The sequence below is a fragment of the Haliotis asinina genome, chromosome 2 (genome assembly GCF_037392515.1).
Source record: "Haliotis asinina isolate JCU_RB_2024 chromosome 2, JCU_Hal_asi_v2, whole genome shotgun sequence".
Taxonomy (NCBI): Eukaryota; Metazoa; Mollusca; class Gastropoda; order Lepetellida; family Haliotidae; genus Haliotis; species Haliotis asinina.
In genome coordinates this window covers 33,246,083-33,534,440 of record NC_090281.1, presented here as the reverse complement: position 1 = coordinate 33,534,440, position 288,358 = coordinate 33,246,083, and the positions used below count along the sequence as shown (strand labels likewise).

General features: G+C 39.8%; 4 protein-coding genes across 6 annotated transcripts; 1 reads left to right on the top strand and 3 right to left on the bottom strand.

Moving 5' to 3' along the window:
* Positions 1-86,368: 86,368 nt before the first annotated feature.
* LOC137273622 (sushi, von Willebrand factor type A, EGF and pentraxin domain-containing protein 1-like) lies at positions 86,369-108,840 on the bottom strand. Its single transcript, XM_067806379.1, has 25 exons — positions 108,797-108,840; positions 108,423-108,483; positions 107,323-107,394; positions 106,065-106,172; positions 105,351-105,425; positions 104,545-104,718; positions 104,122-104,295; positions 102,953-103,173; positions 102,555-102,709; positions 100,544-100,716; positions 100,066-100,284; positions 99,279-99,452; positions 98,765-98,941; positions 97,523-97,740; positions 95,835-96,001; positions 95,254-95,423; positions 94,712-94,930; positions 93,672-93,848; positions 93,234-93,451; positions 92,638-92,798; positions 89,500-89,669; positions 88,824-89,042; positions 88,164-88,441; positions 87,162-87,323; positions 86,369-86,632 (listed from the first exon to the last, which is right to left on the bottom strand). The coding sequence occupies exons 1-25, from the start codon at positions 108,836-108,838 to the stop codon at positions 86,456-86,458; spliced, it is 4,161 nt and encodes a 1,386-aa protein (XP_067662480.1). The 5' UTR covers positions 108,839-108,840; the 3' UTR covers positions 86,369-86,455.
* Positions 108,841-110,433: 1,593 nt separating this feature from the next.
* LOC137272493 (uncharacterized) lies at positions 110,434-122,787 on the bottom strand. The gene is made up of 10 exons (XM_067804876.1): positions 122,768-122,787; positions 122,482-122,551; positions 120,890-121,014; positions 118,974-119,138; positions 118,512-118,558; positions 117,695-117,765; positions 113,533-113,654; positions 113,129-113,293; positions 110,723-110,769; positions 110,434-110,574 (listed from the first exon to the last, which is right to left on the bottom strand). Exons 2-10 carry the CDS (start codon positions 122,535-122,537, stop codon positions 110,515-110,517), a joined length of 858 nt encoding a protein of 285 aa, XP_067660977.1. The 5' UTR covers positions 122,538-122,551; positions 122,768-122,787; the 3' UTR covers positions 110,434-110,514.
* An 11,546-nt stretch (positions 122,788-134,333) lies between these two features.
* On the top strand, positions 134,334-170,508 carry LOC137273628 (protein GPR107-like). Of its 2 annotated transcripts, none has more exons than XM_067806392.1 (15): positions 134,334-134,471; positions 136,733-136,849; positions 137,344-137,397; positions 139,767-139,861; positions 140,319-140,670; positions 143,349-143,453; positions 152,232-152,365; positions 156,722-156,797; positions 157,330-157,403; positions 157,900-158,017; positions 159,307-159,437; positions 160,737-160,830; positions 161,663-161,710; positions 162,135-162,295; positions 163,917-170,508. In XM_067806392.1, the coding sequence occupies exons 1-15, from the start codon at positions 134,367-134,369 to the stop codon at positions 164,032-164,034; spliced, it is 1,782 nt and encodes a 593-aa protein (XP_067662493.1). In that variant the 5' UTR covers positions 134,334-134,366; the 3' UTR covers positions 164,035-170,508. The 2 variants fall into 2 exon arrangements, with proteins under 2 accessions (XP_067662493.1, XP_067662494.1); XM_067806393.1 differs by having other exon boundaries at positions 134,352-134,471; positions 152,232-152,359.
* Positions 170,509-171,919: 1,411 nt separating this feature from the next.
* On the bottom strand, positions 171,920-267,379 carry LOC137273631 (neuronal calcium sensor 1). 2 transcript variants are annotated; one of them, XR_010956144.1, is made up of 9 exons: positions 266,967-267,308; positions 237,599-237,623; positions 230,083-230,131; positions 186,699-186,788; positions 180,972-181,050; positions 178,152-178,240; positions 177,114-177,191; positions 175,226-176,771; positions 171,920-172,567 (listed from the first exon to the last, which is right to left on the bottom strand). XR_010956144.1 is itself a non-coding variant. In XM_067806398.1 (8 exons), the coding sequence occupies exons 1-8, from the start codon at positions 267,028-267,030 to the stop codon at positions 176,670-176,672; spliced, it is 576 nt and encodes a 191-aa protein (XP_067662499.1). In that variant the 5' UTR covers positions 267,031-267,379; the 3' UTR covers positions 171,920-176,669. The 2 variants fall into 2 exon arrangements, 1 of the variants encoding a protein (XP_067662499.1); XM_067806398.1 differs by having other exon boundaries at positions 171,920-176,771; positions 266,967-267,379.
* Positions 267,380-288,358: the final 20,979 nt, after the last annotated feature.

Sequence of the window (288,358 nt, the reverse complement as noted above, 5' to 3'; positions counted from 1 at the left end):
CACGTGAGCCTCTATCGTCGTACACACTTCAGTCATCAGCATTGCCAACACTTCATCTATTAGTGATGCAAACATATATACCTCTGTCGTCGTACACACTTCAACTCTCAGCACTGCAGACACTTCGACTCTTAGTGTTGGAAACACGTTTGCCGCTGTCGTCGTACACACTTCAACTCTCAGCATTGCAGACACTTCGGCTCTTAGTGTTGGAAACACGTTTGCCGCTGTCGTCGTACACACTTCAACTCTCAGCATTGCAGACACTTCGGCTCTTAGTGTTGGAAACACGTTTGCCGCTGTCGTCGTACACACTTCAACTCTCAGCATTGCAGACACTTCGGCTCTTAGTGTTGGAAACACGTTTGCCGCTGTCGTCGTACACACTTCAACTCTCAGCACTGCAGACACTTCGACTCTTAGTGTTGGAAACACGTTTGCCGCTGTCGTCGTACACACTTCAACTCTCAGCACTGCAGACACTTCGACTCTTAGTGTTGGAAACACGTTTGCCGCTGTCGTCGTACACACTTCAACTCTCAGCACTGCAGACACTTCGACTCTTAGTGTTGGAAACACGTTTGCCGCTGTCGTCGTACACACTTCAACTCTCAGCACTGCAGACACTTCGACTCTTAGTGTTGGAAACACGTTTGCCGCTGTCGTCGTACACACTTCAACCCTCCGAGTTGCAGACACTTCAGCTCTTAGTGCTGGAAACACGTTTGCCGCTGTCGTCGTACACACTTCAACCCTCCGAGTTGCAGACACTTCAGCCTACTGGGTTGCAGACATAATGTTAAAACGATACATCTTACTCAGCATGTCAAATATTCGGAACAGAATGTAGGGCAACCACATATGATGAACTGGCCATTTAAGAAATAACGTTTTCCATGAGAACCGTTCGTTCATAGCCTTACACAACAACAAATATGAATCAACTGCGAGACTAAAATGTTCCTAATTACATACACAGTGGCACCTAAATCCGTATCGGTACCACATTACAGATATATATTTCCTGAATTGTCACCCAAGTCGCATGTGACTTGACTGCACTTACAGTTTCAGATAATCACAGTTTTATATCTCTAAATCTACCACTGAACGGCTTCTTTCCCATATAGCTATTAAGCCCTTGTCAATAATGCCACTGATAAGACATCACACTGATATATCATGTTGGTTTGGGTTTTTCTAATGGTGGGGCATCATAAGACAACCTAAAGTAGTCCAATATTTTACGAGTATACTTCTATTGTGTAAACGCGTTGAGTACACATGTATCCATATGGTGATGTTTGTTTTAAGTAAAATCTTGAACGTTTACGACAGATGGCAACAGTGAAAGTGGGAGCCTAGTATACTCCATGCTCATAAACCACTCATTGTCACTATGTTAAATTAGCCACTGTTACAATTTTCAATAGGAAGGCTTGAGGAGTTTTGGGAAAGGGTTGAATTGACCCTGAGAGAACATACGAGGTGCTGGAACTCTTCTCTCATAAATATCCACAATATGTTAAATCACGGTTGAGAAAGAGAAGGCGGGCCGGTGGGAGGGAGGGAGAGAAAGAGAGAGAGAAAGACAGACAGACAGACAGACAGAGCAAATAAAAAACTTCAGTGAACTACTACAGTATACCGTCATCACATGTGATATCTCCTAGTAGCGTTGACACAGTTTTAATTTAATAGCATGAATTATACATTTCTGTACATGTGTATGTGTGTTGGTTATGCCACATTTAAACGAAGATGAAAGTTTCTGCACGAAAGATCAAACCAAAAAGAACGGATTTCCATTTGTTTTCTTTCACATACTTAACAAAAAGTACATTATTACGAAATAAGAACCCATATAATGTGAGCGAGGAAAATGTAGACAGAGTATTCTCTATACTAGTGTGTGTTTCCTATATGTGATTTGTAAGCAACGTCTCAATGTGTAAACAAAAGTCTGTTCTTCCTCTTTTTGTCTCGTACCTCTCTCGCTAAGAAATCCCCATGGATGTTTGATTGTATAATAGCTCAGGTCTTATTTTGTAGCAACGGGAATCACGTTTAGCATTAAGCTGGCCATGATATTATTGAAAAGCATAAAAATAGTCATACTGGGCTAGACGGAGACAAAAAAGTGTTTAGACAAAGATCAAGTAGTTAATGACTTCAGGACTCAGCGCTGTGATGAGCTTACATTCGAATCAAGGGAGGTAAGTCGAGGGTGATCTCATCTGAGGTTTCCTTCGTCAGTCTCGTGCATGCACAATATTTCCACGTCGTTTCCGGAGGTCGGTGCCAGAAGAGAGCGAGATATAACAGGAAGAGTACATTCACAGTGTCCGTCACCACATCGTCGTCGTCATTGTCACGGTTGCCAGTAACATAACCAACGCCACCACAACAGAATCATTATCACATTTGTTCTTCTCCACAACGTTTTTCTCTGTCATCGATATCTCTGTCGCCAGCTAAGCTACAGCCATGTGCCTCATGCCGCTACTGCCATCGATTCCTGGCAGTAGCACGCCGTACGTCTTGTGTAGGCCTTGAGGTAAACGTGTTGGCTTGTCACAATTATATCCATAACCACTAATGCTGTGGTCTTATTCTGTGAAATAGCAAATGCTTCCATGTAACTCATTCCTTCACAAATGTTTAATGTAACAAAATATGTGTTGGTCAAGGTTGGAACATTATTTCATTCATATCAAGGCAGAACAATTCATAATATGAGCCCTGAGCGTTTTCAAATTTAGGTAACAAACGTTCCAACTGAATCCATGCCCCTGAGATGACACCGTAGGTACGTGTGTGGGTGAAAGTAAACAGTAAACAGTAGTGACAATATGGACCCTGACTTGACAACATTTTTGGATGTCTCCATCTTAACAGCTCATGATCGTGTTTAGTTTTAAGAGTATTCTTGTGTCAGCACATTGATTGCGTATGTATCCATACGGTGATATTAGTTTGGAATAAAATCTTAAGAGTGAGTGAGTGAAATGGGCTACACACCATGTGGCAATCGGGTCCGGGGCTTCGGTGTGACGTGTGGACGCTTCAACCAATATCTATAGAGCTTATGGCAGATAGTAACAGTCAAAATGGGAGCTTATACTCCACACTCGTAAATCATTTCAGTTCTGTCGACCTGTTCATAGTACTGACCCCTACTTATATTTATCCATTTGAGAAACACCAAATGAAACCTTTTTTCGTCATTAACCTTTACAATGTATCGATGTCAACATTCTACAAATGTAAAGTTGTCATATGACAATGATATGTTTCTTTGATAGAAATGGATATGATCATTCTTCAAGGGTAAAACGGAAACAAAATCTCCCATTAACTTAACCTTGCTACACATTGTGTGGCAACAAAGGCGTGGATACACAATCTGTGCAGAGTGGCCACTTATTTCTAGCACTATACTCATTTCAGTTCACAGCACGAGCCCCTCTATCTACGGTATGATATATACCTTTTGTCTTCATTAACCTATACAATGTGTAGACGTCAACTTTTTATAAAGACTGAAGAAGTAATGTTAACATATGACCAGAGAAGACTAAAGAAATGTTTCATTTTATATAAATGAATATGTCAGTACGTTCTGTAAGGGAAAATACGAAAACAAAGACTCAAATTAATTAATCTGACTACGCATTTTGTAACGGCAAAGGTGTGGAAAAACAGCCTGTACAGAGTGGTCTCCCTTAAGACGCCATGGTAAAGATAAGTGAAAAGTTGTGTGCAGTATTAAGCAATGTTACAGAAATGAAACGGAGAAGTGACGTTGGAAACGACAACATTCATCTCTGATACACCACGCACTCCCTGATAACGTTAGATATCGATGGCAATAGCAGCATTAACAACATTGTTGTAGCTTAGATGAGTTTTGTTGTGCAATATTCCAGTAATATCACCAGAAATCGTCTTCACACACTGTATCCTTGTGGGGAAACGAAGGATGGTCTAGTCTACCCCACCGCCACGCAGGTTGAATAGCAACAGGAGGAGGACCTTGTGGCGAAGGTTAGGACGATTATGATAGCAGATGCACATCATGGAAAACATTTCTTTTTCTTATATGTATATTTTCACGGCAACATAAACCAAAATCAGCCTGCAAATATTGCTCAGCTGCGAGAAGAAGGAAGATAAATCTGTTACCGGAAGTGAACCGAGACGGGATTATCCTCGTATTACCTCCCTTGATTCAATTGTAAGCTCATCTCAGTACCGAGTGGGCGCCTTCATTTACTATCTGATCTTTGTCTGAACATAATCCCTCTCTGAATCGACTAGTATGAGTACTTTTACGCTTATTCAATAATTGCCGAGTCGGCTTAATTCCAAACGTTATTCTAAACGTTCCTACAAGTAAAGAACTGTGTTGTTATTCAATCAAACGCACAAAAGGGTTTCCTGGCGCTAGGGGTACGAGAAAATAACAGAGCCAACAAACCTTTAAATACACATCGAGATGACGTTTCTGGCAAATCAAATATAGGAAACAGATACTACTATAAAAAAGATAGCATGTCTACATTTCCTCCTGTTTTTACAAAGAGATGGCCTTCATATTAACGTATGTCCTTGATTGACGAAAAACATACGAAAATCACACAGTTAATTTCATACCTTCCTACAGGCGTGTCAAGAAACTAATGTACGTTGAAAACATTTATCTTTTGAAAATATAGATTGCATATCAATTTAAACAATTTTATATAATTGTGATCCATAGTATTTGTATGATACATAAGGTGATGTATTGAGTTCTTTGAAAGCAATCACAGTATATGACTCATACTAATATCACTCATTTGGCATCATATCGTATCTGTCGGGGTTAGGTTTGATTCCGGGGACTGAGTGAATGGTGCTCAAAGACATTACGTAGTTGTTCGTGTAGAATATTTCCCTACACAGCCTTCAGCCTTGATCTTTTTATATAGTTTCCATAAGACATATCAAAAAACGTTTTATTAAGAATATGTCTTGGTTTATTGAATGAAACAGAAATTATGATATTTGACCCATTTGTGAAATATGATGAGGGAAAGTTAAATTAAATGACAAGCTTCACAAAATAAACAAATCACAAAACCTTGAAAGAGAGTCAGACAGAAAAGTAGACAATTCCATTTTCTCATGTTACGGTCACCCACGATTATTTACGGGTTGAACTCCTCCAACATATAAGACTAATTGTGTTTTGGACATATGTACCCTAATGAAAGGTACGAGCCATGCAGTACTGGGATGTGGCTGAAGTGTCTTGCTCCTCAGAAATCAAAGAACATCAAACATCTTTCATTCTCATATTCCTGTGACACTCGAACTTGCTGTTAGTGAAATCGGAGTCGATAATCTCCCGATTTGGACAGTTCCCTTCTTAGGAAGGCTTATTTCGTCCTCCTCCAAATGGCCAACTCGTTATGGAACATTTCATACTCAGTTAGTGAAGATCTCTTCCACTGGAAGGAACCAGTTAATACCGTCAATATAATGTGTCCTCAAACTACAACTAAGAAAAGGCGTTTAGTTTGTTTGACAGGGTCTTTTCAATAATCTTTCCAGTCCGCTTCTATTTTGTTTTCATTCTTGTGACAATAAGTATGCAGCAACACATTTTGCCGAGAGAGTTGACAGATTGGATCAAGTGGTCAGGCTCTTTGACGTAGTTGATATTTATAATCGTGTCAGAATTATGTATAGTATTCCCAGAAATTATTGAGAATCATGTTGCGTCATGTAACTCATTACGTTTAGTAACTTCTGGCGTTTTACTTACATAAACATGTTAAAACATCATCCTTTTACAGTCTCAGTCTTGTTTTAGTACTTTGTTAGACCTTCTCGCTCAGCAATGCATGCCTGAATACGCCTAGGCACACTACCCATCAAAGTTTGTAGGTAATCGTGTGACAGGGTATCCCAATATTGGACCACCTCGGCCTTCATATCTTCAATATTTCTCAGTCCCTTTTGGTTTATTCTGTCCTTCATGACTCCCCACACATTCTCAATTGGGTTTAGGTCTGGGCTGTAACTGGGCCAGTCTAAAACTTGAACATTTTCGCCCGACAACCACTGTTTTGTGTAGCGCGCAGTGTGTTTTGGGTCATTATCATGCTGGAAAATCCAGTCATCTTCATACAATGTTTGTGCTGTCGGAAGAAGGTGACCATTTAGAATGTCAACGTATCTTTCTTTTGTCAAGTTTCCCGTGAAAACACACAATGGCGTCACTCCGCGAGCCGATATGCCACCCACATGTGAAACTTCGGGCTATGTTTTGGTTGCTGGTAGATAGGTTTGACAGTATCTTTGGTCCAAATTTTCACACAATTAGGGAAAAGCCAAACAGAACTTTCATCCGAAAAGAAAACATTATCCCAATCTTGATTTTCATGAGCCCGACACCAGTTTAAACGTTTTTCCTTTTGTGCATCTTTCATCAACGGCGAGGGAATTCCAGGTTTTTTCACCCAATTAAGTCTCTGTAATTCCTGCCTAACTGTTTCATTGCATACCTGAAGACTTCCTCTGCTAATCATTTCATTTCTGATGTTCTCAACACTTTTCAATTTGCCCCTACTCACAATCTGCCCAAGTCTTCGGCGATCCACAACACTGAATTTCCTAAGCCGACCTGCCCCTGCTTTGTGCTCTATCCCGGTTCCTGTTTGAATATTCTTCAAAGTTCTGTATACTGTAGACAGAGGAATACCATGTCTACAAGCTAACACTTTAGCATCAGCCTCACCCCTTTCAAAATCATCTAGAATGAGCTTTCTTTTCTCTCTTGCTGTAAATTCTGCCATGTCAACACAGGAAGCCGTCTCCTCAGACAAGGGAGATACCTCTTGACGTAATGAGCTGCCTTCTAAGCCTTCGAGAGTTGTCTCCCTTATTTAGTATGCTTAGTGCATAGTGAAAGCCCTTTTTCCAATCTTAGCATCATTAGAAAAAAAACAAAGATTTTCTCAATAATTTCTGGGAACACTGTAGATCAGTGTTTATGGTATCTGTCACAGATACAGACAAGACAACCATGTTTATGGTATCGGCTTCGATGATTTAAGACTGACTGGGCTTTTTTCTGGATATGTGAGATAAATGCGTCGCAGCCAATTTATAATTTGTACGAATTGACGTTTTATTGATTGAATGATTGAATGACTGATTGATAATATAATATAATGTAATATCAAGCTTAGACCTGGTTAGGTCAACGCTGTGGTTACTGGTCATAGCGAGTGAAAGACGCTTGGAATCGTCAGATAGTGGGAGTCTGTTGAATGCGTTTTCCTGGTCCCGTGGTGTTATGCAGAAAATAATGCGGACTGTAAATAATCGAATCTAAACCAGGCATTCCAGTGATAAACAACATGAGCATCGATCTGTGCAACTGGGAACCGATGAACCAAGTCAGCGAGCCTGATCACCCGATCACTTTAGTTGCCTCTTATGACAAACATAGTCTCCTTTTATGACAAGCATGGGTTGCTGAAGACCTATTCTACCCCGGACCCGCACGGCACAATAGGCAAATATATGTTTATGAGTTGGAATTACGCTACTGCTTACCACGAAGAACCAAATCTGATAAACTGGTCGTTAGAGAAAAAGCTCTTAATGAGAGCTATTCTTTCATAGCACAGCACAACAATAAATATCTATCTACATTCAGTATCATGTTACGCCTTGTTTTGGACAAGTAGTAATTACTGTAGTAACTTAAGGGCCGAGTGAGTGAAGTCAATGGATATACAGAAAAAATAAGCAAATATTTGTTAATGAGGATGTATTACGTCAGCAAGAAGAACCAAATCTGATAAACTGGTCGTTAGAGAAAAAGCTCTTAATGAGAGCTATTCTTTCATAGCACAGCACAACAATAAATATCTATCTACATTCAGTATCATGTTACGCCTTGTTTTGGACAAGTAGTAATTACTGTAGTAACTTAAGGGCCGAGTGAGTGAAGTCAATGGATATACAGAAAAAATAAGCAAATATTTGTTAATGAGGATGTATTACGTCAGCAAGAAGAACCAAATCTGATAAACTGGTCGTTAAAGAAAAAGCTCTTAATGAGAGCTATTCTTTCATAGCACAGCACAACAATAAATATCTATCTACATTCAGTATCATGTTACGCCTTGTTTTGGACAAGTAGTAATTACTGTAGTAACTTAAGGGCCGAGTGAGTGAAGTCAATGGATATACAGAAAAAATAAGCAAATATTTGTTAATGAGGATGTATTACGTCAGCAAGAAGAACCAAATCTGATAAACTGGTCATTTAAAATAACTGCTTCTACTGAGAACTATTCTTTCATACCACAGCACACCAGTAAATATTTATCCACAGTGTCTCTTTATTACGTACAAGTTATAAATACCTGTCCCAGTATCTACACCAAATTACAGACTTGGCCTCCAAATGAGCAAAGAGGATTGGACTATTTCCGTAGTTATTTACTCTGTGCTTCCAAACACCTCAAGGTCGTCGCATGGGATGTATCACACGAATCTAACGTACTGATGGTTTTAGAATGCTTAATACACTCGTTAACGACTTCTCCCTAACAGAGCTGTCAGTCTGCTCTACAGCAGCCCATTGCTTCATCTAACTCACATATTTTGGATGTTGTTTCAACTTTAATCTGGCATTCGCAACACAACCAAACATAGCTGAATGTATTCGAGGAGCATACAGCAACCCGGTCAAAACACATTGTTAGCTGCATTATCCGTACTGTGACATTTGTTTTGACTGACAGTTAATGGCATGAACCCCCTGGGAAAATCCGAGCCCATGCTTTGAGCTTTTCAATCGCTCATTGTAACTGTGCTAAATTAGCTCAAGTTAGAATCTACTTTGGAGATCAAAGGAAGCTTGAAGGGCTTAGACGTGGGGTTGAATTGAGGTTTTATGGAAGACGTGCTGAAACCTGGCGACAGATAACGTAAAAGGACGAAAGACTGACATGAATTGTACCATATGTTATATTTGGGACAATATCTCCTCATTAAAACACAGATTCTAGTGCGTTTGTGAGGTAGATCCCATCCCTGACTTGAACACTAACGCTCAGAGTCAAGCAGCTAATCGCCAACACGCAAAGCCAACCATCTGGCCCACTCACACATTGTGACTTCAACAAAAATGGGAATTGGATAATTGGTTGTCTAGATCACATACTTTATGTATCCGTCTGACGAGTGACAAAGCTTTAAATGTTACAGTATAATTCCCAAATGCACCATATATCTTATTTGGGATTACACGTTCTCAGCGGTGGCTGGGTTGGTTAGAAGGCATATTTTACACTGTCCCAGTAAAGGATATTTAGTATATATGTATCTGTTTTTGTTGGCTTTTGTTTTGTTTGTTTTTTTTGTTTGTTCTTGTTTTGTTTTTTGTCAACATCACCTCATTTGTGTACAAATTTAGACCCAACGTATTAGTGGAATTTCAACAAAGACTGACTAGCTTCACAATGCTTTGTGCAAGGCAGACAATTTTTTAATTGGCATTGACTTCAAAAGGAGCCAGAGGGATTTCTTACTTTCTACCATGCTCGCATTATTACTTCAACAGTAAATTGATGCGACCATCATCTGGACTTTCCTTCAGACTATCTCAATCTTTGTAGCTGTTACACATTGATTTCGAATCATATCATTTTCAGTGAGTGATAGCATTTGTTTTTACAAGTCTCTAATGATGCTTTTATTAATCAATGCTTGCAAATTCTTCGAGAGAATACTACTTTTTATAGAAGTTTAGGGTTTACTAAGTTTTAGCATGTTTGTCTAATTGACTAGAGCCAGGTCGTTTCTGTCACTATAGTTCTGTGTCAGGTGTATGAAATGTATCTGAAATGCTTCTCACAGCTGAGTTACTGAGTTACACAGCAGTATCTACCCAATCATAGAGAGACGGAACAAGGACGATAGTCCCAATTATATGTACATGGCCATCCCATCAGATCATTCTGTTAGACAACCCTTCACACGTACAGTCAATAACAGCATTAAACACATGCTGCATAAATCATTGTTTTACCGCAGAGTCAGTGATGATTTCTGGTTAGACCTGGTCATCAGCAATTTGTTTATGAGAGATGAATGCATGGACATGGTGGTGTGCCTCGTCGACCTATTGTCAGGTAGACGATGATGAGGAACTTTTAAACATGTGTCTGCACATCATTAAGTGCATGTCCAATGCTTATTCTTCAGCCCACTTCAGCCCACTTCAGCCCCTTCTTCAACCCTTCTTCAGCCCCTTCTTCAGCCCACTTCAGCCCAGACTATTCACTCCATTATGTTTCATGATCAGACATGTACACTTCTGCCAAAGTTGCAGACACTCCAGCCGACAGTGTGGTAGGCACAACGATATAATGATACGTTTCAATCAGCATATCAAATATTCTACCCTAGAAAATAGGGCAACCAAGTCTGATGTACTGGTTATTTAAAAAGAACCATTCTTTCAAATCCTTATTCAATAAATATAAATAAACACTGTGGATCTATGTTCCTTATTACTTACAAATTTACACATGACTCCGTAGCCATATGGCATTACAGATTTATACCTCCTGAATAGTCATCCAAGTCTCATGTGACGTAATTGCACCCACGGTTTCAGATAGTCACATAAACAACGTAATGTTTTAAAAGTCTAAATCTGCCAATCAACGACTTCTTCCACACAGAGGTATCAAGCCACTGCCAATGATGCCACTGCTGAACATCACACTATGATGTCATTGTTGGTTTGGGTTTTTAACGGTGGGACGTCATAACCCAACCGACGTAATTCAGTATGTTTACGAGTATACTTCTATCGTGTTAACAAACTGATTACAAAAGCATCCATATGGTGATGTTTGTTTTGAATAATATCGTTAAAGTTTATGGCAAATGGCAACAGTGAGAATGGGAGCCAATACTCCACGCTCTCACTTATAGTAGTTAAAATAGCGCCAGGTACTATTTACTTTGGGTATCGAGGAAGGCTTGGGGAGCTTAGGAGTGGAATCGAATGATGCTAGTGGGAGTATTGGAAGTGTTCTCCAGTAAACCCCACAATATGTTTGAGTAGAGAAGTGGGGTGGGGAGTGGGAGGGTGGGAGGGTTGCGGGTGGGGGTAGGGGAGTGGGGTGTGTGGGCTCTTAAAGCGGATAATAAACTATACCAGCGTCACATGAAACATCTGTTAGGATTGACACAATTGAAATTCAGCAATTATACGACTGCTATGATAAGATTTACTGCATCCTCTTATATCTCATGAGCTATCTGTCAGTCAAGTGAAGTCAAGTGAAGGCCTCAGGCCCATATACAATGCAGAGTATACAGCTGTATATACAATGTATATACATATATATTATGGCAGTCATATACTGTCTATGTTATATCTATCTATCATCTAAAGTTGTACATGTATTTTCTCTTAATTTATATGCATGCCATAGGAATTTACTTAAGCTTTTTAGAACTACTACATTATCCGTTGTTAGAAGGAATCTAAATTTGTACATATTCGGATTTTGATGATATACAGAACTGAGGTACTTAATTCGTAGCGTGTATTATAATGTACAAATGAATACAAAATGGTACTCGTCTTCAGTAGCTAAATTACAATATGGACATAAACGCTGAGATTTATCTATTCCTAACCATCTCAATTCGTCACATTTTAATCTTAATGAACCACATCTAAACTTAACAAATATATTCCTAAGTCGTTTGTCAATAGTGCAATCTAGATATTTCTCAGGAGCTAAGATGCTTTTATATTCATGATATAAACAATATCTGGAGCTATTATTCACAGTACATGTCCAAGACTGGAAAAACATATTAATAGCAACATTTTAAAGGCATTAATAACGGAGGATATATCTCCTACAGATTGGAACATCCACACATAACCAAAACCATGTGAGAACAAGACTTTACGAATATATGATGCATAAGTCGTGTAACCACAGTTAGAATAATATAATTGCATTTTATATACCTTGAGAGGTATCCGGTTTTCATGCATAACTAAAACTCGCAGCCAATATCTTAATGTTTTACACATTGCGTTAATATGAAGCGGATACCTGCCGCATTCCCCATTTACAATGGCATTGGGGGTATGGGGGTTAACATTAAGCAATCTTTTACATGCAGTTAGAAGCACTCTTTCTAATTTATCAAATGTTTTTATACCCCATATTTGTGCCCAATACGATAAGATTCGTTGTATTTGCATGTGGAATATTTTGAAGAAGACATTACTATTTATCATTCCTCCTTTACTTAGATTAATAATAACTTCCATTAGTGCACGCTTACCTCCCATTTTATGAGTTGAGGAAAATAATATACTGAGGTATTTATGACTATTTACTACAGTAATTCTGTTTTCACTTAGAAACCACTGTTCATGTTTAGCTAAACGTCCACCTCTTCGAAAAACAACAATATCGGTTTTATCGAGGTTAACCTTTAAACCGGAGTGTTCCGTAAAATCATGTAATATGTTCAGTTGGTTTTGTAATCCAGGGACAGTATCTGAGATAAGTAAAACGTCGTCTGCAAACATGAGTTGTAGAATATCTAGCAAATCAGGGAAAAGTTGTATGCCATATTTACCATACTTTGATAGCTCATCTGACAGTTCAGTTACGAAGAGAGAAAACAATATCGGGCTAAGAACGCAGCCTTGTTTTAGACCTACTGGACAATCAAAATAATTGGAGTGGTCATTATTACATCTAACACAAGCCTTTACAGATTGATATATACTAAGAATTGAATTTAACATTTTTCCTCCCATGCCAGTTTTACATATTTCCATTGTTTTGATCGATCAACAGAATCAAAGGCTTTCTTGAAGTCTATGAAAGCTACATATAATTTCTTCTTCTTCTTAAGGAGACACTTTTCTAAAATTCCATATAAAGTAAAAATATGGTCTATGGTTGAATATCCCTGTCTAAACCCTGCCTGGCTCTCTGGTATCTTGTCTCTTATATTAGACCAATTCGTAATACGAACATTCAAGATATGTTTATAGCTTGCTTAGCATGCATAGGACGGATATTCCTCCATAGTTGTGTGGTTCACTTCTGTTATCTGCTATTGCCCCAGTTCTCCAGTTCTGAACATATGTCTTGGTTAGGTCATCCATCTACAAACGAAGACGCATTTTCCGTATGGAAGTTACATGTTTTCTTTCATAAACAAGACCAAATTTAAATAGGAAATAATACCCCCTTTAATGTGAGGAAGAAAATATAGACGGGATATTCTCTATAGTAGTATGTGTATCCTGTGTATCCTGTATTCGGTTTGCCACAATCGTCGTGTAATTAATAATAATTGTAATAAAGTTACTATTTCTAGAGACTTTTGACTTTTCCAACAACTTTGCTCAGAGGCGCTTATGCAAAGGCACTTCCAAACAAGTGAGTTTTCAAGCCACGTTTGAATAGTTTATAGTTATTATTTATTATTTACTTTACACAGACACGGTCCTGCATTAGAAAAAGACCTGTCACCAAAATTCTTTTTTCTTGTCATTGGAATGTCCAGCACTCGGTCTCAGTGCTCTTCCAGAGTTGTAATTATAAATCTGTTGTTTCTCTTTTAGTCTCGAGCCTCTCTCGCCAAGAATCCCTTTTGGATTTTTGACTGGATAATCGTCCCGCTCTTGCTTTGGCAATGGGGATCACGTTTTGCATTAAGCTGGCCATATAATTATTTTAAAAGCATTTTATTTGCGCTAGACGACGATAGACAAAATTAAAGCAAAGATCGACTAGTAATTACAGCAGCGCTGTGATGAGCTAACATCCGAATCAAGGGAGTTAATTCAAGGCTAATCCCGTCTGAGGTTAACTTCCGGTAACACATTTGTCAGTCTCGTACTTTCACAATATTTCCACTGTGTTTTCGGAGTCGATGCCAGACGAAAGGTACATCTGAGAAGGAGAATACATCCATGAAACTGCTGCTGCTATGTTCGTCACCACGCCATCGTCGTCGTCGTCATCACGGTTGCCAGTAGCATAACCGGCGTCACCACAACAGAATCATTATTGCAGTCATGCTTGCTTTCTCCACAATGTTTTCCTTTGTCATCGATATCTCAGTCGTCAGCTAAGCCATGTGCCTCATGCCGCTACTGCCAATGGCCCATCGATTCCTGGCAGTAGCACGCCGAACGTCTTGTGTAAGCCTTGAGGTAAAAGTGTTGGCTTGCCACGACAATGATATCCATAATCACTGATGTTGTGTTTTTATTCAGTTAAATAGTTAAAGCCTGCATGCAACTCATTCTTTCACAACGGTTTAATACACAAAATATGGGTTGGTGAAGGTTGGCACGTCATTTCATTCATATCAAGGCAGAACAGCTTTTTAATAATATAGACCCTGTGCTTTTACAACTCCAACAAAACAAAGGTTCTAAGTGAATGTCTCCATGCCTTTGAGATAACATGATTGATACGTAAATGTCTGCGTAAAAGGAAAACCTAATCTTCTACACACTAGTGACAATGAGGACTCTGACTCAGATTCCATCAGTCACTTTGATGCCTTCATTTTAACAACTCATGACCGTGTTTAGTTTCAAAAGCATATACCTATCGTGTCAACACATTAATTACACATATAATCGCGTGATGTTTGTTCTTAATAAAATCTTCGGTGTGAGTGAGTGAGTTTGTTTACTGCTAGACACATATTAGATGATCCTGCGCACTAAACACATTTGTGACAAGACAGGTGGTACAACGAATTGGTCGAGTACACGTGGCTGCTACAGGTAGCTTGACGATTATGCACGTGCAATACATGCTAATCGTGACATGAAATCAACACCGCATATTCCTTCGAATGATAAGGCTGCAATTTCAGGCATAAGATACTAATATTCCATTAACGTTAACCTTTAGTTAAGACGAAGACAATTAGATGATTGGGGCATTGACAAGCATTCTAGATATTCAACAATTTTGTTTTAAAAAAACAGGAAAATGTCATTTGCTTCGTGAAATGGATCGGTGGTCCTAAACATATTTGCTCAGTATATTGTGTTGATTCAATTCGTTGGGATTGTACCTGTTCCCAAATCGAGTGTGCCATAACAATTCATGCGTGAAACGCACGGGGAAAATGAACTTCTCGATATTTATGAGACAACCTGTCTCCCTCTTGTTTCAAGTGGATCGTTCAGTGGGGCGTTCCCAAGTATGCAGACTGAGGTCATTTGTCAGGTCGTGGATCATCTTATATGTGTTTACCAGTAGTTCTACGCCCCTTGTAGCAATATTCCAGCAACATCACGGCGAGGGACGCAAGAAGTGCTCTTCGCACATTATCTTACCTCACACATGAATGCCGCTTTCTGACGGGCTAAGCGCTATTCTATTATTTTCAATGTACCCCGCTGGGAATTCCAAACTCTTCTGGTGCTTTATGGTATTACTTTTTATCTCGAATAACATTCAATCACGCATCAAGCACGGAAATAACTGATGTTTTGCGATTGAAAATCGATGGAAGGGAGATAACTCTAAATCTGTTTACCTTGTGTCGTCTGCAAAATGGCGATTTGCCCCGCATTCAACAGAAGTGCTCCAAACACTTCAAAATTAAAATTCAGGTGTTCGATAAGATAAATACGTTGTTCACTGGTCCCTCGAGGTTTGTTTATGTTGCCCTCGTGACCAATGAACAATGTATATTGTCCCCTTGTGGGGATGGAACCCGGGTCTACGACGTGTTTGGCGGACGCTTGAACCACAAGGCTACTCCAACGCCCAATTTATGGCAAAAGGCAACAGTGAAAATAGGAGCCAACTCCACGCTCGTAAATCATTTCAGTTCAGCTCCAGGTACTTACCCTTCAATACATACCTATGTGAAACACCATATCATATAAACGTTTGCCTTCATTAACCTTTACAATGTGTAGACGTCAACTTTTTTATAAATACTGAAGAGGCAATGTTGTCATGTGACTAGAGGAGACAAAAGAAATGTTTCTTTTTAATAGAAATAGATATTATAGTACATTCTTCAAGGGAAACAACGAAAGAAAAACTAAACTTAACTAACTTTGGCTACACATTGTGGGGACAACAAAGATGCGGATACACAGTCTGTGCAGAGTGACCTCCCTTGAGACGCTTTGATTATGATCAACGAACACACCTGACCAGGTAACCATGAAGTATAATGGGCTGACATCATTGAAATAATGTTCGCAAAAGTCTTAACCCAAACTCACTCAGTGCATGATGTTATTAACGTTGGAAATGAGTACTTTAAGTTGTGTGTCGTCTTTATCATTGTTACAAAACTGAAACCAAGAAATGACGTTAGAAACGAAAACGTTCATCTCTTACACATCAATGGCAATAGCGGCATCAACAACATTGTTGCAGCTTAGATGAAGTTTAGTTTAAGCAATATTCCAGCAATATCACCAGAAATCGGTTTCAAATACTGTATCCTTGTGGGAACACCAGCTCTGGTGTTTGGTTTGACGAGCGAACACTTTAACCAGGCTACCCGATGGCCAGGAAACTTTGGTGATAGCTAAGCTAAACTCCACCAAAATCAATCTCCATTTATATATTCCTCTAGTGTGAGAACGAGACTAATAGATATGCTACCGGAAGTGAACCCAGACGAGATTAGCATCGAATTACCTCCCTTGATTCAACTCTAAGCTCGTCACAGTATTGAACCGGCGCCTTCATCTACCATTTGATCTTTGTCTAAATAGCATCTGTCGCTGTCTCGACCAATATCAGTATTTTTCTGCTTATTCAATTATTATAGGGCAGACTTAATTGCCAAATGTGATCCCTGTTCCCCAAAATGTATTAGCTATGATATTTTTCAATCAAACATCCAAAAGACTTATAATACACATAGAGACGACGTTTCTGTGAAATCAAATATAGGAAACACATAGTACTGTAGGAAATAGCCTATGGTGGTCTTTCGTATTAAAGTATGTTCTTGGTTATCGAACACCATTCGGAAACCCCTCCGGTGATTTCATTCCTTTTTACACACGTATCAAGAGGCTACTGTACATTTGTCAACTTTATCTTTTCGTATATATAGATTGCATAATAATGTATACAGTTGTATGTACTTGTTATCAATAGAATAATTGATGACGCAAGATGAGCTATTATGAGCCATTTATACAATTTCACAAGAAAATAAATACATGTCATAAGATGCACATACATATTAGCAGATGTGAGATGGGCTATGACGTCGTAGTTAAGAGTATTTCGGTCATATGACGACGTGCATGTGTGTTTGGTGCATGTACTAGCTCCGACTTACGCTGGTTTTATAGGGGTAGATATGCGATATATCTGAGATATCCGATCCCGTTAGTCGCCTCTTACAAGCATGGGTCGATGAAGACCAATTCTAACCAAGATCTTCTCGGGGCTTTGATATAACTGAAGGAGCATTAAACAAACAATACCCACTCATTATTGCACAACTGTGACCAACTTTAAATAACTTTGGTTTCACATACTGTATCTCCAATTCGACATATCAATAGGTACTTTTGATTGAATGTTTGGATTTACTGAATGACAGAAATTACAATATATGACCAATGGCAGTCACCATGGCAAAACGGTATCTGGAAAATATGATGAGAAAGAGTTGATGATGAGCAACACACAACGCTTTATTTAAATCACAAAACCTTGAAACAGAGCCAGACATGTACTGGTTAACATCGACAACCATCGAACAGTGGTAAGGTACTGGTAGAAGGATCATAGTATATAATATTACTGTCTTCAAGGAGAGTGTTTATCATCAACATTCTCAAGGCGTAATAAGTATTGTTTGTTATACTGAACGAATACAAAGGTTGTCAAGGCTTCAAACAAGACCCATCTGCCAAAATGTATTCCTCGTAGGCACTCCTTCTCCAGAAATATAGACAATTCCATTTTCTCATGTTACTGTCACCCACGATTATTTACGGGTTGAATTTCTCCAACATAAAAGACTAATTGTGTCTTAGACATATGTATCCTAATGAAAGGTACGAGCCATGCAGTACTGGGATGTGGCTGAAGTGTCTTGCTCCTCAGAAATCAAAGAACATCTAACATCTTTCATTCTCATATTCCTGTGACACTCGAACTTGCTGTCAGTGAAATCGGAGTCGATAATCTCCCGATTTGGACAGTTCCCTTCTTAGGAAGGCTTATTTCGTCCTCCTCCAAATGGGCAACTCGTTATGGAACATTTCATACTCTGTCAGTGAAGATCTCTTCCACTGGAAGGAACCAGTCAATACCGTCAATGAAATGTGTCCTCAAACTACAACTACAAGAGACGCTGAATTTTTTGAGAGGGTCTTTTCAATAATCTTCCTCGTCGGTTTCTAGTATGTTTTCACCCTTGTAGATCTGGGTTAGAATAAGTATTCAGCAACACATTTTTTGAGGTGAGAGTTGACAGATTGGATCGGGTTGTCAGGCTCTTTGACGTAGTTGATACTTGTAATCGTGTCCGAATTATGCAGATCAGTGTTTATGGTATCTGTCACTGATCCAGACTCGACAGCCATTGCTTTTGGAAATTGAAACGCAGATGTGATAGGAATAGCGGCTTCGGTGATTAAAGATTGCTTGGGATTCTTTCTGGATGTGTGAAATAAATAGGTGTCGGCAAATTTATCATTCTTATCAGATTCAGAACATTATCATCCTTAAGTGTAGTACAGAGTTAAGATTTGGTCAGGTCAGCGCTGTGGTTATTGGTCACAGTGAAAGACAGATCCCCAAACATTGATTCACAAATGATAAATGGACAGAGTGAGTGAGGTTAGATTATACGCCGCTGTTAAAACGTCACATCCTGGATGTCAGTTGGATATGCAGAATAAATCGAATATCCTTGCTAATGAGCTACGTCAACAAACAGAACCAGATCTCATAAACTGGACTGCTTCTAATGAGAACCATTCTGTCGTTGCACAGTACAACAATAGATATCTATCTGCACTGTTTCTTTGTTCTTCAATACGTAATACCTATCCCAATATCTACGCCAAATGTATGTTCCCTGACTTGTCGTCCTAATCAGAATGGTGGACCGGACTTATTCTTGTGACTATTTCCGTAATTATTTACCCTGCGATTCAAAGTCGACGAATGTGACCTTCACCTTTGCGATGTTTTACACGAATTTAATGTGCTGATGGTCGTAGAAGTCTAAATCCACCCATGAACGGCGTTTTCCCCACAGAGCTGTCAACCTGTTCTTGACGAGCCCACTGCTTCTCACATACTTAGGATGTTGTTTCAACTTTCATCTGGAATACACAAACGTATCTGAATATATTCGAGGACTATTCAGCATTCCTGTCAAAAGACATTTACCCAATGTTTGACTTTGTTTGACGTGGACTGTATACGTTGAGCTCCTCAATCGCTCATTGTCACTATACTAAAATAGCCCAAGTTAAAGCTTGAAGGGCTTGGCGTTGAATTGAGGCTTTACGGAGTACTTGGGTTTGAAATGAGGCCTTATGTGCTTACACAAAAATATCTTTAAACAAGGAATGATTGACATGAATTGTATCATATGTAATATTTGGAATAGCACTTCCCCAGGAAGTATAAATTCAAGCATATTTATATCATCCCGGGTTCGACCCCACACTCTCACATTCTCACACCCAGCACAAAAAATCACTGACAGCCATCTAACAGACTCTACCACCGCTCTTTCCTCAAGAATAGAAATTGGACAACTGGTAGTCTAGATGGCGTACACTGACACGTGTGTATTGACGCGGTCGGAAGCAATAGATTCTCAGTGCCATTTAGAAAGTGGTCAAATGGTCCATATGTCATATTTTGGATAACACTTTCTCTTTGGGATGCTGAGTTGGTTGGATAACGTAATATAGAGTGTCCCAGAACAGCAACGATTCAGCATTAATGCACCTGTAAACAACTGCATCTTTGTGAACATATAATTATCACAATACACATACATATATGTCGATATTGTCACCGTACCTACGTCATACATGCAAATGGCTAGCCTATTAGTGAACGCGTTACATTATTACGCCACAGGCCAAAACTCCCAATCGAAGGGCACAATGTATGAAGGTTTTAGTGATTTATCCTGATAATCTCGGACCTTTGCATTAAGAGGTATAAATACAAATGACAAAACCCTTTCCATGTCTGTATAAAATCTAAGGTAAAAGTAGAGTTAATTGTACAATTATGACTAAATCTTGAGTGTCGTAGGTCCTCAGCAGTCCATAATTGTCGTAAGAGGCGACTAACGGGATCCTGACTTGGCACATGTTATGGTATCCAAAGAGTGTCCATTGATGTGCATGCTTTTGACAGCTCTTTTTTTTCTGGACCGCCGCCATGAAGGGGTATTGCTGCGTGCAGAGTAAAACAACACACACTGAAATCATGTTTTCCTGATCACTAAGAAGAAGGGGTAAAACTGGTTGGATTCCAGAGTGGTGTTGTACAGTATTTCTGAAGGCAGCATAATGGTTAAAGCGTTCACCCGTTACGTCGAAGACCCAGGTTCGATTCCCCACACAGTAGCAATGCCTGAAGCTCAATTTTGGTGTCCGCAACGGCGATATTGCTCAAAAATTGCTAGGGGCGTAAACCTTAACTCACTAACTAACTATTTTTGAAGTCCTGAAAACAATGGACTCCGTTGGCTCTAATTCCGATTAGTCAGTTTTACATAACCTTAAAACTTCTGGATGTTAAGTATATTTACTCTCATACAAATGATGGCATCCAGTTAGGGCTTCAAGAATGTAATTCTGCTCACACAACCACTTTCCCCCTGAAAATCTTAATCTCCACAATTAAACGGGAAATTATTTACATTTATGCCCAATAATTGGTGTCGGTTTGAAGCAAACCAAAGAACTTGACGTAAAAAGTCAGCGCTAAAAACTATATCTAATCTAGACAATGTGGCATCTCTACCCAAAAAAAAAAGGAATGAAGTGCGAACTTCATACAAGTTGATAAAAAAACGTGTTTATATGTTTACTTCCAGTTAACCTACTTTCTAAAGATTAATTTTACTCCCACAAAGAAAGAAAATGCTTTGTACAAGGAGGCGCTCACATTGACGGTTGGACAAATATCCCCAGTTTCTTTCACCATGGAAAACGTAACTTTTTTTCCATATGTCGATATTGATTGAGCAGTTTTCAACTTCGGGCCATCCACGAACTTTCGACTATGCAAGAAACGTCTCCAACTTTGCCATCGTCCATAGTAATCACACTCGGGCATTGCATTTCCGCTTGTTGTTGTTGTTTTTGCTTTTTGGGGTTTTTTTGTTTTTTGTTTGTTGGGTTTTTTTTTTTTGTTTTGTTTTTGTTTTTTTTCCATGTTTTGTTTTGTTTTTTTATTCTTATTTTTTTTATTGTGTGTTGGTTTTGGGGTTTTTATGGGTTATTGTTCTTTCTTGTTTCTTTTCTTTTGTGTTATTTTATTTTATTCTTTGTTTGGTTGTTTGTTTGTTTTTAGTTTTTTTTATCTTGGTCATCAGTTCAGAGGTGTTACTCATTGTCTTTTACTCAATCACGGTGTTAAATCAGAGCAGTATGCTTACTATAAATACTTTGTTTAGTCTGGCATAACTGAACTGGACCCGTGAAGATCCGACTGATGAGATCGGCAGATCCTCCTTGCTGACTTTGGTAACTCATGCCACCGTATCCCAATCTCACAGTTCGAAATGTAGTATTATATATATTATTATTATGTTTTACAGATTGAGATAGAAATTCAGCAGAGAGGGTTTGGGTGATCCTGGCACAGTCAGGCTGGTCATGCTCATCATCAGCTCAGGGCCCTCGTCCCCTCTACACGCAGCCCAGGCAGCGAATGGGACTTCTCCCAGGAAACACTGCCTAGTCGAACCCACCAAGAACTTTCCGGAGAATATGGAGGCTCCCCAACACTGCAGCCTTCTGCATTACCCAGATTGTCAGAAGGGCTGTGCTCCCGGTGGAGAACCCGGGCACTCTCCTCATCTGCGCCAAGAGATCAGGAGGTACCAAACCAAAGGCACCGAGAACAATGGGGAGCCTGACGACAGTGTACTTGGGATGCAAGTGAGACATTTCAAAGGCGAGGTCCGCATATTTATCATGCTTTTCCTGAATCTTGCCAATCACGTTGCTGTCAAAAGGGACAGAAAATTCTATGATATAAATAATTTCATTGGCTTTATCAAAAAGGACAAGATCAGGTTTGTTGGCTGGAATTCGTCTCAGGCTGTATATTGGCCTATTCCAAAGAAGTTTGTAGCTGGCATTTTCCAGGACGCCCTGGACATGTTCAGGGTCGTGCCATGGATGGACCTGGAGTCAAAGCCACAGGCATGGCGGAGACGATAATAAAAGCAGCGAGCCATGCCATCATGTCTTTTAAGATATGCTGTTTGTGCCAAGGAAGGGCATCCACTGACAAGGTGTTGGACAGTCTCTGTAAATTGATTGCAAAGACGACATTTCATATTGATATTTTCTTTAAGAAATCACATTCTGGCGATTGCGAGTGGGAAGTGACTGGTCCTCAGCAGCAAAAAGGAAGCCCTCAGTTTCACATTTGAGACCAGCCGACTTCATCCAGGCGAAGGAGTCGCTTGGATTGCTGTTCTGTTCCACACACTGCATGTACACTCGATGCAATGGTTTCTCAGACAGCTTCTCCACAAAGGACCGACTCTGGGCAGATTTGGTGAAGGACTTCACCTGGTTTACTCCCATCACTGTACCGTCCAGCAGTACATCGCCATCAACAAAATCAACTTCAAATTTCAGATTGTGTCCAACAACCCTGGCACGCTTAAAATAGCTGTGGAATTCCTTGCTTTCATCATGAGTCTTGACGTGCTTCACCAGAGGATCATCCGATAAATAAATATGTGCAAAAGTACACATTAAATTCTGTCATGAAGAGCTTTCACATTAATCAAACCCCGACCTCCAGAATTGATTGGCATATATAAACGATTAAGAGAGGAACGAGGGTGGTGTGCTCTGTTATCAGACATGATCCTTCTGGTCAGGCGGTCAAGACCCTGGATGTCTTGTTTTGTCCAATCAACTACTCCAAAGGAGTAGGAGAGGACTGGCACAGCAAAAGTATTATTATTATTATAGTATTATATTATATATGCTGATCACTGGACTGACTTGTCCAAACTTGCTTATTTACAGCTGGAATATTTCTGAGAGCAGCGATAATCAACAAGCCAACCAACAACCAAACCCTTATCACTCAACTCTGAGAAGATTCAAATTAACGTTTCAGAAATATTAGGGTAAAAAGCATTACGAAATTAAATCCAATTTGAATGTTTTGTTTTAGAATGTCATTCTGTTATAAAGTATAACTTTAACCACGAACTGTAACAGAGAAAATGCCCGTACTTATGCCAGAACCAGAATTGTATTGAAAACTGCCACTAATGCCCATTATATTGAGCCTGTGGCGCAGAGCTGAGTCACATTCATGAAGCTTTGCTAAATGTCAAATATCAGCGCAAAATGATACAGTTAGTGGATAGAATTTAGAAGCTGTAACACCAACTTTGATTGATATTCCACACACTGATAACAAATCTGAATTTCACTTGTAGCCATTCTGATATCAACGTGAAAACATAGTCACGCGTGTTGCTGTGATAGAGTTTAAAGTGTATAAAACCTTGACATTTACAGAGGAAAACTGTGTCTATCTAATCACAAACGAGAATAACAAAAAATGGCATGGTGCAGCATCTAAATTCGAGTAGCACTTGAGAAATCAATGCAAAGCAGAACAGAATAAAACGATTAAACCTGCTTCTATCATTCGTGGGTGTTTATATAACCGTGTTCCATGTTGCATCCGTGAAGATCCCAGTTAGAATTGATCTCAGCAACCCAAGCTTGTCGTAAAAGGCCACTAACGGGATCAGGTGGTCAGACTTACTGATATGTTTGACACACGAACAAACCAACCAACCACTCCCTTGCAATTTTCAAATGTCCGCTGGAATTCAAAGTGAAGCAAGGAAATATTGTTTATTAAAGCTGTGCGAGAAGATCGCGTAAATATGTCTAAACTATTCAACTTTTGTTGCGCAAAACATGAGAATCCGAGAATACAAGGTCACTACCTTTGTGTTCAAATTTGTTGGTGTGTTGTTTAATGCCACACTTAGCAATATAACCGCGGTCTGGAAATAATCAAGTCCAGTGGTCAACGTCAAGAGCATCAATCTACACACTTGGGGTACGATGACATGTGTCAACCAAGTCAGGCAGAGTGACAATCCATTCCCATTAGCCGCCTCTTACGGAAGCATGGGTTGCTGAAGACCAGTTCTAAACTGAACAATGTCAGGAGGAAGAAATAGAAATTGCCACAGACACAGACTGGCAATCGGTATTTGACGTTATTTTGACAGAAATGGCAAGCGGTATTTGACGTTATTTTGACAAAAATGGCAATCGGTATTTGACGTTATTTTGACTGACGTGTATCGGAATGAACGATTATGTTTGAATTGGGTTTTTCTTCCACATATTTTTGAGAGAAGGGAGCAAAGAACACATTACTTTTAGGTAATCTCCTTTCTGCCAGCAATTGCATGAAATAATACTATTTCAACCGAATATTAATATTACAAAATGAAGATTGAACAGTGGCACTTGATCTGTTTGCAATCGACTGGACAAGAAACAAACGCGAGCTGTAAGTCAATATGTCCTCACAATAATTCCACACAAGATATGAACCGTCTGGGAATGCTGAAAGTTGCCTAACACTAATTGTACAAATCAGCTCCGTTTGATATTAATCTCCCTCATCAAAGCGGACCCTCCTTGACACCTAGCTGTCAATTAGTACAACTTTTAGACAAACTCTGATTTGACTGTACGTCGTCAGCTATTTAGTACTGACTGAACGAGTGATTTCTCCGTCTGCTTGTATTGACCATATTTGACGTCTACAGCTAAACGTGTTACAAAGATTGGTACACAACACATGCTTTCGGGACATTGTTTTTAGCCATTACTGTATTTCAGTCCTTTCTCTTCTTTGAACATTTTGAAAATGAACACTACCATGCTCTGTAAAGACCCGGGGAATTCCGGATTGGAGCAGGTCTGCAGAACCCCATGCATGTCATAACTGGCATTTCATGAGATCGTGTCAGGTTTACTGACTTGTTTGGCACATGACATCGTATCCCAGTTGGGCTGAAATAATGTCGATGTGACTTAAAATCTTAAGACTCATTTACTCACTTGAATGGAATCCTTGATGATGATGGCCTATATTGTTGATGTTGTGGAAATGATATAGTGGCGATGGTATTTGTAGTTATGAATCAACCCCATTGTTACTGTGTTGGCGTCAACTAAGCTAATGACGGCGAAGACGATGCCCATACTGATGACGTCCTGACCAGGAAGCAACAATCTCTTCAAACTTTCATTTCTGATTTGACTTTCCTTTGCGAGCATCTACCTTTGGCAAATTCTGTGAAGTTCTTGGAACTACTTGAAAATATGCACATGTCTGATCCTTCATGTCAAAACAGGTTCTTTACTGCTGATCAAAATGACAACCATAAATCTGTATTTCCTCTGTACAGTAGTTAAATTGACTTTGACATGTCAGGTACAATCTGTTTTCGTGGCAATAGAAAGTTATTGGATTCATTTTATATTCTGAAATCCATAAAGGAATGGAATCCGGTTTATTGTTATTATTATTTGTTCATTGTTTAACACCGCTCTCAGCAATATACCTTCTATATGTAGCAGACTGTAAACAATCGAGTAAGGACCAGATAATACAGTGATCAACCTCATGAGCAAAGGCCTTCTATACGCAGCAGACTGTAAACAATCGAGTAAGGACCAGATAATACAGTGATCAACCTCATGAGCAAAGGCCTAGGCATTTGAGAAACAGTGACGTGTCAGCTATGTCAGTTATGTCAGTGAGTCTGCCCACTCGATTCCATTAGTCGCTTCTTATAACAAGCATGGGTTGCTGAAGTTGCTGAAGTTAATCCGTTGCTAGATTACACAGCACCTTTCAAATCATTGGCCTCGGATATTAACTTCGAACGTTTATGTGAACAGAATGGACTGTTTCACTCATGATTGAGCTTGATCGTAAGTTCAGCTACAGCGGCATGGTTTTCGTGGAAGTAAGGTATTTAAGAGTTCGGAGTAAAAGATTCCATTTGCACTTGATGCCCTTCCCATCCCTTTACATAGATCATGTGCAGTAAACATCTGCCAATTTGACAACAGAGGAAGATACACTCCCTGTGAGATAATTTACTCTTTGCTGTGAATACTAGACATCAGTGATGAAAGAAGTCTATGTAAAGGAAGCAGACCCACGTTAAAAATCTTGGCACATGGGCTGACATCAGCTGACGTTTCTATCAGGAAGAAGCCGTAGATATGTTTTCTAAACGATGTTTTCGCATCCAAACAACCCGTCGGATTTGTCTGATGAATCTGAATCACGTTCTTCCGTCACATACAACAACATCGGTTGTTTCCGTTCACAATGTAAACAAGTGCGTAACAGATTCAGCTAATTTGGATCATAACTTAGCAAACGTAAATCTCTAGCTAAAATGGATAATTAGTAAGGATTATGATGATTGCAAAAATGAATTATCCCCCTGATAAATATAAACTAAAACTGTTAGCTTCTATTGTCTAGCCTGTATCTTTGATGTCTTTTTACCTTTGTTGTTCTTATATGTACATATGTATGCTCTATCTGACACCATTCGATCACCTGATGAAGGAGTACGGATATACTCCGGCATGTTGTATTCCTCATAATGCAGACGATGGCATCCACAGAGAACTTTCCCTCTCTTGCTTGTTAAAGGCACCTTTGTTATAATGGAACGACCTCTCCTCTCATTGTATGTATCGCTCAAACGATGGGGGTGTAACTATCATTTGACCCAAAATCAATTCTGCAGAAGTATTTTTTGGATAATTAACGATAATCATTGTGATGACACATTCATATCCAGAACAGGCCACGGGGAAAATAGAAATTAATCGGTCACTGTATGAAAAACTCAAAACAGATCTTTAAGTTCCATACGCATGTTTTTTCAGATCTGTAATTCACGTTATAACGCCTATAAACTACATTAGGTCAGTCAACAGCCAAGAGACTGAAGATCGAACATCAATTCTCCAGTGCCTACTTTCGCCATCTTGTTAGGTCTGCATCATAGCACTGTTACATTTAAGGGGAAGACAAAAGAGACACCGAAAGACATTGCTGGAAAAAAGACCGTCACAAAATTTGAGTTTGAAAGATTCTGAAATGAGGTTGCAATTTTTAAAGAACCAATTATGTCCTCCAGGCGGAAGATAGGGGGGTTCATGTTAGTCAATATTTGCAGCAATATTCAATCCATATTCTGACTAAAACACAAGAACGCTTTCTGTCCTCTTGCGTGGAATGCTACCGTAGACAGCCGCACTTTATGTATTCATCTGTTGTTATACATGTACAACAAATTTGTATTAGACTATGGTGGCAAACAATTGTGCACAGGCTTCCAGGAATCAGATGCAATCCTGAATCACGAGGGAAGTGCCAATGGATACCATGGCGTGCTGTGTAGTCATATGACTTGTTTGTTGTTTTACAGAAGTATCTGTACAGTCTTGTCATAAAATGTGAGTTTGAAAGATTCCATAATGAGTTTGCCATTTTTAGGGAACCAATTATATCCTCCAGGCTAAACTCCTCGGCATATCATCAATATTTACAGCAATATCCAATCCATATTCCGACTGGAACACAAAAACGCTTCCCATCACTCGCGAGGAATCCTGCCGCAAACAGTCCCACCATATGTAATCATCTGATTCGTTTCTTGTTATACAGCAGTATTTGTGTTATACTAGTATGGTAAATAATCGTACACGATCGCATACCTTGAATCTCTACGGACTGAATCTCTAAAACCTGATGTCATATGTATTCATCTATACTGGTTCTTGCACACCGTTATATTCTCCGATATTCTAGGTGTATCCTGGTGGTACATGATCGTGAATATATTACCGGGCACCAAATTGAAACGTAAATTGAATCACTAAACAAGTGAGATGGATGATGACTAAAAACAGCCTCATCTCAAATCAAACATATTTTCAACTCCTTTAACTTAATTTGGTTAATTTTGAGCGTTATTATAATATCTAGCCCAAAGAAAAAAGTTACCCGTGGGAAATAATGTTTGCTCAAAATTATATATAACTTTGGAAACGTGTAACCCACTTCAGAGTAAAGTTAGATGATAGTAAATACAGAAACATTCAAACTTTAATTATTTTTTATTATATGTAAATGAAACTATGGAAATATTTTAGGCTGGCCCCGGTTCAGACTGTGAAAGACTAGCCAAAGGAGATTCCCAGTAAGATATTGCTTTCTTTTGAAGTAGAGATGTTCTCGATGACGTGACGACTCCTCTTGCCAACTGATGTAAAAAAGACATGACCTAAGCCTCATCCCGCTACAGTGTCTCTTTATAATAATGTCTGTTTCTACAGCTTTCACGATCTTTTCTAATTGGTCACTATGAAGGGTCATCGTAGCGCATTCAGTGCCAACACCTGGGCCAAATTTTAGTTTTAGTATTTCATGCTCGGATATATGGCTGCAACAGATGTTAAAACTACCTGTTTGAAGATAAACGTTTGATACACTGCACACTAACAGTCTCAATCTCACAATAGGTATATTTTGTGAAACGCATTCTCTTGTAATCATTTTCCTAGAGTATTAGTAAAAGAGGCATCAAACCTTACTCACTATCTTCACATCTTCTCATTTGCCAATAACATTACCTTGCTCAACATTATTACCTTACTAAACATCTTAATCCAAGAGGATACATAGGATCCAATGTGCTGATAATTTAAAGAGGTCCCTTTGTTTGAGGAAACTGGTTTTATACTTGGAAATGACCCCAAATGACATTTTTTCTCCAGATTATGTGTAATTTTAAACAGGAATTCCCTTATTTTGCCAGGCAATTTTCACAGTAACTACTCCTGGGTCTACTGCCTGGCTTTTTTTTTTGCAGTGTTCCATATCGATTTCCAATGATTATATTATTATACACCCAGTGCTAACGATTTGGTTTCATTCATAAGACTTGACATCGACGTTCTATTGAAGGTCTAATGGAAGTTTGGGGTGTAATTATAGTCTTCGAGTCTATTCAGTCATGTGAAGTTTGTCATATCGAACACACTTAATTTCATCTGCCAGACAACTGTGTCAAGTGTATGAAATGTATTACAGAGAGGAGATTGTTGCAGTGGGGTAATTCTATTTAAAACATAAGAATGTTGATCAATCCATTGAGCAAGAGAAATCTTGCGAGTCTGCATTAACTGTGAGCACTCCTTCAGAGTGCGCTGAGCACTTACTGTTAATAAGTTCAACATTCTTATCTATCTCACGTAGTCGCCATTAACGTTTGTTGGTTTACAATTTACACACACCAACGAAAATAAGTTCATATCAACTTATAAGACATGTAACCTCTGTTTTATTGGGCCTACAATGGAATGGTTATGGGAAAAGAAGAAAGGACCTGTCTTAAAACATGTTCATTCTGTTTTCTTTGGCATTCTGTAAACAAAACATACCATTCCACATAATCTAAACGCAACAAACAACACCAAAAGAGACTGGATCAGATATTACTGTCAAAATTATATTTCGAAATGTTAATCCACTTTCACTTTATCCTTGATATCTATGGCACAATTTCCACACTTCCATCTGAATCTTTTTCAACAGTTTTTGCATCTATGCAGTGCATATATGCTGGCGTACTGCGAAGCCTATATCGTTTCGACTTGTCGAAAATCAATGTTTACTGTTACATGTAACTAACAATCTGTAATTTCGAAAGAAAATGAAAGTAAACATTATGATTGTGTTGTGACAGAAATATGCAAACGTCATATTGTGTTGTTTCGACATGTACGGGGTGAGCTGATCAGTGGTACAAACTATTTATTGTCCTTTTGCCCCCTTATTGTGAATATTCCCAAACTTGAACAATACACCATTCATCCACAGCAGATACATGGGAACAGAATTGCAGAAAGTACGAAAGTAGTTTAGAATGTTCCCTTGTCTCTTACATAACAAACAAACAGAACTAAACAACAAAAACATTTAACGTGCAGATTTTCCACACTCCCCTTAATTATGACAGTGAATGTTCCCCTTAATTATGAGAGCGAATGTTCCCCTTAATTATGACAGCGAATGTTAATTTAATTTGAAGAGCCAAACGCCAACAAATTGATCTTATCTGCTGCTGACAGGCATATAAATAACCAGTTTTAGCGTTCAGGTTTCAGGTTTTTTCACAAAAGAAAACGTTTTCGTTTTTCTTTAAATAAATATTGATTATAGGTTCATCCGGAAGCACTTTTTACTTTGGACATTTTGTCAGTGTTAAATCTAGCGGAAACTACTCAGATTCTCGCGCCACCCTCAGCAGTTGCATCCGCTAATTCCTTAACACCGTACTGGTTTTTGCCCTTTTACATATTGATCGCTGTATCATTTTTTCCATGAGTGATAACATCTGTTTTTATTCGTCCAACGAAAGCAAAATCGAAGTTTGTGAAAACAGTTTTATTGACTTAATCAAACCGTAAAACAAATCATCGAATTCCAGACATTCACAGACAGGTGGGGTCGAAGTTAATTCCACTGAGCTGATTTTGTCTAAAGCAGGCATCAGCAGAGGGCGGAAATGTCTGTAGAAGAAATACCTTTTTCATGTGTGAAATGTGCTGAACGTATTACAAAAAATAATACTATTACAAAAGTAAAGACTGAATAAAGAACTAATCATTTCATGGACTAGGAGATGCACTGTTGAAAACAGGTATCCAGTTTGGTAAAGCATTCGTTGTTTGCTGTTCACACCTTTCTCTCAGTGGGGGATCTAAATCCTTATTGATAAACATTGGTATTACACATCGGTCACACAGACAGTATTCAAGTATCGTCTATAAACCATTAACGTGTTTATTGTTTCAGACTCAACAGTTGAATCCATACTACATCAATGTACTCAAACCTTCCTATCATGAAATAAATATATATCATGAAATAAATATATATTTAATGCATACGGCTCCCTTTCTGTATCTCTGGTAAGTGTTGTATATTTCCAAACAATGCTGCTAGTATTACATTTCGTGCTGTTACTGATTCGGAGTCAGCAGCTCAGTATGTTTATAGTCGAGCCTGAACCAGTTGAACGAATTACGTTTATATGTTTACTCTCAGTGAACCTACTATGTAAAGATTAATTTTACACAAACGAAGAAAGAAAATGCCTTGTACAAGGAGGTTCTATTCGTGACGGCTGGACAAAAACTAATGTTTAACATGGCAGTTCCACAGTTTCTTTCACCATGGAAAACGTAACTTTTTCTATAAATCGATATTGATTGAGCACTTTTTAACTTTGGGCCATCCACGAACTTTCGATTGTGCAGGAAACGTCTCCAACTTTGCCATCATCCTTAGTAATCACATTCTTGCATCGCATTTCGGCTTTCGTGCTTGTTTCTTTCTTACATATTGATGGAGGCTTCATTTTCCCGATAACGCTTCTGTCCATGAAAGGCATAAGTTTGAATAACCTGCTGTTCGCTTCATCAAAAACAATTTAACATCATCGAATAACTACACCTTTGCGATGTTTACTTCAAGAACTGTAAGTTGTCATGGTAATATGTTCAAACAAGACATTAATAAACAAGCTCAAGCTTAGTAGAATGAAGCTCTGTTTATACGCACACATTAGGACAAATCCGCAAAAAGATATACAGGACGTATCGTGAAAAGCCAGGTAGGAGTGAAAAATAAAGTTAATTCTTTAAAACACTTTGAGAACTTGCAAATATGGCCAAGTGTTTTTTGCACATCAGATCCAAAATACAGAATGAGTGTTACATCACATCACTCATTCTTTGGTTACTCGGTCACGGTGAAGTTCTAAACCTTTTCACAGCAGCATGTCTCAAAATATTGCTTCGAATCGATACGTTTCTAACATAAACAATGTTTAAGCTGGAAATGGTTGAACTGGGTCCGTGAAGATCCGACTAAATGGCACGGCAGGTCATGCTTGCTGAATTTGTTCATTCAGGCCACCGTATCCCAATCGCACAGATCGAAATTTTATTATGCTTATCACTCTACTGACTTGCTCAGATTTGATTATTTTCAGACCGCCGTCATATAGCTGGAATATGAATGCAGCATTAAACAACAGGCCAGTCAGCAACCAAACTTTTCTCACTCACCTCTGAGAAGATTCAAATCAACTTTTCAAAAATATTAGGGTAAAAAAGCATTACGAAATTAAATCCTGTTTAAAGGTTTTGTTTTAGAATGGCATTCTGTTATAACGTATAACTTTAACCACGAAATGTAACAGTGAATCTGCCAGAACCAGAATTGCATTGTAAACTGTCACTAATGCTCTGTAAATGGAGCCTGTGGCGCAGAGTTGAACCGCATTGAAAAAGCCTTATTAAATGTCAAATATCAGCGCAAAATGATACAGTTAATGGATAGAATTTAGAAGCTGTAAGACCGACTTTGATTGATATTCCACACACTGATAACAAATCTGAATCCTTGTAGCCATCCTGACATGAACTTAACAACATATAGTCACACGGGTTGTCGTAATAGAGTTTAAAGCATTTTAAGCCTCGACCTTTACTGAAGAAAAACTGAGTCTATCTCATCACAAACGAGAATAACAAGAAAATGACATGGTGTAGCATCCAAATTCGAGTAGCATTCGAGAAATCAGTGGAAGGCAGTGCAGGAAAAACGACCAAAGTGCTTCATCATTCGTGGGCGTTTATATAACCTTGTTCCATGTTGCATCCGTGTAAATTTTTCGACAAGCATGGGTTGCTGAAGATCACTTCTATCCCGTCTCTAATATGTACATTGTGACGAGCAAGAAACACAAATCGGCCACAAACACGGACTGGCAATCGGTATTTGACGTTACTTTGATTGATATGTATGTAAAAAAATAGTTATGTTTGAACTGGGTTTTTCTTCAACATATTTTTGGAAAAAGGAAGCAAAGAACGTAACATTTCTAGGTAGTCTCTTTGCTGCCAACAATTGAAGTACTATTTCAACCAAGTGTTAATGTTACAAAATAAGGATTGAAAACTGATACGTCAAATGCAGTAGATATCGACAAGTCAAGAAGCAAACGCAAGATGTTAAACAAGGCAAGTCAACAAGTCTTCACTGTAATTCTGGAGAAGATATGAACCATCTGGAAAGTTACCTAACACATCTTACAAACCTGCTCCGTTTGACATCAATCTCCATCATCAAAGTGGTTCCTCCTTGACATCTAGCTGTCAATAAGTACAGCTTGTAGAGAAACTCTGATTGGTTGCACGTCCTCGGCTATTTAGTACTGACTGAATGGGTGATTTTTTCATCTGCTTGCATTGACCATGTCCGACAACTATTTGAGTTTCCAGTAATTGAATATGGACCTCGAGGTATAAGGTACAAATTATTTGCAGAGTATTCGCGTGGCAATAAAAAGCGATTGGAATGTGTATGTGCTCTACATGGAGTGAACACAAAGGAACTGAACCTGGGTGCTGACACTTTGTGGGATTGTTTCCATTGTTTATTGTTTAGCAACGTTTTCAGCAATATTCCTTCTGCATGGCGGATGTCTGTCCATTAAAATCGAATTAGGACCATGCAATCCAGTGATCATCAGCAAGGGCATCGATTTATCCATTTGAGATTTAATGACATGTGTCAATCATGTCAGTCAGTCTGACCATCCTATCAGTTGCTGAAGACCAATAAGATGTACAGTACATATCAATCGTTATTTTGTTCCTAGATTTAAAAAAACACCTTTTATATCGATGGAGCAGATATTAACTGCGAACGCTTTACTGTGAATTGGAAAGACTGTGTCGGCCTTGATTGAGCTTAGCCCTCTCTGACCGGAAGTTCAGATATAGCAGCATCCTCGTCCTTTAAGAGTTCGGAGTACAGGCTTGATGCCCTTCCCATCCCTTTACATATATGATGTGCACTAAATATCTTTCAGTCTGACAAAAGGGATGTATACTCTCCCTGTAAAATAATTTACATTTTGCAGTGATTAATAGAGCTTAGTGATGAAAGAAGTCTATGTAAAGGAAGCAGACGCACGTTAAAAATCTTGGCACATGGGCTGACATTCAGGAAGAAGCTATAGATAGGATTTTCTAAACGATGTTTTCTCATGCAAACAACGCGTTGGATTTGTCTGATGAATCTGAATCACGTTCTTCCGTCACATACAAGGACTTCGGATTTTCGCGTTCACACTGCTGTATACAATTGCGTAACAGATCCGATCCAGCTTATTTGGATGATAAGTTCGGAAACGTAAATCTCTAACTGAAATGGATAATTAGTAAGGATAATGATGATTGCGAAAAGATAAATATCAACTAAAACTGTTAGCTTCCACTGTCTTGCCTACGTCTGTGATGTCTTTTTATTTTTGTTCTTCTTTTTATATATGCTTATATGTGCTCTTACACCATCATTCACCTGAAAAAAGAGTACGAAAATACTCCGACATGTTGTGTTCCTCATAATATAAACGCTGGCATCCGTAAAAAAACTCTCTTGCTTACTAAAGGCACGTTTGTTGCAATAGACCGATCTCCCATCTTTGTATGTATTGTGAAAGCGCCAAATGCACTGTATTCATAAAAAACATCGATCAAACGAAGGCCAATCATTTGTCCTAAAATCAATTTTGCAAAAGTATATTTTTGAAACTTAACCATAACCATTATGATGACACATTCTTATCCAGAACAGTCAACAGGCAGAGAAGAAATTAATATGCCACAGCAAGATAAACTCAGAAAAGATCTTTCCACATGAAAGTTTGTCTGATCTGTAATTCAAGTTATGACCCTTATAAACCACTTTAGTTCAGACAAAAGCCAACAGATTGGAGATCGAACATCAATTCCCCAGTGCCTACTTTCGCCATCTTGTTAGGTCTGCATCATAGCACTGTTACATTTAAGGGGAAGACAAATGAGACACCGAAAGACATTGTTGAAAAAAGTCTTGTCATAAAATTTTGAGTTTGAAAGATTCCATAATGAGTTTGCCATTTTTAGAGAACCAGTTATGTCCTCCAGGGTAAACTCCTCGGGAGATCATCAATATTCCAATCCATATTCCGACTGGAACACAAGAACGTTTTCCATCACTCGCGTGGAAACCTGCCGCAAACAGCCAAACTCTGATTTGCTTCTTGCTATACAGCAGTATTTGTCCTAGACAATGGATGTAAACGCACGTTACGGGGAATCAGACTTTATCCTGAATCGCTACTGAAGTGAACGCTGGCAATGGATAGCATGACGTGGTATCTAGTCACCTGACTTGTTTGTTATACAACAGGATACTATGGTGGTACATAATCGTACATGATCGCACAAGGAGCCTAACTTTACCCTGAATTCCTAGGAACGGAATCTCTAAAACCTGACGTCATAGGTATTCATCTTACTGATTCCTGCTTACCCTCATACTCTCCGATATTCGAGGTGTATCTCGCCGAATACATTACCAGGCACCAAATTTAAATGTACCCTGAATCACTAAAGAAATTTAATTTATTCCACCAGTGGTAAAGAAACTTTACTGTTTTACCCACCCCACTTTCCTTACTGTGAACATTCCCATACTTTTAACATGAAGGGGCATTTTCCACACTCCCCTTAATTACGACGGCGATGGTTACATTCAATTTGAAGAACCCAAGAACAACAAATGGATTATTTCTATTGCTGATAGGTGTATAAATAACCATTTTTAGCGTTCAGGTTTCATATTTTTTAATAAAAGAAAATGTTTCCTTTTTCTTCAAAAAAATATTGATTATAGGTTCATCCGGAAGCGCTTTTTACTTTCGTCTTTTTGTCAGAGTTAAATCTAGCGGAAACTACTCAGATTCTCGCGCTACCCTTAGCAGTTGCATCCGCTAATTCCTCAACACCGTACTGGTTTTTGACCTTTTACATATTGATCGCTGTATCATTTTTTTTCCTTGAGTGATAACATCTGTTTTTATTCGTCCAACGAAAGCAAAATCGAAGTTTGTGAAAGCACTTTTATTGACTTGATCAAACCGTTAAAAATCATCGAATCCGAGACATTTAACAGACACGTAGGGTTGAACTTGATTCCACTGAGCTGATTTTGTCCAAAGCAGGCATCAGCAGAGGGCGGAAATGTCTTTAGAAGAAACACATTTCTCTTGTGTGAAATGTACTGAACGCATTACAAAAGCAAAGCCTGGATATAAAACTAATCAGTTCATGGACTAGGAGATGCACTGTTGAAAACAGGTACTAGTATCTAGTTTGGTAAAGCGTCCAGTGTTTCGACCTTTCTCTCAGGGGGATCGAAACATTGGTATTATACATCGTTACACAAAGGATGTTCGAGTATCGTCTATAAACCATTAACGTGTTTATTGTTTCAGATTCAAAAGTTGAATCCATACTGTATCCTATACGTACGTCTTGTTTGTCGATATTTCTTTCATAAAATTTCTTTCCGAAATACATTGAGTCTTTTTCCGTGTTTGTGGTATGTGTTTTGTTTTTTCCCAAGTATTGCATTTGATGTTTTTTTGTTGTTGTTGTTTTTTTTGTTTGTTTTTTTTGGGGGGGGGGGTTCCACGTTAGCGACTCGGGACAATGATTAAATAATGACAAAAACTTAACATAGGGGTTTTACACTAAACTTTTTTTAATTCTCATATTTTCAAAAACCTGTCTCAGATAATATGTATGTTTTCGTTGTTGTGTCAGCAAAATACCCTTTATAAAATAACTATGAGCGAAGCTATTGTTAGCAGCCTCTCACTACATGCTACACAACTGGCCAAAAGAGAAGAGTAATCCTGTTCATATAGAGGATGTCAAGTGTGACATGGTCATTGGTGGAAAAAGAACAAACGGATTTGGTATAAGTCTATTCCGTCTGGAACAGCTGTTACAGCCCGGTTAATCACATTCAAAAACCACCAAAGGAATGTAAGCTTAATGCAATCAATTATTTGTTCGAAGAATTTGGTATAAGTGACATACTGATGCCATCTCTCTCTCTCTCTCTCTCTCTCTCTCTCTCTCTCTCTCTATATATATATATATATATATATATATATATATATATATATATATATATATATATAAACTGAATCTATATCTATCTATATATATAGAGAGAGAGAGAGATAATGTGTGCGTGTGTGTACGTGCGTTGCGTGTGTGTGTGACCGGCCAGCATGTTGAGAAAGACACCTTACGCAATGAACATCTGTACTTTCGACGTGTGGTTTAATATGTAGGCATGTCTATTCCTCCTTTGTCGGGTGGGATAACCTAGTAATTAGGGCATTCGCTCCTTACGCCGAAGATTCGGTTTCAATTGCCCACATGGCTACAATGCGTGTGAAGCCCATTCTGCTGTCCAAGATATTGCTTATACGTTGCGATGCATAACTACTCACTAAACTTACTAAACGCTCCTAAGAATTGGGTACACCTAATGTGCCACCAATCCCCGTCTCAGAACACAGTCAACAGCATCAAGGACTGGATTTCCTTACAGTCAGAGAAAGTATTTAAGCATTTCAGACAAGTGGAAATAATGCCATGCGTGTTCTCTTTACACAAACACGTTTAAAACAGCTTGGCAATGCCAGTGGAAACAAGTGTTCAGCTCTGTACACTGCTTATCTTTGTAATTATCTCTTAAAATGAAACTTGATCAGCGGGGCATATGTTACTGAATGCAGCGGACATTAATAGAGTTGAGTTTCAATCATCAGAAGTTCGGAACAATTTGAAAAGAATCGAGGCAAATTGAAAATGCTGGACTTCTTCATCGAATACATATAAGTAAAATGTAGATTTTGATACATGTAAGCAAAAACTAGGGATCTACATACGACTAAAAATTGTGCTCTCTTTTTGCCAATAGTGGTTATGCCCGTGAGTCAGAGTTTCTGCCCGGATTGAGAAAGTCAAGGCAAGCTATTGTAGCCAAGAGGTTTAACTTACGCTCCAGGGGCCCCTTTCACAAAACTCCCGTAAGCCTAAGGTCTCGTAACTTTTCTCGTAGCATTCGTACCTCCTATACTGTAACATAGGAAGTAGGAATGCTACGAGAAAAGTTACGAGACCTTAGGCTTACGAGAGCTTTGTGAAACGGGGCCCAGGAGTATCGACCATCGGGTGTCTTGTAATAAGCATCGGATATCAAATCCCTTTCCACATGAGATAGAAATACCAGCAACACCGACTCTGTGTCCAATTTAGATCTATGCATTAAGGTTGGCTGTAACAAAAACATCCCAATACGTTACTGTATGACGGAGGGACGACTCTCTTTACATCAAGCATTATCTTACCTCACACAGGCCGCTGTCCGATTGGCTGAGCTCTCCTCTATTATTTTCAATGTACCCTGTGTACAAGCGAGGTGCATTGCAATAGACACTACTGCCAATAGCAACTCATTCGGTACTTTGTGGTAGTTACTTTTTCATCTCGAATAACATTAAATGACGCATGATGCACGGAAATTGCCGATGTTTTGCAAATGCAAATCAATGGAAAGGAAATAACTCTAAATCTGTTTATCCTGTGTCGTCCGCAAATCCAGCGATGGCTACGACAGCATCTGACTCTCCAATAAAGACCTTTTGACAAAACGTTCAAATGTAGTCCCTGTGAAAATTAAGACGGGGAATTACATCGCAGCGACTGAAAAAGACAGATGCAAGATTTGAATCGTTTGATTCACACAGTTTGGGCTGAAGTGTACGATCCGATACCCATGCGTCAAACAGTTCAGTATTAACATTGAGGTGTTCGGTAAAATAAATACGTTGATCAGTGAGCAACTTATAATATTCCTGCAGCTCCAGTTATTTTTTTTCTATTTTCACACTTTGCAGACTTATCAAACCTTAACTCTTCCAGAAGATTTCAAGAGCGTCATGCGATTCCTTGCATACTAAACCCAAGCTTTCTAAACGTTTTATGGCAGACATGGGCAAGGCAGACCCACATTTGACGAGCATCCTGTGGAGTCCCATAGTTTGACTACTGGCGTATGATTCATTTCTAAACGTTTCATGGCAGACATGGGCAAGGCAGACCCACATTTGACGAACATCCTGTGGAGTCCCATAGTTTGACTACTGGCGTTCGAGGGGATGTCAATAAGTTTTGAGCCTTGCATAGAAAAACACAAAATATTGGTATGAACCACATTTATTTTTCAACATAGTCCCTTTGTGAGTCAACACACTTGTTCCATCTTTTCTGCCAGGCGCTGATGCCATCTCTGTAGAAGGCGCCATTTTGGTCCTCAAACCAAGCCTCAGTAGCAGCTCATTATCATCCTGAAATCTACGACCACGCAAGTGTTTCTTGAGATTTGGGAACAGATGGTAATCACTTGGTGCCAGATCTGGAGATTAGTGGGGATGCGGCAAGATTTCGTATCCGCATTCCTGGACAGCAGCGGCTGCAACGCGAGAGGTGTGTACTGGAGCATTGTCTTGATGTAGAAGAATACCACGTCTGATCTTCTTGCCCCGGCGCTTCTCCTGGATTGACTGTCACACTTGCCTCAACAAGTTAACGTAATATTCCCCATTCATTGTTCTTCCTTTTGGTAGGTAATCTATGTGGATGACGCCTTTGCTTTCCCAGATGAGTGTCGCCATTACCTTCTGCACTGAACTGGAGGCTTTGAACTTTTAGGTCCTGGGAGAAGTGACATTCCATGGATTATTGTTTGCTCTCAGGATCATAGTAGTGGATCCAGGTTTCATCACAGGTTACTAGCCTAAAGTGAAAATCTTCTGGATTTTTGTTGTATCTGGTTAGCATGGAGTTGCTTATGGTGACCCTTGTTTGCTTCATTTCATCTGTAAGCATTCTTGGCACCCATCTTGCGCACACCTTAGACATGACGAGATGTTCATGAAGAATTGTCTCGATGGATCCGTGTGAAATGCCTGTGGTCTCCTCTGACTCGTGGAGTGTGATTCGACGATTTTCCAGCACAAGTCTATGCACTCTGTCAATGTTTTCCTGACTAGTGCTTGTTGTTGGGCGACCTGGACGGGGGTCATCTTCAAGACTCTCTCTACCCTGCTTAAATTCACTGGCCAATCGTTTGATGGTAGCAGATGAAGGGGAAGACTTCCCATAAACTGCTGAAAGCCTTTCTTCAATGTTGTTCGCCGAGTTTCCTTCAAGAACTAAAAACCTAATTACTGCTCTATACTAAATTTTATTCATTTTCACTGCCGTGAGGGGGGTCTCTTTCTGTCAATGTGAGCTGTTCAATAACTTCTGAGAGTAGGATACCAAAACGTATATATCACATCAGCTACACCCCAAGGTTCAATGTCGTACCATAGGCTGTGACACCTGGGTATGAAAAATGCTCCAGACTCAAAACTTATTGACATCCCCTCGTATGATCCATTGTTTAGATGACACAGACCTGTCTCGGAATGTGTTTGTGACAGGTGCTCCACTTGTTTCGGGTACTGCCAACTTTTCGAAAATGTCTAGTATCATTTAGTATTTATTTATTAGTGAGTCACAAGCACACGTTCAGGAAATAGTTGTAATCTTTACATGCGGCTCAGAGTTGTAATATCTGTATGGCTTTCCAAAGCGAGCCATCATTATGACATTCTGCAGTCGTAATTCATCGTAACATTCGGCATTCTGCGAAGAGAGATTAAAATATAATACCCCAGAAGGAGGAACACACGTATTGAACCCCATAATTGAAAACTGGCAGGGGATAAGTTGATGTCGACAGGCAGTAACTTGTTTTACCACACTGGTAAACGTAATGACCCTTAACTGACTGTTGACTGTAAGTTGCCAAATACTTACGTTCGAATTCAGCTCCGTTTCATATTAATGTCCCTGATATCGACAGACTCACAGCAGATGACTCTGATTGGCTGGACATACTCGGCAGTGGGAGGATACTGGCTCGGTCATTGAGTTAACAGTCTAGTTCTGTTGGTCGTGGACATGTAATACCTAGTCTATATGCAGTCTTTGACCACATGTTGCTTCATAATGTTTGAAGGGTGGCGGGATCGCTTAATGGTTAAAGCGAACGCTCGTCACTCGGTAAGACCTTACTCACCCACCCACTCACTCACTCACTCACTCATTCACTCACTCACTTCTAATGTATCAGAGGAAAACATTTGTAGAATGAAGTACACCTGGATGGTATCAGGGCACCGTGACTTTGGTGGCATTGGGTTGTAGTGGTATTGGGGTGAATGTGGTCTCTGGGTCAGTGTCTCTATGCAGAGTTGCGTTCAGTAATCATGATATAAACGTCTCATCATTCGTGAATTTGTTCTCCAGCTATCACTGATCAGTAAACCATTCTCGCGTGCTCTCATTAATATGTACTGCTTTGTTGCCATTACATTAAATGAAATATGTTTGGGTTTATAGTGGAATACAGTCACTGGCACCACAGTTCACTTGAAATCGATGAAAATATATACTGAGCACAAACCACATCATCTGTGAATTAGAGGCAAAGGTGACGATGATGATGATAATGATTATAATGATTATGACGACGATGATGGAGACTGGATTTGTAAACACATCACACTGTTCAGCGCTACCTTCATTCGATAGTCTTTCTTTGTCTAGATAATATATCTTGCCATCTTGACCAATGCATGTGTCTATGCATATTCATTTAACACACTTATCGACGACTACAGCTTGGACGATATATTTCAAATATTTTTCTCTCCTACAAGGATATGAGAAGAACAACTAAGTCGTTCAACCATATCACATATATATTATGTATTAGGGGAAGTGAAAACAAAACCAATACGAAAGTTACTTTGAGTTTCTTTTGTTGATTTTAGATTATTGTGACGTTTCATCCGACAGTATTAATTTGTTCCATAGTGTAGAAGAGCTCTTCAGACACAGAGTATGAAATGTTCGATAACGCCGTTTCCACTTTTCATGAAGGAATCAGCCTTCCAGACAGAAGAGGTGTCCTAATCTGACGATTATGTTGGGCAATACTGAAACTGTGTGTTATCGCCTCAGATCTCAATAATATTTAAGCTCAAATGCCACAGACATAAAAATGTGCTCTTTGATTTCAGTTTCTTCCAGGTGATGATAATGATAGACAGGTCTAAGACACGATCAGTTTTTCATTAGGTGTACGTGAATACATGATTATACCGCTGTGGATAAAGCGCTGCAGTAGTTAATTATGGTCAAACCAGAAAATGTCATTGGCGATTACACAGTCAACCAGCCATGCTGATGGTCCCCGTTTAATGTGTCAACAGGCTCAGTGAACAGCTCGAGTGGTGATTAATATGTGATCTCTCTACTAGTAGAATATCACTCTCCTATGATTGCTACTGTTAACAAGCTGCTTTGAGCTCATCATTAACAGGCTCTCGTGATATTAAAGCACTTTGCTATCATATACGTGTCGTAGGGTCCAGCCGAAAACATTCATTTCCAGATGACGCCCTTTGTGACATGCCAAAGATGAATGAAAAAATATTATTTTGTTATGAAAGACATTTTCTGTTTCATGCAATATGTCGACGCACATATACGACCTTTGTCGGTACAACTAAAAGACGATTGGCAACAGTGTTTTCATACTGTAATATTGATTTCAAAACGTTTCAATAAGGAGTTCCAGCTTTGTGTGAGAGAAAACCATAAAGAATTTTCAGATCCTAAACGTTAAACATTCTTTTGAAACGGACGGATTTGTTGAAAAACCAAGAAGTGGTTTTTGGTGATTTGAACACACCGATGTAGAATTCCCAGGTGAAAAAGGACACGTCATTGTAACCCAATTTGGTGATGTGATCACTTGCTTGTCCTTACTTGACTAATAATGCTGCCCCATAAGCTGGGTAACTGCTGAACGAGGCGTTAAACAACAAATAAACATTCAACAGGCACGTGACTCAATACATAAACACAACAGGCACGTGACTCAATACATAAAGTTACATCAGGGACGTGACTCAATACATAAACATACAACAGGCACGTGACTCAATACATAAACATGCATGAGGGGCGTGACTCAATACATCACCATGCATCAGGGACGCGACTGCATTAACATACATCAGGGACGTGACTCAATACATAAACATTCAACAGGCACGTGACTCAATACATAAACATTCAACAGGCACGTGACTCAATACATCAACATACAACAGGGACGTGACTCAAAACATCAACATACAACAGGGACGTGACTCAAAACATCAACATACAACAGGGACGTGACTCAATTCATAAACACAACAGGCACGTGACTCAATACATAAAGTTACATCAGGGACGTGACTCAATACATAAACATACAACAGGCACGTGACTCAATACATAAATATGCATGAGGGGCGTGACTCAATACATCAACATGCATCAGGGACGCGACTGCATTAACATACATCAGGGACGTGACTCAATACATAAACATTCAACAGGCACGTGACTCAATACATAAACATTCAACAGGCACGTGACTCAATACATCAACATGCAACAGGGACGCGACCCAATACATAAACATACATCACTGACGTGACTCAGTACAATTTGACATTGTTTGTCACCAGAAGCACTGAACAACGTTAGGTCTCACGAAGTATGGTGACCTGCTTACTGGCCCAGTCTTACTTACGCCGCAGTCAGAAATATTTAAAGTAGGTAACTGAGCATAGTTCCGGCATGGAGGTTATGGGGAATTGTGCTTGCAAGACAAAGTACAGACTTTAGAGTGTCATTAAATCAGAATAAGTGTGATGCAATGATCCCAAGAAATTGCTGTCCCTGTAAATAAGGATTAAGATCATTTTTAACTACAAAACGTCAAAGTTTCTTAGACAGACTTGTTACATGATGGCGTTAGTGAAAGGAGTGTTTCAACCCTTCTATACTGTCCACATAATCTGGAAGAGGAAGATGAAGCTTGCAACTACGACGATATAAACCAGAAGTGGACAGTCGTTTTACACAAATGACAGGTACATGGCCTGAACAAGCATGACATAGCCGGACAGTATTACTGGATTTGATGTTTACTCTCATAACGTTGAAACCCGCCAACGGTAAATACTTTTATGCAGTTTGCCAGTCTGACATGTCTGTGCCAGTTGTGTTATTGAATGTCCACTTTCTTTCACGTTTAATATTTATTTCACGACGACAGGGAGTGAAGAGAGTAGAGTCTTCAATGAGATATCTGGTTTTAATAGGTTATTTCACCTCGTGTGACATGCGAGTTGTCATCACCTCAAGACTAGTGTTCGTTTGATTCTACGTGTATATACGTTTATATCAGCTTCAATTATAGAAAGATTTGGTACAAAAGGTTAATTGCAATGACTGAAACCATGATAAACGATTTTATATCAATTAATACCTCACTAATATGCTTTGAAACTGTTATTCGGCCATCTTACACTTGAGAGCAATATGTACATAGGTTGTATAATTTCCAAAGCGGGGAATAATCCTCAAATTCGCATCTGACATTCCACTTCAAACACCATGCTCTGTCACAGGTATCATTTTCCGAATGAAAAAGTTCCTTGTTTGTTCTAGGACAACCAAAACTGAGGTGTGTGACAACGGCTATATAATCACTTTGGCAAACATTAAAATCTTCTGTGGCTCAAATGTACACAACCAATCAAGGTCGCTGACTTGCTTGACATATATGATCGTAGATCTATGCTCATGATATTGGTCACTGACTGGTCACCGATTGCTTGTTCCAGACTCGATTATTTACAGACAGCCACATAACTGGAATATTGTTTAGGGCATCGTTAAGAAAACTGTCAGCAGCATATCTGCTTCCAGCATTAGGGAAGTTAACATTATTCCCTTCTTACCCCATCGCATGTGTACAAAGAAACACATTTCAAGTTTTACAAGAAACAGTTTGCAGCCGATGACGTCAAGACGTCAATCCAGATGCAAGACTGATTTAGAGAGTTTAGTTTTACGTCGGACTCCAGCTTCAAGGGGGCGGTCTGTAAATAATCGAGTCTGGACCAGACAATCCAGTAATAAACAGCCATCTTGAACAACCGAGGCATTTAGTCGAGTTTTAGAAATCAGTTTGCAGTCGATGTCGTCAATCTATTACGGAAATGTCAGGCATAAGACAACAAACATGTACAGTTTATTCTCCTGGCAGACAGGAACCGTCTGGTATGGCTGAAAGTTTCTAACACTAATAGTCCGTTTGATATCAGTCTCCCTCTCACTAAAAGACTGACATCTAGTGATCACCCAATTCATCTTGATACATTCTGATCGGTTGGACGTCCTCAGCTGAGAATATTGATTGGCTGATTTATTGATTTTTCCGTACACTTTTGTTGCCTGCATTCGAATTATACTGTTTAGTTTTCATTTTATGCATTTGACCGCTAGCTTACTGTCTGTGCTTTTATTTGGAAAATTATTTACATTCCTATGCTTATTTCATTTTGGCTAAAAGCGTTTCATATTCCTCAGAAGTTTTCCCGTTTTTTCGTTGACCTATGGTGGTCACGTGTCTGTGTAGAACTGCGCCCAAGCATTCTTCCCTCAACCGATATTTCTGCTGCCATTATCCATCTTCTTATGAAGCTACTGAATCTAAATTGGTGCTCTTTTTACTGAAGTGAATCACAGACGGAATACCATCTTCATTAAAGACCTGATCTTTATCAAAATATTATCTCATGCCATCTCAAAGCAGTATAAGTACTTGTGTTTCTTCAATAATTACAAGGCATTTCATTTTAAACATGCTTCCCTTTGCCAAAAATACAAAGCAAGCTTTTATTCCATCCCAAGTCCAAAGTGATTCCTTGATTCCAAGAATACGAGGCAAAACCAGGAAGAACAAACACTGTGATGTCATTTATTTACATTTTGAAACGATTTATCCGGCTATTCAAAGAGAACAAACACATGCTTATGCAGGGAATAGCCTTTCAGTGTTTCTTGCAGCGCTTGAAAAGAGGTGCTTCAAAATATAATCGTGCGTTCTTGGAGATAAAAAGAATAATTGAGAATCTTTTCACAAATTTCATATTTTCGTATGGTACATTTCTGGTCTCTGTAGATTACCATGTTAGAATTATCTTTGGATGTTGATATGGTATAATCAACGGTGGAAATGAATTCTGGACGCTGGTATATAGTTTATGTGAAGAATACAGAGTGTAATAAACTGTGATGTATCTAGACTGGTTATATCGCTGCAAGATCAAAATACCACATTTTATCTTAATGGCGTCATCTATAAACTGAAGATGTTTTACGTGGCACGGACATGATAGAGTGTCAGACATCAGTATATTTAGATCTCGCTGCTGACCGGGCCCCATATATGGTGCCGTTTTATGAGACCAAAGTCGTAGCATCACCCAACTCACAATAAAACATCAATTTAACACACTTCTGAGCCCCTTGTGCTGTTCGTGTTGTCCAAAGTAACTTGTAATTCGGGCTAATTTAACATAGTGACAATGTGCGATTTAAGAAATCAAAGTAAGGGCTCACAGTTTCGCTGGGCGCTCTTATCGTACATTTCTCTGTTGTTTTGTGGTTCATTGAGTGTATGGATGAAAGGAATTAGTGACACGAAGGTTACAGCAGCTCTGTATTACTGGTTCTTAGTGTGATGCAGCTCTGTTTTACTGGTTCTTAGTGTGATGCAGCTCTGTCTTACTGGTTCTTAGTGTGATGCAGCTCTGTCTTACTGGTTCTTAGTGTGATGCAGCTCTGTCTTACTGGTTCTTAGTGTGATGCAGCTCTGCCTTACTGGTTCTTAGTGTGATGCAGCTCTGCCTTACTGGTTCTTAGTGTGATGCAGCTCTGCCTTACTGGTTCGTAGTGTGATGCAGCTCTGTTGTACTGGTTCTTAGTGTGATGCAGCTCTGTTTTACTGGTTCTTAGTGTGATGCAGCTCTGTCTTACTGGTTCTTAGTGTGATGCAGCTCTGCCTTACTGGTTCTTAGTGTGATGCAGCTCTGCCTTACTGGTTCGTAGTGTGATGCAGCTCTGTCTTACTGGTTCTTAGTGTGATGCTGCTCTGTCTTACTGGTTCGTAGTGTGATGCAGCTCTGTCTTACTGGTTCTTAGTGTGATGCTGCTCTGTCTTACTGGTTCTTAGTGTGATGCAGCTCTGTCTTACTGGTTCTTAGTGTGATGCAGTTCTGCCTTACTGGTTCTTAGTGTGATGCAGCTCTGGATCCCGATCCACAAAGCTCTCGTAAATTTACGACCTGTAGTTTACCGTAGGTTTAAGAATGTCGTAGCGCTACCGGGAGATCTCTGGTTTCAAAGACAGTGGGATGGTACTCTGTCGAGAGGAAACAGTTAAAGAGAATTCTGAAAGCAACATCAGAAATCCGGAGTGTATTGAGATCACATGAGGCGACCTGGAATCATAGATTTTGCTAAGTGCGGCGTAAAACTAAACTCACTCTCTCACTCCGGAATCACAGACTATCTAGTCCGGGCATAGTATCATCCACTAAGCTGGACAACAAGTCATCAAACATGAATGTGTTGTTTGATATAGATAATTAGTGAGGTTATGACGTAAATGTGAATGTCAAGTCCACGCCGACGGTTAATACTGAGTGTTGTGCTTTGGCTGTTAAGGTTTCAAATTCGAAACAAAAACTGTTTTATACGAAAATTCCATATTTCTTTTTCGCTGAACAAACTCACTATACAACTCATTATGCATGCATTTGTCAACACACGCTAATACGAAGAAATGTTCTTATGCCGTGGCTACGTACCACACACGACCAGGTGTTTGGCTGAGTTTAGTTTTACACTGTACATGACAATATCCCAGCAATATGTCGGCGATATGTAAATAATCGAGTCTGGACCAGACAATCCAGTGATCAACAACATGAACACCGATCCACGCAAATGGGTTACGGTGACATGTATCAACCAAGTCAATGAGCCTGACCCCGTTTGTCGCCTCTTACGACAAGCACGGGTTGCTGAGGACCAATACTAACTCGCATCATAACACGTCAAGAAGTTTTACCTGTCCTCGATCTACAGCCATCGTCCGAGCACTGACAGAAGAAGGAGGCATTTGAATGAGCTGTCAGTGGGAACGGAGTTCGAGTCGGCAGAAATAAAACAAACTTTCCAGTCTTTATTTTAAAAATACACAAAATGTTAGAGTACTCTTTATAACCTTTTTATACAACTGCTGAGGATATTTGTGAAATCACATATAAGTATGTTACAAACATGTTGGTAGGGGTATGGAAAGTCGCAGTCCTTAGGTGCTAAATCGACGATTTCCAGTGACGTTAACATCAAAGAAAGACTAGAATGAAAGCATGTTCGTTTAGGAAAATAAAATTAAGGAAAGTTTTTGGGGGTTTTTTTTGTCTGTCAACTTCAGTTAACAGCATCAATTCCCACGTTTGCAAATTTAAAGTTCAAGAAATCAGGTGTTTTTTATGCGATTTAGTGAAAGTTGTACTGGTTTGGCCAAACGTTTAAAAGAAATATGCAGAATTATACTCCAGTCAATACTGCGATTTCTTACTGTTTTTAGACCTATCCATCAGCCAAAATTATTTGCGTCTTGAAATCTTCTTGCAAATACCCCAGAGCTCTTACTTTATGCGGTCCCAATGATTCTTGTAGGTTGGATTAATAATCTTTTTCTAAATAGTATAATTTGGCCATCGTGATTTCTTGTGTAATGCGATAACGTTGCCAGGTGATTGGTTAGAAAAACGGTCTCCTCTCGTATTTTGTGTTTTAAGCGACAAAATCTGTTGCGTCGTGCGACCATATAAAATCTGCTAATGTGATCTGTTTTGACATGTCCGATATTCAAACACTTTTGTACATTAATTTATATCTGTAAAAACAATTTTCCGATCAGGGCCAGTTATTAGAATAGAACAGTTCGTGCAATGTCAATCACATGTTGCATTCTTATCTTAAAGTCAGAAACTGCAAAATCAACCACTTCTGAAACCCAAATCAGCATGAAACCCTAATGTAGGCACCAAAGTACTTACATCACACGTAACACTGACAATTGTTCAATTTACTGTTACTAGAATATTCGTACTTTCACACGATGAATCACATCATTAGTGATGCCAGTAATGAATATGAGGTTGAATTCAGCTTCGAAACATCTAATCATATCACAATCGTACATACACATATAGGGTCGTCTCCTATTCTCGCGGGTTTCCTATTCTCGCGGTAAACACATTTTCTGCCGAGGTCGCCGATGTGTGATAATTAGCGGTTATTTACATCACTGACCAGTAACTAGGAAGTGGCCGAGGTCTGTTAATTATCACAATTTTGCAGTGTAACGAATATTCGTGAGTTTTAACCAACTTGGAAAAATCGTAACTTTCTTCCGCCCTTCCCCCTGCCCTTCAGGATAGGTTTGCCCTTCCTTACACCTAATAACGTTACTTTCTCGTTGTACCGCGAGAATAGGAGACGCCTCGAAAAGTCAGCGGTGGACGACGATGTTTTTCATCGAGCTCAAAAGAGATAATACACTTGATGGATGAAGCAGCTGATAGATGCAGATGTTAGAGGGGGGAATCTCTTCCTTTTCAAAACAACAAGCATACATACGAAAAGAACTGTATATATTATTTTTTCAGCTGATGTTCGTAAGTACCGCGAGAACAGGAGACGCCAGTATACGTTTACTTACATAATCTAATATGTACATGAGAGAATTCTAGAAATGAACTTCCATTTCATATGTATCATGTCCTGGGCCTATTCTGGAAGAGGTTGGTGAGGGCGGAAACATAATGGTTTGCTTGTCATGCCGAGGACACTGGTTCCATTCCCCATATGGAGACAACTGTATCTTAAACGATCTAAACTCGTACTTCTACGAGATTTTAATGTTCACTTTGATAATGACAAAATTGTGACACTCGGCTTTTCATGAATGTACTCAGGGCCCAAAACTGTGTACAACTCGTGACAGGACATATCCTTCTCTGGATAATCATTAAAGACTCTGAAAAACAGCATTAGTAGTGTTCATGTAGATGATTTTCAACTTTCCGACCACACGACAATAATGTCAACTCTTGATATCACCAGACCACTACGCCCTGGTAAGGTTATCCGATGCCAAAACATCAAGAAAATGGATCATGTTTTTTTTTCAAATCTGACCCTCGGGAATTTGTGCTCTTAACAAACCCGCTGTCAAGTTCTGAGGAGCTAGCAATAACATACAACCAAGTTCTGTTGGAGTTACTGGACAAGCATTCTCAAGGAGAAGAGGATTACACACAGACCGGAAGCCGCATGGCAGTTCACCCCAGAGATTTTGGAAGCTAAAGCTGAAAGACGGATTGGAAAGAAGGGCCTAGAAGTACATCGTCAGATCAGAAACCATATAATATAATCTATTATATGGTCTCTGGTCACATCTACTGCTCCCACAGATATAAAGTCTCATTAGTCGTTAGGCACTCAGAGCAAGATTTCACGAATATGAATATGACTCCAGAGCCCTTTACAAACTAAAATTCTCACTAATAGGAAAAGAAAGGAACTGTTCTCTTCAAAACATTGGAAGCCCCAAGGATATTGTCGGAATTATTTTGCATTAGGATCGAGCATATCAGCGAAACCTCCACACACGTCAACGTTGAATAATAGGAATATTATTCTCTAAGAGGAATAATACTATGTTGCCAGCTTCAGCACCAGTGGAGACATCACACTCCGTTCAGGCCTTTCACAGAAGATGAAATCTTGAAGCTGATCAAGAAGGCCAAACCCACATCTGTTGGACAATGTTGATATCTTGCTCCCACCTCTTGTGAATATAGTGAACTATAGCTTACAAAGAGGAGTTCTGTCATCACTTTCAACGGAGGGTTTTGTCAAGCCATTGCTACAAAAGTCCTCTCTTAGTAGCGAAGAGCTAAAAATCTTCGACCTGTGTTCAATTTGTCACTTGTTTCAAAACTGACTGAACGAGTAGTTAATGAGAGACTCTGGGGGCATTTTAAGATCCATCGCCTCCATGACTTGTTCCAGTCTGCCTATCGACATGGTCATCGCACTGAAACAGCCCTTCTTGGAGGCCTGAGGGTTGAAGGGGAGGAGGGTTGTGTAGTGCGTGCTTTAAACTTTAAATAGCGCAGTCCAGAATTTATTTCACTAATTCTTTTACTGGATACATAATTATTCATCCGTATAAGTTGATACATCTAAGCACGTGTATACTGCAACACTTCACCCCCTCTTAACCTTGCAAAGACGTGGTCTGTCGCACAAAGAGCCCTGACAAACGGAAACCTGGAAGTCGTGGAAATCGCAAAACGAGGCTCTGCCGCTGGAAATGTTGAGTGGTCTCGTAATGAATTGATCTTATATCAGTCTCAATGTGCGTTACAGAACTACACTAAATAAGCGTAAAAGAAACATAACATATGCGTATGCATTTTACGACGTCATCAAACAGGGACAGTCTGTGACGTCATAGTTAAGGCCATATAGAAATACGGTGTCTTTAAACTTCAAAACTAAAATTCATTGGTAAAAATCATTTTCTTATGAAGAAGAAACTGGACTTCAGTGTAACCAGAGTGAGAAGAATTGATTAATGAGACTCATTTTTCGGTATGGTCACCATGCTCCATGCTCACGGTGTCAGTCACTGCATTGTCAAGTCCAGACTGGATTTCAGACTGCCACATAGCTGTGATATGTGGGCGTTAATGGACAACAAAGAAAAGCAACATGCATGCATTCCAGGTTAATATTTCAATCAATATTCTCATACTCAATCCTTGTGTAATTTCCGTAGTGGCGACATTTTGTTAATTGTGCATGGTTCGAGTTTTACGCTCTCGCAGGAAGAAAAGGTAAGGTTATTAACATGAATTTGCCAAGATCTTGAGCCTGTCAATATTGATTTGGAAGCTGGTGATACGCTAGCATTTACTGGTTACTTTTAACGGAAGTGCTTCTCAGACGTAAAGTACAAAACGAGTTCCCTGTTTTGAGGAGGGCCAAATAAGCCTTCCTGTAGGAAGAGCTATCAAAATTGGAAGCTGACGTCACGCAATAAACAAGCCTTGCTGTCAGCGTAACATTCACTCGGCTTAAATAACATTTGGACAAGTGTCAGGTGTCACAGAAATATTTGAAGATGTTGCATGCTCCTTGATTTTTTAAGAAAGGAGGCACTTTCGGGTCGTTCATGTTGTGCCTGTTGATTGGAAAGAATGCGTCTTCGATCATGAACAGGAATAGGTAGTGGGTTAATGTATGCTTCCAGCTTATGCTTGGGTTACACTGTGTTCCCGAAGGCCACGGCAGTCTCGTTCAGATGGGATGGACGTGAGGCAATGTGAGGAGACTGAATGAGCAAACGTGACAGTCCGTGACTGCCATGTATACATTGCCAGTTTTTTTGTTTTTTGTTTTTTTGGGGTTTTTTGTTTTGTCTTTTTTGTTTGTTTGTTTGTTTTTGTTTTTTTTTGTTTTTTTGAAAATTTATACCATAGGCAAACAGATGGTCCAAAGCTGGACGGCGTCCACATTTCATCCGTAGTAAGTCTTGACAGAACGCGCAAAAACGTGTCAAATCCTTGGTCAACAATTGGGAAACGTGGGTGAACCAATCAGAACGCGACAGGCCGGGAGAAAGCGTAATGGCATCCGTAGTTGGCTGCCTTGGAGCTTGAGGGACACAGCAGTCGGTGTTTTCCCAACGGCCCATCACGGATAACGTGACGGAATAGGAGAAAACTTAGCAGGACCTAACAAAACTTGACATTAGGGGAAAGAAATGGCAAATTTCCACGGCATATTACGTTTTAGGGAATCGGGACTGCCATTGTCGGCGGGAACATAGTGTAAACCGGTGAACCGGTTTCATCATTGTCAGCAATATCAAAGTGTGGATACTTTTAAATACAGTATCCCGGTATAATTCCGCATACGTCTATGGCGAACATGATGCCTATGATCTGTTGGACGGTCCTCGCACGGCTTGGTCTTTCTGGTGTTCTGCTCTGGGCTAGGATCCCGATCCACGAAGCGTTCGTAATTCTTGACGTGTTCCACATATCTTGATAAGTATGGTATAACGCCGAGACAATATTTGGGACACCAGAAATGGACTTCGGACATGTGTGGAATCAAACCTGGGCCTTTGGCGTGACGACTGAACGCTTTAACTCCTAGGCTACCCCATCTCCCCTTTGTTTATTAGTTTATAGCAGTTTGCTATATTTCGTCCCTGGTGTGTCGGCACCTCGGCCATCCTTATCAACAAAGAAGTAAACGCCAAAGACCAGCAACGGCCAAGATGGCGTCGCAGATATGTGTGCAGAGTAGCGCCCCTTTGACGAACGAGAACCGTATGATCATGGGTGTTATTCTCATCTGTTCTTCATCTTCTCCTTTGTCAGCGTCATACCCATGGGACGTTTCACCGGAAACTGCTTGGACAAATGTGTGTTTCTAGCTAGCGGGATGAAACACGTATAACCTATCGAGATCAGATATCTTGAGATGTGATTGTAAGGTGCATCGTTTGAAGATGTAATCACATGCCTTTCGCGAAAATAATTTGTCTTTGATTCTTTCATTCCCCTTCACTCTGAATTGGGGAAACAGTCACTTTCTTTGCTTTACGACAACGGAACCTTATTTACAAATATATCCGTGTCGTCGCGTGCATATGTTCAAAGCAGGTCTAAAATAATTAGTGGGTTTTAGCGTCTGCCAAAAATATTTTCCAAACATAATATCAATCCTTGATAAGCGTAACATTTGGGATTAGACCTTCTTATTGAAGTATACAGTTCTGGTAGTAGTACATTTGTTACGTTTGACAACTTCCTAAATAACACTGTGTAATAATTGATTAGCGTGTGAACTATTTCAATAATATTCATTCTGTGTGTTGGTTGTCTTTGTTTTCTTCTTTACATTTCTTTATTCTCTTTTTGGGTGTGGCACCCGTGGCGAGCCACCTCCTCGTGGTGGGTGCTGGGTAACGCCAAGAGCTCGCCGACACCCCCGTAGTGGACCCGGGGGGATATTTGGTCCACCAACCCGTTTGCCGTGGGTTGCGGCCCTGTGTCGGTGGAGGAGGGGATCCTGGTGGTTGAGGGCAATGGGAGCAAGACCACTGTTCCTATTGCTCAACACACCACTTCGGCCCTAACTTCACCTAGACGGGTGGTTGAATGGGCCCGGTTCAACCAATCGGCTGGTCACGCCAAGCCCTGAGCATCACTATATGTAATGGTGCACAAAATTTTGACAATTGTACTGTGTGTATTATTAGGTCTTGGTCGATTTTTAAGTCTTATGAATTTCCATTTTACAAATTTATGTTTTTGCCTAGAGTCGTATGCCCAGAAGGCGGTGGCTCATGGGCCAATCTGGTGGAATAATTAAACTTATAATTTTTCTGCTGGAGTATATCATCCGGGTATCCTTGGTGCTGCAAGTCGGAGACCCGCTTGTCATTAGCATTGTCCTTGTGATACTCCGTGGTGGGTGGGGGAGCTCGGATGATGAAAATGTATACATTAAAAATGGCTTATGAAACCCCAACTAAGAAAACCAAACGTCCTCTTGAAACTGATCCTATTGATGATGACCTGCGACCGTCCAAATCAATTGATTTTTGGCCACGTTTTTTAGTAATTGAAACTATTCACCTTTAAAGCTGAACCCTTTCGCCATATCTAAAGGTATTCAGGGCATTGCTGGAGAAGTCAAAAACATAAGAAAGTTACGGTCGGGTGCGCTGCTGGTCGAATGCGCTAAAAGACAGCAGTCGGCCAACCTTATGAGCACTGAATCGTTCGTCGGTGTTCCAGTTACTGTCACTGCCCACAAGACCTTAAATACAAGCAAAGGCATCGTCAGAGACCGCGATCGACTATTTGCTGAAATGTCAGAACTTGATATTGGGTACGAAATGAAAGATCAAGGTGTGCTCTGCGTCAAACGTTTTTCAACCCGTAAAAACAATGAAACTGTTCCAACCAACACGTATCTGTTCTCCTTTTCATCTCCGATAGCTCCAAAATCATTGAAGGCTGGTTACTGCAACATCACGGTTGACGTCTACATTCCGAACCCGCTGAGATGTTTTAAATGCCAGAAGTACGGCCATGGTGTAACTACTTGTACATTGTCCGTTGTGTGTGCTCATTGTGGTGAGAAGACACATACAACGGAAGATTGCACAAGTACCTTTAAAAATGCACCAACTGTTCAGGAAATCACTCATCTTTTTCGAAAGAGTGTCCGATTTGGAAAGAACACATGGAAATTAACAAGATCAAATTTACCCAAAATATCAGTTTTTCTGATGCCAAAAAACTTGTAAAGAGATCTGAACTTCCAGACAGTTATGCTTCTATAACCAAAACATCAACTGAACCAAGCCATAAAATATCTACTTCTTCCACAAGCTGTCACACAAATTTGACTTGGGTCAAATGTGATTCTCCCCAGATTTTCTATCCTACTACATCATCTCAAACTACGGAATCACTTCCAAGTAAGTCACAAAAGCAGTCAGAATCATCTTCTGATCCTAAGCAACCCTCTCAGTCGCGTTCACAATCTCAATCGTCATCTGATACGCAGTCAGTTAGTACAAGCAAAACTAAAATGAAGCATGAGGCCTCAAAAAAACTTAGTGGAAGAGCCCCGAAAGGGTCGGAAAATAAAATTCAGCTATGCAACAAATATGGATCTTTGGAGGACATGGACGTGTCTGAAAACGTCCATTCTAGGGCACATAGCTTGTCGCCCTCTAAAAGAGTGCGGGGTAGATCCCCAATAAATCCCCCCAAAAGATAGTTTATTCCAATAATATTGTACAGTGGAACTGCAGAGGATTAAGGACTAATTTACATAAATTACAGCTATTAGTCCAAGATTTTATACCTTCAGCGATGTCTCCAAGAGACATATTTAAAACAAACAGATACATTTAATTTTCGTCATTTTAATTCATATCATTGTTTTTCACCTCCGGGTGATCGGGCCACTGGCGGATCATCCATTCTAGTCAAACAAAACGTTATTCAAAGCCCTGTTACACTTAATACTAATATGCAGGCTGTTGCAGTGAGAATTACGTTACATGTAGCGTTTACGCTATGCTCTCTTTATATTTCGCCATCTTCGACGTTTGCCAGAACTGATCTTCAAGCTCTATATGATCAGCTCCCGAAGCCCTGTATTATAATGGGAGATTTAAATGGGCTCAACCCACTCTGGGGTAGTGTAACTACAAACACTAAAGGGAAATTGTTGGAGGACTTTTGTTCTGACAATGATCTATGTATTTATAATGATGGTTCCAACACATATTTACACCCTGGTACAGGGACCTATTCTGTTCTTGACTTATCATTGACAACTTCAGAACTACTAAATGAATTCGAATGGTCAGTCCACGATGACCTCTGTGGAAGTGACCATTTTCCTACTATGTTAAAAGCTGTAACTCCATCCGATGTTCCTCCATCATCAAGACGAAATTTTAAAAAGGCTAACTGGGCTTTATATGAAACACTGTGTGCTGAAAAACTTAAACCTGAACGTTTTATTGACGTTCCCGATGCTATTAAATGCTTTTCTGATGAACTGAATTCCATAGCTGATGAGTGTATACCAAAGTCCTCTGTAGTTCCACACATAAGAAAACCATGGTTCAACGATGAGTGCAAACAAGCTAGGAAGGCAAAGAAAAAAGCAGAACATTATTTCCGTCGCCATCCTATGGTGCATAATTTAAATAAATTTAAAATTTTAAATGCTAAAGCACGGCGTACCTTTAAACAGAACAAACGCCAATCTTGGCAAAATTATGTGTCCAAAATAAATTCTCGGACACCCATGTCCAAGGTATGGAACATGGTCCAGAAAATTAAGGGTAAAGGTACTAAATCTACTGTCCATCATCTTAAACATGGCGATCAATTACTTACTGATAAATCAGATATTGCTAATAAACTGGGTGAAACTCTTGCTAAACATTCTTCCTCTTCTAATTATGTACCTAAATTTCAGCAATATCAAAAACAACAAGAAAAGAAAACTATTAATTTCAATTCTGATAACGGGGAAGATTATAACGAAACGTTTTCTATTCATGAACTCCATAATGCTCTTGATCAATCAAGCTCATGACACTGCTACAGGAGCTGATAACATACATTATCAACTCCTGAAGTATTTACCAGAATCCTGTTTAGAGACGCTCTTAGCAATATTTGATGATATTTGGACTTCCGGGAAATTTCCTTCTTCTTGGCGTGATGCCATAGTAGTACCAATACCTAAACCTGGACGTGATCATACGGATCCATCCAATTATCGTCCGATTTCACTAACTAGCTGTGTTTGCAAGACCATGGAACGCATGATAAATAATCGACTTGTTTGGTACTTGGAAACAAATAGCCTTATAACAGATATACAGTGTGGTTTCCGGAAAAACAGAAGTACTGTCGATCACTTAGTGCGTTTAGAATCATTTGTGAAAAACGCACTGATAAATAAACAACATGCTGTGTCTGTCTTTTTTGATCTTGAGAAGGCATATGACACCACTTGGAAATATGGCATTTTAAGAGATTTACATGACTTCGGGTTACGAGGTCGTTTGCCTGAATTTATAGCCAAATTTTTAAATAACAGACAATTCCAGGTCCGTGTGGGTTCAACCCTGTCTGATCATTACAATCAGGATCAGGGTGTTCCACAAGGCAGTATTTTGTCTGTCACTCTTTTTAGCATCAAGATCAACAGTTTATCGAAAGTTTTACATGATTCAATTGATGGGTCGTTATTTGTGGATGATTTTAATATTTCTTGTCGTGGTAAAAATATGCATACCATTGAGCGGCAATTGCAGTTGTGTTTAAACAAGATAAATAAATTGTGTCTTGAAAACGGCTTTAAATTTTCTAAATCAAAAACTAACTGCATACATTTTTGTCGTAAATACAAACCACATAAAGCCCCTGAACTATCTCTAGATGGGGCGCCCATTAAAGTTGTGAAGGAAGCCAAGTTCTTGGGTCTTATCTTTGATTCACATTTAACCTTTTTACCACATATTAAATCACTTAAAACTAAATGCCTGAAAGCACTTGACTTGTTGAAAGTGGTTTCAAATTCAAAATGGGGAGGGGATCAAGCTACCCTTCTCCATCTCTATCGATCACTCGTTCGTTCCAAACTCGATTATGGCTCAATCGTCTATGGTGGAGCCTGCAAAAGCAATCTTAAACTTCTTGATTCTGTCCATCATCAAGGTCTAAGACTTTGTCTTGGATCTTTTAGAACTTCACCTATTGACAGTCTCTACGTTGAGGCTGATGAACCATCTCTTGAGGAGCGCCGTATAAAGTTAGCTTTACAGTACATTACTAAATTATACTCTAATGAATCTAACCCTGCATATAACTGTGTGTTCAATCCCCTTTATGAGGATTTATACAACAAAAAGTCTTCTCTTGTCCCGCCTCTTGGGCTCAGGATTAAGCCATTTCTTGCTGCTTCCAGCATTGAGCTGAACCATATAGCTCCTTCCCGTCTTCTTTCTTCTTCTCCTTGGCAGTTGGTTAGGCCACATGTTGACCTAACATTAACATCACTTAAAAAATCAGAAACAAATGAATTACAGTATAAACAAGAATATAATCAACTGAAACATAAATATAGCAATTATAAATCCTTATTTACAGATGGGTCCAAGGGCGGTGGCGCAGTTGCTTGTGCCACTGTCATTGGATCCAGAACAATATCTTCTCGATTACCAGATAATAGTTCTATTTTTACAGCAGAAGCTAACGCCATATTAACAGCTCTCAAATATATTCAAAGACACCCTAAACTTAAACAATATATAATCTATTCCGACTCTCTTTCTTGCCTTCAGGCTGTTAAAAATATCTCTTGTAAACATCCACTTTTAATAGAAATTATTGAATTGTATAATAATCTTGCCACTGGCCAATACGACATCGTCTTTTGTTGGTTACCCAGCCACGTAGGTATTTCCGGTAACGCAATGGCCGATCTTGCTGCCAAGGCAGCACTCAACAAATCTGTGACACCACTTCATATTCCATACTCTGATTATAAAGCTAGCATTAGAACTTACATCCGTGATCTGATGCAGAAGAAGTGGGACACCCAAGTAGGTATAAATAAATTACATGAAATAAAACCGTATATAGGTTACACTTACTTGGGTTGTCAGTCCAGATTTGAAGAAGTTATTTTAAGACGATGTCGTACTGGCCATACTAGATATACTCATGTGCACCTTTTGAAAGGTGAGGATCCTCCGTTTTGTATCCCTTGTGATGAGAGAACCACGGTCAAGCATATCCTGCTTGACTGTGTTGAATTCTCCATCACAAGGGATAAGTATTTTACAGTTAAAACAATGAAGGATCTTTTTACAACCGTTAATTCATATTTAATTATTGGTTTTTTAAAAGAGATTGATTTTTTGGTTGAATTTTGAATGTTATGTTGTGTAAATAGATGTATTTTAATTATTGGATGTTTGGATTAGTAACTTGAATTGTTGGTGGCTGTACCCTCGAAGGGGGTTGAAGTATTGTAAAATTATTGTCCTCCTGAGAGGGTACGTAAGTCCAAAAGCATTCACAGTAAATTTAAACTTTCCACTGTTCTTAATCGTAGTATATGTGTATTTTTAATTGTTGGCTAGATGTAACTAAATTGCTGACAGCTGAGGGGATGATGTAAATCCAACTAGGGTCCATGTAGGCAGCAAAGGTACTGTAAGTCCCCATGGCCCCTAGTATGGTGATCTACCTTCAGTTGTTGGCAATCTATAGCCTGATTTTATGTTGTATTGTCCGAATAGTGATATTAGTTTTAACATTCCACACTAGTTTTAATCCCAGTTGTGATATTCTAGTTGTTTTACTGTCCGTCGTTGACAGGTTTTTTATAGTATCCATATATTTCATTTCAGTATTTAACGTTCTCGTCACGATATGGCTGAGATATTGCCGATGTGACGTTAAATATTAACTCACTCACTCACTCACTTTTTGGGTGTTAGAGTGTTGGGTGTTTTGTTTGTTATTGACTTTGGGGAGGTGGCCGTGGGATTTCAGGGTTTGATGGTTTAAGAATGTCGTGTTGTGTCGCTGTACTGCTCGAAAATCGAACACTCTGCATGCGCGGCCATGCAGCAATGCACGTAATTGGTAAAATTAGCGTTCATGTCTATCAAATAACACGGTACTGACGTAACGCTAACCTAGCAAATGTTCAGCTTGTCAGAAATCAGTATTGAATGCTATATTTAACTAACAAAATGTGGCATTACGACTTTAAAGACTTGGTAATAGGGCGAGTGATTGACATGCTTCGCGCTTATCATAACGGAACTGATTACGTTATCTGGGAAACCGTTTCCCAGGATTCTGAACTACACAAATACGTGTGATTGCGATTGCTTGATCACATTACATTAAAATACAGTGTTTAATTACCAGCGGGGTAAAAAGACAACTGATGATTCCGTTGATTGTATTGATTTTTTTTCTCATGCTACCGCTGCGAAAGCGTGGAGGTTAAATCGTTCGCTCTCACGCTAAAAGAGTGTGTTCGGGTAGTTTTGTGGTACAAGCATTCACCTTCATGTAGACCAACAACTAGTCTGAAATGAACATAAAAAGGTTCCTAGTATATATATAACATCATGAAAAAGAGCCCGGAGACTTTCATCCTCGATATCTCCAAGGTGCACGTTCCGATAAGACTCCTCTAAGCCCTGGATGCATCTTCGGCTAGGCTAGATAATTCTATTACGTCAGCTAAGCAGTCGTTACAAACGAGCTTGCCTGTGTCAACATAGACAGCAGTTGCAACTACGAATGTTTGTTTGCAGTGCGACTTTGGGGAAATCATGCAGACAAATTTACAGGTCCGAAACTTAAAAAGAAATACAGGCACTCCTTCTACTCCTTTCAATTTTCAATTTTGGTCGTAAGTCTTTTCAAAAGGGGTGGTTCGAACACCCCACCTCACCAACCCCACCCCCTACACCCCTTGGATCCGTCCATGACACATGGCATCCCGTCCCGATTGCATGCGGATGGTCAGGGTGTCCATATCTGTAAACAACCTTGATTATTTACAGACCGTTGTCATGTCGCTGGAATATTGCCGAGAGCGACGTTAAACATTAACTAAAACAAAACAAAATTTCATCGTGCAAAATTTGAGGGAGTTTCTTAAGAACGTTTAATGTTTGTATCCCATGCAACAAAGCTGGTCATTTCACTCTCATATCAGTAATGAAATGGTTAAATTTAATATCGTTCCTCGTATAGGATTAACTGGGTTTACCACACACAGCGCAAACTCTAACCTATTGACCGGTCGAACTTCTTGATTGGATGAAATCGACGGCCCTCTTTTCACTTCCGCTACATGTGTCTGTACAAGCCACATGTTGATTGCAGGAAGCGAGCCTAATTACAAATTAACTCGTGTCAATAGCAAAGGATGTTAATTTTACTAGTGACGTGGAGGTTAACGCCCCCTTAAAGGACACCTGTAGCCATGCACATGACCCTGAGCAATCAATCTGCTGGTGACAATCAAAAACAGGAATACGGAAATTGAATTCAGTTTTGTATTAAAACCGTCGCATCGGTTCCTGAGAAGACCGATGACGGTTACACTACTTATAACAACTAGCAGAGATTCGAAGGTTAAATTTCATTTATTTTTTCATTTATTTATTTCATTTTTCTAATTCTAATGATTACATTAGATTGCCAGATTTGATCGAATATTAATTGAAACCATTTCTTTTAGAAATTTAAGAGCACAAGCACGTGCGTATTTACGGCACACAAAAATGTAAAATATACTTTATTGTTCAATTTTCAGATATTCCTAGTGGGTATATTTGATCATGCCAGGGTAGCAGTGGACGTATCGATTAGATAATATCAGAATTTGATATTTCATGTTCCGAGGGAGGGGTGCAGAGAAAGGGACAGCCAGGTGTTCAGAAAGCAAGTTATTGATTCATTAGCCTGTGCTGTGCCGTCTCCATCCTTTCCAGCACACCTGGCTGTCCCTTTCTCTGTGTTCCTCCCTCGTAGAAAGTAGTGAAGTGTGTAAATATTTCAATGATAGTTTGTGAAGCAAACTTTAATTTTTAGGACGTAAATGCTGCAAAAAAATCACACAAAATTGGTCTGAAGTTTGGATTATGATCAGCGTTTATATGTTTATGATTTTTCGAGTTAGATGCAGACCCGTGAAGGTCCCGGGGTAGAATAGGCCTTCAGCAACCCATGCTTGCTATAAAAGGCGACTATGCTTGTCGTAAGAAGCGACTAACGGGATCAGATATTCAGGCTCGCTGACTTGGTTGACACATGTCATCGGTTCCCAATTGCGCAGATCGACGCTCATGTTGTTGATCACTGGATTGTCTGGTCCAGACTCGTTTATTTACAGACCGCCGCCACATAGCTGGAATCTTGCTGAGTTCGGCACAAAACTAAACTCACTCACCCACTCACTCGAGTTAGATGCAATTCATGGGTTTTGAGCCAAACGGACTACAGCTTACAGAGATACGGCGCCGCGATAGCATAGAGCCCTTCTCAGACTCCGAGCCAACCGGTCCCTATTTCCTTGAGGACAGCTGTCAGGCTTGATAACAGGAAACAGTATTATATTAAGGGTTGTGGAACTAAACGAACGTACGTTCTGCAGGTTTGAGACCTGTGAAGATTCTGGTTAGAATTGGTCTTTAGTGACCCATGCTTGTCGTAAGAGGTGACTAAAGGGAATGGGTAATCTTTCTCGCTGACTCGGTGGACACCTGTCTTGGAATCCCAGTTGCGTAGATCGATGCTCTTGATGTTGAATAGTGAACTGTCTGGTCCAGACTCGATTATGTTCCGATAAGACCGACGCGATAAAGCTGAGATATTGTGGAGCAAAGCTAAATTCACCCACTTTCTGGTGTAGACTGTTTTGCTGCATGGGCTGGTGAGGTGATAGTTTGATATAGTGAGTGAGTGAGTGAGTGAGTGAGTGAGTGAGCGAGGCTACAACCTTGGACAGCATATTGGTGTTCACAAATAGGAAAAAATATATATTTGCATAACATTCCATGTCGTTTTACGAACGAATCGACCCCATACATAGATCTCGTGCGTCAGTGAGTGGATGTTAGCTTTCAACATGATGCCGGCGTCAAGCTCACTTAAATCGGCAATTACGACAGACTTGCAGCCTAGGAGATGGGCTGCGTGTAGAGGGGGCGAGGGCCCTGAGCTGATGATGAGCTTGACCAGCCTGACTGTGCCAGGATCACCCGAACCCTCTCTGCTGCATTTTCATTCTAATCTGTAAAAATAATAATGGCCTGATGATGTACGCCTCTCCGTGGTGGGCCTAGATAGGGGAATTTTATTCGCTGAACTGAACGTACATCACCCAGTTAGGGCTGACCCCCCGAAGCTGGTTTTCTTACTGGGTTACAGCAAGACAAGAAGAATTCAATCTTTCACTTCCGCAGCCCAGTCAGCCTTCCTCCGGTAATGCCACAAACCATACTGGAGATGGGACTTGCCCCAGGGGAAGGCACAGAACCCGACCAAGAATATCTTGGTCAAACCATCTCAAATCCACACTACTAGAGTGTGCGACAGCGACAGGATGGCCTGAAAATCCACGAATTAACGGCAAGTCGCTGAAGCTGCATTGGGACAATGCCATGCCCATGTATGCTTACCTGACGGAGCAAAATCTCCGAGATCAACTCCGGAGGCTAAAACATCTTATGCCCAGTGAGCCAGTTCAACCCACAACTGGTGCCCGTCAGGAACCTTTGCAAGAGCAAAAGGCTCAAGTGGCAGCAGACCCAAAACTTCTGGACGTCCGCGTCAACCTCTTTCCTCTTCCTGGTGGAAACTCTTCCGAGAAAGAGCCAATTGGCCCCGAAATTTTGGACCCTCACTCTTCCTCTTCTTTAGTTGCAGACCTTACCGAAAATTCTGTGTACATTTTGTTTACATCTATTTATGAGGAAATTTGTGATTTACCTTTAGAGAAACGGAGGCCAATTAAACAACTAAACGTGTCTTTTCCCAAAAATGAAATTGATTTACTAAATGAAATTATCTCTTCAAAACTTCCTGCGGACTGTTCATTACATGAAGTAAATTGTTGTGTCTATGCTGCCGCTCGAACCTTGGAGGAACTTCACACAGTTTCCAAAGAAAAGTCCTCTAATACTAAAATCAATAAACCAAGAAAAAACCGATTTCAAGTCAAGTTAACAGAAACTAGGAAATATATTTCCTGGATAGAGCTGTGCCTGAAATTAAGATCATCAGGGAATCCCATGTCTAAACGACAAAAGGCAATTTGGAGAAAAATAAAATTACAGTACAAGACAACAAAAGAAAAGGTACTTCTCCAAATAGTCGATTCCCTTAAGGCAAAAATAAAACTTTGGACTGAAAGAAAGAAAAAATGGGAAAAGAGAAACAAATTTATCAAACAAAATAAGCTTTTCAAAAATAATGAAAAGCAATTTTACAGGCAACTCAAGACAAGTGGTGTTGATGAGCATGATAAACGGCCTCCCATGGCTGCCAGTGAAAGGTTCTGGAAACAGTTGTGGTCTGTACCCGGCAACTGTAACCTGGAGGCACCATGGGTCAGTGATTATGACCACGCAATGCATGAGAAAGTAACTAGGTCATTTGTCTGTTACATCTCCCCAGATTGCCTGAAGACTGTTATAAAGAAGTCCAAATCTAATACAGCTCCAGGGCCTGATGGCATTCAAAACCGGTACTGGAAACTGTTTCCCTGTGTCCAAGCACCACTCCTTCACTGTTTCAATTCTCTTGTGGATACAGGTGATGTTCCTCCATGGTTCTGCAAAGGTCGCACAATACTCCTTCCCAAAAAGGGAGACTTGACTGATCCCAAAAACTTCCGCCCTATCACATGTCTAAATACTCAATATAAATTATTCACAGGGTGTTTGTCAAACCTCGTGTCATGTTACTGCTCTTCCAATGAGATAATTTACAGAGAGCAGAAGGGGGCGAGAAAGGGATGTTGGGGGTGCAAGGATCAACTTCTTGTACAGAAAATGATTTTGGAAGAGGCTAAAACCTATCACCGCAACCTCTCCATGTGCTGGATAGACTACAAAAAGGCATACGACTCTGTCCCTCACGAATGGATTCTGAAGTCTCTTCAGTGTATTGACCTCCCTGAGCGACTACTTCATGTACTCAAGTCTTTAATGAGTTGCTGGTCGACTCAACTTGAGATGTACTCGCAAGGAGAGGTGCAGACTTCGGAATCTATTCCAATCAGAAGGGGAATATTTCAGGGGGACTCCTTCAGTCCATTGCTTTTTTGTCTGTCTCTAAATCCTTTGAGTTTCCTGCTCAACGGGGAGGAAGGGTACCATCCAGGACCTCCTCAGCACAGATCCCCAACACCTCTTACTCATCTCCTCTATATGGATGACATCGAGCTCCTTGCCAAAGGAGAGACCAATTTGAAAGAACAGGTTCTCCTTGTCGAGTCCTTCTCTAATGATATTGGCATGACGTTTGGACTCGACAAATGTAATACACTTCATCTGAAACGTGGCAAGGTAACTAATGATGGATCGGTCAAGTTACAAGGGGGAGGAGTTATTGAGCATCTTGTGGAAGATCAGGCCTACACCTATCTTGGAATGCAAGTTCGAGACAAGCTCCAGAATGCCCTGATTCAAGATAAACTTCGGGCCGAGTATAAATCTCGTTTAAAGAAAATCTGGAGTTCAGAGCTAAATGCTCGAAACAAAGTCAAAGCCACCAATACTTTTGCTGTGCCAGTCCTCTCCTACTCCTTTGGAGTAGTTGATTGGACAAAACAAGACATCCAGAGTCTTGACCGCCTGACCAGAAGGATCATGTCTGATAACAGAGCACACCACCCTCGCTCCTCTCTTAATCGTTTATATATGCCAATCAATTCGGGAGGTCGGGGTTTGATTAATGTGGAAGCTCTTCATGACAGAATGTTATTGTGTACTTTTGCACATATTTATTTGTCAGATGATCCTCTGGTGATGCACGTCAAGATTCATGATGAAAGCAAGGAATTCCACAGCTACTTTAAGCGTGCCAAGGTTGTTGGACACAATTTGAAATTTGAAGTTGATTTTGTTGATGGCGATGTACTGCTGGACGGTACAGTGATGGGAGTAAACCAGGTGAAGTCTTTCACCAAATCTGCCCAGAGTCGGTCCTTTGTGGAGAAACTGTCTGAGAAGCCACTGCATCGTGTGTATATGCAGTGTGTGGAACAGAACAGCAATCCAAGCGACTCCTTCGCCTGGATGAAGTCGGCTGGTCTCAAATGTGAAACTGAGGGCTTCCTTTTTGCTGCTCAGGACCAGTCACTTCCCACTCGCAATCGCCAGAATGTGATTCTTAAAGAAAACATCAATATGAAATGTCGTCTTTGCAATCAATTTACAGAGACTGTCCAACACCTTGTCAGTGGATGCCCTTCCTTGGCACAAACAGCTTATCTTAAAAGACATGATGGCATGGCTCGCTGCTTTTATTATCGTCTCCGCCATGCCTGTGGCTTTGACTCCGAGGTCCATCCATGGTATGACCCTGAACATGTCCAGGGCGTCCTGGAAAATGATGCTTTTAAACTTCTCTGGAATAGGCCAATATACAGCCTGAGACGAATTCCAGAAAACAAACCTGATCTTGTCCTTTTTGATAAAACCAATGAAATTATTTATATCATTGAATTTTCTGTCCCTTTTGACAGCAATGTGATTGGCAAGATTCAGGAAAAGCATGATAAATATGCGGACCTCGCCTTTGAAATGTCTCGCTTGCATCCCAAGTACACTGTCGTCAGGCTCCCCATTGTTCTCGGTGCCCTTGGTTTGGTACCTCCTGATCTCTTGGCGCAGATGAGGAGAGTGCCCGGGTTCTCCACTGGGAGCACAGCCCTTCTGACAATCTGGGTAATGCAGAAGGCTGCAGTGTTGGGGAGCCTCCATATTCTCCGGAAAGTTCTTGGTGGGTTCGACTAGGCAGTGTTTCCTGGGAGAAGTCCCATTCGCTGTCTGGGCTGCGTGTAGAGGGGGCGAGGGCCCTGAGCTGATGATGAGCTTGACCAGCCTGACTGTGCCAGGATCACCCGAACCCTCTCTGCTGCATTTTCATTCTAATCTGTAAAAATGATAAGGGCCTGATGATGTACGCCTCTCCGTGGTGGGCCTAGATAGGGGAATTTTATTCCCTGAACTGAACGTACATCACCCAGTTAGGGCTGACCCCCCGAAGCTGGTTTTTACTGGGTTACAGACAAACAAGGAGAAAAACATCTTACAACTCCGCAGCCCAGTCAGCCTTCCTCCGGTAGTGACACCAACCACACTGGAGATGGGACTTGCCCCAGGGGAAGGCACAGAACCCGACCAAGAATATCTTGGTCAAACCATCTCAAATCCACACTACTAGAGTGTGCGAAAGCGACTGGATGGCCTGAAAATCCACGAATTAACGGCAAGTCGCTTAAGCTGCATTGGGACAATGCCATGCCCATGTATGCTTACCTGACGGAGCAGAATCTCCGAGATCAACTCCGGCGGCTAAAACATCTTATGCCCCGTGAGCCAGTTCAACCCACAACTGGTGCCCGTCAGGAACCTTTGCAAGAGCAAAATGCTCAAGTGGCAGCAGACCCAAAACTTCTTATGGACGTCCGCGTCAACCTCTTTCCTCTTCCTGGTGGAAACTCTTCCGAGAAAGAGCCAGTTGGCCCCGAAATTTTGGACCCTCACTCTTCCTCTTCTTCAGTTGCAGACCTTACCGAAAATCCTGTTTATATTTTGTTTACTTCTATTTATGAGGAAATTTGTGATTTACCTTTAGAGAAACGGAGGCCAATTAAACAACTTAACATGTCTTTTCCCAAAAATGAAATTGATTTACTTAATGAAATTATCTCTTTAAAACTTCCTGTGGACTGTTCATTACATGAAGTAAATTGTTGTATCTATGCTGCCGCTCGAACCTTGGAGGAACTTCACACAGTTTCCAAAGAAAAGTCTTCTAATACTACTAACAATAAACCAAGAAAAAACCGGTTTCAAGTGAAATTAACAGAAACTAGAAAACATATTTCCTGGATAGAGCTGTGCCTGAAATTAAGATCATCAGGGAATCCCATGTCTAAACGACAAAAGGCAATTTGGAGAAAATTAAAATTATAGTACAAAAGGTACTTCTCCAAATTGTCGATTCCCTTAAGGCAAAAATAAAAATTTGGACTGAAAGAAAGAAAAAATGGGAAAAGAGAAACAAATTTATCAAACAAAATAAACTTTTTTTCAAAAATAATGAAAAGCAATTCTATAGGCAACTTAAAACAAGTGGTGATGGTGAGCATGATAAACGGCCTCCCATGGCTGCCAATGAAAGGTTCTGGAAACAGTTGTGGTCTGTACCCGGCAACTGTAACCTGGAGGCACCATGGGTCAGTGATTATGACCATGCAATGCATGAGAAAGTAACTAGGTCGTTTGTCTGTTACATCTCACCAGATTGCCTGAAAAGTGTCATTAAAAAGTCCAAATCTAATACAGCTCCAGGGCCTGATGGCATTCGAAACCGGTATTGGAAACTGTTTCCCTGTGTCCAAGCACCACTCCTTCACTGTTTCAATTCTCTTGTGGATACAGGTGATGTTCCTCCATGGTTCTGCAAAGGTCGCACAATACTCCTTCCCAAAAAAGGAGACTTGACGGATCCCAAAAACTTCCGCCCTATCACATGTCTAAATACTCAATATAAATTATTCACAGGGTGTTTGTCAAACCTCGTTTCATGTTACTGCTCTTCCAATGAGATAATTTACAGAGAGCAGAAGGGGGCGAGAAAGGGATGTTGGGGGTGCAAGGATCAACTTCATGTACAGAAAATGATTTTGGAAGAGGCTAAAACATACCACCGCAACCTCTCCATGTGCTGGATAGACTACAAAAAGGCATACGACTCTGTCCCTCACGAATGGATTCTGAAGTCTCTTCAGTGTATTGACCTCCCTGAGCGACTACTTGATTTACTCAAGTCTTTAATGAGTTGCTGGTCGACTCAACTTGAGATGTACTCGCAAGGAGAGGTGCAGACATCGGAATCTATTCCAATCGGAAGGGGAATATTTCAGGGGGACTCCTTCAGTCCATTGCTCTTTTGTCTGTCTCTAAATCCTTTGAGTTTCCTGCTCAACGGGGAGAAAGGGTACCATCCCGGACCTCCTCAGCACAGATCCCCAACACCTCTCACTCATCTCCTCTATATGGATGACATCGAACTCCTTGCCAAAGGAGAGACCAATTTGAAAGAACAGGTTCTCCTTGTCGAGTCCTTCTCTAATGATATTGGCATGACATTTGGACTCGACAAATGTAATACTCTTCACCTGAAACGTGGCAAGGTAACTAGTGATGGATCGGTCAAGTTACAAGGGGGAGGAGTTATTGAGCATCTTGTGGAAGATCAGGCCTACACCTATCTTGGAATGCAAGTTCGAGACAAGCTCCAGAATGCCCTGATTCAAGATATACTTCGGGCCGAGTTTAAATCTCGTTTAAAGAAAATCTGGAGTTCAGAGCTAAATGCTCGAAACAAAGTCAAAGCCACCAATACTTTTGCTGTGCCAGTCCTCTCCTACTCCTTTGGAGTAGTTGATTGGACAAAACAAGACATCCAGAGTCTTGACCGCCCGACCAGAAGGATCATGTCTGATAACAGAGCACACCACCCTCGCTCCTCTCTTAATCGTTTATATATGCCAATCAATTCGGGAGGTCGGGGTTTGATTAATGTGGAAGCTCTTCATGACAGAATTTTATTGTGTACTTTCGCACATATTTATTTGTCAGATGATCCTCTGGTGATGCACGTCAAGATTCATGATGAAAGCACGGAATTCCACAGCTACTTTAAGCGTGCCAAGGTTGTTGGAGACAATTTGAAATTTGAAGTTGATTTTGTTGATGGCGATGTACTGCTGGACGGTACAGTGATGGGAGTAAACCAGGTGAAGTCTTTCACCAAGTCTGCCCAGAGTCGGTGCTTTGTGGAGAAGCTGTCTGAGAAGCCATTGCATCGTGTGTATATGCAGTGTGTGGAACAGAACAGCAATCCAACCGACTCCTTCGCCTGGATGAAGTCGGCTGGTCTCAAATGTGAAACTGAGGGCTTCCTTTTTGCTGCTCATGACCAGTCACTTCCCACTCGCAATCGCCAGAATGTGATTCTTAAGGAAAATATCAATATGAAATGTCGTCTTTGCTATCAATTTACAGAGACTGTCCAACACCTTGTTAGTGGATGCCCTTCCTTGGCACAAACAGCATATCTTAAAAGACATGATGGCATGGCTCGCTGCTTTTATTATCGTCTCCGCCATGCCTGTGGCTTTGACTCCGAGGTCCATCCATGGTACGACCCTGAGCATGTCCAGGGCGTCCTGGAAAATGACAGCTACAAACTTCTCTGGAATAGGCCAATATACAGCCTGAGACGAATTCCAGCCAACAAACCTGATCTTGTCCTTTTTGATAAAACCAATGAAATTATTTATATCATAGAATTTTCTGTCCCTTTTGACAGCAATGTGATTGGCAAGATTCAGGAAAAGCATGATAAATATGCGGACCTCGCCTTTGAAATGTCTCGCTTGCATCCCAAGTACACTGTCGTCAGGCTCCCCATTGTTCTCGGTGCCCTTGGTTTGGTACTTCCTGATCTCTTGGCGCAGATGAGGAGAGTGCCCGGGTTCTCCACCGGGAGCACAGCCCTTCTGACAATCTGGGTAATGCAGAAGGCTGCAGTGTTGGGGAGCCTCCATATTCTCCGGAAAGTTCTTGGTGGGTTCGACTAGGCAGTGTTCCCTGGGAGAAGTCCCATTCGCTGTCTGGGCTGCGTGTAGAGGGGGCGAGGGCCCTGAGCTGATGATGAGCTTGACCAGCCTGACTGTGCCAGGATCACCCGAACCCTCTCTGCTGCATTTTCATTCTAATCTGTAAATAATAATATAATAATAATAAATTCATTAAATAGATCAGGGTCTCTATCCAACAAACCTTCGTAGCCATACGATTCGTCGTTACGCTATACTTTACCATGGGCCTACGATAAAACATTTTGTGAATGTCCCAGGTATATTGACCCCCGTGCAATGACACGTAACAATCAACGCCGAGTATTTTGATTATTGTGATATTGTAAAGGTCTGTACGTTGAGACAAGAACCAGTTCGCTTTCTACGTAGACCAGGGTTGGTGGGTTAGCCTAGCGGTTAAGGCGTCCTCCCGTCACGCTAAAGACCGGGTTCGATTCCCCACATGGCACAATGTGTGAAGCCCAATTCTGGTGTACACATGGTCCCGTGTAGTAAAGTCATATCTGGCGCAATTTGGTCCCAGAACTGGTTCTTGAATATACGCTTGTCACCGGAAATCTGGTACCGGAAGTAAAGCCTTCCCGGCGCGCACAAAGGGAGCGAGGAATTAGGGAACGTACGTAATTTATGACTAGGATGGATGATGATGATTTTTATGGAGTTGCATGTACAAAGTGACTGTATGTGAGTGATGGCGCTCGATAATCAGCTGATGCTTGATCGATGCTCCCAAGAAAGATGAGAATACAACGTAAATTAATATGCACTATTAGTTCGGGCGATAATATATTTAGGGATTGAATTATGTGTAATGGTTTCAACCTTGGTTTTATTAACGGACGGTGGGGCAGCCTAATGGTTAAAGCGTCACGCTGAAGTCCCGGGTTCGATTCCCCACATGGATATAACGCGTGAAGCCCATCACAGGGATCACTTGCACAAATCGATCTTAGCTCTACGACTATATTTAGCCTACGTTGGAGAATGGGAGTTAAATTGTACCGCTAAGATCGCTTCGTGTAAGTGGGTTCTGGTGTTTCCCACCGTGGCGTAAAACAATACTCACTATTTTTAATTGAAATTTCTAGACTATACCGAGTTCCTTGTCAGATAAATACACATCACCTAATGAATAGTGTATCTAAAATTATGGGCTTTTTCAGAAAATGACATTAACTTTCACTTGGGATAGCAGAAACATATGGTTACTAAGTGACAGTATATCGACCCATCCCATGTCCCTGGTTAACACATGGTCAGTGCATAAACGATTAGAGGCGATTAATAGCAGGCAAGTTCTCAGCTTGCACTTGAACCTATAAACCACATGGGATAACCGCGCCAACAACTCATAGATATATCTCTTTGCTTAACAGTGCCGTGTCTCGAAGACCCATATGGCTAGAAAAGTAACTTACAGCTGTAGTAACACTAGGCAGCGAATATGGCACAATAATTTTAGGTCTTCAAACTTATTTTGAGGACATTGTAACGGGTAGTTATAGAATTATCGAATGAATTGTTATGAAGACATAATTAGGGCACTGGAATTGTGTTTGTTCATTTACAGACGCCCTTCCTTTCGACGCCACGTCAAGGTCGTTTGGGTGACTGAGTATGGTTTTACGCCGATTTTAGCAATATTGCAGCAATATCACAGAGGGGAACACGAGAAATAGACTCCATACATTGTACCCATATGGGGAATCGAGACGAGCAAATGTTTTAATCAATATCACACACAAGCAAGCAAGCAAGCGCACACACACACACACACACACACACACACACACAAACAAACAAACAAACAAACACACTTTCGAATACTGATCAAAAACACTTAGACGAAAAGTCGGACGTTGAAGAATAGTTTTAAAGTTTCAAACGCTGAAACCAAACTGCATATGTTGCGAGTGAGTTTTGTGTTACGGTGCTTTTGGAAAACTTCCAGCAATATCACGGCTGGGGGCACTAGAAATGGGCTTCACATATTGTACTCATGTGGAGCGTGGAACCCGGGTCTTCGGTGTTACGAGCGAACGCTTGAAACACTGTGCTACCCCATCGCTGGTGCAAGGGCTGGAGCTGTTGATGTTTTGTTACACATAAACTGCGTATAACGTGTTAACTGCACACCCGTAAAAGTTCCTGGGTAGAACAGACCTTCAGCAACCCATGCTTGACATAAAGGGCGACTATGCTTGTCGTAAGAGGCGACTAACGGGATCAGGTATTCAGGCTCGCTGACTTGGTTGACACATGTCATCGGTTCCCAATTGCGCAGATCGATGCTCATGTTGTTGATCACTGGATTGTCTGGTCCAGACTCGTTTATTTACAGACCGCCGCCAAATAACTGGAATCTTGCTGAGGTCGGCACAAAACTACACTCACTCACTCACTCGAGTTAGATGCAATTCATGGGTTTTGAGCCAAACGGACTACAGCTAACAGAGATACGGCGCCGCGATAGCATAGAGCTCATGTTGATGATCACTGGATTGTCTGGTTCAGAAGTTTCTGATGAAAAGCATATGATACCCATTGAAAAGCTTACATCAGCCACCGTATTAAATGTCATATATAGGTGGCATGACTACCCGATGCTCGACAGGACTGAATATTATCAATTTGTAAATTGTAATGACAAATTTACATCCAGTTTAAATCCCCTACCACTAAGACTGTGGTTAGGTCGAACTTTGAGCTATTTCACACTTTCACTAACTACATAAATTGTAGATATAAATGCGAAATGAAAATCTATTCTGACAGTACTTTAGTCGTTGACGTCCACCAACTAATATCAACTGTTCCATGTGGGTCTGGTTGATATGTCTCAATCATATTGGTGAAACGATAGCAAATGGTCTCCATGAATAGGATCCCTGAAAATCAAGATACAACATTGAGCGCCCAAAACTTCTCGACACGTTGCCAGCTTCAAAGATAAGACTTATCTTAATTGACAAAGCGAAGCTAGTACATACTGACCGATTGATCACTGGATTGTCTGGTCTAGACTCGATTATTTACAGACCGCAGCCATATAGCTGGAATATTGCTGAGGGCGCCATAAAACCAAACTCACTAACTCACTAAACACTAAATTGCAGTGTATCGCCTTTTACGACAAGTGTAGATTGTTGAAGGCCAGTTCTAACCCGGAATTTTACGTGTCAAAGGGCTTTGTAACAACAGTTACCCCGGGTAGTCATAAACGACATCTCTGCTAGAAATTTCAGGAATATGTCCACATTGATGACGTCATGGAGCTGATCAGTAACTGAGGATCATCTGAACAATTAAAGTATTCACCCAAATCCTTTTCAGTAATGCGTTACAAAATCCGCTTTATTTTGAAAATAACGCGTTAAAACACTTTTACATAGGTCACTAAGAATATCATAAAATTCACATTTTGGTCGGGGCGGTGAGGTTACCTACTGGTCATGCCGAGGTCTGAATTCGATTCCACATTAGGTTACAATGTGTCAAGCCCATTTCTTGTGGCCCTTGTGGCGATATTGCTGGAATATTGCTAAAGGCCGCGTAAAATCATCATACTCACTCACTCACTCTTTTTATGGTACGTCGTATCTCTGTCTAGATCCTTCCGCTACTGATTGACGCCACCTTGTCCATTCCACGCAGTCATTAACACCAAGAGGAGGTAACCCACCAACCTGTGCAGCCCGCCCGACGCAGTTATCATTGATCTCAGCTATCTACGATATGAACACTGTTGATTCCCTATCTAATTCGTATACCTTGTTGACCTCGAAGGCTGTTTGTTTGCAATTAGCGCTACCTGATTTCCATACGTACAGTAGCCATTAAGCCTAACGAACGTGAAGGTCAGCCGTGTGTGGTGCGCAGGGTCATGTCCTCTGATTAAACTGGGAAAGGTTGCTTGGAGGTTGTTTCTGTAAATTTGTATGTAAATACCATAATCGATTCCAGTGAGGGTTAACTAATTACCTTGTGTCTCTCCTGGAATCACACTTTCTGCTGATTGTTCTTACACCCTTTATCGCACGACATACCTGCGATGTGACCGTGATTTGTGGTTTCTGTGCAAGCAGGACAAAGCAAACTCATGATGATGATGATGATGATGATGATGATGATGATGATGATGATGATGCAACATATGTCATATTCCAACCAAGTCGCGGTGGCTGAGCGGGCTAGGCGGCAGACTTTGTGTGCTGGCGATTAGGTGCCTGACTCTGAGGGTGCGGGTTCGAATCCCGGATGGGACTCAACCGAAAAAAGTACTAGAATTTGTACTTTACTAAGAAAGTGAAATCCCGAATATGACATATGTTGCATTTGACCACTTTCTAAATGGCATTGTGTAATCACAGATGATGATGATGATGATGATGGAGAGAGGTAAAGAAAGAAGGGGAGGGATGGATGAATGAAGGAGGGAAGTTGAAGATGATGGTGTTCATTTCTGGCGTTGCAAAACAACTGGATGCAGATACTATGGACCCATTCACTCAATTGCTCGGACTGTCTGTGGCCATTAACGTACAACAGATATTACTTACAACCGCACTCGTGCTGTGGAAAACAACATCAAACCTCATTAATTCAGTTAAACCTAAATTGTCCAAGACTTTTACTGTAGACCGGAACTACCATAATCTGTCTCGTCTCGTGGAACTTCGAGTTAACTAAACTTTACGTGCCTGAAACCCTCTTATTTTTCTGTGACCTAATGATAAGTGGTTCATGTACAGAATGATGGTACTGTTTGTAAATTAGAATTATTTTCAAACTGGTTTGTGTCCAAGACGTTTTGGGTGTATGTGTGCGAGCGTGCACGCGTACAAAGAAACATGTTACGTTGTACACATGAATACGCAACGGTGAGTCAGTGAGTGAGCTAATTTTAGCAATATTCCAACATTATAACTGCTGAGGACACCAGCAATGGACACACTGTACATGTGTGGAGAATCGAACCAGTGTCATCGGCATGACGTGTGAACACTCGATGAAATCATTTGTTATTATTAATTTGCCATATTCAGGTAACTGATGAGTTTATTTCGTCGAATAACCATTGAATATGCTAAAATATACTAAAACCTCAGAATAGTAATCTAGACATAAAAGCCGTTTTCGAATCATCACACAAATAAGTGTAACTGAAATATGTACGCCCAGTGAGCCATTCTTAGTGCGGCCAGTAAAGAATGAGTGAATGAGTGTAGTTTTACGCGGTTTTCATACCCCGTTGTACACCTTGGGGAATTTGCGAGCGTCATATTGGTCGTAGGAACGCGTGGTCATGCTCATTGACTTGGTTGACTCATCGTGTCCCATAGGATCGATGCTCATGCTCTTGACCACTGGATTGACTGATCCACACATTTACAGAACGCAGCCATATAGCTGTAACATCACTGAGTGCGGTGTTAAATAACAAATAAACAGTTTCATGGTAGTTTCATGAAGGAACAAGAATAAGCAGAAATGAAAAAGAAATACCACGCTGCCTAATTTTACCATGAAACTGTTTGAGTTTATTTTTATGTCGTTGTTATTGTTAGAATTTTTGTAACATTTATTCTGCATAAAAACACGTATGGCGTAGTGGGGAATGAAGCAGGGGAGGTAACTGTATGGGGACACGTAATTCAACATGTACAACTATGTTAACTACACTGGCCCAAAAAAGAAACGCATAGGTGAAAATCCAATGTTATGAGAGATGATTTATTAACTTAAATTGCACAAAAAGTAATGGAACTTGAGCAATGATAATTCACACGGGTATTAACAAATGTGTGTCAAGACATATACAATCATTCACAGTGGTATTAAGCGTCTCTATTTTCCATGGCATAGTGAGAAAGTCAGTATCTGGTGTGACCACCACGGGCATCAATCACTGCTCTGCATCGCCTGGGCATTGACTGTATAAGACGTCGTATCCGCCTTTGTGGGATTCTTCTCCACTCATCTCGCAACGCATTCACCAACTGTAGAAGTGTCTGTGGCTGCGGCTGTCGACATCGTAACCGTTTACCCAATTGGTCCCATAAATGTTCAATTGGGTTCAAATCCGGCGATTTTGAGGGCCATGGAAGAACTGTAATGTTGTTGTTGGCAAGGAAATCCGTGGTAATGCGTGCTGTATGCGGTCTTGCATTGTCGTGCTGGAAAATTTCCCTTCTAGCGTCAATTGTAGGAACAACATGACGGTTCAGAATTTCATCCCGGTAGCGTACAGCATTGAGATTCCCTTGCACATGCACCAACTGTGTCCTGCCGTTCATAGATATGCCCCCCCACATCATTACACCTCCACCACCGTGTCTGTTGACCTCACGAACGCACTGTCGAGCATATCTCTCATTTCGACGTCTGTAAACACGCATCCTTCCATCATGTCTGTACAGCAGAAAACGTGACTCATCGCTGAACCAGATCCTCCTCCAATTCAAGAGGTTCCATGCCCGAACGTTCCTGCACCACTGAAGACGTGCACGACGGTAATGGGGATGCAGAACAGGTCCTGCATGAGGTCGCATAGGTCGAATTCCATGCTCTCTTAGGCGATTCCTGATGGTTTGTGGAGAGACTCTACGCAGCCCAGGAACGTGATCAGCGGTATACGTAGCAGTGACGGCCCGATTACGCAGATGAAGCACCCGGATGTAGCGGTCTTGTGCTGGAGTTGTCACCCTTGGTCTCCCACTCCTTGGACGGTCTCTGGTCGAGTTGTGTTGCGTGTATCGTTGCCAGAGACGGGAAATCGTGCTCTGCCTCACATTCAGACGTCTGGCAACTGATGACTGACTTTCCCCAGCTTCCAGACGTCCAATGGCTCTATTTCTGTTTTCTTCATTTAACCTTGGCATTTTTCGCGTCGCATAGAAAGAAATTCGAAGAATGAATCGCAACAGGACCTGTCCCCTTTTATAGCCATCATAATCAAGATTGAAATCCTGCATTTGCACGTGCATAATGCTTTCAGATTTTCCCACGTGCAGATTATACAAAGCGTTTTCAAGGTGCTGTGGTGTGGCGAATAATCACCAGAGGTTGTGTTTGTTTGTCTGTTTTGGTTGTATTGACTATAAAAACACTTAATATTTACATTAATTGTCATTCCATTCCATATTTTCCGAAAAAATCTACTTTAAAAATGAGATTTCAGCTATGCGTTTCTTTTTTGGGTCAGTGTATGTTAACATTGAACTCCCATGTTTCTTCACTCCGCTGACAGGAGAAGAACGCTCTTAAAATGTTGAATAAAATATATTTCATGTTAGTAATTATTAAAAAATAAAAACTATTTTTCGAACCGAAGCGAGGGAAGTACTTTGTCAACATTCGATCGCTTCGGTCACGTACGAGAAGACTGGTCATTTTCTCTCTATTGCGTAACCATATTTACGTTACAGACTGCCTGTGCCCTTGGAACCTTCCGATAACTCTCCTCTATACCCTGGATGCATCCACGGCCCGATGAATTTATTACCTCCCTTTCCTGGCTCCGCATTCTCACAGTAGCCAATCAGCTAAGACGCCGTTACAAGTGAGCATGCCAGTGTCAAGAAAGACAGCGGTCGCAACTGCGAAGGCTTGTTGTTTGACTGAGATTTGGAGCAACTAAAACGGAGAAACTGACGGGTCCGAAACTTGAAAAAATATATGCAAGACCTCCTTCTAATTCTTAAGAGAACCTCTGCATGGTTTGTGTTGCCAAGTTTAATAGGTCAGATAATCTAAGAAGAGAAAGTGAGTTGTGATTGGAACGCTCAACTTACCAGCGTAGACACTTGATTGGATAAAACGCCAACCAAGGGATGCATCCAGGGTATAGTGGAGAGTAATCGGAACGTATGCCCTGGAGATGACGAGGATGGCCCTGTGCCCGACCATACCGTCATTGGATACGGTGACCGTTTTAAACTGGTTCCTGGCTCCCTTCGGGCGTCGTATATAGCTGTGTGAGAGCCAAGACCCAGTAACGCGCAAATATTCCGGCCACATGTCGCTTTTGTCAGCATTCGTGACACACTCGTGTTATTCCGGGACGAGCCGGATAGCTTCTTGGAGGTACGGAAAGGGGCGAGTGGTGATGAATGTCTAGTCTCTTAATGTATTCCCCGGAACTGCCCGAAACATTTTATGCATAAAGAAAAAGACTCATCAAGGAAAATGTTTCTAAGCTTAGTATATTCTTGTCGATGCCCTCAGTTAAAAGCTCAAAGCATCAAATCAGTTGACTGGCTGTCTAAGACGACTATTTGTGTAGTCGTTACCGTTACATGAAGCAAAATGTTATACATTATGCAGCGGTAAAGACACATGATAGCGAAATAACACCTTCTTACTCATGAGTGGATGCCACAAGGCTGTGCCCTTTGACTGCCTTTTTTCAGGACGACGCTGCGGTAGCCATCCACAGGGATCTGGGTATCAGCGAAGCTCTACATATATCTAATTAGTAAAATGTCCCGTTCAGTTTGATTGAAGATTGCTTGTAGACACAGTCCCTGTTCTACATACACTCCATGAGTTCTATAAATATCATCAGATATATGAAGACATGCTAATGTCATCAGGCTCCGGGCTTGCAGGATAAATTCTTTTCTTTATAAGTTCCTTACGGCGACGCATGTAGCTACGGGAGATCACAGATTGCCTCAAGGTTACAAAAAGCAAATTCTTTCCTGAACATTCCTGTAATATTGTCTTTAAACATAACCAGCAGTTTAATGCTATTACATGTGGGCATTTGCTGCTTTTAGCAATATTCCAGTAATATCACGACGGGGGAGACCAGAAATGGCTTCACACATTGTAGTGACAAAGTGAGTTTAGTTTTACGCCGCACTCAGCAATATTCTGTAAATACGAGTCTGGACCAGACACTCCAGTGACCAACAACATGAGCATCGATGTACACAATTGGGAACTGATGATATGTGTCAACCAAGTCAGCGAGCCTGACCACCCGATCTCGTTAGTCGCCTCTTACGACAAGCATAGTCGCCTTTTACGGCAAGCATGAGTTTTCACACATTGTACCAATGTGGGGAATACAACCCTGGCATTGATGAGCGAACACTTTTACCAGTAGGCATGCGCAGTATTGACTTAAAGCCATCATAATAACACAACTTCAACGTAACTAATTTCCAGGAACTTCAACACACCAACACTGTTGTCACCCAGTCAGCATAAGTCAGGGGGGTCAATACCTTTTGAACTTCGATATAAAACAAACTTACATGACTAATTTTTTTACTTAACACCCCTTCATCTCAAAACAGTGATTCTATTTCGCTTTAGGGCTTTTGATACCACTGTCGTAGAATTCTTCAGGTTGCTCCACTAAGCACGCGTCTGTCGCAGCTTTGACATCATCGTCAGCCAGGGACAGCCTTCCACGTAGGGCAAATTTCAGGTTCCCGAACAGGAAGTAGTTGCTGGGGGCTAGGTCTGGACTGTAGGCTGGATGACTTAACTGTTCGAATCCCCATTCACGTATTGCAGCCTGTGCAACTCGAGACTTGTGAACTGGGGCATTGTCGCCCAAAAGCAGAACACCACGTGACAACACCACGTGACAACATTCCACGACGTTTCTGTCAAATGGATTTTCGCAGTTCTTGCATTAAGTTGGCATAATATTGTTCAATCATTGTAGTATTGTGTGGCAAGTAATCAATTAATAATATGTCCCAAAAGATAGTGGCCATAACCTTGCCCGCAGACGGTTGAGTGCGAAACTTCTGTTGAGGTGGGGAACTTGGGTACTTGAACTGCATGGATTCCAGTTTAGTTTCAGGGTCCCAGTGGTGGACCCATGTTTCGTCACCTGTCGCCAGACGAGAAAGAAATTTGCATTATAGAGATCCAGGAGCTCCTTTCACCTTTAAGTTCTTTGATGGCGATCTTGAGCGCTGAGGTTTCTGGGTACCCATCTTGCAGACGTTTTGGACATTCCAAGATGATCATGAATTATCTTTTCAACACCCCCAACCGATATCTGGAATTCAGGGAATCCATGATTACGAAGATCTCTCGGTCAATAGAGCATTTATGTCTAAATTATTGGTGTCTAGGAATTGTTATGACATGTGTCAACATTATGTTTGGACTAAGGTAACACCTGCAAAGAGGTGACACTGTAAATGTAAACACAAATGCCCGGCTTGCAAAACCTATTGAACGCCCCTCGTAAATATAGCCAGTATTAATTACTGGATTGATGTACATTTAAAAAACACAAATTTCTTAAATGCAATCACCCAGTCACAGCTGGCAGATGATTCCGAAAGTGCTTCTTTAATTATCGGGTTGAGGTGAAATGTGGTTTAACGTGGCACTTAAGAATATTTCGCTCATATGACGAAGCGCATGAGTGTGCATGTGTGGCTGCTTGTACTAGCCCAGACTTCAGCTGCTTTTATACTGTTAGTCGTCTGAGATACCATGCCGCAGTTCTGAATGAACAACTCACTCAAACACACTTTACGACTATGGCCTTCTTGTTTTACTCTTTAATAACGCCATGCGCCAGGCAGGTAGCAACAAGCACCATATTGTAACGTCTGTGGTATGATGTGACATGGGATCAAAACCGCGGCCATCCCCTCTCTGGGTGGACGCTCTAACCACTACACCACAGATGCTGTCCATAGACCATGGAATCTTATTTGATGTAGTATAACCTCCAAGACCACTTGTCTAAGGATAGTATGTTGATCACTTGATTGTCTGGTCCCGACTCAATTATTTACAGACCGCCGCCATGTATATAGCTGGAATAATACCAGGCAAACAAACAAGCAAACTGGCTCCATGCAGTGTTGATTCCTAATGACACGGTTTATACTCTTGTGATATCTTCATATTTCGTTAAAACGATATTGTGCAGCCATAAGTGACTATCTGAAACCTCAGCTTTGAAAGACTCCAGGAGGTAACAGTCGATTAGAGTCAGCGGAACATCCATAATCTTTACTCCTCCATACTACATTAAGGCGACGAAATATTTACCGTACGATAGTTTAATCCATTTCAATAATAATGTCAACATTCACTCAACTCATCAACTGCTTTGTGGATATCGTCCATGTTTTTTACTGTAAAAAAGTGAATGTGTGTATATGTGTGTGTGCGTGCGCATGGGTTGGTGTTTGCCTGGGCTTGGGGGTATGTATGGTGGGTATGTACTACCAATGTTTTTATACAACTGACATTACCTGTGTCTCATAGGCCATATGGCCGGATGCTGCTTTTAAATTCCTGTAATAATGCAACATTCTTCTTCGCCTCTTCTTCTACTTCTTTAGCGTATGAATACAAAGTTGATTTCGTTTCAACTTACAAAAAGTCCCCAGTGCGTCTTGCTCGTGAAACCCGTCCTCACGAAAATCAAACTTCATTGTATTCGGCCCAGTTTGGACGTGTCTCCAACACAGAAGTGATAAATAAAACAACCTACGTATCAGGCCTAGGCGACATCAATTCTTAGTGTTTATTCACCATTCAGGATAGTTATTCACAACTTCTTATCCCAAATCACAAAATTCATGAAGACTTGAATCATATACTGTGATCATGCCTGTCTTAACCTGTTTTGTCCCAAGGAATTACTGAGGACATATAGTAGTGGTTACAAATAATATATAAATTTTAAAATGTTTGAAAATAAACGAAGAAACAGTCATTCGATGTATAGGAAACTGGTATCTTAGGCGATATTACAAGTATAATATTACATGCTGATGGGTTTAGTTTATTTTTCTGCACTCCGCAATATTCCAACTATATGGCGGCGGTCTGTAAATAATAGAGTCTGGACCAGACAATCCAGTGATCAACAACAAGAGCATCGATTTGGTATGGCCAGAATCCAGTGGAAGTACATGCCTTCTTTTGCTCGTTATCTTAATTACAACAAAGGGGAAACAAATAAATGACTTTAGGTTTACGCCGCTCTTTGCAACAGGACAGGACTCGCCTAAATACCTTCCGTTCATGGCCATTCTAAAACGTTCGAGCGAACGCCCACTGAAAGTGCCATTTTCTGTTTCAACTCGTGCAGATTAGCACTTGGTTGCTTCACTTTGGTTTTGGATGAGACCAGTGACACTTTGGTGACTGGATGTATCTGAAGTACATTTTTAATAGTGTCTAACTTGTAGACAAAAGCATAAGTGAAAGCAAAAAAAGTTTTTAATTAATGTTGTATAAAATGTTACGCAACAGTGTTCCGCGACTCGTTTTAAACTGAAGAAGCCCCAGGCTCTGTATTGTCAATACACTACATGGAACAGTACAAGGGGCGCAACTCCGTTAAGTAGCGCGTTAGAAGACGGTCGTGATCAAATTAAAATAAACATAATGATCCGATCAACGTTATTGTTACCCTTTCCAAAAACATTATCTTTAACCTAAATATCTAAACGGACGCTTAAAATTATGAACCAACAAAATATTCTGCTACAATATGCATATGTTCAATATCATTTTCTTTCAAATTCTGGTCGATCTGCTTTCTGTACGCTTTAACCTCTGCATGGTATGTTATGCATGTTTTCAAACTGAAATCCACAATATATTACGTGACTTGAGTATATACCAATGTAAAAAAGAAACTTGTAGGGGAAAGTGTTAAGCAAGAGACAGCAGTCACATTTCACAACAAAAACACACAACCGAGGTATTTTAAATATTCAGGTTAGATTGACCGCTGTTCGACTGAAATCAGTCCTTGAGTAATATGCTATCAATGCACTGAAGTATCTGAAAATTGAATAATTTTATTACTTGTAACAGATGTACCGACATCTTAAGTCAGAACAAAAAGATGTCCATCGATTAGTTTTTAAAAGTTGCAGTTTAATTGTAATGTTGAACATAAGTGTCCATTAGGATTGAACTGGTATCTTTAATTAACATCGTGAGAAATTTGTGAATTTAAGAAAATATTTTATGACCGCTTCAATATTAATTTCAAGATTAATTTTCTCCGTATGTAGTGTGACATTTACAGCGTTCGGATAAACACTAACTTCAGTTAAATGTACAATTGCCTGTATTCTTTGGTCACGGTCAATTTACACCGTTTATCAGTTTGCATGCGTGACTGTTTATATTGTACACAGTGCCTTGGGAATTGTTTCTTCCCGAAACATTAAATCTTTTTGAAATATTTGACAACTTTCTAATCTGAGAAAATCTGACGTATTGACATATTTTTTTCTATTTCTGTAGTTAGACCAAGTTCAGTCTAACAAATGTTTCATACTTACACATTAGCTATGTAAATTGTAGATACATGCAAAGAAAACATGTTTTCTATTTCCGACAGTACTGTAGATCTGGACAGCTGATATATAAAGAGATCCTATATCAAATGGCGGGATGCTAAAACGTTTTAAGCGTCATTAGCGCCTGACATTACTTCCTGGAGGCAACACATGCATTCCATGCCAGTAGACGGTCATACCTGATGAGCTGCCTTATTGCTACCTATAGTGGTTGAAACGTTTGCTCGATTTTACGAGAAAATGCACACTTGATTTCCCGAAAGTACGTTAAATGTCAAAAAATGCGGCGATGAAGATGAGTGTTTGGTTACAGTTTTTCGTAAATATGGAAACAAAATGTTTAAAGTGATACGAGGATGTAGTGCATCAAAGCGCTATTGCAGCAAGCGTCAAACCTATGTTCATGCTTTCTAGTGTCAAGTCTGCGATTCTTGACGATGTGGTCGCTTGTGCGACCGAATAGGGTTTGTCGTCAACTGTTGTAGAATATTCATAGTTTCTCATTGAACGCCACTAAAATAAGTGATTTAAGTTCGCAAAAAATTTACCCTGAACTGCATATCTAAGTGGCCATATTTATTTTGACAAATTAGAAACCAGCGTTTTAGGGTATGGAATGTACAAGGCTTAATAGAACTGTTTCTCAATTAAAAATATTATCTTTCTTACATTTAGAGTGAATCATGAGTTTGTATGTTAAATTGGATGTGACGTAAATCTCCGTGTTGTTGAACAAAGAAATCAAGCTGCAAACTTATGTCCGTCTTTGTTCGGACATGTCTGAAGAAGTCGCTTTATGTAGACTTGAAATGGTCTGTGCCCAAACCAGTTTAAGTTTGAATTATTTCATTTTAAGTTAAGAGTTAATGACGACCTAGGTACGCTATTGAAAGAGCGATCAAAGTTATAAATCACTTAAATATATTAACGCTGAATTTCACACTATGAAGACAAAATTGAAGGGAAACAATAGGACACATTGTCGACAATAAAGTAGAAAAACTGTTGCACTGAAAGGTACTACATCGTTCTGAATCCCAAGCCCGATACCGAGCAGCGTGAATGCAAGTTTCAAACTTGTTACAAGGGGAGGTGTCCCGTTTTTGGATGCTATGACTTTTGTACGCTCGGTCTTTTAGATACGGAATTATTTTCTTTTCAAGGGACAGGTCTAGCATTAGGTATGTTCGTAGTTGTGGGGCAGAACTAATACTAGTATTAATAGCAATAGTGGAAGTGTAATGACGGCTGTCTGTAAATGAGACAATCAAGTAATTAACAGGAGCATCGCTGTGCTCAGTTTTGATACGACGATATGTGTCAGGAGAGCTTGATAACTCTAAAGTGAAATACGTCAAGAATGGACAAATGTCAGTTCCGACTTCGATATTGACATGACTTTAGTCGCATGAATATTTGCCTAGTTTTGAAACAGTACCCGAGGACAGTTGATTGTCGCGAACGAAGTTGACTGACCCGAGCTCTATACCAGGCCCATATGGACAGTGAACATGATTGTAAAGTTCACTTAAAAATAAAAATGTAACAAGCAGAAGATGTGTCACGGCATTTATTGCACAACGTAAATACAGTTTGACAATTTCAATTAAAGCAGTTGCAAAATGACCCAACCACCACTGGGTTAGCACGTGACCTTTATAACACCCCTTGAAGAAGGATTGTAGCGCCATTTCATGCGAATATTCCCTCCCATGTAACAACCACCGCAGTAGCCGCCGCATACGAGTCTGTAATATTCCCTTGAGGAGGTGTAGGAGTATCTCCCGCCGCCGTAAGCTCCAGTGCTATAGACTGGAGTCTGCAGAAAATATTTCATTGAATTGTTATACAGAAAACGCATGGTGAACGTTTAACAATTTGTTTAATTTTCAGTTAAAGCTTCTTTTAACGTGAAAACTGAGATGAAAAGGTTTGGCAGCTGTTGATGGTGGATGGTATATGCACTAATTTAGATATTTAAAAAGTAGTTGGGAGTGGGTTTTAACGAGATATGGTTCAAAGAAAGGGCCATGAACGCTCAAGTTCAACACAAACTACGTTTTAGTTATGTTTGAAGTTCGTGTCTTAATGTAAGTCTTTTGCAGTATGAATTTGGTAAGAACCTATGTTTGGTTCCCGTGATTGAAATTCAGCGCAAAGGTTGGGCTGTGATTGAGACGAGTGAAACATGTTATTAAGTCTGCGAGGTTTAGGCCGAACCAGCAAGAGTCACGGTATACGGCGGTGTGGACACCATCAGCATCGTTGGTAGTCGCCTCTTGCAAGAATTGGTTAGTGAAGGTAGATGTTTTAAATTAGATGTTCCGGGGTCGTAACATTTAACTTACAGATTTTATTGTAATTCCAGTGCCCCTGAAGTCTACAACGGAGACTCCTTTTCTGTTGCATTTCTTCAGTTTGGAGTAGCAGGAGTACGCTGTTCCGAAGTTTAGACGGTAAGCGGTGGTTGATGTGGCAAATGTCAAGTCTGATCTGATTACTTTCATCGTCTGAAAAATAAAAGATGTATGCCGAGTGTCCAGATTATTCCAGTATTATCACAGGTGGGAAATGGGTGTAGGGTAGGAATGTGCTTTATACATTTAACTGATGAGGGGAAACCGAAATGTTTCAGTTGTGAGGAGTAAGCGCTTTAACCATTGCTGAAGATCTATGCTACCCCGGGACCTTTACGGGTCGGGCTTGTCAATCTTGTTCAGTTAGAGTAATTTTCACCCCATTCTGTTCAGTGGAGGCACTAAACTACTGACACGAGTAAGCAGCAAGATTTATGAAACCTGAAGATATCACGTATGATGTTAGTTCACGCGCAATTTCTGGACAACTTAATAGAAGTTTTGTATATTATATATATATATATATATAATTTTGCAGTGATATGTGTAAACTATTAAGTTTAGTTCTGAATCTTATGGAAGATTCAAGTTGGTACATTTGTGAAACCAGTGGAAATATTGTGAAAGTGTACAGGAAAGGTTTGAATTTATATAAAACTGGAGATTATAGAAAGTATTAGAGCATGAATAGGTAGGTGAACATTCGGACCCGACAAAGTGATAGTGTCAACTGGTTAAGTTATGGTTAACTGGTTAAGCTACGTCAAGTTTGTTAATGTAAATAACTAAAATAGTTGCTTTCTGCTTAATGCAATAGTTTTAACTTGACGCTTGTTCCATTTCAATACAGTCGAAACCAGTTGAAAAAAAAATCTCCTGTTGAGATATGGAATTGAAAAATATGAAGAGGGCAAGTGTTCAGCGACAGTGTTATGAAAGCGTGTTGGCGTTTTTAACTTTGTAGCGTGTTCGTTTTTATGTACTAATACAAACCTGTATATGGAGCCGAACTTTCTTGTAGGTAGTTCTTCCGGATCTGTTGTATTTCTTGGGAAGAGGGACGTCTTTGCCTTTACAGTCTTTATTTCGAATGTTGGGGTAGTTGGCATAGTTATGTCTCTTTAGTGTGATGTATTCAAGAGGAGAGCGGGTCAACATTTTGTAGCAGAAAACCTTGATCTTTTTACCTTGGAGGAGGGTTGGGTGTATCCAGTATTCTCCGTCTCTGTTGGTATTACCTTTACACTTCCTGACATTAGCGCATGAGTTGGCTGTAATGAGAAGTAGTCCTTCACAAGTGGGCGTCATATACATAACCGTGCTGCTGCTGGAGTCTGCTGAATGTTCTGTAGTCTGGACGGTAATAAAAACTGGACGAAAGGAACCGGGTACGTGCAAAATTGCAAGTGATTATGTATTAACGGCAGTGGACCAGTGCCAAAAAGGATTGGTGCAATTGCAAGTACAGTGGAGGCTGTCTAAAGTTGTAATGGAGACTGAACAAGTTCAGTTTAGTAAACATGGACTGCAGAACTGAGAAAGTACAAGCCATGGACGGGATATATTTAATGCCGTCTTTTTGAACTTACCGGATTGGGCAGATGCCGGTTTTGATAGCCTTGACTGTACTCGCAGAGCTAATGAAGTACTTACGTTCACAACTAAAGGCGACTTTGGACCAGGTACTGTCTGATAAACATTGAATGGAAGGACTGCTGGTTGCTTGAAAGCCAGCGCGGCATGTGTAAGTGGCTTTGGAGCCAACAGAGAGCGAGGAATACTTGACTGTAGATCGTCTGACAGACGGAGGAGGGCCACAAACATCTTTAGCCAGCTTTAGCAATATTAACATTGTGTCAGCGGTTGCGTAGTCTGGAAGAAATTGGAAGTTTAGACATGAAGTGAACATTATGGAGGCAGTCCTTTACAGATCGCGAGGCAGTCAAATCCGAGCATTAAAGTAATCACACAGCAACACGTGACAGGGTGGGTACAGACGTTTAGAAAGTATGGAAATCTCAAGATGACGGTTGCAAACAGTGTTACAATAGCGTTATGAAAATGAGCATGTCTGAAAATGAGCATGTATGCAATGGTGGGAGATGTAACTAGGTTAGCATCTCTAGATTTAAAATGAACCGAACGAGTTCTATGGAGGATGAGCATGTTCAAAATGAACATCGAGGAATCATTAAAGTGTCATGAGGTGCTTACATCAAGTTGTATTTGAAGTTTCGGACTGAGCAATGTCCGTGTTGGGAGTACAGATATAGTAATCTGCGATTGAGCAGAGGGGCGTTACGGTCACTTGTATAATCAAAGTACGTACTTTTAGACAGTTTCCTGATTGATATGTCCGAGTACTGGATTCGTGGATAACTGGATCCTTTGTCATATGGACAAACGCCGTATCGAGAGTCTTTGACTACGAGCCATCCTCTGTCTACATTGCAACCACCAAAGTTTCTGTTGATATACCATCTCCGAAAGGAGTGTGACCTGAATAAAAACATTCCAGTGTAACAACGTTAAATGTGCACAATGGTCTATGCGTGTTCAACATTAAAGGAAAGTTCGCGCCGTGTGAAAGGAGGCACGCAATGAGAAAACTGCTGCGATTTCTGAATGGAAAACTGCGGGGGAAGCAGAACAGGCGAGTGAAAAAACTTGGCATTTTCTTGAAATTATATGGCGAGACAATTCTGTGAAAGTGTATTTGTATGAATTGTATGAATGTCGACACTGTCAGTACAGAAATTGTTTAACGTTACAAGTTGTTAACAGACGGCCGTTAGTCATGTTTTTCCTTTAGCTACATGGTAGTGGTCTGTAAATAATCGAGTGCGGACTAGACAATTTAGTGAAGGGCAAGAGCATCGATCTGCTGAAGTTTGAACTGATGGCATGTCAACTAGTTCAGCGAGCCTGAGAACCTGGTCCTGTACACTATTCACTTGTGGAACTAAAATACACTTGTGTCATGTAGACACCAAAACATGTTCTGATCTCAAACGTGCTAAAACATTTTGAACAATGCACCCGTTACAAATACTCGTGGTGCACTAATCTACAGCCAGGTATAGAAAGGAAGTCACAACAGAAAGTGCCTTCGTCACCGCTTACCACATTCAGCCTAAAGAATTTATTTCGACGAATAACTGTTGACCCAAACCGGTATAACATTACCCTTGGCGATTGTGCCATAAATGATGAATTAGGGACTTAATCTGGATAAATGAACCAATGATATTTTGAAGGAATTTGAAAATGAGAATTGTACTGGGAGAGGGTCAAAATTGATCTGATACTGAACTTTTTCTAGCCACTCAATTGAAAACAACCTGTAGTGTCAGTCCAGAGATTCAATCCCCTGTGTGCATGAATTTGATTAAGGAAACGGTGCCCCCGACGTTTTGCTTCTGAACTCCTTTGTTGGGAAGTCAGATACTAAGCAAATCAGCATTTTCGACATAAACTGAAAATAAAGTGCGTCTTATTCTTGGAGTGAATAAAGACAAACATTTCCCCACTCAAGACAACATGACCTTTGACAGAAATGAACCCGATCCGAACATGATATTACCGAGGTTCGGAAGTAGAACGGAACAGAATACCGCGGATTCTTTGTACGAAATTCTCGCTTCCTTACTATATACGAGAAATGGTATCACATTAAACTTTCACTGAGCACCGTTACGGAGGCCTGCGAAATATACTAGACGCCAAAATGAAAGCATTTGTTAGACAGGGGATAGGAATCACAAAGCGACTGGCGAAAGTCGTAACGAAGGAAGAGGATATTGTGGGCGAAATCAGTTTTGGGAAGGGATTTTCTTTTACAGCTAAGTGACACCATAATCTATTTGATTGGCCTTAATTCTGCGCTCCGAGCAGGAGACGAGGATCGATTTTTGCGGGTAGGAGAAACATCCCAAATGAACGTAATGCAAAACGTGAACGAAGGGTCCAAGTACCTAGTTTACACCAAGGACATGTCCGAGACCAACAGGTGTGGCCTTAGACACTGAAGTGCGAGCGAATAGTAAATGTGTCTCAAAACGACGAGCGGCAAGAGATGTTTGGTTCTTTTATACCAAATGTACTTGAATCCAAGTTATCATGAATAACTCAATTTCAGCGATCTGTTTTTCATTAAAGACTCATTTGCAATGTACGTTAATGAATACTGAACGTCGATATAAATATGAAGATATTATTTTACCCTTATGTGCATGGAACTGTCGCGACCTTGACCTTATTTAAGAAATATTGTATACTTGTCAGCAAACAATTTGTCTTCATTTTCAGGCCATGTAATGGTACTTGCCAGGCATTTTATGCGACCACTTCGGTAACCGAAGACCGATGTGTTGTCTGCCGACGTCCCGATAGGCGTGCATACTCTCACCCAAACCATCAGCCGTCTTTGCAAGGCTGCTACACCAACTATTTGCTTAGAGCGACTACATCAACTCTAAGATGCCGGGCTGGAACAGGTGCTCTGCGAGCGAACTGGGCACAAATCAGCTCTTCGTTGTTAGGTACGTGTTGGACTTGTACAAAATACTTAGTACAAGTCAATTGATGTGATGGAGTTCATATTGTGACGTGGGTACGAGTTTTTAGCGAGGATTACCGAGTCAGACTTGTATCGCAGTTAATTAACTGAATGTATGGCTTGCTAACACTATGCTTGTAAGGAGGCGACTAACGGGGTCGAGTTGTCAGGCTCGCTGACTTGGTTGGCACATGCCATCGTTTCCAATTGCGCAGATTGATGCCCATACTGTTGATCACTGGATTGTCTGGTCCAGACTCGAATATTTACAGACCGCCGCCATATAGCTGGAATATTGCCGAGTGCGGCGTAAGAGTAAACTCACTCACAACCCCGATATAGGATCTTGATACGTTTTTAAAGGCATACATGTATTTCATTTCCCAGTATCAAAAGCTACACTAAAAATGTTTTGAATTATGGTTAGAAAACACTTGAAGAACTGACGGCGAAAGTGGACAGCATCGTACAGAGGAAGGTGGCATCTCTGACGGCACTAGTTACAGGAACCGACTCTACACCGCCCGAACATCTCAAAAACAGTACAGGTGGTATAACCATGATCCTCCCAAGACGGCACGTACCTGTCTGAACAGGTGACCTCGAGTGATTAAGCGACTCGCAATAAGAGTGAACTCTAAAACCTGCCAGATACTACTTGTGTTTGTTTTATGTAATATGTATATTACTACGAACCTTGAGCTGCGAAGCATGTGTTTTCGCTCCAGATCTGACAGTGCATTAGTTCGGCACGTGGGGGTGGGGGGAGGAATGTGCGTGAAATGACATGTTGAACTGGATATCATCGACCGTTATTGTAGTATAGTCTACTAATTGAGTAGTTGTAAAACTAATAGGTCTCAAATAGCTGCTAGTAGCAGGAAATTCGTTTTAAGTGATAAGTCTCACCCGAATATGCGGAAGTAATTGGTATAGGTGCGAGATGTCAAATCCCTCCAAGACGATGAAAGAAGGTTTCTTCTGGAGAACCAGTTTGTTATGGATGTTCCAGCTCCTTTGAACTCCAATTTCTTTACCAGTCTGCCAGCCTTCATGACGTGGACTGCGACCTATTTGAAGTAGATTAGTGAGCAGGAGTCTAGTTATAGTTGTGATGTTATCATGGAATGTGCCGCAGGCAAGGTATGACGAGTGTCAGTCTAATTTAGATACGATATGTGGCAGCCAAACTTGCCAGTGACCACCTGATGGAGTTGGTCGCCGTTTATAAAATAAGCATGGGTGTTGAAAGTCAGTTTTCACCTATATCATGGAAGATTTGTGGAAAGTCATGTGTGGATTGATAATATGAAATGAAAATTGTTTATAAACAACTGGTAAAGTTGGTCATTAGAGATAAGTTTGGGCCACATGGTTGTAACAAGATGAAACTAATACAGAGCATTGAGTTTTGTATGTTAAATAGCCGTGTTGAGGCGGAACAAAGATACATATATGATAGGAAGTATAAGGAGTGAAAAGTGGATGTAGTTTTGGTTGACTACCTTTTGAAGGCCTATTTTCCTCCAATTGTTGACAAGAAAACTCCTGAAGTGTGTGGTGCAAGGGAGACTCGCATTTCCTGTTAAGCAGCCGGCAGGCAACTTGGATGAAATTGGTGCATCGTAGACTTTTTTGGCGTTATACCATGTGCTTCTTGAGGATATTTTGTTTCCAGACACTATTCTCATGGCAAGAATCCAGTTTCTCATGTATACGAAATCTGAAGCAAATCCATCATGAAGTTTAGGACAATCTGTGTGTATATTCGGTGTGGAAACACGTGAATAATTTATAGATTATGAGAGACCTTAATTCTGTAATTAAACTTCCAGATGTAGTGGAAAGCCACTGTTGGGAGGGAGGATGTTGAAGGTTATGAAGGGAGTTGGAATGTTAACGGTCATTGCTGCTAGCATGACCGACATATGAATTGTACTTACATGAGCACTTTAATGCGCTTGTAGACCACTTCCCGTTAGTTTGACAAGAAATTGTTGTGGAACCAGATCTATACAGGAATCCTTTGTTACAAGTGTACGTAGCAGTGGACCCGTAGGTTGTTGTCGTGGCAACTACAGAAGCGTATAGTACAGCCGGCGGGGTTCCGCAATCTTTTACTAAAATTTGAAGTGAATTTGAATTTACTAAATTTACTAAATTATGAAGTGATAAATTGATCACTTAGGAATTTGGTAAGTAGTCAGATTAGTTTGAGACTTGACCAATACGGTTAAGTGAGGTAAGTGGCTCAATGTAGGTGTGGTCCTAGATATACACATATATATATATATTTATACATGTTGATGGTAGGACATTTAGTGTACGGCTAAAGTACCGATATAAATGGGTTTCCCCTTCTTTATATCTGTACAAATTATGTAGTTGTAACTGAACACATCTTATACAAGTTTCATGTAACTAGGTTTCACAGGTCGGAATCGTGAACAGTATGAAATGTTAGCTAGCACTGGTGATTGTTAACGTTGCAAGCGATTTTTTGGGAACAGACCATGGACTTATGCAAAATTAGTGTGCGATGATACTTACAAAACAAAGTGGGGTTGACTTAAAGCAAAACCACGACGGGTTTAGCAGACGATGGATAAGGGATATATATGTGATATAGATGTTATGTGATAATTTCGAAAGGAATTACATTGGGGGGGGGGGGGAGTACAGGGTATGTGAATTTACAAATATTCAGTCGGGTGGATCTTCGGGATGTCTTGACACTTATGTTTCGACATACGAAAACTTACAAAATATTGAATCTTTTTGCATAGTTCAAGAAACACTACGCAAAGTGAAAAGAAACATGACCCTGCAGAAAATGTTTTGAGATGACATGGCAGCAGGCAGTACATGGCTGAGGGATAAAATTTCCAACAGTTTGTATCCGTTTTCAGGTGGTCTTATTTTAGCAACTGTTGCCTGTTTAATGAGTAAACAGGCTTTCAGGCCATGATCGGCGTATACTTACTTGTGCATTTCAAGGCCGGGGCTTCCCTCTTGGAGTCTGAAAGACAGCGCGCTGTCGCTTTACCTGACGGGGTGTATCCAGGGTTACATGTGTAGGTGGCATCGGTGCCAACAGCGAGTGAGGAAAAGGCAACCTTAGCATTGGCTACAGCGGGTGGGGGGCCACAAACATCTGAAGCTAGCTTGAGGAGGATGAGCATAGTATCAGCTGTGGCGTACCCTGTTATGAAAGAAACCGAAGGTACATTAACGTGAAAAGGTTTTTTAAAAATGGCAAATTTGAAGGAATTTTCAATGTAAATGCTTTAAAGATGTATGGTTGTGAATGGTTATGACAGTCATGCGGGTACCATTACTTAAATTACGACACGTGTCTATCTTAAGAGATACTGGTGTGGGGCAATTGAACCTGGGTCGCCAGCGCGATAAGCTGACGCTTAAATCAGACGCTTACTCCGTTCGGATGTTATGTTGGACATCGTTGAGATGGGTCTGGTTTAAGAAAAGTTGTGAAATGACATTTGTAGAAATCATGTTTCATACCTGTTGCTCTTTCATTGTAGACAGAGTTGGAATATCTGATTCTGGGAAATGAACTTCCTTTATCGTAGGAGCAATAACCGGCCGCGGTATCTTTTACGACAAGCCATCCGCTGTCCTTTCTGCATCCACCCCATCGTCGGTTGATGTACCAGTTTCTATAATCTGAGGGACTAGAATAGAAATGGCATTATTGTATAACACGTTAGTATATTTAAAACCCGCTACAGTATCCCTGGTGGATTGAATATTCAAGTGTGACCATGGTTCTTGGCGTGGTAAGGAACCGCTTTCACCAGTGAAAGACTTTAGTTTCAGGCTCATAGCAATATTAGAGCCATATGGCTGCGGTCTGTAAATAGTCGAGTGTGGATACGACAATCCAGTGATCAACAACATCGATTTGCGCATTTAGGAACCGATGACATGTGTCAACCAAGTCAGCAAGCCTGACAACCCGATCCCGTTAGACGCCTCTTTTGGCAAGCATGGGTTGCTTAAGGTCCATTCTACTCCGTGACCAGGCATACGATGTCCGTGAATATATATAACGTTAATTGCGATAGTATGTACTGAATACTTACCCATCTATCGTGAAATAGTTCATGCTAGATTTGTAATATAAAGGGAGATTTTTCCAGGTGGAACGGGTTAGTCTCTTTCTTGAAAACCAGTTGATGTATGTTGTCCCTCTAGGGTTGAAGTCTAGTATTCTTACAGCAGACTTGTTTTTGAGGATGTTAACGCGGACCTGTTGAGAAATGTTCATAAATGTATGAAGAAATTAACGATTCATTGACTGTCGAGTTATGCACGAAACTTACACATGCTGTCAAGCACGGCCCGTTGATGAAATGATTGCAATATAGTACCCATGGAAAGTGGAGGCTCCCTTGTGGAAATAATCACATAGTACAGGAAACTAAAGTGCAGTATATTTTTGCTAAAATTATTCTTTACTGTTAAGAGTAACTGTTTACACATGAATCGATATGCTGCAAATGTTTCAGAACATTGCAGAGATTGACTGATAATTCTAAATAGTTAAATTTCTTAAACACCAATTGCCAATTCATTAAAATAAGCAGGAAGGGGAAGGTGTTTGTGGATAATGGCGAGGATATGACGGAACGATTCTAGAATTATAATTTTGCGTTTTAATGAACCTTGAAAGTTTTACGCAGCACTCGGCAGTATTTCAGCTATATGGCTGCGGTCTGTAAAAATTGAATCTGGAGCAGACAATCCAGTGATCAACATGGGCATCAATTTGCGCAATTGGAAGCCGATGATATGTGCCAACCATGCCTGTTAGTTGCGTCCTCGTATCGTCATGGTGTAAAGTCATCTTGGGAATGAGTTGACGTCGGAGTGCGTTATTGTACAGAGGGGCGGGGAAGCAATTTAGCGAGTTGAGAATACAGTGACTAATATTTATAGAATGCATCTTCGATAATGAGAGGCTGTGACAAGCGTGAATTTAGTGAGCTAGTTTAAACATCTGATCTGTGTCCTCTTGGTTAGTGAAGATCAGTTCAAATCCGGTACTGTGATTGGTAGTAATTTGGATGGTTTCATGGTGAACACAAGTTGTAAATACACATAATAATGCTGTTGTACTCGTCTTAAGATAAGATAAGATTGTGTTTTGGTACATTAGTTGGAGCAAGAGAACTATCGTTAACGTAGGTAGTGCAATTTTGTAGGGTTGGGGGTGTTATGGAAGTGAAGGTACATTAGCGACATTTCGGGGAACCAGAATTGAGCAAGTTTCGTTGCTTCGGTTGGGTTACGGCCTACCGGTGTTTATGACGTGGGATGAAGAAGACATCAATGGCGGAATGTGGTAGACAATTATTATGGGCCCTAGTTTCATTCAACGTCCTTTGCAAACCTATTCCAGCAGTAATACAGTCTGACAAATTGATTTACACATTTGCGGACACATGCGGAATGGAATCGTAGACAACCAGGGTAAAGCAAATGAACTTTAGTAGTTGTTTTGAACTTTGATTTGTTGCACAAGTCAACATATGGAATTACATAAATTCCTTCAACTGAGTCTTCCCATTTTCCAACGAAAAATAAAAAAAAAATTATTAAAAAAAATACTTTGGATTTACGTTGTGGGATTGTTGCAGTAATTTACACTAAACATTTGAAATCATCAACTTTCATCCCTAGACGTAAGTGGAGAAATTGTGACTAGTCAATATTTTATGTTAGCAAGAAATTGCTTTTAGATGGGGAAAGCAGTCGGAAAAGTGAATACCCTTGTCAGACCAATCTTGGACCAGTAGTTGACGAGTGTGCTCCTGAAATGCGTGTTACAGGGTAAGGAAGTGTCGAATGTGACGCAGCCAGGTTGGAGAGACTTGGGTATAGGGAAGTCTAGCTCGATTGACTTGTTTATCCAAGTCTTGGCAGAGTTGACTCCGTTGCCCGGTATAATCCTCATGCCCAAAACATAGCCGTTTATGTAGGCAAATTCTGAAACAGACGTTTTCATTAGAGTGCCTTGAAGCATGGTTTTGTTGGAAAATCCAAGCGATATACATGTGTATACATACAGGTGTATGGATGTGAACATTTCTTATCCAAGTTAAGAGTCTCATACTGTTGTATATTTATACGGGACAAACTAAATTAGGGATATTGGTGTGGTTGTTGATATTTTATCAGTGTTACGAGATCGATATTGACGATTTCAAAAGTTACATATATCCGATTTATTTTTGTCCAGTATATATAGTTTATATAGTTGCAAGGCAGATGAAAGTCTGGAGTAACTTGGGAAAGTAATTGCAAATGTGAACAGCTGGGTTTGGGTGTATAGTTTTGAAGAAATAAGGGGGAAGAATGTAGTGATTGTTATCATTAAACTCGTTTTGAAAGTTATGAAGGTTAATTAGTCCGTGTGTAAATATACTGGACAAAGCTGGGAATATTGGTATTTAAAGGATCGATATATTTCATTGGAATGAAGTAATAGATTAGTGAAATTGATAATTTACATATATGTGTCACACACATTTATATATATAAATAAATATATATATATATGCACAATAAGGAATATTCTGCGAACTTAGAATATTTGCATGAAGTTGATATATTTACTGTGATGGGTAGTATATTTATAAGACTTTGGGAGTATGCTTGCATTAGCGTGTTGAACGAGGAAGGATAAGTTAAAACGTTCATGAAGTAGGTATGGATGAATTTCCTATCACTGGGAAAGTTAACGCTAGTACAAGGTTGTTTAACGTTGTTGCGAGGAATATTCAACTAAATGGCCGAATGTGAATATTTATGATGATTGCAGTTGATTGTGTCCCCAGCTGTGATATTAATATCAGTTGAAGGGGCGTAAAATCCAGGGAAGGTTAAATTGGTATGTTAAGTGCAGGGAACGGGTAACACTAAGTTCGGCTTATTTTGAAGTAGAAATTAAACATAAGTTTTGCAATGTTGTTGGTATGTATAGACAATTAGGAAAAGACGGCAGTCTTACGTGAGCACTTTAGGTTTGGAGTTGACCATTTCTGGTTTGATAAGCAGGTGATGGTGAGAGAGCCCGATCTCCACGTGAATCCTTGGTTGCATTTGTAAGTGGCAGTAGCACCGAAGAGGTTAGAGGGAGCTGAAACAGTAGCGTCTACGACGGTTGGGGGTGCACCGCAATTAGTGACTGAAAAGTAAAAGACGATGTAAGATTTTTGTAGTCTTGACAAATGGAAACGTTATTTTAATATATGAAAATTGTATATGTTTTAATTCAGTTGAATGTGTTGGCAATTTTAATGTGAGTGAGACTTGTGTGTAACGTATTGTCATACGTGAACTACTGGATGGTTGAATTATTGGTGGAGAATCAGAGTGGAGTAAAAAATGATGGTATTACGTTATATTGCATTTGAGCAATCTAGGGTGCTCTTCGGATCTCGGGTATATTGTTTGAAGTGAAATACAGAATTTGTATTTTGAGGTTTTGGAAATATAGGTGTGGATAGTTCGGTTATACATACTTGAACATTTGTAGTCTGTTGATGCCCATGTACCACCGGCTTTGCAGAGGATGGTCGGCGTGCCGCTCGCATTGTAGCCGGGTGTGCAGGTGTAGGTAGCAGTTTGGCCTACCGTTGTCAGGGGTGCGTTAACCACGGCATTGGATATTGCTTTAGGTTTGCCGCAATCGAATACTGAAATAAATAGTGGTGGGAATAAGTTGTAGGTCGAGTAGTAACTTTAGAACCTGAAGCGATTCCATGTATCAGCTCTGTGCGGTTCGATTGTATGAAAATGATCGACTTGGATATAATTGTTCAAGCTAGAGGTAGAAGTTATGACGTGTAAAATATTTATGAGCCTAAGCAGATGCCATTTGGAAATTGGCATATGATAAACTGCAGTGGAAGGGAATGAGAGACATTACGTATTGGTGTTGTGGCCAGTGTATTTGCATTTAACGACATTAGTATATGGTAATATACTGTAGAAACGAAAGAATTAACCCCTACTTTCAGGTAATAGATCAAGTTCTGATTTGTGGTATGTGTAGGTAACATCAATACATGACAGAACCATATTGGAATTCCCGAGACGATCTACTTTCGGGAAAACACATAGTACAGAAACATTTTGTTTAGTCTGATAATGTGTAGAAATAATCTTTGTACGGTTTTAGCATAATGAATGGGCAGTGATTTATCGTCTTGAAGAGTGTTCGCAAAACTACAATTAGTTGTAAATGCAAGAAGCGTGTTATTGGCCAGTATACTGAGCTCAAGGTGGATGACAGATAGTAATACTTACATGTACAGGTATATGAGAGGGAGGACCATGTGCCATCAGCTTGGCAGGTTATGAGTGGGGAGTTCTTGGCAGCCCAGTATTTGAGGCAGGTATACGTTGCTTTGGCACCAACGGCTATGGACGAATAGGAAACGGTGGCGCCCTGCAGAGTTGGGGGCGAACCACAGACATCGGAGGCAAGCTTAACGTAAATTCCCATTGAGTCTGCCTGTCTGTAGTCTGAAAGTTGGAAGGTTGGCTTGTTTATAACGTCGAAATGACGAACACTGGTATACAATGGCTGAAGAAATTCTGGACGAGATAATGATTTTAGGAGCAGCCATTGTTTGGATGTATGCGTGAAAGAGTGGGCGGGGTTGAGTGTCGATTTAAGAATTAAGTGCCATTTACTACCAGCTGGATGCGGAAGGCCAAGTGTAAATATGGAATGGATGTAGGTGTGAATATGTACGAGGTTGATTAGCGCAGGTTGACTTACAACGTGCATTGCCGTATGATCTGTCGGAGCTGGAAAACCTAACGACAGGGAATCTTCTGTATTTTTCATAGCCACACCCTCCGTATGAAGACGTGTCTTTGACGAGCATCCACCCATAGTCGGAACTGCACCCACCCCACGATCTGTTGATGTACCAGCGTCTATAACTATACCTGAAACAATGTTAGGAAGGTGACGAAGATTACAAGGATGGGGCGTAAACCATAGAAGAAAAATTTTTTTTAAATTAGTGCCGAGTGGATTAAGGATGGTAGGTGGCATCCTATCAAGAGTTATAGTACTGTAACTGTCTGGGGAGAGTTAATTGAACGTCGTAATAATCCAGTCTGGACTAGACAATCCAGTGATCAACATGATCATTGACCTCTGTTATTGGGAACCGACATGTGCTAATGAAGTCGGCGAGCCTTATCAGGCGATCCTGTTATAGTGGCCCTTAACAAGTATAATCGCCTTTTGTGTTAAACATGGATTTCTGAAGGTGTATTGTACCTCGGACCTTCTAAAGGTCGCTACGGTTTGGTGATGTGTTATATGACCGTAGTAAATTGTAAACATGCGTGTAAGTAAACGTCAAACGACCTTTCCAGAAAGTTTTAATGACGAAAAGAGAAGCTATGGAAATGTAAAGTATCTTCAGATTTCATGTTCAGTAAAAGCAGGTACCAAATCTGTTCAACACCAGCCGTGCAACGCATGTTAAGTTAGTGGGAATTTTGTTCCAAAAGACTTGCCGGTTCAGGTTGATATTGTCAGAAGTATGACATGAAGAATGACAGCAAAATGTATTGATGCAGAGTATACAAAACAGATTTTGAAAATATGTCCCATTTTCAAATCCAAATTTGAATTTCATACCGCGTGTGTCAGGTGGCCCGAGGTGCGTTTCTACAGAAATACGAGTGGGGGAAATGGGTCAATTGAGAATTCCCTCATACTCCCGTGATATGCTGTGCTAAGGTTGTACACTTGAGATATTACGAACTTCGCTAAATGTTTCATATTCAGAAAATTAGAATTGATGTTTCATACAATGGTATTCAAATGATTTTCTCTATCAAAATATGTAGTGAGAAGGGGTTGGATATGGTACATGTGTATATTAGTAAATTCCAAGGTTAATTTTGGACACCGTCAGTTTCTTGCAAGGCACCCATAGCTGGAACAGTCCTGCGACTCCTGAAAGATACATGTACATGGCAGAGGTGTCAATCGGGAGACAAATCGGGAACCCACGGGTTTGCGGTTTGGATCCGGCCTTTAAAGAAACTTCCTACTCATGGTAAGCGAGCTTCTCTGGCCATGCAATACTATGAAATTACTATCTGGATTAAAGATTTTTAAAGTGTAGGTGACGTAGACAGACGGTAATCTACCATTATCCTGCGAGACTTCGGATACTTTCATATACCGAGACTCAATTAGTCTGAAAGGGGAAGTTTTGTGAAAAAACTTTACGGAAAATGGAATATTGCTGTGCTTAAAAAAATACAGCTTTGATCAGACAAATCACACTATATGTATGGTGAAATTCTGCCTTCAAGGCAATTGTGACCTTGAAGATATTGAGTTATACACAGTGATAAAGGGTGGCTGTGAATTTTCTGGACGAGGCATTGTCCAGATCAATAGTTAATACATAACTGTCGTCTACGGAAAAGGCATATGTTTATCATTTTAGTGATCTTGACTTCCAGATATATTAGTCCCATTTAGATGCATGCGCTGCTAAAGGTCGATTCTTAGCAGGATTTTCACGGAAGAGAAATGCAAGATGTAAGGACGTGTGGTAGATATGTCAGACACTTTCACCTAGCAGCAAGGCTACAGGAATTAGATATGTTTCACATGAGTTTACAATTCAGAAAGTTTGAGTTTCTGTAATGGAAACCGACGCAATGACATGTGCACCAATGAGAAAGTGGTGGGACGCTTTTTGAGCGTGAGCCAGAGCGACGTCATGGCCCTGACGTGTGTTTGGTGTACTTACATTTTGATGCCGAATTTGTTGAACCTTTGCTTGGTGATTCTTGGCCATGACGAGGATATGAGTTTTGCTTTTGAAAACCAGTTCATGCGGTTGGTGCCTCGGCCGTCGAATTTGAAATAGTAAGTCTTTCCTCTTCTGGATAGGAGTACTAGAACCTGAAAAGCGTCAATTCATAAACGTTGGTTTACTGTTTGCAGAGAAAACAGTATCAGTGTGCATGAAGTCTTGTAGAGAATAGTATTTACAATTTGGGCCTGGGGTGCAGTTGGGAGGTAGCTATGATAGATACAGACTAATATTTATCAATTTCTGCAGAATGATTAGTGGGCATATTGGATTTTGTGATTATTAGATAAGCTACTGCACTTGGCGATAGAAACGATAGAAATGGGAAGTACCTCTAAAATGCCAGACTTCTCCCAATCGTTGACGATACTACTTTTGAAGTGCGTTGTACAAGCTTTGGACCTATCCTGGACGAAACATCCTGGTTGAATGGAGGTGGACAAAAGCGGGCTGTCGTGTGATATGGCGTTGTTTTCCCATGTTGACACCGTGCTAACGCCATTTCCGGGAGCAATGCGAAACACGAGCACCCTATTGTTCTTGTAGACAAAATCTGCAACAAAAGTCCTGAATGTGCAGTTCTGTGAAGATCTTTTCAGAAAAACAAACTTAATAATGAGCCCAAAGCTCATTAACAGAAACTTGTTTCAGTGTTTTATTTGTTACGAGTAATAAGATATTAAGTACTAATGAGAAACAATGAAATGTGAAAAATGCAAAGAAAGTTCCTACAGTATGTTAGGTAACTATCATTTTGGTATCATATGGTTTAGAGACTGCACCGTCTACGCTTGAAGGAATATTGCTCGATTGAAAAGGCTGAGAAGCATAGTAAATTGTAACAATGCGGGAAATTTAACCCTTGTCTCCTCCGAGGAAGGTAGCTTTCATATACATGTCATGTGACCGGGTTGGAAACTGACCTGCATTATGGTGGAGGGGAGAATTGTAGGTTTAATGCATGTTTCTTTAGGAAAAAAAATATGCTAAATTAAGCTTGCATAATAATTCGTTGGGGGGCGCCCTGGCTGTAAAGCGTTAGGAAATGTTAAGCGATAGACATTACAGTAGGGATTGTTAGAGTTTCCTGGACTAGCAATGGTGACATCCGTGTTGATAGTCTAAAAACATCGGTGGCAAGTATTAATGACTTTCTTAAATAATTCATGTAATTGATCGCCAACTTTGCAAGTGGATGTTTTGTCAGACAACCTAACACTGTTAATTATCGAATTATGCATTTGTATGAAATAATCGATGCAACTATCAACAATACAAACAGCAGAACGCCGATAGGTTGCAGGAGGTTGGGAGTGAATGACATTTAACAGCGGTATACAAAATGGCAAAGCAACCTACTCTTTCTTTAAAGTAACATGGAATTACTTATGGTATCAAGTACCCAATTGCTGGAAACATTTGGGGTGGGGGGAGGGGGAGTATAATTATTTAATTGTCAGGGCATACTGACCTAGGGTTCGGTAGTGGTAAAGATACGTACGTGTGCAAATGCGGCCCATTGGGCTCCAGGTCCCATCAGATCGACATATAGATATGTGGGGCCCGCGAAGTCTGAAGCCAACGTTACAGGTGTATGTTGCTGTTGCGCCAAATGTCGTGACGGGGGCGATGACACTTGCACGAGCGACTACTGGAGGCGAGCCACAGTTTTCAACTGAAAAGAAAAAAATAGTAAACTGAATGGAGTGAAGTGTTAAAAATATAATTGAGAACAAGTACTACCTCGATTCATTAACGATAGAATCAACCGACATTAATCTGTTCAGTTGTAATACAAATTTTACAGTGTCGGCGCCACAGAGGTAGTTTTACCTAATGAACGCTACCTTGTCCCGCTCTGAGCAATATTGCAGCTGACGATTTAAACAATGACCTTACTAAAGCATCCTCTGTATGTACTTACCGACGCAGGTGGTGGCGTGTGCCGACCATGTCCCATCGCTCTGGCATTGACTCAGACCATGTCCGCTGATTGCGTAGCCGGTGTTACAGACGCAGGTTGCAATGTCGGAAAGTTTCCCATGAGTTGCCGTACATGCGCCATTTGTCAAGCGAGGGGCGGAGCCACAGCTGCCCTCTGTTTTAAAATAATCCATTACGTGATTGTAATCATTTAGAAATTATAAATCTATTCTAGTGTTGTGGCGCTGTTAATAGGTCGTCACAGACGGGCTTGCAGAAAGACGATTTTGCAGAGCAGATTTTGAATTACACTTAACTTACCATATCAGATGGTTTGATTAGAATCGTAATTTCAGGTGTATGTGGAAATTTTATAATTCATGGAAAAAATGCAAGAGTCGAGGGAGGTAATTTCATGTTGAAGTATTCTAGCTTGAAACAGTAATAGTTTTGTATAGGACAGCAAGATCCTGTAGATCTTAAGACTAAAAAATGGGAGTTTGGTCCGTGAGGGAAACAAATCCGACAGGAATGTAGGCGAACAATGCGATTTTGTTAGGGTTTTTTTATGTGGAATTGTAAACTTGTGTATTTTCGTTTTAACTATGCAAGATTCTTGAAAAATCTTGCGACATGAGGTATAATAGTTGTATAATTTGCCATTTGTGATATGGGCCACGATCTTAGAAAATGCATTCTATATATTTTTGTCTGATGTCAGCAACATGCTAACTGGGTTACATTTAAGGTTATACACTTGGATGTACAAATACAGCAAGGACGAGTTGAGAAATGATTTATACTTACGGTAAATTCCGAGCGCAGATTTGCCGCCGGGGAAGAAAGCAATAGCTAGCTTGGAGGATGGAACATAGTCGGACTCTGAAAAGGAAGTATGAAGGAAAGCTATGTTACTGATAGCAGCAACAGTTGAGTGAGTGAGTTTAGTTTACGCCGTACTTGACCATATTCCAGCTAGAAGGCGGCCGTTTTTAGATAATCGAGTCTGGAGTAGACAATCTAGTGATTAACAACATGGGCATGGATCTGCGGAATTGGGAACCGATGGCATGTGTCAACCAACCCGATCCCGTTAGTGCCTCTTACGACAAGCATAGTCGCTTTTTGAGGCATGGCAAGCATGGGTAGGCCTATTCTACCCCGGGACCTTCACGGGTCAGGAGCAACAGTTGAGGTACATGTAGATCTATAAGGGATTATTCCGACATTGAAGTTAACGAAGTAGTCCTTGTGACATAATGGGAACTATTTAGGCTTGGGACAAATTAGGACCGAATGCAGCACCAAATTGAAAGTATGTTGAGGTGACTGAGTAATGACGAGATGAAAGAGTACATCGGTAGGAATATATTTCATTTCAGATTTTGAACAGAAAAAGTAAATTCAGAATGTAACAGTTATTTATATGGGATGGGAAAATATTTGAGACAGAAAAAAGGTACAGAGGCATAATGTTAGTGTGAAACGCTTGGGTAAATATTTGCTTTAAAGGTAACTTACTGCAAAGGCCGCAACTGCGGGCGCAGGAGACCATATAGGTCGGAGTGTTGCAGAACTTGGCCTTTACTACTGCAGCACAACCTTTCTCATCTAGTTTGAAGCATTGTACTGGAATAGAAACGAAGTAACGGCGATTACTGAACGCCGCAGTATTTAGATCTTTAGTGATCTAGTCGGGTTTCCTTGCCATTAAATAGGATGTGCTGCATTTTAAAGTTTGAAAGAAAGGGAGAAAGTAATGTGTGACCAAGACAATGCAAGTGTTATGTTGTTAGAGTTAAAAATCAAATGAAAGAAATGATTATTTTGTGCAACGCACAAGAGCAATAGTCCAGATACGCGGCGGCGATCTGGGAAGAATCGAGTCTTGACCACACAACCAAGTGATCAGCGTATCACATACATAATTGGGACACGATGGCGTGAACAAAGTCAAGAGCCCGACCATCTGATTGCGTCAGTCGCCTCGATGGACAAGCATGGTTGTTTACTCAGTTTACCCTGGAACTTGACGGATCAATGGCGGTACGAGGTTACTCGTAATATTGTAGACAGTGAAATGTGAATTCAGTAATCGGGCTGAAAGGCCGGGACCAATGTTCTTGATGCAGAATTGTCCACACGCCACTAAATTAGATATGTCTAATAATGAAATCAGCTAGGGCGATGTATTCAAGATCTATTGACAGACCTATTTGGCGAGCGTTAGAGTTTACCGAGTGACTATATCAGAAGCGCATTAAGTACTTGTCCAAAAGTATGTTGATACTGAAGTTTAGTTTCAGATAAAACAAACTGATACTTTGTGCAGTCAAAATGTTTAAGAGTAATGAGTATAGGGCCTATAGGCGTCTATATTTGGTTCAGTTTATGGATTTTATACATGAATTCGTTCTGTACCAAATTGCGCAATCCTCAAGTATGTGTACTTTAGTATTCGAGTGGTATACAGGTTCTAGTCATGGAATATTATAAATTCTTGTAACCTTTCGCATGTAGGTTTTTCAACTTCGGAAATTTCTCGTATTATCGAGGACAGGCTTGTTTAACGGGCAATGCTATGCCAGTGTAATGTAGTTTTGTTAACGGAAGTAAAAATCAAGGTATTGTTATAAAGTGACGTAATAAAATGGCAATCGGATAACATGTAGCTCATTTGGATATCCAAGTATCCTTTGCTATCAAAGCATTGAGCCGGATCAGGTGGTACCTACAGAAGCTACTAGTTCTTTAGTAAATATAAGTGAATATTACTTACCGAATGATGGTACACACACGCAGTTAACCGAGTAGAGGACCAGTGGGCTTTGACAGCTCTTTTGGCATGATTCTGCAATACAATACCGAAAACGATGACGTTAAGACCAGTGGACCGGAAAATAAGTAGCACTTGTGGTAGTCTGTTCTATTTCAGCTGGTTAACTTTGTATAATATTTTATACAATTTTCAGGAACATTTCAGCAAGATCAGAGCGGGGAGGTGAGGAAGCTTTCAATTTTGAGAGTAGGCGGGTCTTATGCTTGTGAAGACTGTATGCCGCCTTGTGATGAAATAGATAAGCGTTTGCTCGACAGGGGCAGGTTAATGCAGGTGGATGAACTGCTTCAGGTTATAGGAACTAATAGTAAACCTAACTGAGGTTAATAGGACGATGATCCTGCATCAAACTGTAATGTAAATATCGTGCATTTGAACTGCTACAGTTTGGTGTAATGCTAAAAATGTGCCAATTTGCACCGAGTTTGTGATTCATTGAACTAGTGACAGTTCAACGTACAGTACATCAGTATGAGGAAATACCTTTCAACTGTAAGGAATTTGTAAAAATCCAGTTTAGAACAGTTAGCCGAAGTGGCTACAATTAGTGTTTTGATGTTTAGTGTTCATCAAGCTATTTAGCTAAGGGCTATCACTGCCAAGCAAGACGCACAATCGGGACATGTAGCCAGGATTTGTTTTTTTTATTTTAAGAGTAATTTATGATCATTCGACCCAAATGTCTTCGCGGTCTTTGAGAGCGAGTTGCGTTTTACCAATATTGCAGCAATATCACGGCGGGGTACGCCAGAAAAATTAGCACATTGTGCCGATGTGGGCAATCCCCGGTGTTTTAGGCTACCACACAGACCCCGAGGTCGCCAGTATGGTGCCATGGGCAGAAGGACAGTGCACGAGCAAAACTGTCTATTTCAATGTTAATTTTCACTATAAGCCGTATTATCCTCGATATCTCAAGGATTACGATAAATTTCCACTATACCTAATTTGTCTTTTCAAAATGGAGATTCACACCACAAAAGAAAACTGTAAAGAACCGACATTTACCATTTACGATATTACATAGACGTTGTACTTACTTCCGGCTGTCCATCCACAGAGAACTAGCACAAGCAGACAGGACAACACCAGACTAGGTGACTGAAAGGTGAACATGGAGGACAATGAAATATGGGAAGGAAATCCCGACTTAGCCGTCACAATGATGTCATTGAAGCTGAAGTACGCACAATAGTAACCCATCATCGTCCATCTCTGTTCGCAGATAAATGGGGGGGGGGGGGGGGGGGGAGGGGGTTACTGAATGATTCATCCCGTTAGGGTCAACCCGGTGACATATTTGTAACTAACTAATTATGCATTTAACAGATGCGTATATTGCCCGAGTTTAAGTCACATATCCCTATAACCAAGGTTTGCGTTGTTAATTCAGAACTGCACGGGAAATACTCACGCGTACTGAAGACATTATGAGTGCTCGCCTCAGTTTGCTCATGTCAGTGTGAAGAAGATACCTTATGTCTTTTATACCCCGTAACCGTGTCTGCGTATTTCACCGATACAACCCCGTTCCCGACTTTGGTTCCGTCATGTCATGTACACGAAAGACGTGCTATCAGGCTTTCGCTGTACATTTTGCTGTACTTCATGGCGATCTGTTGCGATCGCCCAAACGCAACCTTCATGCACGTGAAGATCGTACAGGTTACGCCACGTACGACTGTGTTTCCTTCAGTTACGTAACCAAACACTTTCTTGGCCTCTCAGTTGTAATAGATATTTCTTTTAAAACCATTGACTCATTTTTTTATTTTGAAATTGTGACAAGACAGAGTATATTATCTGTAGACATATGATTTCCATAACAAAACTCTTTCATAGATCGTGAATAAAGTAGATTTTGAATTATAGTTTCAAATTATCGTACTTTCTGGAAATAACACATGACTATGTCCTATTATATTTTTTCAAATAATTTCCAATTGAAGTGGACCCGTGAAGATCCAAGTTAGAGCTGGAATTCAGCAACCCATGCGAGACCCAACTAACAGAATCGGGCTAATACATGGTTGACACATATCATTGTATCTGACCGGCATAGATAGATGCTCATGATGTTGATCACTGGATTGTCTGGTCTAATTAGCTTGGACAACGCTGAGTGTTAAACAACTAAGCAACGAAATGAACATGACATAGGGTTTGCCGATGGAACCTCTGTACATGGTCGGGGGCCATGGGGTAGCGTAGTGGTTAAAGCGTTCGTTCGTCACGCCGAATGCCCGGGTTCGACTACCCACATGGGTACAACATTTGAATCCTGTCCCTGCCGTGATATTGCTGGAACAATGCGACAAAAAAAGCCGCATACAACCATAATAACTCATTCGGGCAATTGGGTAGCCTAATGGTTAAAGCGTAGACTCGTCAGGACGAAGACACGGGTTCGAATCCCCACATGCGTACAATGTGTGAAGCATCGTAAAACTAAACTCACTCACTCGTGACTGTCCATACAACTTGCCATGGGAGGGTGTGAGTAGTCAGTTGGTTAAAGCATTCGCTCGTCACACCGAAGACCCGGGTGCGCTGCCCCACTTTTGGTGTCCCCCAACCGGGATATTATGGGAATATTCTTACTCAACTTTCCAATCGACAACGCACTCATCCACTCACCTACTCATTCCACTGAAGCATGTACAGCTCAACTTTTTTTGGTTTCGGTGTCTCATAAATACCTTTATCATGTCCTTTATCCTTCATTTGCTTCTTCTTCTTCTTCTTCTTCTTCTTCTTCTTCTTGTTTAACGTCACACTCAACAATATTCCAGCTACACGTAAATAATCGAGTCTGAGCCAAATAATCCAGTGATCAACGGCATGTGCATCGACGTAAATGGGATACGAAGATATTTGTCCGTGGACCTGACCACCCGAACCCATTAGTCGCCTCTTAAGGCAGTCATAAGGTACTGAAGACCAGTGCCCAGATTTTCGAAGTTCTCTTAGCGCTAAGATAGTCGTAAGTGCCATTCATTAACATTAACGTCCTTCCCCAAAGAGTTGACATAATCTAAAAGAAGTCAATGGTTTGGTTTAATCATCTTTAATTGCAACGAACGTTCTTCCACTTGGAGAACAGCCACGTGTTGTCTGTGCTGGTCACGTGTCCTACTTGGATGTCGGGAGAGTAGCGTCAGGGTGATGAAGGTGATCAAGTGACGTCAGAGTCTGTTCGGACAATAAATACAGAGTGAGTGAGTTTAGTTTTACGCCGCTTTTAGCAATATCACGGAGGGGACATCAGAAGTGCGCTTCACACATTGTATTACCCATGTTTAAATATAGCTGAGGGCTATGTTCAATAAACAGAACTTACCACTGTCCACCAGTGAATGAACTCAGGCTGACTTACTACTCCATTTTCTGAAACAATCGTACAACATCGTTTAATATACATATGGAAATTAATTAAGCAACACCAAATTCAAAGACACATAAAAACTTAACAAAGTTTAACGAAGTAATTTTGATGATTGATTATTCAATTTTGATGTATTGACATACAGCATGAGCTTTTCATGGGTTGATATGACGCGCGTGAAGCTTGCACAGCGCACGTGCATTGCTTTAACCTCAACTTTCGAAAAATGCACTTTTTCCCTGGGGTGTTTACAAGCGCAGGTTGTCGATTGCATTCGGTTTTTCATTCATTTCAATGTCATGGCACGTAGGAAATTATCAGAGGCCACTCGTTGGCAAATAATCGGCATGAGGAATGCTGGTATGTCTCTAAGACAAATCGGGACTCAAATCGGACGACATCATTCCATAATTTCAAAACTTTTGAAAAAATACCGGGCCACTAATGAAGTTAAAGACCTGCCTAGACCAGGAAGACCCAGGAAGACCACAGTCCGGGAGGACAGAGCTTTACTGAGACTTGTACGGCGCAGGTCCTTCGACTCGAGCTCTCGGTTGAGACAGGAGTGGCTTCCAGGGAGACCCATCTCGAACAGGACTGTTCGGAATCGTCTGAAAGCTGCAGGATACCGGGCAAGGAGGCCAATCAAGCGACCCAGACTGTCTCCAGCCCATAAGGCAGCCCGACTGGCCTGGTGTAATGACCGTTTGCACTGGAACATTGCCTCTTGGAGGAAGGTCCATTTCTCAGATGAGAGCCGGTTCTTGCTGCACATGGTGGACGGTCGTACTCGGGTCTGGAGGCAGAGGAACACAGCAATGGCTCCACGGAACATCCAGGAGACTGTGGCCTTTGGGGGAGGTTCCGTTATGGTATGGGGGTGCATTTCCATGAACTGCAAGTTGGATATCATTACCATCCGTGTCAACCTTAACGGTGTTCGTTACCAACAGGAGGTTCTTGACAGGGCTGTGGTACCTCATTTTGAGAACCATCCTCTGGCAACGAGACCCATATTTATGGACGACAATGCTAGACCTCACAGGGCGCATGCTGTAAATGATTTTTTGCGGCAAAATGCAATTGACAGAATTCCATGGCCTGCCATGAGCCCTGACCTCAACCCCATTGAACATTTGTGGGACTTTATTGGCCGTCGTGTGAGGCAGAGAGACCCACCAGTCCATAATCTCAACGAATTGACGGCTGCCCTGCATGAGGAGTGGAACAGGATCCCCCAGAATCAGATCCGGAGACTCATCCAAGGAATGAGGAGGCGTCTGGAATCGGTGGTGCGTGCGCAGGGAGGACACACTAGATATTGATGAAAGTCGGTGTGCAGACTCTCAGATGACTGTTCTTTCTTTCCATGTGACATTTGTGTTAATACACCTGACAACAACGTCTGTGGATGAATAGTAAATTGTGTCCATTTTTTCATGAATTTAAGACAGTTTTAAGAATTTGGATTTCGTTGCAATAAAGCAAAGTCTTGATACTTTTTCCCTTTAAGTTGTTTGTCAGAGATCGTCTGTTGAATAAAAAAGTGTCAAACTATATCAACCCGGCATATTTTGATTGTCAGAACACTTCAAAGTTGCTCCAATAGAAAAAATTGGGGTGTTGCTTGATTAATTTCCAGGTGTATAGTTTAGTGAGGAAGTGAACAAAATGTTTCTCTCACGAGTGAGCCTGTGTACTGGTGAGTCTCGTGTTGACGCATGTAACAAGGTGACACTCGGGCAGGCTTTGGTGAAACCATCCTCGATACTCTCTAGGGCATACGTTCCGGTAAATCTCCACTATTCTTTGGATGCATCTTCGGCCAGATAATTTTGTTAACTCCATTTGCTGGTTCGGCATTCTCATTGTAGCCAATCGGCTTGGCAGCCATTACGTCGTAGTGCGATTTAGATTTGGGGGGGAAAACATAAAGACAAAGTGACAGGTCCGAATTTTTAAAAAAATATATGCAAGTAACTCCTTCTACCTGTTCGATGCTGAGTCTCGTGTGAACATTCATGAAACATGAGTCTCGTGTCTTGCGATCACGGTCAGGCAACGTGGTGAGTGTCGTGTAAACGGTCATAATACACGGATCACGATATTTCAAAATGACCGCCTACATCACTCTCAAATATTTTAAGTTAAACGTTTGCGAAACTTACCTGCTTTAAATAATCAGGTTAAATATTGGGGCCACATCGACCGATTATGTTTCACTGACGTGGTACACGTCTTCGAACCGTGACACTCCTCCAACATCAAACTGACACGCTACTGTGGCACTTTAGGAAGAGGAGCTGAACTCACTCACTCACTCACTCACTCACTCACTCACAGCAATATCTTGCAACTAACCGTTTATATCCCACAGCTTGAACAGCTCGATGTAATCATATTCAGTCAGGATCCCGTTCTTGTCGCTGTCGAAGATGTTGTACAGCGCATGTGTGAGAACAAACATGGCGGGGTCAGTGTGTGTTGTGTACCTGGTATATTCGTCTCGCGAGACGACACCGTCAACTGAAATAGTTTTGAATTCCACATCTGTTTCACAATGTATATAAGTATATGTTGTAGAGTGAGTGAGTGAGCACGTTTGTGCGCCACTTTTAGCAACATTCCAGCAATATCACGCCAGGGGACACCAGAAATGGGCTTCACGCATTGTACTTATGTGGGCAGTCAAACCTGGGAATGTGGGAGATAAGGTCGGAAAGGAATTTTTAAACAGTTTCACAGGGAAATGCTGCAATACTTACAATCGGAATCGTAACGCTGGAAAGAGTAGTGGATTTCTTGGCTGGAAATCTGTAGGTCATTGTCAATATCATTGGCATCGAAGAGCAGTTTCGCTGTGGTGTTATATGGCCTGAGGTCTAGCCTGTAAATATTTTGGTTAAAGTGTATCAAATCAGAGACCATATGATAGATATAATAATAATCCTATCACGTTTCTTTGTTATCAATGTTAACAGTGTTACTGTAAGCTAATTGTCTCAACCACTGTTATATCAGAATGATATATTACCAACGTGTAATAATTATTTTAATTCAATTGCAACGTCAAACATGGTGTATGCTTTCTTCTGACCGGCGGTGTATTACGTTCAGTATATGAGACAGAGTAGTGTACAGAATGGGGATACGGGGTCGCATAGGTGCACCAGCCCTAGGAGCCTCCAGGCGGCTACCTCGGCTCGCACAGCCATGAAAAAAGAGTCGACTTTCGTACAAACCTAGTTCCGGAAAACAAAGAGTGTCTCTTCAAATTTCTCAGGTGGATGTGCACTCCAACTAGAGATGTGAGACATTGTTTCTTGGTCTACAATTTATGTTACGTGTGAGACATTGTCCATTGGTCTACAGTTTATGTTAAGTGTGAGACGTTGTCCCTTTGTCTACAGTTTATGTTAAAAGTGAGACACTGTTTCTTAGTCTACCGTTTACATACTAACGGAATAAAGTATCTGTGCATTATTTGATGGTATGCCATCATACCATAAAAGATGATAACATGATTTGTGATGTTTTCTGTTGAAAGAATAGGATCGAAATTTGTGTGATTTTACAATCGGAATCGTGAAACGCCTTTGAAAAGATGTGGTGTGAAATGTCAGTTTACAAATATTCAGTATCGTGTGAGTCCACCATTGGTGTTGACAACGACGACGCACAGACAACACTAGGGGATTGAAGAAAGCTTGGGGAATGATGTCCCAAGTCTGAACCATAATTGCATCGCTTGTTCTAATTCAGCTTAGTCAGGGACGGATTCTGGGTTTGACCTAAACGTCGCTCCATTTCATTCAAAACCTGTTCAAAAGGGAACGGGTCAGGAGAAACAGCAGGCAAGAGGATTACAGGAAATCTGTCACAAAAACACAAGAGACATCATCTTGCTGAAGCGTGAAATTACGTCTCTGTCCTTCAATGAACGGCTGCACATGAGACCCAATAATCTCATCTCTGCATCTCAGTCAGATTGCCACTGACGTAGACAAGTTGTGTGACACCATGAAATGCCATCCTATACCACAACGCTTTCTTCACCAAACTGTCGACATTGAACAATGCATATGCATACGTCACAATGCTGTTCAGCATCGCAGGAAATACACCTTTGGACTGTCCTCTAAGCTGTCCAGAAGGAATTTCGACTCGTCAGTGACCAAAACACCATCTCAATCATGCCTCATGCCGTAGACGTCTGTACCAGGTAAGACGTGCCTGTCGATGACTTTTCTAGTAAAACTGGACGCGTTGCAGGCCATACACTTGACTGAAATTGACAAGCTTGTTCCCTAGCTAATATTCACTTAATAGCCCCACACCCAGCATAGTCCCCGGCACTACCCCATGTTCCCCTAACAACAGAAAGACTTTCACATCCTAGCCCCCCACATTAGTCCGAACTAAACCGTACAATTCTGAATCAAGTTATTGTGGACTGAACCGTCCAATTTCCAACACACCATTCGTTATTTCAGACTGAACCATTCCAAATTCATTAGCTCGGGTTGAGAAATTTCCGAAATCGTGTGATATTAAATCAAATAATGATTATGATATTAATAATATGCAAATTGAAAACCACAAGTTCTGGAACGGGAGGTTTTTGGGGAGACACGGGTTTTGTTGCAATACATCTTTACTTACTGAGCACAGCATAGAGACGATCCAAGTAGCACAAAAGAGACCGTTAGCCAGATCATGTTGACACTGATTTACACTATCAACAGAAAAATATAGCAAAGACTGAATTAGAATATAATGTGTGTGAGTAAACAATGAATTGGAGTTAAGGGCAGTTGGGATTTGCTTGTGGTTAGAGCTTTTGATCGTCACGCTGAACAGACGAGTTTTGGGTATCCCTGCCATGATATTGCTGGAATATAGCTAAAAGCGGCGTAAAACCATACTCACTCACTCATTTGAGTTAAAACCGTAGAGCGTCGTCCTTGAAAAGGGTCATCACGACGGTCGACGCTATCTGTCCCATTTGATAGGATGCCCTTTGTGTCATTAAACAGATGTTAAACCTCTTTAAACTTGTAAATGGCTACCTCGGAACGAAAAGACTTAAGAAACCTTATAGACTTGCGTCCTTATCGTAGCCAAAGTGTTAAGAATGGGCTTATGAAGTTCGTAGGGCTACAAACGTTTCGAGAATATCTAGCTTGTTATATTTTTTTTCATGTACCCCATAGTGAGCGAGTTTAGTTTCAAGTAACCACATTTCAGCTACGCCATGGCGGAAGACACCAGAAAGCCACACATTTCACTCATCTGGAGTATCGAACCCGAATCTTCAGAGTGATGAGAGAAACCTACCCTCATTTGATATGTCCCCCATATGCGGGGGACATGAAAAGAATGTCATCTCTTGTTTGTCTATTGCGGATTCGCCTATTTTCAGACGACAGTTATATCACTGAGAGCGTGTTTAAACAACAAACAAAACAACAAAATAAAGGCCAGGTGTCATGGCTCTTTTAACCAGCCTCCCTAACTACTGCAGGTTCTAAATGACGCAAATAACCTGTTACATTCCGAACTTACCCTTCCGGCGTCGCAATGTCTAGTGCCGTATAAAGTCAAGCATTATCATTAGGAGGTTATATTTTGACATTATTTGATAAGATAGTCTTTCTCTATTTAATAAAAAGTTATATTTAAATGCATGTTGAGGCGCATGTAGGGAAGATATGATGACAGTGGTTTGTCAGTGTTCTCACAGTCAAGACTCGTCAGTTTTGCGTTTGCGTTCCGTTAACGTCCGTCAAAGTCCCGTTGATGTTTCGTCAGTGTCCCGTTAATATTCCCGTTGATGTTCCTTCAGTGTCCCGTTGATATTCCGTCAGTATAGACATAGTAGTCTATGTCTCCTTGATGGTCCATTAGTGTCCCTTTCATGTTCCATCAATGTCCCGTTAATATTCCTTCAGTGTTTCGTTGATGTTCCCTCAGTGTCCAGTTGATGTTCCGTCAGTGTGCAGTCTTTCTTGGGCGTGGCGCTAATGGCGGCCTGTAACCACGTGCCCACATTAATTTTATGAAATATGTTTCGATATTTTTAAATTTGTTTTGTTGCTATCTGTTAATTTACCAGTCATAATTATGCCTAAAACGATTTGTGTAGATTCATTACTGTTGAAACTGAGTTTGTCGATAAGCGTTTGGGGATCAACTTATTTTCAGATGATTTTTGACAATGGCGTTTTGTCCTGCGTTTCTCTTTCACTACTCTGTCCCATATCTTCCCTAATTTCCATACATGTCCCTAATGTTCAGTCAGTATCCTTAATGTCCATACATGTCCCTAATGTCGAGTCGGTATCCCCAGAGTCCAGTCAGTGTCCTTATTGTTCAGTCTCTAATGTCCAGTCGGTGTCCCTAGTGTCCAAGCTGTGTCCGTAATGTCCGGTCGGTGTCCCTGATGTCCATTCGGTGCCCCTAATGTCCAGTCAGTATCCCTAATGTCCAGTCAGTGGCCTTAATGTTCAGTCAGTGTCCCTAATGACCAGTTGGTGTCGCGAATTTCCAGTCGACGTCCCTATCGCAAGATAAAAGGCTCGTTTAGAATACTGAGTGTTTTAGAGAATGAGAAAGGCTTTATCTTCTTTAAGTAATATTTTTCCAGCAATATTATGATAGGTCCAACAGAAATAAGCTTCACAAATTGTACCATGAGAATCGAACCCTGACCTTCCTATATAGGAGCGAACGCTGTAACTACCATGCTACCTCAAACCAGCACCACACCAAAGTCCTTCACATGCAGGGGTACCTGGCAGGATGTTCCCAACAGGTAAATGAAAAAGTAAAAGGCAGTTATATGTCCTTAATTGTTTTTATTGCAACGATTGTTCTTCCATCACAACAACACGGGCAGCTGTCATCCCAAGTAGTCACAAGACCTACTTGGAGCTCGGTGTAGATGATGGAGCGAAGGTGGCGTCTGGGTGATGGAGGTGATCCAATGCTGTGAGTGTCTGTTTGGACAAAAACAGAAGACGTTACACACAAAACAAAAGACATTACATACAATACTATTACAACATAAAGTGAGTGGATCAATTATTGTATGCTTTTTTTAAATTAAATCGACACTATTATGCAAGTGAGTGAGTGAGTGTGGTTTTATGCTGCTTTCATCGATTCACATACTGCACCCATGTTGGGAATCAAACCCGGGTCTTTGGCATGACGCTTGAACCACTGTGCTACTCCACCGCTCCTATTATCCTTGTAGGTTTCAACAAACAAGTATGTGTCTGAGACCTAGACAAATGGCACGTGACGCACTGGAATTTTTGTTTGTTGTGGATAAGACGCATTCAACAACTTCCCAGCGATATGACCCCTTTCTGTAAAATCGTGACTGTTGCCACGTGTGTTCTACTCAATTAAAACACGATGTCATGAATCAATCAAGTAGCCGGGATACACTAGAAACGGGCCGTTTACATTATACCCGTGTCGGGGAGATTGAACTCGTGACGAGCCAGCGCTTTAACCACTAGGCCACCCCGCCTCTACCACTAAACTAATACAAAGAATAGCTCTTGACTTGCTGTTCTGATGGGATTGTGGGGTAGCCTAGTGTTCGCCAGTCACGCTGAAGACCTGGGTTCGATTCCACACATGGATACAATGTGTGAAGCCCATTTCTTGTGTCAGTTGCTGTGATGTTGATGCAATATTGCTAAAAGCGGCAGCACAACGAAACACTACTTACCACTGTCCACCAGTGAACAAACTCCAGCTCGCTCACAACTAAATTTTCTGAAACAGTCAAATGATATATTGAGATTAAATTGGGGTTAATGTCGCGTTCAAGATAATACACTGATATACAGTGCACCCTGGTTATAATGCCACCCTGGTTATAATGCCACTCCGGGTACGATGACACGTGTCATCCGAGGAGACGAACCTGACCCCGATCCTATAAGTCGCCTCTTACGACAAGCAGGGGTTACTGAAGATCAATTCTATCCCGGGGCCCGTTTCACAAAGCTCTCGTAAGCCTAAGATCTCGTAACGTTTCTCGTAACACTGGTACCTCCTATGTTACAGTAGGGATGCTACAGGGAAACTTACGAGGTATTAAGCGTAAGAGAGCTTTGTGAAACGGGCCTCCGGATCTGTACTGGTACATGTGATAGATGGTAAACGATACATGAATGTTTCAACCCACCGTTTGCATCCCACAATTTGTACAGCTCCTCGTAGTCGTACTGGGTCAGGATACCATCCTTGTCTTTGTCGTAGATGTCGTAGAGCGCATGCGTCAGAACAAACATGGCGGGGTTCAGGTGAGTGGTATATGTTGTATATTCTTCGCGTGATACTACACCGTCAACTGAAAATATGAAGTGTAAGAGCAATAGAAGATAATTTACTCGAGATTTCTGCAGAGTACTTTCTGTAAAACAGTGAGTATGGTTTTACGCCGCTTTTAACAATATTCCAGCAACATCACAGCTGGGGACACAAGAAATGGGCTTCACACATTGTATCTATGTGGGGAATCGAACCCGTGTCTTCAGCGTGACGAGCAAACGCTTTAACCACTAGACTACCCCACGGCCCCTTAATTAAATAAATAACACTGAAAATATATGCTAAATACAACCTTTACGTGAGTGCTCAAAATCCTATAGAAAAGAGGACGTGGTAATATACGAGCACTTCCTGGTGATTCTGAGTGAATTGTGTTTAGGGCTGCATGTCATGCGACCATATGTGAGTGAGTGAGCGAGTGAGTGAGTGAGTGAGTGAGTGAGTGAGTGAGTGAGTGAGTTTAGTTTTACGCTGCACTCAACAATATTCCAACTGCTGTAAATAAAAGAGTTTAGACCAGACAATCCGGTGAACATCAGCATTAGCATCGATCTACGTAACCGAGACACGATGGGATGCAACTAATTCCGTTAGTCGCCTGTTAAGACAAGCACGGGATGCTAAAGACCAATCTAACCCCCGGATCTTCATGTGAAAAGTTACAATTTAATGGAAAAGACAAATGGAAAAGGTAAGGGGGCCATTTCAAATATACACGCCATAGTACATCTTTGATGGTCTCTCAGATTAAGCACACAAGAAAAGGTTATTTTGCGGTTACATATTTGAAACAGGTATCTTAGTCGATATCGTGCCGTTAGTCGCCTTTTACGACAAGCATGGGTTGCTGAAGACCAATTCTACCCCGGATCCCCTTTGACCTGGTTGGCTGCATGTCATGACGACCATGACTTCTAGAGACTTCCGACATACACATTGAATATTTTTGAAACTTTCATCAACAGAAACGCTAATATCAATCGTGCTTTGCACAACAGATTCGCCAATTAAAACATTAAGAGGAAAGTTCGAATTTATTTGAGTCGGCAAAATACGTTAAATGGCTAAATCATTTTTTCTTCCAGAAGGCAGTGATCATAGGAATGAATTTTGGTTGATCTTATTACTATTTTTGACATGTCAGCAATATATCTGAGGCATACACTCATACATACACACATCCTCACACAATCAAATATGAGCGCGCACGCACGCACGCACACACACACACACACAGACAGACACACGAACATTCTCCGCATCAAAATGTCAAGACGTGTATACATATTGATGAATACCCTGTGAGAGTTTCACTTGAGTCCATTTTACTTTAGCAACTCGTTAACTCGTGTGACCTGTATACACACACGCACACGCACACGCACTCGCACACGCACACGACCTCGCATATACAAATACGTGACATTGGATGGTCTTGTGCATTGAGAGCAGGTCACAAATCAGTTGAAGCAAAGCAACGTTAGTCACGGCGAGTTCTTGGATAGGTGACCGTGTGTAACAGCTTGACCCCACAGAATTTCTACTACTTCTCTCCTGCGGCACGACGAAGCATGTGGTCTCACTTTAGGCAAGTGAGTTTGTTCAAAATTGCCTCTGTTCCCCCAGCAGAAAATGGGTACCCGGTGGGTTAAGTCATATTATGCAGGGTAATAATGTCCATCATGATCTATGCGCTTAGAGCATGTCCCTGCGGCGGGAAGTGGCAACATTATTGTATTATTATACACAGACACATATATAAATACATACAGTTAGAATCGTATCCATTGAATGAAAGAACGAGTTCGGTGTGGGACATTTCCTTGTCCTGATCAACATCATTGGCATCGAAGAGATTCTGGGCCGTGATGTCATAGGGCCTCAAATCAATCGTTCTGAAAAAAAAATTAAATAAAACAATCTGACGAATTTGTTTCGAAATGCGCATGTAAGCTATAGGAATTCTCATACAATGCTCTCAGGGAGCACATAAACGGAATTCCGGTGTGTTCTGTCCCTTTAATGTGAATTGGATTGTTTGTTTTTAAAGCCGCACTCATGCTGTTGTTTCCCCGTTAGAAACTACTCACCTACACATTAAACTCACTCATCTATCCAGTAAACCCAGCTACTCACTCACCCACACAAACTCACCAATACTACACATTGCAACAGGTAGTGAAGTATGATAGTGGATATTACATCGACAAACGACCCTGAGGGGCGACGGCGAGATAGGATGAGTTCGTAATACAGCAAACATTTGTCGAAAGTTTATGTTCTTGACGAGTCCGACTGTGAATGAGCACCCAAATGGCCATTTGGGAGAATCAGCCCCACTTCTCTGACCAAAGTTCAGCCGACGTGGTTGTGGGCCTATGACAGCGACGCTCACGTCTCCTTAGTGTGGTCCTGATGTGGTCAGTGAGGCGAAGATTGGGTTCAGTCCTGGTGCTCTTTTTACGAAGCATTCCATCTCTTCAACGCTAAACTAAGATCAGTGACTTACGATCACCTCAGTGCTTTGTGAAAGAAGGGCCTGGCCATGACGTTTTAAGGTCGGGCTGAGCGAGTGAGTGAGTGAGCGAGTGAGTGACAGAAAAGGTGTCCATGGTGTTGTCCAGTGACCATTACTTGTATTGTTTGGAATGGAGTGGAACTTTAGAGTCACGACAATTCATTCAATTTCTTGGTACCTATTCCGTGTCTGCTATTTACAGTCTGTAAAATATTGAACGCATTCGCAACCCCGTCGCACCCCGACGTCTATTAGTGTTCATCATGCCAGGTGCTCGTAGTTTTCTTAACGTTGCAGACTCGGCATCACTAACGCTTACACACAGAAAAGAATGACGTCACGTAAATCAGAACTGTAGAGGAAATTATTAAAATAAAACTTCAAATAAAAGATAGTATATCATTGGTATTGAACAGGAATAGACAATTTTATTAAATATTTAATTTAATTCATTAATTGACATACGCATTGCGCATCTATTATGAGAGACCACCAAAGATGTTCGTTTGAGTTTGTATTTGAAATGGGCTTTCTTATCTTGTTTTCAATTTTCGACGAGCTGAACTGAAATGTTTATCCCAAGGCCTCATACCAGGACAAACTCTTCAGGTCTAAGCGACTAATGGGATCGAGCGGTCAGGGTCGCTGACTTGCCTGACACATGTCATCATATTCCAGTTGCGTAGGTCGTTGCTGATGCTGTTGATCACTGGATTATGTGGTCCAAACTCGATTATCTACAGGCCGCTGCCACAGAGCTGGAATAGTGCTGAGTGTGGCGTAAGACTAGAGTCACTCCCTCCCTCACTCAAACCAAAAAAAGGAAAACCCATTTTGAACTTACTGTGCCGATGACAAACTGGCTCCCACCAACAAACAGATTACGGTAAGACAGTTCATTGTAAAGTATCACGCTGAAAATTAATGATATATAAATGTAGAAAGATTTATTTTCGGGCCGTCTCAGTATTTCATTTTCGTGTTAAAAACGTAATGTATGTGAATAATAATCTTCCTTGATATTTTTTCTAAGTTGGGTACTATCAGCAAACAAAGAAAATATGTATGTATTTTGATCATTTAAATCCCACTTTCAATCCAATGAATTGCCTCTGAAAAAATATTCTCACCTTGGCCAGATGGTTTCCTGCAAGGAGTGATACTTAGACCACGAGTATTTATATATAAATTCTTCTAGCTGATAAGACGGGTCGTCAGTGTGTGCTATCTCAGATAATAACCAGAGCGACAGGACCTAAACTGACCACCTTTACCACTATTTTATTATGTAATCATTACACCTATACGTATACATCCAGCGAGTGATAGAATGAGTTTCGGTAAACAATAAACAGCGCATATACCGAACTGATGGATTTAACGAACTGTTTTGTCCACGTATGTGTGTGAACGTGTGTGTGACGTGTGCATGTGTGGACGTATGTGTGTGTGAACATGTGTGCGCGCGCGCGGACATGCATGTGTCGTGTGTGTGTGTGAATGTGTGGACATGCATGTGTCGTGTGTGTGTGAGTGTGTGAACATGTGAGTGACGTGTGTGTATGGACATCTGGCATGTGTTTGACATATGTGCGTGTGTGTAGACATGTGACGCATGCTACATGCGTAGCATGTGTGTGGACGTGACGTGTGTATGTGGACATGTGACAAGTGTGTGTCACGTGTATGGAGATGTGACATGTGTGTGGACGCATGACATGAGTGACCTGTGCGGACATGTTACATGTGGGACATGTGTGGGACATGTGACTTTTGTATGTGACGTTTCTGTGTTGTCATGTGACATGCATGTTACGTGTGTTGGGACGTGATATGTGTAAGTGACAGGTGTGTGGGCATGTGACGTGTGTGACATCTATCGGGACATGTGACATGTGTATGTGACATGTTTGTGGACATGTAACATGTGTATCTGAGATCTGCGTGTGAACATGTGACAAGAGAATGTGAGGTGTGTTTGAAACCATGTGACATGCGTGACCTGTGTTGGAACATGTGACATGTGGTGGCATGGTAGGGGAGCTGTCTAAGGCGCAATTCCGGTGATACAGCCAGTTTAGAGGTGTTGGGGTCAAGCACACCTGTGACCGAGTTTTAAAACCTTGCAGTCAGCTTTGTGCCGACTCTTCCAGTGTTGTCACAACCCATGTGGGGACAAGTGACATGTGTGACCAGTGTGTAAACATATTATATGTGTGACGTCCGTGTGTGTGGACATACATGTGGACATGGTACGTGTGTGGCATATGTGAGGACATGTGATATGTGTGACGTCATGGGGCTACATGTGACACGTGTGTGACACGGGGAAGGGTGGGGGTGACTATTGTACATTTCACTCTGTCGTGAGAAATACTAAGAACACGAAACGCGATGTTTTGTTTTTACATGTTTTCGATTCTGCCATTTTGTCGTTCAACGGTGTCATATATACGTGGAAGTAGAGCATTTCATAGTGAAAACGTGACATTTCAAGTTTATTCATTCTTCTTCTGGGACTGGAATACTGTAATTTGTGGAGAATCTTCTTAGAGTGGGTGAGTGTAGTTTTACGCCGCTATTAGCAGTATCATGGTTGGGACACCGGAAATGGGCTTCACATATTGTACCCAAGTAGGGAATCGAACCTGAGTCTTCAGCGTGACGAGCGAACGCTTGAACCACTAGGCTACCCCACAGCCTCACTCCGTTTTGAAACTGGAAGTAATCATTGGGTGTTGTTATAGACACAACTTTCAACGTCTTACATTCAATATACACTTGAAAACTGAGCAGATCCCGATTTACAAGTCACATCTTCCAGCGTGGTCTCAGGTGTGTCATACTTAACCCGGGTCTTCGGCGTGACGAGCGAACGCTATAACCTTTAGGCTATCCCAACGTGTTAGATCTGGAGTGTGATGAAGATCTGGATGATGTGAAAAACACAATAAATTTGCACTATTTTAAGTGCACGTATGACATGTTTTCGACAGTGTGTGATTGGGTCAAATGTCTAGCAGTTTGTACAGTCGATTATAAATAACACTCGATGTCTGAAAACGTCCGTTGTAATTTGATAAAAACAATCCAAATCCTTGAACTTAGTACGACTTGACACGTGAAGATCAGTGTCAGGACCCCATGCTCGTGAAATTACGGGTTAGAATTGATCTTCAGCAATCCATGATCGTGTGTCATCGTATCCCAGTTTCGCAGACCAATGTGCCTGGTCCAGAGTCGATTATTTACAGACAACCGACACTAAAAATAGGAATGTGTTGCTGAGAGCGCCTCCAAAGCAGCAATAAAAGCACAACAGTGAATCTGTAGCGAAATGAAAAAAAATAACATAAAGACATTTTATATAAAACATGAATAGAGATTCTTAAGTTGTGCTCTATTCTACGACTATGTTTGAATCCCGGATGAATTCCAAACTCAGTACTTTACTAACTGCAATCCCAAACATGAAACTTAATAATAGCCCGGGTGTCCACCGCCGTGATATTGCTAAATACGATAAGCGGCGTAAAACCACACTCAGTCACTTAATAATAGCGTTTAACGTTGCTTGGGACATTATTCCAGTTATAGCACAACGTGCCTGTCACTGTTTAGTGTGGGATGAAAGCCCGAGGTAAGGCACGTGACTACGAGGTACAGTGCTAAGAAACCCATATACATAGTCTGAATGAAAATAGCATATTATTGGTAGTGCCTATAGGTGTGTTAGATAGCGAAACTCCATCAAGATATTCCCACACCGCACCTTTGTGTGAAGTGCCAACTGTTTCCACGGTGTCTTCTGTCACCTAGTTCCTGGTCATTGTATATATAGTGACCGTAAAGCACAACAATATGGCGGTTATGCACAACAATAGTGGCAGTTAAGAACAACAATAATGGCGGTTAAGCACAACAATAGTGACATTCAAGCACAAAGAGTGGGGGTTAAGTACAATAATAATGGCGGTTGAGCACAACTATATTAGGGTTCAGCACAAAATAGTTGCAGTTAAGCACAAAAACAATAGCAGTTAAACACAACAATAGTGGCTGTTAAACACAACAACAGTGGCTGTTAAGCACAGAAATATTAGCATTAAAGCACAACAATAATGGTGGTTAAGCACAGCAATAGTAGCGGCTGAGCACAACGATACGACTGTTCAGCACAAACTAGAGGCAGTTAAGCACAAAAATAATGGCAGTTAAGCACAACAATAATAGCGGTAAAACACAACTGTGGCTTTAAAGTTATTGTATATCTTTGTTAAAACAGTACTTATATTACAATACAGCATCCTATGTTCAAAACGAACACGTCTATAACGAACAGTCGATTATAACGAACAGGGCCTCCTTTCACGAAACACTAAGGTGATCGTAAGTCACTATATTTTAAGGTAACCTTAGTGCATTGTTAAAGCATAGGAGTAAAGGTTTCCTTAGCAAAAGCGAAAAATTGTAACCCTTTCTTGCCAATCTGTAACCTGTTCCAACATGGAGTCTTACACTCCCCAAGCTTAATTTCTTTAAGAGTATGTGTTATATAGTTGTCTTGTACCAAACATGTGTACGGCGAAAATATTCGCTATAAACATGTAAAGTGCACGTGGCCGAAAACACATGGTGACTAAGAATTTGTCCACAGCACACCTGAATCATCCGTGATGTTCTCGTTTAGCTTGTATTTGACTGGATAACCCGGATCTCGGTTAGGTCAGATCATGGAATTCTCACCCTATATATTCGTGCATATATGTGGTACGCTCATTCTGGATGTTTTCGATTAGATAACTCAGACGTGGCACTCACTATATAATTATAGCAAATTTGCTATACCGTCATTCATAAGCACAGGGGGTGATTGGGTAGCCTTGTGGTTAAAGCGTCCCGGACCAAGTTCGATTTCCCTATTGGGTACAATGTGTGAAGCCCATTTCTGGTGTTCCCAGCCGTGATGTTGCTGGAATATTGCTAAAAGCTGCGTAAAACCCTCTCACTCATCAGTTTTCAGATTAAAAGAATTGTTTGTTTCTATCAAAATTCTATCTATTCAGAGACTGAATGTCAAAGAGTGATAAAGGGAGAGTGAATTTATGTAACTATACTGAACAGCAACAGAAACGTGAATGTTTACTTTTATAAGATTAACTTTTTCAAAACTTGCGTTACGGTATCTTTTGCTGTTCATATACTAGTCTTTTTTAACACTGGTCCACACTTTGTCGGAGCAAACCCACCTCGCTGAGTTGCTGTGGTGATATGAATTTGTTGTTTGTTTTGTTTTGTTTTTGTTTTTGTTTTTGTTTTTGGGGGGGTTTTGGGCGGGGGGGGGGAGGTTTGGGGGGTCTTTTTTTTGGTTTTTGTTGTTGTTTTTGATGCAATGACTGCCGTTTTGTACGCTCGACGACCGTTGTCGGGTGCTGTTGTGGCTGATACGCAAGTTTTGTTTCCATTTCAAACGAATAGTTTTCCATTGCAAGACATTTGTTTCGGTTTTACAGGATATTTTTACAGTGTTGGAAGTGTATTTTCAGTTTTGATGATTTGCTCACCATTTGTGTGGTAGGTCTGGCGGTATAACAAACTGATTAGACTTGCAAAAGTCTCTAAGGTAATAATCAACTACGGTTAAAAGGCACCCTTTTAACTGACCGCTCCATAGACATGCCCTTTAAATGATAGTGTTACTAAAATTACATCCATGGGCTCAGTATTCTGTAAGTTTGATCAAGGCCACTCCTTGAAAGTCAGTGAGTGAGTTTTACGCCGCACCAACTATATGGCGGTGGTCTGTAAATAATCGAGCCTGAACCAGACAATCCAGTAATCAAAACATGAGTATCGATCTGCGTAAATGGGAACCGATGACATGTGTCAATCAAGTCAACGAGTCTGACCACCCGATCCCGTTAGTTGCTTCTTACGACAAGTATAGTAGCCTTTGCCTTGATAGTGAGGATCTTAGTTAGTGATAGTGAGGATCTTAGTGATAGTGAAGTGTTTGAACAGACGAAGACCATGGAACAAACCCCATGTTTGATTGTTTGCTGTCTAGCGCGGCGTCTGTCAAATCCGGACTCAGTGTAATCCGGTTTTCTTTATATTCGGACTACTGACTGAGTCAAGGCAGATGCTTTATAATCCGGACCCTCTAAATAACGGATTACGGACAAAAATAACAGTCCCGACAATCAATTAGCCATGAGGACAATGCTTTATAATCCGGTCGCAGTTGACTAAAATGTCAGTCTGTTGATTAGAATGATATCGCTGTTACTTCTATTCACAGTGGTTAATAACAGAAAGCATTGTATTACGAACAGAGACAGGAGCAATTGATGTAAACTATATTCTATTTCTGTTGATATTTACGTTTCACGTGTTCCTTGACATGACAAGACGGAGATGGGATAAGTAAACAGGCCAAAGGGCCCATGTCAATGTTTCTCTGCAAACAGTACATCGTACCTTGAGCACCTGATGGTGCCAGTCACATTGTACGTGCTTCACCATTAAAACCACCTTTTAACAAAATATGCACAATTAATAGTGGCGTCGTCTGTCTGCCAGTGGGCAATGACCAGTTTCCCTGTTAAGTATTTTTTAAACTGCTTCCTCGTCCTGCTCCACATACTGATCGAAGAACATCCAGAAGGATGTTTTCTAAAATTTTATCCCAAATGTTTATCCCAAATGTTTTCGCTGAAGCAATTCATGTTAACAGACTTTATTCAATGAAAGTATAACTAATATATTGAGTATAAATAAAATAAAAAAGAACGATTCAAGGTGTTGGGTGTCCATAACAAAGGGAGGTAACTCATTGCTGCAGTGAACATGGTAACGTTGTCTAATCCGGACTTGTCCATTCCGGACTGCTTTCCAGTCAGGAATCAGGATTGTGTGAGGAATCTTATCGAACCAGCGTCTTTGCCAAACGTGCGTATGCCTTAACCACTGTTGGCTACCCTTTGGCCCCTGTTTCATTGAATGATACATGTATGTGATCTGTATGTGATACATTTGCGAGTTTATCATAATACACGAAGGGGCAGTGGGGGTGGTTAAAGAGTCACTGTCACGCCGAAGACCAAACTTCGAATCCCCCGCCGTGATGTTGATGGAATTTTGACATCAATATAATGAAATATTTTTTTTTTATTTCGGCATTTGCTGTCATTCATCTTTCACTTAAAGATCAACAATAAGGCATACAGAGCAGCATAATTGTAACTCCTATCAGGGATAATCTACAACAATCTGTATATATTGTCCCTGCTCCTACACACATGAATTCACTGCGTTGTAGAATACACTCATGCGTACCTGCTGCCATGTAGAGTTTAATCGCCTGATACATATGGAGGTATCCACTGCTTAGCACGGTTTTTTATCTCCTAACACACCCATTTACCCGTTGTTTGGTAGAGTTTTATCTCCAAACACATTCAAAGGAAACTGCTGTCCTGTAGAATTCTAACACGGACGGGTGCCCGTTGCCTTTCTAGAGTCATGTCTCCTAACACATATAGAGCAACTGTTTATTAACGTGCCACATGCTTTGAAAATAAATACATACATGAAATATACTGAGTCCAAAAAAGAAACTTCACAAAATGTATTTTTTTAAAACTAATGAATATTTTTTTCTCTGATGGTACATCTTTCGACCCATCCATTCGTCGTGCACATGACATTAGTGCCAAATCAGGTTTTGCACGTGAAGTCGTTCACGTGATCTTCTCATAGAAGTTTTTTCATTTGCACGTGTTTGCATTGGCCTCAATAATTGAAAAAAAGAAGCTTTATACCACAGTTCTAACGGTACTTTAAATGCCACGATTGTCAAATGTGCAACGTGAACGTGCCGTTGGCATGTTGAAAACGGGCAGATCAGTTATTGACGTCGCAAGAGACTTGGGATGCAGCTGTCGTACTGTGTATGACTTGTGAGGTCGTCTACAACACCACTTCTGATCGCCCAAGGTCGGGTCGTCCACGTGTGATGTCACGAGCAGAGGACTGTCAAATCGCCCTACGTCACCTACGTGACAGATTTCTGCCGGCAACATGAACCAGGGCTGAGATTTTAGAGGTCGACTGTCCTCACAGACCATTCGAAATTGGTTGCGGGCTGACATTCTCGACGTCCATATCGTGGGCCAATATCGATGTCGTTTCATCAACGTCAACGTCTGCTGTGGGCCCAACGTCACCTCCGATGGACCCAGAGAGACTGGGATCGAGTTGTCTTTAGTAATCCAAGTTTACCCTTAGATTCGCGGACGGCAGGCATAGAGTCTGGAGACGACGTCGTGAACGATATGCCCAATGTTGTGTACAGGAAGTCGACAGATTCGGGGACGGAAGTTGCATGGTGTGGGGTGCTTTCTGTGGGAACTTCTGGTCATCCGTAGAAACCTCACATCTGCTGCTTAGCGCGACCAGGTGCTCACCCCTGAACTCGTTCCTTTCATGGCGCCTCATGGCCCAGGTCTACACTTCCAGCATGATAATGCTCGGGCCGCATACCGCGACGCTGACACGAAATTTCCTTCACAACGCTGGAATCAACGTCATGGACTGGTCATCGAGGTCCCCTGACCTTAATCCAATAAAGCACGTTTGGGATGCACAGGGAGAAGGCTTCGTGGTCTTAGGAGCCAACCTCAGAACTTGCAGGAACTTGGCGCTGCCTTGCAAGAGCAATGACGCAGAATCCCCAACCAAGTGTCCACAAGCATCAGGCAGTCGATGGGGAGACGGTGTTTGGCAGTAGTGAATAAGCGGGGGGCCCATACACATTACTGAACTGAGAAATTTCGATTTGTATTCTTGTGGCTTGACATTCTGTATACCCTGTTTTGGAACGGCGGTGTAGCCTAATGGAACTGATTGTGGCACTGTCAGTGTATCGAGTACATCACACAGACCTCAGCAATGAAATAATAACAATTTAACCATCTTACCATCTCTTGTTCTTTTATCGTGCCCTGAAGAAAGAATATAAAGTTTGGGGGTTTTTTTACTCGGTATATATAAGTATGGCATACATGAGACACTAAAATCACAGAATATCACATCAGTACAATAAAATAAGAGAAAACAATCACACAGAAGTTAGAACCACTTTGACTCATCACATGTACAGAATCATACACTCTCTCGCCTATACGCTCTCTCACACATACGCTCTCTCACCCATACACTCTCTCACACATACGCTCTCTCACCTATACGCGCTTTCACCAATGCACTCTTTTGCCTACTCATTTTCTCGCCCATACTCTCTATCAAGCATACACTCTCTCACCTACACGTTCTCTCACCCATTCACTCGCTCACGCATATACTCTCGCCTACACACTCTCTCACCTATGCGCTCTCTCACCCATACACGCAATCAAGTAGTTATACACATTACCAGTCGGGTAATCACGCACTCACATACACAATCACAGATTTCCGCTATCGGTTTACTCCCATTTAAGAACATCATCATGGTGGTTTATTCCCTATCACATTATCATTAATAGATTACTTAGCTTCCATCTACCTCGTCAGAGAAATTTGCACAGTCAGAAGTCGACTTTAAACATGCAAAATCGTCGTCGGATAAGTCATTCACTTCTTCCGTACATGATGGAATTACAGTGTTGTTTATACGGAAATACTAATTACTTTTCCGCTTATCACTTTACCAATGGAACATTAATCAGAATGATTACTGTATAATATTATTTGAATAACATAATATCGAAGTTGACAAAAACTATGCATTTATGGCATATATTTAATCATCAAGTGGAGCATTTTGACATCCCCTTGGGAAATTTGAACTAAACTCCGGGGCATTTTTTCCAAATTTGCTGGGCCATGTTGTACTTGGGGCGATTTGACTGGCACCCAGTATACATTGTATCTGTACATACCATGCACTAAAACTGTACACACTCTTCACACTAACCGTTACCTTGTGGAATTATATTTCTTAACACAATTTGCTTCAGAATGCTGTGGTGGTACTCCGTGGCATGCCGTGTTGTGTATTCCAACAGTGTCACTGCGAGTGCTTCAGGGGAATTGCAGCTGCTACGTATACACTTGTGAAGAAAATGAAGGACGATCGGGACACTCTTTGTGACCTACCATTTTGTAGTGACCCCCTAAAAAGGCAAAAGATAAATCAGTGGGTCCTCTACGGTGGTTGTGACCGTTGGTGCCATTTCGTTTGTGCTGGAATTGAAGAGAAACCGAAAGGCCGATACATGTGTCCACTTTGCTCTATAGTATGAACCCCGTTTTGTTTACATTCGTTACTGGTGAATGACTGGATGTTTTATATACAATCTGTGACTACAGAACATTTCTTACTCAGAACGTAGACATGTGTGTAGCTCTGTTATCATTTGGTGCTGGTGCTATTTAAGTGATAACCCTACTGTGTGTGATGGTTTTCAAACGTACATCAAATTTTGTTATAGACCATGAAATATGCGATGATGCAAACAACGATATACCTTTGCAAATGTTCAAATACAGTAGGGTTATCATTGCAATCACACCGTAAACACGTCATGAATCATATCTGATTGGAACTCATTTCAGTGTCATTTCATCTGTTTGATATTCTAGCTATATGAGCGACATTCCACCAGTATGATATTCCACTTGTATGAGTGTCATTTCACCTGTATCGGTGGTGTCCCACCTGCATGAGTGTCATTCCACCTGATGATATTCCACCTGGACGAGCATTCTACCAGTATGAGTGTCGCAGCTATATCAGTGTTGTTCCACCTGCATGAGTATCATTCCACTTATATGGGTATTACCCTACCTGTGTCGGTGTTGTCACACCCGTATGAGTGTTGTTCCACCTGCATGGGTGTTATTCCACCTCGATCTTTGTTGTCGTACCTGTATCGGTGTTGTTTCAGCTGCACAGTGGTTGTCCCACCTTTATGAGTGTCATTCCGCATATATGTTTGTTGTCCCACCTGTACTGTATTCGTGTCTTCTATTACAATATTATCATATTGTATAGGTGTATTCCCGTGACATATTAAGACTTATGTGGAATAAAATATGTCAGATACTTGTCATTCTTTGTTATAGAGTTTATCTCTTAATACACACATGCACCCGCTGCGTTGTAGAGTTTATCTCCTAATACACACAGGTACCCGCTGCCTTGAAGAGTTTATAACCTGAGACACACGGGTACCCGCTTCCTTGGGTGGTGTATATCCTAACACACGCAAATACCCGCTGCGTAGTAGAATTTATCTCCTAATACACACAGGCACCTGCTGCCTTGAAGAGTTTATAACCTGAGACACACGGGTACCCGCTTCCTTGGGTGGTGTATATCCTAACACACGCAAATACCCGCTGCGTAGTAGAATTTATCTCCTAATACACACAGGTACCCGCTGCCTTGAAGAGTTTATATCCTGAGACTCACAAGTACCCGCTTCCTTGGGTGGTATATATCCTAACACGCAGATACCCGCATCCTTGTAGACTAACTCCTCATACACACATGTACCTTTTGCGTTGTAGGTTTTATCTCCTAATACACACAAGTACCCGCTGCGTAGTAGAATGTGTCTCCTAATACGCACTGATACCCGGTTGATGTAACCGTCGCCTTGGTTACTTATTTCTCCTAAAATAAACAGAGCCATCTGCGGCCTTGTAGAGTTTATCGCCTGATACATTTAGAGATGTCAGCTGCCTAGTATGGTTTTATCTCAGGGTTAGGGTTAGGGTTAGGGTTAGACAGATTATCACAGCTTTACAATAAAATAAGAGAAAACAATCACATGGAAGTTATAACCACGTTGACGCACGCATGCACACAATAATGCTCTTCCTCACTCATACACTCTCCCATGCATACACGCAATCAATCATTTACACAGATTAGCAATCGGATAATCACGCGCTCACATACACAATCACAAGCTTATTGTGGTTTCAGGGTGGTTTATTCCTTATTACATATTCATTAATTAATTAATTAGTACCCACCAGGTGTGTACTTTGTCATCTGACATATACAGGGGTAACCGCTGCTTTGTAGCGTTTTATCTCCAAACATATGTAACTGCTGACCAGCTGCCTTGCAGAGCTTATTACCTTCCTAAGGCGAAATACGACATTAAAAACTTACGGAAAAAATTGCTTGTTACAGACATCGTTCCATCAATATATGAGAATGTACAAATATGTTGAAAATAACACTTGTACGATCATTGAAAGAATTTAGTTTGTGTTCGATTCTATTTATAAATATATCTGCATGCAAGATTCGTAATAATTAAATTAATTTCACAAAGTCTGATAAAAAGCCCCGAAAATATATCTACACAGCATTTTTAGACAGAAATTTGAGTCGACACTGGTAGTGACGCAAACTTCTTCATTATCAATTATTATGCTAACCATATATTAAATTAGTAAATTGCAGTGTGAATGGCATCTTTATATAAAAGGACCGTCGTGCACATAAGAGACTTATATACACGACATTGTCTTGTCGTGTATACAAGTGCATTATATACACGATGTCGTGTACGTAGCCACAGCCCCACAGTGAAGGTATATTTAACACCGTTGTAAGAGTCTTTCTGATTGGCCAATGGCGACATTATCAGCCAGTTGAATCAGTTGTAACGAATCGTCCAGACCGGAAACGTCATATGTTCCAACATGGAGCATAAGACGAAAATGATCAGGCCTGAAATGAAAAAGCTGCTTGTTTTGGTCATCTGTTTGTGTTTGTGTCACGGGAAAATACTGAAATATGACCTTGTGGTAATTGTTTACATTTACTAAAGCATGTCTTCTCGATCAATTACGTTTTCGAGTTGAAAATTCAACTGAAACGATTGTAAACAGGTTGACTTGAGCATGTAGCGATATGTTGTCATCAAATTATTACATATATTTTTTCACGTAGACTATTTCAGGTGTACATATCATATTGAATTTTAAATTTGTCTGCAACATTTCTTTATGTTTTGGGTATTTACAGATAATTGACCATGATCCAATGTTGTTAGACAAGTGTCGCTCGCTTGTTGAGTATATGTGCACAAGCCACGACAAAATGACGTCACCATAGTAACATTTTTCATCTCTTTAGTCGAGTTTATATTTGAGTATTTTTTGTTTACCCGGCACAACACCAGCCAGCCACCACCCAGTACGATCCTTACGGCTTGGCACTTTTTACGATCCTTAGGGTTTGGGGTTAGGGATTTGTACCCTTTCCGAAACGTCAGTGTATTCCTTTATCATTCTTATGTGTCTGTTTAGCCAGATTTTATGAAGTTCAATTTTGCCATTTTGTTTACCAGTGCAATTAAATTTACAGTGCAACCGCATTGACTTCCTTTTATGCCGTTCTAAATATAAAAAAAACAAATGCTAAACAATGCTCTTGGTCTTCAAGTGCATCAGGCATCTGTATACTCATTGTCACTGAGTAAGCTATGCAACGATAGTAGTTTACATAGTTGTTAACTTCTGTGAGGGGCATTTTGGAGGTCATGAATCCAGGGAAATACCACTTCTTTTTCATTAATGCAAGCTTCATTCAGTGTAGGTGCTAATGACTTTCTTGATAACAGCATCTACTCCAAAAGACAATAATAAAGAAGTTGTAGCTTCAATTGTCTGTCTGTCTATCTGTCTGTCTGTCTGTCTGTCTGTCTATCTATCTATAATTCAGTAATTTGCATCATAATGCACAGGAATGGAATTTACTGGATGTATAAGTTGAAGCTGCACATTCATACATCTACCATCCCATCAACCAAGTGACATCTTCTGCAGAAACTTAGTTGTTTACGCTCTGGTTTTGTAATGAAAACAAAACTTAGTGTTGGAAGTTGAAGGGGTTGTACCCCTTTCCCAAATATTTTTAAAGAATGATAGCAGAAGCTTTTGTCCGGTATTGCATTTATTTTTTCAGCTGCACATTTAAAATTGTTTTAACTCTAAAGCATCAAAAGTACACTATGAAAAGCTTCGATGTCGAAACAGTCTGGCTACTTGAAACTGTCTTGAACTTGCACTTAAGCCACTTTAGTTTCAAGTGTATGTTCAGTTATGGCACTAAAGCCAACTCTCCCATTGTAGCATCACCAGTCATAGTAATGTTCCCTACATCCCTTTTCTGGCACAAAATCTCCTGATGAATGTTTGATGAAGTTCCAGGTTACTGATCTTTAGCCACCAATGTTTTGTTGTGAGAGGCAACTATCAGGATTGGCATTGTTTCCCCTGTTGCAGAAAACCTGCATATTTGATGCACAACGCCTTGATTTAAAAGCTTGCATCATTGTTGATGCCGTGCTACTGGGCCGTTAGTTAATCTATACTTGTAATTTGCTGTTGTTTAAAACTACTTAGTTTATTGTTTGCCAGTTAGCTGCTCACTGCTGATATAATACCTGAGATGCTTAACCTTGTATTTAGTCGCTATTAAACAATCACAGTTGACGTCTTGATGAAAGTTCCAAATTGTATGTGACTCCCCCAAACATGTTATGCAACAGTGTTCACGAATAGTGCCTGATTCCCTGGCGGTCAGGTTGAAGTCTACAACCCGCCAGTCCCAATGTCCAACTACATAATTTACAAATGACTTGGACTGAAGTTGTCATATGCAACATATGACACTTGTTTGGTGTTAGTAAATTTTACGTTTATTATTAATTTCAGTGCACATCATAAGAAATGTTAAATCAGTAATTTGTGTTGAAGTTCTATTCTATGAGTCTTGTGAAGTTTTAGTGGGTCAGACAGACATCTGAAACTTAGAGGACTCTATGTCCTGCTATTTTGAATCATTATTCATGAGCACTATTGAAACACTGTGATTCGGGTGGTCAGACTCGCTGACTTAGTTGACACGTAATTGTATCCTATTCCCAATTGCATAAATCGATGTTTATAATGTTCATCACTGGATTGTCTTGTCCAGAAGTGAAATTCATCGGTATGTTTTCACTGCAAACAGACAGTAGTGATGTGAATGTGATACTACGGTTTGATTGGCTCATTTTCAGAATGATTCTCGGAAACAGTTCACCCTCAGTACATTTGGCTTTCTCCAGAAGGGAACCCTGGATGTGAAGATCACTGGATTTTCTTACAAGATTCTGTCTGGAACTTCATCGAATCCTGTAAGCTACTGTTGTTTTCTCTATCGATGACATAATACATCAGATCTCTTCATTGTTTGTCCCTGTCTAGATGGGGCTGTGAGCTAGCCTTTGTGGTGAAGAGTTTGCTCGTCACGCTGAAGACCCAGGTTCTATTCTCTACAGATGTGTTCTTTTATTATTTAATGATAAAACAACATACTGTAATGCTATAAATATATGTATGAAACAAGAAAATAGAATCCCTGACTACGAAACTTAATTGCTGTTAGTGTTATCAGAACCTGTAACATAGATTTTAAGGGATTTATAATTTTGAAAACAGGGTCGTCATTTTTAGCTAGTGTCACTTACTATCAGACACTTACATTCCCAATATATTGCATTACAATTTATTTGCCAAAAGAAGAATTATTGACCGATTACAGAGCTCTGATAATCGATCTGCATATTGTGGGTGAACACCTGCCCCAGTTGCAATGGTTACCTGTGATGTTTGTTCTGATCTATTTCAGATGTTTGGTTTCACGCTGGATAAAAGCAAAACAAAGGAGGTCTCATCATACATTGTAAGTACAAGGGTAGCATTCAAGTGAGCAGAAAGTACCTGTACTTGGGTAACTACAGTGTCTTGTTCATTTGTTATTTAATCCCCACTCCGCAGTAGTCATGGTATTTGGTGGTGGTCTGCAAGTAATGGTGTCTGGATCAGACATTCAAGTGATCAACAGTATGAGCATCAGTCTGTGCAATTCAGACACTGTGACAAGTCACATCCTCGGGATCTTCAGTGTATACATTCCCATATTTCTTTACTATACCCTGGATGCATCTACGAGTTGGACCGATGAATTTATTACGTCCCTTGGCTGCCTTTTTATCCAATCAGGTGTCTAGGCTCGGATGTTTAGCACACCAATCACAACTCACTTTTGCTTATTAATTTATGTAAAGGATCAAACTTGGCAACACAAATCATGCAGATGTACTCAGAAAGAGGAAGAAGGAGTTCTTGCATATGTTTTTCAGACCTGTCAATTTGTATGTATGATTTCCCCCAGATCTGAGTCGCACTGTGAGCAACTGGGACTGCTATCTTTGTTGACACTGGCAAGCTTTGTTGTAACAACAGCTTAGGTGAGAATGTGGAGCTAGTAAGGGAGGTAATAAAAGTATGGGGCCAACCCGTAGATGCATTCAGGGCACAGTAGAGATTTATCAGAAAGTAATATCATGAAAATACCAAAAATGACAAGGTCAGTGTGTCTTACCAACCATCCCATCAGTCATTTCACACAACAAGTGTTGCTGAGACAAATAACTTACCCAGGTCTTCACTTGTCTAGACATAATCTAGCCCAGTAGCCTACAAGTTAGTTGACAGATCTGGCCTACCAAAACCATAGTTTACAGTCTTTGTCCATGTGTGTGGTAGTGATGAATGAACACTAGAGCAGCAACGATTCAGTTCAGTGCATCGAAAATGACATTAGACACCTTAGTTTCGATTTTCGATAACCATTATCACTGTTTCCATTTGATATTTGAATACCAGATAAATTATTTCCACAGCCAGAATGTAACTTGGACTCCAACTGAAGCAGTTTCAGTTGTTGGAATAAGGCAAACGCAATTGCTTGACTGTGAGCGAAGTACCCATTGAGAATTAGGAGATAAACGTACTGTGTTGGGAAATTAGATGAATGTTATGCAGAATTGATAGTCTAAATTTCATTTGGAACCGAAAGCGTAGCTGAAAGTGCCAACTCTGAGAGTTTAGTGAAATCTGCTGTTTTTACTTGAATGAAGAATCAAATCGAAAATGATCAAATTAATGATCCAATATCGAAAATCGAATGAATTCGTTGCAGCCCTAGAGAACACTTTATCTTCTGGGCCACCCCACATCCCATGTGTCCCATTGAAATTTGGCCATATAGGTTTAAAGGGGTGGTTGAATTCTGTCCTTGGTCATGTGTTTATGTCTATGGGGATTTTATTCAGGTGCTCTTTATGCTGCAGGAAATGTTTTATCATGGAAAAACAGCTCATAGCATTTCTAAATCAACCTGTATATTTATCATTCCAACTTTCATAGAAATTAGAACCCCTGAAGATCTGGATTAGAATTGATCTTCAACAACTCATACTTGTTGTAAGAAGAGACTAACATTGTTGGGTAGTCAGACTCATCATTGTGTCCCATTTGTGTAGATTGATACTCCTGATGTTAATCACTGGATTGTCAGGTCCAGATTATTTACAGACCAGCACCGTATCAGTGAGTGTGGCATTAAACAACAACCAACCAAATCATATGAATTAGAAGGCACTGATAACACAATGATAAACCCTGCAAACAGTTTCCTTGTATGGACCATCTGCATGCTCAGAATGAAGTCATCTCACAAACAGTACAAGCAATAGCTACTGTAATTTTAATTGTCTGTGGATCATGTGGATGTTCAGAAACAAAAAATATATGAAGTATCACCTTGAGCTTGCAGTTGTGGACAATATACAAAATATGACATAACACTGTAACTCTCGAAGACGTCATCAATTGGTATTTATTCATGTTAGTAAATGACTACAGATACATACAGGTCTATAAATGGGAGATTTATTCAAGTTAATAAATGGAACTAAAGATTTATTCAGGAAGGTGGTGTAGCCAAGCGGTTGTGTTTGATTGTCACTCCAAAGACCCAGGTTCCATTACCCACTCATTTCTAGTATCCCCAGACAAGATATTTTTGGAATAATGTTAAAAGCTACATAAAAGGATACTCACGCCCACTCAAACATGCAAACCTGCTCGCTCGCTCGCTCACTCACTCTCTCACTCACTTGCCCTATGTATTCAAGTTTATTAATGGTTACATATTTGTTCAGCCTCAGGTCTGTAATGACTGTGGATTTATTCTGTCTGTTTCAGGAGAACATGCAGGACAAGTGTATATTAGAAAAATTTGACAATAAGGACCACTCAGTTTCCATGGTTCTCTTCATAATAGATCCACTGCAGAAAAAGTAAGTCTGGTATCAGGTCTCCACTTAGATGTATCTTAACATCACCATTACCCAAGATTTTGTTGCTCAAGAATTCTCAGGCTTTTCTGATAAAATCAATTTGAAACATGCATGCTCAGATGAAAATAATTACTTGTATCATGCACTAGAAAGGGTCAAGAAAAAAAAATAGAAAAATGAAAAAAATGTCTTTTTATTGCAGCTGTTTTTATCTAGTTTATTATGAAATGATATTTGGATATGGGTATATGGGTTAAAAATTGTTCATGTTGGCCTCAAATTCCAAAGTTTTTCCCTGAACATCTTAGAGTGCTGCATGGCATGCTTGAAACATTTCTATTCCTGGGCCCTGTTCCTCAAAGTTGTCATAGGGATTCGACAGTCGTAAGTTGATGTTACGATTATCATTGTGCTGCTATCATTTCAAGGCCTTGAACCTCTGTCTCCTCCACTTCAGGCTAATTGTGAAACACAAGCCAGGGGACACAATGACCAGCCATTTGCTCATCACAGAGCAAGACAGAGACACCTACCTTGATGACAACAACCTCCACCGCAGGGACACCTCCTCCGCAAAGAGGTCCCACATTGCGGCCTCTCTCACTGACCAGTCTCTTGTCCATAGGCAGGAACGACAGGCTGTCGGGGAGGTGCCAACTACATCATCAGCTACAACATCGACGTCAACAGCAGCAGCATTGAATTTCAGTTCAAGTGCAGGAAAAGCTACTGTCCAGACTGCAAAAGCTCTCAACAATGACACTCTGGTTTTTACTATGAATGAAACTGATGGAGTGTTAACTGGACATGTAAGTGTATATGCCTTAAGTAAGGCTTTGAAATCTTTCAGGAGGGGTTGGAGAGTCTAGTGGTTAAAGCATTCGCTTTTCATGCCAGTGTGTAAATATCCACTGGCCAGCTAGTTCATGACTTGAAATAATCCAGTTGGGGCCAGTAAATCTCCACAGTCACTAGCCTGACTGGCAAGTTCCTTTTGTAAATATATCACTCGACTTGTTAAGTTATAATCTTGTCATGCAATATTATGACAGAATAAAAATGTTCTTCATATTAGCAGGTTAATGATGAAATCAGTGTCATGTTGGCAATGTCTTATTTTCATCTATTTTTGTAATCTTTTGCTTAGTATCTTCATTTTGAAATTTCAGGCTAGAAATTATTGTGGACTAGTAACTTTCAGACATGACTAGCCTGACTGGCTTGCAATATTTGGAAACTATTTCACCCACTGCCAGTGGCCCATGTTCAATTCCTCACATGGGTACAGTGATGATGAAGCATTGGCTTGTCACCCAGAAGGATCAGTCTTGATTCCCTACATTGGTATAATGTGAATCCTGCTCTGATATCCCATGTTAATGTTTTTTGAATATTGGTGAAAGTAATGTAAAAATCATTCTCTTTGATTATTTAGTTAATATACAGAGAAACAGCTGTATTGTGATAGTAAAATGCACTGTTGCTATGGTATTCCACTGTAGCAGGTATGAATACGCCTGGCACACTATTGTTCTGGCTAATCCAGGTAAAACTTGGTCTTCAGTAACCCTTGCTTGTCGTAAGAGGCAACTAATGGGATCTGATGGTCAGGCTCGGTGACTGGGTTGCCACATGTCATCATGCTCCAATTGCGTAGGTCAGTGTTCATGCCGTTGATAAACCTCCAAAGGTCAACAGTCCTACTTTATGCACATGGGTGGGCATAAAGGAGTTGTGATTCATTAGGAGCTAAATAAGATTCATCTTCGATATATCGAGGGACGCAATAAATTTATCGGGCTGAGCTTAGATATATCCAGGTATAGTGAATGTATATCCTGGAGATATCTGGGATGAATAAGATTCAACTCCAAATATTTGTAAGCAAAAGTATTTCTTAAGAAAGTGACCTCAGTTACATCCACATCTACAAGCTGATATGGCTGAGAGGTGATGGAGTAGCTGGGGTTCAGATTGACTCAAAATACTGCTGTGGTAGCAATGGGTACCAGTGAAGATCTTGGCTACAACTGGGCCTGATTTCTGAAAACAAACTTAAGTTTTAACTCAAATCTCAAACTGAGTTTGACAATTTGAAACAGCTGAATTTTTATCTCAACTGCATCTTTTAGACTAAAAAAACAACTAAAGATATTTGTCCACCAAATTCAGATTGTCTACTATGTTTGAGCTGGATACCAATTTTCTTTCTTTCTGGAAAATGCATGTTCCTGCATTTTCTCAAATTTGAGCAAAAACTTGAACTTAAGTAAAAACTCAGACTTCAGTTTATTTCGAGAAATCGGGCCTGGTCTTCACCTACCAATGATTGTCATGAAACAGGTGATGGACAGGATGAGCTGGCCAAACTTGCTGAATTTATTGAGACATGTCATCATAGATTTCTGTACATGATATTGATCACTTGATTGTCTGGTCCAGACGTTCAACCGCAAGCAAAGAAAGCATATGGGTCACGGGTATTTACCCTTACAAAAGACATGTTATACCCTTGACCATCGAGGATGGAACAGAAATTGTATTTCATGATACCAGACAGTGATATGGCTGAAATTAGCTGTCATGAAAATGCTAAATGTTACCTTATCCTGACTCATTTTTGTCTCGTCTTTTTGCTGAATTGTAGTAGAAACACCAAGCCTGTGTTCATAAGAACAGAGAAAAAACACAGCTCCAGTTTAAGTCTGCCCACCCATAACATGTGACCTGATGCATGTTCAGAATCGTGAACGTCTGTGCCCGAACAAGCACCCGCAAACCATTCTCACAGATGGTGGCCTGTTTAATAGAAAAATACCCATTCACACCATTATCATTAATTTGCATTCCCCTGGGCAAGGAATAGCCAAGAAACGTTGTGTAAAAGAATAAAGATGAACCTGACATCAGTAACATTTTGTCTTATACATGTTTAATGTCATTCACCACCACTCGCCCCTTTCTGTAACCTCCAAGAAGATGAAAAGCTATTCGGCTTCTCCCATAACAACACGAGATGGTCTCAAATTGTTTGATGTAACCCAGTGCTCGCATCCGTTCAGGACCTCTGTGAGTGCTCGCAGGAGGCAATTGCATGGACGCTCACGTTTCTGAACACGCCTCTGGACTCATCACACCCTCATTTTTTATCACTATCCCTATCACAGAGTTCCCAAACTGACTAGTTAGGACAACTGGATTGGCACTTTAGTATTACTTTTAGTCAGGATAAGTGTAAATGATATTTCTAACTTTCCTTATCCTGACTCGTGCTTATTTGCCTATCTTCCCTTCCCAATGGAAACTTGAATCCCTTCAAATTCCCTAGAAGGGAACGAACAATCACTCACTTTAACCTCTCCCTTTCCCGCCAAAACAGACCACATGACCACCCTTCTTTGCTGTTATTATTCTTATCAATTTTATCATAAAAGTTACATTTTGGGGTAGAAATATGCATTGTTATGTTTTTCTCGTTCTGTTGCAGTTTCTTGTGGCCATCAGAACCAAACAGGAAGAGGGACTGTACAACCTGTTCTTCCATAACTGCCACAATTACCACGAGCAATCCAAATCCATTGTCAACCTCTCTGTAAGTGCATGTGTATGAGGCAGTCTGATCGTTGTCCTAGGGTAATTCCAGGTTAGATTTGGTCCAGTGCAATGTGAACTGTGAAGATCAGGGTCAGGATTGATCTTCATTAACCCATGCTTGTCAAAGGAGGCGACTACCAAGGTAGATGGGTCAGACTTGCTGATTTGATTGACACACTATCAGTGCCCAATTGCGTAAATAGATGCTCTTGCTGTTGATCACTAGATTGTCTAGCCCAGGCTCGTTTACTTACAGACAGCTGAGTATTGCTGTGTGTGCATAAAACTGAACTCACTGACCCACTCACTCCTATGCAATGTAAATTTGCTGAAAGAACAGGTACATGGATTTGTGGTCAGACAAGTCATTCCTTGTCATCGACCATTTTTATACTGGTTCATAACATACTGAAAGCCATTAAAAACGCAATTTGACATTCAGACTTTCTTTTCTCACACAAATTTCAACATATATAGATGTAACTGGCAGATACGTTTTAAATAAACATCTGTCGATAACTCGTCAATGATGCAACAATGGCATCAAATAAAGGAGGGATAGGTCACTTGTAGTCAATATCATGTGTGTCCACTGTGCACTGCAAGACAGTCTCTGGTAGCATTGGAAAACTACCATGTTCAAAAACACAGTTTGGTGCAAGTCTTTCTTCTCGACATCAATAAATCTGTTGACATCCATCTGCAAAGGGTACATTAAACTTGCGTTAAGGCATCTTCGCACTGTTTGGGCATAGACATGATGCTGTCTTGCCCCAGTTGTCCTCTTTGCAGTATCAGCAACTGTTTTGCACCGATTTCGCAAGTGTGAGACACAGATATTGTGGTCCTGTCAAGCTGTCGTCAAAGTTGGTGCACCAGGTCACTGGCAAATGCATCACTTCAGTGGCCTGAAAACATCTGAGTTGACCAACGGTGGATGGATGCACATTTCAGTGCCTGACAGTCATCACATCTGAAGAAACACAGCTAACCATAGCAAGAACCTGATTCTGTTCTTCTTGTAGCAAGTTGTGGCACTTTCTCAACATGATTCAGTTTCACAATTCCTTGTGCTTTTCTAGGGTCTCAGTGTAGGTAATGCACGTGCACAATGTGTTTCATGAATGTGGTTGTGTTTATGAGAAATGTCAAAGGTTCTGGTTTAAGTGTAGAAGTTCATAAAAGAGGAATGCTCTTGGACTCAAACTCAAAATGGAAAAGAATATCAGCCTTTTATCCCTACATTCTATGTGTTGCAGGAAAAAAATCTTTGGTAGAAGTTTTGTGAGTGCCAGGACATCAAATACCAATTGTGTTTTTAATGGCTTTCAGTATACTTGTCATGATGTGATTATCTGGTCCAGTCTCAAGTGTTTACTGGCTGTGTCCTATTGTTGTGAGGCAATAAATAACAAAAAAAATTGCATGTAGAAATTGCATGTTGTAATAATTACCTCGTAAAAACTTATAATAGGAAGGATATATTTGATAGTTAAATCCACATGAAACTTTAAGTTATTAATACCATGAAATTGAAGTTGTAATGACAGCATGCATGTCGCAGTGATTGAGTGAATTGTGTTCTACACCACACTCGGCAGTATTCCAGCTATAAGCCAGCAATCGGATAATAATTGAGAGTCATCATAGGATGTGTTGTATGTCTTTATCATCCATACGAGACAGTTGGGTAGTGGAGTGTATGAAATAAGCAAAAGCCCTGACACACATCAGGGCTGGTAATTTGAAGATGTTACCAGCCCAAAATTGAGTCTTACCAAAACAGACATCAAGATATGGTGAATTTTTAACTTACCTTACCATAGGTCTTATGCATATTACCTCAAGCTTCGCTAGAAGAGATCAGACAGTCGTTGATTCGCCATTCCCTAGATGGCTACCTCATGTAATCTACGAATGTAGTCACGGAAGTGACGTGATCTCCCCACTCGCGCAAGCGCGAACAATCCAAAAATCACTTTTACTTCTAGCGTTCGTCTGTTCGGACGTTTTTGGTTCGCTTAGTTTACCTACTTTGTGGTTCAATAAAGTTGTTTCCTCAGGGGTAGGTATGGTTTGTATTCCTTAGGTGTGCGTGTTAAGGTAAGTTATCTTTTAACTGCACTTACTTTGCTACCTCGTGTTATTTTTTCTCTCACTTCGGGGTGGGTTCGCCCGCGTCGTGTGTGAGTGCGGCATGGCGTCCGTGGGGGTATTATATCTTGCTGGTTTTCTCCCTCCATGTGGTTTTCCATGTCGATTAGTATTTTTGCCAGGTTTCACTGCATTTATATGTTTTTTCGTGCCACGTTGCGATGTACGCAGGCAACCGTTTTGGTTGTTTGCCCTTCGCTGTCACGAGCTTACGGGCGTGCCTACTTTATAGTGGGGGTGCGTTGGTGCTGCATTTCTGGTATAGGGGTGTTTTTTCTACCTCCTGCGTTGGTTTCAACGCATTGTTATGTTTGTTTGTTGCACTTAACTGTGTATATCTCCCCAGTTTTGCACTATCTGCTTGGGGCAGGAATCGGCGAATATCCCCACCCTTGGTGCCCGGATTGTGCGTCTCTAGCCTGCTCTTTTGACGGACACTGCCAGTACTGCGAGGTGTTATTGGTGGCGGATTTCGAGAGTCGTCGTTGGGATCTCTGCCGGACGACCCTGACTTACAACCGCCTTCAACGCCTGTGCCGACGCCTGGGATGGGGCGTTCGTCTGTGACGCCTGTACGCTTGTCCCCGGAACCACCTCGCTCGGATTCCATCGTGGATCTGTTTTCATCCAGATGCCTTGTCTCATCCGGAAGTCCAGAGGTTCCTGCGCTCTCTCCTGACGCCCGGTGCTGCTGCGATGCCAGCGTCTCGACATCTCGACACCAGCGCCTATGCCAACACCAGCGCCTTTGCTTACGCCAGCGTCTATGCCAGCGCCTGTGTTTGTGTCTATACCTATGTCTACGCCAGGGCCTATGTCTACGCCAGTGCCTATGCCTACGCCAGCACCTATGTCTACGCCAGCGCCAGAGGCTGTGCTTGCGCTAGTGACTACGCCAGCGCCTATGCCTACGCCAGCGCCTATGTCTACGCCAGCGCCAGCGCCTGTGCTTGCGCCAGTGCCTATGCCTATGCCTACGCCAGCGTCTGTCTACGCCAGCGCCAGAGGCTGTGCTTGCGCTAGTGCCTATACCTACGCCAGCGCCTATGCCGACGCCGGACCCTATGCCAGCGCCAGCGCCTGCGCCTTACCGTATACCCAGGGTGTTGCATACGTTGTCCAGGGAAAAGGTTTTACATCGACAGTTGGATGAAGGGCGCGCTCGGCGCTTGGAGGCAGAGCGCTCTCGGCGCAGATCGCGCTCCAGGTTCCCTGGGAGTCGGTGATCCTGTACCCTCCACAGTAGTCTTTGTCGGCGCTCTCGGTCCCCGCTACGCCCTTTGAATGAGGACTCTCGCTTTACTACCAGGTGAAGACGGTGCTTGCGCTCCCAGTCCATATCACCTCGACGCTCCTCTAGAACTCGGCGTTTGCGGTCGCCGGAACCACCTTGGATCTCGTCCAAGGAATCTGCTGCTCATGCATCGACTTGGTCTCCTACGTCGCGGCGTGATTCGAATTCCGTTTCCTATGAGGACCTGGAAGAACAGGTTTTTGGCCCGGACTTCGACGAGGAGGCAGGAGGCGACGGCGATGGTGATGGCACTTAACTACCCTTATCAGTCGTCTTCGAGTGGATTGCTGACAGGTTACCGTACTGCCCTTCACCTTCAGCTAATTCCAACAACCCTGCAGCACTTCATTTATCGCCGGAGTTACTCATCCCGCCTGATCCTATGGTGGCGGACGCCGTGGCTGTATTAGATGCGGTCTTTGAAAAATTGTCATCTAATCCGAATTTCTAAGTGTGTAAATCCAAGAAGTCAGATTACAAGATACACAGCCTGGTTTTCGCGGACAGCGTGGCGGTCTTGGTTGAATCTATGTAGCGGTTATTGGGCTCCTCGCAGCTCTCTTACAGAGTGCAGGATTCTAAGCGGGTGACCATTGAGACTGAACTCAAGCGGATGCTTAAACCGTTGTCTGCTCTGGTGTCAGCTACCTCGGCGACGGCGATGGACTTGTCTGAAGACAACGCCTCGAGGATTGATCACCGTACCAGATATTCCTCTGCTGGTAGGCGTGAGACTGGGTGTCCTTTGGAGGGACTGGCTGCATCCTCGAAGATCCTTACTTTACAATTTGTCTACATATACTTCAAGCGGAGAAAGTTTTCTTTCACGTGCTTTACGCATTGTGTCACGAAGATTTTTCGAGACAACTACAAAGTGCCACGCCTAACTACACCTCTTATTATAGAGAGGGCAGCATTTATCTTCGGGGAAAATTCCAACACATGTACTTGGAAAGCAATTTGTCTACGTCCGTTTCAAGCGGCGGAAGGGTTTTCGCGCGCTTTACTCCTTTAGACACGTGCTCGCCATACAGCATGGTTACTGTTAAGCCTACAGGCTAGCAGGGTATCACCGTTTACAAGATTTCATGGTGATTAGTTACCTGCTACACCGGTGACGTCACGTCTACATTTTGATTGGTCCCCGAGAGACAACGCCCTGCAAAGGATCCCAGGACGTTACATCTACGATCTGATTGGTCATCGAGGGACAACGCCCTGCGCAGAATGTGTTGTTATTATTCTAGTGTAAGGAAGTTGTCTGCAGTGACTTAGTCATTTACGATGGAAAGATGTCGTTACACTCTAGACTAGCAGTCTACAGCGGCATTGGATTTCTCTACTCGGCATAGAGATCCTCTAACAGTAGTCTCAACGCTGCCTATCAGGAGGCGTGCAGCGATGTATGGCAGTTTCTGATCGGACAGACAGCCAGCTATAAATAGACTTCCTTGAAATGTCAACACATTCATAATGAACAGCGTGGTTATTCTGAAGTCGAAGTATGACGCATCTTTACGGCATACAAGATTATCTTGAGAGGGGTGGACTTCATTATCAGGCTATTAAGTCAGCTTGGATGACTAACTAACTCCGCGGGAGTTGATTCATCACATTGCCGTCCCAGGTTCGGGGGTCGAAGTTCAAGGCGATGTTAAAAGCAAGCTGTACTCTGTCCGTTATCACTATGTCAGTGATAATGTCTACTCGATTTGCTCACGTCACCTTAGGATATGATCAGACGTAGACGTCTACTATTACGTCTATGACAGCGTTTTCTTGATCATGATTTCAAGACAGGTTTACGACTTTGGACGTCTTGACTCCACACCAGTGGTAGACTCGCTGGTCAATGTTTGGACCTTGCATATTAGAGCCGTCATTCAACAACCATCTTTAGGTTGACACGTCTCTACCAGGATTGAGTGCCTATCTAGTCAAGGAGGTTGCAGCAGGATTCTGGGGGAGTGGAGCTCTATCTCTTCACATCACCCAGTTGAAGATAAGCGGTGATGCATGTCTATTATTGGCTGACAGCACCGAGAGACAAGCTACTGATGATCCATTCGGTCAACTCAATAGTAGCCCTCTAGGTAAACAAGGGTCAAGGAGGCCACGACCTCTACTACACTTGTCGTTTCTACCCTTCGACGTGGACGAGTCTGATCCTCCATATAAAAGCATCTCACACACCAGGAGCCTGCATCTTCATGGCAGACGCCTTATCTCGCCCCCTATGTCTATCTCCAACAGAGAATATGTTGTGTCGAGAGACGTTTCAAATATCGGCTTCCAGAGTGGGACCAATTGTTGTACCATCCTCACAATTGGACACTGCACCTGGATCCGTCACGGTTTCATCTTTGCGCCTGGACCATCGGTGATAGTCTTGAGGGCCAAGGGGTACTCATCTCAAGTGGCGAAATTAATCACCCTGGAGCACAGGGTTTCCACTCAGTCACTTTATGGACCTGCAGGCGTGGGCGATCGACACGATCCTGCGACTGCTTTTGGTCGCACCTTGGTGGCCAGCCAGGCCATGGTTCCCCGACCTGCGTCATCTCGCCAGCGGAGAGTCGTACCAGCTCCCAGATTAGTTACGTCTGCTTCGACATCCGCACAGTCGGCAGCTGCATCCGGACCCACTGAGATTTCATCTTCACAGTTGGGTCATCTGCAGAAGGCAATAAGAGTTAAGGGCTACTCCTCGTGCGCGGCAAGCGTCCTAGCTTGTACGCATCGAATGTCCACTAGGTCCTTATATGACGACAAGTGGCGCTCATTTGAGAGTTTTTGCGCTCAAAGATCGCAAGACCCTATGACAGCTTCTCCACAGTATTTAGCGAACTTCCTCCTGTTCCTGCATAACTGCAAGCATCTTAGAGGCAGTACCTTGGGGACTTATCTGTCGGTTTTGAACTCTATTCGATTAAAGCAGATAAACAGATTTCCAAGGTACCAGATCTTATTGCGCTACTCAAGGCCTGCAAATTGGAGGACCGGAAAGTTAAGCTTCGTCCTCTAGTTTGGGACCTCAACATCGTCCTACAACATCTTAGAGGACCTCCGTATAAGCCTTTAGAGGAAGCCTCCTTCGTGTATTTGTCTCAAAAAAAAAAAAAAAGGACGGTCTTCATTCTAGTGTTAGCGCTACTGCTGATAGAGCTAGTGGAATTCATGCCCTGGACGTCACGCAGGTTCGCTTGGATCAGTCGAGGCATGGACCAGCCCACTTGGGTCTCCTGTGAGATTTTGTGGCCAAGAATCAGCTCCCTGGACAGCCAGACAGACTGTTCTCCATTCCTCTGTCATCTGCAGTCTTGGGACAACATGACTTGGAAGAGGAGCTGCTGTGTCTCGTTAGAGCCCTCAGATGTTACATCCGGTAGTTGGCTTCTAAGAGACGTTCCCCTAAAAGACTGTTCATCCCGCTTTCGACTACCTGCAAAGGGGAGGTGAACAGGAACACAGTCGCCTGATGGCTTCGATCTACGATCCTAGCGGCTTTTGATGCCAAGCGTCTACCTCATCCAGTGGCAAACATCCCACACGAGATCAGAGCGTTGGCATCTACCATGGCCCTCCATAGAAATTGCACAGTGCCACAAACTATGGAAGGCTGCTTTTGGGAGTCGTCGTCTACTGCCTTCGCTTCCAACTACCTGAGGGACTTGGCAGTTGAGGACATGGAGGGGGAGCTGCTGTGTCTCGTTTGAGCCCTCAGATGTTACATCCGGAAGTTGGCTTCTAAGAGACGTTCCCCTAAAAGACTGTTCATCCCGCTTTCGACTATCTGCAAGGGGAGGTGAACAGGAACACAGTCGCCTGATGGCTTCGATCTACGATCCTGGCGGCTTTTGATGCCAAGCGTCTACCTCATCCGGTGGCAGACAGCCCACACGAGATTAGAGCGTTGGCATCTACCATGGCCCTCCATAGAAATTGCACAATGCCACAAACTATGGAAGGCTGCTTTTGGAAGTCGTCGTCTACTGCCTTCGCTTCCCACTACCTGAGGGACTTGGCAGTTGAGGACATGGAGGGACTACAGTCTTTCAGTCCGTTGGTGGTTGCCCAGCAACTTACCCGGACGTCCGCCCATTAGGTAATAACACTGTTACTTACCGTTGGTCTTAAGATTAACCTCACCCTCAGGGTGCGTCGGTTTTTCTTTGGAGTTCCCTTGGGTTACTCTTTGCCCTGCTTCCAGGTTTGTCCTGTGACTGTTGGCATTGGTCTCCCAGGTTCTCCTAATGCATGTGCACTGGTTGCTGAGGGATGGTCCTCCGGAGTCCACACCACCATCCATCTGTCGAAGCCATATGCATAAGACCTATGGTAAGGTAAGTTAAAAATTTATTAAAATCTAAATATTTTAGATATTTAAATACTTACCTTACCATAGGGCGGTGACTCCCTCCCAACGCTGGATGCTCCTCCCCACTCTGGACTCTTCGGACCTTCCTGTTGCCAGTAAAAGTGATTTTTGGATTGTTCGCGCTTGCGCGAGTGGGGAGATCACGTCACTTCCGTGACTACATTCGTAGATTACATGAGGTAGCCATCTAGGGAATGGCGAATCAACGACTGTCTGATCTCTTCTAGCGAAGCTTGAGGTAATATGCATAAGACCTATGGTAAGGTAAGTATTTAAATATCTAAAATATTTAGATTTTAATAAATTTACACAGATGTATGCAAACGTGAAAAACTTTCAACAGACCACTGGGCTTGTCTTCTTGTAAATTTTAACCATTCGTCAGAAATCTAGCCCCTCTTGAGCTGTCAAGCAGGCCTTATTTCATACACTGGGTAGGATAGTGGATGAAGTGTTCGGTCATCACACTGATGACCAAGGTTTGAATCCAACATGCGTAAAGCCCATTCCTGGTGTCCGTTGCCATGATATTGATGGAATATTGCTAAAAGTGGCATAAACAGAAACTCCCTCGCTCATTATCTGTAGCCTGAAATGTGTGATAACCATGCTGTAACACCACAGTGGCTCTGTCGCCATGAGACCCGTGAAGTTAAGGGATAGAAAAGTTCTTCAGCAACCCATGCTTGCCCCCAAAGTGGACTATGCTTGTCAGGGAAGAGACTAACATGCTCAGGTGGTCAGGCATGCTGTCTTTGTTGACACATGGCATCAGTTCCCAGTTGAGCAGATCAATGCTCATGCTGTTGATCACAAGACTGTCTAGTCCAGACTCAGTTATTTACAGACCCCTGTCATATAGGTAGAATATTGCTTAGTGTGGCATAAAACTAAACTCACTCACTTTATCGCCATGATGACATCACTTATGATGATGGTTCCATCCACAGCTGGAGATTACTGAGGACAACAATGGTAACTTCTTGTCTGCAGGACAGATGCCCGAGCCAGCTCTCTACTTCACCTTCAGCCTCATCTTCTTCATTGCCGCATGTTTGTGGCTCGGCGTGCTTAAAAAGTCAGTGTATGTGTTTATTTTCATCTCATCTGTCCTTACGTGCATCTCAAGGCCTATCTAGTTATCTCCATCATTGTACAGGCAGGTGATATCTTAGCAATATACAGACAAAGGGAATTCTGTACTTGTGTACAAACTGGTGATCTGATATTGCAGTACACAGAGACGCACAATACACAGAGACTGTAAACAAGCTGATGATATCCTATCAATACACAGACACAGTAGGGAGTCTTGCACCTCTGTACTAGCTGATATCCTAGTATTGCAGTTCATGGACACTTTGATATGTCTTCTTCCTTATCATGACTGATACTGACTCTGGAAGAGGGGAAAGATAAAGCATATATGCATGTGTAAGGATAGGTATAAGATCATCATACAGGTATAAAAATTACATTTTTCAGAATTTTTACTGTCACTAGCTGCAGACTTGGCAGTGCATGACTGTCTCAATATCACCTGACCCATGACGGTCCGGGCTAGAGTAGGCCTTCAGCAAGAGTAAGAGGCGACTAACGGGATCGGGTGGTCACGCTCGTTGACTTGGTTGACACATGTCATCGGTTCCCAATTGCGTGGATCGATGCTCATGTTGTTGGTCACTGGATTGTCTGGTCCAGACACGATTATTTACAGACCACCGCCATATAGCAGGAATATTGCTGAGTGTGGCATAAAACTAAGCTCACTCACTCATTCAATATCACCTACTTGTATCTGGATGGGGAGAACTTAGATAGGTCTGTGCATATGATCAACACTTCCTTCCCTGCATGCCATGTTGTAGCTGGATTGTGACAGGTGTCCGTAAGTATTCCTAATATGTTATTGCACAAGCTATCCTGTCCATCTTCAGTGTGACTGTAGATGTGGAGGATGAGTCTTTGAAGGGCATTTAGAAGTGATATACATTATATGGAGGATGAGCTGAAACTTACCACTGATTACCACTGATTATCCCAGCTATGGTGTTTTAAGACATTTATTCCAGAAACAAAAATGTATGGGCATAGGGACCATTCATTATTTATCACTCAGGGGTGTTACCATGATTTCTATGGAGGGACATGAACAAAGTGAATTGACCCCACCCCCACTCACCCTGAAAGATTTATCTACCAAGTAAGTGACCCACCCCTGCAGATCATGTACAAAATCAGTTACTTCCTCTCTTCCCCATCATTTTTATCCCTCCACATGTAATGCAGAGGGATATAGTCGGCGCCTCATCCGTCATGTCTGTAATCATTTTGTTTCTGGAGCAGAACTAAAAAATCATTCAATATTTTTCAACAAAAATTGATAGATATAATGAACAGAAAACAAAGGTGGTGCCTTTTGCTATTTACAGATTTTGGTCATTTTCGTTTATCTTGATTTCCATGGAAACGTTTTGGACATCTCAGAAGAAAGGGGTGGGCTTCGTTTTTAGAACACAACTTGAAAACCTTTAAATATATTTCAACAGAACTTTGCAGATTTATGATTCAAATCTTGAAGTGGTGCTTTTTGAAGTTTACATATTTTTGGCATTTTTATTTTTCCTAGTTTTCATGGAAATAATTCAGATTTTGTCTCAACAGGGAGGGGAGGGCTTTGTTTCCAGAGCATAACTCAAAAACCATGCAATATTTTTCAACATAATCTGGCAGATTTATCTACCTTTTACTACTTACAAACTTTTGTCATTCTTATTTTTGTTGGTTTCTTTAGAAGCAATTTTTAACTTAGTTTCAAAAGGGATGGGTGGCCTTCATTTCTGGATGACAACTGGGGAACTGTTCAGAAACTGGTAGATACAGTCATCCCTCGCAATAATGCGCTTGGCGTAACCACAGATACGATTAAACTGCGGGGCAATCCGTGGCTCCCATAAAAAAGTTGAACTGGGATCATACCCCTTCACGATATCAAAAATAACTCGAGTAAATCTGCTGTTGCACTCTGGTAAATTACGTAAACTAGTGAAATTCAGTGCGGATGACAACTGGCAGTGTTTCTCGTACATATCCATTGTTTTTTAGATGCTCAAAACATGCTGGGTTTTGTCAATAATAATAATACCAACAGTGAAATAGGGTAGTAACTTATTTAAAAGACAAGACATGCCATCAGTCGAGTACTTACAATGTTTGCTGTGTGCAACACACCGTGCTATAGCATGGGTAAACACAGTCATCGGAGAACTTGTTGTGTCAGAAAGCACATTTTATTTGATTAAATTTATTCACATTTTTATTCATTAAAACTGTTGACAGAAACAAGGGAGACACGGTGAGGTTACCTCATTTCCGTTCTTCGTGAGGGTTCGTTTATCGTGCCAACTGCGATAGCGTCAGTGGCTTTGCACTCTTAGCAATCATGAACAGGTTACAGCCTCCTAATCAATGGATTCAGAGACCCGCGTTACTGACTCATTGAAGTAATATTTAGCAATTAAATGGCCAACATTTTGTTTTTTACAAAGTTGCAAGTTCTGCGAGAAGTCAGTGGTGACTTTTCAAACTGTCTCCTACGTAAAATATATCCAGAGAGGTAATGGCCTGTATCCATTGTTACGTTAAATATGTTTGCAGAAAACATGCATTATATACTAATCCAATAGCAGTATATATTATATCTGTTACAATAACTGCTTAATATATGAAATATTCTGATAATGGAATAGAAATTCTTTGATGTAATATTATCAGATTGTTTTTGACTGAATCACTGGTACATAGGACCAAAACATTTGTACACAGCTGATCGCTATTTCCGGCTTAGTTGAATATCAGGTAGCATAACAGGAACAACAGTTAAATTATCATGTCTAGTGATTTTTGATTGCAAGTTTCCCGTACACATATATATGTTTTCGTTTTCAAAGTTTGTTTATTTTCACCTTCAATGATATGATGTAGTTTTGACTGAGCACAATACATGAAATAGCAGTTTTGTTATGTCCTTGGAAAATATGAATTTACTTGACCTTTCTTCCACATTATGTAATAGGTACTATAACGCAGATGTCTTATAACATGGGGGGGTCATTCGTGGACCTCAAGACCCGTGTTTTGGTGAGGGATGACTGTATATGAAACCAAATCTACAGTATTGCATTTTGCTATTTACAGATATTTGTCATATTTATTTTTCTCGATTTCCATGGAAACGATTTGGAAGTAGTCTCAGTAGGGAGGGGTAATCTTCATTTCCAGAGCACAACTCAAAAACATATTCTGTTGATATTTTTTATTTTCCCTCTCCATTCCGCAAGATCATTGATTAAACTTTCAAATTCAAGAAACATGCCTTTAATGTTGTATGTCTTGTTAATGATATCAGATGAAAGAAAGCCTTTATTACCACATACAGATGTGATTCTTGTCTAATCCAGCTTTTTATAGAACTGCAACGATTCGGTTCTAATTATTGAAAATCAAATCTGACACCTTAGTTGCAATTTTTTGAAAACCATTATCACTATTTCGGTTTGATATTTGAATACCTAATTATTTCTACACAGTCAGAACGTACATTTGACTGCAACTCAAGCAGTTTCGAGCGCTGAAATAAGGGGTGCCATGTTTGGCTGATTATTACTGAATTAGAATTGTAGTTAGTAAATATCGCCAAGTTGACAATGCATTTCATGCTGAAAAAGAGAGAGTTAATCTTATGTTTTACTTGTAAGAAAAATCCAATAAAAAATGATCGAATCAAGGGTCCAGTGATGAAAATCAAAGTACATCAAAGCCTGAGTGAATCGTTGCAGCCCTATTTTCATACGTTCTGCATGTCGTTCAGGGCACTATGATTTTGCATATAATAGTGTTTCCAAACTGAAAAAGTAACTTCCCAGAAGGGGTTGTCAGTTGGGAAAATGTTCTCAATATCTCTTCATCTGTCACCAACTGACTCCCCCTTTTAAGGACGTTGAGGTAGCTTTGTGGGTCACGGCATTTGTTTGTCATGCTGAAGACCCAGGTTCAATTCCTGCTGTTTTACTCCCCCTCTCCACTATTGCTAGAGTATTGCTTAAAGTTTAGTAAAACCATGTTTGCTTGCTTGCACACTTGTTCATTCACTCCCTCACTCACCAATAAACTCTACTTGTGAATGTCCATAGTAGAATATTGGCCTTAAGTAAACCCTACTTGTCGTAAGAGGCAACTAACTGGCTGACTTGGTTGGCACAAGTCATCATATCTCATTTGCGTAGATCAATGCTCATGCTGTTGATCACTGTATCATCTGGTCCAGACTTGTTTATTTACAGACTGCCGCCATAGCTGGAATATTGCTGAGTTCGGTGTAAAACTTAACTCATTCACTCACACACTGACTATGTTAAGATTGATTGTCTTTTCTTGACAGGAGCGAGGTGTACAAGATCCACTTCCTCATGATGGCTGTGGTCTTTGTGAAAAGTCTCTCCAGCGCCTTCCATGGGGTAGGTGTGCTCACAGAAGTCTATTCTCAAATCAAGTGTTAGTTTCACTTTGATTTACATGGTAGAAACTGTATAAAAAGTATGTTTCCACTTCCATTAGGGAATGAAAAGAAGTAAGCTATTAGTATGAGTCAATATAAGTAGTAGGACAGGATTTCAAAATACCTCATGGAGATCGATATTCATTAACTAAGTTTTGATCTAGTATTGTGAAATACTGGAGTAGTAAGTTTGAGCCAATAATGACAAAGTAGTCCCAAAGAAATCAAGATGTTTCATAGCACTGGTGATACTTATATTCGTGGCTTACCAACATAAACCCAGACTCATGAGCATTTTTTTGAAGATGTCTTTCTTTAAGATGACTTCATGTGTGTAAAATACAGCTTTGTCATCACACATTTTTTTTCGTTTTGATGAATGTTAATTCTACCCATTAATGGTATTTTTGATTGTCAATCTTTATAGAGCCAGTCGTAGTAAGGATAATACAAATGTACTTTACTCTAATAACTGTTTTGATTCTATTCAGGTGAACAGCTGTTTCATTCAGGTGACTGGAATCCATGAAGAGACCTGGGCCATCCTGTACTACATTGTGTATTTGTAAGTATACAGCCTCAGTTTTGTAGACAGCTTTGGAAAATGGATGGGGTGCACTTCAGCTCCCTGGCCATGTAATATTCACAGGTTGTACTCATTTTATCCCCTTAAATTCCAGGCCTCAGTCAGTGGAACTAGTAAGGTATCCTGGTACAAGTCCCGGATCTGTGGGATATCCTAAATGTATAAAAGTGTCCACGTGTCATGCTGAAGACCCAGATTTGATTCCCCGCATTCCCCACTGCCTGGTTTCTGTGTAATACACAAAGATGTTAAAAAAAGACTGTGCTTGTTGTTACACTGCCTGGCATTTTGCATTATGGGAAGAAAATATTATGTCTTGAATCTAAGACATTATGAATATTTTAGGATTTATTTGTTTAGGCCTTATCATTATGTCATTCCTTAGTTTGCCAACTATAAACATACATGTTATCGACATTTATTCCGTTTATTTTCGTAAAGACCCTGATGATAATATTATTCTTGACATATGCAGGTTCCGGGGAGCGTTGATGTTTGTAACAATCCTCCTGATTGGTGCTGGCTGGGCTTTCATCAAACACATGTTGAGTCATAAGGAGAAGAAACTCTTCCTTATAGTCCTTCCACTGCAGGTGAGGGTTTCCATCATGATACAGTCTAGGTGCCACGCCATCAGTGAAGAGGTTCAACTGTCTGTATCACATAAACCTACCATTCACTACTGCTAAACACATATTAGATGATCCTGCGCACTAAACGCATTTGTGACAAGAGAGGCGGTACAACGAATTGGGCGAGTACACTTGGCTTCTACAGGTAGCTTGACGATTATGCACGTGCAATACATGCTAACCGTGACATGAAATCAACACCGCTAACCCTGACGAAAATCTGCCCGTACAGAGAAATAGGAACAAAATTATGGGATAAAAATATTTCCCCCTTGCTACTCTGATTTAGCCACCACCATTAAGTAACAGATAACTTTTAACATATTAAATAGTTAAATGAAACACAATTAACTATATGTAGTTATTATCTATTTAATATTTTGCAGACGAAAAGTCAACTTTACCCATTAAAACAACACCGCATATTCCTTCAAATGATAAGACTGCAATTTCAGGCATAAGATACTGATATTCCACGCTAACCTTTAGTTAAGAGGAAGACAAATAGATGATTGGGCATTGACAAGCATTTTAGATATTCAACAATTTTGTTTAAAAAAACCCCGGGAAAATGTCATTTGCTTCGTGAAATGGATCGGTGGTCCTAAACATATTTGCTTAGTATGTTGTGTTGATTCAATTCATTGGGATTGTACCTGTTCCCAAATCGAGTGTGCTATAACAATTCATGCGTGAAACGCACGCGGAAAATGAACTTCTCGATATTTATCAGACAACCTGTATCCCTCTTGTTTCAAGTGGATCGTTCTGTTGGGCGTTCCCAAGTATGCAAATTGGGGTCATTTGTCAGGTCATCTTATATGTGTTTACCAGAAGACCATGATCTTACACAGTAGTGATAGGGCAATGGGGTAGACTACAAATTCAGAGTGTGAAGCCCATTTCTGGTGTCCACCAACATGATGCTGCTGGAATATTGCTATAAGCGCTATGAAACTAAACTCACTCACTTGACTGTGGTGTCCACCACCATGGTATTGCTGAAATATTGCGCAAAGCGACATAAAACTAAATTCACTCACTACTATGGTATTGCTGGAATATTGTTAAAAGCAGTGTGTGTAAACCTACACTCATTCACTCATAAACTTACACTCACTCACTCACTCACTCACTCACTCACTCACTCACTCACTCACTCACTCACTCAGAATATTGCTAAAGCTAAAAGCAGTGTGAACTTAAACACACAGGCTGACTTTATTAACTGTGTATGGTTGTGGTGCTAGGTTCTGGACCAGATAGCATGGGTAATTGTGGAGGAGAGTGAAGAAGGCCAAGAGTTGTACACCACGTGGAAGGAAATTTTCATCCTCTTTGACCTTCTCTGTTGTGGAGCTATCCTCTTCCCAGTTGTCTGGTAGGTTCATTAAAGATAGCATCGTTTTCACTTCTTTATAACATCACCCAATGTTCATGATGTGAAAAGACTGGACTCGTGAAGGTCCAGGGGTAGAATAGCCTTCAGCAACCCATGCTTGCCATAAAAGGCGACTATGCTTGTCGTAAGAGGCGACTAACAGGATCGGGTGGTCAGACTCACTGACTTGGTTGACACATGTCATCGGTTTCCAATTGTGCAGATCGATGCTCATGTTGTTGATCACTGGATTGTCTGGTCCAGACTTGATTATTAACAGACCCCCGCCACATAGCTGGAATATTGCTGTGTGCGGCGTAAAACTAAACTCACTCACTCACTCGCTGAAAAGACTGGTTTCATTTGAAAAGTGGCTGATCTGAGTTAAGATTGCTCTTATTTTACTTTATATATTCTTTGTTAAATTGGTATTGATTAGTATGTAAGGTAACCATGGAGTTCCAAAGTATGTGGCCCTTCTGAAAAGAGCTTAGGATGTCTCCAATACTTCTGAGTTTGTGCCCTGCCTCCATTTGGGTTGACCTGTGAAGATCCGGGATTGACTTGATCTTCAGCAACCCTTGCTTGTCATAAAAAGCAACTAACGGGATCAGGTAGTCAGACTCACTGACTTGGTAAACCAATGATATGTGTCATCGCATCCGGCGTGTGTCATCGCATCCGACATGTGTCATCGCATCCGACTTGCTTGGAGCATTGCTTATGCTGTTGATCACTGGACTGTCAGATCCAGGCTCGATTATTTACAGACTGCCATATAGCTGGAATATTGCTGAGTGCGGTGTTAAACAACAAATCCTTTTAGGTCAGATAATCTATGAATCCTCATAGGTTGTAAGGATTATTCTCAATATAGAATATAAATGGTGACCCAGTAATCATGCAATTTGAAGCTCAGTTCATTCCCTTGGTGTGCCAGCAAAATTTCATTGTGGGTTCAAACCCCAGATTCACCCAAGTGGTATTCAAGGTTTGCCAGCATCATACCCTTGCTGGTGGTATTCCCAAAATGTCTTCAGACCCTCACATTTACAGGCTGACATTATATAACTGTATTTTCTGAACCCTTATGTGACAATCCAGTGATTTGGCCCCATGATTATCGATCTACACTGTTTAGATTGGATGACATGCACCAGTGAAGTCAGCAAGCCTGACCACCCAATCTCATTAGTTGTTTGATCTTACCAAGAAATGATATATATACCAACAATGATGCCAACAGTAGAACTGTTCTTAACTTGTTGTCTGCTTCACCGTCTTCCCTGTCTTCTCCAGGTCTATCCGGCATCTCCAGGAAGCTTCACGCACAGATGGCAAGGCAGCTATGAATCTCAACAAACTTAAACTATTTAGACAGTTTTATATACTGGTACGTACTGAAATACCAGACAAATCAGTCTTTTATGGCCACATAGAGCCCAAGTACGCAAAGGTACAAGCCCCTAAACAGTGTGGTGGGTGGGAAAGATTTTTGTCAGAGCAGTGTATGGGATAGTCTAACAGTCAAGTCAGAAATACATGGGTGAGTGTGAATTTTACGTCCACTTCTTTTAGAAGTTAACTTGAAAGGATTTTGGGTGTTCCACTACCTTTGCCAGGAAGGGGAGATAAGCAGTTAAGCATGAGTCAGGATAAGTATAAAATATCAATTTTATTCGGAAAATTACATTTCTTTTTTTTATATTATTCTTGAAGAAATGTGGCAGGCGGATCTGTAAAACAAGAAACAAAATTGGTGTGGCTTAATTGTAGTGATTTGTGGTTTGGAATATTGCTACATAAATGGGAAAACCCAGACAATTTCTCTGGAATAGAACTATTACTGAATACATCCATACCCCCACTTACACAGACATTGAAATGCATGCACTGAGTTGCTACCTTACATGTACATGATCTAGATGGTTTTGTAATGAGTCCAAAATTTCCCCTCAAGGTGTTGCATTGTTTGACAGCTCAATACCCAGATTTGTTGGTGATGCCAAAATTGTAATTATTTACCCTCATATTGGGCTTTCCTCTTTTAACAAGTTGACACTGTATGATAATTGATAAATTGGAAATACTGTTTCAAGTGACCTTTAGTCAATTCTAGTCTTCCTCTTCTAACTGATACAGTGAACTATCACGCTAAGTCGGTCCTCATTGCAGTGCTGTTTATTCCCTATAATTGATTGACATTTCTTGGTTGTTTTTTTCAGATTGTGTGTTTCATCTATTTTACAAGAATAATAGTTTATTTGCTAAAGGTGAGTTTGCCTTCCACCATCCCTAAACACTCTTTGTTATATACTGTCTCCTACGTATACTGAGTGGGAAGAAAGTAAAGAAACACCAGTTCATGGCAGTATTCCTTTAGTCTCAAATGTAAACCATGAAGATCCGGGCTAGTATTGATCTTCAGTCACTCATGCTTGTCATAAGAGGCAAATAACAGGATCAGGTGGTAAGGCTACCTGGCATTATATCCCATTTACAGATGCCATACAGCTGGATTATTGCAGAGTGCCGCATAAAACTGAACTCGCTCACTCACTGCTGTGCAGTGCTATGAGAACTAACTAGAATCTTGTGAAGAAACATACATGTGTTCCTTTTTGTTTTATTCCCTGCAGTTTACTTATCAACAGTCCCTACTAGAAAACATCATAACCTTGTTACGCCTGTTTGCAGATCACTCTGCCTTTCAAGCTTGAATGGTTGACAGAACTGTTCAAGGAACTGGCCACATTGATCTTCTTCGTGGTGACAGGGTACAAGTTCCGGCCCGCCTCTGACAATCCCTACCTCCAGGTCCCTCAAGACAGTGATGATGAGATTGAGATGGAGGAGGTGTAAGTTGCCATGGTTATGCATTGTTGATGTCAGCTATAAAACAAGGCAAGCGTAATGTCTTCTTCAGACACAAAGATCAGGCCCTGAGGTTACAATACTGTCCTTAGTACGATTTCATGCTCAAATGTGGTTTCATGCTCAAATGTGGTTTCATGCTCAACTCAGAACTGGCTATATGGAGGTTAGTATTCTTGGGGTTGCCAGTGCTTATAAATATAGACAACAGAATACGCGTATGATCATACCTACTTGTTAATATGAGGCATTTGTTTCCTTATCATTGATAACTGTGATGGAAAATGAAGTGAAAGTTGATTGCGTTCACTTCAGAAGACTCCAGTCCGCCATGATTCTTTGGAGTGATGTCACCAATTTTCACTCACCTCATTAGTTTGGCTATATATGGCCATCTTGAATTGAGGTGGCAGATGAACTATCACTGGGAAATTTGACAAGTCTTTTAAAACATAGTTTTAGCAATAGTTTATGACCTTCTTGATCTCTGTTCAGAAGTCATACATTTTGGAAATTGTTTCGATAACTCGGCTTTTTAGGTTGATCCTCACATTATTGTTTCTTGATCTGCAGCAGTACAGTGCTTGTGTGTAAACAAGCTCTCGGTGATGTCACATCTCATAAATTCTCATAGAGATTTGGAATCAAAACATCTGAATGAAAATGAGTAATGGTTTCATGCACAAGTTGAGTGTAAAATATGAATGATCTTACGTATACTTTGGACCATTGCACGTGACCTGCATCCAACACAGCAAGCTCGGCAGAAAGCCCTTATTCAAAGTGTGTTCTGAGATCATTGAAACGAACTTGGAAATTAAGAGACGATAATCTAGTGCCTCCAACCCCAAATGTTAATTGGCTTTAGGTCAAATGATGGAACTGATGTGAGGCATTATCAGATTTTTTTACCGATTAATCATGTTAACATTTGCTGAACGGTTGTATTGCTTTGAGTGAGTGCTATGTTGATCAACAAAGAAACAAAGCATATGGGTCCCTGGTATTTATCCCTAGGATGGAAATGTAATACCCTTGACTGTCGTGGATGGAACAGAATATTGTATTATATTATCCCTGACATTGATGTGGCTGGTAATAGTTCTGGCATGAAAATGCTAAGTTTTACCTTATCCTGACTCCTGCCTCTGATCCTGTGACTCTGTGCACAGCACTCACCTCACAGTCTGTTCAAGTTATCAATATTCAGCTTGGAGGGTCTCCAATGGGTGACCATGTTTGACAGCTGAGAGATTCTAGGATTTCAGCCTTGCCCCACATGAAACACATGAGATACATGTGGTCTCACCTTAAGCAAGTGAAATATGCACTCGGTGAGATGAGTCATGTGACCTAGCGCCTAGCAGACAGCATAGGTTATCCAGGGTAATGATGTTGTGCTGAGCATGCCCTTTGCAATGAGTATTGAGCGGTATAAGTACCCTCATTATTAGTATTATTGCAGCAATTACAAACAAGCAAATTAGACTGGGTCTAGTACAAACTATCCTGGCTGAAGGAAGTGATTGATGTATCAGTATGTCCTTGTACGCTGACTGCATTGATTGTTGCTTGCAGTATTGAAAAAAATACTCTTTGTTGTAGGCTGACCCAGACGGGACTAACGGACAGTGTGGTGAAGGTCAACCAGAGATATGAGGAGAAGACGGAGAGTACAGAGCCTCTCATCAAACAGAGGGAAAGTAGCCATGAGTACGACTGAAGATAGAACAAAACAGCTGAATAAAGGCATGGGAGATTGACAAAGCATGGCCCAAACACAACTTTCAGATGTCATATTGAAAAAATCTGTCAAACGAGTCATCTACCATTACTTCAGTCAGTATGGTGGAAAATATTTTTTGGATTCACTGGTTCTGACAAAAGTATTTTCTGTGAAAGTATTCTATTTTCCACTGAGATTTAGCCATATGTTTTAACTGTTGCAAGGAAAGATTGTCCAACCATGTGTTGGTAAATCTGTAAATCTGTTTCACATTTTGTCAACTTGAAATAAAGTGAGATCTTTCACTGAAGGGAGGTGGGGTAGTCTAGTGGTTAAAGAGTTTGCCCATCACGACGAAGACCTGGTTTTGATTCTGCACATGGTACTATACATGAATCCCACTTCTGGTGTCCCCCGCCACGATATTGCTGGAATATTGCTGAAAGTGGCTTTGAACTAGACTCACTCAATCACTGAATCATTACCTCACAGTGATGACAGTAGATTCTCAATTATTGAATCTGCATCTGTCTATTGAATCTGCATTGTCTATCAGCAACAAACAGGGTCCTGTTCCAAAAACCAATTAAAACACCAGGACCAGTCTGTGCTCAAGTATAGGAATTATAATCACCTTGACTCTGTGTTGACTTTGTGAAACATGACTATTTACCCTTTCACCTCCATACCAGTTAGATCAAATGACACAGTAGAAATGAACACCCATTGAAATTGTGCTGTACTTTGACAAATGAAACAAGCAATAAAATTACACAGGTGTTAAACTGTTGGCTTAAATACAACTGAAACTTCCAGTGAAATAACAAACTCTGCGCTGCAGAAAACATCCTGGTCTGTTGGTTCACCAGGTTATATGTATGAAAATCTAAACAAAGCAGCACACGAGGAAGCATGTTGATTTGGTTGTGAACTTCAGCTCATAAGAGGATGGTGGGCTAGGCAAGTGGGTTAAGCCTTCACTCAACCTGAGTTAGATTCCCCCACATGTATACAATGTGTGAAGCCTACATGTGGTGTGCCCCTCGGTGATATTGCTGGAATATTGCTAAAAGTTGGGTAATGTCAGCCAGTCAGAATTACAGTGGAAGTTACGGGAGATAACACATTCAAATGTGATGGTGGTGAATGGTAGCATGTAGATGAAATACCCTGGATGAGAAAATATTAGTCCTACCAAATACCGGTGTCCGATACCCCACATGGGTCCAATATATGAAACCCATTTCTAGTGCTGCCCCCACCGTGACATGGCTGGAATATTGCTAAAAGCAGGGTAAACTTAAACTAACTCACTCACCCACTCTTTCAAAACATGTTTCAAGCAACCAAAATTGCCAAAATAAATTGTATCTAAAAATAACCTCTTGAGATAGAGGGAAAAAGAACTGACATAACATCCTGTTTATTCTGTAAGTATTTATTGTATCATTACTGTGTTGCTGATGGAGTGTAAGATTGTTGTTTGCTATCTCCAAATTATCTGTTTGTTTCATATTCAGATGTATTGCCATTTGAGCTACAAGAATGAAAATATATCAGTGTTTTTCCGCGTCTATGAAGTGACATGACTGATTAGACAACAATCATAGGACCATACACTGTTTCGATTAAAATGTGGTTAGGAAGTCAGTATCTCTGTTTGTGTATCATTTTATAAATTTGAACTGTTAGTGGTTGTAAGCCCATGGGCAGAGTACATGAGGTTCTTTGAAGATAACAGCGGGCTGTTTCGTCTTTGTACCATTCATCAAAATGCGTATATGGTAGGGAAAAAGTTGCAGTTTCTTATGTATATGAAATACTTCAGGCTTGCATAGCAAAATATCCCATAGATATAAATTTCTCCTATTGCAGTGATAACTGTCGTGGTGAAAAATTATGTTGTAGGTCTGTTACAGTGTGATGATGGACTTTCTGTATGGGTGTTAAGCTTTAACACTGCTGCAGATTAACTGTACTACGGAAACTCCAGTAGACTCTCACCTAAGTTCATGAGGGATAATCGGAAAATAGATCAATACTCTTCTATACGTCTTGAAAGGATTTACTGGATAAATTTTTATAAGAATTCTAGACTGTGAGTTTTAGATAGGGGCAAATGGTTTAGATAAGGGGAAAGATAATAGCCAAGTAGTTAAGGTGTTTGTCTTCAAAGGATAACCCTAGTTCTATTCCCAATCAGTGTTGCCGGTATATGAGAGTCCCATTTCTGATGCCCCTTACTTTTTTCTGTAATATATCTAAATAAGATACTCAGCCCCTCTTCCTAACTCATTAATTATGAATATAGTGGTGTTACTGTGTGTATGAGTATGCATTGTCAGTTTGTGATTAATTTGTTTGTGTATTGTAATGCCGTAATCACGTCACTCTGTTAATAATCAAGTGTGACCAAACAATTCAGTGATTTTCATCACAGGCATAACTCAACTCCATTGCAATACAATGACAGTGAGACTTGAGTTTGATTCCCCAGATAGGTACAGTTTGTGAAGCCCAGGTAGTGATATTGATGGAATGTTGCTAAAAGAAGAGGAAAGCCATACTCACTCAACTGCTGCTGGAATCTATCGCCACATTGCATTTACCAACTTGCATTTTGACAAACTTCAAAGATGAATGAATGTCGCCCAATGTTCATGAATAAAATCCTATTTTTCAAAGACAAGAATGTTGCCATTACTGTTCATTTGGTCTCCTTTTGTTTCTTTTGGAATGTATTTATCCCAACCAGCAGCATGATGAGAACTGAATTTTATTTTGTCTGAGACAAAAAATGAAGAAAACACAAACCTTTGAATGTGTATCTTTGACCTTTGTAAATTCTCACACCTCCAGTGCTCCCTACTTTAATGCATTAGGTCAGGATGATGGGAGAGAATAGATCCCCAGTATACTTGTCAGATTTATGATTGTGACAGTAAACATTGTGTTTCCACTTAATAGCTGAGAATGTAAGAGTCACACTTTGATTCTCAGATTGATTTGTACTCTGTTTTGCCTCTGGATCTGTCAAAGAAAAACCCCAATCATTTTATGTTTTCAACTTTGGTCTTTCCAACCACATGACACTTTGATAGGAAATATTCTTTGAAGTGGCATTTTCCAAGATTTATTCATCAGCCAGACCAGTGTTATATTACAAGTTCAGGGAACAAAAACCACTTTTCACCAGTTCTTAGTTTAGATTTTTTGCTGATTGCAGCAGACTGAAATGTTTGCTATGTTTACTCATTTTTTTCAGTTCAGTTTGGTTTCAGTTTGTTGTGAAATGGAAAGCCTTAAGAAGTGGTTCAGAATTTTAGACTACGATATGTAATTTTTACTTGCCCACAGCACAAATCATTAGTCTCAAGCCAGTGGACAAGCTCATTGCCTACCCTTTGTTAGTTTTCGTTTCACTAAACAGAGAACAGATATTGCTGACTAAGCATCTTTCCTCTATTCCAAATGCTACACAGCTCTATTTTAGTCATGGAGAAGGTTGTGGTGCCGGTGTTTGTATGCAACAGGTGATGACTGTATAGATTTCACCAACAATCTTGTACATGAGCAGATATTTATGGCTGTAGAGGCAAACCTTGTCATATATGGTGTGTGTGTGTTAATATCTATCGTTGACTTTCTCAATAATATCAGTATTATCCTCTGTTGTGCAAAGTCACTTTGTGGTCAGTTCTTATGGGAGTGTGTGCATATGGTTGTGTTATATCAATGGAAAGTCAGTGGCTGATTGTTAAACGTTTTATTGTGTCATGTCCTATTACAGATCTTTCCTTTTCTCACCATTTACTAAAAAAAAATGTCACGGCACGGCGGAGTCGCCAAGTGGTTAAAGTGTTTGTTTGTCACAAGAAAGACCTGGGTTTGATTCCTTACATGGGTGCTATGTATGAAGCCCATTTCTTTAATCCCCCATCTTGATATTGCTGGAATGTTGCTAAAAGTGGCATAAAGCTAAACCCAGTCACTAAAAGAGTAACCTGTCTAGTCTTACAGATGCTTGCCAGTCCAACACACCAGCTTAGGTGGCTCAGACTGGTAAAGAGATATTGCCTTTGTAGTGTTGGGAATAACAAACTTCTTTTATCATTGGTTAAAGCCTGGTTTTCTGCTAGGTTTTCAGCATCTGTTCCAAGAGGCTTCATCAAAGTTACAAACATCTAAGACCAGGCTTTATGCTCTTGTCCAACATGAAACTGACATGTGAAGGTCCAGGTTTGAGATGGTCTTCATCAGCCCATACTTGTCATAGGAGGCGACTAACGGGATCAGGTTGTCAGGCATGGTTCACACATGTCATCGTATCTCAGGTGCATAGATCAAAACTCATGCGGTTGATTACTGGGTTGTCTGGTCCAGGTTCAGTTATTTACAGACCACTGCCATGTAGCTGGAATATTGCTGAGTGTGGTGTTAATAAAACCCAACCAACATGAAACTGACCTGCCCTAATGTGGCTGTAATGCTGAAAAGTGGCTTTAAATCCAACTCAATCAATCAGTTATCTTTACAAAGTGTTGCATATTTGGTATGTATTTTTGTGGAAATGCCATGTATGTATGTTAGCCATGTCTGTGATTCTGCCACATATGAGTGTCTAACATATCTCCATCATAACTCCCGCAGTGACTGTCATCTGATGGTGTTTTAGTCTTTGTAAATATGAATATATTTGTCACTGGTAAACGTTCCTTTTTTGTATAAATATGTATGCGTATCCTGCTTTGTCAGTGTAGGTACCATTCCAGTGTATATTAATTCCATGTTTTACCTGTACAACAAACCTCAGTTGCCTGTTTGTCTACCATATTGCTGTGAACTTGCTTATGCAATAGTTTCACTCATTGAGGGCCCTGTGCTTTGATGTGTTAGGAATCTATGCTTGTACATTCAAGTCCGAGGTTTGACTATGAAACCTAATCTCATCACATTGGGTTCTCCAAAGTTGTATTAATGGAAGACCTACATTTAGCATCAGAAGCCCCCCCCCCCCCCACAACACACACACACACACACACACACACACACACACACACACACACACACACACACACACACACACACACACCACACACACACACACACACACACACACACACACACACACACACACACACACACACACACACCCCCCACAAAGGAACAAAGTCATCCAACATGAGCAGTCCCAACTTTTAGGCCATATCTGCAAAATCAATGATGCATTGATTGTAAATCAACATTCTCTCTCTGGCATGGGCCTATCACTGCCACACAAATGAACAAAACCCTTAAACTGTGGGTAGGGTAGCCCAGAAATTGTGTTTCACAGCCGTCATATGATTTGGTAATAATTGGCCCAAGCAAATTTTCAGCCAAGATGTAACTTACCACTGCTTCAGCAATCTTCCGCGTCACCTTCCATAGAGTTAAGACAATAAAGGTAATCATATATACCTCTGATTTTCCAACACATTATTTATTGAAAATCTTAAAAATGTAGTTATGGTAGAATAGAGATAAACGTACTGTGTTGGAAAATCAGAGGCATAATAGCTCTAAATTTTTCATTTAAAACCTCGTGCTACGTGTTCGGTTTTGTGTTAAATTTAGAGCAATTATAATTTTGTTATACACCTCTGATTTTCAAACACAGTATGTTTTTCTAACTATATACCCCTGAATGACTTTGATTAACCAGTCACAATCCAGTATTTACTGAAGTCATGGTAGAATATATAATACTGCTCTTCTTTGAGAGGGATAATCAGATACATCAGATAAGAGTCAGTACTGTACAGCATGAAATATAAAACATATGATGACAACTAACTATGAAACACAATGTTGAATTAACGCAGATAGGTCCAGTTTGTATTAATGTACTGAAGGGATGCAGAAAAAATACAAGATACATTGCTGCACAAGCGTTACTCATTGCACCCAATTCTCGCAAAATCAAAACGCTACTTCATTATCTAGTAGGACCCTTGTATTTCCAACAAGGATTCATAAACGTAGTAACTGATCATGAGAGTCCTCTGGCCCCAAGGTGTAAGGCAAGGATTAATAAATTAATATTTCATGGAAAGATAATCTATTAATAATCTTAAGTGAAAAGCTACCCCATGTCCTCCTTCCCATATGGGCAATTTAAAAGCATGACCAACGCCATTTTACTGAAATAAGCAGCACCGCCATGCCTATGTAAGCATCAGTTAGTTTTTCTTGATAGTATTTTCCTTCTGCTGTTGGTGGTTGGTGTGTGGTTTCTGATTGGGATATTTTAATTATTCTGTATGTTGTACATGTGTTTGTATGGGAATATCTGTCTTCAAGTTCACCTTTTTCAGCATGCAATGTACAATTGTTTAAGAACTCAGCCATTTTGTACAGAAATACTGTTGGTGTCATATTTAATCTGCATGTAAATAAGTCTTTATTCAATAAATACCCATGTAAATTTCAGGTTTTGTTGTATGTTGCACTGAATCTGAGGAATGGGTGTTGCAGTTGTCAGCACTGCCATTGCAGTGCAGAACAGTATAATCCCTTAGGATCGCCCATAGTTTATTGCTGGGGGGTGATGATGATATTTATGGAGTTGCATGTACAGTTTGAATCAACCACCCCCCCAGTTAATGTACAAAGTAAGTGAACCCTGCCATTTGCTGTAGAGAATAGCATCTCTTGGATGTGTTCAGAAGGTGATTGTGGGATTGAGTCCCATTTCGACCTGTTTGTACTTATGCTTTCTACGAATAGTAGAATCTGGTGCTTACATGACTGGATCTCCACTTAGCTGACATGACATATTTTCAAAGAAACATTGTTCAGACAATGTTTTTCAGAAACATCTTTCATTCAGATTACCAAGTCCTTCAGCTAGCAGAATTATGATGCTAAAATTGTAAATCAGCATATGCAGAATTCTATAAAATTTTCATCGTAGCTTAGAATCCTGGTTGACCCTGAATATTTCTTGCTATGTGATGCTTGTTGGTATGACTAAAGTGGAAAATGTCTCAAGACATCCATCATCGCGTGCCATGGTATGACTAAAGTGGAAAATGTCTCAAGACATCCATCATCGCGTGCCATGGTATGACATCCATCATCGCGTGCCATGGTATGACTAAAGTGGAAAATGTCTCAAGACATCCATCATCGCGTGCCATGGTATGACTGAGACAGTGTTCAAAGCAAGCTTGGTACATCAGCAAACTCATGTTCTCAACAGAATCAACATGGAGTACAGAGTTGTCTTTGTCCCAACATTATCATGATTGTTTGGGAAGAGTTGCCTTACTTAGATATACAAGGATCAGCTAATTATTGGTTCAGAATCCTGGACACTCCCTGAACATTGGTCTGTTAAGGAGTGCAACTGCTTCCTACTGTTTCCAATAAAGAGGTGATGAAACTGCATCTTTTGACAGTGCATGATTTTGGGTTCAAATCTCAATCTCCCTGGTTTAAGTCCTTGGTTTGCCTACTCCATACACAGGCTAGTAATTACTTATTGGCCCTGCCATCTAGCCGTAACATTGCGAAATTAGATATCAAACAAGAAACCAGCAATGTGGTTCGTGGTCTGTGTAAGGGTGTAACATCCACCTATTCGCTTGAAGCAAATCCATGAGAGGTGGAATCAAATTGGTTAGTTAGGTGATAGAGAAGGGACGTAACTCGTAACAGCCACAGATGGTGCTGTGATTGGGATGCAAAAACCCAACCTAATTCAGCAAGATAGGTGTCCTAATAGTCAGACCACTTTATTTCGTTTGGAAATATGTTTCCACTTCAGCCCAGAAACTTCCATTAATATAATGGTTACGTAGTGATTCATCTTCACAATGAACACAAATAACATACGTTGTCACAGAGAAAGGGATTTATTGAAACAGTTTTCACATTATTGCAACAAAACTTATTAAATTTGGTTTGGCACTAGGTGATAGTTATCGCCTAAATCAGAATGAATAACATTGTAACATTCATTTCTAAAACCAAATACATCAATACCATTCTTAAACCATCTACAAAGCAAAGATAAAACAAAATATTTGAGAATATAAGCAAGTTTTGTTTCAAGAGGTTATACTCACAGCCCCTCATGCTTTGCCAGGATTTATGATTAAAACATATATTTTCTTTTTCACATGACCACCAACTAGAAAAAATTCATGTTGGTAGTCATCTCAAAAAATAATTTTTAGAGTCTCAGGCCCCCCTAAGTAAATGAAGGAATTACAGCAAATTTGAAGCAATTGCATCTCAAATGTAAACAAACGCAGCCCACTGACAAAACAATCGTAGCCATATCGGCAATTTAGCGGTAATAACTGAAACACATCGGCCATATCGGAAGCAATGTCGGTAATACTTGAAACACACTCGGCCATCTTCGGAGATTTTTCGGCTTACATCAGTGATTTGTCGGTCGCGAACGGAAACTCACGCAGCAAAACATAGCATCGTTCGAAGAAGCACCCATCTCGGTTAGTTAGTGTCACAAGTCATGCCCCTGGAGGTTCAGATGTAAACAACCTCCAGGGGCATGACTTGTGACACTCCTCTGCAGTGACAGTCTTTTCCTTAAGAAATAAGCTATAGCTCCAACAACACCTCATACCTAAACGCATTCAACAAGGGTGGACAAAGATGGATAAGTATAAAAATGTAATAGTAGGAACTAAAAACAAAACTCACCGAGACGGGTGCTTCTTCGAACGATGCCATGTTTTGCTGCGTGAGTTTCTGTTCGCGACCGACAAATCATCAATGTAAGCCGAAAAATCTCCGAAGACGGCCGAGTGTGTTTCAAGTATTACCGACATTGCTTCCGATATGGCCGATGAGTTTCAGTTATTACCGCTAAACTGCCGATATAGCTGCAATTGTTTCGCGAGTGGGCTGCGTTTGTTTACATTTGAGATGCAATTCCTTCAAATTTGCTGTAATTCCTTCAATTACTTAGGGGGACCTGAGTCTTCAATCCTTGCAAAGACAAGGGCCTGTTGTTATACTATCATAGAAATGACCTAATATCAAAAGAAACATTTGAAACAGGTTAAGCTTTATCAAGTTGAGCATTTGGAGCAATGCAAAGGTCACCTAGAAGACATGTATATGTAGAAATAACAAATATTCTGCAACATAGAACTTCATCCAGTCAAATGCATAGCCGATTGGAGTCATAGTGAGATGGAAATTTCATCGAGTCATCTGCAATGGTAACAAATAGCTGAACTACCCAAAGCAATTTTTAATAAATACCATGAGAATTGATGTACTCCATGACAACCAAACTTCACAGCCCACCCACCCAACCACTCAACAACACAGTGAAGAATGAGTTAAGGGTGCTAGTACAGACAGTTCTGTGTAAAGTGCTAAATAAAACATGGTTCTAAAAACCAGACAGTCCAAACATATCCCAGTGGATCTAAACTAAATGATTGGGGTTTTAACAACGCTTTTAAAAATACTTTAGTTATATCATGGAACTTCTGGTAGATGTGCTAGTAGCCTAAAGTTATAATGTCTTTTTTCAGGGTGTGAAACTTCCCAAAATTTCAACCAGACTACAGGGCTGGTTAGACATAGAACTTACCAGCCCTGACAAATACATACCTCCCCTCCAAAATACTAATTTACTTAGTAATTAAATTATAACTTCAAAAATTATAATGATTTACATTTTAACCCAACCATTGGGCAGGGCAATTTGAAAGTCTGGGCAGTCCATGTTGAAAATAACCCTTCCCAGGCAGTGAGGCAGACAGGTAATTTGAACACTGCCCATGTAGTGAAATCCTGGAACACAGTTCAAGTGCAAACTAACATAGAAACAATGAGGGCAAACATGGATTATGCCTGTGAAGATCTGGGTTAGAATTGGTCTTCAGCAACCCATGATTGTTTAAAGACGCGATTAATGGGATCAGGTGGTCAAGGTCACTGACTTGGTTGGCACACGTCATCCTATCCCAAGTGAGGGATAGATGGTCATGCTGTTGATCATTGGATTGTCTGGTCCAGGCTCAATTATTTAGAGACCACTGCCATACAGCTGGAATATTGGTTAGTGTGACATTAACCAAACCAAACCCAAGATGATAGGTTTCTTCTGTACACAAGGGAGACAACTCTGTAGTCTAACTGTGGCGCCTAAGTTTGCTTCATTTGAATCAGAAACTCTACTTCACATACTTGGCTCCATAAGACATGAGATACCAGCCAAGACCTGTGATTGTCATCCTTCAAGATGACTAGCCATTACCCCAAACTACAAATATTCCAAAGACACTTTTATCATGGCATGCTATGGAAAATATACACAAGCTACAAGGTATTATGCACTAACTTCCTTGGCAGCAAGAATGGTGCTTCGTTCACAGCATATACCATTAGAAAATATTTAATTTCATGTAGGTTATTGATATTTATCAGTTAGTCATGTTAAAGGGAAGATTTTTTAAATTTTGTGAATTGTCAACAATACAGAACAACTTCACTTTGTTGACCAATGTATAGGTCTAACCTAACTTCTTAACCAATCAGAGCGCTGTACATGTACATTGTAGAACATCTTGTTATTTCCCGTGGGAGTTATGAGAAATGAATCCTCAAGCAATGGATATAAATCTCATAACATTCAACAATGGGTGTATGTCATGTTAATGTGATTAAGGAAAAACACGTATTTTACACCTTCACGGTTACTATGTGCCACCATGAAAATCATAGTTATAGAGCCATACAATACACCTTCATATGAAGGGCTTGCTTTCTGTTGGTGAGAGAAATATGTCCCTTGGTCCACACACAATGTGGAAAATTTCTTGGTAATATTGGTGATGGAAAAATGAAACCTTGAACCTCCTTTCCATACAATAATTATCTCAAATGATTCAAAGGCATTTAATTGGGTCAGGAAAGTGATATTTTTTTCACATTTTTAATATTTCTATAAATTCAAAACAAGTTTAAATGCCACATCCACAATGGATGTCTGTTTCTTGATTGGTTAAATGGGTGGGACCTGTGTAGCATCACTGCACTGAACGACTGTCGTTTGTGTGTGAAGACATAAGAGTTGTTTCAGTATGTTTTTGCCCTTGTTGAGTTATTAATGTAAACACAGAATGTATACTTGAGGAACTCAACCTTATGGATTTACACAGTGGGTACCCTGACTCGAAATTTTATGTTGTTGTAAATGTAAATGTAAAAATATCTTTGTTAATTAAGTTGTCAATAGAAGGCTCAATTAATGGCTGTTCTACCTTATTATTCCCAGCATATTTTGAAAATACTAAACCATGCAGGACGAAGAGTAAAATTATGAAAGTTCTACCTTGAAAGTGAGAACGCCCAAGATTTAACAGACACCAACAATCAAGACGGATTACAGCCAACTCTAAGAGTAAGAAGATGAGAGGTGATGAAGGATAGGAAATACTGTGGAGATATAGCACTGCATCATCCCCTAAGAGTCGTTCGGGGTGGTAGGGTAGCCTCATGGGAAAAGCAGTCACTTGTCACACGGAAGAGTCAGAGTTGATTCCCCAGCCTCAATTAAGTTTCACATTTAGCCTCTGGGGCCAGTTTATGGATCAGTCCTTGCTGTGACTACCATAGCTCCTGCGCCATAACAAAGAATTTCGTCTGATGAAAAGCAATGATCATGTGATGAAACTGGCAGTAAGTTCATTAAACAAACTGAATAAATTTGAATTTTTTCACTTGTTATTTAGAGTTATTTCCAACAGATATTTTACTTGTAAAGAACTGTATTTCCAAAGGAGCAAGAAACGACTAAGAACTTTGCTGAAAGAGTAACATAGTACAACAATGAATGCTTTCTGGCAAACAAGGATCAGTTGAGCCCCGACTTGACAATTGACTGGTATTAGCATGTATGAATGCCACCCACTGGCACCTGCCATTGGGAGTGAAGGGGCCCTAGGTTGTCCACAATCAAGTGTTCACCAACCATGTGAGAGTCATATACAGCTACAAGCGGAATCAATTTCATCGTCATGCACTGCATGTGCACTAGCCTACATCTGCTCTCCCTTTCACAAACCAAATGGCTTTGTTCACTGCCATGCACCACCTACTTCTCATACATACGTTCTTTGCACCAGTCCAACTTATCCTTGTTTGGCAGTACATATGATCAGTTTTGGATGTCATACTGTTGATGGAAATAAATTCAGAATCATATCTTCTGTAAGGATGTTTTGATTAGACACATCCCAGTAGCTGAAGGGTAACTGTGTCCTGGTATTTCTTCATGCAGGCCATTGAAAGATCCTGTCATTCCCTTTAAAGCTGTGTCCTAATGAACGACTACAATATGGACCTCCACAAGAGGCAGTTAAAGCAACCTCCACACTTTCCACATTCATCAGTTAATGCTGTTGTTCACGATGAATCTGTCACTTATAAACTTGATGAACATACAAGTAGATATGACAAAAATTGATAAAAATGTTCATACATAAATGACAAAGAATATTTGTCTGAAACACGCCATCATCACAGAATGAGTTGAGATGTTTGTCTTCTGATCTCACCCCTCTGCTCCCTCACCACCCAACTCGGGAGCCACAACAATATCATCCTCGACCTGCATCACATAAAGTCAGTGCCTGCACTATTGTCGGATCTTCCTTGGATCCTTCAAGGAATTCATCAAATGTCAACCGATTGTCTCTATTCTGAAAAGTAACAAGCACATATTCAAACTTAATAATAATAATACAGACTCAATCCACAAAGACTGAAGCAAAATGTCATAAATATTCGAAGGGTCAGTCAGGCAATGAGAATCACTAAAAATAAAAATGCTTCCACTATTTCTATGAAAGAGGTATGATATATATGGCTGTATAAAGATTGCACATAAGTCCTTTTTTAGTAGGGACTGAGCACACAAAAATATTTTTTTATATAAAATGACCCTAAATTTGTGAATATATTAGTATTGAAAAAAATGACACAATGAGGTCTTTTTCTATTCATTCACTTTTTCTTGCTCAATAGCAAATTCATATTCTCACCTTATCCATGACTTCGAATATCCGGTTGACTCTCTTCTCCGGAGTGTTTTCTTCTTCTGGGAGCTTCACCATTCCCCCCTGTAACCACCATGACAAAAAACACATTAGCGTTATGCATCAACACATAAGGTAAGTTCAGACTTCAAATCCCAGATGCTGCCTGGTAAGATCTCTAGATGTGCCAGCCCTAGAACCATGGTCGTGGGTTTTGTCACAGTGAAGGCCTGCATTACTTCAGGTTCCCCTCAAGTCATCACACTGAGACAATGTTCACACCACTCTCACGGCACCATCTGTCTCACAGTCCTGGCACCAAGTTATTGTCCCTGCTGCCTAACCTTTCTGCCTGAAGCAAGTCCAGATTCACACAGGATCTGAATCTCTGGCCTCCCTTGGGCTCCTTTTCAATTTAAGTGAGTTTGTTACGATAAAACTTTTATATATTTTGAGACCAAGCAAGGTTAGTCATGATTTCAATCACTGGATTAGACATGCTGAAATAATGTTCAGAGTAGTCATGAAGATTCAGCTTAGAACTGATCTTCAGGATCACATACTTCAGAAGCATGACTAGATCATTGCTCATCATGATAGTCAACGGTTTGTTTGACCCAGGCTCTGATATTTACACAAAATTCACATACAGCTTGAAAAACAGACAAACCAATCCTTCCCCTTCCCTCAAATCAATATGTCTGACCTCTTGAGCCATTCATTCGCTGGTCTCACTTTGTTCCAGATCCGATTATTTTCAGACTGCTGCCATATACCTGCTATATTGCTGAGTGTAACGCAAAACTATACTTACTCACTCACTTAACTCACATTTAAACAATATGTAGACATAATATTTCTTGCCATAATATTCATGCATACAAAATTACATTTTAGATAGTATGTTAACTCATTTCAGTCACTGACAAACATTCAGGAATTATTTTTAAAATCTAGAGTTTTAACAGTCAATGAAATGAGTAAGAACTTGCAACCATGATATTTTTCTCAGATTATCAGTTTGAATGTTGGAACACATCTTACCACCATTTTGTAGATAGCATCTACGATGTCCAGCAGCTCTGTCCGAGTGATGAAGCCATCGGCATCCAGGTCATACAGTCGAAAGGCCCCTGGTGGCCGACAGGCATGATAACATGTATCAAATCAGAAAACTCAGAAAATATCATTACTTAAGACCATATTCAGAAATATTTAAGTTTCACATATACTACTCATAAGAAGTCAAAATCCTTTCATATGACCATGGCACAGATAGGGTAGCCTAATAGTTAAAGCATTTGATCATCATGTCAAAAACTCAAGTTCGATTCCCCACAATGAATGAAGTCAGTTTCTGTTTTCCCTTGCTGAGACATTGTTCGAATATTTAAGTTGTATAAATCTGAACTCACTCACATGACTACAGACAATGCCATAAAAGTTTTAGTCATATGAAATGGTTAGAAGTTCTTCAATTTCTTTTGAGTAATACATCTGCTGCAGTTTCACAAAAGAGTCAAGCCATTTCCAGATATGGCTATGTGAAGGCAGATGATCATGGCTGGAAACTAATCAAAATAGGTCAAGGAAGTATTGTTGATTACTGAGCACTTAGATGCACTGGAAGGGGACATCCACCCATCCATTTACCCATTCACCCATCTTCCATCATTCAAGACATTAGCGCAAGGTTGGATATTTGTTTGTTGGTTTGTTTGTTTATTTTTTACTCACTTATTACACTGAGGTTTTCTTCAGGTGAGCTAAACATTTTGACGTTGGAGGCAGGTTATCTCACAGTACAATTTTCCATAAGTCAGGAATTTCACCACCAATAATCACAATAGTATTGATCAAATATGGTTCAAAAACACAATGTCCATTGTCCAGCCAATTTTCTTTGTAATATATCTTGATATTAAAGATCTGCCATGCTCTGAGATTACACGAAAATATTATCATATAAGTTCCCCATTAACATTCTCCTTGACGTATTCATCAATAGTAATCAGGCCATTTCTTCCCCTGCAACATGAAAAAGCACTAAAACTACATCATGATCATGGAATATTGACAGGAGTGTTAAATGGCTCGTATGATAGCCCCTTGACATGAGTTTAGGTACATATATTCCTGTAATTGGAATGCTGGGAGCAGCATGCTAGAAGAGCACAACTGGGAATATGTTAGTGGTGATAGGGTCATGATGAATAGGGGCAGCATCAGATAAGACTTGCCTGTGAACGTTCCAGTGTGCCGGCCTGTAACAGTACTGACACAGTAGAAATATAGGTTATTACATGACGGATTGTGTGTCAGTACTTACAGATATAGATGGCATGATGCTGATATTTATTCTTGTTAAATCTAAAAGAGTAGTAAGTATCTCTTTTTAAAGAATAATCTGAAGTGACGATGTATGTGGGTGGGTGCTAGATGGATAGAGAGAGGGATGGAGGGAGGGAGGGATTTGAATGAATCATCAACAATCAGTGACAATACTGTTTTTCATATGAATATCCCTTGGATACAATTGGAGACATTGAGCATGAGAAAAAGGGTACACACCTACAATTTTTAAAGAATCCTAAATATTCCAATATATGGGAGTTTATATGCATTTTCATAGTTTAAAAGTATTGATTTACTCCATAGGTCAGTCATTTCATGAAGTTTCTTCAAAAAACATGTCATGACTACAAAGCACAAACAAACAACATACTATTTATATTTACCTGGGTCTGTTTTCAAAATGTATCTGCATTCTCGTATTTATTTCTGCAGTAGTATTGTGATCAGTCACAATTGTTCATCTCAAAATCCTTTTACATTACATTAAATTAAGCCCTTAGTTTCTCTGGTTCATATCGTTATATCCTAAGAAGTACTTGTCACATCGTAAGTGGAAAGGTTAATCAAACAAATTCTTCAGTAGAAATCAAATACCTTAAGGTTTTGAACATCTACTTCACAAGGTCCACACTAATCACTAAGGTTATTATAGCTTCATTGTTTGTGAACAAAAATAACATCCATAATGAAGGGTCTGCATCACCATGTTCGTTAAGCCTTGACACAACTGATCAAGACGCTGAGCTCCACACATCTGGTGTTGTTGGAATAAAGTGGCATAAAATCTCATTCACTCACTCACAATATTTATGTGACACAAACCACAATTTTTTTTGGACATTCAATGCAGTGTTTTGGCATCCAGATTAATATGAGCATACATGCCATTATTTGCCTATCTGCAAATATCAATCAATAAAATGCCTTGATTGGGTAATAACACAACAACCACTCAAGGACCTTGTGTCTCTGAATAACGGATATTTTAACACTGTGTAAGTTGAATTCATAACTTAGTTATCATAGCCAGACTATAGAATGCTTCATGCAACACAAAGGCATTAACAATTTACCTCACATGATATTATATGCATGTAAATGATTTAAAATAACATGGTGAAATAAGTATTGTTGGGAGAACAAGCAAAATGGTGTAATTATAAGCTAAAAATCACAAAATATCACCAGTTATTTAATTGACATTCCTGACTGTAGTACTTATTCAACACACTGATTCTTGTGAATAAATATTTTCATGCTGTGGGGTAGCCCAGTGGTTTAAGTGTTTGTTCATCATGGTTTGATTCCCCACATGGGTACAATGTGTGAAGCCTATTCCTGGCGTCACATGCTGTGACACTGCTGGAGTATTGCTAAAATCAGCATAAGGCCATATTCACTTACTAAATAAATATTTACAGCAAATTAGAAATTTTTAGTCACCTTGCTAAAAAAATACTATTATAAAATTATGTTAAAAAGTGGGTGGCCAGGTGAGCAGATACTTACATTTCAGTTTTTCCTCGACATTACCTCTGGACGTTACAGACAGTGCCTGCAGGAACTCATGGAACTCTATGTAACCATCCTGTAAATAGATGTGTAACATTCTACAAAACTGTTGCAAAAACAACTTGAGGACCTAGAGGTGGTCCCGTACCTAAAGCATTCGCTTTTCACACAGAAGAACTCATGAAGATCCTTGCTAGAAATGGTCTTCAAAAACCCATGTTTGTTGTGAGAGGCAAGTACATGTAACAGGATTGGGTGGCCAGGTTTGCTGACTTGGTTGACACATCATAGTATAATAATTGCGTGGATCGTTGCTCATGATGTTGGTCACTGGATTGTTTGGTTCAGACTCAGTTATTTACAGATATCTGCTACGACATGGAAAACATCTTGTTTATTACACAGAGCGATGCTTCAGTGTAGGTTATTACAATTGTTCAAACTGACAGTGAAAGCGTCACTATGTAACATGCTTATGCCATGAAGTCATGTTTCATTAAGCAGGGATGGCAACAGGGAAATCTGTCTTCACCTGAACAATTTAATATTGTGTCATCAAATGGAACATTACCATCCCTGATCGGGAGATTCTTCTGTTAGTCAATTCCGGTTTGTGTACGACATGATGTACTTCCTACCACTACAAACCCCTCAGCTCCCTTATCTTGTCCACTCACAGCACAATCAGAACTGCTTTGTCTCACAAGACTGACATCGGTATGACTGAGGCAAGGGTGAAATCTTACCATGCTTCAATTGGTTTGTGCAGGATAACGGGTAGATCTAGTAGGAAGGGTTATATCCCATGATCTTGAAAAATAATGCTTTACATTTATGTTCTGTTCTAATCAGAACTATGTTAACGTTGGCAAGTGACAAAAAGGACACTTGACAAAGTGCAAATCTAGGATACAGGATTACCCCTGTTTAAAAGGATCAAACACCAATAATCTTTGCCACTTTCCTTCCTTTGTCAATCTAGTATACAGGGTTATCACCCATTAATAAGATCACACAACACAAATAGTCTTTGCCACTTTGCTTACTGCACAAATCTAGTGTACAGGGTTATCACCCATTAATAAGATCACACAACACAAACAGTCTTGGTCAAACAAACATTGGTCCAAATGTATACACAACCATCTGTTGGAAGTGAAGAAAGTGACCTTTAAGTAAAACTGCTGGACGTGGGCGGATTCAGACATTCATGCAGCTTTATCAACATCAACACACCATGCAGACCCATTGGCATGTTGGGTCTCTGCTGGTCTGCCTCAGGAATATATGGTTAGCCTTACAACTACCTCTGTCAGCTCATGTTTGAAAGGCGACCTCCTGCTTATGAAAGGTAATAGACCAAATGAAGTATGGCTTATATTGCCCCACATTAGCAAAGCTTGGCTCTGTTTGTGTACGATTTTGTTCAAAGGTTTCACAGAGTTTTTTTCAATTCTCAGTTGTAAAAGTGTATTCAGTAAATCAGTAGTTTGACAATCAACACTTTTTGCAACTTCTGGTCTGCATGTCACAACCTGTTCAAAGACTGATCTAATTTGTATTTTCATTGCTACATGCTCTGTAGAATCAAACTTGGTCTGACCAAGCCCTTATGTAACTGTAAAAATGGTATTAAAGACTAATAATTATTTTAAAAAATAACTTCAAAAGCCAGTAAATGTTATCTTTCATTTTATATTATATAAAAGAGCAGTTTACAAACCTATTACCCAAAGATCTGAAAAACACATACAAGTCATGTATCACTAATTACACTCTCCCAAACTTGCACTTGGTGGAAAATGTCTTCTGCACTGTCTTTTCAACTTTGACCAGGTCATTACAAAGCAGCACAAGTGAGAAGCCAGCGCTAATAAATAAATTTGCATGTATTTTGTTTTTTTATCTTTTCAAATTTTAATCAGATATATTAGTTCCATTCAAATGGGTTTTCAAGTGTTGTTAATAATAAACTTAAGCAATTTTGGAAAAACTTGCTTATTTTTCATCATTCTCTTCAAAATAACCACTTAACTCTGTAAAATAAATACATGATTGATCTGCAATTCATGCATAAAAAACACAGGCTCCTGCATCAGAGGATCAGTCACCTCACAACTACTTACAGGTAGGAGACAAAAACAAAATATGCAACACGTACCGGTAAATTTACAGACAATAAAGCTGATTAACTTTTAGCATTTATTGGGATACCAAAGACCCATCAATAATCCATGTGTCTCCCAGTTCTACAATAACATATGCAACACTCAGGAGACTCCTTGAGAACGTTTAAAAGCCACAGGTCTGACATCCAGTCCGTCCTTCTGCTGCCTGCCTCAAGTCTCTCCTATCAGTCTACAGGAATACAGTATCAGCTGCAGCCATTCCAAATGGATAATCAAATCAGCTACAGTTCACAATTTGCTTGGGGATTTACTTGGAATCAAAACACAACAAGTTGTCTGTATCATCAGGAAATATACTTTCAAGGTTTTCCCCCTGAGTACAACTTGCACAATAATGGCTTCAACTCACTGGATAAGCATTTCGCTCTCAGCCAGCCATGGGAAATTTCACTCACTTCATTGGCTTAATTGTACCACTGGTGCTGGCAGGATAAACTGATTATTGTAACTGAATCAAATAAATGCAAAGTTGAAGAAAAAATGACAAAAACATAGAGCGCACACAGCATGGCTGATGTAGAGGTATCTCTGTGTTTTATAATACTTGAATAATCCAAGTTAAGGCCAGAAAAAGAACATACCATGTTTCAGTGGCCACAAAACACTTGTAGAACTATACCATTCCTGAGATTGTGGTAAAGTATAAAGTTATGATAGGTCGTAATGTTACAAATGCTTTCTGGATCATGACCTTGGCCTTTTGGTTTGGTCTAAACTGATGCCATAATGGAGATTTTTGTTATTTTTGTTTATACTGACATTAACAATCTTTGCATTATGACAAATATTACCCCTGAATTAGAATGTGTTTTTACAGCATTTCATAAAGGTCATATGCAACATAAAACACACCTTTGCAGATCTGATTTGCATTTACTGAAACAAATCATCAAAAATGCCAATTCAACCTATAAAGTTTTAAAAAATATGCAATGCAAAAAAGCCTGTGAAATCGGAGTTCAAACCATTCACTAATTTTCCCCCAGTGCTGGGGGAAAAAGTGGTTTCAGCAGCTATGTTTCACTGCGCTCACAACGCATGCACAGTGAGTACATTCGTGGAGCTTGAAACAGTATGCCTGCCCACAGTATGAGGTTGTGAGCAGTAGTCTAATCTTAGTTTTTTACTTAAAGAAGTAAATAATCTACTTGTTACATAAAACAAAGCATGTTGATTGTGACAAGCAAACTCTGTCACAGGGAAAACTCAATGTCAAGATCATTGACACCTACTTGTCTGCCTGCCTGTCTGCTAATGACAATATGCAATACAGAAATTCAATTACTGGCCATTTGCAATTTGAAATTAACACCTATCGGGTTTATAAACTATATAAACAAAGAGACAGCTAAGCGCAAATTATTGACAGCTATTGGCAAATGAACCAGTGGCTAATGAAAAGGCGGCGGTACTCATGAGTGCACACCCACCGGCGCTGACTGAGTACGGTATCGCGGCTGCTACGTTTTGAGGATTGTAAGCCCAAGTACAAAATACTGCACATTTGATTTGCGATTATACGCTTATGATTTTGTTTATTTGGTTTTTTTTCATAATCACCAATGCATTTGATATATCATGACTGTCTTAATTATGTTTGATTTTTTGGTTGCATGTGACCTTTAACATTTCAGCAGAAATTGACAACCTTCCCCACCCCAGCTCTCAGAATCTAGATACAAACGTCAGTGAATCACACAAAAAGAATGACTTGTCAGTTGTAAGTCCTCATTCATCACCAAATGTTTGTCATAAATGGCAACTGCAATGAGATTCGTGGTGACTATACTCATACAAAAAAATACTGCACTACTAAAGTCTGACCTGCAGATTGTAGGTAATCAGATCATGAAGAACAACAGAAAACAATTTCCCACAGTTCAGTGGGTAAAAAAGAAAAAGTACAGATGTGCATTAAACTATGGTCCTCATTGTTTGTTAGACTGTCTGTTTATTGTCTTCACTGTTTGTTAGACTGTCTGTTCATGGTCCTCACTGTTTGTTAGACTGTCTGTTTTACCTGAAGTCATGGCAATGCATACAATATAAGCTGTTCACTGGTCAGCGGGGACATGGTCTGATGTGCCCCGTTTAGACACAGATGCTACATGAACCAATGGGCCCTGAGGGACCAGTAAACAATGTATTTATTTTACTGAACACCTCAATAATAATTTTGAACTGTTTGAAGAATAGGTTTACCATAATAAGGAGTACCGGAGTTAGGCAATTGACCAGTACTGTCAACGACAGTCAAGTAATACAGACTTAGAGTTATCTCCCTTCCATCAATTTGCATCTGCCAAACATCTGGAATTTCTAACACAAAGTACCAAACAAATTCCCATAGTTTGGCATTTGCAGTGGTAAAGTTGTTGGCTTGTAAGTGAGGTACATTGTTTGGCTCGGCCAAAGGACATTTATGTGAGAGGTAAAATAACAGATAGGATCTCTAAATGAATGACACTTCTTTACAATGGTTAACAGATGTGTTAACCAATTCATCCTGTGTGAGCCGCAAATGAAACTAAAGTGGTGAGGCGGAATACTAATTACATTTTATTTGTCTTCAGTTGCAGTAAGTTGTTTTGGCCAGTTGTTCACTGGGAACAAAACACAAATGCTGCTTGAACTGCTGGATGTTGGAGATATGAAAATCAACCTGTACATATTCACTTCAAAGCTTTCATTGTCAGTGGCTGATTCTACCAACAATAAAGATGAGCTAGCTGGTAGCTCCACAAATGGCTTGTGCAGCTGTTTGGTGGGAATAAACATACACATACTGTGTGTGTTGTGGGCATGTAAATTAGTATGCATGTAGTGTCCACAGACTACCTAAACCATAAGTTCTTTAAGAAAGTAATAGCAGCTCAAATATATATTTAAATGCATTGGTATCTAAGAAAAATCGTTTACAAAAGTAAACTGTAATATTTGATCATTTTCAATTACTTAATGAGCTTTTCACTTCTGTTATTCAAATCTTCCAACAGAATAAGAAATATCTATTGGATATTTCATGAGTCTAGGACATCACATGCAAGAATGTCAAGGTGGAACGATAAAAAACTTCAGGTACCTTTCATCCATCTGCCTGGGTAAGAAAAAATCTAAATGAAATCAAAACTTTGATTTCCATCTGACTTGAGTTGTTGTGAGTTGTACTGGCAGTGTTTGCAGTGGCCTGTGACTACTTGTAATCGCCAATATTTCAAACAAACAACAATTGCTAAAAGAGAAGATTCATGAAGATCCAGTTTGACTTCAGTGATCAAGGCTTGTTGTAAGAGGTGACTAATGGGATTGGGTGGTCAGGCTCGTCGACTTGGTCGACAGATGTCATTGTATCTCATCTGCATAGGTCGATGCTCATACTGTTAAACACAGGATTGTCTGCAGCATAAAACTAAACTCACTCGAAAAAGAAATGTTGTCTCATCAGATATGTACTCGTATGTAAACCCTTCACCAAAGTTAGAATACAACAGGAGGAGGCCAGACATATAGTTACCATCCAAAAACTCACACTTACCTTGTTCTCATCAAAAACATTAAACACAAAAGATGCAAACTTGCTTGGATCCCCACATGGAAAGAACTGTTGGTATATCTTGGTGAAACCCTGAAACACATGAATATATATATATATATCCTGAATAGAGAATAACAAATATCACATAGTTGTTCAAAAGAGTTACTAAGCATGCAGTGTATGTTAAGTCTGGCAAATACATCATGCACCATTGAATCATGTATTGAGGCAGAGTTGGGTAAGCCAGAAATGTAGACCATTGAACATGTCTTCAGCCTTGTGAGTCAATGCTTTGCCTAGCAAATGTGTTTATCCCCAACATAACTGGTGTCTGACAGAAACAATCTGTTCCTTAGTAAGAACCTATGGTATTCCAAGCCACAAGATGTGACAACACAAGGTAATAATGGTAACTCATCACGGAACCCACCAGAGTACTTCGCATCTTTGCATTATCCCAGTGTATATGTTCATTGTCAGTTACAATGCTTGAAAAGTATCCCATATTAGTTGCTATGGTAACTGGTATCTAAAAATCTTCACCTCCTAGTTACTCTTCTAACTCAACCAACATAAAAGACCAATGTTACTGCAACAAATGTCAATATTCTTTAGAAGCAATGAACTCCTCCAATCACCATGACATCAACACAGCCCACTTGCCTAACAACACCCCACTTCTAGTGCACTGGTCTGCAAGGCACTCCCAGCCCAAAATTGTTGTATTATATTCGTCTATGTTAGCATATGGAAGTTCCGATCATCACAGCAGTCCGACCTCTTTGCAAACAGGGACTGCAATGATAGGACCAGAGTGGTTTGTGGAATTGTTCTAAAAATCAGTCTCTGTTCTACAATATTGTCGTAAGTCTATGTTAACAGTGTGTGAGTGAGTGAGTGAGTGAGTGAGTTTAGTTTTACACCACACTCAGCAATATTCCAGCTATATGGCGGCGGTCTGTAAGATAATCGAGTCTGGACCAGACAATCCAGTGATCAACAACATGAGCATCGATCTGCACAATTGGGAACCGATGACATGTGTCAACCAAGTCAGCAAGCCTGACCACCCGATCCCGTTAGTCGCCTCTTACGACAAGCATAGTCGCCTGTTATGGCAAGCATGGGTTGCTGAAAGCCTATTCTACCCGGGACCTTCACGGGTCCTTTGTTAACATGTGGAAGTTACGATCATCATGGCAGTAAGATCTCTTTGTAAACAGGATGCTACCCACAAAGCATTAATAGTATTACATGTTCCAGGGGCGTAAGTCAAGAGTTACGATGGGTTGTAACACTATGTGGATCAAGACTGTGGCTCTGACTTCCCACAATGCTTTTCCCCATCTCATCATTTCTGACATTCTTTATACAAGTTGGGTTTTTTAACTACAGGAGATTTTGGCACTAAAAATCTATCAGGTGGAGTTCACATTTTGGGGGACATATAAAGTTTCTCCATCAGAACATTCCTGACTTTGATGTATGTCAGAATGTTTTCCATGATGACTTTGAATCTCAGTTGTTTTCAGTACTTAGTGAAGGAGGGGTTTGTTTATTGGCATCCTGTTTCATGTTGGACCACAACCATGGAGATTCTCATTCTGTGATGATCAATTTCTGCATGGAAGATGCAATTAACAGTCAACTGACTTACTTGTTTACTTCTAAAAACATTGGGGCAGGTGGTTAAATACACATCATACAGGGCGGGAGCTCAACTGGTTGGAGAGTTTTTCTTACAGTTTGCTACAAACAATATTTCAGTTAGATCATAGCATGCCATTTAAAGAGGAAAACAACTCTCGCCCATGATGTGGATCAGCTGATCTCAAAATAGAAAACAAGACAACCATTCCAATAACCATTAAAAAAAACTCTCAGCTCAAAGACCTCATTGTACGCTTCAAACCCTATCATAAACATGTGTCCATCGTCAAAAAGAGATAATGCCAAGTGTTTTTAAAAAGATAACAAGAACCAGACACAAACACATGCAAGGGCATGTCAAGTAGTTACCTGAACCCCTGGAACATAAGGCAGAAGTAAAATTAAGAAATAACTTGCAATAATGACACGTGACATTGGGTGCATAAGACTAGTCAACAAAGTTTTGTGGGTTTAAAATTGAGGGTGAGTATGGCTTTTATGCCGCTTTTAGAAATATTCCAGCAAAATCACAGCAAGGGACAACAGAAATGGGCTTCACACAATGTACCCATGTGAGGAATCAAACCCGTGTCTGGCATGACAAGCGAATACATTAACCACTTGGCTACCCCACCAGCCCCTTTAAGCAAAAGACAAATGTCAGAAACTAATCACAGATCAAAGCTAGGTGAGCCAAACTGCCTTCCATTCTACACAAAAAGTTCAAATCCCATTGCAAATTTTAGATAGTTTTTTTTCAATGAAGGTTCCACCTGCCCTATTTTTATGTGCCATCATTGAGTTTTACTTGGCATCAAATGCAGCATGTTTAAATACAAACAAACTTGTAGCTATTGTAGTTGTTGCAGCGGCAAATCTCTTTGGAATTTGTAATGAGGAACAAAAAAGCAACATTCTAGCCGAAAAGCCAATAGTCTGGGGACATTAATGATTCACAGGAGTTAATTGATTCACAAAACAATGCTTTTCAAGCTTCCACTTAAAATTTGAATAAATCCATGAGTCATTTGTAAACAGTTTTTGCAGCCTGACACAGTATTTGCAGTTTATCCTGAGTGTCAGATTATTCACAGGCAAAAGTTCAGGAAGCAGGTCTAAGACATTTTCCAATTAAGGTAAAGCCACAAACACAAAGTATAGATTGTACCAGCTTGTACTAATTTATCACCTATATTGAGTGAGTGAGTGAGTTGAGTTTTACCCTGTTTTTAGCAAAATTCCAGCAATATCATGGAGGAACACCTGAAATAGGAATTGTGCTCATGTGTAACAGATCAAACCTGAGGAAAGTTTGGCCTTGGCCAGATTCTCCCCTAGGAAGGTTTAGAGCGGGCAAGAAATGGCCTCCTACACCAGGCCTTCACAGCATTACAAGCGAAGGCTTCAACCACTAGGCTACCCCACTGCCCCTTATCACCTATATACAGAAAGAAAGATGACACAAACAACATAAACACCAATACTACCGTAAACTACCCAGAGAATACACTACAAAAAAAGCCCAAGCTCATGTATACAATTATGTGAATGGCTGGTAGTACTGGTAGAGCCCACAGCGCAGTCAGCTGCTCACTGTGGGCTTGTGTGAAGGGAGATGGGTTGTGTCTGTTTTTTCTAGAGTTTATAAATAAGGTGTCTAAACTAGGTCCAGTATTATTGAAAATTAAATATTTTATATATTTGATATGATCTAGAACCGCTGTTAATAATACTACTTAAGGACATGCCAGGGAACCCCTGGTGTCATCGATGATGTTGTCATATTGGCGGTGGCGCAGTCATGTCATTAAAGCATTCGCTCATCACGCCAAACACCTGGATTTGATTCCCCACATGGGTAAAATGTGTGAAGCTCATTTCTGGTGTATCCCATCATGATATTGATGGACTATAGCTGAAGGTAACATACAGTTTTTATAAAAGTGGGTGGCGCACTCTCTTGAGAAAATGGAGGGTGCTTACTTCATTTTCACAAGAGTTTCAATGGTCATTTAAGAAGGTTCAGGACAAAAGGGAGGGGTGCGGACCCCTGCATTTCCTCCCATATTAACCCCACAGACCATGATTGCCCCAAACTACTGATCAAAGTGGCATTTAACCCACCCACCCACTCACTCACTCACTCACCTTGCATATAGATCTTGTGGTATTTGGCTTAAGATGACATTTCAGGATGCAATGTCAGTGTGGGTTGGAATCCTGGTTTACACAGATATGTTGCTAGATTTCATCGAACCATACCCTGACTTTAACTCAAATTGGTGAAAGGCATAATATTAATGTACTGACATGAATAATGTCAAGGGAATGCATGGAATTCCACTCAGAACTGAAATGGTGCCATATCTTCATCTTTTCTAATTTCTGGTGTTTCCCACTCTGATATTCGGTAACATTGTGACATACCAGCCAACTCACTCACTCACCCTTCCACGGTTCCAGCACTCTCAACATCTATCAGTATAACACAGTTATTTGTTTGCTGAGGAGACTGGCTATGAGTTGAGTAATCCTATGCTCTTTCATTTACCGGTTGGCTGAATGTAAGACTCTGTGAGTAATTAAGGGCAACTGTTACCCTCATTCATCTTAAATCTTCCATTCCCATTCCTCAATACATTGACACTGGTAATTAGAAGTGTTTTCCATAACCCTGTCAGTTTCTGTTACACATTCATTTGGGGAAGAGTTGGAAATTGGAGAAAATACCTTTTGTGCGGGAATCTCTGAAATTCAGCAATTAATCACCAAATTAAACTCATCTGACTAACCAAGCAAAGGCTGATGACAGGACATACTGGAAAAAGTTTTAATGTTTTGATTCACAGATCTAATGTACCGGTATTAGAACACAATAGAAACAATGGGTTGACTTCAGCAAAGTTTTTCAATATGTGTGATTGGCAGTTTAGTAAATAAGTAAATAATAAGAAATTAAAGCTAGGATACTTTGTCGATAGCAACTATTTTACTATATTCTGATACGACATGTCAGCATAAAGCATCATTCCTTTCTTGTCACAGGATGGTTCAATTTGAGGGAGTTGACAATTCACACATTTTTTCGTCTATTTGTATCTTATTAGGTCCAAGAGCACAATACATCATTGGATCCTAAATATCTGGACAGCACACAAGGGTCCTTAAGCGTGTTGCGTCACATAGATCCCAAAATTTTCAAATGATGGTTTGTGCTTAGGATAAATAATCTTTCACAGTGCTCAATTTTGTTAGTCACAATGAGGACACCATGCCATTTAGAAAGTGGTTAATTAACAAACGTTACATTTTAGATTACACTTTCTCATTAAAGTACCTATTGTAGTATTTTTGTTGGGTCGGGTTTGGAACATCTTAAGTCAGCTGCCTGTCCAACTCAGACACCATGGCTTCTAGATGCAGAGAGCCAGCAAGAATGACCATTCAATTTCATCAGTTGCATCTGAGCATGGGTTGCTGAAGACTAATTCACAGCTGGACTTTCACAGGGATGATCTAACTAACACCAATCAGTGACTACCAGTGACCTATTCCCCCAAAGAATCCTCACAGGGACTCTCAGGCACTATGGTACCGTAATACTATTATTTTCCAAGTACAACTCGTTTAATAACTGATTCCTGGAGTCCCAGCAGGGAGGAACAGATAGCCATTTGGCCCTGGCCTAATGCAGTGGAACTGTTCAACCACTTTCACAAACTCACTCAAGAATCCATCATCTGTTGATGTCAACCAATAACAATCGTCACGTCAGCCAAACCAAACTTTCATCGAAGAAATCATATTACACAGAACCATTTCTAAGTTCATGTGACCCCAAACTCCATCTTTACTGCCACCATCACCAACATTCCCACCACCATCATAGACATTCCCCCTACAACAACAATAATGGAATAATGAATTGACCACACATACTTTGGAACTGACACACACAGCACTCAACTGCCAATCAGTCATATGTATAAGTCAGAGGGGATCATATGGGAAAGTCACCTAGTTGTAATCAATCATTCAGCCACCTCTCTTCTCACACAGTGTTGATAGTCTGGTTCACAGTCCCTTTATCATATTATCTTCCACTCCACCTTGACCTTACTGTTACACTGTTGCTGTAAATGAGCCAAGTCTAGATTTCCAGTTGTTCCTTCTTTCTATCACACTATTTTTTTGCAAGCCATTTTGTATAGGCATAGTCACCGAACTTCCATGCAGTGAATATCATTAAGTCTGGTGAAGTAAACATACATATTTTCACTATATTTTTACTCTCACACACACTCCCACACAGCCACTAAACAAGTTTGATTGACTCTCTGCCAGGTGAGCTAAAAACTCTAACAAAATCACCTTGCAAGCCAGCAGCTCTAGACATGAAGACCATGTCACCACAACCACACTTCATACAGGCTTAATGTTTCTCAGAAGTCTCTACCATTCTAAACCAATTATTACAATGAAAAACTCCCCAAAGTTCAACATGGCTGCCTCCATGCTCTTTACCACCCACTAATGATTCTCTGAGGACTTTCACTTCCATAAACATTAAGTGTAATTGTTTAATCAATGAGAGGGCCAGTTGGGCAGTGACAACCTGCCTCTTGAAATCATCTATCATGGCTGACATTAAAAGATTGATCAAGTCAGTAATTGGACAACAAGCATCAAAAATAAAAATAACTATGATACATTATTAGTCAATATCTGAACCTAGAACAAGTGTCCTGTGAAATCCAAACTGAACATTGATTGGTTGATGACTCAGTGGATATAGAAACATGAAATTATCACAAGGAACAATATGACCAGCAGAGGAAAATGTATATGACATATTCTGGTGCAACAAACAAAATATGAAAGAGAAACAAAACTTATATCAAACAAATTAAAAGGGTTGACAGATTACCTCTACCTCATTGAAGTCAATCTATTGTGTTGTCTAAACAAAGCAGTGAGGGCAAATATAGATGAAAGGTCTAATTATAAAGCCAAAGTATTGTGCCCTAACAAAAATGAACACCTCATGCTCTCATTGCAGGACAGAGTAACTGTTGCAATATGAAATAATCTGGATGTCTTAACCTTCTTTTGAGTGGTATAATTCAGAAAAAAATGGGAATAAAATTAGCACCAATGCATTATGATCTTAATTCATAGAATCATATTAAAGAATGAGATCTGCAAAGGAATATGGTGTATGAAATTAAGGGAAATGTGTGAAAATGTACATTTTCATCTGCAAAAATAGCCATGCATATGTAGATATAAGTCACTCACACTCACTAATAATAGTTCATTAACAATACTTTTTATTAAAATAATCAAAGTTTAAGAGAATGGCTATTAACTATATACATGTATGTTTACTTTTCATTTATATTAAAAGCTAGGTACAACATATGAGCTTGTGTTTATGATTGTGAATCTATCAGGAACAACACCACCTCTGAGGATGCCTCACCCGTGGACCCATGTCACCTCCCTGACCATAAACTCATGAGCTGTTGTATTCTACCTAAATAAACTTTAATGACTCATTGAACTGTATTACATCCTGCAGCAAAGTCCTTGTTATTCAAAATTCCAATTTGCCTAGTAAATCAGAAATCAGACTATCAGAAACTAATTTGTATCAATTAACAGAATAACAATAATGCAGAATTATACATTTTCAATATTCTTTATGAATAACTGCAGATAATCCATATGCATCTGAGAGTTGCTGTATCTGATTCCTTTGACAAGGTACTGTAATCTGTCTCTTCATCTTCACATGTCTAGACACCTGACTGGTTAACAGCTAATACCTGCACATCACAGATATATGATATGTGTCATCCTCTTCCTTTATAAAAACTGTATAATTTTAAATATACAAAACATGTTCTGAAGTCTTTATAAATCAAAATTATTAAAATATATACAAAATTATTCATCTGTTTATCTAATTATCCATTGGAAATGTTTACAGAAAAGTGATATACAGATTACACTGAAAAGCTTGGGCTATAACCTGTGTGAATATCCTGGAAGTCCCTAATAAGAGATTTAGACGATTCACAGAAATGATGAATTTGGAATAAAAATCAGTGGAAAATTGCCATAACCTACAAATGTAGGAATAAAACACTGTTTACACCCATGGATAAAAAGATACCCTTTTTATATACTTACTATATAAACATGAAAGCAACTGATATAATTCAAGGTAACAAACATGAAAAAAGTGAAAATCCAAGATGGCCCCCAAGTTTCCTTTCTAATTTCCACAATTTTGAAGTTAAGTTAATAACCTTGAACATTTGGACTATCGTTTTAGTGTAAGCTCCTGTTAAATATTCATATATTCTGGAAAAAACAAGGCAGCAGACACATTTCTTTGAAATCACCTCAATTTCAACAACCAACATGTTCTTGTAATTTTGTACGAGGATCAACAAATTCATGCTATTTTCGCATCGTAAAGTCAAACACAGAACCAAAGAGACCATTTGGTAATCTAAGACACGATCTTCTCAAAGACATCCATTTAGCATTATCACAAGGCCAATGAACAACAGGTGACCTTTGATGCAAGAATACAATCTGCAGGCTATAGGCTAACTAGATACACAGCATTTCTCACACAGTAGGTGGACTCGCCAGGTGATGTTTACATGACTACAGATCAGAGGCACCCAAGGGAAGCTCTATGGAAGAGTCACTGACTTGATGAAGCAGCATGGAAGTTCCATCCTATCTTGTTAGATGCCACATCAGTGGTATTTCCTTGCAGCCCTCAAACATGTCTCCAGCATCTTCCGTTGTTATCCCATTACATGTCAGGTTAGAGTTTGAAAGGTCAGCAAAGTGGACACAAATAGGTCATTTTCTGATATCTGTCATTTCTTTTGTTGCTTTAAAGAGCATTAGATCATATGAAGAAAGTGGGTCAGATAGTCTTAAAGATGATGTTAGGTGACATGGGGTTTAATGTCTTGTTCAAGATCAGTCTGTCATAAAGAGATGATGGGGAAGATGAGTGTGTTCATGTGTGCCTATGTATGTATGCATGCATGCATGCATATGTGTGAGACTGCATCTGTGTGTGCATGTGCATGTGTGACTATGTGTGTCTGTCCATCCATCCATTATTTAATTCAGTATGTGTTGTTTATCCCTCCATCCCTCCATTCATCAGCCTGTCTTTTTGTTCTCATGAGTTTGCATATTTTGAAATACATACAACATATTTCAAATGTACTTTCATCTGACCTTTGTTAGGCAATGGAATAAAAATAATCCAAATGACTTAAATGTTTCATTTTTTATCCTGTCTGAAACAGACCCATATATCAGAATCTGAGCACATCATGAACGTGTGCTAATTAATCACCATCAGATTCTGATGACACCAGGAGTCTCAACAGAAAAGACAAAAACAGTGACATATGCTATGGTTACAAAAATGTCAGAGGACCCCTTTTTTGTGAATAAAAAGGAACAAAATAACATAGACCTGTCAATATCTTGCAGTACAAATATGTGTATTGCAAGTGATTCCCTAGCATCTGAACGGACAACTTGTCTTCATACACCTAAAACAAATGGGCCACAACCACTAGTGAACTATCACTACTTGGATTGCAGCAGTAAACTGGAAGACGTTACAGATATCCTTTTGTCCTTTATGACTATATCACTGTGTAGGTTTTCTGATGTACAAGTTTCTATCTCCTCAAGAACAAAAAATACTGAAGCCAGTTATACTGATTATCACAAATACATATTCCCAAAACATGTGCCATTATTATGACTGTTGATTGGGCAAGCCTAGTGGTCAAAGTGTTACTCATCATATCAAAGGCCCAGGTTCGATTCCCAATACAGGTTCATTGTATGAATCCCATATCTGATGTCAAATGCTATGATATTGCTGGAATATTGCCCAAGAGTGAAGCCCAACATACTCACTCAGGTTTAGATCTGGTCTTCAGCGATTCAAAGAAGCTGTTAGAGGCAATTTAGGTGATCGGACAATCAGGCAAGCCAACAAATTATCCCTTGATGATGCAGCATACTAACATGTCAGTATAGAGTCACCCTGTCTCAAGGGCATTGAATGCAACTATATTGAGCTAACTGTACTGATTGGATTAAAACTGTCACTGTTGCACAACACAATCCTGGCTGAAGGCTACATGTTTCAGCCTTTCCATCAAGCTAAATTACAGTCACTCAAAACTGATAGATTGATCGTAACTAGTGGCTACATCAGTTATTCAATTATTCCAGCATGATTTAAGTTTCTTGGCTTGTTTTCATCAATATTACTATCAGGGGCCATGTCAAACATTTTTACACCATCAGCACTTTTTACGTACTCAGTCTGTGGAATTAATGCATTACAGTGGCCCAATGCTATGAGCGTTGCCTCCCTTACTCAAGCAGGATTATATGATCATTGGTTTGGATCCTAGACCCTTACACATGAAGATCAGGGTTAGAAATGATCTTCAGCAACCCATTGTTTACTGTAAGAGGCAACTAACTGGATCGGGTGGTCAGGCTTGCTGACGTGGTTGACACATGTCATCATATACCAATTGCAGAGATCAAAGGTCATGCCAATGATCACAGGTTTGTCTGGTTCAGATGTTGATTTGAATGACTAGTAAACAACTGCAACAGACATCTTCAGAATTATTCCACATATATTGGGTAAAATAACCTGACAGAAACAATCCACCTGATCCATTAGGTCATGTTACCAACTATGGAGCAGGCAAACCACAGGGGTTGATTGTCCACACTTCAGTTAGTCTTCCCGAGGTGCCACCGGTTTATGGATAAACGAAATAGAAGACCTTCCACCACTTGATGTAAAATGCCTGAAGTCAACAATGGCCTTTGATACTGGTTGAGTGCCAAGAAATTTTACTGATACTTTTGTTTTTATGCGGAATTTACTTTTTAGGTATTAAAAATTTTGATATTTTGAAAGTTGAACATGAATGGATACCATACAATTCAAATACACAATGTCTACTTTGAGACAGATTGGGTGATATATAATGGAGTCAGTATGCTATTTCTGTTAAATGATTGCTAGAGACACCCTGTCAAATGGGTTCGACAGTACATATTAACTAAAATATCCTAACTTTGTTGTTTAACACCACGGCCAGTAATATTATGAAGAGGATCTTTAGTTTGTTTATTTTGGTTTGTTGTGTCAGTCCACTCTCAGCAATATTCCTGCTATGCTATGGCAGCAGGCTGAAAATAATTTAATCTGGACCAGGCAATCCAGTGATCTTCCATGCATTTGGGATGTGATGATGTGTGTCATACAAGTCAGTGAGCTTGACCACTCAATCATATTAGTCACCTCTTACAACAAGCATGGGTTGCTGAAGACCAATTCTAACCCAGATCTTCACAGATCTTAATATAATTACGTCTTGACCGAGTGATCCATCATGAGCATAAGCAATTAGGATACAATGACTCTAACCTCGATCCTCACTGGAGCAGCCCATGACCTGGCTGATTGTAGCATCTGTGTACCCTATCCATATGAATTGTGATCATGGGTAAATGTTGCTTAGACATCATAAAATGGCATTTTATAACTGTTCAATGAAATATCGGATCTAAGAATTTAACACAAAAATTACTTTTTCCAGTAAAAAAATCCTGAACAAAACAAATTTATACTTTCTGATAGATAACACAATTCCACGCCTAGAAGTCCCTTCTCTAATCCCCTGATCTCCCTCATGGTTTCCCACGCCTACACTGTCTCGACGCATTAACACTTTCTAAATAATATGATGACTTTTAAAACATGGCAGCAGTAATCTCAATTGACCAAACAGAGCAATTACCCTACTCCAGTTTTATTACACTCTTGCATCAAGCCCAAAGTCCTACTATTCCCTAAATGTATTATAACATCATGATCTTTGAAATGTGCTTCCTCTGGTAGCATATGTATCAGCAAAGTTAAAATTAGATAAATCAACATGCAGTTTTATGTCACTCAGGCGCATATCAGTTTCGCCTGTCCACTCTCACTCAGATACCTACTTAGGTATTTTTCCAACTCACCTTGTCAAGTTAATAATCAAATTGTCAATACATCTCTTCACAAATAGCTTAATTGATCAAATTTAACGTAAAGAAAAGGTAGGATCACATTTTTTGTAAACAGAAACCAACCATCATCTTCAGCTTCTGTACTTGAAAATTTTGTTTCAATTAGACTTGGTAGTAACATGGACAATAAAGATCACTTTCTCCAAGGTATTTTCCAAAATCTATTACACTTTTAAGCTCTGTGGTCATAAAAGACCTGCTACAACTTCATGAATATTCTGATTTAATTCAGTAATTGACCTGTCTGAATAAGCACTATGGGATCACACCTAATGCAACAATCTGGACGACAAATTTTAACTGCCATGCTACACTCTCCAGTTGTCTCCCTTTCTCAATCTAAACATTATCTGTCACCAGAGGGTGCTTCAACAGACAAATGATGAGACAGCCTCTTAGTCAGATGTCAGGAACCATTTGCAATGATGAAATGACAGAAGAAACATGTACATTAAAATTTTATTATGCACAATGGATTTTGTTAATCTGAATTTTGTTAATCCTGATTTTACTGGCAAATGTCTGTTTTAACAGGACTGCATTGCACAGCCGTATTACCAATAAATGCAATGAATTTTGAGGAATTAAGCTGATTTGTTGATGGACACAAAGACTGCTAAAAGTTCTACTGTAGCAGATGAGAATATTCCAAACAAAATAAGTGTTGCATGCGAGATTTAAATTTTCAGTACATTTCTGGTGCTCTTGTAGTGATATTGCTGGAATATTGCTAAAAGCAGCATAGAATCACACTCACTCACTCATTCACCCCAAACCATGGCAGGGTTTATAAAGGAAGGGCACATAACTCTGAAAGTGAATTGCAACATGGCATTCCACTTGAGCTCCTCTGTGCAATGGAGAAATTCCTACCTAATCTTTTCACTGTTAACCAGGTCAACAACTGACCTACACAGTCTCCATGAAGAGCAGCCTGAATACTATCTCCTATGTGAATTTTTCAATCTCTCTTCCTAATTATATGTCTATGAAAAAAGCGAAAATAATTTTCTGTACACACTTCAGCCCACTATATGTTGATTAAATCAGCCATGTTGACAACCCTGCAAGAATGGATGTATATGTACAAATAAACATTTGTCTGGTACTTTTAATCATTTGTTATAGATATCAGGTTAATGACGGAGTAAGATTTGTAAACAATACTGTGGTGAACATAATGTTATGGGGTAAGTGCCATGTCTACCAGAAGAAGATGAATTACTACTCCTGAATACAGTTCCTGAGGACTAACATGACTCTGAAGTATGAATGTAGCACAGATGTGAAGTGCAGCCCTTTCTCACAGTTCCATCAATTCATAACTGCACAAAATATGATAGATAGACTGATTGTTGTTGAAAACCGGTCCCAGCAGTATATCAGCTCTATGATGGCAGTCTGTAAATTATCAAGTCTGGACAGACAATCCAGTGCTCACCAGCATGAGCACTGATCTACTGAATGAATGGATGAACAGACAGACATATCATGGACAGTGAGACGGACAGAGTTGTGCCCCTTCTACATACCTGGATCTTGTGATCATGGGTTATATCCCAGTTTTATGCTAATCTTTTGTCAGCATTACAATAGATGTCAACACAAAATGTGTCCAAGAAGTGAGAACCATCGCCAAAGATGAGGTCATGGTTAAGAGGTTGTTGGAGTAAACCCCCCAAGTGTGTGTTTGTAGTTTTTTTTATTGAATTTTGGAAGCAGTTTGGGGAGAAAACATCATATAGCGATATTTAAAAATGTAAGATTTAGAACAACAGCTGTGAGAATGTGATTTTCATTAAAAGCATGTGAGATAGCAAAAACATGAGAGTTGACTGGTTTGCATTATACCCCTTCTTTTTTTCACCCATTTTTAAACCAAACTGACAAAAGTTTTCAATAAGCTGAAATTCTGTGATACAATTGGAATACTGTTCACTGTGGGATAAAAACCTAACTCACTCGATGGTTCCATGTGTCTACTATAGATATCAACTTATTTCTGGTGTGTTAGAATGATTTTAACTCAAAAGGAAGGAGCCACTAAAGTTTTTCTTGAAAGCAAAAGTTCTGTTGCATGTCCCTCGAGTATATAAATAATACCTCTTAAGGATACCAGTGTTTCAGGTTAGCTCTTAAGCAAGCACAAGATGAACCTTGTTGAAACGAAATACCTACAACTTCCAACTCTTGAAAACTTTTAATTTGTGATGATTAAATATACTGCAGGATATACAATGTCAATTACTGCAGCCTCACTAAACGCCTGTCTTATCCCATACAGTATGAACCATTAAGCACAAGAACAAAATCTTTTCTGAGTCTTAACCTGTGCTCGTAGAATCCATCCTATGGTAAAGCGACTGAAATGTGCATCTTGGGATCAATATGTTCATTCTCTGAAGAAATGCAGAAAAATCTAATCAGTTTATTGAAACACATCAAAGAAAGTTAGGATGCAGGATTGAGAAAAAGGTTCAAAGCTATTCTCCCTAAAGCAAGTATTCTTTTTATGCAATGCATATGATACTTCTGAAAAAATTGAGCTTGATCTCTACCAAAAGTATTCAGCTTCCCAAAATAAAGATGTGTACAAAAAAGAATAGTGATAAAAGTATACCATTTTAAAAACATATAATTACGATTTTCTCAAAGTATCAAATTAGAAGAAAATGAAAAATTAGGATAGGAGGAGAAGAAAAAGAAATATGTTTAGAGTTATCTCCCTTCTCGTGTAGACACAGATCAGACATGACTCATTCTGTTTTGAAGTGTTTCAGATAAATTTTTACACCAAATTTTTGTTGTCATATCTGTTTGCGCCCTGACTTCAGTTCTATGATAAACCAACTAGAAGGGATGCTATCAGTGTAAATAGGTAAGTCAAAGCTGAAAATGTTACCTCGGCCAAATACAAGCAGTGATATTCTTCCTGTTCTTGTGTTTTCAAACTGATTTATGTTGCAGAATTCACTTACATAGGCCAGACAAATTTAACTTCTTGTTTCACAGATCCACTGGTTATATTTTTTCAAGAATAAGCAATCAAAAAATCACTCAGATAATGAAATCATAATGTTTTGTTTTGAATGGCCAAAAAGGTACAGCTACACTTACAAGAAAACATGTTTTTAGATTGTTTTTTTTAATTATTCTTTTGCCAAATATACACTAAAAAATAGCCAAAAGTTAAATATTTTCAGCTCAAGCTAACTGCTATATGTACAGACCAACATCTAGTCCCTGAAATTAACATATTTTACAGAAAAATACTGTTCCTAAAAAATATCCAGAAAATATAATAAATAGGAGCCCTGAGGCTTTCTATCTAGACCTGGATTTCTTGGATACATATCTTTCAGGGACTGTATAGCAGGCTACTATGCTTGCCGTATACATGCTACTACTATGCTACTGACAATGAAAATGCGAATGTGCACACCATGCACCAAGATGCTCTGTATACTCTTGTGCTTGATACAAAGTGCAGCTCTTCCTCTCATGATAAATAGGCAATATATCAACTTTTGAAATCATTATGACCACTTTAAATGCCTTGCTTTCTCAAGTATGCCAATGATTCCAACTCACCCTGAAGCAGGCAAACATGTCAAGTCACCAGCTGCAGTCAGAGCTTTTGTTTTTTGTGTCATTCATCTGATTTAATAGTCTGAAAATACTCTTCAAAATCTTGTTCCTCATGAAAAAGAGGATGACATCAATAATTCCTCACACTTTATATGTTAACTGACAAAAAGATGGCTGGCTGTGTTAACCTGTTGTAACAGGATAAATATTTTGTAATCTGGCATCTATGTTTTTGGCTAAAGTGATTGTAGAATGTAATGCATTAGAAACTTTAACGCAAAATTAGAAGATAATCTATGCGGAACTGGAAGGGATCATGAAAGCTCATGTTCTCTGCTGAAACAAGATGGCTGATTAGGAAACAAAGTTTAGAAATTGAAATTGAAACATATTACAAGAAGTGGAAAGCCAGAAGTGATCAATCCACAAATATTTAAAAGAAACTGACAACATGCTTAAGGGTTGCTGAGCAACGGAAGTGATATGAAAACCTGCCATTTGGGTAACACAAGAATTATCCAACTGCTTCAGGTCTGACTGTATGGCATTCTAAGCAAGGGTGGTCTTCCAGCAGGCATTAAAATTCCAGCTCAAGTTGATTTTTCAGGTCTCATCCCCAAGTTTCATATCATGTTAGTGTTGCAATGAAGAAAATCTCTGAGTTTTCTTTCATTGATGAAATGCACTTAATCAACAACACATGCTTTACGTGAATAACATCTGTGGAAATGAAATCTCCGTAGAGTTCTTGCACAGTTTGATCTTAAAAATAAAAGAATAATACTCTCACAAACAACACTGAAAAACCATCAGTAACAAATGTAGGCTAATATAGGATCATACTTCCTTTCGGACACGATGATCTACATTCAAAGGTATCAATGGTAGTCAAATACAACACAGTGAACTAGATCTGTGAAGATCTGGGTTAGAACTTCTTCATAAAACTTCAATATTGGGTGGTCAGACTCAATACTTTGGTTGACACATCACAGTATCCCAATTCCATACACTGATGGTTTAATATAATGTTGACCACTGGTCCAGATTCAATCATACACAGACTGTATATATACTAGTAGATGGAATATTGCTGAGTGTGGCATTACATCACACGGTGAATGAGCGAGTGAGTTTAGTTTTTTGCCGCACTCAGCAATACAGACCTCCAGATAAGCCTCTGACCATATGGGTATGATATCCATACTTATCAAACTAAGAGGGTATTTCAATTTAAATTAAACTTAAACAAAATCTATCCAACAATATCAAACTACAGCTAATACAGCTTTACTACAGCTATCCCCAAAGTTTCAGTGTCAGTTTAGCTCTACACACCTTTTTAATCGTGGAATATTTGTTGTATTATTTATCAGCACAATCGCAAATGGCTGAAGGGATGTTATAAACCCATCCAGGGTCCATGCAGGCATCCAAAGTACTGTAAGTCATCATGGTCCCTAGAATGGTGATCTAGCTTCAGTTGTTGGCGATTCTCTGCATTTTTAATATTGTACTGTCCTTATCTGAAATTCTAATTAGACGTATATGCTCGTTTTATTTCTCATTACTGTGATATATTAGCTGCTTCTACTGTCCTTCGTCAACAGATTTTTGGAATTTGCGCATTTATGAATTTATAATCATTTTAAGTGACAATATGGCTGAAATACTTTAACTCATTCAATCACTCTCATTACCCATGTGTACTGTAAGAAATATTATGTGCCTTGGTCCACATCCATTTTTGCGTAATACAAGATACCAAGATGGCTATTTAATGATATAACAGCCATGTTTTCACTCTATCAGTTTTCTTCAAAACTATGTTCCCATCATGCTGTGTCACTTCCATGCTGCAAACAGCTAATGTTACAAGTTCATTTAAAATATAACCAGCAATTGAATCTGATTGTGACACAAACTACTTGCCTATTAATTCAACTCATAGTCTTTTAATGAAGCTGTTTTTTGTGTTAAAAACGAGATATTTTACTTAGAGCACATGGAAGCTTACATCACTTGCACATCATTTTCAATTTGTTTACAGAGACATGCTATTTTACTGGTCTTTATTTATAGATGGGTAGATCAGTGAAGGTTTAACAAACCAGGACTGATATTCTATCTCTGTTGCACATTTCAGTTGCCTTTAGAATTATTCAAGTATTTTTCAGTCATGATTATTTACAGATGGAAAAGCTTTAAGTTCGACTGGCTTGAATTGATTTTGATGTATATTGGGTAAATACGCATTGTTATTTTGACAGGGCATAAACATGAATATTTAGGGGTTTTTCTGCATACACATATTTCAACTTTTCTACAGCGTATTTTAAGCAAATATGCAGCATACATGGAGCTTTGGCAATATTCCAGCAATGTGGCGGCAGTCTGTAAATAATCAAGTCTGCAGTAGACAATCCAGTGACCAACAACATGAGATTCGATCTGTGCAATTGGAAGCCGATGACGTGTCAACCAAGTCAGCAAGCCTGATCACCCAAACCCATTAAAAGCCTAGTCTTACATCACAAAGAAACAATGTGCATGACCATATACCATTTTAACCATGACCATAATCAACAATCTGTTCTGATGATTACCTTTAAAGAACACTTTGTTGATGCTGTTATTTTCGGTACATTGCCAAAACAGTAATATTAAGTAGGATATGTCCACAGTAGTAACATAACATTAGGAAAAACAAATATGATGCAGGAGTGAGTAAGTATGGTTTGACTCTGCTTTTAGTAATATACCACTAATATCATGGTGGAGGACACCAGAAATATGCACACACAATAAAGCCATGTGGGGAATCGAACCTGGGTCTTCAGCAAGACAAGTGAACACTTTAACCACTTAGCTACCCCTCCTCCTCTGATACAAGAGATAGCTAAATTGCAAAAAGTTCTCCTACAATCAAATATTTCAATAAGGAATGAATAAAATAATCTCTAAAACAATCACCTTTCAAAGGTTAAAAAGCAACGTCTCAGGATAAACTAAATGAACATGAGTGATTCAAGATGCAATGGTCAAAGGCTATTTATGAATGTGTCCTTCTGAAAAAAAAACTGTTATCAAAACGATGCTTGTATTTTGTCCTTCACATCAAAATATCATTTGGGGGGCAAAAATCAATAGTTGGGAAGCCCCAATGAGAGTGCATTTCCGTCCATGTATTATATCTAACAGTTGGAATTCCCTATTCACAGGTACTTGCAAGATTGTCTAGGACCAGCAGACACTAGCTTGATTGTCTCGAAGATAATCACACCATTCTACCATCAAACTGAATTGTGCTTTGAAAATTGTACCTAACTTGAACTCTGGACAAATCCATTTGACAAATTTGAATATCAGATTAGAATAACTGGTGTACTGTAGGTCACAAGTCACTTAATGACTTACTTAGGCTTAATACTCAAATTAGGCCACTAAAACTTACAAAGAACAGGGACCTATTTCAAATAATTTTTCACCTAGGCTTCAGATGCTCGAATAAAGACTTGATGTCTTCCACTACAGTCGATATTTGGGGCGAACACCCAAATAGCAAATTGTAGACATTTACAGAAGGTGAGTGAGTGAGTTTAGTCTCATACAGACTGTAGTCATCATCCATGTGTTAGACCTTTTCCAGCCTTGACCATGGTCACAAAGTGTATGAGTAGATAAGATAAGTCATTGAACCAAAGTCATATAGATGGTTCCAAATAATTAATAGAGGGTTTTTACAGATTATCAACCATCAATTTAAGGCCTTTTGGGACTTAAGGCTCAATCAAGGAACTATAGAAACATATTTATAACACATACATAGTTGAGTACACACAAGGTTGGTCAAAAGTGGGACTGACCATCAGAGGGATATAATTCTGACCTACATCGCTGCATTACATCATTGCAGGTAATGTTTAATATGTATTTGTTTCCAGTAAAATCATAACTTGACAATTTTGCTAAATTTAGGGCGATTTAAGGGCAAATCATTGGCAATCAAGGCATCTCAAACATAAAATGAATTTGGGCTTTTTAGGCCAAAACACGTCCAAATTGCAGACTTTTTCTAGTCTGTGTGAATACTGTAATCCTATGAAGAATTCTGTCAGCAGTTAGGAAGCCTTAGCCGATTAAATCTGATAATGGGATGAGCATAGGCTAATAGATTTCAGAATGGATGAGGAACAGAATGAAGCACAGTGTCTGTAGTATTAAAAATACTGCCAGCAAAAAGTAAATGTACGCCTATATCAGATAATGGCTTAAATTGAAACAGGAAAACGCTATTTCATGGTGATGTATTTTACATGGGTATCACAGTTGTGTCTTGGACTTGAAGTGTTTTGAGCACTGTTTTCAGTTCAGAAACATTTTGATAATTATTATGGGATATTTATATAGCGCACATATCCAGAAAACTGCTACAAGCTATATCCCCTCAATCACTGGATGTCAGTCTCAACTGCACATCATATTATCAATCTCAACCTCTTGGGGATCAAGAAACTGTTGCAGCCACTAAGTGTATCGAGTTATTGTGTCTTTCTCATCCTTACAAGGTATCCATTCAAATAGTTGGATTGGGACACACAGTCATGGCACTGTGTCCTAGGTTAATGCATGTTGTACAAGCAACTAGGTGTTTGCACATATTCATGTGGCCACCATCTGGTCATATACTAACAGATTCATGGGTTCTTTTAAGTGCACAGGGTTGTGTACTATACACTAGGTGTTGTGTCAACACTGGAAGGGTTTGCACATAAAGCTGACCCACAGTTTTTACACCCAGTCACAGGTAGGTTCAATCTCGACACCTCAAGCTCGCTGGATCACTAGCCTGCTCACCCACTATGAACCACAATGTTTGTAATTGTTTTGTAAAATAGTTTCTATGTGCATAACTTCTTTCGCTAGCAATCTGTTTGCTGTGGTGTGTATCAGAGACATTTAAGCACATGGGCTCCTACATCCCATGTGATCATCCTTATGTAATTAGAAAACAGTGTACAAAGTATATTACTACACTGAAACAGTCCAAGTGTATTGAATTAGGACTTGATCGGAGTCAGTTTATACAATTATGCTAACTGCTAATATTGGAACCCTTGAGAATATTCTTGTCATTTTTGCATACAATGTAATTAATGGTAGGATATATATGGACATATCTGTTTGACTTGCATTCTCAGTTGGTGAGCAGATATGAAAATGTACAGTTTCCTGGATAACACTTTTGGTTCATAGCATTGGTGATATTTGTATGTAGATTCTTGCACTACTGTCAAGTTGTAACAATTACAATATTCCAATTACATATCATCCCACCATCAACATCAACATCAAAACATCACTAATTCAATAAAAACACTTTTGTTATCCATACCTTTCTCCAAAAATAGAAGTTTTAGGTGAAAAAAGGCAGTTGGGTAGACCAGTATTAATCAATCAATCAATATGATGACAGGTGACAAACAAATCAGTGAGCCTGACCACCCCATCATGTTAGTTGAAGACCTGTTCTGATCTTCACAGGTCCTCTACTAAGCTTGCAATGATTTAATTGCTGAAAAAACACAAGCAAGGAGTGAAACAGATAGAGCAATTTTATGTCATTTTTTGTGCATTTTTTCACATTCAACAAATTTCATACACACAAATGGACTTAACTTAATGGATGCAGGTGAACCCAATAATCTCAAGAAATGATTTCAGAAATAATCAGTTCTTCAAAACATGAGACAAGTATTCCTCTATACACAACCTTGTCAGTTAACCACATTGTCAATCATATAAACATATATTTTAGTAATCGCAAAACACACTGTCAGTTTTACAAGCAGTAAGCCAACAGCATCTCAGCACCTTCATCCTTTTTTACGCCTATTTCTCACAGTAAGTGCTGAGGGTCAATAAATCCTACAAGGAACAGCAAACAGCATCTGAGGATGTTCCATCACATCAACACGGACAGGCATTCTTGTCAGGTGAGAAATGAATGGTTGAAAAACAGTAATGACTTGTCTTGAGGCTTACACTACTTCTACTGTAAACATATCATAGACCTGCCTGAACAGGAACATCCAACACAATTATTCTGCCAAAATGCTCTTACCAATTTCAAGATTGAAATATCTCAACATTTTCCTCTGCAAGATGCATCTTTGCAGTTAATTCTGGATTTTTAAAATATGACAAATATTATAAATTTGTGTCCAGTTGCTTATTCTAAACATTTAACAGTATGAATGACTCTGACAAAACTACTTTAACATTTTCCCATCATCACCTGATTTAAACTCTTAATGTTATGAACAAAACCTAAAACTTCTTTTTACTTGAAATGTGCTTATGCTGTACATGTTTTTTGTGTTACACTGGCAACATTTTTTTAGTCAGCTCTTGCTTGCAATTATCATCAACCACTACCATGGTAATCACAAAACTGTTAAGCTGCCAGTTGGGAAATATGCTCGAGAAGTGTTGTTTGCCTACAAATATACATGGAAGATTTTAACAAAACCAACTGTAGAACTACATTGTGTGGTTACCTAGACTATTCCTTAGTCCCTGAATATACATAATGTTGACAGAACAAGTATTTCCTTTAAAGTTGACTGGTGATAGCGAGTTGGGAGATGCAGGACCTGGGGAAAGCTAGACTTGCTTCATTAAAGGCTTTTGCATTGCAGAAAGGGCGGTGCAGAAGGGTTGGTTTGTTGTTTAAAACGTCACTCAGCAATGTTCGAGCTATTTGGCAGTAGTATGTAAATAAAGGAGTCTGGGCTAGACAATCAAGTGATCTACATCATGAGCATCGATCTATGCAATTAGGATACAATGTCATGCATCAACCAAGTCGGATCACCCGATCCTGTTAGTTGCTTCTCATGACAAGCATGGGTTGCTGATGACCCAGCTCTAACCCAGATCTTCACAGGAGCAGGCTTGGGGGAAAGTAATGTGGTCATGTGACACAGACTACATAATTGCGCAGTTGACCCTTCTCAAACTATGTATGTTTTTGCTGATCTTTATTTTGTGAACTACTCTAAGTATGTATGGTGTACATTCATGTATGTTTGCATGTGAGCATTCAAACTTCAGGGGGTGGTAGGGTGTGAACTCCACTTTTGATGTCCGACATAAAATTGCTCACTCACTCACTCACTCACTCAAGATCCTTGCAAAGTTTGGTAGGCCAACTGTTCACGTCACCTTCGTCCATATCCAGCCTGAACCCCATGAATTGCAGACCCAAGGAAACTTCCGTTAAGTATATGCAGTCAGTCGATGAATCTCACAACTGGGCCACTAGGCTCCTGCCCAATTTCAGATCCCATCAATCTCTAAACCAAGAAACATCCCTTAATACTGTCTTAATATTGTGTGAGCACATCTTTATTACAGCACTGCATGGGTAATTCCATCTAAGTTACATTTATTACAGCCTAAGAGGAGATGCAGAATTGGTGTGGAGGCTGGTGATACCAGGACAGACTCCGTGCAAGGATGCCATCAAAGGAAGGATGAGTGCAAATAACCCATCTGCACCAAAGACTGTTTGTATTATTGTCAGTCTCAATTCTGTATTCACTCGTCACAGAACACATGGCCCATAATCATATAAATGACAGTTTGATACTGTAAAATATTCAATAAATGACATCACTTGGGTATAGTTCCATACAGTTATTGTTGTATATCACCTACGCAGCAGAGTGAGGCCATAATAGCACTGGTGATAGTGACCTTGGTGTCAGTGAAGACCAATCGCTTTGTAACCCTTAGATCAGATCAGAAAAACAGATCCTCTGGGTTGTAAAAGTTCCAGGGCTATTATATTCTGAAATGATGCCTTCCAGTAATACAGATAAAAAATATGTTAAAAAATAATTTTCACCTTAATTTTTATACTTAATGTTATTGTACTATATTAAGAGTTTAACGTTATAGCATGTATAGTAAATGAATGCTCCCTATATACAGGAAAAAAATGACTTCTCCCAAGGCAGATTGTGAACCACTGTATAGAAGAAAGTTTGTATGCTACTTTGGCAACAACTATTGACATTTACAGACATTCTATTTGTTTATTGTAAGAGATCACAGTTATCCCTAAATGCAGATCCTTTAACAGGCTGACAGATGGACCCCACTACATGAAAAAAACATTTTCCTGAAACAAATGGACGTAATTTACAAGCAATAATTCATCACTGAACAAAAATTCAACTATGTTTCCTTTCTATGTTGATGAACATTAACATAATAAATTATCCAACATAATCTCTAAAAAAAATCATCTTTGGCAATGAGTACAGTTGTGTAGTATGCTGCATTGACCCTGCAATCTATCCTGCATCTGTGTAAAAGCATATGGGAGTTATGGTTAACACAACAAGAGTATTTCAGTTCTTTCTGCCTACAGTAGCAGGACTGTGGTAAGGTTTGACATCACATTCAAACCCTACAACCAGTGGTTCCTGACATGGCTAAGACATCACAGATCAGAGAGTCATTGTTTATATCTAATATCACCACAAAAAAAATGCTTTGTACATCAGCTGCTTCCAAACTTCCTCTGATGCCTCAGAGATCATTACGTAGGATCTGATGACTTTATGTCAAGCATGTACAGGATATGGTTCTACACTCCACACACAGATAGAAGACAGCAGAGGTGCTCCCACCCCTCCATAAAGCCACTTAAACATACATTTAAACCTGATCAGGCATACAGTGTAACCACATGACAGCATTTACCTCATTGGGGATACTGCACCAACAAGAATAATATAACTAGCCAACTGTAGACAGTTTCATGGGGTATGGGCATTTAGTTTGCACATGTATATTAACTCATATTCACATGATTCACTTCTCCATTCCAAAACATTGTACAAGGGCTTGCAGAGAATCAGTGGATAAGGTGAATCACAGATGGCATGTAGACAGTTCTCGTTAAGTCCCATGGTTTTCTCTAGCACTGTATGCTCCTCTAGGATGGAACGCCTTGTCTTATTATAGCATACATAAGTATATTTACTTTATCATACAAGAAGTAGTCAGTTCTTGGTTTAAGGAAATGGAACTTACTTGCACCTGGTGCAACCTTAGGTAATAACCTTGTTGCACCAGACCAAAAAAGGTCTCACATGCTGCTCAATATATAAATGTGTATAATGCTGTTTTGGTATTGATGATTTAGAATATAACAACAATAATCTGGGTCTGATTGTGAGTGAGTATGATTTTACACAGCTGTTAGCAATACTCCAGCAATATCACAGTGGGGGACACCAAACATGTGGTGAATCAAACCTGGGTCTTTGGTGTCACAACTTAATGCTTCAACCACTAGGAAACCCCAATGCCCATCTGAGTCTGATTCTATCATTCTATCTTACTTCACAAGTAGCAACAATCATTAATCAGTCAATCCTCTGAGCCAGTAACCAATTTTGGTTTCCAGCTGAAGTTCTTTGAACATTAAAATATTAACATGCACTGGGTCCAAGTTGGGTTTAACAAAAGAATGCATTTTTGGGGTTTATATTTACACTAGTGTAAGTTCTTAAGGCTTAAAAGAGCATGATTAGTCATACAGTATACAAGTTATATTTCTCATAATTCAGGGTTAGTACAGAATTAAAAGACCAAAATTTAAGGCTTTTTCAAGTTTTATAAAAGGCTTTTATGGGCAAAATTATGGCCAATTAGACAAGCCATTATAGAAGTAAACCTAATGAAAATAAGAAACATGTCTGAGCACTGTTATAGTCTGTTTGCTTAGAAGGTGTCACTATCAATTGCTAAATATGTCAGTTTAGAAAGATAGTTAATAAAGATAATGAGGCAAAATGTTCATAACCTATACCCAAACACCTTGCCTCTCAGCTAATGTTAGTTGGGTCCCTAATATTACATATCATTTTTTTGCTCATTTTTAATTGTGTTCAGGAGGCACAAATTCAATAAAATTATAATTTGTCTCCGGTGTCTGGGGACAGACATGACATCTCAGTCCAAAAACCATCCAATGGTGTCGTATCTTAACTTCTAGCTTTAACTCGATCTTCAATGCTTGTTCAAAGTCTTTTCAGTTTTTTTCCAGAATTTTTAAGGCAAAAATAGATTTTCCAGGCTTTTTGAGGCTAAGTGCCCAAATTACAGACTTTTTCACGATTGCACAAACTCTGTCATGTACAAACTAATATCAAAGACTCTGATTTCAGTATTTCTCTCAGGGCATTAACATGGAAGTTCAGTTTGGTACTGATTGGTTAGTTCCCTCCGAGAACATTAACACTGTTGAAGACCTCATCCACCATTCATGACACTTATGACATCATAGACTGTTTCACACGACATTCTCCCAGCAACAGATTGATGGAGTTGACACTGCCTCAAGATCAAGAAAGGCTAATTTTTTTTTACACCTCGTGTTTATGGATTATCTATCACTCATGAAACATTTATGAAAGTCTCTATCTCAGACAAAATTAGTTCACCGATAATCTGTAACTTCTTGCAGTCTGAAGGTCATTAGCAAACTATATGTTTCCATGTCCAGATAAATCATTTTCCCTTCAGAATGTTATCGCATATTCCAAAAATAATGTTCATATCTGTTGGCAGAGATTTTCTGATCGTGAACCAGTAACCATCTTTGAGTACTTAATTACTATAACCATGTCAAAGATAGGCTGGCCAAATGAGCTGTGTGACAATCATAAACTCTCTGGTTAGACTCAGAAGAAGGAAACAACTTGATCTAAAATCAATAACATCTAATCCTATGTCCTCCATCGAGTAATTCATGGGAAAATAACAACGATCAAATAAAAGCAACAAAACCCCTTCCATAATCATTAGAATTCTTTACAAAATGCTGAGTCCATTGTATCAGAAGGTTTTTATGAATCATAATCAATAAGGATTAAATCTTTATTTGAAAATAAGCCATTTCATCCTGCATATCCCCAATAAGAAAAACATTTTGAAGAAAAAATATGCATCTTTTTATAAACTAAACTGTTTCATCCACAGCAGTAAGTTCATAAAATTAAGCTTGATCTAACTAATGCATAACATTTTCTTCATATTCTTGTCTTGGTATCAGCTGTGCAGGGTTGTCTCCCTTTGTTTTAGTCTCACCGTGATTGAAAACAATCTTTCACCAATAATAATGAGAAAAAACACTCATTTCTCTGTACTTTGTGATCAATTAAATGTTGTTTAAATTAGAGCCCATCTTCAACCACATTATAAGTTGGCAGACTTTAAATATTTGATTTAGCCACAGAGAGTTTGGGCTGTTTTGCATTAGATAATAATATGGCAATCATGGTAATGGGTAATAGTGAAAATTGCTTTGACTGAATGGTGCCTGGGTACAGGCTGTCATCATAAATTTGAAACATTGCTGGTGGGGGCATTAAACACTCACTCACGATGTTTCATAAAAATACTGACTTTCAGATGTTCCTCACATTGAGTGCAAAATAGTTTCTACATTTTGCTAGCCAGTCAGCCTCACTATTCCTGGAAGTCACTAGCCACAAAATAATTCCCTAGCCCAAAATTTGAATGTAGGAACTAAGCAATAGCTTACAAAAATAGACGAAAATAAGATATGACACAGGTTTCATCACTTGGCTACTAACATGATCAGGCCATAATCTTGCACGATTTAGAAGTGTATTATAGTTTAACAAGTTGAAGAGTGTGATATATTTACAAAAATGACCTCATGAATATTCACAAGCCAGTCACAGCTTGTATCTGAAGACCCTTTCAAGCATTAGCCCAAGTCATTGACAAACCCTCCAGGGGTCATGGAGAAGCTTAGTGGTTTAACCGTTCACTCATCAAGCCGAAGACCCAGGTTCAATTCCCACTTGAGTACAGGTGTAGGAAATCCATTTCTGGTGTCTGCCATCATGATATTGCTGGAACATTACTAAAAGCAACATAAAACTAAACTCACTCACTCACTTCTACACATCAAACCATTAACCCGTTCACATACTCTCTACTTTTCATCAGCACATTGACTTATACTAATATCATTTGTAAATGGAGGCCCTTTCAAAAACAAAGTCATAAAATTTTATCAGCATGTCGACTTTGTGGTATTCTTCTACATAAAGACCCTTTCAACCAGATAAGCCTCACTCACTAACTTATCTACAGTCATTCACTCAACCATGATTCATCAAAATATAGATAACATGATTCTTTGGTGCAGTAAATGGATGATGTCCTTTAAGAATATTTCATCAGCTTCCTGATGCTCTTTATAGATAGTGTGTAAAGACTCGCTGTACTACATAAACACCCACTCACATTCTAGGTTTGTTTTTATTATTGGGGGTAGTAACTTTTCACCAACATAATGGCACAGCTTGAAGAAGGCCATTTCAAAACCATGAAGACTCACTGTTTCATCCCTTCATGACATCCTTCACAGGTTACGCATTACACATTACAACCCTTTCCAGAACTAAGACTGACTCACTCAGGGTTTGATCATATCATGACATTCTTTACGACTTGTACATCAAAATCCTATAGGCCTTCAGCAACCCATGCTTATTGTAAGAGGTGACTAACACGATCAGGTGGTCAGCCTTGCTGCCTTGGTTGACACATGTCATCAGTTCCAAGTTGCACAGCTCAACGTCCATGCTGTTGATCACTAGACTGTCTGGTCCAAACTATTTCCAGACCAATACCATATGGCTGAAATATTGCTGAGTGGCATAGAGCTAAACTCACTCACTCACTCTAATCACAGATGCTGTTCTATGACATGAACTATTTATCAAGTATAGACCGAAGCCAGATAGCTGGAATATTGCTGAATGTAGCAAAAAACTAAACTCACTCACTCACTCGAATCACAGACGATGTTCTATGCCGTGAACTATTCATCAAGTATAACCACAAAGCCATCTAACAGAAAGTACAACAATAATATTCTCACAAAAACCTGCCATTGTTCATAAACTTTGCACAATGAGATCCTTCTTATTTTCCTCAAAACTGTCACGGAAAAGTGGGTGACTGTGAACTACAAACAAAATCAATATGGCAGGGAATGTAACACACTCCATCCTCCAATCTCCATGCTCCAAACCTATATTTAAACATCAAGACAGGAACTTTATTACTTTTGCAAAGAGAAATTCCATGTTACTTTCATACAAACGACTTGTGATGCTTACACACAGTAATTGAGTTTCACATTTGATTGGCAAGATTCTTTTCTGGCAGTAATCAATTTCAGCTTCTGGTCATTACAAGTTTTGAAGCAGCTAATCACAGCCTCTAATCACTCTATATACGACAAGTCTGCAGGAAACAAAGCACATACTACAAGCTGAATGATGATGCTTTAACATAATAGTTGGAATAATAGACAGAAGTCACGATATATGATACATATTGCTTTACACTATGTGACTGTTTCCAACTAAAAATTGCATAAATGACTGTTTCCAACTAAAAATTGCATACATGACTGTTTCCAACTAAAAATTGCATACATGACTGTTTCCAACTAAAAATTGCATAAATGACTGTTTCCAATTAAAAATTGCATAAATGACTGTTTCCAACTAAAAATTGCATAAATACTAAGGCCAAGCAAATTAATCTTACAAGAGATGAGTTGAAAAAAAAGTTTAAAATAACAGAAGGAATATATGTTTGTGTTTGTTTGTAAATATGCTCAGTATCATCATATTCAAAATATTTTACTTAATAATTGTCTATAATGTTTTGGAATATTGCAGGATCCATGTTATCAAGACAAATTATTTCTACAAAAGATTAACCTTAAAATATTTTTAAATATGAAAATAGTTCTTTCTAAATGTGCCCGGGTGCATAAATTCTATAAAATTATTATTTGTCTCCAGTGTTGTGGAATAATGCCATAAAAGTCTCAATGTCATGAAGCCAAATCGTTTTAACTCATCTGAAGATTTCAACAGTTTCTTATACATACTGATTATGAAGTAAGACCTATCCCCTTAAATTTCAATCCGAGTGTTCCATATGTGTTAAACCCTCTGATACAGTCACAAACCAGTAGGACCTTACGCAACACATGCAAAAACTCAACACCCAAAAACCCTAGAGCCAACAATCTGCCAAAACAGACACCAATGGTCACAAGAGCAAAACAGAAGCAAAAGCTATGTGACTGGTTCGCTTAAAACTATATTCATGTACATAGTAAAGGACTCCTAGTAAGCTCAGAGATCTTGAACTCAAGAAAATCTACACTTGTTTCACTTGGGATTTGCATTGCAGAAAGGGTAAAGGTTTGATCACTCCCCCTCATGGAAAGACTTCCACCCGCATCCTCTTAATTTTAACAATGATTAATATAGATAACAAAAAGAGGGGATATGGGCAAAAGTCCTTCCATGAGGGAGAGTGATCAAACCCCATACGCTGCTTGATGGGTTTGGACAGTGGAACATTTCAAGTGTCTAAGGACAGTTGGTTTCCCTCAAGCACATTGTTTCCCTTCCACCCAACCCTTTCTGTAGAAAGACTTCCACCTGTGTATCACCCCTTAAATTTCAGTCTGGTCCAGTGATATGACCAATCAAGGACAAGTTTCAGCATGTTTCTTTAATTGTAACTGAACATACTGAACTTTTTTGGGGTGATATGGATGGCAGTTTCACCTTACTTTGGATAGTGTCTCTGATGATAACTATGACTGAATATGGTTTCATGCACATATTGCACCTATGAGGAGATTCAAACTCCTGTCGTTTGGGTGATGAGCATATGCTTTAACGACAAGACTAAGCCAACGCTCTGATGAAAATAAGTGGTTTGTTGTGATGATTAGCAAAATTCCAATCTGTAAATAATTATAAGAGGGTAAGATTCTTTATGGATAACAACTTCTTTATTGCATATAATGCGGCGTTTCGGTATGGATCCTTATACCGTTGTCAAGCAAGAGTGAATACTGTAAATAATTGCACATCCAGTGATCAACAGCATGAGCATCAATCTGTACAGATGGGATACAATGACACAAGTCAGCGAGCCTGACCACCCGATCCCATTAGCCACGTCTTGTCACAAGCATGAGTCTAAAATGTAAGGAAATTAGTATGAGGTCACAAGTGGGTTCAGTTTACCATAGTCAGGGATAACCAACCAACAACCAGAGGAGCCCAGCATGCCTAAGGGACCTAACTCTGCACTGCAAATTTCCGGTCCTCAGACACTGACCACCTGTGTCGCTAACAACCAAAGCCCCTCAATGCAGTTCCAGTAAAGGGTATAAGGTGTCCATGCTCTCCTGAGGCTTAAGGGGCTGTTACCATAACATAACAAATCAACAAGGAGAATTTATTGCCCATCCTCCCCAAAATTGCCAGATCAAATCTTCCAGCCTTTATTATGGAGCATACTAAATAGGGATTGAGGGATGGAAGGAGATAAATCTGCAGGTCATTTAGGGCATGCTGTGATGGAAATAAACCAGAGACATGGTCTGACAGAGGTAACCTTCAGGCAGATTCTTTGGATTCTTGCTCAGTGTCTTTTCTGTGGATCAGAAGGGATTTGCCCCACTTTTAACTGTTCTGCATCAATATCAAGCAGAGGACACCAACAATTAATTACTAGTACAGACGTGCCCCGTTTATCCGAACTCTTGTGTTTTTATTGAAACTGTCCAGATAAGCGAATTTTCGGATATCTGAATCACAGGCGATATGTACAAAGAAACATACAAAGAAATGAACATAGTAGGCATCAGATATAATGTTTATTGATTACACATAAACAAACATCAGTGCATACATAAAATGTCTCATACCTGCTCATGCAGTTATGCTCTCTTGAAGAAATCAGTCATAGCTTTTTGCACTGGTTGTGTAGAAAAGCAAGAGGACTTTTGCCGGTCAGTTTGTCACTGTCAACATTCATAAGATCATCAGCAGTAATAGTTCTAAGTTGCGACTTGTGCATAAGATCGTAGTGCATCACAAAGTTCCGACTAGGTCATGTCTTCTTGTGGGTCCTCATTTGATTGAATAATATCAACATGACGAAAGCAGCTAGCAATTGTCTTTTCTCTCACAGCTGTCCAAGCTTGCTTGATCATCCGGATTAATTAATTATAGTGACCCACAAATTGACACGCCTCAAAATTAACTCAGTGTCACCTTGCTACTCAGAGGTAGTTCTCATGCTTCAAAGACTGTCGACTTCTTTCATGTTACGGCATGCAAGGCCCTCGGAAATCGTGTGTGTAAACATACAGGTGCCCAGCCATCCGGATATACAGCCAAAAAATGCACATAATTTAGTGTTTTGTATGTGAAAATGACCGTACGGTTATGGAAACCAGATTTCTGGATAGGTGAGTAATTTTACAACCTTGTGAGTTCATTTTAAAGAATTTTCTTTCAGAAGGCAAGTTTTCTGGATATCCGAGGTTTGGATAAACAGGGCATGACTGTAACCAGGATTTACTGAAACAAAGACACAGAAACAAAGAACTTCCTCTTCACTGTGTTATAACGAATGACTGGCTGGATGGTTTCTTGTTTAACGCTGTACTCTGCAATATTCCAGCTAAATATTGGCAGTTTGTAAATGATTGAGTGTGAAACAGACGATCCAGTGATCAGCAGCATGAACATCTACATAGTCTACACAACTGGGATACAATGACGTGTCCCTCAAGTCAGTCAGCTTAACCATCTGATTCCACTGGTCCATTCCTTTTACAACAATCATGGGTAGGTGAAGGTCAATTCTAACAATGTATTCACATGTAGGACCGGAGAACAGACATCACTTAAAACAACATCATATGATAAAAAGGTTATCATGCTTGTGTGTTTGTGGACAGTAAATATACTGCATTTTGAATACACACCATGAGGCTCTCAAAGAGCCACTAAAATCAATGTTTATTCCATATACAGGATGTTTATCATCCCATTTAACACACTGTTAGAACTTTTTTATGTCCTGATTTGAGAGGCATTTAGACGATGGATCAATAAGGATGACAGTGTGTGGATAAACATGTTATTACGAGGGATGTCACTATGCGTAAGTTTCATAAATTGATATGTATAATGATACCCATGTCACGATTCCATACATCTCACAATACTTAATTTCACTGCATTACTGCATGAATGTAGTGATCTTTTGACCATTAGTATTTCATATTTTATAATTTTCTATGAAAAGATCTACATTTATTTTTCTGAAATGTTCTAATTTCCCATCTTTGTGCATGAAAAATAATCATTCATAACTCACATAAAACATGATACAATTGCAAAATGTAAATGATATATAAACATACTTAAACAGATACTTTCTAAACTTTTGTTTTGAATGAATCGATAATTGCATTGTCTTAGAGTATTGATTCACCAGTGTATTGACATACCATGGCATTCCTAGTTATCAAAGTGAGAGCACCTGTTTTGAAGAAGTCGTTCATCAATATATTGTCATCCTTCCTTCTATGTATCTGATAATGTCAGTGCTAAAATGAAAGATGTTAAAATAAAAAAAGTTAATTAATGAATTAACTGTGTTAGAACACAAACATCAAAACTTGAGAAATGACTGGCATAAATAAGTCATAGGACAGGTCCAAAGTTTCTACCCAGGTACCCCATTCCCTTTCACCACACCCTACCTGTTAACCCATTAAGTTAATTCCTGATATCAAATTTGTAAGAAATGGAAATACATTCTTCTGGTGAGAGGCTGAAACTTTCACACTTATCAATATCTTGACGATATGTTATATTCAAATGAAGTGATGGCAATTATGTTAAATCTTCAAAGCCAATAGAAGCTTTTAATCATGAAATAATAAAATATTAAATTAATTAATCTATTAGTCACATGATCTTCATCCCGAGTCCCACACATTGCCCGCCCATCCTTGGTATTCAGGTTACCCATCCCGCCTAAACACAAATGTTTGTCTACACAATCACCACAAGAAACCACTATGAAATTTATTGGGAACATTTTCTTTTTCTAAATTCCAAATGCAGACATTGCATCAATGTCACTGTGTGGCATATTCTCAACATGGGTCAAATGTTCAGTCCTGTTGAGGAGGATCCAGTCATCCAGGAGTCAAGCTTGCCCAAAACGGTCACCCACTTACAGACCTCTTATCTTCCCTCAGGTACTAACAAAAAACACACAAATATATAAATGCAGACTCTGTTCTGTTGAAAGTGCAATGTTTTCTACATTAGTAGCTTGACACTTACATTCAAAGGAATGACAATTTTATATCAAATCCAATCATTTTGGGGAATCATGAACAACCTTTTGATTAGATATCATGTGAAATCAATCATCCCATTTCAATATTTGAAAGTAAAGATTGTCACAGCTTAAAAGGCATTTCCTCTAAATCCTTCATTTTAACATCTAGAGAAATAAAATTCCCATCAAAACATCAAATACTGACACAAAAGTTTGTTGAAGCACCACATCTTATGAGAATTTTATTTCTCCGCCAGATATAAGATTGCTACATTATGGCAAGTTTATATTCACCTTTACCAAATACTGATAACCTTGGAACATCAATGTCTCCCATTGCAACATGTCTTAAGAAGAAGTGAAATTGACACCCTTCTTGGAGAGGAAGACATTTGAATTCCCTTCCCTCAATATCCTCCATACATGCACTGGAGAAGTGTGGGGGTTTGTCCACAGAAAGGGTGTGGCATTCATGGGAGAGGCAGAGAGCAGTTGGGCTGATGTCAATAGAGAGGGTTTCTGGAGATTTGATTTGCACTGAGGCTGCATTGATGGAGGGTGGTTAGTGGTCTTTGGAAGTGGAAATGGAGAATATGGGGTGGAGCTGAGGTCTTGCCCATTCAAGGGATTATACAAAACTTTTGCATACAGGTAATCAACAAATTGAGTTCCCTTGATTATGCATGACATTAAATTACACAATATGCAGGAACTGAAGGGATGCAAATTCAGCTGCCAAGAGAGATTCATTTATTTTTTTAATATAAAAAAATAACATTGTTTCATGGGGCTGACAAATACAATATCTTGACCGACTTCCAAAAGTTCCAAAAAGTGAAGCCTCTACTAATCTCAGCGGCCAGGACCCACGACAATAAAAATATCCATTTATCCTTTTTATCCCACTTTGGTTAGAAAAAACACTTCTTGAAGATTTTTAGGAAAAGAAGTTTTGAACATGTCAAAAGCATCATGACAATTAGAATACTGATTTTTTTTCACCATATTCAGCATCTCAGTGAGTATGAAAGTGCATAGACTGGCACAAGTTTCTAAAGAAATAATTAATAGTTGAAATCCTTAATTTCTAAAAAGGATTTGTGAAAGACTTGCCTAATAAACAGTACTGTCTACTCACATAGACTTGCCACTCTAGAAGATCGAATTACTCTACATTCATGGGCCTAAAGTGGTTAAAGCATTCACTCATCACACTCCATCAAGGATACAGAGGGTGAAGCCCATTCTTGTTGTCCCTGTCAGTGATATTTCTGGAATATTGCCAAAAGTGGTGTAACACTCACTCACTCACTCACTCACTCACTCACTCACTCACTCACTCACTCACTCACTCACTCACTCACTCACTCACTCACTCACTCACTCACTCACTCACTCGTGACCTTGCCAGCTTTCACATTTCTATATTTTTCACTCTCCCAATTATTCTGATGCTTCTTCGATTAAATTGGCACTGATGCGGAGCAACTTCCGTGGACAGGTGTAAACTTTTGTTATTGTTTTTCTCCCATGAGTACCCGGATGATATCCCACAATCCATGACTGGTTCGTGACCTCTGCTGCGCAGTCCATATGCGCAATTGAGAGTTTAATTATAGACAGATCAGCTAAGGTGAAGTCATTTTCACTTCATTATAAATGTATTATGAAAACAAATGAATCACTTTGAAGGATCTGCCAGTGGTAGAAATGGAAAAAACTATTAGGACGGAAAAATGACAAAGCCAATGTACGTCTCCATATTTTGTCTCATAACCCTAACAAGTTTATTGTCATATTTGTATGACTTTGAAAATTAATAAAAGAACACACGGTCTGCTTATGCTTATAGTAAATTTCTAACATGACTGTAAAATTTAAACATTGTACAGACTGCCAATGTTGATCCTATTTCACACACATTGCACACATCTAGTGTGTGTTTTCTGTCATATAGATTCTGCTGAAGGCTACAACAAATAAATTAAAACAAAATGCAAACAATGAATGTAAAACAGACTAATTTTATGGCAACAATGTCAGGTTACTACCTTGTTCAGGAATGTATCCATCAATATCCACATAAAAGAACGATATTCCATTCATCTGAAGCTGGTAAATAATCCTGCTCTGAGTCGCGTTTCTTACAACAGTCAAATTTGTGACAAGGTAACACATCGTTTCACGTCTTTCAAACTGGTGAAAACCTGATAAACCTCTCATTGGTCACCCAAGATAGCACACCTGGCAACTAATTGCATTCTAAGTAATTTATTTAACCAATAATGAGCAATCAGTCAATCAATCAACGTAATGGTGGTTAATTCTTTGAAAGGAGGATGTTGTTTTTACGTTACCACCGGGTGTAGTCAGTGTAGATTAGTACATCTACACGATTTGTTTGATTGGCATTATTAGAAGCTGGTAAGTGATAAAAGGGTAAGATTCTCTATGGATAACAACTTCTTTATTACATATGATGCAACGTTTTGGTATGGATCCTTATACCGTTGTCAAGCAAGAGTGAAGTAATATATATAAGTCTGTTCTGTGATGTATTACTCCACTCTTGCTTGACAACGGTATAAGGATCCATACCGAAACATTGCATCATATGTAATAAAGAAGTTGTTATCCATAGAGAATCTTACCCTGACTGTTTAGGTGAAGAAATTCTGCTAATATGGACAGGAGCCGAGCCCCTTAGTCCGTCACGGTAGAGGGAACGGGCGCTAACCAATTTGCAGTTTGGTTTCGTAACTAGACCGTTGGCAAGAAACATTATTCGCTCCGTATCAGTGTCCCTTTAAACAAGCAGTTTCCTTCACAGTGTTATGTAATTCTTTGGCAAAACAATTATAGAGCTATTACTTAAGACAGGGTCCCATTTTACAAAGCGACTGTTCTACTAAGATGATCATAACTCCCATACTCTAACATAGACTTACAACTGTCATAGTGCTATGATTGCTCTGTGGAATGGGGGGCTCAGAACTATGTGTGAATGGGTACAGTCATAACCATTCATTTCTTAGATGGTTGACTGATTCAGAAACCAGGAATAGAGTGAAGTGACTATGGCACTATGGCACTGATTGGGTGGTAAGGAAATTGTCAGTTATTTTCTTGTATTTGATTGGATGGTAAGGAAATTGTCAGTTCATTTCCTGTATTTGATTGGATGGTAAGGAAATTGTCAGTTCATTTCCTGTATTTGAATGGATGGTAAGGAAATTGTCAGTTCATTTCCTGTATTTGAATGGATGGTAAGGAAATTGTCAGCTCAATTCCTGTATTTGAATGGATGGTAAGGAAATTGTCAGTTCATTTCCTGTATTTGAATGGATGGTAAGGAAATTGTCAGCTCAATTCCTGTATTCAATTGGGCGGTAAGGACATTGTCAAATCAGTTCCAGGTTGGTTCCTGTATTTGGCTAAATGGAAATTATTGTGTCATGTTCTGCTATAGGCTTATGACCAATTCAGGTAACCTTGAATGTAGACCAATTCATCAAATACAGACACCATTTCAACTAAGACTTTGGGCTTGAACACCACCACATGTACATGATCATAATCCTGGTCAATCACAACAATTACCACTGACTAGGTAATCAAGCATTTTCACTTGTTAAAACAGGCACTGACACTGCACGTAAGGCAGCTACATGTCAAAGTAGTCTTACACCGCCACCAAGTGTTACAGCCCAAAGGAGTTGCTCCAGACAGACGGCTGACAGGGTATCTGGGCCTGCTGGAGGCAGATATCCTCACCCCAAGTCTGCAGCAACTGTCAAGGAGATTCCCCAAATTGGAATTCAAACATCCCAAATCATACTGAAAAACTCATTGCATTGTTGGTCAAGGACCCAAAGCAGTCATAAGACTGTTGAAGTAAAGGTATTAAAGCATTCAGAGCACTAAATTTCTTGTGAACCTGGGTCCTGCCTGATCTGAACTTACTTCTGTGGCTTAACTGTCAAACAAACAAACAAATAAAACAAACAAACAAACAAACAAACAAACAAACAAACAAACAAATAAATAAATAAATATTTTTGAAAAAATATACTTAGTACTTGATATGCCTTGGTAAGTCTAGATCAAACAAAGTCAAATAATGAAAACAAAAGAAACGTGTTTGTCTAATGTAACCTAATGTTCATGACAAGAGGGTAGACTAACATCTAGTCCCTGAAAAGTTTTAAGAAACAGTTTTCAAATTATTTCAATGAAATATAATAAAACGAGCCAAGAATCTTTTATTTTTGAGAAAAACTGATCTTGCCAAACAAGATAAACTTCACGAACATTTTAGCTATTAATGTTTCAGGGTCTGTATGACTGATTAACAAGAGGATGATGCTCTATTGTTGAATTTTACAATGCTCCAATTAAAGTACTGTTAAACTTCAGTGTTCAACTTCCGTCAGAACTTAAAAGTTTTAAATTCTCTTGATATTAACAGAAACATTGATTGCCTTCCAGCTAATTCCTTGGTCCAAGTTCAAAATCCCAGAAATATCCTGGGGTGGCTACAGAGTTTGGTGGGTGGTAGCATCTAACAGACCACCTTGACACACACAAGAATCACCTGGTGATAAGACATGTCAAACCAAAGTAACTGGGCTTTACTTTCTTCTAGACCTTTGGCCTGTGGCCAGTAGCGAAAGTGAAGGGGCCTGTTATTATCATAGTTGCTCGAGTATAACACACACGTCACCGCTCATGGGTTCAGTCTGTTGTGTATAACATACTGTTCAAATTACACAACTCAGAAAAACATGGTAAAATGATAATGTACATTGGAGAATAAAAGAAGAATACTATAGGCACAGTCAGGTTTGCAAAGCAGCACAAAAAGCAAAGGGCTTAAAGCTTGTTATGACCAAATTTCCTAGATAATAATATATATTACTGTGCCTAGCTCAGGCAGACATATATAACTATGTTGTAACAGAACAAAATTCCATACCTAACTAACTACTAGATATTTCTAGTGTTAAATGGTGGCGGAAATCTGTTTTTATTTGTAGAAAATAATCAAATGTAATTGTCTACACAGCTGCAATCTAGGGGGAAAGTCAGCCAACCTGGTAGGTTTTAATTGAACTTCCTGTATTAACTAATTTCTGGAAAACACACTGTGTATGTGGCAATTTCCATTTGTAAATGTACAGAAAATTCTCCCAGTTGTTATAGCCTAATGGTTAATGTTCCAGGTTATGCCCACAAACTTCCATATACAAGGTGTATGCTCAAAAAACAATGGATCAGTGTGCACTGCAACTGAAGGTTAGGTCATCAGTCATATGGTAACCTCATCCCACCAGGTACCCATTCACTGCCAGGTAAACTGAGGCAATTGTAAAGTCACCTGCCTGAAGTGAGACCACTTGTGTTACATGTCCTACATTATGGGGCGGGAATGAAGTCCTAGAAATTCTCAGGAGTCAAACAACATCACCTATCTAAATACTTTGTGTATAGTCATTGTCATGGCTATCAATGTTATTCAACTTCTACTGATTTGTAACATCTGCTCTTTGCACAGGACCATGCACCAACACACTGGCCATGTTTTGTGACTGAGATATGAACAGCGCAACCAGTCTTGAATTCAATACATGTGTAAACACCCATACAAGTTATGTTCATCAGTATATCTGTGAGCTATGCATCATAGTGTATGTTGTCTGTAACACAGATTCTGCTGAATGCTACAACAAATACATTAAAACATAATGCAAATATTAAATTTAAAACAGACTAAAGTTATACCAACAATGTAGCCATCACATAAAAGAACAATATACCATTCATCTGCAGCTGGTAAATAATCCTGCTCTATGTCATGTGTCTTTCAACAGTCAAAATAACATGTGAAAAGTTGATACATCATCTCAGGTTTTTCACATTAGAGTATAGTCTCACTGGTCACCCAAGATAACACACCAGGCAACTAACTGTACGATGTCCACCATTCTAAGTAATTTAGTAAGCCAATAATAAGCAATCAATCAACATATTGGCAGTTAATTCTTTAATGGAAGAAGGCTGTTGTTTTTGCACTCACACTTCACAACAGGGTGTAGTCAGAATAGATTAGTAAATCTACACACATAAGCACTGCCTTTTCACAAATCTGCTGTTGAAGATAAAAGTAATTACACAATCAGTGTGTTATCAGTTAATCCTTTAACAGATGTTTATTTTTGAAACTTCGCTGATAAACCCCCTTGCATCGCTTACATGCACATATTACAAAACATCCAATATATTTGCCAGTTCAGACCTTTAGTTATAATGTTGACTATATACTCCGGACAGGAGAAATGCCAAAAGGGAACCTTTGTCGAGTAATCTGAGTGGTGTTACCACTAATTATACCTGTTATAAATTCATTAACTAACCATCAAGTGAATGTACCCGTGAAGGTACCGCGGTTGAATAGGCCTTTTGCAACCTATGCTTGCCATAAAAGGCAACTATGCTTGTCGTAAGGGGCGACTAACGGGATCGGGTGGTCAGGCTCGCTGACTTGGTTGACACATGTCATCGGTTCCCATAGATGCTCTTGTTGTTGATCACTGGATTGTCTGGTCCAGACTCAATTATTTATAGACCGCTGCCATATAGCTGGATTATTTCTGAGTGCGGCATAAAACTCAACTCACTCACTCACTCACTCACTCACTCACTCACTCACTCAAGTGAATGATGACAAATAAGTAGGTTTATACCACCAAACGCAGGTTACAGCAAGGGAGACGAAATCGCTGTATTGCATGCGGTCTGAAAACACTTATGGGCTGAAAATGTTTCGGGGATACCAATGGAACTTTATTGCTTACATATGAAATACAATATAAGCATTTGCTGTGCATTTGGGTAAATAGGTAAACATGTTTTCACCTAAGAACAGATTTTCAGATTTTTCTACCAATGGCAAAGTCATTGTTAGTAGTTTATGGATTCAAATAAATCATATGTGGCTTTTATTATCATAGACAACAGACCAGGGGTGTAGCTACTGAAAATTACAAATGAGTTTTGCTACGAAAGTTGAGCAATCTATTGGACTTAAACAAAACATGACATAGTTAAATCAAATCAGGATCAAATTGGATCAATCACTATACCATCAGAAAAAAAACTACACCCCCGGGATACTTTATTACAATCAGTCAAGGAATAACGGGGACAATTTCAAATATCAGCATGTAAAGTTCATATACCTTTCTCATTGTTTAAGGTGAAGAAATTCTGCCGATGTGGACCGTAGCCCAGTCCCTGTGTATGTCATGGTCGAGGGAGCAGGTGCTGACTGACTTGCAGCTTGTTATCATAATTAGACCACTGACAAGAAACACTCATAGCTCCACATCAGTGGTCCTTTGAGAGAAGTGGTATGATGGTGGAATTCCTTTAAGAAGGTGTTGATGGCAATATTTCTTTTAGGATGGCAGTATTTCTTTAAGAAAAGTGGTTTGAAAATGGTATAATGGAATGATATTCCTCTAAGAAAAGTGTTAGGATGGGAGTATTCCTTTAAGGGAAGTGGTCTAATAGCAATATTCCTTTATGAGAAGCATTAAGGTGTCTGTATTCCTTTACGAGAAATTGTATGATGGCAGAATTCCTTTAAGAGAACTGCCAGAATGGTAATATTCCTTTAAGAGAAGTGGTATGATGGCAAGATTCCTTTAAGAGAAGAGGTACAATGACAATATTCATTGAAGAGTTGTTGTAAAATATCAGTATTCCCTAATGAGAAGTGGCAAGATGACTATATCTCAGTATTTTTACAGGAAGTAGTACGATGACAGTATTCCTCTCAGAGAAGTAACCATGTCAATTAGAGAGAAATATCAGGATGGCAGTATTCCTTTATTAAAAGTAATTAAGATGTCAGTATTTCTTTAAGACAGCAACAGAATTGTGTACTGGACAGCAGTGTTCCTTTCAGAAAAGTAACTGGATTGCAGGAACCCTTTAAGAGGAGTACCAGGATTGTAGTGTCCCTTTAAGAGAAGTCCCAACATTGTAGTACTCCTTTACGAGAAATAAGGGGACTGCATTATTTCATACCATAACCAAATTGCATTTTTCCTTTCAGAAAAGTAACGTTCCCCTTAAGAAGCGTAGCAAGATTGCAGTTTTCTTTTAAGATCACCAACTTGTAAGACATACAAGAACACTTGTGTTATGAAGCACCGTGAGTCCAAGATGGGGAAACAGACGGCTATCTAGTTAATGAATCAGTGGGATCGTCATGGTTTTGGCAGGCCTGGTAGCAGCACTGGTAGCGGCACTGGTGGGAGCAGAGGTGCACCAGCTGGCTTGTGTAACTGCTGGGAGACGGGTGCAAAACAAGTCACGCAGGCAGAACACCGACCATTATGACGATGTAATCTACAGCGAAGGTTAGAGGAGTTCCTGCTAAATCACATTAAAGGCTTTTAGGCATGTTTAGAATTTCTTTTCAAATGGCGTATTCCTTATGCTCTTATCTTGTGAATTTGCTAGAAATTCCCAGTTTTCAAAATATAATCTGGGTCACATACGGATGTCTCTGGTGGGGCACTCTTAGGATCAGGCACTAATTGTGTAAAAAGTACTTATGAATCAGTATACTCGAAACCATGCAGACAAACTTAGTGAGTTTGACCAATTCCCTTGACCTGAAACTTTCCAAGGCATCAGGAAAGATCAAACGTTGAAAGCAAAAATAGTAGTGGCAAAAATCTGATGTCTGACCTGATCACATTTAATAAAATATCACATTATTCTCTAACAACATTATCTTAAAGTAATATAAGGTGCCACAGTTTACTGTTCAGAGTTTCATCCTTTGGGCATGCAAGGATCCTATGATCATGCACTTGAATCTCTGCTTACTTTCTAGACATGTCTAGACTTCATGGACACATCAAGCCTGTCACCAATGAAATGTCTCCCACCAATGCATCTCCATTGACACCTATGACCAGTGACACATGCCTTATATTGCAGCTGCCGTTACAGAACCATTGCAGGTGAAACTTGTCTTCAATGATATATGTTGCTAATGAAACATGAATGCAATTACACCACTAGCTAGTGACAGACTGCAAGTAACAGATCTTCAATGATGAGTCCCAAATGACACAATTCAAGTAATTAAGATTTTTAAGGATATGTCACTAATGACACACTCCAAGTAACAGAGATCCTCAAAGACATGTATTACTTATGACACACTTCAAGGAAAAGAAATATTTAATGATGTGTGTCACTTACGACACATTAGTAATTAAGCAGTCAAATGCACACATGGAATATTAATTCCAATAGTTGGTTGTTGCTCCTTAGTTACTGTGTACTGTTTGTAAGAGTGAAGCCTCTGTTACACTGATGCTAGTACATTGTATGTACTTTATACTACGTACAGCATATACATTTGATACCATACCTTTAATCAGTAGCTAATCAATGGTAGGTTTACTTTTTTGCCCCAAAAGACAATTTTCAGATGTTACAGTATTTTCAAGGTCACAAGGAAATTTAGTGAAATAAGTTGGTTTGACAACAGGAGATACATTTGTTTATTAATGTTTGTTTGTTTGTTTGTTTGCATGATATGCTTCAGTATGTTCTGAGTATTTGCCAATATAGTTCAACTTTGACATACCTCAAGGGTGAGCTTTCCATCAGGGCAGTCTTTCATAAAACCTTTGTACCTGCAAAATCAAAAACACAGTTACACATCTGATCAGTGTAACATGTACTTGAATTTTGGTTTAAGCTACACTATTCAATAGAAGTTAAAGACCACCAAATTCCCATTTGAAATGGTATATTATCTATAGTAATGTGAATCCTTGGGTGCTCCTTCGTCTGTTTTGAGCAGTATATTTCTCAGCCAGGCAAATAAGTGATTGATTGAAGGAATTATAAAAACAACAACATGACTTCTGGTCAAACACTGTCACCTCATGATTCTCATATAAAATGTATATATATTTTTACCTATGTTACCCTGGGATGCATATAAAGATCAAATAACAGACAGCACTTGTTCATCAAGACAGTCAATGCCGTTCAACATCACATTCAGCACTAGTCTATCACACAAACAAGGTTGATAACATGATTACAATTACCTTTTATTGTGACTGAGTGTGTCAGTTTAATTTTAATTCACTTTTAGCAGAACAGCACAATGTGAACACTGACTGACTTGTGGATGTAAACTTAAAAGTTGTCTGCTTCCCCAACCCTGAGCCCAACCCCAGAGAATAAGTGAGTGAGTGAGAATCATTTTATGTCACTTCTAGCAATGTTCCATTAATATCACTAGAAAAGGGATTCAAACATTGTACCCATATGGGAAATTTAACCCATATCTGAACTAGCACAACTAGAGACAACTAGGCTACCCCACTGCCCCTTGAAATGCTATCAGTGAAGAACACAGGCCTGAGCATCCATTCCATTTTGTGACCTTTACTAACAGCATGGACTGCTGAAGGCAATAATTATAACCAAGTACCTTCTGAAGCCAGCATAATTTTGTTATACATTTATTTTAAGAATTATTGATCCACTTAATGACAAAAAAACCTTGATACAATCTGTCAACTTCTCTCTGTCCATCTTAACTTGACCTGACTAAAGATTTACCTTGACCCACAAATTAAGGACCAAGGAGATATAAAAAATTAATTTCAAAGATCCTTGCAAGTAATATGAGGGTCCTGCAAAATAATCAAATGGCATAGTTTACTTCACTAATGAACCCTAATATTTCTTTTCAAGAATTTGGAACAACAAATATCACGTCCTAGGGACTGCAGTTTGGGATTTCTTTTCTGCCTCCATTCTGTACATACGCCAGGACAGAGATTTCTGTATCATTAAAAACCCTTTCTGACTGCAACTTAACAGCTAAAACAATAATGCAACAGACAAATTATCTCTCCAACATTACAGTTAATCTTATTAACATTACATTTAATCTTATAACTGACTCCGCAATAGCCGCGCTGCAAAACATTTGCCTCTTTCATAAATTCAAGATATTTTTGTCAGCCAAACACTGACAATTTAGTTGGAAATAGAATGGTTCAATCCCTTATGATAAATATAAATCTTCCTGACCTTTTCATAATTCCACTGCAATAGTGAAAGACGTCATACCAAACTTGGCATTTGCTCAGAGGTAATAAATAAACCCATCTACTTTCATACAAATAATATTATCAGATTTGAAATTCAGCTAATAGAACTGTGCACATCTTCCTTGTTCTGTTATAAACATGAAAGCATGATCAGGTGGCACTGGTAACCATGGACACAAATTTCACGTTAAACAACTGGGCAAAGTTAAAATTTACTTCTTGTAACCATAGATTAGAGTAATTCTGTATCAATATTTGAAAATATCTGATATGTCCATAGGACCTTGCAGCAATAGATTTATCATCTTGTTTAACCGATTCAAATCACTGCTGAGTGCACTTTGGTTCTCCATTAAACATGCCATCAAGATATGAGGTTAAAAGTGGTATCAATGAAAGAGCATTTTCCATAGAAAAATCTATATCATATATTTCAATAGCTGAAATTGATAATATGAGGTGTAAAATTCCAGCAAATTGTATTAGGTGGGTCTGGAGCATCCTGTAGAGGGGACGTCACCATAAAATCAGGGACTTTCTTCAGTCGTCATAGTAGTTATAGTAGATATTTTTGGTTTAGTAACAAATTCGTCAGAATTGGTATCACCTTGCTCTGCTGATAATGGCACAATTATTTGATGTGATTGCAATCACCTGGTGTGAAAGGGCAAAACAAAGTAAAATGAAATAAATAAAAAATATGAATGAGTGACTGAGTTTAGTTTTACGCTGCACTCAGCAATACTCCAGCAATAAAACTGCAGTCTATAAATAATCAAGTCTACACCAGATAATCTAGTGATCAACAGCCTGTATCGATCTATGCCACTGGGATATGATGACATGTCAACCAAGTCTGCAGGCCTGACGACCTGATGCCGTTAGTCACCTATGACAAACATAGGTTACTGAATACCTGTTCTAACCTGGTCTACATGATGAGTAATATCAGTATATTTTATACTTGATTTGACACAGGTAGACTAAGCTGGTGCTAGTGCTTGAAAAGTTGTGTACAACTCCTTCAACTCAGAACACTGGAGGGCGGTGGGGCAGCCTTGTGGTTAAAGTCCCGCTCTTCATGTCAAAGACCCAGGTTCTATTCCCTGAATGTACCATGTGTGACGCCTATTTCTGGTGTCCCCTGATGTGATATTGCTGGAATGTCATATACAACTCACTCACCCTACAAACCTGAGGGTGGGGGCCTAGCCTAATGGTACCAGTGTCTGCTCTTCATGCCAAAGACCCAAGTTCAATTCCCATCATGGGTACATGATGAAGCCTATTTCTGGGGTCTCTTGATGTGATATTGCTGGAATGTTTGTAACTCACTCATCTAAAGACGGTGGGATAGCCATGTGGTTTAAGTGTTCTCTTTTCATGCCAAAGAGCCTGAAGTATAAATCTGCCCACCACCCACATGTCCTGGCTTGCAACTACACCCTACAACACCCGTGATCTAGAAGTCAAGGCATTCTCTTGACCGTGATATTGTGTGAATATTGCACAAAACTAAACTCACTCACTCTTCATTCCTTACTGAAAGCATGTTGTTAAAAACCATGTTATTGTATTTATATCACCAAGGTAATATTGTAAAATATCTTCATACTTGTTTATAGAACACTCACCAAGAAAATCAAGTAAAGCTGGTCTTCCCTTTGAGTTTATTATGCCTGTTGTCTATTGTAATTTGATATCAAATTAATATCAAGATTGAACTAAAGCAGGTTCAGCCCATATTTATGACACAAAATCAACAGTCTAATTGCAGAATATTTTACAAAAGAGGCCATGACAAAATTCAACACCTTACTTAAGGTTACCATGGATGCTGTGTCCACTGGAGTTTTGCAAGGCAGCAGGAGAGAACTGTCTGGTTTAATCTTGTTTTAGGTTGTAAGTGCAAAATCAATGTGCACAGCAGCCCTCAAGCCGATCTCTTATACAGAATAAACCGGCTTAGGCCAATCCTAAAACCCTCCTTGATTCAAGAGAGGAGAAATAAAGTGTTACAAATACATTAACAATCAAATTTATAACACGCTTTTCAACTGACACCTTAATTTGAAAAAATTGTGTTTTTGAGGCTAATATTGTATATTTCTTATTACCTACTGTTTTGAGCTTCAGATGCAATAAGTCAGTCTGATGAACTTGGTATCTGGTAAAAATGCACATTAAGTCTCAGTGAGGGACTACTTTTGGTTGCCATCAAACTGTAATTAAACAACTATTACCATCTCCTCCAACAAGACCTGTGCAACCATGAGTTTTTGAATGTTAACATTCTTAGTGCACTTTCCTGCATGTTTGATAAAAAATATCCTTTGAGTATTAATGAAACTTTAAGTCTATACCTTCAGGCACTGAACAAGGGATGATAAAATATGTCCAAGTGAGTGAGTGAGTGAGTGAGTGAGTGAGTGAGTGAGTGAGTGCCACTTTTTGCAATATTCCAGCAATATCACAGAGATGGACACCAGAGCCTAGATTTTCGAAGCTGTCTTAGCGTTAAGATAGTCGTAAATGACAGAGATTAACATTAACTTACTTCTATCTTAGCAGTAAGAGAGCTTCGAAAATCAAGGTCCTGAAATGGGCTTCACACATTGCACCCATGTGGGGAATCAAAGCCATTCTGTGGCATGACGAGTGAATGTTTTAACCACCCTACAGCATCTCCGTAATGTCAACCAGTCTAGAATAAAACAATTAGCAATACAGTCTGAGATTATGATTTGCGAGCACTGTACTCTACCACTGGGAAAAGTCATGTTCACCCCTCGTCAGACACATGTATCTTGCTGTTTCTTTTGTAGTTTCAGTTTTCGGTAATCTGTTGAATTACGTTTTTCTGAACTGTTTACCCCTTAGGCCCCATGGAAACTATTTCTGTAGACAATCGATGTTACCAATGTTTGTCGTAAGAGGCAACTAATGGGATCGAGTGGTCAGATTCATTGACAACATGCCATCGTATCTTGACTGCATAAGTCGATGCTCATGCTGTTGATCAGTGGATTGTCTGGTCTTAATTTAACTATTACAGACCGCCACCATATAGGTGGAATGTTGCTGAGTGCGAAGTAAAAGTAAACTCACTCAATCACTAACACTGTACATGAGTCTGACTACCAAATTTTGCCATCACTAAGTTACCACGACTTCCACACTATGACAACAAACTATAGATGTGACTAATCTCCACTGTTTGTTACCCATTTGCCTGCCATGTTATGAAACAAGGTAATCATGACTCCCATACCAGAACATACACTCACAATAGTCATGATTTGTGCTAAATATGCTTCATACAACAGCACCCTGATATGTTGTTACATGTGGGAGAACTAGTGCTTTCTTTAATGCTATACTCAGCAACAATCCAGATATATGATGGCAGTCTGTAAACAATCGGGACTTGATCAGATAATCCAGTGACTGAAATCATAAGCATTGGTCTCCACAATAAGGATACAACAACCTGCATCAGCTAAGTCAACAAACCTGATCACTTGATCCCATTCGTCTCCTTTTAAGCATGGATTGCTGAACACCAATTTTAACCTGTACCTTCAGGGGTTGGAATAACTACAAAATTAAAGAATGCCCATAGAATTTAGGCTTTCACCCCATTAACTGTCATCATCTTGTTGTGTATATAAAAGGGCAACTGTTAACACATACATCAATCAAAATGGTATTCACTGCAGATTAAGTTGGCTGAAGGGAAAACCATTTCTAAACTAATTTTTGTATCATATTTTTATTTTTAAAAATGTACAAAATGTGTTTTTCTGACAAAAAATGAATAAACAATGTTTGCACGACATCAGATGTTCAATCTTACATCCAGACATCATGTCTTGTGAATTATACGTTAAGTCAAGCTGCCTCTCTTTTCATAGGACATAATTGTGTGTTTCTAAGCAGTGACTGAAAAAATATCGTCTCTCAAACAAAATCCTGTCTCATCCCTTCCCATCAATATCAAATGGTGCATCCTTTAATAATCTGCAACTCACGCTATGGCTGCAGCATTGCTCCAGGACAGAATTAATGTAAAAATATGGATTTAGTGAGCAAAACAGTAAATGCATATTTGTATTTAAATTAATCCCTTAAATATTCGTCATTAAATCTCATAAAGAGAATATTTCCTATCCAGCAAAATGTTTTAAGAGGTGATACAAGGTTTGAGTGTTACTGGTAATAGCCGAGTTCATGTAAAAGACAGATTCTGGTTTCACTCTTTCATTCTTGAAAAAAACAAACAATTCAGAACCATAGCAAGAAATCAGAAACAAAAGTTCAATATGTGGTTTAAGTTTAAAATTAATTCCTATTACCAAACTCCTTAACTCTGACTTGTTTTTAAACCAGCATGAAAATCCTGATGAAAAATTCATGAAAAGATGTTATTAGCTTGGAGATAGAAAATACATAGTTTGAGAGAAACAAGCAACTACATGAATAAAAAAAAAAGGCCGAAATAATATGTTCCTCAAAACAAAGAAGTTGCCATCCATAAATTGTCCTTGTTAACTAGATTTTCAAGCAGATTCAAGAATCTTCCACATCACTCAGGATATTCACCTGATGAAAAACTAGGTTCTTGACAGGCATGTAGAAGTTGGTATTCAGGAACAAGACAAAATATTATGGATTTCAACTTTTTGTTTAATTATTTACACAATGTTTCATCACTCTGGCTTCATGTACCTTACTTGTATATATATCATGTATAACTGTCAGTTGGTATCCACCTGACGAAGGGGCTAAGAATAACCCAGAAATGTTGTGTAAACAATAAAGAAGTTGACATCCATAACATTTGTCTTATTCCTGATGAAAAACTACTCCGAAATACTGTTTTTGTCATAATACAAAACTGACATCCATAAATTCTCACCTCTCGTGTGTATCACTTCTAAATGCTGCTTGAAGACTATATACTTGCATCACTAACTCAAAAAGTTTATGGATGGCAGCTTCTTTATAACATGGAACACATTTCTGAGTATCATCTTACCTGAGGAAAAGATATACTGCAAAACTTTGTGTTTATTCCAATAAGAAGTTGACATCCATATATTTTCCCTGTCAAGTGAATATATTCCATATGCCATGCAAAGAATTGCTTCATTTAGGCCAAATCAAGACAGTAACTAGACTAAAGTGTATTCTCTGAATATAGATATCTAGATACAACAAATAAACCCATTCCATCAGGAAAGGAGACTATACAGTAAGGGAAGGGTGAAGAGGAAGCTAACATGGTTCAGGGATAGTCTGTTTCATAGTCCTTGAACTGCAATAGTATACTTCTGCCCATCCCTTTCTCCATTGCTAAATCCTCATATCCTCTTCATTCCAAGATAGACCTGTACTTCATCTTTGTTGATCAATGTTAGGATATGCCCTTATACTACCAGTTGTGTCTCAAAGACCCTGAACCACATCATTTTCCCTTCCGCTCAACCCTTCCTGTCAACCCTTTTTGTGATGCAAAAGCTCAACATCAAGCAAGTCAAAATTTCCTCAGGTTCTGAAAATCCCCTCTCAACTGGGCACCCATTCAGTCTAAAAGGAATTGTTTGTGTACTTCAAAATTATATATATTCAGACACTATGTGTTAGCAAAGATTCTGGGACTGCGCGACAGATTAACCTATATCCCAGTCCTGCATACTCAGATCAGTACTGTCAAACATATATATCAGTCCACAAGCTGAACTGGAGTAGTCGCCATTTTAATGAAAAGTATAAATAACACAATATCTAAAACAAGCAAATAAAATGCAATAACAAAACAATTACTTCCAACATCAAGCACAAAAATATATAATATAGTGGTTTCCAGAGGTTTTCTACTTTGGGAGCACAAGGGAAAGTATGTCAGATATTTTTTTCAATTTATTTCTAAAATCCATATAAGAAAATGGGCCTGCTTCTCCTCTAACCACGACCTTCCGGGGCGCAGTGTTTGATTACAATCAAGATTGGAAACTCTATACTCACCATTGCCTGATTTCTCCTTCCGAAACTGGAAAAAAAAGATTACATGAATTAAACATGTGTCTTATCCACTTTCAATTACTACAACTAAGCCACTGGCTATATCTAAATAGCATCTACTTGGTAGCCTTGTCCCTGTTTTATATACAGCTGAAAAGCATTTTGCCTACCACTTCTTCTCCTGAGATTGACAATTTTGTCATTAGAATGGTACTTGAATACAGCAACAGGCCTTATGATCTCAAAGAATTCCTATTTTGTTGCATAGACATTCAGCACATGGAAGGACGAGTTAACATATCTAAAATTATAATTATTACAGATGTAAACCAAGATGTAAATAGGATGCTGGCAAGGAGATGTTGAAATTGCAACTACCACACAAAAAATGGATGGAAGCAACTAAAAGAAAAAAATTCAAAAGAGGTACAAAGAAAAATCTCAAGTACATAAAACCTCAAAAGTCAAGAGAGCTATATAATAACAACAATGAGAATGTTCATAATGCACATTTTTGAGGCTAGATATCCTGCTGAAAGCACACAACATGATCATTATTACCCCAGATAGCCCAAGCTGCCTGTTGGGTGCTAGGAGGCTGATAGTTACATGACTTCTCTCTCCTGGCTACCATTTTCTTCTGCATGAACAGAGGCAACATCATAGCAACCTCACTTGCCTTAGGTGAGACCACATGTATCACATCTACATAGACAATTCTAGCATGTACATTAATAAAATACATACTTCCAATGAAAGTATGTTTTAAAACCTGTACTTTCAGTGGCAATTATACTGGGCATCTAACATGTGGTCATAGAACATGGCATCTTTTCTTCAGTATTTTCAAACTCAAAACAGAAAGGCAATGTTTTTGTTCTCCAAGTATATATCAAAGCCTGAAGGCTACAAACACTCACATCCTAAAATGAAAGCAAGTGTTCCCTTTCTATTTCCCTTGCACAATTTGATTACCATACAAGTGAACGCAAAATCTAATAACTCGGGCACAAAATTGACGTGTGTCATCTCAACTTCAAATATTTCTCCAGCAGCCTATTTGGCTGCCCTTTTTCATCGTAACTGTTGTCGTTGTCAGGGCGTACCACCCATAGGCGGGACAAATTACAATAATAAATCGTAATACAATTCTCGTGGCTTGTGTAATATACTGAGAACGGGTCCTTTCATCTGCTAGTTGTTGTTTACATCATTGTATCAGTGGTAAATGTACCAGTATAACCCTGAGGTGTCTCTCCCACAGAAAAACACTTTTATCTAATATGACCACATGGAAAAAACAGACATGACACACAAACTGAATGACGTATTATGAAACTGTATTGTTGTGTTTGATTGCTTGAAATAGAAACCGTGACAAGTACAGGAAAATGTAGCAATATATGTATAAATGATTCAATATTTAACTTTTCTGTATAAGCTATGTAGTCACAAAGAAAAATAGCCATGTGAAAGATGCAATAGGCATTTTTATTTTGGTTTACCGATCCGCTGACCAGAAATGTGAAAGATGTGAAGACTTAAATATGAACACCTACTTTCATGAGATTTCATTTTTTTTAAACTTGCTTTTCTTTTGATGTTCATTATATGATATACTCAAGAGTGCAAGTAACAACTCCATATTCTCTTTTGTTTTGTTTTGTTTTTTTTCACTGTTTCTTACAACACTAAAAACCTAATATTTTTTTCTAAACCAAGTAATTTAACAAAAAAGGTCTTATGAAAATATATTCTTGTGTAGCTGCTTGAATTAGAAACTGTAACAAAGCACAACAAATGTTGCTGTACAAATATATATGAGTCAGTATGTTTTCTAATTAATTTCTATATGGCTATGTATTCCAGGACAAAGTATCTATTCAGAGTGCCAGCATTTCACTTCAACAACATAAAAACTATATCACAGTTGCTAGCTGTTTTTCATCACTCTGGAATATCTACCAGTTATTTGATTTTTTTTTAAATCTGAACTAGATGTACAGGCAAGACTAACAGTCAAAAAATGGACATTTCCAATTAGACTTTTTCTGATTGAATCATCCTCTGAGATTGCATGACACCAAATCATAATTATTAGCCAGTCAGAATGCTGTTGTCATCTAGTGACTGTGAAATGTGGCCATAGTTAAAATCCTCCTATCTGCATCTTGTACCTTATATCACCGTGTCAAATTTGACCATTGGTGGCAGTATGACAGTCTAATAATGGGGTGGCGTAGTGGTTTTAAAGTGTTCGCTTGTCATGCCAGAGACATGGGTTCACTTCCCCACATGGGTACTATGCATCAAGCACATTTCTGGTGTCCCCAGCAGTCATATTGCTAGAATATTGCTAAAGGCGGTGTATAACTCAGCTCACTCATTCTTAACAATGATGAGTAAATCACACCAAACTGAGTTAGCAACTGAATTTAGTTCTATGCTACTTTTAGCAATGTACCAGCAATATTGAAGCAGGGGTCACCAGGAATGGGTTTCTGACATTGTACCCCTGTGGGGAATCAAACTCGAGTCTTCGACATGACTATGGAATGCTTACAGCACACAGCTACTCCACTACCTCCCATCATACCCAAGACCACGGAACAACTCCTAATGCAGTTCCAAGGTGTGATACCTATTTCAAGCTTCCCTGACATGATTTTGCCGATCATAATCTCCCACTCACTCACTCACTCACTCACTCACTCACTCACTCACTCACTCACTCACTCACTCACTCACTCACTCACTCACTCACTCACTCACTCACTCACTCACCCACCCACCCACCCACCCACCCACCCACCTACTCAAGTATCCAATACCACCATCATGCCTACAGGAGTCTAAATTTGGGAAGCAATATTCCAGCTGTATAGTGGTGGTCTGTACATAATCAAGTCTGGAACTGACAATCCATTGATCAACAGCACAAGCACTGATCTACACAACTGGCATGCAACTACATGTGTTAATCAAGTCAACGAACTTGACCACTTTTAGTCACCTACTATGACAAGCATGGAATGCTTAAGAACAATTTTAACCTAGATTTTCATGGTTGTAATCTAATGGGAGAGTTAGAAGGATAGGGATTGGAGTCGACTTAATACCCCACCTCTTGTGTGGGCATACTATAGCTTTTTGCAAAGCTTATTATATGTAGAATATGGTGTGCCTTTTTTCGGTAGCCTGACGGGATTCCTATTTTTAGATATCTAAGTCACATGAGAACACCCTGTTTATTTTGTTACATACTGAGAGAAACAGTTAAAGGAACAATGGAATTTCCAAGCATATCTTTAATATTTTCCACTTTTCATTACCAGCTTTGAACAGCAATGTGGGAGGTTATCTGAGAACAAATAAAGGAACACTGCCATCAAGTGGTGTTTCTTTATTTGTTTTCCCTCAGTATATCAGAAATATGGGAAGTCAGTTGTTCATCATACAATAAAAAATACTGTTTTAAGGGGTTGTAAAGGTGACAAGGACTTTGAGGTGCTCACTGTTTGAAGTCTCTAACAATATTCTCACAACATAGTTGATAATAACTATGCAACATTTGTCAATAAACTTGCAACACAGCTGACAGTAGTTCCACCATAGTTAACATTGATCTTGCAACACTGCTGAAAACATTACAACATTGTTAACAATAATATTACAAAACAGTTAACAATCATCTTCCAACTTATTCCACAGTAATCTTACAACATAATCAGCTGCAACCTTGCAACATAATTAACAACGATCTTACAACATTTTTAACGATAATCTTGCATAGACACAAACAGCAGTCTCTACATGACCGCTCTACATTAATAAAACATCCTTTCAAGAGACCAAAGGCAAATTCCATGCAGATTTCGTCAGGGTCATAAACCTAATAAATACAATGCTGAAGTTAATTCTTTTCCTACATGCTGACTTACTCTATATACCGTCAAAGTAAAGTGTATATATAGCTAACACATAAAGGCAAATGCCTGGCACATTAGAAAGCACTTCAGTCATCCTGTACACTTCATACAAACAGGAAAGTTTCAAGCAGACCAAAGATAAAAATAACCAACATAGCTCCCCAAAGAGAGGTATATATCAACATCACATCTGAAATATGATGGACTGGCATGATATCCACTACAGTTTTAACAAATGTATGTACAGTTACAAATATTTACCCAATTAAAAGTTTAACAGAAAGGCAAAGTATTCCATATTATCGCCCTTTTATAAATGTTTGCATGTAATCGCTACTGCAAGAATCCCTGGTCCCGCTGTATTATAGCAGTGTGAATATAACTATGATAAGAATTGCTAATTCTGTCAGACTTTCAATTTTCATAGAGGTGGCTAAGTAGTTTAGCTCACCGATTTTGTATGCATGCTTGTTTGTACCTCATTCTGATAGACCGGGTTCGATAATGGGTCTCAATGCCCCGAAAGTGTAAGAATTTGTACTGTGTTAAGAGAAATCATTAATATAATACGTTTATGACTGCTTACATAAAGGCATTAGGTATTTCATCACTGGATTGTCTGACCTAAACCTGAATGTTTACAGACTGCTTTCATAGAACAGCACAACACTTAATGCTCACTTGCATGACATCCAGTACATTTTTCAGTAGAAAGTATATGAAATCCTTGATGACAACTTCAAGGCAAAAGAATATGATGACATGGCATTTTTAAAAATAACAAAAAAAACCCTAAAAATATAAAGAACTGGCTATCTGTAAAAAGGAAAGAGTCAAGTTCACAAGATATCATGAGAAAAATTGAACTTGTGGACAATTATTTTCAGATGAGTTTGTCATTACATCTAGCACTGTTTACCACGACTTACAACTTTCACTCATCTTAAACCTGCCGAGTCCTATCCTGATGGAGACATTTGGTTTTATTTGCACCCAGAATGCATTTCCCCTGGCCACCTACTTGCAAACATTTGACAGCTAGCCAGCAGACTGTCTTAAGAACACAACAAAATGGTTCTTTGTAAAATTAGTGTCACTACTTATGTGCAAATGTTTTCTATCACAGCTATTTCATGCCAAGACATTTTATTGCACAAATTTGACTGTCACATTACATTGATTTTTTTTTTTATAATGGCAAGATGCATAAACTGTCTACCAGAAAATCAGATCTTTGATCACTGCAGCTTATGGTAAGGAGAAGGCATGATCAAATAAACAATACACCTATCCATGTATCCATGCCTGACTGAAGGGTCTATCAATGTTCAATACTTATTTATGGGTATCTGTAATGACTTAATCTGATAATTACTCTTGCTAGAATTACCTTCCCATCTACTGTGAAACATTATGCCAAATCTACACAATACTGTAAGAATTAGGCATCAATGTTTAACAGGATCACATATTATTTTGGTCGTATGGAACATTGAAAAGACCATTCACAAACGGTACTATGATGCTAACAGCGATTCTTGAAATTAATGTGACGCTAAGTAAGTGCAACTACTGGCCAAAAGTACTTTAAAAAAGGTGACTCCATATTAATCCAACATTAGCCTTCTCCAGGTGGAACTACATACTTGTTTATAAAAAATAGCTTTAAAAACAATTAAGTTTAATGAATACAAACAAAGACTACTCACATTTTTTGCATTCACTGAAAATTCCTGTTTAGCTAAACATTTATTGTATCATATTTTGTATGCGGTATGTTTATCGATATCAGACACAGTACATTGTGAAACTTCTAACACTGTTGGAATTCTGGGTTACAATGAGTGAGTTAGTGTCCAGGCTAGATTATGTACAGACTGGAGTGAGTGAGTGAGTGAGTGAGCGAGTGAGTGAGTGAGTGTCTAGGCTTTATTATTTACAGCCTGCAGTGTGTGTGGGTGAGTGGGTGAGTGGGTGAGGAAGAGTAAATAATTTGACATGTAATCAAAACCCAAACTACATAGATTGATGCCCATGATGTTGATCACTGGATTGTCTGGTCAAGGCTTGATTATTTACAACCAACCAAACAGAAAAACGTTACCATCAGATTATCAGAACCTTAAACAAACACTGACCAGCAAGTGACCTACCACACCCCTTATTATCATACATTAGCCAACCATAATGCAGTTTTCTTCAGCTTTATGGCAATAGTTTCACAAAACTTCAACTTGAGACTTGACTTTCAAAAATAATTTGATAAAATTCTTCAATTTATCTGAAAATTGATCAAAGGTTATGGAAAGTCTACTATATATACTGAACATTAAGAGAAACACAACTCAATTGAAGACATAAACATTAACGCTTATTTTCGTAAGATTTCATTTTGTCGAAGCCTGTGTTTCTTTAGCTGTTCATCATTGTTAAAACCGTCTGACTTTATTTCCCACGAATATGTGAAACCCATTTCTGGTGCTCTTCAGTCCCAGTATAGGTAAACATCTACTGTCACTTTGTGGTATGGTAAGCTACTTTCACATAAAGACACACTGTCATATACCTGTTTACATATGGGTTAGCTATATGGTCATCATCAACACATGCTTGTCATAAGACATGACTAAAAGGATTAGGTTGCCATCAGCAAGTAGATTGATGCTCATGACATCAATCACTTGACTGTATGGTTAAGATTTAAAATATTTGCAGACCACTATCAGATAGCTGGAATATTGTTGAACGTGGCACTAAATGACACAAACATTGTGACATAACAAAAATGTATTTAATGTCATTAAATACAACTCACTCATGTCCAACACTGTAAACTGAGTCTCACAAGATGAAACATTCCTACTGAAGTCACTCATGGTCTGTGAATATGTCTGCATTGTTTACTATTGGTAACTGGCATTTAATGTTTCATCACTAAGACAATTATGTCTTCTTGTAAGCATCAAGGAGGACCTAATTCCTTATGCACATTCCCATGATTCCATGGAAGCACACATCTCATGTACTGCATTTGAACTTCAATACGATTCAACAATACAGGTTCTTGGACAACTTAAATAGACTTAAGAAGATATGTGACCTGTGTGACTGAGTGACATTCACTGATTGTCAGTGATCAAATGAATGAGAGTATCAATGAGTTAGAGAGAGTTATTGAGTGTCACTGAGTGAGCGTGTCAGCGAGTGAATGAGAGCGTCAGTGAGTGAGAGTTACTGAGTGAGCGTGTCACTGAATATCACTGAGCGTCACTGAGATATTATTAGTGAGTGTCAGTGAGCGAGTGTCAATGAAAGAGTATCAGTCAGCAAGTGAATGTCAATGAATATCAATGAATGACAGTGTCAGTGAGTGAGGGAGTCAGTGAGTGTCAGTAAGTTAGTGTCTGTGAACATGTGAGTTAGTGAGTGAGTGAGTGTGCAAGTCAGAGTCAGTGTGTGTGAATATGGGATCCACACTAAACTGTGGCATACTATCTTGGTGGACACACACACACATTTATCCACATCTAGTGGCATGGATGCTCATGCTGATGATCACTGGATTGTCTGGTCCAGATTTGATTATTTACAGAGCACCGGCATATAGCTGGAATATTGCTATTGAGTGTGACATAAAAATGAACTCTCACTCACTCAATCTATCAGCATTTCAAGACCGGTTCAACTGATCCACATTAAATCATTTACATGATGAAATGATAACCATGAAATATTTCTCTCTGTGGCATTTAAAACTTAACTGCAACAAGGATTTCGCCGATAAAAATAAGGTCATGATCAGCATGTTTTATTACACAAATTCTCTTGCTCACCCTTGAACACTCTGAGTTCCAATGTCATCTGGTAAATCCAGAATAACAGCTTCTTCTATGGAAAGTCCTCTATTTGCATTAATACATTCTATTTTGAAAGGAGTCATTTGGAAAATGACTTCAAATGAGACAATTCAAGGAGAAAAAAGACTGTTGCAATAGTTGATCGCAATTGACTATCAATATCACAATAGTTGGTTGCAACAGATTATCGCCATCTCAAAAGTTGTTTCCCCATTAGTCTGTCACACAGTCCCTGAACCACATTATTGTGCCTACTGTCAAGCCCTCCCTGCAATGCTAAAGCTTAAATGAAGCAAGTGTAGATTTCTTCAGGTTCAGGTGAATCTCTGGTCTCTCTGGGGCTCCTTTTCAATTAAAATGGGCTTGTTTCTTACTATCACAATTACATATATTCAGAGACTAAGCATTAGTCTTATTTCCCCCTCAATAGTCACATCCACTGAATACTGTAAACTATTTCAACTTTCATATTTTTTTATTCTCCAAGACATCTTCATTACCAGATTTATAATCAGTCCAACTTTGAGGCAGTGATAAACTGGGTTTGTTTTGTGTTTTGTGTTTGGTTGCGTTTAGGGGGGGGGGTTGTGTTGTTTCTTTCTATTTTTCTTGGGGGAGGGGTTGTTAACACCACATTTGTGAAATATTTCAGCTGTATTCTGTAAATAATAAACAATCAAGTCATCAATATGATGAGCATCAAGACATGCAACCAGGATACAATTACCTCTTACAATAAGCATGGGCTGCTGATGACTAACTCTAACCCATGTGGATGTGCAAATATATTCTGCACCTGTAAAACTTGATGACCACTAAAGTGCTGTTGGTAAGGATCTTTCATATGACCAATAAAATGTTGTTGGTCAGAACATTTCATAACAAATATAGCTCTATTCAGCTAGGAAGCAAACACAAGGACTGAATTCCTCAAAATGCTCCCAGTATGTGTTAAAAATCATGATTGTGCCAATCTTTCCTCCATCCACAGTGATTTATAAAGACATTTTCAGAGGTTCATATTCAGCCTGAAGTCTAGCGCTAAAGTCTGGAATTACCCAGTTCAGGTTGAAAGATTTAAAGATTTGTCAGGGTATATCAAGGAAGCCTGTAAATCACAGATAACATGACCAGTAAAGAGAAATAGGCTTACATGTACAATTGCATTCAAAGCAATATCAAGATATCTCTGAAAAAAAGAAAATAACTTTTTAAAAATCCTATTTTTTGTACAAAATGATGTATTTTTTCCCTGTTTGAGTACCTCAAGTTGTTATTTTGAATTCTAGATACGAGTAATACACCCTGTAGCTCCATTGAGTCTGATTTAGTTTCAGTCACTAGTGTAACAATCTTGGGAGGTGGAGCTATTCTTTCCCAAAAGACTTCCAACTTTTCCCACAGTTACTCCATTGCACGTCCGACTGATGTAGAGAGATACACTCCAGGGGGTGGATGGATGGATGTTGTTTTATGTCACTCTCAGCAATATTAAAGCAATAATAGTAACTCTCTAGTCTTCTTTCAACACTCACACGTAATCTGGAGTCAGTAATGCAGAATACTGCAGTCTCTGGACCTAGTTAGGATACTTGTTGGTCTCACCCTAGTGTAATTAATCTTATTGAGGACCACTGGAATGAATTAAATGGTTACAAATAGTCTGGTGTTATTTTCTGAGTGGTGTTGATTATATCTACAGAATGAAGTGGAAATATGGCAAAAAATATCACAGTTTACATGCATTGATCTTCTTTATGCCTACTGGTAAACAATCACCTTGCAGTATTAGAATGGTGAAACATCATTCAACACTATTAATTTGGCCAAGACCCCTAGAGATAAAAAAAATGACCAGAAGACATTTGTTATGACAAAGACATTATAATCCCAGTTTTATTATTAGTTATTTTATGAATATCCTGATTCCACCATATCACCACAGGTTCCTTTCCAAAGTGGTGTCAGTACTTCCATCTCTCCAATCAGCAACTTAGCACAAAGTGTTTCTTGCACATGGCTGCTATTTGACTGGACAGCCGTTTTAAGCATCATACCAGGCTCAAAAAAAGTATTACAGCTGATGGGTCCAATTTTTCATTTATAATTGATTGGAAACTTAACACACTAAAAAAGCAAGATGCCAATCCTTGAAGACCAGTAGTTTGGGAACATAGCACTACACACAATATCTATCATGGAATGAATGTTACATGGACAAAGAACGAGTTGTGAAAATGAGCCTTCATCATGATATGGATATCAGACATTGGCAACCCATTTCAAACCCATCTAAGTCTGGGTACAAAAGGATTGTTTTATATGACATACCATACTATGGTGACACAAGAAAAGTATTAACCAAGGCAATAGGATAACAGCAATCTTTAATACCATGTAACCCAGCATTCACCATATTTCACCACAAATATCCCCAAATGCATCACCTTTCCCAAAGACTTCGATCATTTCTTCAATATCATTACATCAAATGATGCAGAAATATGCATCTACTACTTTGCAGAAAGGTGTAGGTTGGACACAGAGAAATACAGTATTGAAAAGCTTGAAAACAAAATATGAAGCACCTGTTAATACATCAAATCTTGCAATAACTGTCAGATCTGATGTACTGACAGGTGCTTCATATCATTATTGTGTCCTACACCATGTCATAACATTTCAGCACCATTCCTGTAAGTACCCATGGAATAGATTATTGGACGTGTCGTGGACTCTCATTTTAGCAAGACAAGGTCAAATACTGTAATATAAGCAATCATCAGATAGAACAGATCCTTCAATGTTTACATCAATCATCATGTCTGTCTTCAGGTTCACAGCTTCTGGCATCAGCCTTTCCATTTATATTCATCTGTCCATAATGGATTTCCTTGATCAATACGATCATTATACAGAAGTCTCTATATGCAAGCATGTCAGGGTTTCAAATCCGATTCTCATGTTTGCCACAATGTTTCATTCTGAATTAATCATCCATCACCTCATCCAACTCTACGTTACACACTAATGTATGAGCATCTCTAAATAATGACACCATCAGTTACGACAAGGCCATCCATTCCAGAAAAACAGATGTTGCCAGTGAGTGAGGTAGTGAGGTTTACCCTGCTTTTAGCAACATTCCAGCAATTCGCAGCTATGGGACACTAGAAATGGACTTCACACATTGTACCCACGTGGTGAATTGAACCCAGATGATCAGTATGACATGCAGTCACTTTAAGCTCTAGGCTGCCCTACCACACCTCACCAATATGATAGGAGTGAGTGAGTGAGTGAGTTTAGTTTTACGCCGCTTTTAGCAATATTCCAGCAATATCACGGCAGGGGACACCAGAAAATGTGCTTCACACATTGCAGTTCCTATCTGCTGATGGAGATGGATGTAACTGCTGTTGTAAAATATCTGAAGTCATCCAATACAGACATGGTGAAAACTTGAGAGGAAGATGCATCTTCCTTTCCTGCTGTTAACAAGAGACACCCTGCAGATGATTCCAGCCGCCACTAAGGATAATGAATAATAATGTTTGTTGTATGACCCAGTGGTGTGCAATATTCCAGCAATATAACACTGGTCAGTATATAATCAAGACAATCCAGGAATTGCCAGAATGAGCATCGATATATGCAATGTGGATCAAATAAGATACATCTTCCACGTCAGCAAGCCTAACCACCTAATTCATTAAGTTGCATCTTACAACAAGCATGACTAACTCTAACCAGGATCTTCCTGGGTAAATACAACACATAACATGATACAATGATTTACCTTCAGTCCTGTATTTGAAGGTCTTCTCGACTCGTACTGTTAATTTTCAGGGGTTCTGGACTACAAGATGGGAGTCCCAGAGACTTAAATATTATTATTAATACAATGTCATAATATTGTTGTAATTCAGTTACTGTTATTGTATTGCGTATCATGATAATCAGTAATTAAACTGTAAATGATACCATAACGGAGCTAGTAGCAGACTCAGTGATAACTTATTGTTACTTGATAAACATTTTTAAAACAGTACTTGGGACTCTTTCTGCATCCCTGTGGACACGCTAATCTATTTCACTGCGTCTGTTGTCAATTTTTATGCATTTAGGATGCAGGACTTTGCATCTGGTAAATCCCTGATTATGGTTGACACATCACTCAGCCAATACACTGAATATATAACCAGAGTTTCAACCGTTGCTACATCAATCAACATAAGATTGGAACAACAAATAGATTTGACATCAAGTTGAGTTTCTTTCATCATCCAAAACCATTCCTGTAACTGTCTCCTGTTTGAAAACAGTAATAACTAGGGGCTCAAACAATACAGCTCACCAGCTCCAGTGGCAAGCCATTATTGATGACTGACAGTGATGTCATCATGACAGATGACATCACAATGGTATGTAAAACATTGTAATGCCATGACATGGTGGCAGTAGTTCCTAGGAGATATCACTGCCTCTCACCCAGCAATATCTTCTCTGTAAACCATTTGATATGATAAAGCAACCATGTCTCATGAAGTCCTGATCAGAAGCACACAAGATATACTTTCTTACACATATCTGTGAATCTTAAAGCAGATCCAGCTATTTTTGTTAAGCATTTTGTTACCTTGGATAGTCTAGCATTCTCCACAATAACCTAGAGACTAAACAACAACAGGTAAACTTCTACCATCTCCTAAAGGTCTAGCCACCACGTAGATGGAGTATTGTTGAGTAAGGCATAAAACTAAACTCACTCACTCACTCCTAAAGGTCTTTTCCATTAACTGTAAAGATATGATGGGTGTGGTTTTCTGGGATTGCACAGGAATGCTGGTTTACACTACCTTCTGAAAAGTCACACTATCATGACCTTTGATAATGCTAATCTTTGAATGCAGCTACATGAACATTTCAAGGTGAAAGGAAAACTCACATGTGCACAAGTCTGTTGCTGTGAAGGCTTTAATGCATGAATGCCTTCAATCATATTAACCAGATATTGCACAAGTATATTTCTGAAAAGTTTCCAACAGGTACTTGAATAAATGGGACAGACGCTCTAAACTTTTCCATATCTCCTGCCAATTCTATTCTTGTCAGGAATAACAACCAAAGAATTCAAGAAAATATTTTAGCATGTTTGTTGATGATCAAACCGGACCTATTCCAATTGTTTTTCTTTAGAAATATGCTATGAGGATTTGGGCAGAAAAATGAATATTACTTTAATTTCCAGATCATAAAATCACCATTCAAACAAGACACATTCCCTGAATTAAACAACATTGTTAACATTTCATTCTGGAGTACAGACTCTGTGGTCTGTGTTACAAATCTGCAACTTTTTTAAGAAAGACTTTTCTAAACATGTGGGCATCAGAAGATATACAGGAGCATCTAGGACAGACATGTCAAGTTGGTTAGTCAGGAGTTTAACATCCCTATAAAGGTGACAAGCGTTGTAATGTACAAATTCCATGGATTCCTTAGTAAAACGCCCTTCTAATATCCATTACACAGACACATTATATTCCACTCATCTGATTAATTCTTGAATAAAAATGCTCTGTAGAAATCATGTTATTACCGCAATTCCCACAGGGCATTTTCCCATTGATACCATTACTCCTTGAAAACATCTGAAGTTAAGGAAACCTTTGGACCTTCATTTATGCCAATATATCTCCGTCAAATATCAGGCTATTAAATCTACAGACTTTTAGGCGATGACTGTAGTCGGAATCGATTTCACTATTGACACTGAGGCATCAGATTGATCCCATATGGTGGCACTGCAGACAAACCGTTATAGTGCCAAAGTAATCACCCTCGGTGCTTTGCTCTTAACTATTGTAAACATAGACATGTATAGTGGTTAGGTCAATATCACTCTAGATGTCAACCCCTTCACATCCTGTACAACAGGATGGGACAATGGTGTGTGTTAGATTGTCATGCTTAACATACAGAATGTAGACTGCTTGATATGCTGGAAACATTATTTGAGAGGGTACACTGCAATTTTCATCAATGTCCATTGCCATTATTTGCTTCCAGAGAGCTGTGTCACTTGCATTTGTGGAGTTGTATAATCCCCATGGAGCTGAGACAGGTAACAGATTCTTGAGAGCTGTCTTACTTTCAGTTGTGAAATGGACTAGTATAATCACCATGGAGTTGAGAAATATAACACAGTAACGAGAGCTATCTGACTTTTAGTTGTGAAGCGGAGTTGTATACTCTTCATGGAGTTCAGAGAGACAACAGAGTTAAGTGAGCTACCTGACTTTTAATTGTGAAGTGGAGCTGTATACTCCCAATGGAGTTGAGAGAGACAACAGAGCAAAGTGAGCTGTCTGACAGTGATGTTGTAAACTCACCATGGAGTTGAAACACTGCAGCATAATGAAAGCCATTTGACATTCAACAGAGTAGTGGAGCTGCATGGTCCGAATAGAGTTGACATTTTCTGGTATGACTCTGCATTTTAGTAAGAAGCATGATCCTTTCCATGATCCTTTACGCCATATTCAAGTTGCATATATCGATGCTCACTGGGTTGTCTGGTCCAGATTATTTCCAGACCACCAGCATACAGCTGGGAATATTGCTGAGTGCAGTGGAAAACAACAAACAAACACTTAGGGTTCACCTGTTTCACCATCCTTTGACAATGTCTTCACATCTTTACTCCAAGACATACTGCATCAGAGTGTAACAATTTATATCAATGAAACAAACATCATGTCTGGCACAAGTGGCGCAGAGATGAGTGAACATATCAGCTTTGTCAGATCACTCGATGAAATATTCATGTTATTTGACAACATTAACAAAATATCCTCTATTTATTTTTAATCCCTGAACACCGTAACAGAGTAGAAATGTGTCCACAATACATAGGTCAGGATGCTGTTGTTCACAGCCATCTTACCACTAAGGTGGCCATAAATCCCACACCATAACATAGGCTAAAACTAGTCTCAGCACAAAGGTTGTTTTGTACAATGGCACCCTAGTGAATAACGGTAATAAATTTACTTGATTTCTATTTTACTGTTAGCTTGCACAAAAGATACGATGCACTTTACACAACAACAGAAAACCATGAACTGAAGCTTGTTTCCTTCTCATCGTAATCGAATGTTGCAAATGCTGAGGTCATTACCAAAAATAATAGCCTGTTAAGATACTACACATAATATATGAAGAAAGTATAACAGTAAATATATCCCAATTGTGTAGTAACAATGTTAAGAACCAGGTTGGTCAGGAGTTCATATCTACTGAAAACAGTGTTCCATAACAATCTATATATGGTACGATTGCTGTGCACACTGTCAAGAAAATGCTGTGAGATTGATGAATGTGGTGCAAAATTCCACTCACTCACTGACAGCATTATGTGCGCTCTCAGATTTCATGGAAAAACAAGAACTAATGTTAGTGCTGAATCATCATTTTTCTGACACAGATGAATAGTAATGAAACTGCGTGTACTAGGGTAAGGTTGGCGGTTTTACTGCTGGCCCCGTCATAGCATATAATTTCTCTCCACAAATGCAGTGGTGTGTTATTTATTTTTTCCATTCAGCCAATACATTGTTTAGTTTGTAAATTTTGTTTCTCAAATGAAAGGTTAAGTAATTAAAAAACAAGAAATGTTTTTCTTACAGTTATGTCCATGGTTGGCTATCTGTGTAGATTATACATATCAATAATCAGCAACTAAGCGTCTATTGATTATCAAAATGTATTGGAATATTTACATTGATCAAAAATGCCCTCTAGCCATACACCCACTCACAGGGGCTTGCATTGCTGAAAATGGGTCCAACAAGCCAAAACTGATATCCATATACACAAAAAGAAGGAAAGGGATGTACATGTAACTCGCACAAAGCTGTCAAACACCCTACTCTCGATTATGGGTGAATCATGGGTGAGAAATTTTGGAATATACAGCTGCAATTCTTATTGAAATAAAGCCAGATAAATTCTGTTTCGAACAAATCCAAAATTATCAAAATCAGTGCACTATGTACCTAGTAACTTCGCTTCATTTGTGCGCCAAAAATCTGCCTATGAAAATCGCCTATCGGAGAAGAAATACTACGTATTTCACTTAAAACACCTGAGCAGCGAAAAAAACGTAACCTTTCCATAATCGTTAGATATTCAGCTTTTGTTCTACAACCTCTCAAACAAATAGGGTATTCTCTAAAATGCAATACACAAATTTTTTGGGAAATTTGCGGTATCGTGTGATGAAGTGTGATCACCATGTTTGTACTTCATTAGGCTCCCACCTGTCCCCACCTCACCCACAAGCTCCTTAAGCCATACATTCAGTTCCACCAACTCCACCACAACCTCCTCATGCCTTACATCCACTGTCCCCACCTCACTCACAACCTCCTCATGCCTTACACCCACTGTCCCCACCTCACCCATAACCTCCTCATGCCTTACACCTACTGTCCCTACCTCATCCACAACCTCCTCATGCCTTACACCTACTGTCCCCACCTCACCCACAACCTCCTCATGCCTTACACCTACTGTCCCTACCTCATCCACAACCTCCTCATGCCTTACACCTACTGTCCCCACCTCACCCACAACCTCCTCATGCCTTACACCTACTGTCCCTACCTCATCCACAACCTCCTCATGCCTTACACCCACTGTCCCCACCTCACCCACAACCTCCTCATGCCTTACACCTACTGTCCCTACCTCATCCACAACCTCCTCATGCCTTACACCTACTGTCCCCACCTCACCCACAACCTCCTCATGCCTTACACCTACTGTCCCTACCTCATCCACAACCTCCTCATGCCTTACACCTACTGTCCCCACCTCACCCACAACTTCCTCATACCATACACCCACTGTTCTCAAGCCATACACTCAGTTCCCCCACCTCACCCAAAATCTGTTTATGCCATTTACTCTGTTCCCCCATCTCACTCACAAGCTACTCACAACATACATCCAGTCTCACCTTCATCTTCAAGCACAAGCTAATCACGTTATACACATGAACTGAGGCATACAAAAGACAAGCATATTTTCTACACAGCATAAAATTCAATCAACGAAAAAAGCCCCTCCTTGGTGTTATCCAGCAACTCAATCAGGATGCTCAATCAACCAAGATCAAATCCCTAGGGTAAAACTTCATTTACAGACTGTTTACAAATGACACTCTTCTCTAACACCAAGAAACGAAAAAGAAACAGTGAATAATACACATAATGACCTTCAATCCTCCATATACAGCTAGCCAGCCATAATTCCCCAGGGTGCCAGAGAAGGTAATTATAGCCAATATGAGATCTGCCCATGTGACTGCTCACAGCCCTTACTACCGACATCAATATTATTGTACATATATGACTGAGCCTTCAGTCCTACACAATTTGCATCAAAACACACCGACCAAAAACACCAGGCGCCATTTTCTACAGACTCAAAATAGCGAGTGTATGCATAATACAGAGCCCTTTATTTTGTCTGTTCATTGCTGCAGTAAACAATGTATATTATTACTGATATAGCACAACCAGAAAAACGCTCTAGATCTCTACTTTACGGAGAAAGAGTGATCCCAAACATGAAGCATGTTTGATCTGACCAGTTTCTAAATCTTATTGCATGCATTTTGGCTTTTGGACATGGTTAAATTTGTCAACGCCTATCAACACCTGAAAGAAACCTATCAAAATTTCCCACTTGAACACAGGACCAGCGTCCGCAGGCAATAATTAGTGACCCTGTTTGTGCTTCACTGGTCAAAAATAACATTTGCAGATTTACTTAACTATTAATACAAAATTCACTGGCCACCAGGACCACTGCAAATGTATCATTTAGTGGTCCTGATGAATTTTACTAGCCAGGGACCACATGACCAGTGTAAACTTTACACACTGCAGAGTGGTTCACAAAGTAACTTATCTACACTACCAGTATAGTGATGGCTGAGAGGGTTAGACTGCCAACCTTGAGTGCCAGCAATTAGAAAAATGACAGTACATGTTCACAAGCCAATAACCAAAAAGAGTACTAAAATTTGAACTAATCTTGTCCAAATTGATTCTAAACCAGGACTTCACTGGCCATTGTTTCAGCATAATAGACTGAATATATCAAGCATAATATGGGTTTAGTTAGTGAGTTTAATTCTACGACAATTTCAGCATTTTTCAAGCAATATCACAGTGGGGGGGGCATCAGAAATGGGCTTTATACTTTGTACCAATGAGGGGAATTAAACCTGGGTCTTTGGCATGATGAGCGCACGCTTTAACCACTGGACTACCCACTCCATACGGTTTAAGTAAAAGAAATGACACAAATCTTTTGTGTGTTTGAGTGGTTTCTTCATTAAATACAACCATAAAATATGATACAGAATGACCATGATTATTACAAACAAGTTCTACAGACATCAATAAAAAGCATTTCAAAAACATCTGAAATCATGGTAACACTGCAGCTTGGTAAAATAAAACTAACATCAAAGGATTAAATATGAACAGATAGCATTTAAACAAATAGAACCACATAGTTCATGTTGAATGATCATGAAGTTTCTTAGTAGGGGTGAAATGGTATACAGACGTATTTGTTGAACTGTAAGCATTTTCTTACTGTGGTAAGAGCACACTGTTTCACCCCTATTTGTCCTTGAAAGATGTACAAGACATTTCTTCAAGCAAACACATCACTGAACATAGGTCATTGGTCATAAATGCTATCAACCAGAAAACTGAAATGTGATGAAGACCACTATTTCAAATTGTAAATACTGAGCATACAGTTCTTCAGTCTCCCATTTTTTTTCAAGAGGTTATACTCATGAGGTAATAACATAATAATGAAGCCTATGACTTTATGGATAACAACATCTTGTTTATAGCACACGGCAGTTCGGATGCAGATTTTGATATTACCTACGCAAAACATGTGTTTCATTGTTAACTCACAAACTTATAGAATCCTGATCAAACAATTCCCATGGGGTAGTATGTTACAACATATCCTTATCATACCAGTGGTAGCCTAGTGGTTAGTCTCGACACACACTCATGGGTAGTATGTTACAACATATCCTTATCATACCAGTGGTAGCCTAGTGGTTAGTCTCGACACACACTCATGGGTAGTATGTTACAACATATCCTTATCATACCAGTGGTAGCCTAGTGGTTAGTCTCGACACACACTCATGGGTAGTATGTTACAACATATCCTTATCATACCAGTGGTAGCCTAGTGGTTAGTCTCGACACACACTCATGTCATGACTCCACGTAACATCACTGCTACAACTGCATTGGCTAATTTGCATATCACATGACCTGGCTTTTCTCTTGTTTGTAAACAAATGCACATGTACGTAAGTAAGAAGATAGTGGCCAGACAAGAGCAATTTCGGTGCAGTCTTCATGATGTTTTATACTGTTACTTAAACAATCTGGTACAACTTCAACACTAAGGTTTATGACAATACATATCTATATATCAAAGGGGCTAGATTATTCTCTCCATAAGGCTTTGATGACAGCACATGGAGCCATACAACCTATGTCAACAAGGATCACCGCACAAATCAAAATAGTGTTGCATGTTTTAAGATATTTTCTCTGAAAAACTAAATCATTCTATCAATGATGCTAAATTTGATATGTAAGCTCATAAAAAATACAAGCATTAAGAAATATGGACAATATATTGAATAAACTATGTAAAATGAGACATATGGTCACATCTCTCTGACTTATGGCAGAAGTACTATGCTGGTCGCTTGGAACTGTGGGTAGGAGAGTGGTGATGACAGTCATATAATGCAATGCTTTCGGTAAATACAACACTGAAAGTGTCAGTCAATACCATCAGATTCAAAATGGATACTGGATGAATACCACTGTTTAAAATTACAAACATACTCTTCTTCATGTTCCTTGACAGTAGTGACCTATTGAGATTCATTAATAATTAAGGCAATGTTCTCTAAATACTGAGGGAGTTGTAATTAGCGCCAGGGGGACTTGGAGGGTGGTCCCTGATGACCAGTGTAAGCTGCTACCAGTACTGTCACTCCCGGTCACAGGGGGATAATATACCTTAGGGGCTGTACAAGCAGCTTTGGCTGGAACCGTCATCCTTCAGGTCAGTTTGGACAGATCCCTGCAACATGATGCTCCATGGCTGTCTAGTTTCATTTCTTGCCTTGCTCCTTGTTTTGTCTGGGTATTTTCACTTTGCTATAACTTATGTTGTCTCCTTTTGGATTTATGGTGCTGTGTTTATGCTGTTTTTCAGTCATGACCCAATTTATAGATATTTGTTCTTGAATTCTCTCATGAGATTATATACGCACAAAATGTCAAAAATAGCACAGGTGTTCAGTCATAAATATTAGATAGTTAAAGAAGAAAAGTAAGGTGTTTTCTCCAACATTGTCTAGGAAGATGAAGTGGAACGAAGAAAACGGCATTCTTTTTTTATTTAACTCTCTGTGATATATGCATATATTAACACCACACTTAGCAATATTCCACATATATGACTATAGCCCGTAAATAATCAAGTCTGGACCTGACAATCCAGTGATAAACATCATGAACTTAGATACATACTTCTACACATTTGAGATACCATGAAATGAGTCAAGGAAGTCAGCGAGTCTGACAAGCCAAACTAAGCATATGTCTTTGTGGATTACTACATCTTGTTTCAAGCTTATGTCAACATTTCAATATAGATTTCTGCAGTTTGTCAAGCTAAAAATGTGCTTTATTACTGACTAACAAACTTCTTGAATCCTTATCAAACAATTCTTATCAGGTATTCCATTATGATATATTCATACCATAACAGTGACTGGTGCAATGGTGCCCTTGTGGTTATAGGTGCTGGCTCATCGTGCCAAAGGTCTAGATTTGATTCCCAAACAGGGTGTCAAATGTGAAAACATTAAACTCCACACCACTGTGAAATAGAACAATAATGCTGGAGGCAATAAAACTATAAAAAATATACAAGTTTTAGTTCCCATTCATATGAACACATCTGACACGGCCATTGGTGTCAGAGAATGGGTACCTATTGGGAGAAGTCATGTGACTGTTAACCTAGTGCCTCATAGGCAACCTTGGTTATCCAGGGTAATAATATTTCAATACTGTGTTAGCGCTTTGAGCATGTGCTTTGTACATGGAAATGGCATGTTATAAATTCACAATATTTATTATTATTTGGTGTATTTCAGCTAAAACATTAACACACATGAGCTGTCTCATGCTAAGAATTTATTTTCCTCACATTCAGTCTCTGAAATTAAAAAATTTTCATAAAAAAAACAAGCACCAATAATCAAATGAAAAGAAGGCGGATGAGATAATACATTCTTGGGTTATGTAGGGCCATATCATTACAGCAAGGGCTGGGTGGATTGGAATAGTATGGATGAGGGACCACGACACAGACAATAACAAGATCTTACATGGTCTGTATTGATTGTCTGCCTCAACTGACCCAGTTCCAAACTTCAATAACTGGGCCAAGTCTGATAATCACCTGACTTTCAAAACTGATGCCTGGTTATGGCTGGGTTACATGCCTAGTTATCCATCCCTGTCAAAGACTCCTGCCATCTTGTCATCTTCTATTGTAGCTGAGTTTTAACCTTCCTCAGAAGTACTGATCTGCTTACATTTAATTACATAGTTTCAAATTTGTGTCATACCATAGAGACACATGATACAAAAGGTATCAAGCTCTCTAGAGCTTAATGTCATTGATCAACAGTTCTGTAAACCATGGAGATCTAGGTCAGAGTAGATCACCAGCTCTGTACCACTTGAGTTGTCACCACACATGTTCTTAAAGACACTCATTCTTATATTGGACAAATCGATGATCAGGACATGGCTAAGGCAAAAATATTTTTCTTAAATGGCAATAAAAAATTGTTACACTCACAAAGAAAAGTGACGCACCGATGCCTGAGAAACACCTTTCTCAGCCTTAGATGTAATGGTGGTACAATAACCCAGTGGTTTAGTGATCAAACTTCAGTTCCCCACACAGACAGAATCTGTTAAGTACATTTCTAGCAACCTGTCATGATGATGCTGGCATATTTTTTAGATTTGCCTAAAACCACTTACTAACTTAGATGGTATCTTAGCAACAACTACATTGGGCATGTTTCACAGGATGTTTTCTTTCTATTCTAATTATGTATATACACTGCAGTCAACAATATTCCATGCTTATCATGTCATGCTGTAAATAAACAGACAAATCTGATGGCTTTTCCAAAGAGCAACAAATCATGTCAAGTGAACACATTTTTTTAAGCAATAAACCAAACCTTATCATCTATTTTAATTCAGTTACTTCTAAAAGAAAGTACTTTTTGTTTAACCCTGGGCAACAGGCTGAAGAAACCCTGAAAAAAATTTACAATTTACATTTGTCAGTATGGTATGCTGTCCACAGAAGGTCCATGTCAGTTAAGACTAGTTTTCCTGACACCCTTATCACCAGAAAACATACACATGCCCAGTCTGTATCTACACTTGTCAGTTAATGAATAAACTGTTTACCTGGCTACCTTTTGTTTCTATGTATATATCAGAAATAACTGACAAAGAACACCACAAACAGCTCACTGATGATTAAATTGGTAGCCAACTTAAAATTACAAAGAATTTTGGCATATTTACAAAGGTCCAACACACCTACATACACAAGAACAGTTCTCAACAACAGGAAATGAAAAAGAAATTATGAGAATGAAAGAATGGAATTTGGAACTATATGAGCATCAGAAGTGCTTCCTATTGAAGTTATTCTCAATCACCAAAGGATTCTGGAAAGACTGAAGATTTCCAATCTGTATATGAAAGAAACGTGATTAATTCTCTGATCAATATCCACTCTGCGCAATTCCATCACTTGAGGCCAGAAAAGCAAAATTAGGTGAACTTCATCATGTCCAGAAGATTTCAAGCAATAATCCAAGAAACAAGAATACTAACTTAATAGTAACTGATTGAGTTTAGTTTTACGCCACTTCCAGCAATATCCCGATGTGGGACACTAGAAATGGACTTCACACTTTGTACCCATGTGGGGATTTGACCACAAGTATTTGGAGTGACAAACGAACACTTTAACCAACAGGCTACCCAACCACTATAGGTGTAGTGAAAACATAATACAGAAAAACAAGTTGACAGGAATTGCCAATTGTCCAATTCATTTCGCAGAAAAGATGAATTTGAAGAAGAATCAAACTGTCAAGAATTAAAAATTGAGAATATTCTATCTGTCACAAAGCTTTATTCCATCATTGCCATTGTTGACCTTTGACTGTAACTGATATGAAAGTGGACAAGTGATTGTCACATATAACTTACATTTAGACCAATCCCAAGAAACATACCACTTTGCAATTTTACAACAGAGCTCCATTATTAGAGTGCTTCTTGAAAATGTTACATGATTATTGTAAATATTTGTATATATCTCAAGCACTTGACTCAAAGTTGTCCTGTCCATCTGACAGCCATACAGTAACATTCCCTTGCATGTTGTAGTATGGAAAATATTACATAACTGAATTTTACAAGAGAATGTAACATAAATGAAACATGCTGTTTGTAGACACAGTGAATTACACCACATTTTCATCTGAGACTCTGAACAAAGTGGTCCCAACAGGTATAGTGGGAGAAAAGTCATTATCCAAAAGATGGAATTTAGTTAAATTTATGTTTCATACAAAATCAGAGATACTTTAACAAAGTATTTTATGCAATAAAAATGAAGTCACTAAAACCTATTTCTCTGCATCTGTAACCAGGGTTAATAAGGAATGTTAAAGCATTCTCTCAACATGCTACAGACTTGCATTGGATTCCCCACTTAGGAACAATGTGTGGAGCTCATTTCTGGTCCTGTGATAATGTTGAAATATTGCTAAAAGCAAGAAAAACACTTCCTCCTGTAATCAGTGAAATATAAGTTATGTCAACAAAGCTCTGAGATTAGGTACTAGTTGTATATAACCCTCAAAAGAATTCAAAGAACCCCCAGTTTTTTTTGTCATGTCACTACTGACGAGACAATTAAAGTATATGTTCCCAAATACTGGTAGTAAACATTAGGGAAATCACAAATGGTTAAACACTGTGTGACACTCTTTATTAACATTAGTCTTGTATGAAACCAATAATATTTTAAGTAAACTGAACAAACACATTATGATGAACACATCAAGATATTTTGCTCCGGAAACAAAGTCTGCCTCAATTGTCAGATTACGTTCAAAATGTTTCCGTGGAAGCCAAGAAAAATAAAAATGACAAACAAACTGTAAATAACAAAAGGCACCATTTTAAGGTTTTGTTTGATATATCTTGCAAAATTTTATTGAAAGATATTGGTCTTTTTAGTTATGCTCCAGAAACAAAATAATCACAGATGGATGAACGGATGGACAAATAGAATAACAGATGAGGCACTGACAATAAACTACTGCATTACATGCCAGGGAAATAAAAAGCTACATACTGGCTGCCTGTAATTAATTACTTCCAGACCAGATAATCCAATGATTGATGTTGTGAGCGATGACTCAAGTCTCATGGTATTCAATGACATGCAATCAAGCAAATCACCAAGGCCATTACAACAAGGTTAGGTTGCTGGAAACTGATTCTAACCTGGAATGCCTATGGGTACATAGGCAAGCACAAGTAACAGCAGACCTGTGTCCTGAACCTTCCTTCACAACAACAGACAGTTAAGGTTCTCAAACAAGTGATCTGTGATGTGTCAAGGCAAGTTTAGAAACTTTAAAACCTAAGTGAAGACTATTTCATCATTTTGCCAGGCTGGCCCAGTTGGTTTAAGTTGAGCCAAAGGATTCTCATACAAGAACACGTAGGAAAATTGCTGCACTTACTTTTCTTACTCTCTATCCCTTTGCAACTTAGGCTTTGACATAAATTAAAACCAACTTGCATTTTGAACACAAGTCCTTAGAAAAAATCAAACTCTCAAAGTCAAATTGATAACAACATCCCTTTTCTATGTCAAAAGCTAATTACAGTTCAAAGTAAAGTTGCATTGTGCAGTCAGAAGTGGTTGTAAAGTCAGGAGTGGTTCTGCAATGCACTCAGAAGTAGCTGTTTAGTCAGAAGTCAAAACTACATGTGGAGAGCAATCAGAAGTTACAAAGTGTCAAAGTAATCATAATGGTATAAAGAAGTGAGAAGTAATCAAGCACATCAGTCAGTAGCACCTAAGCAGAGCAGTTAGAAGTAATCATATTGGTATGAAGCATACAGAAGTAAGCAGGCAGAGCAGTTAGAAGTAATCATATTGGTATGAAGCATACAGAAGTAACCAGGCAGAGCAGTTAGAAGTAATCATATTGGTATGAAGCATACAGAAGTAACCAGGCAGAGCAGTTAGAAGTAATCATATTGGTATAAAGCATACAGAAGTAACCAGGCAGAGCAGTTAGAAGTAATCATATTGGTATAGAGCATACAGAAGTAACCAGGCAGAGCAGTTAGAAGTAATCATATTGGTATGAAGCATACAGAAGTAACCGGGCAGAGCAGTCAGAAGTAATCATATTGGTATGAAGCATACAGAAGTAACCAGGCAGAGCAGTTAGAAGTAATCATATTGGTATAAAGCATACAGAAGTAACCAGGCAGAGCAGTTAGAAGTAATCATATTGGTATAGAGCATACAGAAGTAACCAGGCAGAGCAGTCAGAAGTAATCATATTGGTATGAAGCATACAGAAGAAACCAGGCAGAGCAGTCAGAAGTAATCATATTGGTATGAAGCATACAGAAGTAACCAGGCAGAGCAGTTAGAAGTAATCATATTGGTATAAAGCATACAGAAGTAACCAGGCAGAGCAGTTAGAAGTAATCATATTGGTATAGAGCATACAGAAGTAACCAGGCAGAGCAGTCAGAAGTAATCATATTGGTATGAAGCATACAGAAGAAACCAGGCAGAGCAGTCAGAAGTAATCATATTGGTATGAAGCATACAGAAGTAACCAGGCAGAGCAGTTAGAAGTAATCATATTGGTATAAAGCATACAGAAGTAACCAGGCAGAGCAGTTAGAAGTAATCATATTGGTATAGAGCATACAGAAGTAACCAGGCAGAGCAGTTAGAAGTAATCATATTGGTATGAACCATACAGAAGTAACCAGGCAGAGCAGTCAGAAGTAATCATATTGGTATGAAGCATACAAAGCATACAGAAGTAACCAGGCAGAGCAGTTAGAAGTAATCATATTGGTATAGAGCATACAGAAGTAACCAGGCAGAGCAGTCAGAAGTAATCATATTGGTATAAAGCATACAGAAGTAACCAGGCAGAGCAGTCAGAAGTAATCATATTGGTATGAAGCATACAGAAGTAACCAGGCAGAGCAGTCAGAAGTAATCATATTGGTATGAAGCATACAGAAGTAACCAGGCAGAGCAGTTAGAAGTAATCATATTGGTATAGAGCATACAGAAGTAACCAGGCAGAGCAGTCAGAAGTAATCATATTGGTATGAAGCATACAGAAGTAACCAGGCAGAGCAGTCAGAAGTAATCATATTGGTATGAAGCATACAGAAGTAACCAGGCAGAGCAGTTAGAAGTAATCATATTGGTATGAAGCATACAGAAGTAACCAGGCAGAGCAGTTAGAAGTAATCATATTGGTATAAAGCATACAGAAGTAACCAGGCAGAGCAGTTAGAAGTAATCATATTGGTATGAAGCATACAGAAGTAACCAGGCAGAGCAGTTAGAAGTAATCATATTGGTATGAAGCATACAAAGCATACAGAAGTAACCAGGCAGAGCAGTTAGAAGTAATCATATTGGTATAGAGCATACAGAAGTAACCAGGCAGAGCAGTCAGAAGTAATCATATTGGTATAAAGCATACAGAAGTAACCAGGCAGAGCAGTCAGAAGTAATCATATTGGTATGAAGCATACAGAAGTAACCAGGCAGAGCAGTCAGAAGTAATCATATTGGTATGAAGCATACAGAAGTAACCAGGCAGAGCAGTTAGAAGTAATCATATTGGTATAGAGCATACAGAAGTAACCAGGCAGAGCAGTCAGAAGTAATCATATTGGTATAGAGCATACAGAAGTAACCAGGCAGAGCAGTCAGAAGTAATCATATTGGTATAAAGCATACAGAAGTAACCAGGCAGAGCAGTTAGAAGTAATCATATTGGTATGAAGCATACAGAAGTAACCAGGCAGAGCAGTTAGAAGTAATCATATTGGTATGAAGCATACAGAAGTAACCAGGCAGAGCAGTTAGAAGTAATCATATTGGTATAGAGCATACAGAAGTAACCAGGCAGAGCAGTCAGAAGTAATCATATTGGTATGAACCATACAGAAGTAACCAGGCAGAGCAGTTAGAAGTAATCATATTGGTATAAAGCATACAAAGCATACAGAAGTAACCAGGCAGAGCAGTTAGAAGTAATCATATTGGTATAGAGCATACAGAAGTAACCAGGCAGAGCAGTCAGAAGTAATCATATTGGTATGAAGCATACAGAAGTAACCAGGCAGAGCAGTCAGAAGTAATCATATTGGTATGAAGCATACAGAAGTAACCAGGCAGAGCAGTTAGAAGTAATCATGTTGGTATAGAGCATACAGAAGTAACCAGGCAGAGCAGTCAGAAGTAATCATATTGGTATAAAGCATACAGAAGTAACCAGGCAGAGCAGTCAGAAGTAATCATATTGGTATGAAGCATACAGAAGTAACCAGGCAGAGCAGTTAGAAGTAATCATATTGGTATGAAGCATACAGAAGTAACCAGGCAGAGCAGTTAGAAGTAATCATATTGGTATAGAGCATACAGAAGTAACCAGGCAGAGCAGTCAGAAGTAATCATATTGGTATGAAGCATACAGAAGTAACCAGGCAGAGCAGTTAGAAGTAATCATATTGGTATAGAGCATACAGAAGTAACCAGGCAGAGCAGTTAGAAGTAATCATATCGGTATGAAGCATACAGAAGTAACCAGGCAGAGCAGTTAGAAGTAATCATATTGGTATGAAGCATACAGAAGTAACCGGGCAGAGCAGTTAGAAGTAATCAAGCAGAGCAGACGAGGTAATCATAGTGATTTAAAGCAGTCCGTAGTAACCAGGCAGAGCGATCAGAAGTAATCATAGTGGTGTAAAGCAGTCAGAAGTAATTGTTCAGAACAGTCAGAAGAATTCTTGGTGGTATAAAGAAGTCAGATGTAATCATAGTGTTATAGAGCAGTAAGAAGTAAGCATAGTGGCGTAGTGCAGTCAGAAGTAATGAAGCACAGCATTCAGGCATTGATGTGTAGTGTAGTCTCAGTATTTGTGTTGGGTATACAGCAGTGTTGTACAAGGTTGTCAGATGCAACCTCAACCTGGTCTTTTATCCCATTCTATCCCCATTATGGGAGTGTCAAGCTAACATGACATTGGACAGACATCTTGTAGATGAGATACACCTTCATCAGTCTAAAACCAGAGGTCCTAAGATCAGGTCATTCTGACACCATGACTCGCTTTCACTCTGAATGTAAGGCTTATAGTTATAGATTCAGATTATGGAAACAATGTTCACATCATATTTTCCATATTTTAATATTCAACATATCCATGATATGTAACAATGCGTTCCAGTTACCTCAAGCATCCCATATTACATCTGAATATTACTGTGTTGGAATAGACAGCAGTAATTACACTGTATGATTTAGTTCCTGCATTGAATTTACCGATTCACAGCAATAACCATCTGCGCTGAACATGCAAGACATAGCCACCACAGATCCCCAACCTACAATCAGTCATTGCCTGGGAATCCGGAACTGTATAATGTTCCTAGTCGCTGAATATATCGTCTAACTTTAAAATGCATGGGTTGGTAGATTTCGGCGCTTATCAATTCACCTAGGCACCGGTTACCTCGTAGGCAGATACGGCGTATTCTTGGCACCGAGAGAGAACATTTTAACAGTCCAGTCGCAAGATAAATACCGACCGCGTGTTGAAATCAATACAACTGCACGCCATAGGCATACGATATTGGAAATAAAGCGAATTTCTGAAAAACCAACCCGACCTTTCAAACCACGCTCGGTCTTTTCTTCAAAATTGGTTTTAAACATGTTGATGTCATGGCGTTATATATAGAACCCCGCCAGCAAGCAGAACGGTAAACATTAATAGGGACGGGGCTTTGAGCATGTTGGTCTAGGTTTTCTAAAGTCTTAGAGACTTTCGGGTCTGCGAAACACCAAACAGTATCATAAACCTCTTGGAGTCGGTACTGATCACCAGATCAGAGCGTCTCAACGCTACCCTTGGCTAATTATCCGACGACTTCCTATAGTATTGATAGACGAAGCAAGTTGGGCGAACACACAGCGCCCTTGTCGGTCAGAGAAAGAAATCGTTGGAAAATCCTGCTCAATTTTGCATTTGTACTCACAATAGGTTGTCCGTTTGAGCTCCTCAATCTCCTCTGGCTTTAGCTTGCTGTTTTTCTTGCCCATGATGTTCGTAAGTCCATCATAGCTGCCTGTCCGTGAACGAGAACACAACAAGTAGCCTCGCAAACACAGTATCACACTGACAACCCAACTTGGCTGTAACTCAATCTGTTCCTCTCGTCTGAAGCCCGCGATCTGCTTATGTGTTTCCACTGCTGGTCGCAAACTTCCACGAATTCTCTCACACTCCGCTTCTTGAGGGTATAGTATTCATTCCAGCCTTGGCTCGTCGCCCTCAATTCTCCTACGGTCCGACGCGTCCTTACTTTGCCATTCTAAGATTCACGCCAGTGATCAAAACACTAGCAGACGACACTTCTGTCACGTGATTTGGCAGACTCTCGTGGCACGTGCAGCAAAAGGGCTATGACGAATTAATGTATCTGCTTCTTTGCTTTTCAGGGAGAGTCAAGCTGTTTATCATGGCTCTTCCGCTGGTTATGCATGGCAATTAAGATCTATTTGTACTCGTAATAGACGTGATTTAATTTCATTCATAATTCAATGCAATGGTCCATGAAAGTGAAATATTCACACTGACTGAAGTCGTTGAATCTAGTGAGTGGTTCATTTGACAGGGTTTTGGTCTCCCTTAATGTCATGTATGCTTTTTTACATAACGTTCCATTTCCAATTCCGGAGTAACTCCCCATGACGTTGTTGGCGTAGGCAATACTCCAAGCATTATATTTCATTCACTACATAAAGTTAAAGAGAATCAGTGTTCTTATGTTGAGATTGCACCTACCAGCTGTTACCTTTTATTCACGTATTTGGTAGTTAAGGGAAATTCACGGATCGATAGGACAAAGGGAAATAACTTCTCACAAACTAAAAGCATTTTACCAACGTTAGTTTAGGCTGACATTTAGTTCCCCTCAAACTTATCTTATTTGAATATATTTAAAGTTCACGTACACTTTTTAAGAACCCTGAAACGCAAGCATCTCTACCTCCGTTATAGTGGACCACCATTTAGTGTCAGAAAAATGTTGTTGTTTTTTATCTCAATATATACATATGTCCAAATAAAATCAAATAAAATCTGAAAGGAATCCCGAATTTTAGAACAGACACAGTCTAAACGTGCCTAATCATTTTAGATTTGTGTTGAGTTCGTTTTAACGTATTTCTGGGAGATCGTTTCTAAATCAATAAACCACATTGTTTTGCATTCTGTCGAGCGGTTTTGCAGTGCAAAACTGTAAATGAAGCAGGTTAAATATACTAGGTACATGTAGGTTCAGAGTATCCCCTTTTGAGGCTCTTTTTTAATATTAAGGGGCCTTGTTGGGTGAACAACTATTGTTTTACACCGCTTTGGGCAATATAGACAGTATCACGACAGGGGACACCAGAATGGCTTCACACCTTGTATGCATGCGGGGAATCGAACCTGGTCTTCAGCGTGACTAGCGAATGTTTCAACCACCCGGCCTCAGCTAGTTGAGGACATGGGTTCAATTTAATGAACTCTATGACATAAAAAGACTATTACAAACGCGTCGAAAACAAAACATGAATAGGGGGGGGGGGGGGTGATGTGTTGTTATTTATTCCTAATTTTCTATGGTAGTGACATATTCTTGGGTGCTTGGGTCCTTAAGTGACCTTTGACAATGCCGTAGGTCAATGACATGATCAGTTAGAAAAGAAAGCTACTGCATATGAAAATCAATAGTGTATAGCGAAATTATAATAGCTCTAAAGCAGAGTGTGGTTTTAACTGAAAAAAATAGAGCTATTTCATTATGTACCTCTGATTTTCAAACACATTACGCACATAACGTGATTATACACCTCTGAATGACTTTTATTAACCAATCACAATCCAGTATTTACTGAGGACATGATGTGTGAAGCCCATTTTCTGGTGTCCCCCGCCGTGATATTGCTGGAACATTGCTAAAAAGCGGCGTAAAACTAAACTCACTCACTCACTCACGTAATAAACTGCCTGTGTACATCATTTTAAGCTTTTTGCTACAATTTTCTTCTAAAATTGCAACAGCTGAGAGATGAAACTATCAAAGTACTTTTCTAAACCAGAAAACAAGTGTCTCGAAATTGCTAGGTAGAAATACAGCGAAAGGAATGTGTGAAATGTACAGGAATCATACTGAGAGCACCTGTCGTACGGCATGACACAATCTGTCTGTGAAAGAGAATGTAAATATGACCGAATTTGTTTTGTACATGTCTCCATAATAATAGCTGCCATGCCTACGACAACTTTCAATGATTCACACATTCGGCATGGCAGGCTTGTATACATTGCTTGTTGTTTCACGTCGCACTCAGGAATATTAAAACAATATTCAAGCTATGTGGCGGATGTCTGTAAATAATCTAGTCTGGATCAGATAGTCCAGTGATCAACATCATGAGCATCGATCTATGTAATTGGAATACTATGACATGTGTCAACCAAATCAGCGAGCCTGACCACTCAATGCCGTTAGTTGCCTTTTACAAGCATGGGTTGCTGAAAACCAATTCTAACCCGTATCTTTACGGGTGGCTCTAAAGTATTATCTTCAATTTGGGTGTAAAGGAAGTTTTAGTTGTTCTCAAACTTGTAAATTTAGCTTTTGTTTGTTTGTTGTTTAGCACGCGATCTGTAATATTTCTGCTCTATGACGGTGGTCTGTAAACAATCAGGACCAGACAATCCCGTGACTGACAACGCTGTTTGGACCCGAAGACCAACCAATTCACCATGACTAAGCACCCGATCCCCTTTTAACCTCAGAGATGGAGGTGTAGCCGGTTTGTGTTTTCACCTTCAGTTTCACACCCACACGAGTGAGTGAGTTTGGATTTCAGCCGCTTATAGCACTATTCCAACAATATCACAGCGGGGAAAAACCAGAGATGGACTTCATACATTGTACCCATGTGGTAATTGATCCTGGGTCTTTGCTTTCACTATCAGGCTACCCCACTGTCCCCAACGTTTAAAAGGTCAAGCCAATCTATTAAATATTGCATCTAACACGTTCCCTGAGGAAGTTTTAGGGGCGGTTGGTTAACCTAGAAGTTAAAGCGTTCTCTCATCACGCCTAATACCCTGGTTCGATTCCCCACATGGGTACAGTTTGTGAAGCCCATCTCTGGTGTCCCTCCCTATTACTAAAAACGGCGTGCAGCCATACCCAGTCAATGCAGCTTGAATGTTGAATGTCGAACTGCGGCAACAAACATCATTCACTCATACGAACTACAGCACCTGGTAAACACTCGGACAACAATTACTGGTTATGTGAGACCAATAATCTTTCTGTAGCGCAAACCAATTTTCCAATGGTTCTTGCAATGTCCGTAATCGTTGATTATATCCATATATGATATTCGTTATGCCCTGGACAGACACAGTCCCAAGGCCAGTGCGTGTCATTAGTTTTCTCACGGCACGTGGCGAAGTTGCGATGTGTTCCTGTATATTTCGGTCATATTATCAGATATATCACTGTGCATTTATATCCCAGGAGACAAGGGGCGCCTAATTACCCTCCTAAGCAGTGGCCGGGGGAGTGGGAGATTAGGGGGAAGGGAGCAATTAAACACGGGGCTGCATTTGTCAGAATGCTTATCGGTGTAGCGTTTGATATTAACGTATTTCTCCCAGCCCATCTAGACATAAGTCGGAACTAAATCTTATTTAATATGTATGTCCCATAACTATCAAAATTAATTTTAAAATAAACATTAATATTCAAGTGGATTCCAGGACAATTGTGTGAGCGAGTGAGTTTAGCTTTACGCCGCTCTTAGCAATATTCTAGTTATGAGGCTCCATCAGTTTGGAACTGATGGCATGTGTCAACCAAGTCAACCTGACGAACTGATCCCGCTAGTCGCCTTCTCACAAGCATGAGTTGGGTCTTCACAGGTCGTTATAATTCAGAGAGGGGCCAAGTCACAGTAACTTACCGTAATTGCTGGATAAACTCATGATCAAAACAAATCATATACACTGGGCAACCACTGCAGACAGTATGATCGAAGTCCAGTTGTTTGTCGCAGAAGGTGACTGAACTGGAATTACTAGAGATTAACTGTTACAATTTTGTTCTGCAACGTCTTGCTGGTATAAGAGGTATCACGGTGTGTGTCGATTTTCATTTTTTTTCAGACTGTCATATTTTCAAGCACTGGATGATTCAATGTACCTTGTTTGCTGCTTGGCGCCGCACTCACTAGTATTCTCGCTCTTTGACAATCCAGTGATCAATGCCATGAGCACCAGTCAACGAAATTAAGATACGATGTCATGCGTCAAACAAGTGAACGAGCCTGACCTCTCGATCCGGTTATAGTTGCCTCATACGACAAGACTATCCCGGGTCGACACGTGTCTCGAGATTATTCACAAGTCACAGGGCGATGGGGTAGCCTGCTGGTTGAAGCATCCGCTCGTCACGTTGAAGACCAGGGTTCAATCCCCACATGGGTACAATGTATGAAGTCTACTTCTGGTGTCCCCCGCCGTGATATTGCTGTAACATGAAGGAAGAGTAAAACTCACTCAATCACATGACGCAGTCTGACACAAGGAATATTGCGGAGTTCTGTGTTGGGCGATAATTAAGACTAAGAGTGAGTGAGTTTAGTTTTACACCGCACTCAGCAACATTCCAGCTATATGGCGGCGGTCTGTAAATATTCGAGTCTGGACCAGACAATCCAGTGACTAACATCATGAGCATCGACCTGCGCAAGTGGGAACCGATGACGTGTCAACCAAGTCAGCGAGCATGACCACCCGAACCCGTTAGTCGCCCCTTACGACAAGCATGGGTTGCTGAAGGCCTATTCTACCCCGGGGCCTTCACGGGTAATTAACACTAGATATTCCATTAGAGAGAAAAGAGGGAACAACCTTACACAACAAAGTAACAATTTCAAATATATTTACCCAAATCCTGAAATGTCCCCAGATATACGCTCCCAGATGAACCTTTCAAGATTAACAAGACTGTTTCTAAAGAGTTGTTTCTAAAGAGTTGTTTCTAAAGAGTTGCGCGCGAAATTATCATAGAATCTCACGAGTGCAGGGAATAACACCCATCGTTTGTCAGAACCTGTGATTGTAGGTCGTACACAAAGGGGATTTTCCTTCCAAGCTGGGGTCGGTGGAGTAGCCCCGTGCTTTAAGCGTTCTCTTGTCACATCTAAGATCCGGACTCGATTCATGACGTGGGTACGCTGTAGAATACGTATGGTGTTATGTATGGTTCTATTCCCCACGTGGGTATAATGAGTGAAGCCCTTTTCTGATGTTCCCCGCCGTGATATAGCTGGAATATTACTAGCTGCGACGTGAAAATAAACCCACTCACTCCTCCCAGTATGACCCAATAACTAAGCTGAAATTCTGTTTATTGCGGCGTTAAAGCCATCTCGCTCACTGACACAGTGAAGAAACACATCGTTCATGAAACATGTCGGGGCAAGGTTGTAAATACATACAGTAAGACAGACTAAAGCTTAGTCTCTGAATATATGTAATTTTGATAGTAACCAATAATCCCGCTTAAACTGAAAAGGAGCCAGAGTGAGATGAGAGACTCGACCTGAGGAAATCTAGACTTGCTTCATTTCGGTTTTAGCATTGCAGAGAGAGCATGGCGGAAGGCGAAATGTAGAATAACGCTTATATATAAAGTATGATAGGCTAACTCTTTGTCTCTGAGTACATAGACTTTCGATAGTAAAAAACAAAACAAAAAACATTTAACATGAATATGAGCCCCACTAGACAAGGCTCAATTGGGGCTTTGGCATTGCAGTGAGAGCTAGGCATTAAGGAAAATAATATGGTTCGGGTACTGTGAGACGGATAAAGGAAATAAGACCAACAGTATGACAGTATGACAGCATGGCCGTTGGTGCTCACCACGGTGAAGGGCGAATGAGTCGGAACGTCTGGATTCCAACAAGAAGTAAGCCATTCCTTGTCGTGTCGAAAATGTCATTGAAAGTGGACAGATAAAAGCCCCGTGCACGCAAGAAAGAAGTCTCATGAAGTCATGCATCGGTCATATGTCACGACTAAAGGAGACGGGCGTACACTGCTGTTGGCGGCTGATATCGCCATGCTTGCATCTTGAACGTCCTTGACATTTTCAAGGAATACTTGGGGGAAGACAGTGGTGCATATTTCAGTAAACACCTGTGGGATGACAGAGCGGCTGTAGTTGCAAATGTTTTTGTTTTTTTTTAACAGGGCACGTGGATGTTTCAGGATGATAATTCGACACCCCACACATCTAGATTCACGATGCAGTGGAAAACAAACAATCATTAATCCACAATGATGTGGCCAACCCAAAGCCCTGATATTAATCTAACGGAAAATGTGTGGAGAAAAAATAATTATCTTGCAACGGAGGATGTGCGAAATTCAAAACAGAAATGACTTGATCGATTTTGTGCAGGATAATGGGTCATCTGTGACTCCTGCCCAACCCCTAACGCTACCCCTTAACTTGCTATATTGTGGCGGCCATTGTGGACCTCCGAAGCCCATTTCTGGTGTCGCCCACCGTGACATTGCGTAATGGAATATTGCTATACAGCGGAGAAAAACTAAACTCCTTCAGATATAGAAGTACACTTTGCAACATTTTTCGCTGATATCCAAACCATTCACAGTAACCTGTTCTTACTTTTTGCAAACGTAAAACATTCAAAAAATTTCGGAACGAAGAGTTTTGGTCTACAGGCGTCCACGTGACCGTCGACCAAAAAGCGTATTTACTAACTTACTATGACGTCATGTCATTGTTTACATGTCACAGTATAGTTGACATAACGTTATTGGTTTGTAGTGAAAATAAAACGACTTTTCTTGACTAAATGGACATGTTTAGTTTGTAGAAGCTTTTTCAGTGATTACATAATAAAATAATTATAGAAGGGTGAATATGGTCAATATCTGTATTTATGGACCGGAGAAAAGCAATATCGAGGGTCCATAAACCAGGTATTGGCCTCATTACCCGTTTATAATTGTATAACGTACATCTCTGAAAACTGTACTACCATCAGACTTGCAGTGCGGAGATGTCATAGGATTGTGACGTCATCAAGTTCATGACGTCATATCATTGTCAGGGCATCGTACAAAATGTCAAAACGATATCTCCTAGGAGATACCGTATGATCTCACACAAGCAATATCTCGTGTGGGACACAGTTTGGGATGATAAGTTAATTTTGAGAGTTTATACTGAAAGGTGAAAGAGACCTTATGGCAGACTCTAGAATAATAAAAACATATATTTAGATTTTAATATATTTCCATAACAGATACCGTAATGTTAATCCAGGTGCAACACGGACTGCCCTCTCTCGGAGTGTCGCAGTGAGCCTGTAATCAGCCGTGAGCAGGCTTATTCGTTGAGGCTTGCTGACCTCAAGATTGTTCCAGTTTGGTTTTAAAATACTATGAAATCCCGTAAAGGCCATTCTCGTGGTGGTGACTTCGGACGCAAGTTGCATAAGAAAAGAGGGAGAGAACCCAATCAGATGCGATAGTAATTTCTTGAGAATTTGTGTTACCGTCTGATTTGACAATCAGCGCAAAAGTACCTTGCACAAAGAGTATGGAAAAGCAGGATCGCGAAAAGGAGATTTGGCCAAACCTCTCAAGACTTAAACATTTAATTGTATTTCGGTCGAGGTCGCGCTACGTCCCTTACAGAGTACCATAATGAAGTTCAATGTCGTGTGCTTCTCTATGAGGAAGCCAATCGGTCGTGGAATTGTTTTCAATTACGTTCTGATGCACAGAGCCCGTGGTTGCTCTGCTTGTTCTTTCCTTCTTCCGTGAACACTCTATTTTTTTTACCTCGCTCCGAAGTGTTACATGGAAGTATATTGACAGGAAGGATAGATTTCTTCTCGTTCTGGGATCGTTTTCACACATTCGACGATGGCCTTACTTGTTAAATGCCCGGAAGAACAGTATCGTGTGAATCACGCTCCAGCTTTGGTGAAAATACCAGCAACTAAACGTAACTATTAAAACGCCCGTGTTTTCAGTATTTTCGAATTGTGGTGATTGGACTGACTAATGTTTAGACTACTCTGGACCAAACAATAAAGTCGCCAACAGCATGAGCATCGATTTTCGCAACTGGGATACGATGACATGTGAACCTGACCACTCGATCCCGATAGTCGACTCTTATACGGCTAGCATGGGTCATTGAAGGCCAATGCTATTCGGTGTACCCCCACTGTGTCCACATTTCTTAAAACAACAAAATGCAGTCTCCCGGAGAACAAAAGGGGGATTAGTTATAGTCTATTTAAAATTATTTGGTAAACATATTTCAGAAATAGGTAAGTCTGGTGAAGTCTGATAAAAGTGGTGAACACATTTCAGAAAAGATGGTGATAGGCATGGTGATCTTTGCGGTGTCAAAGACTTACGAGCGAGACTGAACGTGAATGAAGGATCAGCCCTTTACAGGGCCCGAGCCAAAACCCTTCCGCCTCTTCCTCAGTCCAGAACCAAAATCAGCCAGTCAGAATCATACCTTGACACCTTCCTCCTGCATTCAGCAGCTGACAACAACTTCATGGTATTTTCCTCAGCAGAAAAACTCCGTCATCTTGCTGCTTCAGACACCGTGTTTTGTGATGGGACATTTGACATGTGTCCTAGAGTATACCCTCAGATTTATACCATTCATGCTGTTGCACGATGGTTGCTCTAGAGTATGGATTGTTGCCTGGCAAACAGCAGAGTACATATCACGACTTTGTAAAGAGTATTAAAGACAACTGTGCTATTTTGAATTGTCCACTGTCTCCTAGAACTGTGTTTACTGACTTTGAGAATGCCGCTCAAAATGCTATGAGAAGTGTGTTACCTGACTGCCACTTGAAAGGTTGTTTCTTTAATCTTGGTCAATGTATCTGAAAAAAGCACAGAAATGTGGTTTACAGTCTGACTTCGACCGATGTGGTGACATCAAGAGACTCATCACGGGTGCTGCTGCAGTGCCCCTTGTTTCAGTAGTCCAGATAAGTGACATGTGGTGGGAAGTGTAAGACGCTGCAACAAAAATGTATCCGAGTTCATAGACTGTGTACACAGATGCAACAATCCTTCGACTGCAGAACGACGGCAAGTTACGCCTAGCACGCAAGAAGTATAGAGACGTTAGCAGTTAAGAATATATGTACTATATATCACTGGCCACCCACTAGCCTGATACAGACTGTACCCTAATCTGTTATTTTAAGACTGCCCATTTCCAAAAGAGAGCACAGTGGGAGTAAACCGTCTATTCCGTATCTAGAAGGGAAAGAAAGAAAGAAAGAAATGTTTATTAACGTCTCACTCGTATACAAATAAAATTCATTACAACATATAAAATTTGACAAAATGAAATTTCGACCAATCGTACAACGATTTATGAGAGAGAGAGACACACAAAAGTCTACAATAAATATTAAATGCATATATACAATAAAATACAATGTAGTATGAAAAGGTAAACGTTATTTATATAAAATACTTCCTCTTTTAAAAAGAATGTTATTGCAGGTTCTGGCCGTTTCAAACATCACACTTGGACTTGATGATATATCATAAAAGTTATCACAGTCGGATAACATGTTAAAAGCAGGACAGGCAGTCATGCAAACATTAAGCAGTCCCTCTCTTTCACCCTCAATACAATACAGTTTAGTAGCGTGTGGAGCTCACCTTCAATCTCAGCAGGTCAATTAAAACAACCTCCTCCACACAGTGGGATGTTTTCATAGAGTCCGGTCTCAATCTTAGGTGGGGCAACAGTCTGGAATTTAGCAAGGGCACTCCTGTGGGCACGAGGTATAGGGCACTTAAGATATTCCTCAGTAGAATGTTCAGATTTAAAATGTCTATATTGACGCAACTTATTCCTTCCATTTTGTGTGGTGTCAGATTTAACCAGATTGTTCCACGTCATTACATATTCGTCAAATACAATTCTCTGCACAGCTCTAGAAAGCAGACGCATCCCTATGTCACCGTTAAGATTATAAATATGAGATAAATTATTCCTTGTCATAAAATCTCCAATCCTGTTGGTCCAGTTCCGTTTCCGTGTTTGGTGAGTCCAAATAAAAACACGCCTGTTAATGTGGTCTGGGTGCATATTCTTGAGACGAGCCAGGGGAGGAATCCAACCAGAGTCACCGTTGATAGCAAGATTAGGTGTGTACTTTCCCAGTCCTACGTAAAATCGTATTGCACAGTGATGGACGGCGTCAACACAAGTGAAGTCTGTGGTTCCCCAAATCGCTGTTCCATATTCGATCACTGGCCAAACCATGCTGTCATAAGGTTTTGTATACACGTTAAAAGGCAGTCCACCCAAACTCTTAAAGCGTGCTATCAATAACCCTAAAGCACGACTAGCTGACTTGGATGCTGCTTGTGCCATGTCCAGGTAGCTGAGGTGTTCGGTCAGATGCAAGCCTAGGTATTGGTAGCTCTCTGTAGTCTCCAGTATCTTATCACCACGCATGAAAGTATACACAGTCCCGGGAACTGATTGTCTACTAAAATGTACCACTTTGGACTTGTCCTGGTTTACAATCATTTTAAACGTAAAACACCAATCATTCAGTATACTCAATAAAAAACTAAGATCTGATTCACTTTCAGCAACAAGGGCCATATCATTTGCAATATACTTATTTGCTATTCTCCACATTGGACCCCAACACCGCATTCATTTACTGTTCTTAAAAGGTCGTCTATGAAAAAAGGGGGAGATAATATACATCCCTGCTTCAGTCCTCTTGTGACTGGTCTTTCTTTGTAATGACAACAATGCGACAATATCCTTAGTATGACGTGTCCTTTTCACCGACACCGATTTTACCTACACATATATTGGAGAGGCTGGTCAATAATGCATACAGCAATAATACTGGAATTATTGATAAAAGTAGTTCTGCTAGGTCAAATCATTTGCATATTTTACTGATCATGATGCCAATTTTATCAGACTGATGTACTGCATCGGTAACAGCGTTCGTTCTATTCAAAGGACCTGCGACAACAACGTTGCACACGTCTTAGTTTCGAGGTGGTCGCCTCAAGACCCGCCTCTGTTGAAGCTGCCAGAGACACAATGCTGTAGCTTTGATGTTGTTCAGTACATAGCATAGCGGGGTCTTCTTCATTGCCATTAGTGGACACATCAAAGTGGGGCTAGTGTAAGCAGTCGGGTCCCGTGGGGGATGTTCAGTGGTGCAGTGTGTATGTTTATTCACTGGTGCAAAGACAATCATTGTGGTTTATATATAGATGAACAATTGAACTGAAGCACAGGACACGAAGCACGGACAGGCTGAGACTGGGTGAGGAAGGTCTGGTGTTGTATATCAATGCATGTCAGTGAGTGAGTTTAGTTTTACGTCGCACTCAGCAATACTCCAGTTATATGTCGGCGGTCTGTGCATCTGGACCAGGTAATACAGAGATCAACATTATGAGCATCAATCTACGTATTTGGGATACGATGACACGAGTCAATCAAGTCAGTGAGTCTGACAACCCGATTCCTTTTGCGACAAGCATGGGTTACTGAAGATCACTTCTAACCCGGATCTTAACCGTTAAAAAGCAGGTCAGCTTAATGGGGGAAGAACTACTTCCTTGATGCAATGTGTAAGAGCTGAGACCCTTAAAAATGGTCTTCACCAACCCATGCTTATCGCTAGAGTCGTCGAACGGGATCGGGTGTTCACGCTTACAAGCTTGATTGACACACGGCATCGTATCCCAATTGCATAGATCGATGCTCATGATGTTGATCAGTGCATTGTCTGTGACGCAAATGGTGCCACTTGGTATAGACTGGTCTCCTGAAGAACTGAAAATGTGAGCAACAGCATAGATTGATCGTGTATATGTTCATTCATAAACATCATCTCAAGTTAATTGTTGTGTCAGTCTAAGTAAATTAAGTCTCAGTGCTTTTCGTCACACTCCACTACTGAGTCTCACAAAACCTAGTAGGGGGTTGCGTCAAAGGTAACCTTTGAGCAACCCATGACCGTCCAGTCAAATGCGAGATGGCTAAACGGATTTAACCAATCAGACAACGGCTACTGTTTCGGGTTTGGCGGGACTTTAAAAAATCGCTTATTACTGACACTGATCCCTCAACAAACGAAAATCCACATAAAACCCAGGTATTTGATGCACAGTATATATGTTTATGGCTTTCTGACGACACGGTTACCATTAGCTAATATTTCCGCAAGCGGACATCCTGGAATATTGACAAAAACGCGATTTTCAACGACTGTTTACTCACTGTTGACAGTATTGTAGCGTGCCCGATGTGCATTAGCCGGTAGCCATCGCATGGAAAATAGCATTCGGAATAGTTCGGGTACAAACCTTTCTGAGGTAAAAGTTCAAAAGGTATGTGCGAATGTCCACTTTGGCGATTTGGTAAGCTGTGTTCTGATTAGTCAATCTCAAAGGTCACCTGAAACGACCTCCTACTAGGTTTTGTTAGACTCAGTATAGTAGAATGTAACGAAAAGTACTGTGACTGAGTTTACTTAGCCTGATTGTTGTGTGCTCTTACCCTGTAAGCCAAACAGGTCCAGTTGAGAATATGGATTCATTATACATCGTTGTATGACGTTACTCACCAACAGATGCATTTCACCATTCAGTGATATTTGAACGTACTGTTTCATAAATGGCGTGCTAAATTACGTCAAACCACGCGACGGTGTTTTAACAGTTTCACAAATTTAGTGACTCGTCCGTTAGGGTCGAGGCCCTTTGTAGATTGTTTAGAACCTTTATTACTTTCGAACTCAAACCAAATATATTACGTCTTCTGCACCTAAATGTGTCAGCATGAAAACTAAAGACGTTTTCATTTGGTCAAAAATCATTGACCTACAATGTTGGCGCGAAAAACAAAATGGTGGCCAGACAACTACCTGTCACGCTGAGGTTGATCGTTGAAATAACAGCTTTCAATGGGACGTGCCATTTCAGTATTCTACACTGAAAATAGCTCTTTGCCTACCAATTCATGTCTTGCCTAATGATCAGTGATGTTCCGATCGCAAATCGTCTTTCGTTCTTGTTGTCTCATTTGAGTGCTGTTCCGACTTTTTACACCAACCTGGTCTAGACGTGTTTATTTAGACCGTGCCTCATGTCTAATGTAGACAAATGGAGCGAGGTATTGGAGTCACTCACAGCACGAAATTCAATAACATTGTGCTGTTTACTTCATCAAAAATGTCAGCCTTGCACATCAACCCTCATCCAAACTGAGCGATTTGTCGACGGAGAACTCAATGTTTCGGTTGTACAATCAAATAAAAGTGGGAAATTCTCTCTGACAGGTTATCTTCCAGCTTTTCACACCACTGAGTCCTTGGAAGGGTCATTCCGACTATGCCAATTAGGCTTCGTAATACCCTTTGATAAAACTCTAAAATACCTCCTGGGAATCACCGCAGGTGATTACTGCAGAATCAGGTCGCAAAGACATGGACTGGAATCTCTCTGTGTCTCTTCTTCAGTTTCTCTTTGCTACAAGGTATGGGTATTAGTGCCACATTGACAATACATGTAATTTTTATATTTTGAAAATTTCTTCTTTGTCTTTTTGTGTGTGTGTGGAAGTGGCACCAATACACTTCCATACATGACAAAATATATGGAAACAATGTACCGGTGAGCGAGTAAGTATAGTTTACGTCGCTTTTAGCAATATTCCAGCAATATCACGGCGGGGGACATCAGAAATGGACTTCACACATTGTACCCATGTGGGGAATCAAACCCGGGCCTTCGGCATGACCAGCGAATGCTTTAACCACCAGGCACAAAATATTAGGCAAGATGAAAAAAAAGATGTAAAAAGGATATTGCACTATATGTATAACTGGAGTCAACATATCCTTCATTGCAGTCGAATAAAGGATACATCACCTTTATGAACAGCAACCCGTAAAACGTATGGGCAATCCATATCGCCCGGAGATGCCCTGTAATAAATACTTGTAACAGTGTGATTGTATTTCAGCAGGTTTTCAGTGCCCTAGTTATATCCCAGATGATTTGAGTGAGTGATAGCAAACAGTGGTTGGCGAACTGTCGACTAGGTTCCGTATTAGGTGAATGAAGAGTGAATGTTGTTTACCGCCACAGTCGTGAGTGAGCGCCGCACTCCGCAGTTTTCCAGCTATACCACTGGTTTGTGAACTATCGAGTCTGGACCAGACAATCCAGTGATTAACAGCATTAGCATCGATCTGCTCAACTGGGAACTGATGATATGTGTCAACCAAGTCAGTGAGTCTGACCACTCCATCCCGATAGTTACCTCTTACGACAAGCATAGTTGCCTTTTATGGTAAGCATGGGTTGCTGAAGGCCTATTCTACCATGGACCTCCACAGGTCGCAGATCATTTGACATTAATACAGGCTATATGCGAAAGCAAAGGGACCTATCTGATTTTGTGCATATTAATACCACTCGCTGTGATGCTTATTTCCATCATTATTCCTACGAAGTGAGTTTTGCCAGGCGGAACTGGGGATTTGTGAGATTTTATTATCATTATCACTGCTCCTGACAAAGCAGCCACTTCAATGGCTTCGGCGGTGAGTTGAAGTGTATCCTAGCCATGATGAAGACCCGGGTTTGATTCCTCACATTCCTCATAGACGTTTAGCAGCAGCATACTACACCGACTAGGACGGGTGTAGCAACTAGCCAGGGGACAAAGACAGATACGGCAACATCTGTGACAGATGATGCAGCCACTGAAACGGTGCAGGCAGGGATTACATTTCATCTTCACCATACGACATCGATTACGACGGAGGCAGCACTGACACTACGTACAGTAAAAGCAGACAACATCTTGTCTATACGACATCATCTACGACTGCAGCACAACGAACAAACAGGGACGGCGCAAGCAACCATTACATTCAGCTTCACCATACCACATCGACTACGACGGAGGCAGCACCGAGACGTCCGGACAGCCACACTAATATACGTCAACCCCGCTTTACGACATCAACGACGACGCATGCAGTGCCGAGACGACCTGAACGCGACATAAAGCTGCAATTTGCTCATTTCCGTTTACGACCACTCTGCGGTCAATACAAGCGAGATGTCGGTTAAGATTGGTGGGAAGCTCAATCACAGGGCTCCAGAGACGCGTCCCTGCTCATTCAGACTGCTCGGAGAGCTGAACTGTTGAAGTTATTATTCAATGATGTACATTTGTGTGTCACGTGATTAATGTTTCAGTTAGCGATATGTGATAATACATATTGGTATCTCGTCAACTCTCGTTGTATTGTAAAAGAAGTCCAACAAGGCTAGAAACCATGCCGGTTTTAACCGTAGTCATATGCATAATCACTCTCATGAATATTCCGGTGCAAAACTCTCACTTGTAGCCTTGCGACAATAGCCGAGTCAAGAACTGACTGATTGGTTAACGCCGCACTCAGCAATATTCCAGCTATATGGCAAAGATTTGTAAATAATCGAGACTGGACCAGACAATCCAGTGACCAACAATAATCGATTCTGTATAAGACAGCCTAGTGATCAACATCATGAGCAACTGTGATACGATGACGTGTAACCCAAGTCAGTGACCTTGATCCGGTTAGTCGCCTCTTTCGACAAGCAAGGGTTACAGAACATCAATTCTAACTCGGGTCGCGTCAAGAGTGAGTGGGTGACTTGGGATTATTGCTGCATGAAACAGCCTCACTGCAAGTCATCTTGGTTTGGATTCAAGGCCAAGTTTGATGTAACCCACAAACATGGTGCTGACAAACTGTGGGAGTCATGAACAGGGGTAATCTATGATTCGAAGCAGCGGCCATGACCTTTCTCTGCTGCACGCCTTAGGAGGCTGCTTCGTCGACATCCTGACTACCATTTCCCACACCACCCCAGCACCAGCACCAGCACCAGCACCGGCACCGGCACCGGCACCGGCACCGGCACCGGCACCAGCACCAGCACCAGCACCACCCCAGCACCAGCACCGGCACCGGCACCGGCACCGGCACCGGCACCGGCACCAGCACCAGCACCAGCACCAGCACCAGCACCTGCCCCAGCACCGGCACCGGCACCGGCACCGGCACCAGCACCAGCACCGGCACCGGCACCGGCACCAGCACCAGCACCAGCACCGGCACCGGCACCGGCACCGGCACCAGCACCAGCACCAGCAACAGCACCAGCACCACCGGCACCGGCACCAGCACCAGCACCAGCACCAGCACCAGCACCAGCACCAGCATCAGCACCACCGGCACCGGCACCAGCACCAGCACCAGCACCAGCACCAGCACCAGCACCAGCACCAGCACCACCCCAGCACCAGCACCGGCACCAGCAACAGCAACAGCACCACCCCCCAGCACCAGCAACAGCAACAGCAACAGCACCACCCCAGCACCGGCACCGACACCAGCACCAGCACCAGCACCAGCACCAGCACCAGCACCAGCACTACCCCCATCCCTCGCCAGTTCTGGATTACTTTCTCCCTACTCTCGCCCATTCCCATCCCATGTTTGACTGCTAGTCGTGACGATGGTCCGGGTTTCATTCCCCACATGGGTACAATGTTCGAAGCCATTCGTCCTTCCTAACGTGACATAGCTGGAATATTGCTGAGTGTATCCTTAAATATATAAATACATGTAAATAGACTGACCTACATGTAGTCGCGATTGGGTATACAAATATCAGATATATGCCTGTATTAGGCCCCGTTATAGCAAAAAAAATCCAACAACAATCACTGCTTTAGAAAGTGTTTGTAGCGTTGAAGACTTCCAGATACCTTCCCTTCGAGATTTTTGGAAAATGGAATGAATATTGATCGGAAATTTGTCTCTTGTACCATGAGTGAACTCACTGCCCTTGCATTTTCCGGTGTATACTAAGAAAACAGGTTATTGATCCTGAAATATGTTTATGTTCTCTATGCATATAAAGACACCCAGCTTTGACGACATGAAATCTGAAGAACAATTCATGATTCAGAACATGTGTGGTGTAAAAAATATACATAATTGTAATGTTTCAAAATTATCACTATTATCAGAAAAAAACATCAGTCTATGAGATGCTGATCAAAACAGTATTTTTTAGATTTGCTATTTGCCAGAAGACAATTATAAGACAATATGTACGCACTTTGGTATTTTTTCCGCTTTCGAAGCAGTGATAGACTATGGCGTGCGTGGGCATCTCAGTGTTAACGACTTGAGGAAAGTTGACCTGGGCCCCGTTTCACAAAACTCTCGTAAGCCTAAGATCTCGTAAGTTTTCTCGTAGCCATTGTGCCTCCTATACTGTAGCATAGGAGATGCGAATGCTACGAGAAAAGTTACGAGATCTTAGGCTTACGAGAGTTTTGTGAAACGGGGCCCTGTATCATAAATTGTAACTATGTCACGTGAATGACTTATGCCTCGTTGCTATGACTTTTCTGTTTGTAAATAATAGTGTAGTGAATAAATATGTTCTTTTTTTTTTTTAACAAAACTCAATATTTAAGCTTTGTATTTAAAATGTTTATGCATGGTATCATCGCTATATGACCGAAATAAAACTCAACTCAACTCACAGTTTCAGTGAGGTTTTACACAATGCCAGTGAGTAGAAGTTGTTTCAGTTCTTTAATCCAAGATGAATTATAGGCGGTGAGCAAATGTTCAAACATCAAATCAGCGTCAACTTCAAAATGTGTCTAAAACGGATCGCATTCGAAAGGTCCTGCTTAATAATTTCATTGTTACACTTCAGTGAATGTGGTTTTACGCCGCTTCCAGCAATATCACGTCGGGGGACACCGGAAATAGGCTTCCCACATTGTACCCATGTGGAGAATCGAACCCTAGTCTTCGGTGTGACTAGTGAACGCATTAACGCATTAGCGAGGCTACCCCTCGAAATATCTGGCAGGTGGCCAAATAGGGCCTTCATTGTGACGTCAATGTCGGGAAACTTCAGATTCAAGGATGTAACCAAAGAGGACGTGTGTAACGGGTGACACAGGTCATTTGAAGGATAAAGTTCAGTCGTTAAAGAAAAGTACATGTTTGGATTCACTTGTTTACATCAAATACATGAAATGTTTGCGAATGGATAAGTGAGTTCTGGTTATCGCCAAGTTGGAACACTGTACAGTTGTCAGATGGCGTGCTATGGGTGAGGTGAATGAGTATCACGGCGGGGACACCAGAAATGGTCTTCATACATTGTACCCATGTAGGGAATCGAACCCAGTTATTCAGCGTGATGAGCAACTGTTTTAACCGTTAGGCTACCCCTCCGTCCCCGAGGATAGAACTGAAAAACGAAGACTTACATGACGATTTCCAAAGTAAAACACTACGTCAACAAGAAATCTATACTCAAAGAATTCAATGTGAAACCAACGAATGCAAAGAAATGTTATAGACCCAACAACTTAATGAAAATATTACCTACAACTACTGAATTTAAACCGAAGCCATGTAATGCAGTCACGATATCATTTTACAATACTTTAGCCTGCAGTATGTCATTTACAAAAAAAAACCCCAGAAATATCAAGCCTGATTCATACGTATTTTTACTTCTCTTCTTACCCTTCCGTAATCGATAAGAAGGCTCGTCCTGCCGTTTCTACTGTTGAGTGAGTGAGTTCTACTTTTACGACGCATTTAGCAATATTCCAGTAGTATCACTTCGTGAGAACGCGGCTTCTCCCATTTTACTCGAACCCGGTTCTTTACACAACGCCGCCATACATTTGTATTTAAACGACATTAAGCAATAACAAAAAGTACATGCTTTTTGTTGTTTTTTTACGCCTGAAAACAAAAACAAGTAGATGGGCATTGATTTATATTACTGTGTCCGTCGCAAATAGGTTGTGGCGTGAACTGTGTCAGACTGTTACGTTACTTTTTACCATCAGTATATCCAAATTTCATTGTATGAAACTCTTCGCAGGACATTATTCCATGCCATCAGTCAGCAATGAGATTCTACTTAGCACGACTCCGATAGCAACAATTGTGGCCAAGATAATCATTTTCAAATTTATTCACGATCGTCAATCAAATCTTGGCGCATAAGGGCGGTTATCCGAAAACGGCACTTTTCATAACTGAGAATACTCGGTCAATTACCCACACTTGTAAACAATGGCCATCCAAGAGCTTGACACATTGCGTAGATAATGGTTTCCATTAGAGGTTTGGGTTAACCAAAATGTCATTTTTTTTCTAAAATAACCCATTTTTACCGTGGCATTTAGTTTAAACTGTAATTCCATTTCCATCATGATCTTTACAGTTTAGTCATATCTGCGCATTTGATTTAAACACAAACCAAATTAAAGTTATTTTTATACAAATTCAAAGTGTAAATCAACGTGTGCGTAGGTGATCCAGTCGTCTCAGGCGATGAAGAGTTTCCTCCCTTAGACGTGACAGAAACCGATAATCGTTGATTCGTTGTGACACGTATATCACTTCCGTTTTTTTTATTTGAAATCAAGCTGACAGGGCATGGTATGCCTGAAACATTATGCCCAACGTTTCAGCAGTGTTTTGCGCACGACACATTCTTCAGGACACATAGCTTGACAAGTTGTTGTACCACAGATGGATGGTTGGCCGGTGTGTTGTTTAAGGGCCGCACTCAGCAATATACCACCAGGGTTAGAAATTGTTAGTCTTCAGCAACCCATGAGTGAGTGAGTATAATCTTATGCCGCTTTTAGCAATATTCAAGTAATATTCATGGCAGTGGACACGAGATCAGCAACTCATGCTTGTCGTAAGAGGCAACTATCGGGATCGAGTGGCCAGGCTGTTGATACAAGTCATCAGTTCCCAATTGCGCAGATCGATGCTCATGCTGTTAATCACTGAATTGTATGGTCCAGATTCGATAATTTACAAACCAGTGGTATAGCTGAAATACTGCGGAGTGCGGCGCTCACTCACGACTGTGGCGATAAACAACATTCACTCTTCATTCACTAAATACGGAACCTAGTCGACAGTTCGCCAACCAGTGTTTGCGCATTTTCTCTATAACCATTAAGCCAGGTCCTCTTGGCCTAAAGGTGACTCACTAAAACAGCCAGCGTGATTCATTTATGCTGTGCAATAGCAGCAAACCATATTTGACATGTTCGTTTGAAATCAAGATAAAAAGGTGTTTTTCACGAAGGAGACCGAATGATGCAATACATTCTAGTGATTACCAACCCATTACCAAAATGTACCGTTATTATCGCGAGAGTATGTTGCCATGGCCACGAAATATCGTCGCGTTGGGCGTGTCACTTTCAATTACAAACTAAATCTTAATGTGCCATCAGCAAGTTAGGTTATTCATTGACCGACGTAGAAGTAAGGCTTAGGGCTTACTTGTGCTTTAGTATTTGTTACACCAATCAATTTGTAGGTAAGACATCTATTCATTATACACGTCATTAACCATCCATCTTACCTATTTTGGGCCTAAAATCACTTTCACTATGGCTTTTTATGTTTTGGTGAATCATTAACCTGTCGTTCTAACCACGCCCAAATAGGCCAGACCGAGTAGACGTTTTTCACAACACTGTCGTTGACTTGCCTTTGCACGAGTTTGTTGGGAAGTGAATTGGGTTTCACTCCGCTTTGTGTGGGTGAGTGAGTGAGTATGGGCTTACTTCGCTCTTAGCAATATTCCGGCAATATCACGGGGCACACCTGAAATAAGATTCACACATTGCACCCATGTGGGGAATCGAACCCTGGTCTTCAGCGTGACGAGCGAAAGCTTTAACCACTAGGCTACCCCACCGCAATAGTATAATTTCAGTGCTGTTATTCGGCTTTATGTCGGATGAAAGATCGAGGTAATGCAAATCTCAGACTTACTAGTATATCCTTCTGGTGTTACCCACAAACATAGATATGGTGCAGACTTGCCGAGAAACTTTCCAGTCTGGACTGTGGTTCCGGTGGACCCAAGGGACGTAACTGTGCTAGACGAGTGCCATGGGCGTGCCGCTCGGAATTGAAAAATGAAAAGTCTCATGATTGTAGAAGGGCGTTTGTCGGTATAAATTATTTATGATACTTTTAAAAGCATGCCATGCTTCATTTCGGGAAGGCTGGAGTTTTCAAATCACGATAAAACAGTGTCATGTATATTGTTTACATCCATCCTTTGCATTTCCACCATCACCCTAATATTTTAATTCCTTAATATTCTGTGATCAATATA

Bases quoted from the DNA above. Each gene is read 5' to 3' on its own strand.
- LOC137272493 (XM_067804876.1), bottom strand. From the start codon at position 122,537: ATGAACTGTCTTACCGTAATCTGTTTGTTGGTGGGAGCCAGTTTGTCA. The intron at 121,015-122,481 runs GTAAGTTCAAAA...TTTTTTTTTCAG, and splicing joins GCCAGTTTGTCATCGGCACA to AACGATTGATTTGAGGCCCT. The intron at 110,575-110,722 runs GTAAGTTCTGTT...TTGTCCGAACAG, and splicing joins TCATTCACTGGTGGACAGTG to ACTCTGACGTCACTTGATCA.
- LOC137273628 (XM_067806392.1), top strand. From the start codon at position 134,367: ATGGAGCATAAGACGAAAATGATCAGGCCTGAAATGAAAAAGCTGCTT. The intron at 140,671-143,348 runs GTAAGTGTATAT...GTTCTGTTGCAG, and splicing joins ATGGAGTGTTAACTGGACAT to TTTCTTGTGGCCATCAGAAC. The intron at 161,711-162,134 runs GTGAGTTTGCCT...GCCTGTTTGCAG, and splicing joins TAATAGTTTATTTGCTAAAG to ATCACTCTGCCTTTCAAGCT.
- LOC137273631 (XM_067806398.1), bottom strand. From the start codon at position 267,030: ATGGGCAAGAAAAACAGCAAGCTAAAGCCAGAGGAGATTGAGGAGCTC. The intron at 178,241-180,971 runs GTAAGTATCTGC...GTCGGCCACCAG, and splicing joins TGTCGAGGAAAAACTGAAAT to GGGCCTTTCGACTGTATGAC. The intron at 176,772-177,113 runs GTGAGAATATGA...GTTACTTTTCAG, and splicing joins TATTCGAAGTCATGGATAAG to AATAGAGACAATCGGTTGAC.
- LOC137273622 (XM_067806379.1), bottom strand. From the start codon at position 108,838: ATGAGCAAACTGAGGCGAGCACTCATAATGTCTTCAGTACGC. The intron at 104,296-104,544 runs GTAAGTACATAC...TTTTCTTTTCAG, and splicing joins ACACGCCACCACCTGCGTCG to TTGAAAACTGTGGCTCGCCT. The intron at 94,931-95,253 runs GTATGAAACATG...CTTTCATAACAG, and splicing joins CTACAATGAAAGAGCAACAG to GGTACGCCACAGCTGATACT.